The sequence below is a fragment of the Heloderma suspectum genome, chromosome 1 (assembly GCF_057233095.1).
Source record: "Heloderma suspectum isolate Gila_16-S chromosome 1, 16-S_ref, whole genome shotgun sequence".
NCBI classification, from domain to species: Eukaryota; Metazoa; Chordata; class Lepidosauria; order Squamata; family Helodermatidae; genus Heloderma; species Heloderma suspectum.
Genome location: NC_139458.1, coordinates 345,267,204 through 345,555,561, shown reverse-complemented (window position 1 = coordinate 345,555,561; position 288,358 = coordinate 345,267,204). Strand labels below are relative to the sequence as shown.

Here is a 288,358-nt window from a genome sequence, read left to right as displayed (position 1 = left end):
ATAAGCTCAAGTTACAGGAAGCCAGATTCCGGCTGAACATCAGGAAAAACTTCCTGACTGTTAGAGCAATTTGACGATGGAACTAATTCCCTAGGGAGGTAGTGGACTCTCCCACACTGGAGGCATTCCAGATGAGGCTGGACAGCCATCTGTCGGGGATGCTCTGACTCAGATTCCTGCACTGAGCAGGGGGTTGGTCTCGATGGTCTTGTACGCCCCTTCCAACCCTACTATTCTATGATTCTGTGACACCCTGCACTGGATAGGCAGTCGCCCCCGGGCTTGGAGGCAACCACTGATGCAGATAGGATTGCTCTCTCCAATACCTTTTGACGTGCTAAGTAAGAATAAGGAAAAAGTATTGGAAGTGCTAATCTTGCAAGACATTTTAGACCAATAATCAATTGTAAGTACAGACTGAAAAAGAGGCAGAAAAAAACTGTGAAACAATTCGATGAATCTGACACTTGCATGATGCCTTCACATTGCAATATTATTTTAATGTCGCCCAATTGCATGCAATTTTTAAAAGTAAGGGCACAATCCCCTGTGAAGATCTCCTTCACAATCCCCATTGAAATGAACAAGAACAGTGCAAGGGCTCCTATTCATTTCAGCTGGCTTGTGTGGGAAAACCTTCCAGAGAATTGTACTGACTACTATATCGCTAGTGTTTCCACTCAGCAGCCCTATTAGCCCTTACCTGCGACAAGCAGCCTTTTCATCAACTTCTAGATTTGGGCAATTACTGCCCTCATTCTTTTGTTCCGCCCATAACGCGACATTGCTTAGACTTTTTATAGCTTCAGGGATAATCCGCTTGTAATGTTGTACAGTTTCCCCCAATAAAGCCTCATGACAGTTTGAGATGGTGCAAACTGATGCAGATGGGAACACAGCACCCCAAAATGCCATATTCCCCTTGCTTAGAAACTTCCGTGGCCACAGTCATATTTATGCAGACTGCATTGTACTGGATGACATAGTACTCTCTTGGCCTTCCCTTAAGGCGGTACAGGGGCCTGTTAGCACTTTTACCATGTGACGTCAGATGCTGTGTGATCAGCTTCAAGTCACTTCGTTTTGAGTTCAAGTTTTCTGAATTTCACTCTGGGCTATTTTGTTGATTCTGTTAAGCTTGAAAGTCTTTCCCTTTTGAGCCTGAGACTGATGATGAACTCACTAGCTATTTTAAAATATTTTAAATATATATATATATTTTGAAGAGCCACAAATCCTTCCACTATACAATATTTTTGGTGGCAACCATTATAAGATGTGTTTTATCCTTATTCAAGAAGGATATGGTTATGGCTTTCAAAATCCAGCTTTTTGGAAGAAGTCGTATCTTTTTCAAAAATCACAGCAAGCCTCAGGATTCAGTGAAAATCTGGTGTAACTACCCAGTTTTACACTCTCTCCATTTTTAATTGTACACTCCCTTTTATACTCAACTCTCTCACTGTTCTAAATAGGAAGGCAATATTCGCCACCTGTTCACCTTCCATTCCAATATTAAACTTAATGGGATAATCACCAGAATATTTCAGCAGTACAGATGGTAAAATAGTTAAAACGTGCTTCCATGATTGTTAAAACATTTCATGGCATCTTCTAAATCATTGGATAGCATGGGAAAAGCTGTCACAGGCAGACTCAGGAAAGAAAAGGTTGATCCCTGCTTGATACGACATATTTTAGCTTTGGGATGGGAAATTTGTTCAGCACTGAGGGCCATTTCAGAAATGTATTGTAAGCTGAGGGGTAGCAGCTTAGTACGTATTTTAATTGCATCTAATTATTTGCTTGTCATGACTATGGCAGATGTCAAGCTACAGTTGGTGGACATGCTGCAATTACGCAATGCTATTCTCATTCAAAACATGTTAACATAAATATCTGACCTGGCTACTCAACTTGTAACCATTTGAGGCGGCAATCTGAAACATGTTTTCTAGGGAGTTAGCCTTACTGAATACAACAGAACTTATTTCTGTGTTGCCATGCATAGGATTGCACTCTTGGCAAATGTATTTAAAAACCATGAGACCTAAAAACAAAAATCAGAAAGCTTCTGTTTATTTGGGTTTCTTGTTTCCAGGCCCTTAGGATGTCATCACATTTTCAAACTTTTCTTAGCAGCCGTGAGGGTTTGAAACACACACACACAAACACACACACTGTCTAAGAGTTTAAGAAAACACTTAACTCATGCATCACCGAAAAGGAGGAAATGCGTCGAAGGTAAGAGTACAAAAAAGGGCACAGATTTGTATAAAGCCTGCCTAAATTTGCATCTATACATATTAATTTATATGTATAGATGCAAATTTCAAAATACTTGCTATAATTTAAATAGAAATACAATACATCTCATCACAATGGGGAAGACTGTGATTAGGTGGCCTGTCTGTCTGCTCAGTCTGCTGTCCAAGGGCTGATGGGACACTTCAAGGCCCCTGCTGTCCTTTCTAATGGTCCTTTATCTTTAAACTGGACTTAGGCTGGACAGCCCTTCAAATAGAGGACTGTCCTCTGTACAGTAGCCTTGGGTATGGCATGCTACCTGCTGGCTCTACACCGAACACCCTAAGAGCAATGGTCCATCGGACAGTGGGTATGCAAGACTCTGCTAGCACTGTACAATGGTGGCCACTGAGGGACAGCCACTGCACTTGTCAGCAATTACCAATAAGAAGTGACGAATACTTTTGCTTGTTATAGAAGCAGTTTCCTGAGCTTTATCATACTGAACCTCCCTAAGTCAAAGGATTGTCAACAATTGTTTGGCCTTGCAGCTATTAACCTGCAAGCACCCTTTCTAGTTCTTGGCCCACTCAGAGGGACACATGTCTAGGAGCTGCTATTATAATGTTGCTCTAGGATAATTTATTTCATTACACATAGCCGTTACAAAGAATGTGTATAATCCTGTATCAATAGTATCATACGATAACTAAAATTATGACAATTCACAAACTGGATAATCTGCTTTGTTTACATTGTGGATCCAGGGGGAAGGATTTTCTATACACCTAGTATTTTTGTGAAGTAATCAAACCCTATTGGCTTACTGTAGAAGATGTTATCCAAGAAATGTTGAGGAAGACATTAATTTGTATTACTAAAGGTGTTTTAAAAGAACAATTTGAGAAATGTCTGTAATAGAAATAATGGTATATTGACAAATAATCTGATAGCTGCAGTAAGGATATTGATGACTAAATACTGGAAACCTCCTAAATGTCCATCTTTGGGCAGAGTCTTTCCTTGATAAATGATAAGTATTCATTGTTTATTGGAAGGAAAGATTTCTACAAGTCAATGCAAAAATGCAATTGCTGGTCATGTTATAAAAAGTTTGCTAAATACTCCTATCTTTGCCAGGTTTGGACAGGGGTAGTTGGAATTAATGAGTATTTGCTAGGGTGGATTCCCCCCCCCCCTTCTTCCTTGTATTTCATATTACTTTCTTGGGACACAGCGATTAGAAAGAAGATCTCTGGGAACTTTTTGTGCCTGCACGGTTCCGAGAAACTGAATCACTGCTATGTGAAGTCAAGATGAAATACATAAAGGAGGCTGGAAAAAACTCTGTACCCTTCCTGCATGGACATATTTTTCCTATCAAAATGTTGGCAGCCAGATATCGTGCCAAGCTTTTATGTCGAATGAATTGGAAAAGTTAAATATCAAGCAGGCTGAGGTGAAAAACCCATGGCAACTGACAAAAGAGGCACAACACACAACAGAGTGTCTCTGCTTATAGGAAATGCAGTATCTAGCAGATCATTAGACCAGCTGCAGCTTATTTCAGGTCATACATCTCTTCATTAACATCAGGCCCTCACCACACAATCTGCCTGCAGTGGGCTGCTTGCTTTTCAATTTGCTTAATGTCTGGGTGAGAAACAAAAATAATATAGACAGTCAGGCTGGGAAGGAGATGTTTCAAGTGTTAACCATAGTAGAAGATCCCCTTTTACTGTTTTGTATAAGCATTCTTAAAATGTAGGGATGTGGCATGAAGTGGCTGGAAAGGCATGCGCCTGTGTAATTTCTGCATAGTTCAGAAATATATGAGCCTGTTAGATTAGAAGATGGTGGGCAGGTGAACGCGATGCCATTTGCTGGTTTGCAAATTACATAGATTCATCCTTCATGGAGACAGGGCTCCATAGTCTCCTCCTTGCCATGCGTTCAGGAAAGTAACATAGAGAGGGGCTCTTCTGTTAATATGATCTGAAAGAGAGAATATTGTTGTGGCCTTGGCTTCAAACTCCTACTGTGCTTCAGATTTTGCCACTGGGCAAATCTTTCTAACTTTGCCTCCAGACTGGTGGTTTTTTGTATGATCTGGTGCAGAAAATCACATGAAGAGCTGGAATGATCTAACATTGTTTGTACTCCACCTTTTTTATAGCCCCCTAAAAGATGTCCAAACTTTGATGGAATTGCTTGGGCAAGAGGGTTATATATACTGATGGTCTTCCAAGCCATTGTCCTGTCCTTTATCTATTATGATTGGAACCTTTTTAAAAAAAGCAGATTTGTATCATTGCACCAATTCACAATAGACAACTTGTTAATTCCATCTCCAATGTTGTCTAAGAACTTCAGAGGGGCCCTGCTGGATCAAGCCAATAGTAGTCTAGCATTTAGTTTTTGACGTTAGCAAGCTAGATGCTGTTTAAATTACCAAAAGAACTATATATCACAGTGCTGAAAAACTACTGTGAGATCTTATTCAAGAATAAGAACTTATAACCCTTAGATTGTTACAACCCTTAGAGTGTCAAAATGATAATTCTTGTGCTGGCCTATTGCTAAAAGCAAGAACATTTGTATGTAAAATGAGAATTCTCTTTTCAGTAATTCTGGACATAATTAAAGAATATAGTGCACTCCCTCTTCTATACTTTCTTCTAATAAGCCTGTATTTTCTTCTAATAAACTGATGAATACATCACTGTTGGAAGAGGTTTGTCTCTCCAAAATTCAGTCTGAATCAATCAACACTGACATTAAAAAAAAAAAAAAATCATAATGTGATTTAACTCAAGATTTTGGAGTTAAGTTTAGACAGCATTTTTCTTTTCTTACACAGCATGGACAATACTTGGAATTTCTATTAATGGTTTCAGTTAACTTGGAAGCTGATAATGTAATTTTCTGGCCAGCTACCTGGGCTAGCACGCCCTTCCAATTCACGTTAAAGTAACAAAGATAAAGAGCATGAAAAGCAGCAAGAGAAATTTCCTTTCTGGGCCTATTTCATACCCAGGCATGCAAAGGGGAACCTACATATATAAAATGCCAAGGGCTCACTCAGCAATCGAGAAGACATTGGAGATTTTTTTTAGCATCAAAATAATAATTTCCCCAAATTTTGTCTTGATGATTTAAAAATTCCATTTCCCACAACGTGTATAGGTTTGCAGCCTGAATTTCAAACTGTGCTCATTATCACATAATTATCTCAGATATCTCTTAGAACTTTCATCAGTTAACCTTCTATCCCTTTACTTGGCAGTCAACAGCTATGCTTAATTCATAGTTCCTCCTATTATTAATTACAATGCTTTCTTTAAAAAAAATTCTGGAAAAATTATATGCAAAGCCACGCAAAACTAATTATGGAAACTAGACAAAAGTGGGCAATGTGCCAAAGAGATTTGAAAAACATTAGTGTTTCCCAATGAGTCACTGGCACAAGTGGTGGAACAAAGAGACAACTAAGACTGAGCGCCAGTGTTTTCCCTACCCCTCTGTCAGGGGAAAGGGCTGTGGCTCCGCACTGGGGCACATGCTTTGCATGCAGAAGGTTTCAGGTTCAATCCCAGCATCTCCAAGTCAGGCTGTCTGAGTCTGACAATGGCAATGAAGAATGAGGGGTAATTTCCCTTTTCCCTTTCAGTGTGCTTATAAGGGTCTGAAATATTTGGGACTCATAGACACTGTCTATGAGTCCACCACCACTGTGGTGGACAGCTCAATGAAAATGTCAACCCAGTGTGCGGCAGTTGTGAAAAAGGCAAATTCCATGTTAGGCATAATTAGGAAAGGAATTGGAAATAAAACTGCCAAAATCACACTCCTCTTATACAAACGTATGGTGTGACCACACTTAGAATATTGTGTACAATTCCGGTCACTGTACCTTAAGCAGCATATTGTAGAGTTGGGAAAAGTGCAGAAAAGGACAACTAAAGTGATCAAGGGGCTGGACCAACTCCCCTGTGAGGGAAGGTTATAACAGCTGGGATTGTTTAGCTTAGAAAAAAGGAGGGTAAGGGGAGACATGATAGAGATCTACAAAATTATACATGGTGTGGAGAAAGTAGATAGGGAGATGTCTCTCTCTCTCTCTCTCTCTCTCTCTCATAATACTAGAACCTGGGGTCATCCCATGAAGCTGATTGCTGGGACATTCAGGACAGATAAAAAGAAGTTCTTCTTCACATAGTGCATAGTTAAACTGTGGAATTCAATTCCACAAGATGTAGTGATGGCCACCAATTTGGATGACTTTAAAAGGGGATCGGACAAATTCATGGAGGCTATTTATGGCTACTAGTTCTGATGGCTCTATGCTACCTCCAGTATCAGAGGCAATATGCCTATGTACACCAGTTGCTGGGGAATACAGGTGGGAGGGTGCTGTTGCACTCATGTCCTGCTTGTAGGTTACCTGTGGGCAGCTGGCTGGCCACTGTGTGAACAGAATGCTGGGTTAGATGATCCAGCATGGTTCTTCTTATGTTCTTATGACAATGGGGCAAAAGGATCTTGTGTGAGAAATGGAGTTTTTCAGAATAAGAACAGAATTGGTCAAGTGGTTATTAAATCCTGTCATGATACCAGACCACATGATTTAAACTAAGCTCAGTTGACTGTTAATGAGATTGAATATGAACTTTCTTGAAAAGACACTGGAGAACCACTCCCAGTCAGTGGAGATGATACTGACCTAGATGGGGACCAAAGATCTTACTCAATTCAGGCTAGCTTCCTATGTTTCTACCTTCCCTGGTTCTTCCCTTAAATCATTCTATGCAAGCACAATTATGCAACTTCAGAAGATGTTGTGGGTTTTTATCGTCCTTGAGTGGTGTCCTCTGTATACTTCTGGCCCATCAGAACAGCAGGGGCTGACAAAGTATGTCCTGTCAAAAGGAAGGGATAGGGGATTTCTTGGAAGCAGCTAGCTCTGCCCTTCTTTCTTGGTATAGTAACTATGTATAGTATGCTTCAGTTGTTAAAAAAAAGAAACAATCAAAACTCGCATATTGTTAGTGCTTCCATCACTCAGTTTTCTGTATTGTTTTAGTTTATTTTAGGCCCAGGATATGCATGTATTTTGTTAGTTGCAGTCATTCTGCATCATAGATTTTATAATCTTAAATCTATGCAACACTTAAGTTGGTCTTATACATAATATTTCACTTGACTTCACATTGTATTGAGGCTTTTGTCATTTTTAAGCATCTGTTCTTCTGACTCTGAAAAGGAACAGAAATGAGCTGTGAAATTAATGTTCAAATTTTTAAATGTCTCAACTTGCTTTGAAAACATGATATTCCAGGTTTGGATACGATTCTATGAGGTGGTTTGGCTATAATGTTTTGGGTTTTTTTAAGTGAGAATACAGATAACGTAAAAGTACAAAATGTTTATTGCTGGGAGGTTGAAGGCACAAAACACTTCCTGGATCTATGTGTAGTCAGTTTGAGGCAAGTTCGGTAAGGCTGCCAACTCTTTCTGCCTCTTTACTGATCCATAGAATGGGGTCCATGGAGCACCTTCAACCATCTTAACAAAACCAAATTATATGCAGTCAGTTTATAATCTGAAGCTCACAATTAAAATGCAAGTTCTGCACTGGACATTTTGTTAACTGAAATACATTTATGGGACTTATTAGTATTGTAGGTATTAGCATGGAATGGCAGTCTGCTGTTCTAAAAGAGAAGGAGATGTTGAAGGTAGTGATACTATTCCAGTGTGTATCCTAGGCCTATGGGCTTTAATAATTACTAAGAAGCCTGGCATGAGCTTTCACATTTTTAAAGACAACTCTCTACACTGTTTCCAAACTGAATTCCTCAAACATTTGATGTTCAATAATCGATTTTTTTGGTCATCCTTAACCACAAAATTAGATGCAAATTTCTGTAGATTTTCTCTTCCTTCCAGATTTTAATCAGAGCATTAATGCAGCCTTGAGGCCAACTAACTTTCAAGTTCAAAAAGTGCTCACATTTTGAACAGCATTAGCCTCACATTGAGATTATGGTAAAACTGTTCTTTTGTCTCTTTTCCACTGGAAGTTCCTCTTCCAACTCTACAGGAATTTATTATTGGATCAAGCATGAACTAAGGCCAAGAAAAACAAGCCAACACATAGTCCCCAAAGTTTAACTATAAATAATTTACGGTATCATTGCAAGTGCAAGACATAAAAGTAAAAAGGTAGTCAAAGCTGAAACCCAATTCCACTTGCTTGTAATCTTTGTGGCTCTTACAGAGCACATAGACTCATGAAGCTGCTGTGTTTCTAGAAAGATCATTGATCCATCTAGCCCAAAACTAGATTTCAGTTTGGAGGATTCCGTTCTCTATGGTCTCTGGCAGAGCTCTCATCTATCCCAGCTATCATACACAAGATCCTTTTTTAAATTAGACATTCCAGGAATTGAACTTGGAACCGTCTGTCTGCAAAGCAAGAAGCAGAAGAAGGGAAATAAATATGACCTATATCTCAGAAATATAATAAAGATTATTCCTGCCTTGCCTGAAGCTCTGATATCCAGTAACAAATCATGTTTACCTGTGGCATTAAAAAATATACACCCATCATAATACCAGTCAATATTGAAGACAATTTCCTATGACAAGGTCTTGTCAGCAATAATAAATTGACTTTGTTAAATTTTGGTATTAGTAGTGTGCAAAATGTAACCTGTAACTGACTTTTTAAACCCCCCAGAGCCAATAATAAATATATAATAAGTCCATTAAAAAGAGTTGTTGGTGGTTAACTCATTTGAATTGCTGATAGTACTATAAAGGACAATTTATTTATATATCAATACTGACGGGTATACTGCATCATGCTGCAGTAATAAAATACACTTGAGAAAATGAAGTCTTACTGCATTTGTCTGGTTTTGAAGCCTGTCTCATCCCATCCTTCCATTTCTGTGTGGAAATAACTCTGGATGCAATGTTATGATAGGTCTGTTCTTTGCAGATTGTTATTTTAAAATCCTAGGATTTTAACAGTTATTCTGCAATTATATGGGGTGCTTTTAAAAAAAGATTCTACTTTAATCATAATCAGTGGCTTTAATCATTAAGCCACTGTGCTTCAGTTTAAATTCCTGATATTCAGATTTAGGCAGGTCAAATAGATAATGCTGCGGATTGCACTGGAAGCCAGAAGAATCAATGTTTGGCTCTAGTAATATATTAAAATAGTCAATGCCATTGTTTATGTGCACTTGGGAAGTGACACCTTGCTAGCTTCACTGGGGGATCGATTGACAAACCAGAAATTGACCCAAGGAGAAAAGCCTGTCAGAGATAGAAAACAGGGAAAAGTCTTGTTACTGCCCATTTGGGAATATAAGGAACAAGTCAGATAGGCAGTGGGCAGCATCCAGTGGTGTCATTCCACTAGCACAAATGACGTTGCGCTAGTGCAATGCACAAGCACTTTTACAACTGGAAAATTCAGAGGAACTCCGTTAACACTATTTGAGTTAGCAGAACGACACTGTTAGATACTACCCAGTGAAAGAAAAGAGGGAATGGCAGTCAATTTTGGAGACTGAGGAGTGACTGATAATGCGTAACTAACAATGGATTACGCACACAAAATATTGTTTTTCAAAAAAATCAAGGAACTTGGTGAAAAAGCCGTGCACATCCCCATAACATGAGACACAAACACTGAGTATCGGCAACAGTCTAATCTTGTGGTCACAGAAATAGAACTGGGATGGAGCAATACAGTCTGGCTGGGATTTCTGAAAATGTGTTAATGCTAATACTTAATTTCCAGTACATGTTCAGTGATAATAATGTTAAATCATGTCTTCCCATCTCCCATTGGTCAGCCAGTAGAATCAGTCCAAAGCCCCAAACTCAGCATTACAGCTTTTTTCCTCTTCTTTTTTGTCTTGAGCTGTTCAGTGTTCTTTAAAGCGATGGGAAATTCAGAGGCTTGAAAAATGTCAGCATGCTTAATCCAAACGACAGTTGTTAAAAATGAAAAGCTGTAATGTAAGCCCGAGACGTTCATGGTCAAAAATAAACTGGATGGTTATGTTAGACATAGGTTGCAGTTGTTTAAGAACCGAATGAAGTAGCACCTTGGAGACTCGCTAGTGGGATACAGCAGAAGCTTTCATAGGTTAGAGCCTAATGAGTCTCAAATGATTCAACTTGAAAATAAATAGCATTTGTGGTCAAGTCGCATAATACGTGATCAGCAGTGATAATGAGAACTAATGCTCAGTGGATAGTCTTTCATGCACTGGTGTGGGCATCAGACACCACTTTTTTAATCTCTTTTGCTATGCTCATGGACATTAATACATCAGAAATTGGAATTTGTCAGGAAATGTGATTATATTTCTTGGAGTTTGAAATCTGAATAAAACCTGTCAGTGGCTCCCCTACTACAAAAAGCAAATTTTCTGACTTTTAGCTGCATACTACATATATTGTTTACCATTCCAATAAATCAAAGCATGCTATTTTAACTCTGGTTCATAAGCCACAATCTTATTCTCACTAAACTCAGTGATCTCCAAAAACATGCAAAAGATTAGTCGGACACTTTCTTAATTGACTTTTCCACCCATCTGACATTAGTTTTACTTCATTTTCATTTTGTGAAATGATGTAGGCTGTTGTCTGTGAAAGTTCATGCTATAAGAAAGCCCGATTGTATGCATATTACTTAGAAGTAAACACACATTTGCAGCCCCACAGGGATACTTAGGATTAGGGAAACAACTAGCAGAAAGGGGTTAATCACTCCTTCCACAGTCCCATCTCTCCTCTAATTCCAGTTGCCAACTTCTGGTAGCAACTTTTCCAGTTCAGGTCGGCAGGAGACTGTTAACACGTGTTTGCATGTAACATGTAGTTTGGCCAAAAATATTACCTCTTCAAACTTTACCACAAAAAACCTTTACCACAAAGTTAAAATGGCCTCAAAAACACCGACAAATTGCAGCAATATTGATGCCGCTGATAACAACCATTTATTTATTTATTTATTTGATTTGTACCCTGCCTTTCTACCAAGAAAATAGATAGCACTCAAGGCAGTGTATAATCATAGATAAAAATTTGATTAAAACAATAATAAAACAAATACATTAAAAGCACAATTAAAACACAACAATAACAGTCACCGAGAAGGCCCTTGCCAAATGCTGTATTTCTTGAAACAAGTAAAGGAAAAAGAAGAAATAGTATTTCAAAAGAGAAGGCCAAGTTCTGCCCCACATATCTAATAAGAATGGAGCAAAGCATGGACAGGAAATAGGAGAGGGTTCTATCCAATGTTGCATGATCAGATTCTGCTCATGCAATGGGACTTCCCCATTCTCTCCTCCCCAAGCACCCTATATCCCCAAATCCACTCTGGAGGGTCCCCCAATCCTCCAGAGAAAATATGGGGTGCATGCAAGAGCCTGCAGGGGAGAAGGGGAATCCATTCCATGAGTCTCAAGAACTCCACTTTTCAGAAACAAAGTTTCTGGCCCTCAATACAGAAATACGCCTGTACAACAGAAAAACGCTAAGGGTTTTAAAATAGTGGTATTAAAAATGTCAAAAAAAAATTTTCAGCATACCAAGATGTTCAGGGTTCCCCCCTCCCCCAAAAGATTTGAAGGTGACAACTGCCAAACAAAATACTGTTCATTAATTGAAACATGCTAAATAGTATTTTTGGAGCTGTTTTGTTAACAAGCAGTCTTATTAAAAAGGCAGATTACTTTTGTCCTCTGGCTCAGTTTCAGATGGTCATTGGTATCAAATGAATTGCCCACCTGGCATAAACCTTAACAGACCTTTAAAGGGAAGATTACTTCTGTTTTGCATCATCTTGTTGATATTTCTTTGATCTAGTAGTACATTGCGATTTATTCCAATGAATATTTTTCTCCAAATTATAAAAGCAAATAAGTATCATCATATCCCAGTCCACTGCTTTGGCAGTTTATGAAGTCATGTCTTTACCCAGAGACAAGCTATTCACAGTCCTTCTTTTCAACATTCTTTCCAACCTTCTGAAATGGGGGTGGGGGAGGGAGGGAGAGAAAGTGCACTGTCCAGGCTGATCATGCAGGCCGGCAGAGTGTCCTCTCATATCTGCTGACAAAAAGGTCACTTTGCTAGCTTCTATTATTCAGCTTCCACTCCAGATCTTGATTTTTAACTTGACACAAATAAGTCACTTCATGCTCGCCAGATCTCCAAGGTTGCCAAGCTGTTTTTGGATTATTTCAGATAATTTATTTTGAAGGCAGCCTGCTGAGTCTCTTTCCGTGCACTGAGAATATTTTAAGGCTGTTTTGACTGTCACCCAGAAGAAAGAGGCTGCAGACCTTCACTCTCTTATGTCTGATTGGAGAAATGTCGGAAGCGAAGAGATTAGTTTCCCTCACCCCCGCCTATCGTACTTTGCCTTTTTGTTTGACAGCATTACAGAGGCTAGCTCACCACCTACTCCACTCCAAGTCTCCAGCAGTTATCAAAAAGAGATGGTTGCTAACTGATCAGGAGGCAGAGTGAGGTGGCCACCTCAGGTAGCAGGTACTGGGTGTGTGTGGGAGGCAGCAGCAGCCCCGCCAGCTATTCGTCCTAGGCCCCCTGGCCGTTCTCCTTTTCCAAGGACAGGCCTCTGTGTGCAGCGCAGACTGCGCCCCCCAAGGAAGCTTGTGGTCTGGGTGGCCACTCATGAATGGCCAGAAAAGAGGAAACACATCACCCCATAAAGAGGACACCAATTTGCATTTGCTAACTTGTATGTATAGATGCAAACTTAGAAATGATGGCTAGACTTGAAATAGAAATATAGTCCAGATTGTGAAAAGGGGCGTGTACACCTGCCTGTTCAGTCTGCTGTCCGGGTGCTAAGTTGTTGAGGGGCAACTTCAAGGCCCCCTCTCTCTGTCCTTACAGTTCTTTGACTTTAAACCAGACTTGGACCACACAGCCTTTCTGGGCCTCTGACAGCCCTTCATGGTCCTATGTAATGTAGGACACATGGCCACCCAAGTGCTCCCCAAAACCTGGAGCTGGCACTGATGGAGGTATTAATTCCTCCTGGCCTTGAAAATTGATTATAATAACCATCAGTAGAGGCAGAAAATGAATAACACATCATAACACTGTGTCTATTTTAAACATAAGGTAAAGACCTTTTTATTTTCACAGCATAAACTTTACCATAAAGTCAAAATGGCCTCAAAAATACTGGTAAAACGCAGGCTCTCCATGTTAGTTGAAACTCTGAACATAGGCACTGAATATCCATGTTCAAAATTCCATGGGGAGAGCCACCATGGATAGCGGAGCCTCTCCTTTTCAGAAAGTCGCCCTCTGTGTGTTGAGGGTGATGGAAAAATGACGATGGAGGGCTGGGGCTGGTGCGCTTCCTGCCCTCCTTGCATATTTAGTAAGCACAGATGAGGAACCCCTGAATAGGGCTAGAGCCAATCAGGATCCATGTAGTAAACATGTGGCAAATCATAAAGCTACATAGCCAGACAGATTTGCCTACATGACAACATTACTAAGGGCAAGTGAAGCTAAGAGAGGCTTGAGGCGATGCGTCCTGTGTTGGCAAACATTTTCAAGCCCCTTTGAAGCAATCCATTAAAAAGCCGCCAAAGTGGGAAGGGCAGCAATTTTTGACAGTATCAAAAATGTTTGCAAATTGTGCCCCACTTTGGCTCAGTCCTAGTCAAAAGCTTCAGCGATCTATACATGAAACTCTATATACTGATATGTTATGAACCGCCAGTCGTGTTCCCTAATACGGTTTGCTGACAGCTAAATAATAGCCCTGAAGTTGTACATTTCAGAAGCTTTCAAAACTACTTCAAAGCATCAAAAGTGTCAATACTTATCTTGATCAAGGAACAAAGAAGCCAACTTAAGCAAGATCTGCATCTCTTGATTTATTTTTGTTTGTTTGTGTGAGGGATTTTTGTACCACCTCTCCATACCAATGGTCAGGCCGGCTCACAATGTTAAAGGAAGATGGCAAAACAATAATTAACAACTGACAAAAGACACAGAGACAGGAAGCACATTAAAAATAGGCCTGGGAGATTAAAATCATCAGCTCAAAATGCCTGCCCAAAAAAGGTTATCTTCACATGGCTGAAGATAAGTCCCAGTCATTTGTAAGTACTGTTGGTGGGACCCCAACCAAAGCACCATTAGTGCAGCCACATCGGTGCTTCCCTTGTCCCTGACTGTATGGCAGAGATACTACAGTGCCATGCTATCAGTGCAGCCACACTGCCAAAGCGGCTTCCTGCATTTTGTGCAAATGGTGGCTGAGGGTGAGGAGCAGAAGGAGGACCAGAACTACCTCCAGCTCATCCACTTTGCCTGGTATGCATAGCACCGGATACAAGAACAGCACTGGCCCCCTAATTTGTGCTGTGTCATAGTGTGTCTGTCTGGTCAAGATTTGCAAATCATGGGCTGAAAACCACTGCCACAGAATAACTCGGAAATCTGAAGGCTGTTTTGTTTGGCAGTAAAATTTCTTCTTCTCTCTCCTTCTTCTTTATCTTTGGTGTTTTTCATGAGAAAGATCAAACTGCTGACAGATACATCAGTAATTCCCATAACAAAAATATTGTCAAAAGTAGAAAACACAAAGGCATGGTTCTGTATGACAATTGGTCTTTGGATATGATAATAACAAGTATCTGTAAAAGAAATGTGTATGCCCCAACAACAGGGCTGGGGAATGTTCCTGTAGCCCTCCTGATGCTGTTGAACTACAGTTCCTATCAGCCCCAGTCACCATGGCCAAAGGGCAAGGTTGATGGGGTTTGCAATCCAAGAACATCTGGAGGTTCTCCAGCCCTGATTTAAAAGAAGTTGTGAATGGTTAGACTCTGTGAAGGAGAAGAAAAAGAAGTGGATCAAATGAACAAGCATCTTAATAAAATGCACAGCTAAAAATGGAAAAAGACAAGAAGGAGATATAACAGGAGAGTAAGGGTCAGTGATGAAAGTCCCCCTGCTTCCAGCCAACCCCCCCAGGTTATGTTTAACTAAATGTCTCTAGAGTGTCACATTAAATTTCCCTCACTTTGTACAGTCCTTCGCTCCCATGGAAAAATAAAAAGCTTATTGGTTTGGCAGTGAGGCCCTCTGTTGAAGCAAATTTAAATGTTAGGAAAAAAGTTTTCCTTCATAGAAACAGTTTAAACTCCTTAGCTAGAAGAAAAGGTTTATGACATTTTTTTTTCTGCACTGGAATGTGGCCAAGTATAGCTTAAAATAGATATTTTTAGGCTAGTGACCATGTGTTTCAGATGTCCATAGTCCAAGCACATCCACGTCCCACCACCAAAAGGAATGAGGTAACAGAAATTACATTCTCATGGATATTTCCCCTCAGAGACTGGAATGTTTGAGCCCTTCTAAATCAGAGTTCTCTCAAGTCTTCTTAAGGGCTGTAGGTATTTGTTGGTTCAGCTTCTCCATCAGAAGAAAACTTAAGTTCTAGTGCTGGGCCAAGAGGGGGCAGCCATATTCCCCCCCTCCCCAGAATGCCCCTGGGAACAACGCAACATCATCATGATGCGGTGTCACTCCCGTTGATGTTTTCTGTCCCAGGATCAGTGCTTACTGCTGAGGGCAGCAAAATCACTCCTTGAAGTGGTGGCAATGCTTTTGTGTTTTTGTTGTTAAGAACGGAAAATCCTTAGCCTCCTCATTTTTCAAAGTAAGATCTCCCTACCCCCAAATCCCTAGAATGCCCTCTCAAAAGTAATTGAATATCCCCCCTGCTTTCACAGAGAACAAATAGTCCCAGAGAACAAATGGTCCCTTAAAATGTAAGCTGCCTTGGGTTGAAAGAGGAAAAAAGGCGGGATATAAATGCAATCAATCAATCAACAAACAAACAAACAAACTGGGGATATTCAGCCAACCCTTACTTCAAGGTAGGTTGGAGCAGCATCACTCCCCAAACAGCCTGTGTTGAAACCCAAGTTCTCTGTCCCTGGTCTCAGGACTGGAAAAGTAGGTCTGCTTCACAACTAAACCTTCCTGGCATCTTAATGCTCCCTCCCCATTCTGCAAAATGACAGGTCCTATAAAGACCCAAAAGCAAAACACCCATTATGTGGAGCAAGGGTATAGCCTCACTTCCCCTGGAGTTATTTTCTGTTGAAATTGGCCTGTGCAGAGGTATGTATGCCTTGCAGAACTTCTGGATCCTCAGTGTATTGGATCAACATAAGAAGAGCCATGCTATGTGCAGAACCTACAGAACCAGAGGCAGTGAGCTTATGTACACCAGTTGCTGGGGAACATGGGTGGGAAGGTGCTGTTGCACTCATGCCCTGCTTGTGGGTTCCTGGTTGACAGCTGGTCTGTGTGAACAGGATGCTGAACTAGATGGACCCTTGGTCTGATCCAGTGTGGCTCCTCTTATGTTCTTATGGATCAAGCCAATGGTCCATTTAATCCAGCATTCTGTTCACACAGTGGTCAAACAATTGCTTGTGGACTCATGTCCACAAGTAGGACATGAGTGCAACAGAACCCCCTCCCCCCAATTATGTTCCTCAGCAACTGGTATTCAGAGGCATACCACCTCTGATACTGGAAGTAGCATATAGCCATCAGGACTAGTAGACATTGATAGCCTTATCCTCCATGAATATGTCTTATCCCCTTTTAAAGCCATCCAGGTTGGTGGGCATCACTACATCTTGTGGTAGTGAATTCCATAGTTTAACTATGCATTCTTGTTTGCACTGTTGCTTGTGTTACCTAGGGTGGCCATGTGTCCTCTTTTACAGATGACAGTCCTTTATTTGAAGGTGTCCTCTACTTGAAAGGGTGTCCTGTTCCTTTAAATTCCAGTTTAAAGATAAAGAACCATAAGAATATTTGCCCATCAACAGTTAGCATCTGGACTGCAAACTGACAGGCAGACACACAGGTCACCTGGTCGCATTCTTCCACACTTTGGTGAGATGTATTGTATTTCTATTTAAATTATAATAATTCTTTCTAAATTTGCATCTAGGCACACAAATTAGCAGATGTCAATGTTATGTAAACTGGTGTCTTTTTTGGTGATGCGTTTTGGGCAGGGACAGTGATTCATCAGTGGCTACCATAGATACCACAAAGCGACAAGTGTTGCAAGATGGGCTTTTGCGTGGCCTTGGCTCCACTCCCTGCAGGAGCCAAGAAACAGAGAGCTGGTGTCACTCACACAAACACTAAGGGCACAATCCTTTGCACGTTTAGAGAGAAAAAAAGCCCAACAACTCTAAGCATTGCCCAGCTGGCCTAGAGTGCTGGGAGTTGTAGGACTTTTTTCTCTCTAAACTTGCATAGGATTGCACCCTAAGTGACCATTTAAATCAGAGGTCGCCAGCGCAGCACCCCTGGGACCATGCCATCTGTGGGCACTTCCAATGGCACCCACGAAGGGGTCCTCAATGTGGAGTCCATGGGAATCTGCCAATGTTTGTTTCCAATTTTTAAATAGACATAAATGGATTTGCATGAAATGCAAACAACTTTCTAGCAATTATACCTAGGCTTCAATAAAAGTGGACCAAATATCCAAATAAGTATCCACGTGAAGGTGGTATCTATATGCCATCCATTCAGATATTGAAAGCATTGTATAGTCCTCAATCCATTGCATTACAGGTGGTGTTTATCCTTCCAATGTTGTAATATCAGTCTTTTAGCCGTCAAAAGTGCACAGAGAATCCATTTGTTAATTTCCATGAAGCAGGTAAATAATTTAAAAGAGCGTGTACATCAGTGAATATTAAAGACTGTTCCAGTACAAAATGTATCTGTGTAATAACTTCCCTCCGCAAAGAAGCAACTACTGGACATTGCCAAGACATATGTTTAAAAGAAGCATTAGCTGTATTGCACCACCAGTGATTACTGAATTATACAATCCCTTATTAAAGAGATGTTGTGGTGTCCAATAGACATGAAACAGAAGTTTTTGCTGAATAAGATGCAGCCTAAGATCCATAGACACAACAGGTAGATGCCAAAGTAGCAATCTACTGATTTTGTAGTGGTGCCCACAGCAGTTCCTCAAATCCCCTAATGTGCCCACAGGGCCAAAAAGGTTGGGGACCCCTGATATAAATACACATCTGGTGCTGCTATATTGTGCTATACCTAAGATACAGCAAGCATGGTGAAGTTATAAAATAGTCCTTGTGTGGAAGAATTTGTTCGGAATCACAGAATCATAGAATAGTAGGGTTGGAAGGGGCCTACAGGACCATCAAGACCAACCCCCTGCCTAATGCAGGAATCCAAGTCAGAGCATCCCTGACAGATGGCTGTCCAGCCTCGTCTTGAATGTCTCCAGTGTGGGAGAGCCCACCACCTCCCTAGGGAATTGGTTCCATTGTTGTATTGCTCTGTCAGGAAGTTTTTCCTGATGTTCAGATGAAATTTGGCTTCCTGTAACTTGAGCCCATTATTCCGTGTCCTGCACTCTGGGATGATCAAGAAGGGATCCTGGCCTTCTTCTCTGTGACAACCTTTCAAGTACTTGAAGAGCACTATCATATCTCCCTTCAGTCTTCTCTTCTCAAGGCTAAACCTACCCAGTTCTTTCAGTCTCTCCTCATAGGGCTTTGTTTCCAGTCCCCTGATCATCTTCGTTGCCCTCCTCTGAACCATTTCCAGTTTGTCTGCATCCTTCTTAAAGTGTGATGCCCAGAACTGGACACAGTACTCCAGATGAGTACTATGCTGAGTGGAAGGGAACTAGTACTTCACGTGATTTGGAAGCTATACTTCTATTAATGTAGCCCAAAATAGCATTTGCCTTTTTTGCAGCCACATCACATCATTGGCTCATAGTCAGCTTGTGATCTACAACAATTCCAAGATCCTTCTCGTTTTGTAGTATTGTTGAGCCAAGTATCCCCCATTTTGTAACTGTGCATTTGGTTTCTTTTTCCTAGGTGCAGAACTTGGCATTTATCCCAATTAAATTTCATTCTTTTGTTTTCTGCCCAGCGCTCTAGCCTACCAAGATTACTTTGAATTTAGTTTCTGTCTTCCAGGATATTAGCTATTCTGCCCAATTTTGTGTCATCTGCAATTTTGATAAGCATGTTGGAGGAATGTTGGAGGACGTGCACATATATACATCCAAAAAGGCCACAACAAGATTATTTCATTCTAACAAGTTTTTTTTAACAGTAGAAAGCATAATTTCAGTTTCTCCAAGTATAACATTAGACCTTACAGCAATATGACTTTCTGAGGTTATAAACTTCTATTGATTATAGAAAAGGGGTAGCAAAATTGTATCACACAGTTGAGAGATTCCAAAGTAACACATGCTATTTACAGCTCATTTTAAAGAGAAAAGAGGCAGCAAAAGGAAAATAATTATTCCGAAAAGATGCTGCTGAATAGGAAACCCTAGGAGATATATTCATTTTTGAAGGCACTGTCATACAGGGTCACCTCTACACTACAGAGAGATTGCTTTCTCTCTGTAAGCAATGCACATCACCATCAAAGAAAGGCTGGAGTTCCTTAAGTGACTACTAGCTCCATCTTGAATTGCTTAGGGCATTAAAAAGGGAATTGAGTTAGGTTTCCCCCCCAGAGTGCACTGGGCCAAAACCATAGCTGCTCTTGGAAGTCGCCAAAGGGTCATGTTCTCCTTCCCTACTTTTAAAACGTACATTTGAAAAAGAGGTAGAAGGCCTGGTATTTACCTCTTTTTGAAACCCTTCCAGAGGTGAAAAATACAATAAAATTACACTATAACTTTAATTCTCTGCATGAGAAAAGCAACCCCCAAGAAAGCTGGTTCCTGTTGCTGCTCCTTGCCTGAAGAGCAGAGGGAGCAGGCAATTGCGAGAACAGCTTTTCTCCCGACAGTCCTTCCCTTAGCACATCCAGGAGGAAAGAAAAGGAGGTTCACCTCCTGTAAGGCCGCATAGGGGCGGGGAAAAGGCCAGTTCTTCTGCCTCCCCACTCAAGCTTCCTAGACAGTTTGTATCCAGGGATAACTGTATCTCACTGATTTTCTCTATTCCACCTAGTTATCTATGCTTTCTTTTAAAAAACCAAGCACTCCAGCCCCACGGGATTCAATGAGCTTAATTCCCTAGTAAGTGTACATTAGGACTGAAACCTACTCACATCACGTAAGCCTCAATGCATGTAGGCTTCTATGGGAGTGGGAACCTTAAGTGATCAAGGGTCCAGCTCCAGATCTCTGCATATATGGCTTCCCCAGCTGAGACTTCACATTCAGTATGTGGACACTGGAGATGGAGCTGTGAAAGGGGCTTGTAAACAGCTGACAGCAGTATGAAGGCATCTCTACACCAGCCTAAACGGGGCTTTCTGCTTCCATTTTAAAATGCAGAATCACGACAACGCCCCTTTTCACATGCTTCCTCCCAACCTCCTCCTTCTCCCCATATCTGAGTCTTCCAGTGCGTTTCATTGATTTTGCATTTGCTCCTCTTCTTGCCGCTTTTCCCCTTTTCACGGAGGAAACTGAAGCGGAACACAACGGGGTAATTTGATAGCTCATGATCTGCCATCTATTTAAAAACAGAACGAAGGGCATTTAGTGCAGGAGATGCCTTGAATGATCATGGCGTCATGTAAAGAGCCTGCAAACTTCCGTGAAGGAGCAATCTCAATCGCAGGATAAAAGCTCAGTTCGAAGGAGCCCTGAGACAAAGGTTTGTCAGATGCTTCCAGATGAAGGGGTCAGAAGCTCTTCCACTGTTTCTTACTTAATGGGTTTTTCTCAGAAAAAAGGTGGAAGAAGCCAGTGCCTGCTCCAGGTTTTTGAGGGCCCTTGGGAAGACACCCGGTATGGGCAAGACACCCCTCCTTCACTGAGTCTGCCTTCTCACCACCATTGTCACCAGCAGCTATTGCTCCTTCTCCTTCCCATCGTTGCCTCCACTTGCTTGCTTGATAGGCACGATAGCCAGGGAGCACGAAAGTGGCGGCATCTACTGCTCTTGCTTCACACGGCCACTATTACCTGGGATAGAGCGAGAGGAGGGTGCGCAAGCAGGTTTCAGTGGTGCAGAGGAGCAGCAACTCCAGGGGGGCTCTTATGAGTGGCCCTTGCTGGGGTATGGCTCCAGCCATACCTACCCTTGATGCAGGGCCTGGAAAAAGTAGTGGGGGCGCTACAAGTGCAAGACGATGTCATCTGAACCCCTCCCCCCTAAAATCCTGGGAATGAGGCAGGGTGATGGCATGATAAAAGCCTCATCTGGAAGCACCACATGTGCCAGCTGGGGGCGGGGGGAGAAAGGAAAACTGAGGGCCAAGAAGGAAGGGAAGTGTTCTGCTCTTGCCCCTGATAGACTATAGTATGTCAACTGGTGGTGGTGGCAGTGGTGGTGGTTAGGATTAGGGAATGCCTTTCCCATCTCCAGAACTACACACATAACACACACACACACACACACACACCACTATAAAAAAATCAGGTATGGAGCTGGCAGCCTTCCAGCACTGTATAGCACAGCAGAATAAGGCCTTGTGGGAGGAGGGAAGGCCAAAGGGGCCCTCCTCCTCTCCTGAAACTGGTAATCTCTCAGCAGAGTAGAAACATAGAAACATGAACCCAGTAGCTAAGCTTAGCTGGTATCAGAGGATTTAAAACTATCAGTACAGTGAACTAGTAAAATGGGGAGAAAAAAACAAGTTTACCTTAGGAAATCATATACAGATGGCAAGCCAAGAAGACCAACTAAAATAATATGCACTAGAATATAGCTAAAAAGCAAAATGCCCAGGATGGTCAAAAGGATAAGGCCTCTGTGTCCTTGTGTAATTCCATAGGCCTTAAGGCCCATTTTTCATTGCCACTTTCCAAGGCCTGGGACAAAAGGAAAGGAACCCCAGGAAGGTGGAGCACATGTTTGTAGGGGGGGGGGGGAGAGAGAGAGAGAGAGGCACGGAACAAGGAAGTTGCTCCTCTGCAGGGAGGTCCTAACTGAAACTGAATCTGAATCTCCCAGAGGTAGAAGCCTGACAGGAAAAAAGCTGCCTGGATGTGGAGAAATGTTGGTCACTTGCTTGGGCAAGAAGCAAGGTACATGAAAAGTCAACCAGGGCTGTCGTGCATCAGAGCACAGAACATCTGCCTGGCAAGATGTTAGCATTTCAAATGGGGGAGTATCCCATCAAAGCAGGAGTGGGCAACGTGTGGCCTTCCAGAGGTTGTGGCCTACAACTCCCATCAGCTATAGCCGGCATAGCCAATGGTGAGTTGTAGACCAAAACATCTGGAGGGCCATCAGTTGCCCACTCCTGCATTAAAGGAGGCAGATTCTACAGATCTGGCATCCTTCAGATGTATTGGACTACAAATCCCACAATCTCCAGCCAACTATGATTAATGGGGATTATGGGACTTGTAGTCCAACACATGTGGAGGATGCTGGGTTGGGAAAGCATACTATTAAACAAGAGCTGTTCAGGGAGAAGGTGTGTGGTAAGCAAGATTTTAGGCAAGGGAATGGGACACATATTCATTTACTAGTTGGAATTAGCTTTGCTGGCTTACTGATTCCAGAACAGAATTTGGGACTTGTTGTAAAATGGAAAGGAAAAAAAATAGACCACACCAGAGAAGACATGGTGATTATAGGCCTGGTTTATGACACCTAGCAATAAAGTATTGTTGTTCTTGTTCTAGAAAGAACAGATCAAGTGCTACCTTGAGGGGAGCTATGTGGGTCTCGCGTCAAAAGAGAAAAGAAAAACGTAACAACAGTGTCTTTTCTGCCTGAAATAAAAGAGCTGTGTGGGATTGTCCCTGGTCTCCCCACCTAGGGGTCAGTTCCTCTGCCCCCTTCACTTGTCAGCACAGGGCTTCTGATCTTGGCCTTTCAGACTAGTTTGCCTTTCCTGTGTTCTGAACAACCAGAGTGTCAAAGAAATATGCCTCCTGGACACTTCCTGAACACACTCTGAGTCCATGTAACTCTTGAATTGCTACTGCTGTGCTCCCCGCCCCCCTCGAACTGCAGGAAAAATTCAAAGAATGACTGATGATATCAAAAGAGTTGTCAGCACAGTTTAGGTCCAAGGGCAGTAATCCTTCTTTTCCCCCTCAGGCACTCCTCTGGTTGCTTGTCCACTTCTGGTGATGGCCCATTAGTTAGACCAAATGATCTCAGATGGATTAAGACAATACAGCTCAAACATGCAACATATCAGATCATAAAACAGATGTATCAGTGCCCCTAACAGTGCTGTCGAATAAGACGGCAAATTCTTATTAGTCGTTGCAGCTGTAACTCAGCTTCCCATCCCACGTTGCATATCTCAATTCTCAATGTCGGGTTTCAAGCACAGCATGACATTTGCAGAAGGAGAAATGAGACACAGTCGTACATCATAAAACTGGGGGATGATGTCCACTTAAAGAGAACAGACTTGCTGGGCTGGGTGTCCATTTCTAGACAGCACTTTTCTGTGTCTGTTGCTGATAAGGCCAACATAATATGCATCAACTAATGAGGAGCCCTTATTTGTATCAATCAGAAGGAAGTCAGCGGGTAACATTGATCCTAGCATCTGCCAAAAAGGAGATGCAATTTATTAATCCAAATTCAGGCAGAAAATCAAGCTTCTTCTGCTGATGAAAAGAAATCTTCCTTATCTATTAAATAACAAACCTACTCGGTATTTAGAAAAGAAAGCCAGTTCCTAGGTCTGCAGCCGGTAGGCATGGCAGGGCAGGGAGCAGCAACGACACTGCCCTGTGTCAGGTTCATACTTCCTACCTGAGCCAGTGTGGTGTAGTGGCGAGAGTGTTGGACTGGGAGTCAGGAGATCTGGGTTCTAGGCCCCACGCAACCATGGAAGCTCACTGGATGACTTTGGGCCAGTCACAGACCCTCAGCCAAACCCACCTCACAGGATTGTTGTGAGGATAAAATGGAGGAGGAGGATTACGTACGCCGCCTTGGGTTCCTTAAGAAGGAAAAAAGGCGGGATATAAATGTAAATGAAATATGATTTTTTCCCCTGCAGTTTCCTCAACAGATTTTTTTTCTTAGTAATAATTTTATATTTCTAAAACATCACATATTCACAAATATACCTTAGGGCCAAAGCAGACATTACATTACTACATCTTTTTTTCTTTATTTTTATGCTAGTGTAGCACAGGGGTGCAATCCAAATAATAAAAGCCCCATAGCCCTCACGCTTGCACCTATTCTAAAGTAAAAATGAAAAAACAAAACACAGCTGCTAGATATAGATCTAAAGTAATGTCTATTTTGGCTCTTAGTAAAACATACATACTTCCTTAAGATGTTATATTGTGAAGGGCTTTCCATTATCTTACAGAAATTGTAGGGTCCATTAGAAAAAAAAATCCAAAAACCACAGTATAGTAATACTGTTTTGAGGGCCAACCAAAATGTCACAAATTTGTGAGCAAGCTTTTGAGTTCTCCAAAACTTTTCATCAGGATGGATGTTAAACAAACTGGTGGAGGGGGCAGGGCAGGGGAGAGGGGAAAAGCTGGATATGATGTTGTTGTCCTAAGGTTTGTCATTTGTAACAGTCCTAAAATAGAGTGTAGGAAGATCTCTACAGCCATAACTGAATTAGCCTTACTAGGTGTTAAACAGATTGCAGGATCCATCTAGAGCAACTGAGACAAAGAAGCAGTAATGGATGTTCTCCCGTGTTTTAAAATATAAAGTCTGGTAGCTGCTGAGTTCTGCCCCCAACATTACCTCAGTAATCAGGGGTGTTAAACCTCAGGCCCAAGGCCCAAATCTGTCCCTATAGGTTTCCCCAGATGGCTACACCCCTTTTGCCCCAACTGCCTATCGTTTGGTGGTTTCCCAGCTTTTCCGTGATTTTTGGCCCCACCCCCTTTTTCCTTCAGCCCACCCACCCCTGGAATCAGCCCACTGAGAGTTTCTCCAAAACTGAATTTGAGCTGAAAGAGTTTCAACACCCCCGCCTTATAGCAATCCTGTATATTATGATATATTAAGTATTTCTCCCATATTGCAGATCACGGCTGGTAGCAAAGTAGCTTGCCTAAGGACATATTCAACTTGATGCTATCTATGTTTACCCATCCATAAGTCCCACTGAGGTCAGTGGGGCCTTACTCCCACAACTGTGCATACATTTCAGCCCTAGCGAATTCAAAGCTGAGATAAGGTTTGAATTAAGAACTTCCTTGCTCACTGTTTACACTCATACCAGCTCCGTTACAATACCTCAGCAATTTGCCTTAAGAACTGTATCTACTTTGTTCCTGGTCAACAGGCTTCTGTGCCCTTCCCATCCTGGACCCAGGTCTTAGCTACAGGACTATTATATGTTCATATGATATGTAACACTTCCAAGCCTTTTACTGGGGAATGCTGGGAACTGTAGGACTTTTTTCTGTCTGAAGATGCATAGGAATGTGCCCTAAGTCACTTCCATTGCTTTTATGCTGTCTGTGAAAAAAGCAAGTGCGTAAATACGTTGGATAAAAGACTGTCCTGCAAACTCCATCCTCCCTGGCAGCCATCCGCAACCTGGTGCCCTCCAGATGTCTAGGACTACGACTCCCATCAGCATCATCCAGCACGGCCAATAGTGATGATTGGAACTGCATAAAATTGGATTATTTCTAGTGTATTGTGACTAGGAGTGCATGCTGGCAGGGAAATGCTGTCTGTCTGAACTATGCAGTACTACTGAAAATACAATTCTAGGGATATTCTTTTTACTAGTTAATTGGTTTAGCTGAAATAAGAGCTGTCTTGCCGGCAGGGAGACAATGAACTCACTAGGGGCTTTAGGAAAGCCACTCTCTCTCAGCCTTTGCCCTCCCATCTGAAATACGGAGTATAATAGTACCTTGCATGGTTGTTGTAAGCAGGGGTGGGCAACTTTGGGAGGCCTGGGGGCCATTCTGAACCCTCCACATGGGTCACACTCCTGCCACTGCTCCCGCCGTACTGCTAGATGCAGCGGCAGCAAGCCCCAACCCCCTTCCGTTACATTGCCAAATTTGTGGCTGCAAACTACTATGGAGGGCTACATTTGTCCCTGTTTAACCCTCTGTAGCAGTTTGCCACCAAAATTTGGTGACAGGCCACCAATTCTTTTGCTACCACTTCCACTTTTGGTAGTGCTGCGGCGGCAGTGGGCGCCACATCAGGGAGCACTTGGGGTCACAGTGGTCTACAAGTAGCATGTTGCCCACGGCACAACTAAATAATGCACATGAAGTGCTTTGGACACTTGAAAACTCAATGCAAAAGATGGTGATAGTGATGACGGAGCCGGAGGTCTGTTATTTATTTGATTTGCACCCTGCCTTTCTACCAAGAAAAATGGCACTCAATTCCTGTGGCACTTGGAGTTGTTTTCTCTGCTTATATGTAAAAGAAAGACTTGCCTGGTATTTTGTTCTGCTAAAGCATTCCTTTCTTAGAAACTTCTTTTGATTTTTCTTTGTCTAGAAGAGAACACACCATATTAATGTGCTCTAGGAATCCAATGCAGCATTTAGAGCTTTGAGATCTAGCAGATGGAGACACTGTGCTGCTTTTACAAAGACCCTGCTGTCAAACAATTTGGTAGCCCTATTATTTACTTGTATTAAAGCATCTGGCATCCTGCAACATATATTAAAGTATCGAACAGCAGCTAAGGAACAGCAATATGCAGCAGCAAAGATTTTAAATTTAAAATAGTATGGGGAGGCAAAGGGCGAAACCTTATCTATCTTGACACTCGCATCCAAAAAAGAAACATGTTGAAAGGGGAAATGCAAGTGGTTGGAAACTCTCCACCAGTTCCTAAGGAGAGGGATCAGTGTATTGCAGTAAAATGAAATAGAGAATTCTACATGATCATAAATTAATTTACATGTTGTTACATTAAATTTTCTGTGATTTCAAAATTCTGGATGTGACTTATAAACATAAGCAATCTCAAATCCATATTCATTCCTCCCTAAGAACCAATATATAGGGCTAGAAACAAATGAAAATCTGCTGTTGAAACAAATTAGAAAAGACACTCAGGACAGCTACCCTAGATGGCTTTAAAAGGGAATTAAGCAGCTAAGAAACTAGTGCCGGAATTGGCTTGTCCCCTCCTCCCTCCCAATCCCCCTTCCTTTTGTGTTGTGTCTTTTAGACTGTAAGCCTGTGGGCAGGGACTATCTTATTTCTTATCTTCAAAAGCCACCTTGGGAGGCTTTTTGGCTAAAGGGTGAGATAAAATGCTATAAAAGTGTAATCCCCATGCACCTCTACAAGGGGGGGGTACTTGGAGGAGGGACCACTCGCCTATACCTTACATTGAAAAGGAGCATAGACCAGGGGTCATTTACATAAAGTGGGATTTGTTTGGGACAGTGGTACTTAAAGTCTGTGGAATCAAGAAGTAAAACAATAACAACTCTGACCAGTAGAGGGTGCTGTGGTGTTAGGGGTTGCACAAAATGGTGGATGGTCACAAAATGGCCACCATTTGAATCCAAATCCAAAGTTTGCACACCCCTAGTTATTTGCCTTATTTATTAATGGAGAAATGAAGAACCCACTCTACCACCTTTTATGGCTTTGAATAAAGCGCCTGTTAGTTGCATCCTACTAACTAGGCTCCTAGACCCATTAGTGAGTTGAGAATCATTTGTATACAGCATTATATATACTACTAGTGAATGAACTTTGGTGCTACATTATTTATTTATTTATTTACAATATTTGTATACCGCTCCATATTTAAAACAGATTTCGGAGTGGTGCACATAAAAGGTAAAATAGAAAAAGGATAAAGAGATCAAAACACCATTTTAAAATTATGCTTTAAAAAAACAGAATGCCAATAAAAAATGTGGCTGGTCAGTCAAGGAATGGTTCGTTCCTGGAACAGTGTTCTTTTCAGGAGGCGTCAGAAGTGTTGGTGCCTGCCTGACCTTCAGGAGTAGGGAGTTCCAAAGAAAGGGGGCCACCACACTGAAGGCTCTTCTCCTGGTGAACTCCAATTGGACCATAGCTCCATGTGGAACCACATGGAATAGTCTCTGATCACCTCAGTGACTGGGCAGGTTGGTAAGGGAGAAGGCGCTCTCTCAGGTTATGATGGCTGTGTAGCCAAACCAGAGCTACTGAGAAACAAGAGGCAGTTATCAGCAAGCTTGTGGGAACCCCAAGGTTTGCAAAAATTGAAAGAATCTTTAGAGGAGAAAACTTAAGGGGGCATCTTCCATCTGAAACAGCCCAATGAGAACTGAGCATGCTCAGCGGCAATGGAATGCTGAGTGTCTTTGTTGGGTGGGGTGGGGGGAGGAGGCAGGGAAACGGAATGGAGTATCCTGAAAGAAGGCATAGCTGGCTGACAGGCAGGCATATTGAACAGGACCACTACACATGACCCCATTGAGTGTGTGTGTGCACACATGTGTAATGTGTAATATACAAATTGATGGATGGCTGTAGCTCAGTAGCAGGGCACATTTGTATCCAGAAGGTCCCATATTCAATCCTCGGCATCTCCAGTAGGGCTAGAAAAATTCTTGCCTGAAACCCTGGATATCCGCTGCCAGTCAGTGTGGACAATACTGGTTAGATGGACCAGCGGTCTGATGCAGTGGGCAGGTTTAAACATCACACTAAGCCACTCTATGAATAAGCCATGGTGGGTTGTTTGTTCACTGAACAACCCACAGTGTGCCTGACAGATGATAGGGCTTGCCGTGACTTGTTCTCCCCCTCCTTCCCCTGGCTCCGGCATATATCCCAGGTACCTTTGCAGCAGAACCCATCTTGTCTCCTCACCCTGGCCCCCTCTCCAATCTGATTTCTACCCCTTCTCATCCACCATCTTTTTCCTCCCCAGTGCTTCAGGAATACACAAATGTGTTCATAATGTTTAAAATTAATTTGTTTTCACCGTTCTTTCGCAAGTGCACAAGAGCACACTTTTGCCTGTCCAATATGTGCAGTCTTGACTGGTCAATGTCCTTGTATGTTGCAGCTGTCAACAGGAGCACCGAAGTGAGTAGGTAACATATAAGGAAACTAACAAGATGAGGCTGCGTTCAGGCTTATTTGCGCACATTTGGGAAGGAGGGACCCAGTAGCATAATTCACAAATGCCAAAAATGGGAAACTGTTTTGAACTGATGTTTATCAGTGTTATCTACATTTCAACATTTCTTGCTGGAGTCTCCCACCACTCCAGAAAGGAGAGATATTGACTCTGTCCTTTCTGCTGCTCCTTTTGCAGTTACTGCAGTTGCACAATTCCTCCTCTCTGTACTTCCCAGCCCTAGAATTTGAGCAAATTTCCCCTCCATTTACTTCCCAGACTTTAAAATTGCTCAAATATTAAAGGGTTGTTTTTTTTAAAAAAACCCTTTAGTAGGAACGTTGCAAGTGCCCGAGAGTGGGGTGGAGTCTGATGGACTCCTGCTCACCAAGCAAACATGCTCGCTGAGCACCACATGGTCTGGGAGCACCCTGCAGCCACCCGGTCCTCACTGCAAGCTGCCATTTTTATGCAAGATCAGGGCTTTGTAATTTCTGTATATTTAATCTTGTGCAAAATGGCAGCTGTACAGGGCCATCTCCGCAGCCTTAGCAGGTGGCTGAATGGGATGGAACAAAAGGGGGCATCTGCACCAGCAGTACTTACACCCCCCCTCCAATGGTGCCCAATTCATTTCACTCTGTCCCATGCAGCCACCTTCTCAGGGTTTTTTTTTTTAAACTGTCATGGAGATTTACTCACATCCACTGAAGTGCAGTAACCACAGCAGTAGCTGCTCCAAAAAGGAACAGCAAAAGAGGAGGGAGTTAATATCTCCCCTTTCTGGAATACTTGGGCACTCAGGGAAGTGTTGACAAGTGTCAGTTCAACACTTGAAAGCAAGAGGATCATATTGCCAAGGGGGGGATATTGTTTCCCCCCCTTTGGGTGCACTTACTCTGTTCGCCTTCCCCCACCCCTCTCTTTTTTTGGTGCTTCTGAATTGTGCTACAGGGTCCTTCCTTTCTCTTACTCTTATTTCTCCCACGGACCTTCACAACTGTGCGCAAATTAGCCTATATGCAACCTCATCTTGTCAATTCCCTGTATGTTACTTACTCCACTTCACCACTCCCCTTAACAGCTGAAACATACAAGGAAATTGACCAGCCAAGACTACACATTATCAGATAGCCCTAAGTGTGCACTTGCAAAAGAGTGACCAATAATGGTGGTAATAATAATAATATATATATTTTAAATTACAACCCCATTTGCACAATTTTGAGGCACCAGAAAAAAAAGTGATGGATGAGCAGCGGTCCTTCCAAAGTGCCATTACAGGCAGCATCGGTAGAAGGGCAGTCACTGGTGAGGGAGGCTGGAGGCAGCACTGGAGAGATTGCAAAGAGAGGCACAGGGTATGAACCCTACAACAAGCTGGTTTTAGGAATATTTGTTTCTGAACTGGCTGGCTGTCACATTTCAACAGAGTCCTTTGGGATGGCATTTGGGTGGGATGAAGGGAGAAGCCTCTATTTGTATTCAACTTTCAGGTAGGTTATAGTTACATAAAGAGCAGTAGGACCTAGAAGGGGGGAATTATTAGCAGAAGGATTTATAGTAAACTCTTTCCAAGAATCCTGCTGCAAGCTAAATCATCTTTGTGTGTGTGTGGGTTAATAGATTGGTTGCCATTCTGGAAATATGGACCAGGGAGTCTCTAAGAAATGATCAGGCTGCCTTTTTGTCTACGTACATTCACAGAACCTTTTAACATGCTGCAAACACTGGTTAGATGCAGACTTAGCCATACTTAGAGTAGACCCACTGAGATCAATGGGACTTAAGTTAGCTATGATTAAATTAAGTCCCATTGATGTCAGTGGGTCTACTCTAAGTATGACCAAGTCTGGATCCAACCAACTATGTGGCTTGGTTTTGAATTTACAAATTATACTAATACAGAATGATTAAAGCATATTTATAATACTATATGTAAGTCACCCAGCAAACACTGAGTGTAACCAAATAGTCGTTCCATCAAACTTTTAATAAGCACTGTTTGGACAAATTAAATTGTTTTTATACTAACCATCCAACCTTCGAACATTTACTTGGCAATATTTTCCACTGAAATCTCTAGGATCAGGGTTTAAGAATGTTTGATATGTTCATTAAGGAAACCATTTGGAAAAGCTAATTGTGTATATCCTAGTCATCTAGAAGAGGAAAGCTTTCTTTGGTTCCTTTTTTGAAAATGTTCACTTTTTAAATTATTATTAGCCATTATTGCCCATTGTGAATGCTTTGATGACTGCTTAGTCCTCATCCCCAGTCCAAAGTTATAAGGTCTAAGTAGGAGGGTTTGCATTTGCTTGCTTAGATCCCTTGTCAGTCTTACCTCTACCTTTCCTCCCTTTCCAATGTTGTCAAATGTTAGATTCATGGACTTTCCCTCATTTGTTTATGATACTTCATGGGTAACTAACTTGTAATATGTATTAGAGGTATACTGAATTGACAAGCACCAATTGACAAGAAAGGCAACATTCTTTCTTTCTTTCTTTCTTTCTTTCTTTCTTTCTTTCTTTCTTTCTTTTTTTAACAGGGTGGGGGTGGGAAGCAAATTAGAGCACACACACCCTGAAAGCCCTGTTCTGAATTCTTAGGTGTATTTTGGGAAACTCAAATGGTGAACACCATTAAAAATGGCTGCCTCTTTTGTCGCTCATGGGGGCCTGCCATTATAGTGGGCAAACATTGAATATCTACAGAAAACACACACATAGTTTTGCCCAGGAGATGGATTGTTCCTCCAGCAGCTTATTTTCTTCAAGAGGTGCAGGGTTAAATACCCGAGCAGTGATTTAAGCAGACTCGTTAAAAATATAAAGTCTCCATGGGCAACCGTATTCTTAGACATGAAACACCACAAAAAACTTCTTTAATGTTTGGATTTCTTTCTTTTAAAAAAAAATACGAATGTCTTGAAAAAACTCAAAGATCCTGAATAAAGGAAAGCAGACCCAAAAGTTTAAAAGGCATCCGTTGTCATCCTTTGGGGAGGGGGGGTGAGTGGGGAATCTGAGATTAACAATGCAATTGTTAATCTTCTTATTAGACATCCGATGTATGTTTAATAAGAAGTAAGCCCTATCAAGTTCAATGGGACTTACTCTTCAGTGAATGTACTGATGAATAGGTAAGGTTATTCAGTTAAAAAAAGAAAATGAAATAAAGTGTGTGGGGGTGGGAATCTAGCAAAACCATCTCTCCTTGAATTACTTAGGGCGCAATCCTATCAAGATAGGCGGCCGCCTCCGAACTCTAGTGATGTACGAAAGTCACTTACCTGGTCCTGCAGCTTGCTTCGCAGTGGGGGGGAGGCGCTTCGGTTCTCCCCCCGAAGTTCAGGCTGGGGGGGGAGGCACTCCGTCTTGCCCAGCCGAAATTCAGGCCAGGGGGGGAGGTGCCCCGTCTCCCCGGCCTCAAAATACAAAAGTGAATTAAAAAAACAACCAAACACCCGTGATAGGCTACGTAACGATTAACGTAGCCTATCACGGCTAGATTTCCAAAGTCAGCCGTGATAGGCTACGTTAATCGTTACGTAGCCTATCACGGGTGTTTGGGTTTTTTTTACTTTATTTTGTAATGGTGGCGGCAGCAGCCGGTCGGAAGACCGGCCGCTGCCCCCGCTGAAATGCCGCCGGGACCTGCCGCCGAGAGGGACATTCGAGGGAGGTAAGTCCCATCCCGGGGGGGTGGCGGGGTGGTGGTGGAGAATTTCACCGCCAATTTCGGGGGGCCGAATGCATTGGCATTCAGCCTCCCTGAGATTCGTGGAGAAATTCACAGCCATCCCTACCGAACTCGGAGGGGAACGCCTATCCAAAGCAAGGCAGGAGAGGCATGGGGGGGATTGTTCCCTCCACACCTCTCCTGCCCTGTTATTTCCCGCTAGACAGCCGTTTTCTCCTCCAGGAAAGGAGGCTGCTGTATGGCACATTGGATGTGTTGTACATGCAGCTCCACTCTCCCCGTCCCGGAACGCCCCCCCAAAGTGCCCCTTTTCAGTTGCTCTGTGCTCCTCTTGCGAACGTGGAGGATGGGACTTCTCCGCGCTGCCTCCGAGGCAGCGTGGATCATGTGAGGGGAGATCAGTTTTCCAGGAACCGACCTCAGAGCCCGCACTCCGAGGTTGGTTCCTGGAAAACAGCATATCCTATGGCCCTCAAGGCAGTGTCTAGTGGCCATAGGATTGCCCCCTAAGTCAATTTCATTACTTTGGGGTGAAATCGCTGTTTCTCTATTGCTTCCCTAGTATCTGTGCAGTATACCACAACTGACACAGACAGTAGTGGTTTGAAGAATTCTGCTCTTCCTTCCTTCCAATTTAATATGGAGAATTTCTAAAACTAATTATGGAATTGGTGCATGTGCAGTCTGTGGCAGATTTCAGTTGCTTCTGTACATTTCATATCTCTTTTCCCATTCAGGTAACTGAGCTGCACATGATCCTGTGTGCTCCGATAGAACAACTGTGCAAAAAAGAATCTTTCTGAGACTGTATGTTCCTTTGTGTTAAGAGCCCTTTCAGGATTGTTTTTCATCAATGGGCACCCAACGCACTCATAATCTGGGCTGTGTTTCCACCAGCAACTTACTCTGAGCCGGCTGTGTGTTGGGGTCATTAGGAACAGATGAAGTCGTGGCCATCCAGCACCCACCCTGGAGCTTATCAGGGAAAAAAAAGGATTTCCTGAGGCTGCTTAAAGTCTGATTCTTTTCCTTAAATTGGGTTCTCCCCGGTATAGTTGCTGTGTGCCCCAACCCCTGCACTGTCCTCGGGTATGCTAGCCCTGCCCAGGAGTGTGCCTTTCACCGTGACCCTCATCAAGGGGTGTTTCCTTTCTCCCATCTCTGTGATCCCCAGCACAAATCAGAAGTGATGTTGTGCTCAATTAGGCTTCTTTCCCAAATTCCCACATTGGAAGTAATTCATTTCTCCCACCCCATTAGAGCAATCAAGCACAGCAACAGGAGAGAAAGATTAGAGCTTGTCAGGCGGCTTCTTCTTCACTTGTGCACATAGGAAGAAAGCGGGGGAGAGCCTGGAGAGGGGGAAGCCTCTCTTACTGGTTGAGCAGCCCCTGCCACTCAGATGACATTCACTCCAACCCCCCCACCCCACCTGGAAGTATGTCAGGAGAAGCAACTTAAAATGGGGCAATGCGCACCCCCGTGGAGGCTTGCCCGGACAAAAAGCAGCTCCTAGAAAAATGTGAGTAAGCCACTCTTTCCTTCTCCTTCCGTTGTCGTGGAAACTGGGCCCTGGATCGGATGTGGGTTGGAGGGGAAGCTATGAAAGAAAAGAAAGTGACTGAAACCTGTAGCAAACTCCAGAAATCAAAAGTAGAAGAATAGCAGATTGCTGGCACATAGTGCCATGCCCCCAAGAAGACCAAATCAGTCAGAAACCCAAAATCCAGAGAGTAGTTTTGACGAGGAACCTTTTGTAAGCATCCGAACAACTGCAAGCTGTTTCAGAGCACCCAGAAGTGGAGCCAATGTATGACCTATGAGGAACATTCTAGGACACATATTTTTCCCGTGTTATTATAGTGGATTAAGATTAGATCCCATCATTTCCATAAATGCAACTTGTTCATGTGGCAAAAAATATATATATCTGAAGTCACAAGGAGGTTCATATCTGGGGCCATTATTCTCAAAGCTTGAAAAGAAATCTTTCCTTTGCAGATGATGTAGAATGACACTGGAAAAATAAAGAATTATTATAGTGAAAGCTGGTCTTCTTGGATGCATTTGACTTGCCTTTTCTGCAAGTATCCATAACAACCATGTTTGAAAAGTCATACAAGATTTCATCTACAAGAGGAATTATTGTATTCACAAGCCCTTGTTTAGTTCAAGTGATGAGACTTTGCAAGTGTATATGACATGGCCAAGTGAACTGAAAACAAATAGCAGAGAAAGCAATTGCGGACATGTAAAAGATTTATAGACAAAGCTACAGAGCCAGGTATGGATTTACACAGTAGATTATATAATGGAATTGCAACAATGTACTATTTATTTCTTTGGTGTCAACAATCTTATGGACAAGGATACACAGGTCTTATATTTTCCTTAATGTGAGGCTCAGAGTCCTTTTGAATGTTCTGCTATTGGAACACATTTGTGATGATGAGGAAACCCCCCAAAACAACCTACATTGACATTCTGTGGTTGCTGCCTAAGTCCTCATTCATTCTTGATTCTCCTTTGTGGAGATAAACTGCTGACCCAGTTCCATTGCACTCTGGTAGCTGGGTAAGTACAGGCGGGAGGACAACAATGTCGCTATGGTAGCATAACAAGGAGATCTCAGGCAAAGAGATTTTTCCTTGTCATGGTGTTTTCAATATTCAGGAATTGCAGGTGTATATAAGAATATAAATGATGGGAAATTATGCAAAATGTCTTAAGGACATATATGATGCAATTAGGGACATGTTACTCATGGAAATGTAACAAAACAAGACTTACACTGTGTTTGAAATAGCCTTCACAAATGTGCAACTGCACATTTCATAGGGTGCCATAGCAAATGCACAGGTTGAGCAAATAACTAAAGCCATCAGACCTACCCTCCCCCTGCCTGACTTAAGAAAGTCACAGCAAAATGTGGTTTTGTTAGGGTTTTTTAAATTACTTGCTGCTTGTGTGAAGTCAAGTGGGCCTTAGGAAGCATTAGTAACAACAAAGCTAGTGGAGATGACAGTATTCCAGCTGAGCTATTTAAAATCCTAAAATATGATGCTGTTAAAGTGCTGCATTCAATATGCCAACAAATTTGGAACACTCAACAGTGGCCGCAAGACTGGAAAAGGTCAGTTTACATTCCAATTCCAAAGAAGGGCAACGCCAAAGAGTGTTCAAACTACCGCACAATTGCGCTCATTTCACATGCCAGCAAGGTTATGCTCAAAATCCTACAAGCTAGGCTTCAGCAGTATGCGAACCGAGAACTACCGGAAGTACAAGCTGGGTTTCGAAGAGGCCGAGGAACTAGAACTCAAATCGCCAACATTCGCTGCATCATGGAGAAAGCAAGAGAATTCCAGAAAAAGGTCTATTTCTGCTTCATTGACTACGCTAAAGCCTTTGATTGTGTGGATCACAAAAAAACTGTGGTGAATTCTTAAAGTGATGGGAGTACCAGACCACCTTACCTGTCTCCTGAGAAACCTGTACGAGGGTCAAGAAGCAACAGTCAGAACCAGACATGGAACAACTGAGTGGTTCAAAATTGGGAAAGGAGTACGGCAAGGCTGCATATTGTCACCCTGCTTATTTAACTTATATGCAGAGTACATCATGAGAAATGCTGGGTTGGATGAATCAGAGGTCGGAATTAAGATTGCTGGGAGAATTATCAACAACCTCTGATATGCAGATGATACCACCCTAATGGCAGAAAGCGAAGAGGCTCTAAAGAGCCTCTTGTTGAGGGTGAAAGTGGAGAGTGCAAAAGCTGGTTTGAAACTCAACATTAAAAAAATCATGGCATCTGGCCCTATCACTTCCTGGTATATAGAAGGGGAAGAAATGGAAGCAGTGACAGATTTTACTTTCTTGGGCTCCAAGATCACCACAGACGGTGACTGTAGCCATGAAATTAAAAGACGCTTGCTCCTTGGGAGGAAAGCTATGGCAAACCTAGACAGCATAGTAAGAAGCAGAGACATCACCTTGCCGACAAAGGTCCGTCTAATCAAAGCTATGGTTTTCCCAGTAGTAATGTATGGCTGTGAGAGCTGGACTATAAGGAAGGCTGAGCGCCGAAGAATTGATACTTTCGAACTGTGGTGCTGGAGAAGACTCTTACGAGTCCCCTGGACTGCAAGGAGGTCAAATCAGTCAATCCTGAAGGAAATCAACTCTGAGTGCTCATTGGAAGGACAGATACTGAAGCTGAAGCTCAAATATTTTGGCCACCTAATGCGAAGAGAAAATTCTCTGGAAAAGACCCTGATGCTGGGAAAGACTGAAGGCAAAAGGAGAAGGGGACGGCAGAGGATGAGATGGCTAGATAGCATCACCAATGCAATGAATATGAACTTGAGCACGCTCCAGGAGAGAGCGCAGGACAGGAAGGCCTGGCGTGCTATGGTCCATGGGGTCACGAAGAGTTGGACACGACTGAACGATTGAACAACAAAAGCTGTTTGTTCAAAAGTTCACATCATGAACTTGAAGAGATGTGTGGCCTCCTTTTATATTGGGTCTTGTGGTTTCCAACTAAAGTTTTCTTCTCTGGGATATAACATCATGGTAATTAGCTGCCATCAAACCCCTAAATGGCTATTTCTCCCCCAAGGTAGGGGCTCCCCCTTAAAAGGATAAATCAGGGGCAAACCAAACAGATAGTGGAGCTATGTGTGCTAGTTTACTTTACCTCTGTGTGAGTGCGTGCGGCCCTGATTCAGTTCAGGACAGTGACACTCCAGAAAGGGGGTTAAACTTTCCCCATCCATTTTTTCATGACATTCCACGCCACCCACCATGGGTAGGAGTAGGGGTAAAAAAGGGAGGGAAGTCTCCGTTGAGTCCAATGGACTCTTTACTCCCTTTTTAAAAACACCTTCCCCACAAGACAGGGTGGAGGGAAGTGAAAAAAGCAGGTGGAGGGGGAGTCTAACTCCCCCCTGCCCCAGACTGCCATGGCCCCGATGCCCTCTGTGTGCAAGGTCTGTTGGACGCGCTCATGATGGCTCTGGCTTTTCCAGCTTTTCCTCCTCAGGCCAGTAATTTTACTTTACCATCCAGGAACACAGGTTGGATCCAGAGTGTTATGCTGCTGGAGGGTGTGTCCCTGAGCTAGGGGTGTATGAGAAAGTAGTTTCAGTTCACTTTTGACCAGAATTTACCCAGTGGCCACTTCCTGGAATCGAATACAGACCGGAATGTGATCTGCGGTCAAAATCTGTACATTTCCAAAGTTGGAATGGGGTCTGCAGAACAACCCCAAAAAAGGCTTTCAAAAAAGGTGTACAGTTGGAAAATGTGCATGAAAATGGGTACTTTTGAAAAATGCACACAGAAACAAACCTTGAAAATCTGATATGGACATGAGTCAGAATGAACTCTGAGCTGGAATTCAGGGAAATTCAACAAGCTGGGGCTCTGCTGACTTGCACGTCTCTCCTCTGAGCACAGTTCTGCTCAGAATACTTCCAGTGTGGAAATGAAGGCAATTTTTGACAATTTCCCCTCCCTCTGCAGCCTCCAGTGGCACCCCTCACTGTTTCAGATGGTCCCCCCAACCCTCTGGAGCAGGTTTTGGTGGGATATAGGGGACTAGAGGGGGAGTGGGAAATCAACAAAGATTGCCTCCTCCGCTATTCAGCCAACAGAGAAGCTCAGCTAGATCAAAAGCCTTATGCTGGAACCAACCCAGCATATCTCAGCTTGCAGAGTTACATCAATCTCAAGCCTTTAAACAAGAAATTGTATTTTTACTGGTAATACACAGAGGAAAAGGCACCAACAATACAGACAATTTAGGAAAGATCCCCCCCACCCCTGGCATTGATTGTACTTTACAGAGAAACACCTAAGGAATTTAGAAAGTTACAAGAATAAGAATTGGCATCCATATAACCAACTGAATCAGGGCCATGAAGGACACCACTTTTCCCTGATGGACGATTTTCGACCTGGGCCCATGGGAAATTCTTCTATTCTTTAGGGCAAAATTTTCTTCAGGGACTGGGGATTGGACTTAGTTAGTGTTGCTTGCTTATTTAAGACCAAAAATAAGAAAGTTATCTTTATACCTAGCATTGCCAGGTGTGGGTGTAAATTACTAAATATACTTTATCCATCTGGAAGGATGTATGTATTTATACTTACTGGGACAATGGGTGTGAGAATATAAAACCAGTATATTTGCTGGTTCCTGGGATGTGATTAATCCAGCATGAATGGTCCTCTTGCAGGCAGTTTTTGAATGTGCAGATAGCTTGGGTATAAAAATGTATCCAAAAGGGGGTTTCTTCATCAAACTGCTCTTTTGTATTATAATTATTTTTAAAAAAATTGAAGAATAGGAAGAATAAGTTAATAGAACATGAAAATCATTACAGGGATACATTATAGCAATAATTTGTCTGAAGGCACTTGAGACAGCCACCTTGCTGAATCTAGGCTGGTCTGGGCCTGTTCAGTGCTTGGAGGGGAGACCACTTGGGAACCACATGTAGCCACCTTGAGTTCCATGATGGAAGAAAGGTGGGATATAAATGTAATAGTAGTAGTAGTAGTAGTAATAATAATAATTTGAAATCATCAAACTATGAAACACCTGTCATTTGTAAACAGTCCTAAGGAATAGGGCACTAAAATCCATAAATAGGGCTTAGGTATGATGGCCAGATGGCAACATTCTACCCACTACGTAGACAAAATAGAATCTCCATTATGTGTTGTAGGTCTGTCTATAACATTCCAGAAGAAGAGACATTCCTTTAAAATTCCTTGAGGGGAAGAGCTGCGCCACGTGATTTGCATGTAGAAGATCCTCAGTTCAGTTGCTGGCATCTCCAGACAGGGCTGTCAGCTAGTATAGACAAGAGACGGACTCATGTTCTGAGTCCAAATAAGGCAGCTTCGAATAAAGGCCAACCCTACATGCCACCATGTAATCTGATTAAGTTGTGAGTTCAAAAAGCCTATCTTGATTTTGCAATCAGTTGAATATTTCATCATCCATGCCTAATATGTAATCCTAATATGTAACCCCATATGTAATCCTGCCATATTGGTTATTAGTCCTGGATATCAGTGACCCACCCCCTCCACCGCAATATTCAGTTTTCCTTAGTTTTACCCACCAGGAATCTTAAAGCGTACTGTGATCTTCTGTAGCCTTGCAGTCTCTCCTTTTCCTCATTCCCCTGATATGAAACAAAACTCAGCAATGTCAGACTTCGAGTTTCTACATGAGGCTGTTAATCCGCTGTATCTACTTTTGGTTTCTTTTTGGATTTTAGGACTGCACCTTAGTATTATACTAGAATATAATTTTAAGACAAGGTTTAAATATAATTGATAGCTAAAGTTATAAAGGACAAGAAGGAAAGGGAGGCTTGGGTTTTTAATGAGCACAAATATCATTTAGACATAACTTCCAGTTCTCATAGGCAGGCACCTATTTGAGGGTTGATGGTACCCCACCCTTTACATAAATTGTTAATTACAATTTAATCTCCCTATGAAAACCCAAAGAACAAAGCATTTTTATATTTAACATAATATAAACACAGAGTGGGTGGGGGAGATACCATTTTGGGCATGTGAAAGATGTAAAACAGGAATTCTGTCAGGCAGTTTTACAGTTTCCCTTCTTTGTTGCTGTCCACCCAGGCAATCAGTGGCATATAAGCCTCCTCTGTTCCTTCATATCTTTGCCCTAAAAATCAATTACATTATTGTCTTGATTAGCCAGATGATAATAATGGAAGATGGCATTGCCTTTCAGAGGACACCTCCTTCCTCCTCAATATTAGCTATGAAGTACTCAGAAAAGGTAGTGACTGATTTGATAACACAATAACCTAAAAATATATAGAGCCTATTTAAAGAATTCCTTCTGTTTGTCCAGATTGGCTGCAAGGTAATGCCAGTTTTCAGCACTTTGCTGAAATCCAGATGAAAGTGGATATCCTTCAGATTTCCACGGGGCACAGAGTCTCTGTTATGTTCCAAGTGGGATGTTGGCTATCTTTCAGAAAATAAAGAGATAGAAGACAGCAATTTTTAAAAACAAGGGTCAAATAGCTTAACTAATTTCATGAGTATGTTAAATTATTGACTGACATGATATGTATGAAGACTTAGTCATTTCTATCCTTAACGATCTGTAAGTCTATAGAGGATAGTGTTGGAAGCAAATGGATCATCTAGTCCAAATAGTTGCCCTGTTTGGATAACCATCCCTGACAAAAGCTCCCTTAGGGCACAATTCTATGCATGTTTAGACTAGGGATGTACGAAAGTCACTTACCTTTTCGCTGATTCTGTTCATGGGGGGGGGGAGGCGTTCCGTCCTTCCCCCCAAAATCCTCGACGGGGGGGGAGGTGATCCAGTCCTCCCCCCCAGAATCCTCGACGGCCAGCTGTGCTCCACGGCGGCTCTGCAGAGCAGCCGGCCAGGCCCAGGCCAGGGCCATCCGCAGCCGGATTTCTGGCCGCGGAGGGCTCTGGGTAAACAAAAAACAAAAAAAATGCATACGCAAATGGCGGCGGCTATGGCCGCCGCCATTTGCTTTCCTTATTTTTGGCCGTCTTAGTCTACGTCAATATTTACGTAGACTAAGACGAAGAAAAGAAAGGGGAACGCAAATAGCATAGTGGGTGCTATTTGCGTTCCCCTTTATTTTCACCATCTTAGTCCACGTAAATATTTACGTAGACTAAGATGGCCAAAAATAAGGAACGCAAATGGTGGCGGCCGTAGCCGCTGCCATTTGCGTATGCATTTTTTTTTTAACCCAGCTGTGATAGGCTACGTACGTCTTTACGTAGCCTATCACATCTATGTAAAAAAAAAAAAGACGAGACTGCAAATGGTGGCGGCGGCAGCCGGTCGGAAGACCAGCCGCCGCCGCCGCAGCCACCGCTGGAGCCGCCGCCATCCGGAACATCCGCCCCAGGTAAGTCTCGTTCCGGGGGGGATCCGCGGGGGGTGGGAGGGTGGCAGGCCGTTCCGCCATGGATTTCGGGGGGCCAAATGCACTGGCATTCGGCCTCACTGAGATCCGTGGCGGAATTCTGTGACATCCCTAGTTTTGACAGAGAACAGGCCTACAACTCCCAGCATTCCCCTGTCAGCATGGCTGGCTGGAGAATGCTGGAAGTTGTAGGTGTTTTCTCTGTCTAAACATGCATAGGATTGCACCCTTAATGAGGAAACAGATAACCACATACCACATGGCCGCTGCGCAAAACGCCGCAATATCATAGCTCTAATGATGTGACAAACTAGTGTTCTGAAGGCTAAAGCCACACTTCATTGATAAATTGTGAATTCCTTTAGAGAAAGTAGCACGTTCACATGAAATGGAAGCCATAACTTAGGTAGCACTTAACAACAACAAAAAGTATTGAGATGAGGTTCAATACATACATGGGCAGATTGACAAATGTTCATAGCACGTCTGTGAGAATGTTTAAACACCGGGAGCAGGTGGGAGCTGCTGCTCCTTTCCATGCCGCCATTCCTGTTTCCTGTCTGAGGAAAGTATGCCTGGAAGAGTGGCAGCAGAGTGGAGCAAGCTGCCCCCTCTTGCTCACTCACCATCAGCGGGGTAGTGGTGACAGGCCGCGCCGGGGCTTTGCTCCCTGCCAGGTCGCAGTCTGCTAGGGAAGGAGGAGGGAGCAAAGGGAGTGCAGGTGGCTGCCTCTTGTCTGCCTCTCATCTACTACGCAGAGCCAGCCAGACAAAGGGAGTGAGCAAGCCTGAGGGAGCTCTGCAGCCTCCTCTTGCCCCCCCCCAGCTCTTGGCTTCTCTGCCCATCCCTGCTCCGTGCCTGCGCGCCTGGCGCTGCCCTCGTCTCCTGCAACACCGGCCACCAGTTCAGGGCTGCTGCTGGCCAGGGCAGCGGGGGGTGGGGGGGTGTGCACTGCCACCATTATTTACTTATGGTGCAGGGCAGGGCAGGTGGCTGGTTTGTGCCAGTTTTTAGGATTTATCACACAATCCGATGCATGTTTACTCAGAAGTCAGTCCCACTATGTTCAGTTGCCAATTGGGCTTTCTCCCAGGTAAGCGGGCATAGGCCTGCAGCCTTAGCTGCCTTCCCAAGATCTCTGTAAATTTAATTCAAAATAAAGACCCATCGGATTGCACTGTTGATTCTTGAACATTAATTACTACAGTAAGCGGAATTGCCAGATGCAACCTGCTCTGTCTGCTACACTTTTTGGTACAAGATTGGCATGTATCTGGGCAAACAAACCTGGTGGGGGGGGGAAGGGAAACAGAAAAAAATCAGTTGGGGGGAGAGGAGAAAGAAGGTAGGGGTGTGTGTGTGTGGTTCAATCCAGCTGGGTGTGTGGACGTTTCTGTTGTGGGATGGGAGAGATATAAGGAAGGAGCTTAGTGAAGGCTAATGGGTAATGTTGGGGCGCTACAGGAGTGTGCAAGGGGGCTATTTAAATGAGAAGGGACCTGTCCATGACAGCTGAGTTGAGAGGCGCTTCCATAGAGTATCATATTTTGAAAACTTAAAATGTTTGTTTGTGAATGAGTGAGTGAAAAAGATTAACACCCCTGCATTTTTTCTCAGACATCCAATGGAAATACCCCTGCCTTGCTCTCAGCTGCACTGTTTTGGGATCCCAGTTGAAGGCTGTATATCTTACAAGGCTGTACAAACTTAGCAGGGGGCGTGGCTGTGAGGGGGCGTGGCTGCGACTGTCACGGAGGGGCCCTGTGCTTCTGAATTTGCCACCACACTATGCTCACCATCTCTGTTTGACCAGAGGTGCAGAATCTTTTTCAGCCCAAGGGCCGACTTCCATTTTGGAGAAGTATTCAGGGGCTGCATTGCCAAAGGCAAAAGGGGCAGGACCAAATACCCACATACTTTAGCCGAAAGCATTTACTGCTAGTAACTAAGCCTCAGGAGAGGCATTTCAATCTTTCAGAATGGGGAAAAAACTGCACAGAACTAGGGAAACCACCAACCAATGGGTGGTTGGGAGATGGCGGTGGAGCCAGGAGAATGGGGTGTGGCCATCTGGGGAACTCCAGAGGGCCAGATGGGGCCCCAAGAGGGGCAGGCTTGGTCCCCAGGCCTGAGGTTCTGCACCTCTGCTCTTTGACCCTGAGGGAGAAGCTGACTGAGTGACAGCAGCAATGGTGGTAAGGGGGATGAGGAGCAGCAGGGGTTGTTGCCACTGATAACTCACTCATTCACCTTTCTGTTCTGGCGCAAATTGAGATCGCGAAAAAGCAGGCTGCTGCAAGGGCAGAGAGGAGATGGTGGGCATTTTGCAATGCCTGAGCCAGCAGTGCACCTGAAGAGGGATTTTTTAAAAAGTTTTAGATTTTGCTGAGTTAGCTCGGGGATGTTCCACTGCTGCGGGACAAGTACCGCCTGTGTGCTGGCATCAGCAGCCTTGCCCTACATGTATGTGTGCAAATAAATCAAGAAACAGACTGTATTACAGCATTGTACTGCCACTCCTTGGCTAAAGGGAAAAGCCACTACGTTCGATGCTTGGTTGCACACCTAACGTATGAAAATTCTTATAAGGGTTTCAATTTCAAAAGAATTGTTCTGCTTAGGCTACCATGGTTAAATTCTTTACATCTCTAGATCTTGCTCAGATATGACCTCAGGATTTTCTAAACTTATAATTCAGTGATGGCAATCTAAGCAAGAAAATGGATAGAAAGCAAATTCCTAAAGAATCCAGTTGTCATGAAGAAACAAACTGCATTTTGACAGAGAATTCGAGAGACGTAACCAAGATTCTGCAGCTGGGGGATTTAAATGAAATGATTCTATAGCAGCTTGGCTAACAATTACTAATCCAGTTTCAGGGAACAGAGCATTTAGCTGCATGCCTACACTGCTCAATCAGCAATTCATGTTGACGTAACCTTTAGGTTGAGCTCTTGGTCCATTTTGCTGTGCTCATTATGATATTAAGGAACAGGATTAATCCACTGAATGGTTTCCTCCCTGGTTCAAATTAGACAGATGCCAACATTATCAGAATTGTAAAAGCCAGAAGTTTGTTGACGGACATGTCTTCTAAGACTGAGCCAACAAAATGAACCATAATTCAATAGGGCACCTAGAATGGGGTCTGGCATGTTCTGACTAGGTGCACTGTCCCCTGGTTTAAGCCTAATCTTCCCACTTGTACCATCCATGCCCACAAGAAGAGGTCTTTGTGAGTTGGGGCCTCTTCGATGGGCTTCTCCACACTGGGCTTTTTATCCCATAACATTACCGGGGCTTCTGCTTCCAGATACTTCACGGGATTATGACCAGCTCCTTTATATGGGCAGACACATGGTTTGAATCAAGGAAAGATCTTCCTCAACAAATTCTGTATGTTTCTATAGGTTTCATTTTACAGCCACTAGATGGCACTGTGATAATAGCACTTTGCCATCATTACACACAGCTGATAGAATAGTTTAACGCTCCTTGTTGAAAGCGGGATAAAGGGGGGAAAGTGCAGGAGATGTCCTGGAGGTTGTCAACGTAAGAACACGCAAACGTCCGTGAATGGCCAATCACGAGCATGCAATAAATTGCTTGTGTAGAAATGCTCTAAATATCTGCAACCTGTATTAGCTAACCCCAAGCTTCTCCACCAAATATAAAAGTATGCTCTTAACCAGCTCACCTTTGTGATTGTTCTTCCATGGCTTTCTATGCAGCAAATCCCAGGTTCAATCCCTAGCATCTCTAGTTGGGTTGGGAAAGTCCCCTGTCTGTAACGCCAGAGCTGCTGCCAGTCAGCATAGACCCAAGGTGGTCAACTTGTGGGGATCCAGGGGCCAATTTTGCACCCCCAGATCCCACTAAGGGGCCAAACCCCTGTCCCTGCCCCACTGCTGAATTTGCCTCTGAAATTGGGGGTTGTGGCAGCAGGAGCAGGGAAAAAATTGATGGCATGCTGTACTGGAGTTTCAAACTTTTAAAAGTTGTATATTATGTATTGTGTTGCTGTATCTTATGGTTTTAACTGTTGTGAACCATCCAGAGAGCTTTGCCTATCGGGTGGTATAGAAATGTAGTAAATAAATAAATCATTAGGCCATGTGGTGGCAAAAAAAGGGCGTATTTCACTTTGATTTAAAGATAAATAGGCCCCTTTGGCCACTGCCATGCCATATTTTTTTTTTTTTGCCACCACTGCAGCAAATTCAGTGGCAGCAGGGAGCAGTGGGGGCTGTACAGAAGGGTGGGAGAGGGCATGCGGTCTGCGGGTCATGTCTTTCCCATCCCTGGTGTTGACAATACTGAGCTAGATGAATGGATGCTCTCACTCAGTACAGGGCAGCATCCTGTGTTCCCATCTCACAAAGAGGGTCCGACCTCCTCCCCCTCGGTGTTCCTCCATGTCTGTACCAGTCCTTCATTGTAATGTTACAATTACACATAAACCAGATATTTAGCCAAATTGAACAACCCAGATTGAACCAAATACCCAAACCTAACAGCAACAACTGTAAGGGAACAAAACTAAGCTGAATGGGTCATGTCTTGCTCATCTGTAGAGGCCCAATTTGAAAATCTCACTTGAGATTTCAGGCAAAGTTCAATCTTGGTCCAGCAAATCATGTCTTCAGACCTCGTGAACTTTTGAAAGGCTTCAGAACCTTGTCATCTTTAGCCCCTCCCATACAGCTTGTTGGTGTGTGTGTGTGGGGTGTGGGAGTGTGGGGCGGGGTAGGGGTATTCCTCCAGAAATGAGGATTTGTTTCTATCTATAACTGAGATAAGAACTTTGGGCCAGTTTTTGCATGGGCCTTAAACAAAGAGATTGTACGTAGGGATGTACGAAAGTGACTTATCTTTCGCGGATTATGTTGATGGGGGGGAGGCGTTCCGTCCCTTCCCCCGGAATCCTGGCCGAGGGGGGGAGGTGCTCTGTTCCTCCCCCTGGAATCCTCGAACGGCCGGCTGTGCTCCGTGGCAGCTCCGCGGAGCAGCCGGCCCGGCCCGGCCAGGCCAGAGCTGTCCACAGCCGGATTTCCGGCCGCGGAGGGCTCTGGGTAAAAACAACAACAACAACAACCACGTATGCAAATGGCGGCGGCTACAGCCGCTGCCATTTGCGTTCCTTCTTTTTGGCCGTCTTAATCTACATAAATATTTACATAGTCTATGACGTCGAAAATCAAGGGGAACGCAAATAGCGTAGCGGGTGCTATTTGCGTCCCTTTTTGATTCCCCGTTTTAGCCTACGTAAATCTTTACGTAGGCTAAAACAGCGAATCAAAAGGGGACGCAAATAGCGCCCGCTACGCTATTTGAGTTCCCCTTGATTTTCGCCGTCATAGTCTATGTAAATATTTACGTAGATTAAGACGGTAAAAAGAAGGAACGCAAATGGCGGTGGCCGTAGCCGCCACCATTTGCGTACGCGTTTTTTTTTTTTAAACCCACCCCCAACCATGATAGGCTATGTAAAGATTTATGTAGCCTGTCATGTCTTTTTTTTTCTTCTCACAAGCCTGGAAATGGCGGCGGCGGCGGCAGCCGGTTGGAAGACTGGCTGCCGCTGCTGCCGCCGCCGGAGCCACCGCCGGAGCTGCTGCCGCCACCACCTGGAAGATCCGCCCCAGGTGACTCTCGTCCCGGGGGGGATCCGCGGGGGGCGGGGGGGGTGGCAGGCCTTTCTGCCACTGTTTTCGGGGGGCTGAATGCGCTGGCATTCGGCCTCACCGAGATCCATGGCGGAATTCTCTGACATCCCTAATTGTACGGTGGCAGCTGCCTTGAAGAGTGCGCCTCTGTGAAATCTGCTTTAGCCTACTCTTGTTCTATGTTGTTGTTCAGTTGTTAAGTCGTGTCCGACTCTTCGTGACCCCATGGACCATAGCACGCCAGGTCTTCCTGTCCTCCGCTCTCTCCTGGCGTGTGCTCAAGTTCATATTCATTGCATTGGTGATGCTATCTAGCCATCTCATCCTCTGCTGTCCCCTTCTCCTTTTGCCTTCAATCCTTCCCAGCATCAGGGTCTTTTCCAATTACTTTTTTCTTCGCATTACGTGGCCAAAATATTTGAGCTTCAGCTTCAGTATATGTCCTTCCAGTGAGCAGTCAGGGTTGATTTCCTTTAGGATTGACTGATTTGACCTCCTTGCAGTCCAGGGGACTCATAAGAGTCTTCTCCCGTACCGCAGTTCGAAAGCATCAATTCTTTGGCGCTCAGCCTTCCTTATAGTCCCCTTCATGGATCACTGCCTTGTTGTGGTGAGGGGGCTTGCGTAACTCAGTGAAGCCATAAGCTATGCCGTGCAGGGCCACCCAAGATGGACAGGTCATGGCAGAGAGTTCTGACAAAATGTGGTCCACTGGAGAAGGAAATGGCAACCCACTCCAGTATTCTTGCCAAGAAAACCCCATGGAACATATCACAAGGCTAAAAGAGATGACGCCAGAAGATGAGCCCCTCAGGTCAGAAGGTGTCCAATATACTACTGGGGAAGAGCAGAGGGTATTTCCAAGTAGCACCAGAAAGAGTGAAGCGGCTGGGCCAAAGCCGAAAGGACACTCAGCTGTGGATGTGTCTGGTGGTGAAAAGAAAATCCGATGCTGTAAAGAACAATATTGTTTAGGAACCTGGAATGTCAGATCAATGAATCAAGGTAAGCTGGAGGTGGTCAAACCTGAGATGGCAAGACTGAACATTGACATCTTGGGAATCAGCGAACTAAAATGGACAGGCATGGGCGAATTTAATTCAGGTGACCATCATATCTACTACTGTGGGCAAGAATTCCTTAGAAGAAATGGAGTAGCACTCATAGTCAACAAAAGGGTGGGAAAAGCAGTACTGGGGTACAATCTCAAAAACGATAGAATGATCTCAGTATGAATCCAAGGCAAACCATTCAATATCACAGTAATTCAAGTCTATGCCCCAACCACTGATGCTGAAGAAGCTGAGGTTGATCAGCTCTATGAAGACCTACAACACCTTCTAGAACTAACACCAAAATAAGATGTCCTCTTCATCATAGGGGATTGGAATGCTAAAGTAGGAAGTCACGAAATCACTGGGATAACAGGCAGGCATGGCCTTGGTGTACAAAATGAAGCAGGACAAAGGCTAATAGAGTTTTGCCAAGAGAACACGCTGATCATAGCAAACACTCTTTTGCAACAGCACAAGAGGTGACTCTACACATGGACATCACCAGATGGTCAGTATCGAAATCAGATTGATTATGTACTTTGCAGCCAAAGATGGAGAAGCTCCATCTTTAAAAACAAGACCTGGAGCTGACTGTGGCTCAGATCATGAGCTGCTTCTTGCAAAATTTCGGCTTAAATTGAAGAACGTAGGGAAAACCACTAAACCATTCAGGTATGACCTAAATCATATCCCTTATTAATATACAGTGGAGGGGATGAATAGATTTAAGGGATTAGACCTGATAGACAGAGTGCCTGAGGAACTATGGACGGAGGTCCGTAACATTGTTCAGGGGGCAGCAACTCAATCCATCCCAAAGAAAAAGAAATGCAAGAAAGCCAAGTGGCTGTCTGATGAGGCTTTACAAGTAGCTGAGGAAAGAAGGGAAGCAAAAAGCAAGGGAGAAAGGGGAAGATATATCCAACTGAATGCAGAGTTCCAGAGAATAGCAAGGAGAGACAAGAAGGCCTTCTTAAATGAACAATGCAAAGAAATTGAGGAAAACAACAGGATGGGAAAGACTAGAGATCTCTTCAAGAAAATCAGAGATCTCAAGGGAACGTTTTGTGCAAAGACAGGCATGACAAAGGACAAAGAAGGCAGGGACTTAACAGAAGCAGATGAGATTAAGAAGAAGTGGCAAGAATACACAGAAGAACTATACAGGAAAGATCTGAATGTCCCTGATAGCCATGATAGTGCGCTCACTGAACTTGAGCCGGACATCCTCGAGAGTGAAGTCAAGTGGGCCTTAGGAAGCATTACTAACAACAAAGCTGGTGAAGATGACAGTCTTCCAGCTGAGCTATTTAAAATCCTAAAAGATGATGCTGTTAAAGTGCTGCACTCAATATGGCAACAAATTTGTATACTCAACAGTGGCCGCAAGACTGGAAAAGATCAGTTTACATTCCAATCCCAAAGAAGGGCAATGCCAAAGAGTGTTCAAACTACCGCACAATTGCGCTCATTTCACATGCCAGCAAGGTGATGCTCAAAATCCTACAAGCTAGGCTTCAGCAGTATGTGAACCGAGAACTACTGGAAGTACAAGCTGGTTTTCGAAGAGGCAGAGGAACTACAGATCAAATCGCCAACATTTGCTGGATCATGGAGAAAGCAAGAAAATTCCAGAAAAAGGTCTATTTCTGCTTCATTGACTACGCTAAAGCCTTTGATTGTGTGGATCAAAACAAACTGTGGCAAATTCTTAAAGTGACGGGAGTACCAGACCACCTTACCTGTCTCCTGAGAAACCTGTACGAGGGTCAAGAAGCAACAGTAAGAACCAGACATGGAACAACCGATTGGTTCAAAATTGGGAAAGGAGTACGACAAGGCTAAAATTGGGAAAGGAGTACGACAAGGCTATCAAAATCTTGATAGATTTTATTTTCTTGGGCTCCAAGGTCACCGCAGACGGTGACTGTAGCCATGAAATTAAAAGACGCTTGCTCCTTGGGAGGAAAGCTATGGCAAACAACCTAGACAGCATAATAAGAAGCAGAGACATCACCTTGCCAACAAAGGTCCGTCTAATCAAAGCTATGGTTTTCCCAGTAGTAATGTATGGCTGTGAGAGCTGGACTATAAGGAAGGCTGAGTGCCAAAGAATGGATGCTTTCGAACTGTGGTGTTGGAGAAGACTCTTACGAGTCCCCTAGACTGCAAGGAGGTCAAATCAGTCCATCCTAAAGGAAATCAACCCGGAGTGCTCATTGGAAGGACAGATACTGAAGCTGAAGCTGAAATATTTTGGCCACCTAATGCGAAGAGAAAACTCTCTGGAAAAGACTGTGATGCTGGGAACGACTGAAGGCAAAAGGAGAAGGGGACGGCAGAGGATGAGATGGCTAGATAGCATCACCGATGCAATGAATATGAACTTGAGCACTAGGGTTGGTGGAGAATTTCTCCCCGAAACTTCGGGGGGCCGAGCGCCAACATGTTCGGCCCCACGAACAAGTTTCAGGGAGAAATTCTCCGCACCCCCCCGCACCCCCCCCAGGACGGGACTTACCTTTCCCGAATGTCCCTCCCGGCGGCGGGTCCCGGCGGCGGTTCGTCGGGTCTTCGTCAGGGGCGGGGGCGGCAGCCGATCTTTCGACCAGCTGCCGCCACCGCCATTCCAATAAAACTAAAAAAAAAACACGCCCCCGTGATAGGCTACATGATGATTAACGTAGCCTGTCACGGCTAGATTTGCAAAGTCAGCCGTGATAGGCTACATAAATCGTCACGTATCCTATCACGGGTGACTTTAAAAAAAGAAAGAAAAAAGTGTGTACGCTAATGGTGGCCCCCATAGGGAGCCACCATTCCCGTTCCTTATTTGGTCGCTGTAGTCTACGTAAAGATTACGTAGACTACGGCGAAAATAAGGGCAACGCTATTTGCATTGCCCTTATTTTCGCCGTAGTCTACGTAAAGATTTACGTGGACTACAGCGACCAAATAAGGAACGCGAATGGCAGCTCCCTATGGGGGCCGCCATTTGCGTATGCGCTTTTTTTTTTTAAGTCACCCGTGATAGGCTATGTGACGATTTACGTAGCCTATCACGGCTGACTTTGCAGATCTAGCCGTGATAGGCTACGTTAATTGTCACATAGCCTATCACGGGGGCGTTTTTTTTTTTTTAAAAAACTTTTTAGTTCGCGGCCGGGCGAGGCGCCTCCTCCCCGGCCTGAATTTCGGCCGGGCGAGGCGGGAAGCCTCCCCCCCGGCCTGAATTTCGGCCGGGCGAGGCGGGAAGCCTCCCCCCCCGGCCTGAACTTCGGGGGGAGAGCAGCGAAGCGCCTCCCCCCCACCGCGAAAAGCTGCGAGACCAGGTAAGTGGGTTTCGTGCACCCCTATTGAGCACGCTGCGGGAGAGAGCGGAGGACAGGAAGGCCTGGCGTGCTATGGTCCATGGGGTCACAAAGAGTTGGACATGACTGAACGACTGAACAACAACAACAACAACTTCCTTATAGTCCAGCTCTCACAGCCATACATTACTACTGGGAAAACCATAGCTTTGATTATGCGGACCTTTGTCGGCAAGGTGATGTCTCTGCTTCTTACTATGCTGTCTAGGTTTGCCATAGCTTTCCTCCCAAGGAGCAAGCGCCTTTTAATTTCATGGCTACAGTCACCGTCTGCGGTGAACTTGGAGCCCAAGAAAATAAAATCTGTCACTGCTTCCATTTCTTCCCCTTCTCTATGCCAGGAAGTGATGGGACCAGATGCCATGATCTTCGTTTTTTTAATGTTGAGTTTCAAACCAGCTTTTGCACTCTCCTCTTTTACCCTCAACAAGAGGTTCTTGAGATCCTCTTCGCTTTCTGCCATTAGGGTGGTATCGTCTGCGTATCTGAGGTTGTTGATAATTCTCCCGGCAATCTTAATTCCGACCTGTGATTCATCCAACCCGACGTTTCTCATGATGTACTCTGCATATAAGTTAAATAAGCAGGGCGACAATATACAGCCTTGTCGTACTCCTTTCCCAATTTTGAACTAATTGGTTGTTCCATGTCTGGTTCTTACTGTTGCTTCTTGACCCTTGTACAGGTTTACTCAGGAGACAGGTAAGGTGGTCTGGTACTTCCATCTCTTTAGGAATTTCCCACAGTTTGTTGTGATCCACACAATCAAAGGCTTTAGCGTAGTCAATGAAGCAGAAATAGACCTTTTTCTGGAATTCTCTTGCTTTCTCCATGATCCAGCAAATGTTGGCGATTTGAGTTCTAGTTCCTCGGCCTCTTCGAAACCCAGCTTGTACTTCCGGTAGTTCTCGGTTCGCATACTGCTGAAGCCTAGCTTGTAGGATTTTGAGCATCACCTTGCTGGCATGTGAAATGAGCGCAATTGTGCGGTAGTTTGAACACTCTTTGGCATTGCCCTTCTTTGGAATTGGAATGTAAACTGACCTTTTCCAGTCTTGCGGCCACTGTTGAGTGTTCCAAATTTGTTGGCATATTGAGTGCAGCACTTTAGCAGCAGCATCTTTTAGGATTTTAAATAGCTCAGCTGGAATACTGTCATCTCCACCAGCTTTGTTGTTAGTAATGCTTCCTAAGGCCCACTTGACTTCACTCTCGAGGATGTCCGGCTCAAGTTCAGTGAGCACACTATCATGGCTATCAGGGACATTAAGATCTTTCCTGTATAGTTCTTCTGTGTATTCTTTCCACCTCTTCTTAATCTCATCTGCTTCTGTTAAATCCCTGCCTTCTTTGTCCTTTATCATGCCCGTCTTTGCAAAAATGTTCCCTTGAGATCTCTGATTTTCTTGAAAAGATCTCTAGTCTTTCCCATTCTATTGTTTTCCTCAATTTCTTTGCATTGTTCATTTAAGAAGGCCTTCTTGTCTCTCCTTGCTATTCTCTGGAACTCTGCATTCAGTTGGATATATCTTCCCCTTTCTCCCTTGCTTTTTGCTTCCCTTCTTTCCTCAGCTACTTGTAAAGCCTCATCAGACAGCCACTTGGCTTTCTTGCATTTCTTTTTCTTTGGGATGGATTGAGTTGCTGCCTCCTGAACAGACTTCCGTCCATAGTTCCTCAGGCACTCTATCAGATCTAATCCCTTAAATCTATTCGTCCCCTCCACTGTATATTCATAAGGGATATGATTTAGGTCATACCTGAATGGTTTAGTGGTTTTCCCTACGTTCTTCAATTTAAGCCAAAATTTTGCGATAAGAAGCTCATGATCTGAGCCACAGTCAGCTCCAGGTCTTGTTTTTCCTGACTGTATAGAGCTTCTCCATCTTTGGCTGCAAAGTACATAATCAATCCGATTTCGATATTGACCATCTGGTGATGTCCATGTGTAGAGTCGCCTCTTGTGCTGTTGGAAAAGAGTGTTTGCTATGATCAGCGTGTTCTCTTGGCAAAACTCTATTAGCCTTTGTCCTGCTTCATTTTGTACACCAACGCCATGCCTGCCTGTTATCCCGGTGATTTCTTGACTTCCTGCTTTAGCATTCCAATCCCCTATGATGAAAAGGACATCTTTTTTTAATGTTAGTTCTAGAAGGTGTTGTAGGTCTTCACAGACCCGATCAACCTCAGCTTCTTCGGCCTCAGTGGCTGGGACATAGACTTGAATTACTGTGACATTGAATGGTTTGCCTTGGATTCATACTGAGATCATTCTGTCGTTTTTGAGATTGTACCCCAGTACTGCTTTTCCCACCCTTTTATTGACTATGAGTGCTACTCCATTTCTTCTAAGGGATTCTTGCCCACAGTAGTAGGTATAATGGTCACCGGAATTAAATTCGCCCATGCCTGTCCATTTTAGTTTGCTGATCCCCAAGATGTCGATGTTCAATCTTGCCATCTCATGTTTGACCACCTCCAGCTTACCTTGATTCATTGATCTGACATTCCAGGTTCCTAAACAATATTGTCCTTTACAGCATAGGACTTTCTTTTCACCACCAGACACATCCACAGCTGAGTGTCCTTTTGGCTTTGGCCCAGCCACTTCACTCTTTCTGGTGCTACTTGGAAATTCCCTCTGCTCTTCCCCAGTAGTATATTGGACACCTTCCGACCTGAGGGGCTCATCTTGCGGCGTCATCTCTTTTAGCCTTGTGATACGTTCCATGGGGTTTTCTTGGCAAGAATACTGGAGTGGGTTGCCATTTCCTTCTTCAGTGGATTTTGTCAGAACTCTCCTCCATGACCTGTCCGTCTTGGGTGGCCCTGCATGGCATAGCTTAAGGCTTCACTGAGTTACGCAAGCCCCCTCGCCACAACAAGGCAGTGATCCATGAAGGGGCTCTTGTTCTATCCTGTGTGTTAAAAAGTCAGAATGATTTGGTAAGTGTCAAGCATGTACGTGACCCTTCATTTGCTTATACAAGCTTCTACTCACATTGCAGTATCCTGTTTTTATCCACTTGGGGTCAGTTTCCTCTTAGAACATACGTGTACACACTGGATATAAGCTATGCTGAGTGTTCATTGTGGGCCTAACTATATATTATACACAAACACATGTCATTGTTATTTGTCCATTTCTTTTTAAGGATTGGTTTATTGTGATTCTGCTTTTTTGCATTTTATGTTTTATTAGCATCTTCATTGGAGGAGAAAGGTAGATTAGAAATTGTACTACAAGTAAGTAGATAAAACAGAATGAATACCTGAGATTTGGAACAGAGTAGCAGCGGGAAGAAAGGCTGATTAACTCTTTCCCCACTTGCTGCTTTTCCTCTTCAAATCTCTGCTCCAATCCCATTCCACCCCCAGTACATTCAAAATGCCTTCAAAAAACCTGTCACCAAGCATTCATTCCCTGAGTTCGTATTGACCTAGCTAGTCCCTGAGATTTCCTGTAATTTGCCCTCAGCATGCATGTCACTCACTCTCATTGCAAATTCTTCCCACTTTGGGAAAACACAGCTTATTCAGTTTTGACACTTTCAATCTGTCCTGGACTTGAACCAGCAACCTTAGGAATGAAAAGTTCATATCTGCACATGGTGAAGGAAGCAAAGAAAAAGACAAATAGCATCTGCCAATATGCTGTAAGAGTACAGCATTTTTTCAAGCACTCCAACGATGTTTTCTGGCAACCACTCTGCACTGATTATGCAATGTAGAAGGATTAAGCAAACTGGCATACGGTTGCTTTAATTCTTGTGAGTGCCTGTGTCTTTAATCCTAGACTGTCTATTTATAAGACTTGAACATAGTTTAATCATAAATGGGGGGCAGGGTGGATTTCTCTTATTTGGATGGAAAATAAGAACTTTATAAAGGCACTACATCAGCAGCTGGAACTATTTTAAACTATAGTTTTTAACATACCTCATGCTCTGAATGTACTCAAAAGAATACATCTGGACTTCTGATTCAAGCTTTGGATTCGTGTCACCAGTTACAAGCAGATTGTCCGTTATTCTGTTTTTTTGGAGGGAAATGAAAATCAATATTACTTGTGTATTAATTGATTCAAACATTGGTATCCTGCCTTTTGGTCTAAAAAGATCTACATTGTGGCTAACAAAACTTAAACATTCATAATAACATGCAGCACAATCTTACCCCCTGGGTTCTAAATCGTGGGGCAGGGGTGGGGGGTCCACAGATAGAGGAGACTCTGCCCCCTCTGCAGACAGCCATCCTCTACATGAGGAAGCCAACAAGTACAGCGATGGAGGGGGTTGGAGCTTGTCCCTCCTCTCCCTCCTCACATGTAGAGATGCTTTTTGGACTCCTGAAGAGGACTCCAGATATGGCAGAATGGCATGTACGGCTATTATACACAACTGGACTACTAAAGACATTCTACTACAAATGTCCAAACAACCTCTCCCAGTGGTTCCATGTAGCTGTTAAGCATCATAGGGCACAGGATGGAACCTTGCAGTATCCTGCAAGCCAGGGGCCACAGAGTGGAGCAGCCGTCTCCTGGCACCATATTCCAAGATCTACTTTACATGAGGCACCAGAACCACTGCAAAACAGTACTTTAAGTCCCAGGCCTGTAAATTTTCTCTGCCCCCCCCCCTTTTAAACAAATAATTAAAAAACAGTTTACAATTTTGTCTTTAAAAGGCCTGCAAAGCATATGAACTCCCCTCCCTTTTTGGCACCACCCCCAAAACTTTTCAGCTGGCTATGGGCCTGCCAAGTCCTGTCCCAGCAAGGCAACCCAGAAGCATAAATATAGGAGAATCAGCAGGGATACACTCCCCTATCCGTATCTTGGTGCAGGTTGTTTACTAGAACAACCAAGGCAGTCTCTGTCCACAAACTAGATCGAAATCCAGACTGAAAAGGATCACTATCATCCAAGAATTCCTGGAGCTTTGTCACCAGAACCTACTAATGGCTGATGCTTGCAAATTTATGGTCTCCCAAATAGAACCAAAATATGTTTGTTGTGATTATGAGTGGAGGCTCAATAGATTTTGGCAGGTTCTGATATCTGTAGGTTTTGTGGCATAATATAGATTCCCAGAGGATAACGTAAATATTGAAAACAGGATTTTTGCAGTGATTTTGAAGTGTATGCATATAATATGATCATCCACACAGTTTGTTCATAGATGATTCCACTAGCTGAGTCTAACATCCTAGTTATTTCCATGTTGAAGGAATACTATATTTCATATTACATGACAGATATCAAAATGGTAACTGGATGCTGGGTAGGTAGTGCAGGTCAGTGTTTGATACTGATCATCCACATCCATTCACTTTCTGTTTGCTGTTTTGACACGTGTTTGCCATTGATTAACAAACAGAATATTCAATCCAACACACAATAAAAGCTTTTAGATGTGGCACAGGATTGTGAGCTTTTCTACACAAGGCTGTTAATCAGCTGTTAATCCGCTGTATCTATTTTCGGTTTCGTCATAGAATTGAGATCTAAGCACTACACGAGGAGTGTTTCCTTTCCTACTTTTCTACTACATAACCAATAGATGGCACTGTGGTATAGCGGAATAACATAAATACACAAGAGGAAATTGTGCTTTCTTTTGCTTTCACAATTAAGTTCCGCATTTTCTCTGTTCTAAAAAACTCACCAAAAGTGCTGGTTAGATGCAGAAGTGAAACTGGAGGGTCACGACATCATCTAAAGAACCTGTAAATAACCATGAATGATGACTGAACAAGAAATGCCTCATGCAGAAAAGCTCTGAAAGTCATGTTGTTGTTTGGACTTTAAATTTGGTTGTTACAAATAGAGTTCTAGAGCAAAGTTTAATCAGGTTTATTCATCCTGGAAATTACTTTATGACCTACTCAAAAACCATCAAAAGCAACCTGATTCTAGTAACAAATTAGGTTTTTACTTTTTAAAAAAGTCACATTTGAGGACCCTACCCTAAATTGCTATCTTATTTTTTTAACCACAACCTTACAATTAGGGATGTATGATAAATTCACTTCAGTTTGTGTTTGATCAGGATTCCTGGGTTGAATATGGGCTCAGGTGGAACCTGCCATTGAAGTCCATACATTTCCTGAGCTTACAATGTCCTTCATGGACCTCCCCACCCCCACCAAATTTGGCAGCATCTGTACATTTGAAGAATGTGCATGAAATTGCGTACTTCTGAAAAATGCACACACACATCATTTAAGAACATAAGAAGAGCCATGCTGGATCATACCAAGGGTCCATCTAGTCCAGCATTCTGTTCACACAGTGGCCAACCAGCTATCGACCAGGAATCCACAAGCAGGACATGACTGCAACAGCACCCTCCCACCCATGTTCCCCAGCAACTGGTGTACATAAGCATACTGCCTCTGGTACTGGAGGTAGCACATAGCTTTCATCAGTGGGAGAAGAATGTGTACATTTCAAAGATGTGTGTAACAGATGTGTACATTTGGAGAAATATGCATGAAAATATGCACAAATTTTCATGTGCAAAGAAAGAAACTAAGCTCACAATCTGATACAGACATAAAATGGAACAAGCTTTGAGGTGGAATCTGGATAACTTTGGCAAGCTCAAATGTTGATGATTTGCACAGCCCTACTTACCATGAGCTCAGTTTAAAGTGTAATTGTGCAGCACAAACCTATGCTTGTCTTCTCAGAAATAAGTCTTGCTGTGTTCACCTGGACTTACTCCCACATAAGTGTATATAGGTCTGCAGTCTTAGAAACATTCAAGCACAGAGCTTACTCAACAACAATGGCCTTATAAACTGCCTCACACTCCAGTCTCTGAAAAGAATGAGGACCACATTGTTTGCATAGCTCGGGCCTGAAAGGAGATGGAACTGTGTAGCTGTCTTATTTGTTTACAGAGCCAGATAAGGGTCCAAAAAGTGGAAAGGTTAGACCACTCCGAGCCATAGTAGACACTACTCATAGCTAAGTATTCTCTCAGCATATATAATTCTTTTAGTCGGAACAAGGGCGCATAGCTCTTCCTTTCTGAAATAAATGAGTGCGCATCATAGGCTTTTAAGTCCTTCAAGCAGGCAAACTGAACCCTGCCACCATAAACGATAATGAGAAAATAAAGAGAAAAATATGCAATTTCTTCCCCTGGAAAGCAGACATAACAGATATTGAGGAGTGCTAGTAATAATAGCAATTGGTGGCAACATTTCTTTTATTATCCATATTAAATTAAGCTGTATTCAAAGATACCCTCAAAGTCCTCTCTGCTCTTCTGAAAGCAGATAAGAAGCATGTTGCCTTTTTTAATATTTAATTTTACTTCTTCAGCAGAACCCAAAAATAAATCCAACCCACAGGCTTGGCAGTGTTTGTGAAACCCAGACTCCAGTCTGCTTCAGGCAGTTCACTGTGACGCACCAAGTCTATCGATGCTCACGGCCACACATTGTTCAATATGACCATGTGTCACAGCACAGAGTGAGCATGACAGGGGCCATTTTAATCATTTGGGTCTCCCCTGCCCTCTGGCATGCCTGTTCCCCCCGCTCCAAGTCCAAACATGAAAATACTTCACAAGAAAGAAAATGAAAGCCAGTGCCCAGCCCACATGTGCAATAACACCAAAGACCCCAGGCAAACACACACACACACACACACACACACACACACACAAAACGGAGAAAGTCCTAACACATCTTATTCCAACTATGACTAAACAGTGCCTGCATTTCCATGAGGTGTTTCGCCTTAGGACAGGCAGTGTGCAAGGAGTGTGTGATTCATCTCACTCAGCAAGAGACAGATAGAGGGTGACAGTGAGAAGCTCTCACTCCTCTGCGCAGCCACAACACAAGAGGGGAAGAAGCACCAAACAGCTTTGGTCCTGTCACAATGCCCATTCCTGCCCCCACCCCCCCACAGCAATATGGGCTACTCGTAGCTTGGAAAAGGTTCCTTTGCCTTTTCTTGCCTCACTCTGAGCTATAGCTATGAGAAGTGGTGGAGCGTAGTGGCTAAAAGCTCAATCCTAAGCACATTTGGACAGAAAAAAGGCCTACAACTCCCAGACGTTGGGAGTTGTAGGCCTTTTTCTGTCTAAACGTGCATAGCATTGTGCCCTAAGAGACCAAGCTATCTATCTATCTATCTATCTATCTATCTATCTATCTATCTATCATCTGTTTCTATACCACCCAATAGCCGAAGCTCTCTGGGTGGTTCACAAAAATTAAAACCAAAGAACACAAATAAAACAGTACAAAATATATAAAACATTAAAACCACAGTAAACAATAAAACCAGAATAAAACCTAGCAGCAGTGCAGGGATTTAAAATACAGGTTTAAAACAGCAAAGCTAAAACTCTAAAGAGCTAAAATGCTAAAATGCTTGGGAAAATAAAAAGGTCTTCACCTGGCACCGGAAAGAATACAATGTAGGTACCAGGCGAACCTCACTAGGGAGCTCATTCCACAGCCGGGGTGCCACAGCAGAAAAAGCCCTCCTTCTAGTAGCCACCTGCCTCACTTCCTTTGGCATGGGCTCATGGAGAAGGGCCTCTGAAGATGGCTATGGAACAGGATGTTTCTGGTTTGAATCTTGCGTCTGCCATGAACAATTCTCTCTCAGCTTCCTTCAATCTTTCCCCTCCCATCTGCAATATGGAGGATAATAATGCCAACTTACCTCCTAAGTCGGGGAACATGTGGCCTTCCAGATGTTGCTGGACTGCAACTCCCATTTGTCTTAGCCAGGATAGCCAATGGGAGTGATGGGAGTTGTAGTCCAACAACATCTGGAGGGCCACACACTCCCCATTCCTTTTACAGGGCTACAACTAGATAATGTGTGTGAAGAGCTTTGAAGACTCAAAAGTGCTATTCAAATGCAAAGTATTATTATGACCAGATTAAAATGTCATTAAAAGGGGTGATGCGAAAACTACAATACATGTGAAGGTGCTTTATACTGTGGCATCTCATTGGTTCATCTGTCTGAATATTGTCATTCTGCCTGCTATCAGCTCTCTGTTGTTGGCCCCGCTACCCGACAATGATTTCAGCCGAGCTCTGTCAGCTTCCATTGCCTGTGGTTTTTATTGCTAGAGGGTAAAAGTGGTTTTACCTTGAGGTCCAATATCTCTGTTAGTTTTGGTTACAAACAGGAAGGCAAAGTATCCTGGAGAGAGCAGGGATTGGGCCTGTCTGGGGACAGAGGAGTGTCCCTTGGGTAAGACACTCTCAGTGGGCACCATCCCCTCAGTGAGTCTACCTTTTCACCACCATTCTGACCAGCTGCAATTGCTTCTCATCCTCTTGCTTGCTTAACATGCAGAGGGCCAGTGAGGAAGGAGGCAGCGGCATATACTGCTCCTCCTTCTCACTGTTGTCTGGGCCAGAGTGAGAGGCAGGTGAACAAGCAGGTTGCATTGGTGAAGAGGAGGAGCAAGTCCAGGGTGCTCTTGTCAGTGGGCCCCTGCTGAGGGCCGGACCCTTGGCAGATGCCCAATCATGCCTACCTTTGATGCCAGCCTTGCTTATGTATTTGCAAAATATTTACTCAGTTACTCTACCACTGAGCTCTGGGCTGATAGCTGAATAGTAGAGTTCAGAAACAAGAATGTAGAGACCAAAGAAAATGTCTGGGGAGGGAGAGTCTACCTGGAACAGGAGCAGTTGTCTGGTATCAACATCAGCTACGTCCCTCTCTCCTGGAATTCTACCCACAGGGCAGGTGATGGGAGATGGCCCTGGGATGGGGGGAAAAGGAAAAGTCCAGCTAGAGCAGGCCCTGAGGTCTGGAAGCAAGGTTGGCATCATGGGTAGTTATGGCTGGGCACTTGCCAATGCCCACACCCCAGGAAGGGCCCAATGCAGGAGGAGCAGGAGATCTGTCAGGGTGGAAACTCAGCTGATAGAGCCCCAGAGCAGTTCTGATTCTGAGGAGGATCAGCAATCCGTGGGAGAGGAGCCAGCTCATCCCTCACAGGCACAGCAGCTGGCAGAGATTCTTCCTGCTGGCATTCCTGAGATAGATAGTGATCCTAGCAGTGAGAAAGTGCAGGAGGGGGGCTTGCTGGACACTCGACCCAGACGCAAAGAGCGATGAGCGATGGAGGGCGCGGAAAGGAGGCGTAGCACCCGTTTGGCGTGCAAGCAACGGCCGCCTCCCGTGGACCCAAGGGAAAGAGGGAGGATCTCTCCCTAGCCCATAAGTTCAGGGTCTTCAAGTGACTCTCCTTCAAATGGGGATCAACTGCCTACTCGGTGCATAGGCCACTCTGCTGTTCCTTGCTTAGTCACTGGTGATTAGCATCTGAAAGAGTCATTAAGTTGTAAAAGGATTAAAGCCTTGAAAAGAATCCTTTCAGCTGTGTCTTGAGTTGGCTATTGGAGTCTACTGAAAGAGGCCGCTAGGGCGCCTCCTGACAAGATCCCACTGCCTAGTTGTTCACTGGTTTGCTGCCTGTAAAGCAAGCAGGTGGTACCAGTGATGGGAAAGAGGAGGAGAAATAGCAGCTAGTGACAATGGTGGTGAGAAAGTAGCCTCACTGAGGAACATAGGCCCATGGTGGATGTCTTGTCCAAGGGCACTCAAAAACTTGGACTCGTCACTGTTTGAAAGAAGGCACGGGGGGCGGGGGAGTAGACTGGCTGAATCTGTTTATTAGGAGAGAAGTTCTGCCCTGTTGCAGAGCATGATGGTACAAAAGGCTTTCTTTTACTTGGATATGGCAGGCCCTACCTCGGAGCAGCTACAAGAAGCAATGTTTTCCTCCACAAGTAGTTTTTATTAGTTGCCTCCATTTTTAAAGAAATGAAGCATCCTGGCTGATATTATAAAATGTACAGAGTGCCCTGAGTCATCACATCACAGGGAATTAATCTGACCTTTGTAATTTTGTGGGCACAGAACTATTATTTTCCACATGCCACTTAGCGAGCTGGGGGATGGGGGTGGCTGCCTTTCCCATAGCATTTACACTGGCATGGATTAGACAGCACTACAAAATACACAAGAAAGTTTCTCTGTGGAGCAAATATTTGACATCCTTCCATTTCTGTTACTAAACATCCTGTTGGAGCAAGGGTGCAACAAGAGCCTGAGTGAAGAGGCAGGAGAGTGGGGTTTAGATACTCTGGAGGTCAACCCATCATGCCCCCATGTAACATGTCCATGCGTAGAAATAAATAATATGAATTTTGAAGAGGAAAGGGTGACATTTCTAATGAACTGGTTATAGGAAGGCTCTTAGTGTTAACAATTAGAAGGTATTGTGCAGCTATTTTGTCTTTGCTTCCTTAACGGATTTTTCGGGTAAGAAAAAAGATGGTGGGAAAACATAAGAGGGTTGCGACTGGACGATGACACTGTCTGGACCCCTCAAACATTCTGGGCTTCATCACATGGAGCTTTTATCCTGCGATTGAGATTGCTCCTTCACAGAAGTTTGCAGGCTCTTTACATGAGACCATGACCCTTCCGTGACCCTCCTGTGCTAAATGCCCTTTGTTCCGTTTTTAAATAGATCGCAGATAATGAGCTATCAAATTACCCTGTTGTGTTCCCTCCATGAAAAGAGGAAAAGCGACAAGAAAACCAGCAAGATCAATGAAAGATAATGGAAGACTCAGATACGGGGAGAAGGGCTGGGAGGGGGAGGAAGCACGTGTAAAGGGAGTCAGTTGTGATCCTGTATTTAAAATGGAAGCAGAAAGCCCTGTTTTAAATGCAGGATTTTAGGCTGGTGTAGAGATGCCCTGCCCTCTGTGAATGAAGCAGGGTGATGGTACAATAAAAGCTTTGTCTGGAAGCATCCTTAGTCATAAGGCTGCAAACTGAGTGCTAGGATATGGTGAGGCAAAATTCAGAAGGCTCTAGAATACAGTGATCTCTACATGAGTGTGATGGTGGTGGTGGTGGTAGGCGACAGGGTTCTTTGAGGGAAAGCATTTGAGTGTATTTTGGTTTGTTTGTTGTTTAATTAAGAGATGCATTAGCTGCCTGTCAAAATGAGATATTTTCCCAAGTCAGCATACAATATGTAGTAAAAGCGATTAGAAACATATAGCAACATTAAAATTAACAACAGCACAACTGCGATGGGCAGAAAACAATAAAATCAGCCCATTTCATTCAATTTTAGCCAGCCAAGATCTAAAAATAGGGCCTCTAAAGGTCAAATACAAATGTAATCCACCCTTTCAGTTAAAAGACTTCTCTAACAGCTCAATGCACAATCTGGTTAAAATGAAGATGATGATGACGATGTGGTGCTGCTGGTGGTGGTGGTGATTTAACCCAGTTTTAATTTAACTGCACTGAACTGAAATCCTTGACTTGAATGAGGTGCGGATAACCAGTACAAGAGATACAATTTCTGGAGGTCAGTGGAGCAGTCATTCTTTCCATCTCCCAGAGTTCAGAACACATGTGATTATTTTTCAGGAACACCTACATTTCTGGGAAACTCATTGGCTGTACATACTGCCTACTGTTCCAAACAATATATATCACTATTGTTATAAACCATTAAATACCACTATATGACATGTATGCATGACAAAGGCTCAAAGGGCGATCGGTATTGATTGTTTAATTATTTTATACCTCAAGGTAACAGTGCTAGAGTTATACTGAGGTATACAAATGTTACTACAAGAAATGTTCATATATTTTTGTGAATATATCCAAGACCAAGCCTTTGAACCTCACTGAGAATATTGCCCCCACCTATTAACTCTTCCCCCTAACACACAGAGTCCCACATACACAATCTCAAAGGGTGCCCTTGACTGATACAAATTCAAGAGGCATATTCAGAAATCCTGTATACTGAGTTCCAATGTCTTGCAATGTTATTTTGCCTGCTCTACTCCCCCCTGCAGGCATCCACGTATGTCCCAGATCTGTTCTGGAGGGTTGCCCAACCCTCCAGAGCAAATGTGGGAGGCTGCAGGGGAAAGGGGGAAACTGTTCAGCCAGTAGTTTCTGTCCCACTGGCAGGTAGACAGGATGTAACCCATCGGCTGCTATTGTTGTGATTGCAGTACAAATAATAATCGTGCTTATGGTATGTTTTGGCTGTTCCAGTCTGGGCAGGGGAAACAAGTGAATTTGAGGATGATTTTCTATTGGAGTCCCATAAAATTAAACTGTGATTTGCAGTGCTGTGTTTCAGCCTTTTGTGTGTTTAATTTGCGTATACTGCAACCAGCAGAGCACCTCTGAGTGATAATGCTTTTTTATTGTTAGGGCCTTAAAAAAAGAAAAGAAAAAAGGACTGTGCTATTGCAGTATTCTGCACTCCTTCTGCTCTTATCAGTCCTGATCCCTTTGCCTTCATTAACTGTTAACCTTTCCTAGGATAACAAGAGGAGACTCTTTAATTTTCTTCTGCCCGATGAGAGAGATTTGAGAGGCATACCAAGGCCATGCATTTCACTTCCCCTGGAATCTTCCCCTTTCAGCTGCTAGTTATTGGCACAGTTTATGCCTGTGACATTTTCAAGGAAAGATAAGGCCACTCAAAATGGTGACACGTTTGTGCTCGGTTCACTCATAAGTTGCTCTGCTCTGAGCTAGAAGTGAATCAACAGAATCTGAATAAATGCCATCTCCCTTATTTCTCTCCTGAGTAGATTCTCAAAGCTGCTGCAAGACTGAGCAGACTTACTTGGAAGTCAGGCTTGTTTACACAGATTGGGCTGCTAGAATTCTAAAGTGGAGCTGAGTATAGCTAGAAACAGCTGGACAGGCAGATGTCTAAAATGGTGGGTAATTTTGAATGGCCAAGCCTTCCTGGGCCTCATGCTTGGCTACACACATTTTCACTGAACTTGTTATCTTTTGTAGAAATCCATCAGAAATGCCTGCCGTTGCAGAAGGTCATCTATAAAGGCTCAGTGACACTATTAATAAGGCGCATGAGGTGAATACTGGGGCTGTCTGTAGGCTTTTTTAAACCAGCAATTAATTAATTAATTAATTGATGATTGAGAGAGAGAGAGCGAGATTGAGAGATGCGAGGGCTCACGTTTGTCTTAACACATCACCCTCTGATCTTGTTCCTGATATTTAATGAAGGCTCTCTTTAGGGTGTAATCCTATGCACAGGATTGTGCCCTTAGTTACTTAGTGGTAAGAGAAATGTACCCTGCCACTGCTCGGGGATACCTTCTTCTATTTTAACCTCATGTTTCAGGTTTGAGTTCAGGCATACCAAGATTGAGTCCTTGCACAAATTAAGCTCCGTTTCTGGTCCAATCCTATGAAGATGGAAGATTGGCTCTCGTGAGTTGAATGCAAAAAGTCACCTTGCAATGGAAAACAGATCATGCGCATCTACAATGACCATATGGTGAGTCACAGCATGATTACTTATTTTATTTATTTATTAAATTTCTATACTGCCTATTTGCTGAAGCTCTCTTATTGAAGCAGGGGAGGGGAACCTTTGCCCATGCGCCTAATCTGGCCCCATGAACATTTGCCATTTGGCCTGCGGAGGCTTTGGCTCCCTCCACAGGCCCCTCCTCCTCTTCAAGCCCTCCAAGGGTCTTGTAGGGACTTTGGATAGTGGCAGGAATCCCCGTTATCTCTGCTTATTGACTGGAGATAACAGGGGATTCCCCTCCCTGCCCCCTCCCCAAGTGCCCTGGAGGCTACCAGAAGTTTCTCCCATCAGGGATGACGCAGTGTGGCAAAGCAGCCCTGACAGTGGTGAGTGGCCATGCTGCATTAGGCCATCTGGCTCATGGAGGGCTGAGTCAGGGGATCACCTAGCCACCCACCCAAAATAATTTTCCCACTCCTGTGTTAAACCGAGGTGTGTTGATTCAGTGTTCACCATAAGCCCAGTGACCCACATTCTGACATGCTATGTGGGTGGTGAACATCCCCAGACCTATCCCAGACTGGATAGGGTTCTTGTACAGTTAAGGATCTTTAGGAGGAAACTAGAGGGGAGGATGAATAGGCTGTTCCTGGCGCAGGGTAGTCTGGCCATGAGAGCCCCACTGAAATGCAGCAACGTCGTTATAGAGAGCCAGTTTGGTAGGAACACTAAAGCTGCAATCCTCCACCCATTTACTTGGAAGTAAACCCCACTGAATTCAATGGAACTTACTTCTGAGTAGACATGTACAGGACTGTGCTGTAGGTTGAGATCCAACCCAGTACTGGGATAATAGGGCCTAGTATGGACCAAAGGTTTGAGGAAATGCTGGTCCAGAAAAAGTTAGAAATACGTGCACAATAATACATATCGATTGTGTGGAGGCAGGCTTGGAGTAGGCAGAGATTCAGTGGCTGAGTTTCATGATGGATCCTTTTTCTCTGCCAGCTTCTGTGTTCCTGGGTTTTGGTGCCACCCTTGCGAGTGCACACAGACAAGTGGCAGGAAAATGACTGTAATTTTTTTGCATTGTTCAAGGGCAGGCTCAAATTAAATTGTGCTGGATGCCCCTCTATTGTCACCCACACATCTGTTCATTTCATCCTATAACTGCCTTCAGAGACAGCTGGTACCTCCGATTCTTACTTGTATTCCTCCCAATGAATCAGCCGGCCCTGAGAGACTGAGATCTCCCCAGATTTCCATCATTAAGAGAAATGTCACAGTAGCCACAATATGTGGCATTACCTGTCTACAGTGTTCCTGCCCAATTACTTCTCCAATGATTAAGGTTAATGCCAAGCACTGATGTTGCTTTGCCTTCATTATCTATCTCATTTTCTTTTTCTTCTATGGCTAATATTAGAGCAAAAGCTTATGTAGATCCAATATACCCACTCGGGGTTTAATATAACTACACTAGATTGCGACGGATTCAGCTTGGGAACAATCCTAATTATTCTGGCAGGAAGACTGACGTAATTAGAAACATGCTTTGGCATTGTTTGTGTATCATTATCTGCAATATATCTATTATCTGTCCATTTAATGAATCCAGATTTGTGATAAAAATACATTATTTTAATCAGATCAGGTAGAATGAGATTAAGGGGGAAATATGTCTAATTGTTTCTCATAACAAAGATTTGCCGTCCATTGTAACACAATGATGTAGCACGTTTGTCAGCCGCCTTCCATCCAGCCCTGGCAGTTAGTGGTGCTGCTGGAATTCAAGCAGGCTGTTCTGCTAATTCAGCCTTCCACAACCTGGTGCTCCCTAGATGTGTTGGACTACAAGTCCCATCATTCCCACTCAGCATAGCACCAGCTTGGGGCACCAGCTTGGGGAAGGCTGCTCTACTTCTGACGGGCTGACTGGAGGTTGGCGTAGTCTGCTCTGAGCAGGCTGTGCTTGCCTTGTTTCTGCTCACATCCCCTAATCCAAAGGTGGGCAGAAGGCGGATCTCCAAAAATGTTTTGGATTTCAACTCCCAGCATTCATGACCACTGGCCATACTGGCAGGGGCTTGTGGGAGTTGAAGTCCAAAACATCTGGAGATCTCCCTTCTGCCCACCCCTGGCGTTTCAAAACAAGCATGAGGCTGCTCACCTATCTCAATTGGAACGAGCATGGTGATGCTTGAGGTTGTCATAGAGAGGAAGTCCAGGATCTCTTCTCAATCATCCCAGAGTGCAGGACATGGAATAATGGGCTCAAGTTACAGGAAGCCAGATTCCGGCTGAACATCAGGAAAAACTTCCTGACTGTTAGAGCAATACAACAATGGAACCCATTTCCTAGGGAGGTGGTGGGCTCTCCCACGCTAGAGGCATTCAAGAGGAGGCTGGACAGCCATCTGTCAGGGATGCTCTGACTTGGCTTCCTGCATTGAGCAGGGGGTTGGACTTGATGTCCTTGTAGGCCCCTCCCAACCCTACTATTCTATGATTCTATGATTCTATGCTGGCTTCAGCGTGCACATCCCTGTTGGACTGGGAGTCATGTAAACAAACAGATGGTGCATATGTGGTTCCCCATCCCAGCCACATCTAACTCCCAGGATAGCATGCTCACCTTGGTGGGCAGGGATGGGGTAGCGAGCAGCAGAAAGCTTCCTTGAAGATGGGAGGAGCCCACCAAGCACAGAGCACCTGCTTTGCAGGCAGAAGACCCAGATTCAGTCCCTGGCATCTCCAGGTAGCACTGGAAAAAAGTCATGCCTGAAACCCCAGAGAGCTGCTGCCAGCCAGTGTGGACAATACTGGGCTAGATGGACCAGTGGTCTGGCTCGGTATAAGGCAGCCTCCTGTGTTCCTTCACCAATTCCTCCAGTGGTTCTTTCTGGAGGTAATGTCAGGAAAATGAAAACCTCTGACAGGTTTCTGATTGTTTGAATGGAGTCCTCAAAGGGCCAGATGCATTTCAGAGCAAGCATGAAGCTACTCACTGATCTTGAACAGCAATGAGTGTGCTGATGCTAGGGATGTTGGAGGGATCCAGTTGGGGGTGGAGTTGGCCCTCCAGGCTCCATTCCTTCTACCAGCAGCTGGCCCGACTTGGCGTGCAATGAGTTGGGCCAGCTGGTAGGATTTCCCGGGCGGGCGGGGGGGGGGGTGTTGCGTAAAAAAACAGTTGCGCAAATTACAGCTGTAAATTGTGCAAATTTGAATACTTTGCACATATTGCAGCCATATTTTGTGCAAACTATGAAAGTTTGCACAATTTATGGCCATAATTTGCACAACTTATGCAAATTTGCACAATTTGCTACCTTAGTTTGTGCAAATCTCTATTTGTGCCAATTATGGCCAAGACAAAAAAAATGTGTTAAAAGTCCCTGGAACTCAGCGAAACCATGTGGTTCTGCTCACCAAAGCAAGCCAACTCGGGGGTGCTGCGGAACTCTGGTGGGCCCCAAAACAGTGGATTTCCCAATGACAGAGTGATCCATAGTTGATGCAGGCTTCGGCATACACATCCCTGTTGGATTGGGAGTCATGTATGCAAACTGATGCTGCATATGTGCTTCCCAGCCACATCTAACTCCCAGGATTGCATACTCTTTGTATTTTTTCCCCTTGGGTTGAAGGTACTGCTGTTGAATGCCAGGCTGGTGAATGGGAAAACAACAGCCCTTCAGGGCTTGATCCTGGATGAGTGTGCCCCCCTGGCCTGTATCACAGAGACCTGGTTGGATGAGACTGGGGGAGCAAATCTTTCCCAGCTTTGCCCATCTGGGCTTTCTGTGCTGCAGCTAGGGATGGCAGAGGAATCCGTCTGGGGAGTCAAGTCTGCCGAGCTCATGGTGGCTTGGCCCCCCGGACTCCAGGTCGCTTGTCCTTAAGCTGGCCCAACTTGACTTGTGTCAAGTCGGGCCAGCTTGTGGACTTCTGCCACCAATACCATCGCTGGCTTCTCTAGGCAAGCCTCTTCTTCTCACTCCCGAGGCCTGGGAGGAAGAAGGAGAGACTTGCACACAGAGACCCACTGTGGCTGGGAGCTGTGAGTTTTAGGAGGGAGCCACGGCTTGGCTCACAAATGCAAGATGAGCCAGGGGCTCCGGGGAAATCCATCGAGCACCAAGAGGGCCAGATTTCCTTGTGCTGGACATCCCTAGTTCCAGCAGGAAGACCTGGGGGGCAGGAAGGCAGAGTCACAGTGGTCTATCATGCCCCTGTCCAGGTGCCCCATCCTGCAGTCTTCCAGTTTCGTGTGTATTTATCTGAAGATGGTTGTTTGGGAGAGAATAGGGATTCTGTTTGTGTATTGCCTGCTCCTCTGCTCAACAGTCTCCCTTCCTGAGCTAGCCAGGTAGGGATGGCGGAGAATTCCGCCATGGACTCCAATGAGGCCGGATTCTAAGAATCCGCCCCCCCCAGAGTCCACGGCGGAACGAAAGACTCACCTCCGCCACCCGGGGGAATCCACGCAGGGCCTGATCCTACCTTCTGCCGGCCGGCCACTGCCACCTGTCCCATCTACTCCTGGCTGTCTTTGGACACAAATGGCGTCCGGCATAGCGGATACCATTTGCTTCCCTGCCATTTGCCGTGATAGGCTACATAAATCTTTACGTAGCCTACCATGGCAAAGAGCAGGGACGCAAATGGTGCCTGCTACGCCATTTGAGTCCCTGCTGTTTGCCATGATAGGCTACGTAAATCTTTATGTAGCATGTAGCCTATCACGGCAAAGAGCATGGACACAAATGGTGCCCGCTACGCCATTTGAGTCCCTGCTGTTTGCCGTGATAGGCTACGTAAATCTTTACGTAGCCTATCACGGCAAAGAGCAGGGACGCAAATGGCACCTGCTATGCTGGACACCATTTGCGTCTGAAGACAGGCAGGGTGGCAGTGGACGGACTCGGCCGGCAGCTCCACAGACTTGCTGCAGAGTGGAGCCAGCTGGGGAGGAATCCGGGGGGAGGAATGGATTGCCTCCCCGCCCACGGACCCCACCCCGGCGGACTTGGAGGTGAGTTTCGTACACCCCTATAGCCAGTGTGGTCTTGGGGTTAGTGCCGGAGTCTCTTTGGCTTGTTGCACTGGGGGACTTCAACATACATGCTGAGGCCACCTTGTCAGCAGTGGCTCAGGACTTCATGCCCTCCATGGCAACCATGGGTCTGTGACCATCTGTCCCAAGTAATATCTGGCCCCACTCATTTAGCAGGGCACACTTTGGATCTGGTTTTCTGTGTAGGGTGGGATGATGGTGATCTCGGGGTGGAGGAACTTTCTATAGTTCTGCTGTCATGGACCTGATAGAGTTTAGACTTGCTGGGACTCGGAGCCTCTGTAGGGATAGGAGACTGATTAAGATGATCCACCCCAAGAGACTGATGGATCCAGATGGCTTCCTGATGGCTCTTGGGGATTTTTTTGCCACTTCAGCAGGCAGTTCTGCCAAAGCCGTGGCTGATCTCTGGAATGGAGAAATGGCCCGGGCAGTTGACACGATCGCTCCGGGCATCCTCTCCCACGGGGAGGAGCCAAATGAGCCACCTTTGTCTTCCAGGGCACTGCAGGAACCAAGTGGGACGTCAGCTAGAGCGACATTGGCAGAAAACTCAGAATGGTTATGATTGAACACAGGCTAGAGCTCATTTGAAAGCCTACTCCGTGGCAATGAGGGTGGCAAAGAAATTGTACTTCTCCTCCACCATTGCATCTGCTCAGAGTTGCCCAGTGAGGTTTTTGGATGGTCAGAGGCCTGTGACGCTCTGGCCCAAGTGAAGAAGAGGTGGACCACTCGATACCCACTGTGACCAATTTGCACAAAACTTCACAGAGAAAATTGATCGTATCCATGCCCACTCGGATGCCACAATTGATACAGGTCTGATAGATGTAACTTTGGCTCCTGCTTGTCCAGTTACAACAGATTATTTTCCATTTGTACATCCTGAGAATGTGGACAGGATCCTTGGAAAGCACTTGTGTGCTGGACCCTTGCCTTTCCTGGCTTCTAAAAGCACCCAGGGCATGGGAGGACGGGGCTGGCTGAGTATGCTGATGACACCCACCTCTCTCTCTCTCTCTCCTTTCCATCTAAATCCAAGGAAGCTGTTCCGGTTCTAAATTGGTGCCTGATGTCAGCAATGAACTGGATGAGGGCAAACAAATGGAAGCTTAATCCAGACAAGACAAAGGTGCTCCTGGTTACTCAAAAGGCAGATCAGGGAATAGGGATTCAACCTGTGCTGGATGGGTATTGACTTGTCCTGAAAACTCAGGCTCACAGTTTGGGTATACTCATGGACTCAGGCCTGAAGCTGGATGTCCAGGTTCAGGCAGTGGCCAGGAACTGAGGCTTTGTGCCAACTGCGCCCATTCCTAGAGACGTCTGATCTGGCCACAGTCACACATGCCTTAGTTACATCCTGTTTGGACTACTCTAACATGCTCTACATGGGGCTGCCTTCGAAAACTGTTCAGAAACTTCAGCGGGCACAGAATGCTGTGGCCAAGCTGTTGACAGGGGCTGATTCCAAGGAGCACGTGACTCCCTTGTTACGGCAGCTTCTCTGGCTACCATTCTGTTTCTGGGCAGAATTCAAAGTGCTGGTTATGACCTTTAAAGCCCTATTTTGCTTGGGACCAGGCTACTGGAAAGACTGCCTTCCCCCAGTTCTTCAGATCTTCTGGAGAGGCCCTTCTTTTGAGACTGCTGCCTTCAGAGGTGTGTTTGGTGGCGACTCAAGAGAGGGCTTTTTTGGTGGCTGCTCCCAGGCTAGGGAGGCTAGGTTCGTGCCCTCTCTGCTATCTTTCTGGCAGCAGGCAAAGATGGCGTTATTCAAGAAGGACTTTGGCCTGTAAGTGGGTCTCTTGGGTCGGAGGCTGCTTTTTATTTTTATTTTTTCTTCTGTAATTGTTACTTTTGTATTGTATTTTAATGTATTGTTTTAATCCTTTTTAATTGTGCCTGTAAGCCGCCTTGCCACTTTTGGGTAGAAAGGCAGCGTACAAATCAAATCAATCGATCGATCGATATCACCAGACCAGGAGCTGTGAGCATAATCCTAGTTAGGAAGGTTGGTGCCATCAGCTCTGATGCCACTGAATCACTTGTTTGGGACTAAAAGGGACTGAGGCCCCCTCTCCTCTCCTCAGCAGGAAATTGGTGCTTTATTTATTCATTTCAAACATTTCTGTACCACCCTTCTTCATACTAGATTTGGGGGCGATGTACAAGAAAATGAACAATACAATAAAACACAAAAACAGAGATCATAGAGCTAAAAGCAGCACTGAGTGACTTGATCAGCAGGAATGTACATGGAAGCACACACAGCTACCTATGCACAGAGCTGGATCAGGGTAACTGCTTTTAGGGCGCAATCCTATGCACGTTTAGGCAGAAAAAAAGTCCTACAACTCCCAGCATTCTCCAAGCAGTGTGTGTGGCTGCGACATGCTGGGAGTTATAGGGTTTTTTTTTCTGTCTAAACTTTAATAGGATTGTGGCCTTAATCTGGCTAGCAACCCTTCTTTAAAAAAAAGGTGCAAAAAACCCCATACTAATATCTATCCAGAAAAAAAGTTAGTTGTGACCAATTATGTCCCATTGATTCCATGGCACTTAAGCATGACTAATGCTTTCTGAATTATGGCCATGAGGTTTTGTTTATTGGTTAATTTTCATTCATCAGTTGTTTACAATACTTCATTCCAGAAATAAACAGCAGAAGTTTGGGCATCCAAATAATTTTTCAGTTTCCCCTTTCAAAGGGAAAAATATACATCAAAGGTCAAAGAGGATGAAGAGAAAGAAAATTTAAGAATTCATTTATAGTGCATGTATACGGCAGTTCTAAAAGAAGAGGTGTTGTTGCTCCATTTTCTTTTTGAAAATACAGCTCAGTAGCCCACATGCTGCCTGCAATCAATATGCAATTGTATAAAATAAATTGGTATTTACAAGGAACGTCTAATAGCCTCATCTTGCACCTTAACAAATGAGCTCATAATGTTACACATCCTGTACATCTATAGATAATGATGCTTCACCAAGTTGGGGCAGACAAAAGGTTAGTATTCCCGAATGACATACAACTGTGTAGCCTCATTGACGTCAGTAACATTACACTTGGGAAAGCGGTTGGAGCATTGCACTCACTTGACTGTGGCTGAGGAGCATTGATGGTGCTCTCGTCCTGGAGATAAGCTTCCTTGTGAACAGACAGAACACTGAGTCATTTGAAAATGCCTCCCATCAGCTGCAATGAAGAACAGTGCTGGGGGTTCCCATAAATATGTTTTCCTTATGTACACTATTCTTATAGAAACTATTGAACAAAGGCTTGGATCCCAAGCACTCATGTGCATGGGCCTTTTCAGCTCAGCCTTCTGGCAGCAGTCCTTTGCTTGCTCCTGAAAGCCTTCTGAAGGTGCAAGGAGCTGCCACCAGAAGGAATAATGAGGACCCACACAGGTGAGCACATGCTGACACACTTTGTTCATATACACATGCACGTTGGATGCCAGCCAAAGTTATATCCAACATTAGTCCTACTTAGAATAGATCCATTGAGCTTTCTTACATGAAGATTGGAACAATTCCATGTGTAAAGTGGTCCTAAGAAGCTGACACTAGAGGGGAAAGGTGAACTGTTAACCAGGGCTCCGGAAAGCCTGATCCTTTGGACCCCACCCCCATTCTCTCCTCATTGAAAAAGTCCCATATATAGCCCGTCTCAATGTGCAGTCTCTATGCCTGCAGTGGGGAACATGCCTTCCAGATGTTGATGAACTGCAGTTCCTATCAGCCCTAGCCAGCATAGCCAATGGTGAAGGATGAGGGGAGTTGCTGTTGAACAACATCTGGAGGGCCACATGTTCCCCATCCTTGCTCTAGGCAACCTGTTCTCCATCTATACCATCTCAGCTTCAACAGTGCTATTTGGCTATTGCAGGAGTCCTCACAATTTTGGGATCAGTGGGCACATATGGAATGTTGAGAGAATGTCTTGGGCACTCTAAAAAAAATAGCTGCCGTAGGGGGCTTGCCCATTCATAAAACTGGCTGCCATGGTGGGGGTGTGGCTGCTCATAAACATACATTTCCTAGAAGGCAAACTGGTGAGAAAGGTAACTTGCCCAAAGAAAAGTAAGTTGCCCAAAAACCTAAGTAGAAGGCAAAAGTGGGGTCTGAATCCCAAAACACAAATCCATTCTTTTGAACCCACACATTCTGCTCCAACATTCTTTCCACAAAAGGCAAACTGTTGGGATTCAGAGATGTGGGACTCAGAGACATTGTTGGAAATACAGATGGCCACACTTTGACTTGCAGCATGCCAGCCTCCCAGTTAAAATAATAATAATAATAATAATTTTCAGGGGAGGCTTTGTTGTCCATGCTGTGACCTGTGGATTTCCATTTGGCAGTGTCATGGAGATGAGTCTTCTCTGCCCTGTGCCACCTACCCTGTGGACAGATCTTCCCTCTGAAGTACATCAGGTCTCAACACTGGTGTGTTTTACATGTTTCCTGAAAATGTATCTGTTTACTTTGGCTTTCCCCCAACCATGTTCTTTGAACCAGCCTCTAATATGATACCACTGTGTATTTTTGTATTCTTTTTCTAAAAGAGGGATTTATTCAAATGGGAAGTGGAATATAAATCTTGCTAATAAATAAGTAATAAATAATCTTTTTTTAAAAAAATCTTTAAATATAAAATAAGAATCCGGAGGGTTAGGGAGCCTGGCAGGCGCCAAGAGAGGTGTCCACAGACACACTGGTGCCAAAGGCACCACAGTGGAAACCCCAGGCTTATGGCGATAAGTGTGTTGATGCAGGTTTCTTCAGCTAGAATATTTTCCTTGCTATCTTAAGGGGATTTATGATAATAGGACGAAGATTTGGCATAGAACAGGTTGCTTGGAGAAGATATAAGGTCACCTCTGGAAGCTTTTTCCTGTAAGAAAGGGCCATAACCAGCCACCACTTTAGAACTGGTAGAGATGGATTTTAGGAACCTTGTCAGTGTCAGTTGTTTGGACTCTTAGAACCTCGAGGCACTAAAACTTTAGGACGATGGTTTCATGCCATGCACTACCACGAAATGCACGTGCACGCGCGCACACACACACACACACAGCCAATGCTGACTCAAGATTTTTTTGCCCACCCTAGTTGGAGTAACACAGTGCATCAGCTGTTCAGCGGCATCCCCTCCTAACTGGGAAGCACTCCAAGGGCACAATCCTATGGGGATAGGCGCCTGCCTCCGAACTCGGAGGTGACCGGCTATCCAATGCAGGGCAGGAGAAGCACAGAGGGGATTGCTCCTTCTGAGCTTCTCCTGCCCTGCGTTTGCAGCTAGACAGCCAATTTTGGCTGTTTAGCTGCGGGAAGGTGGAGTGCGGGAGGAGGCTGCCGGACAACACACAGGATGTGTCGTACCAGCATTTCCGCCTTCCTCGACCTGGAATGCCCCCTGGAATGCCCTGTTTTGGCCTCTCCATGCTGCTCTTCAGAGTGCAGGGCTGTTCCACACTGCCTGAGAGGCAGCGTGGAAGGGGGGAAGGTCTGGCTGTCTAGCTGCTGACTAGCAGCCATAGGATTGCTCCCTAAGAAGCTTGGTTATATCACAGAGGAGTTTGTGGTACCCTCTCAGTTTGTGTGGTGGTGAGCTAGCTGTTCTAGAAGCAGCGAAAGAGCATTGACCCATGAACTGAACTGGGCATCGTGGGTGCCATTTCAGTTGTGCCACACCTGGCAGTCACTTTCTCTTCTTGGATGATGGAGCCAGCCTGGGCCACACAGTCTCATCACCTAAAAAGAGAAGAGGGCAGAAGCCGCTGAAGTGAGGAAAAAATTAAGTGCTAGAAACATGCGGAGCACTGGGTTCTATTTCTCTGAAGAGTAAGATGGTTTCTCATAATGCCTCTTCCCAACCACAAGACTGAGGTAAGCATTTAAAGCCTGCCCATAAGGTACATTTTATGTATTTATTATTTATTTACAACATTTCTATACCGCCCATCAACAAAAAGTTCTCTGGGCAGCTGACAAACACGTCAGCCCCGCATATCAAACAGTTGTGTGGTGTGCTCCATGGTACAGGCACCTGTCATTATAAATATCCCTATAAATAGGAGAATAATCAGAACAGTAGCAGCTGGATAATTTATGAGCTAGCAGGCAGGTTTACGCTTATGATTCTCCCAGAGGATCTGCAAAGCTTTTTGCCAAAATGAGCAGTCCTTAAGACAATCCTTAGCTTGTCTCAGCCAAGCTTTCCTCTAGGCTTGTTAGCAAGAAAGAAAGCAGGGGGGGGGCACACACCCCAGCCCACTCTATGTATATTTCATAAACAGAAACAATGAAGGCTGATTTTCCTGCAGGAACACAGCATTTGTTTCTGACAAGGCAAATGCAATGGATCATCAGGCAGAAACGATCTGCAGCACATCCGTCTGTACGCTGTGCAAACAGCCTGGAGGCAATATTTGTCCAAGAATCCAGTCCTGGTGGCTCTACCCACACTTTGGCATCTCACACTTTGCCCTGAGGAGGAAGACCGCATTGCTGTGGGTAGCAGAAGAGGGTGTTTTCATGAGGCGTGCCAACAGCCACAGGTAACCTAGAGTAAGTCACTTTTGAATGTTGCTTACTGGTTTATTTAACAAATTCTGTATCTTGCCTGATCTTTTACTTTTACTTAGAAGAGTCACCACTCTTCTAAGTAAATCCTGTTAATGTCACTAGGGCTTACTCCCAGGTAAATCGGTATAGGATCACAGTTGTAATCCTAAACACACTTACCTGGGAGAAGTCCCATTGAACTCAATAGGGCATTCGTCTGAGTAATTTAGTCCACATATGGAGGAGTCACTGTAATGGTTTCCTCTCTTGCCTCACAATGAACTTCAGAAGAGACAGGCAGGATCTGAGGTGTTCTCAGACAAGAGAGCTGCCTGGAGGCAGTGTCTCCTGCCTCAGCAATGTCTACTCGATGTCAGAAGAATGTCAGAAGAGCCATTCTGGATCAGACCAAAGGCCTCTCTAGCCCAGCATCTGTTCCCACAGTGGCTAAGCACATGCCTATGGAAAGTTCACAGGCTTGACGTGAGTGCAACAGCAGCCTACCACTCATGTTCCCCAGCAACCGGTAGTGGGAAGCATACTGCCTCTGATACTGAAGGTAATGGATAGCCCGCAGGACAACTCGTTGCCAGTGATAACCTTATCTTCCATGAATTTGTCTATTTCCTGTTTAAAGCCATCCAAGTTGGTGGTCAAAGCTTACCTGTGCACTGTATGAAGATGTTCCTCCTTTTGTCTGTCCTGAATCTCTGACCATTCGGCTTCCTGGGATGTCCCTGGGTTCCAATCTTATGAGAGAGGGAGAAGATGTCTCTTTATTTTATTCACACCATGCCCTTACTCACCCTTTTGAGCTAAAGAGGTTGCAATCTTTCCTCACAGAGGAGTTGATCCAGCCCCTTGATAATTTTGGTTGTCCTTTTCTGCACCTTTTCCAGCCCTACGATATCCTTTTGGAAGTGCAGTGATGAGAACTGCACAAAGTATTCGAAGTGTGGTTCCACTCTAGTTTGTGAATTGTTTTAATATCGGCAGTTTTATTTTTTATTCCTTTCCTGATGATCCCGGACATGGAATTTTCCTTTTTCACAGCAGCAGTGGTGTTGTGCTTTCTAATATTTGTGTGCACCCAGTATTTTGATAGTATAAAGCCCAGAAACAGAAAGAGCTGCTGATATGAGAAAGGAGGACAAATAAGAGCATTTGAAAAAAAATAAATAAGAGAATCTGGTTTTGACATTCTGACCTGCTGGGCCTTGCAGACTAGAAACAAGGGCCTGTAAAGCCAGGCTTCACGCTTTTGGCAAAATCCCGAAAGCTGTAATTCACCAGTGATTTCTCTTCTATCACTTTCAGCTGAAAGCAACAAAAGAAACGATCATCAAGAGCAGTTAACTTTTCTATCTGTCAGCTTGTCTTTCGTTCTCTCTTTTTAGAAGGGGAAAAAATTGACCCAGGGGCTTCTGCAGGGAGCCTTAGTCTGCCTGTCTGCCTGCATCAGCATTAATGAAAGGAACTCAGCTGCTGATCATCACTGCTGATATCATCTTGGTAGAAATTAGAAAGGCAGGGTCCTGTTTGTAAGCAGAGAGAAGGGGCTGAAGGAAAGCAATCACAGGAGCAGTGAAGAGGGAAAATTGAGAATGTAAGAGAGAGAATAGGAAACTGACAGATTCAAGAAGCATATTGTTGGGATTGATTGCAAGCTCAGTGCAGTACCTGTAGCCGGTCCAAATCTGTGTGGACTCAATGGGAAAGATTACTTAGTGGTTTTGAATTCAGCATGTCAGGGGGAAAGGTTTATAGGGTTGCCAGTTTTGGCTCCAGACTTCCCAATCATTGCTCTTAAAACAACAACAGCACAACACTATGGGTAGAATCCTGACTGTCTGTCTACACAGAGAGAAGCATAGAGGATGGGAAGCCAACAGGGTGTAGCAGCGGTGGAGGGAGAAGGTGAGGAAACCGTAGGGATTCCATCCTCCTCTCTGCCTGATGGCAGGGATATGGATCAATAGCAGAGAGGAGTGGTGTGTGGCAGCCAAGAAGGGTTGGGAGGAACGGGGAAGCATGTTGCCAGAGTCTGAGCATCTTACACAGGGCAAGAGAAAAGGTGAAACACAAGTCGCTCGTACTGGCCGTCCCTTGGAGCAACATCTGAAAGCCATCGTGGACTAGTGTGTTTTTCCCAACATGAGAATAACTAATTTTGCCTGGGAAGGTAAATACCACGCCAATCCTGGATTTGGAAGAAAAACAGGAGGGCAGGAGACACCAATTTTCTCGGTCTTATCAGTCTCCCTCTTTGCCCTTTATCTTTCTGCTGTCCTTCATCTTTCTTCTCCTGCTCTCTTTTATCCCTTAATCACTTTGTTCTTTGCCTGCTTGTCTGTCTTTGATTTGTTTCAGTCCATGCTGTATCTCCCATGAACCAATTTTATGTGCCACACTATTTACATGTTTGCTTCTACCCCATCCCAATCAAAGTTTCCTCGAGAAATGTATAGCTGCATTTATGCCTGAGTGTCATGGGGCTTCTTCAAATGGAGCTTTTATCCTGCTATTGAGATTGCTCACTCATGGAAGTTTGCGGGTCCTTTTCATGACGTTGTCAACCTCCAGGGCACATCCAGAGACATTTCCTGGTTATTCCATGTTTAAAAGATATGGAGAAAATGAGGTATCAAAATTATCTAGGATTGGTGCGCTATTAAAAGAGCCACTAGATGGCGGTGTTTCATTGAGTTCTATGGAACCTTGAAAACTAAAAACTTCCCCTCTCTGCAGTCATATGGTTGCCATCTGGGAGCCTGTGGTAAACGTGGAAAGGCTCCACAACAGGAGGACTGCAGGTTTTTCCTTTAACGTAAAGGCAGCTATGAGCTCCACAGACTCCAGCTGAGGGCATATGGTTGACTGTGAGATAGGCTTCATACAACACAGGACTCCAAACTGTTAAAGTATTTCTAAAGAATTATGTTTGCAAAGCACCATGCTTAACCTTCTACCCCAGGCAGAGCAATGTCAGAGGTTGGCATGCTCAGGCCCCTGCCAAGGGCCCACACGTTGTCAGGGGGCCCACCGACAAAAGCCCCCTCAACCTGCTCTTCCTCTTCAGCATTGCAACCTGCTTGTTTACTCAGCTCTTGATCTGGCCCAGAAGGACTGAGCAAGCAAGCAAGCAAACAAACAATGAGGAGGAGGAGGAGTGGTGGCTATGACCGTCTGCTTGCTCACTGGATCTCAGCTGGCTAAGGTAGCAGAAACGAGGAGGAAGCAGAGGAACTGCAGCTTGCAACAGTAGCAGTGCAGGAGTAATGGCACTGACTGCATGAGGGGGAGCACTGACCCAAGGGCTTCCCAACACCTGGAACTGGCATCGACCCCAGGCAGGGCCTCTAGGACTGCTGCTTTTTACTAGCATGCTGACATACTGATATCAATCAGGGAAAGCTTTTCTTACCACTTAGCTCCATGCCAGGAAAAGAAAAAGTGTTATTTGCTTAATTTCTGTTTATCACGTTGAAGCAGGGCCAGTAAAACAGACAAGTAGGCAAGCATAAGGGCCTAGCCTCCATGAGTCCCTCCCTGTTTGTCTGTTTTCTGTTGTATTCAAAGAAATACACGTGTCATGGAAAAACAAAGTGTCAAATTAAAAGTATCAGATTGCACACTGCACGACATTCCTGTGTCAAATGGGAACTAAAGGTCTGCTAAGAGCATTAATTGTAAAGGTGCTACCAAGCTTCATGGCTGTCTTCACACCCTGGTTTTTTAGCATGGTCAGTCTTCTTTAATCACTAGTTTTTGTGGGAGCTTTAAATGACGCCACTGCTCTCCTGCTGCTATCTCACAACTTCCTCTCCCTCTTCCTGTGTTATCTGAGAACAGGGAAAACCTGGCATTTTCTGTGCTTGTGATGGAGATGGCTATTTCCCCCCTGTGTATTTCCCCTTTAGTGCTTTGTCCCACTTTGTGTGGGCATGTGCTAGGGGGTGTTGCTGGGCGGTGTTGAATAACACTGTCATGACAGCAAATCGGTGTGTGTGTGGGGGGGAGGTCACTGACCACACTTCCAGTGACAGTTTCTGTCTCTCTCCCATTCCACTATGGGCACTTGAACTGTAAAGTGGTTAACCATCCCAAATGCTTCTCAAAGATCCCCCATAACACAGCAATGCTTACTTCTGAGGAAACTCATTGGCTGTAAGGCTTTCCTTTCCTGGGAGTAAATGCCACTGAAATATGTGTGGCTTGCTTCTGAGTAGACATGCATAGGCATGCATTGTAAGTCTACTTATAGTAGCAGTCTTAAGGTCTCCCATCCCCTTCAGTGCATTTACTTGGAACCTCCCCCTCCCATTGACTTCACTGACTGCTTCTTCTCCCTTTTGCTCACCAGATTGATGGGCTTTTTTCCCCACAGAGTGGATGGGAGAGTCTCCCTTTTCAGCCATGCTGGAGAAAGGCTTGACAGTTAGGATTTCAATGGGTATTAAAAGTGCCTTTTCTCCTCATGCAAAACTTGGAATGGTAATTTTTAATGGTTTTGTTTTTGCGTGTGGAGTTGTTTTAGATAAGGCAGTAATGCTGAGGGGGTTTTCCATAGTACTCCCTCCCAGCTAGCCAGCCACTATTTCTTCTCCTAGCCCATCTTGCAGGGTCATTTGGAAGCCAGAATAAGGGGGAAGAGCAACAACAGCACGCCGGGGGGGGGGGAGTGAACTGGGTCTAATAAATGTCCTCCATGGTCGCCGGAAAGCAGGGGGGGGGGCTGCTAGGGATGTCTTGGTGCATTGATTGTATACAAGTCTGTTCATGGATTTCTTAGTTCTCTAGTTGGGAACCCGGAAATCGGTATACACTTCAAACTCAGTAGTGTAAGCAATGTACTGCATTTGGTTCCATCACACACTGACATATTTAGCAGAGAAGGTCTAGCAGTGCCAGCAACCTTGGGGTAAGCCACCAAGAAGACTCTCCCTCGCCACAAAGTCAGACAAAGGAGGGGGGCAGGGGACCAGCTCCCACAGCCCACTATCCAGGTCACTAGAAGGGCTTCCAGCTTCCCTACTGCTGTGGAGGAGTGGAAGGGCAGGCAGAGCCATCAGTCATGTTACAGGAAGCACTGGTCAGGGAGGGGAGGGGGCATTGGGCCAGCAGCCCCCTTCTGTCCTGATTGTTCCATGCAGCTCCACTCAGCCATGAAAAGGTATCGAGTGGAGGCACGCGCTAGGAGAGATGCCTGTATACAGGGCCAGTCTAAATCCCTGAAAGGTTCTGGAATCAAAAGGACCAGTTTGTAGTGGGATACAATGCCAGATGTGAAGAGAGCCCATGTCTCTCTGCTGAATTTCAAAGCAAGCTTTATGAGCTAAGGAACCCATATTTTTTCAGCAACCACTAGATGTCAGACTAGTCTTTAGAAATCATGCTCATACTGAAATACACTGAGCTCTTGCTAGGACTTCTAAAATCGTTTAATCATGTAATGAGGCCTTTACATCTCAGATGTGAGGGGCATAAGCCATTCACCGTCAAGTCAACTTGAGATGAAAAGGTAACGTTTTTATGACAGGTGCACAGCCCCAGAATCTGTCTTCAGTCGTGTATCTGATTCTAAAGCAGTAATAAATTAAGAAAAATAAGTATCTGACCATGAATAACATTGGCTTATCACTGAGTATGTAGCCACAATTAGCCCCTTCCATATGGGAATAGAGACAAGTCTTCTGAACGTCAAAGGGCAGCATCAAGAGAGTGGGCTATCTATCTATCTATCTATCTATCTATCTATCTATCTATCTATCTATCGATTTCATTTTGATCATACTCTTCCTTCTATCCTGCCCGTTTTATCTTCACAACAACCCTGCCAGATTAGGCTGCCAGATGAATCTCACCAACTGAAATGCATGAATGAGCAGGGATTTGAACATAGGTCTATCCAGTCCTAACCCTAACCACTACACCACACTCTTCCTGTGGCTGCTTCCACCCTTTGTCTCCTCAGTTTTTTTATTTGTCCTGTTTTAGGTCCTTATTCTGTCCTTATTTGCAGTAAGAAGTAGGACCCTTATGTTTTGCTAGTTGAAGGCAGGGAGGAGGAGAGGACTAAGGAACTGACGGACGTAGCCACAGCTATTTCATTTCCTACCTTATCGGCATATGTGTTTATTTTCTGGATTGCAACTTGATAACCCTAACTGAGTTCATGAGGTTTTGCCAATTTTGCTTATATTAGGGTTGTTGTATCTTTTTCTTACAGAGGCTTCTGTGTCTTGAAAAGCTACACAGTTGTGAAGAATTCAGCAGGTAGTTTTTCTTGTCATAGAGACATCATAAGAACAAAATAAAGAAATAAATACCTATTCATTTGTATTTATGAAGGTATTTATACCTTGCTTTTTGGCCCTTACAAAGTACCCCCAAAGTGGCTTACAGTAAAATACAAACTAACAGTTAATTAAAATCCAAAACATGGATAAAAATACAGTTAAAACTAAGAACAAATAGAATAATACAATCAACCAACCAAAGGAGAAAATAAACTTAGCCCAGTATAAGGAGCCAGACACATTTTTAAATGTCTTCACACTTGTTGAAGGCTGTTTCTTTAAAATCTCAGGGAAGCAATGTCCAGGTGCACTGAAGCCTGAGAGAATCACATAAATTGCAGCCAAAGTAGAGTATCCAGAGGAATGAAATACTGCAATTGAATAGATTTTCAGAAAACTGAATAGTTATGTGGTTTGACTTTTAGATAAAGAGATTATGTGGCTGGTCAAGCTGAACAGAATCTGGCCAAAGTAAATGCTAAACATCTTCACCTAGGTTAAAAAACCAACATCTAGGTAATCATCCTTCCTTACACAAGAATAATCTACTTGAAATGGAAACCCAGAGCTTATTTACATAATGCCCGAGGCTGCTGAATCAGGGTTTAATTCTGAATCAGTCATCTCTATAAATACAAGCAGGGAACCTGAGGGTTGCTTTAGCCACACACGCATGCACATTCTTGCATGATGCGGTGCGGCTGCATTTCTTGTAGGGTTGCTTTGGCTTTGTACTTCAGTAGCCGTGTGACAGATAGACATACAATAAGTGAGCCTTTTTCCCCCCCAGCACAAAGAAACTGTGAGAAGAACACTGCACCTGTTACAGTTCTGCTTGTCGTACAGTTGTTAAAGGCATGGACACATTGTCAGAAAGCATTAATCCAGAGGAACTGCAACAGCTACTCATTCTCTGTGTGCCAAAGACAACGCTGAAAATGGTGGTGAGGATGATATGCACTCATTTATGCCAAGAAAGAGGTGCATCCAGAATCCTTAATTCTCCAGGTATGTTTTTACAGTTTGCAGCTTCTGAGTTACCAGAGAGTTTTGTTGTTCTGGACAGAATGGAAATAGACCAAAGCAGGGGAGGCTGGTGGCTCTGATTTCAGTGGGGCTGTGATTCCATTCTGGGTTTTAGTCAGAACCAGCCCAAACTCTAAATGAGCTTTCCAAGGTGCTGAACCCCATCCCTAAAGGGGATTTAGCACCTTGGACAGCTCCTGTAGAGTTCTGGCTGGTTCTGACTGAAACCAAGAATGAAATCATAGCCCCGCCGAAATTGGAGCCACCAGCCACCACTAGACCAATGAAGAAATACTGAGGACAGGTTCGCATTTAGCTGTTGGATGCTTTATTCATTCAGTGTAATGTATAGGAAGCTGCCTTATACCAGGCTATTTGTCCATATAGCTCAGCATTTGTCTTCTTTGATTGGCAGGAGTGCTCCATGGAGGCCTTTCCATTACTTGCTACCTGATCCTTCTAACTGGAGGTGCCAGTGGTTGAACCTAGGACCTTCTCTATACAGGCATATGATCTGCTACAGAGCTGTGATCCCTCCCCAGCCACTGAGTTATGGTCTTTCACATGCACACAGCACTGTGTGAGCCCATTTCAGATCTCAGTTGTGGCCACATCTGTGATCTTTAAAATGGCAAAACATGCCTTTGAAATTCTCAAAGGGACCATGGTTGAGAGCTGTGAAGTCCTAGCTCACATGTTAGAAGATATATGGAAGGAGATTGCTCCCAGGAATGAAGAAAGTCACCAACAGTAATGGGACTGGCCCTATGTGTTTCTTCTTATCAGGGGTTGGATCCAGATTTAGTCATACTTGGAGTAGACTGACTGAAATCAATGGGACTTAAGTTTGTCATATGACTGTAGGTCTGCAAGCCCACCAAACTGAATGCATGCCACCAGCCATGTATTCTGTGTTCGGCCAGATACTTAGCAACCTCCTATTCTTGTACATAACAAAGTTTATTGAGCCTCTGGTGGATTGTCACGTAAGGCTCAATGAAGATGTCATCCCAGTGTGCAGCCACTGTAAAAAAGGTAAACTCCATGTTAGGCATAATTAGAAAAGGAATTGAGAATAAAACTCAATCGTGCTGCCCCTGTATTGTGCTGCCCCTATACAAATCAATGGTGCGACCACACTTGGAATACTGTGTACGGTTCTGGTCAACACACCTAAAAAAAGATATTGTAGAGCTGGAAAAAGTGCAGAAAAGGGCAACTAAAATGATCATGGGGCTGGAGCATCTCCCCTGTGAGAGAAGGTTACAACAACAGGGATTGTTTAGTTTGGAGAAAAGGAGGGTAAAGAGAGCCATGATAGAGGTCTACAAAATTATGCATGGTGTGGAGAATGTGGCTAGGGAGACATTTTTCTCTCTTTCTCAAAATACTAGAACCCAGAGTCATCCCATGAAGCTGATTGGTGGTAGATTCAGGACAGATAAAAGAAGTACTTCTTCACATAGCACATAGTTAAACTATGGAATTCACTACCACAAGATGTAGTGATGGCCACCAATTTGGATGGCTTTAAAAGGGGGTTGGACAAATTTCTGGAGGACAAGGCTATCAATGGCTACTAGTCTTGATGGCTATGTGCTACCTCCAGTACCAGAGGCAGTGAGGCTATGTACACCAGTTGCTGGGGAACATGGATGGATGGGTGCTGTTGCACTCATGCCCTGCTTGTGGGTTCCTGGTTGACCACTGTATGAACAGAATGCTGGACTAGATGGACCCTTGGTCTGATTCAGCATGTCTCTTACGTTCTTAAGGCTGGTGTGCTAAATTCAGCTTTTGCTCACATGTTGACTAGGCCTGCTGTACTGTAAAATGTTGGCAAGAGTCAAACTTCCTTTGGTAAATATGGAAACTCCACAAGTGAAAGTGGCTGAAGAGGACCATAAAGAAATGTGGTCAGAATAGCCACACTATCTTATCATAACCTCCTGATATACCTCTTAGCAGAACCCGAGTCTTTGGGCATCCATACTAATTCATGGTGACAATTCTGGAACATTTTTGTCCCATTATAAGTAATTTTAAAACCCTTCAGTTTTCTTGTTTAAAATAGGAACAGCAGATCTTGCCTTCACAAGAGGCACAGATCTTGCAGCAACTCTTGCTGCATGGTGTCTTGATAACATATCAATAATCACATCACAATCTCAGTATGCCAGTGCTAAAATGGACACAGAGTAAAACTAACAATTAATCAGCTCTCTCAACAAGAACTTGTACTTTCCAACATTTTTACTGTACTGGTACAGGATAATTGGCTATCAATATTCCAGCATGAATCTGTACTGCAGTGAGATCAATACCATGTATTATTGTCTAGTGTGTTAGAAGAAGGGAGGTCATCTAAGACGTTACTCTGCCTGGGGACAAAACAAAAAAAAGCTACTAATTATGTTCAGTTCTCAGAGGTTCATGGCAATTAAATTCGAGGACCATAATTTTTCAAACCAAGAAAGTTAATCATATTCTCTGTTTGATATAACAGATCTCCTTGGTATTCCATATCGAGTAATAATTACATACATGTTAGAGCAGCTCCATGTGTCATATTTCTTTTGCTGAAGGTAACCTGGTGTTTCCATTCTGCAAATATGTAAAACGTGTCCAATTGATGAATGTCCATAAACACCAGTGTACACACATTTGGGAGCCCAGCTTAGGATGGATGGCTGATTCTGTGCTGCACAGCTGAGTGGTGTTCAACCTGTTCTGGAGGAGGTTGAACTTCCCCTAAATCAGCCCCCCCCCCTGTTTTTTCAGTTGGTGGGCACATTTGGAATTTTGAGCATCATGCTCTCAGAAAATAGTTGTCATTTTGGGTGTGGCCAATCACAAAACACCCATTTCCCAGGAGAAAAATGGTAAGACTAAAAGAAAAATAACTTGCCCAAGAAGCTAAGTACAAGGCAGATGTAGGATCTGAGCTCTAAAACACAAAACCACACTTTTAACTCACAGTTTTCTGCTTCAACCCCTATTTCACAGAAGGCAAAAGAATGAGGCTCGATGGGCAGGATCCAATGCTGCCCATCCACTAGCAGAGCTGGCCGCCGATTCCGGTCTGCATGTGGCCAGCGCCACCACTTCCAGTCCGCAAGCAACCCCTACCCCTTGCAGAACAGCAATTTAGTAGTTCTGGAGGCAAGCCCTGAAACAAGTGGAAACACTTGTTTCTGGAAGGGGGCAAGTGTGTCAAAGCTCCATTTCAGGCCCAATCTGTACATCTTCACTGCAGTGCAGGAGTGACATCTGAATAGTCAAGCCAGGACCATCGCCAAGGGTAGGCATGATGGGGCACCTGCTGAGAGTCCGCCTCCCAGCAGGGGCCCGTTGACAAGACCACCTGGATTGCTCCTCCTCTTCATCATTGCAACTTGCTTGTATACCTGCCTCTCTACCTGTAACCACTAATTGGGGGCCCTCAGGCCTCCCAGGCACATGACCAGATTTTAAGAGGAAAACCAACCCCCACCCCCAGAATTGTAAAAGCCAATCAACCCGATGTTAGAGGGGTGGCCCTTGCACTTGCATCCCCCCAAAAGGCATGATCCCCAAAGGGGTGACCCTCTTTCAAATCTCCCCTTCAGTGTTGCCGCTGAGAAGAGCTGCCCCAGGAGACAGATGCAGCTGGCTTAGGTTGGCGATCAGCCCAGGAGAGTTTCTTCTTCTTTTATTGGCTCTGCTAATGATGGTGGTCTCCCTCACAACATAAAGTAGCAAAGCAGCCTAGGGCGGGGCCTGTGAGATGGTGAGTGGGGCTTGGTGAGTGGGGCTCACCTGCCTGTATGATGTACTGGCTGACTTTCTCTGTTGCTCTTGGGCTAAATAGCCCCACATCGGGTCCTGGCAGATAAGAGCCGTCTCAGGAGACAGACATCATTTCCTGTTGTTGCTTTTATTTTTGGTTTTATGCAGTTGCTGGCTTTTTTTTTCTGTTTTAGGCTTCATGTTTATATTTTACTTCTTTTTAATGCTTTTAAACTTTTACTCTAAACCACTCAGAGAACCTTAGTTATTGGGCAGGATTTGCTGTTTATTCATTCAGTCGCTTTGTGACTTCATGGACCAGCCCACGCCAGAACTTCCTGTTGGCCATCGCCACCCACAGCTTCCCCAAGCTGGAGTCTGTCACCTCCAGAATATCATCCATCCATCTTGCCCTTGGTTGGCCCCTCTTCCTTTTGCCTTCCACTTTCCCTAGCATCAGCACCTTCTCCAGGGTATCCTGCCTTCTCATGATGTGGCCAAAGTACTTCAGTTTTGCCTTTAATATCCTTCCCTCAAGTGAGCAGTCTGGCTTGATTTCCTGGAGTATGGATTGGTTTGATCTTCTTGCAGTCCAAGGCACTCTCAGAATTTTCCTCCAACACCACAATTCAAAAGCATCTATCTTCCTTCGCTCAGCCTTCCTTATGGTCCAGCTCTCGCAGCCATAGGTTACTATGGGGAATACCATTGCTTTAACTAAGCGGACCTTTGTTGTCAGTGTGATGTCATTGCTGTCCTCCCAAGAAGTAAACGTCTTCTGATTTCCTGGCTGCAGTCAGCGTCTGCAGTAATCTTTGCGCCTAGAAAGCCAAAGTCTGTCACTGCCTCCACGTTTTCTCCCTCTATTTGCCAGTGATCAATCAAGCTGGTTACCATAATCTTGGTTTTTTTGAGGTTGAACTGCAACCCAGCTTTTGCACTTTCTTCTTTTACCTTCGTCATAAGGTTCCTCAGCTCCTCCTCGCTTTCAGCCATCAAAGTGGTATCATCTGTATATCTGAGATTGTTAATGTTTCTTCCAGCGATTTTAACTCCAGCCTTGGCTTCATCAAGCCCAGCACATCGCATGATGTGTTCTGCATACAGGTTGAATAGGTAGGGTGAGAGTATACAACCCTGCCGTACTCCTTTCCCAATCTTAAACCAGTCCGTTGTTCCATGGTCTGTTCTTACCGTTGCTACTTGGTCGTTATACAGATTCCTCAGGAGGCAGACAAGATGACTTGGTATCCCCATACCACCAAGAACTTGCCACCATTTGTTATGATCCACACAGTCAAAGGCTTTAGAATAGTCAATAAAACAGAAATAGATGTTTTTCTGAAATTCCCTGGCTTTCTCCATTATCCAGCAGATATTGGCAATTTGGTCTCTAGTTCCTCTGCCTTTTCTAAACCCAACTTGTACATCTGGCAATTCTTGTTCCATGAATTGCTGGAGTCTACCTTGCAAGATCTTGAGCATTACCTTACTGGCATGTGAAATAAGTGCCACTGTTCGATAGTTTGAACATTCTTTAGTGTCTCCCTTTTTTGGTATGGGGATATAAGTTGATTTTTTCCAATCTGATGGCCATTCTTGTGTTTTCCAAATTTGCTGGCATATGGCATGCATCACTTTGACAGAATCATCTTGCAAGATTTTAAACAGTTCAGCTGGGATACTGTCATCTCCTGCTGCCTTGTTATTAGCAATGCTTCTTAAGGCCCATTCAACCTCACTCTTCAGGGTGTCTGGCTGTAACTCACTGACCACACCATCAAATCTATCCCCGATATTATTATCCTTCCTATACAGATCTTCTGTATATTCTTGCCACCTTTTCTTGCTCTTTTCTGCTTCTGTTAGGTCCTTGCCATCTTTGTTTTTGATCATACCCATTTTTGCCTGGAATTTACCTCCAATGTTCCTAATTTTCTGGAAGAGGTCTCTTGTCCTTCCTATTCCGCTTCCGCACATGGCTTGTTTAAAAATAATTCCTTATCTCTTCTAGCTAACCTCTGGAATTTTGCATTTAATTGGGCATATCTCCCCCTATCACTATTGCCTTTTGCTTTCCTTATTTCTTGGGCTGCTTCCAGTATCTCAGCAGACAGCCATCTTGCCTTCTTGGTTTTCTTTTTCTTTGGGACGTTTTTTGTTGCCGCCTCCTGAACAACGTTGCGAACTTCTGTCCATAGTTCTTCCGGGACCCTATCTACTAAATCTAGTCCCTTAAATCTATTCTTCACCTCCACTGCATATTCATTAGGAATATTAGTGAACTCATATCTAACTGATCTGTGGGTCTTCCCTATTCTCTTTAGTCTGATTCTAAATTGTGCAATAAGAAGTTTGGGATCTGAACTACAATCAACTCCAGGTCTTGTTTTTACCACCTGTATAGATGTCCGCCACCTTTGGCTACGAAGGATGTAGTCAATCTGATTTCGGTGTCAACCATCTGGTGAAGTCCATGTATAAAGTCGTTTTTTAGGTTGTTGGAAGAGAGTGTTTGTTATGCACAGTGAGTTGTCTTGGCAAAATTCTATCAGCCTATGTCCTGCTTCATTTTGTTCTCCCAGACCATGCTTGCCTGTAATTCCATGTGTCGTTTGACTACCCACCTTAGCATTCCAGTCTCCTGTAATGAAAATAACATATCTTTTTAGTATATTATCCACTAGGTGCTGCAGATCCTCATAGAACTGATCTGCTTCTTCAGCATCTGTGGCTGGGGCGTATATTTGGATCACTGTGATGTTAAATGGCTTACCCTGAATTCAAATTGAGATCATTCTATTGTTTTTTGGATTGTATCCAACCACTGCTTTAGCCACGTTATTATTAATTATGAAGGCTACTCCATTTCTTCTGTGGTCCTCTTGTCCACAGGAGTAGATCTGGTGGTCATCTAATGTGAAGTGGCCCATTCCAGTCCATTTCAGTTCACTGACACCCAAAATGTCTATATTTAGTCTTGACATCTCCCCAGTAACCATATCCAATTTGCCCTGGCTCATAGATCTTACATTCCAGGTTCCTATGGTGTGTTGATCTTTAGAACATCGGATTCGTCATTCACCACCAGCAAAGGAGATTGTTACCTTGTCGTGGTGCTGGAGCTTGAGCACTTCAATGACACCATGAGCTAAACCTTGAAGGGACACCCAAGATGGGAAGGTCATGGCAGAGAGGTCAGACTAAATACGATCCCTGGGGAAGGTAACGGCAACCCACCCCAGTATTCTTGCCATGAAAATTAAATGGATCAGTACAACCAGAGATATGTTGGTATACCATCGGAAGATGGAACTCCCAGGTCGGAAGGTGGTCAAAATGCTACTGGGGAGGAACGGAGGATTGGGCAGGATATAAATATATTAAACAAAGAAAGCATCAATCTGCCCATCAAAACCTGCTGTCCATACCATGTCAACAACTGAACCCAGGAAGACATCTGCATAGAAGGGAAATAAAATCTATGTTGTGGGTAGAATCATCACTGTGGCTGGTGGGCAGGAAGCAAATTGGCTGAACTGTGGATTACTGAAATGTCGTGTTTCCTCTTAAGGTGACACTTTAAGGTGTAGATCTTGAACCCCAGGTGCCCAACTAAAATGGTGTGAATGCTTGCTTGGTGGTGGTAAGAATCAGGAAGAGGAGCAGTGTGAAGAGGAAAGGGCTTCAACAGATGAATGGCAGATCCCCGAGGCTGAGGTCTACGTGAGAGATCGAATAGCGGCATGGGGAACGGCTGTGCCAGAGACCAACGTAGGCTCAGTTGCTACTGCTGTTTGTATGTAAACAGAGTGGGGGAGCAGAAAGCAAGGACTATGGGATGGTTTGGGGTTAGGAATTGTTGAATGTAGCCCCAGCTGGACCACAGAACTCCAGATAGGAGGGAAGAATCAGTTCTGGTTTTATTGCGGGTGTTGCAGTAGGAATAGATATAATCTGCCAGTTTGTTTGGGGTACCGGTTGCCAGACGGAGGATGGCTGTGTGTGTGTGTGTGTGTGTGTGTGTGTGAAAAGTGAGCGGTGTTTACCATTTTAATTTACTGTTTTTGAATGTTCAAGTCAATTTACATATATTGTTTTAGCAATCTCTACAGCAACTGTATATGGTAGGTAAGGCGATATTATTATGCCCAAACTGCAAGAGGAGAGGCAAGTAGCTGAGGAAGAGAAATAGTGGCTTGCCTCAGGCCTCCTCCTGACCTGAGTTCATAGCTGAGGCTGATGAAAGGGAGTCTGAGATTTCTGTTGATTCTTTAGTGTTTCCTTAAATCCCTCTAAATTGCCATGTTTTGTCCCAAGATAAAAGACCCTGGGGTTTTTGCTGACAGGCCTGCTGTTGATGACCGCAAGATGCCAATGTCGGGTTGGAAGGAAAGGAAGACATCCATTCTCTTTTCCATCCTCTTCCTATCAAGAAGAGCTGCCCAAGGAGACGAGGAAGGAGCACAGTCATAGTACATAGACACCTGAGTGCGGAGGCTTTATGCCTATGAAAATAAGGTCTCCCACTGGTCAAGATAGAGTGCAGCTTTCAATGGGCTGGAATAGCATCAGACTTTTGCTGTTTTGCCAGCCAATGCCTGTCCACGTTTTTTAAATTATTATTTAGTGATTTTTTAAAAATTCATCTTTTTATTTATAGCAACTACTAAGCACTGACTACAAATGTAGGGAAACAATGAAACTCAAAAACTATAGCTAGCTGTTCTGCCCAGAGTGCATCAGAACCAAACCTACATTTGATTAGGGAAGGCGGAGAATTCTGCCACGGATTTCAGTGAGGCCAAATGCACTGGCATTTGGCCCCCCGAAATCCGTGGCGGAATGGCCTGCCACCCCCCCGCCACCCCGCGGATCCCCCCCAGGACAAGACTTACCTGGGGCAGATGTTCCGGATGGCAGCGGCTCCAGCAGCGGCTTCGGCAGCGGCTGGTCTTCCGACCGGCTGTCGCCACCATTTGCAGTCTGATCTTTTTCTTTTTCTTTTTTACATACACGTGATAGGCTACGTAAAGACTTACGTAGCCTATCACCTCTGGGTTAAAAAAAAAATGTGTACGCAAATGGCAGCGGCTATGGCGGCCGCCATTTGCGTTCCTTATTTTTCGCCGTCTTAGTCTACGTAAAATAAAGGGGAACGCAAATAGTGTAGTGGGCGCTATTTGCGTTCCTTTTTGATTTGCTGTTTTAGCTTACGTAAATATTTACGTAGGCTAAAATGGCAAAATCAAAAGCTAAGTAAAAGACTTAGTAAAAGCTAAGTCTTTACATAGCCTATCACGGTTGAATACAGGAACGCAAACGGCGGCGGCTACGGCAGCCGCCATTTGCATCCCTGCTACCCAGCGGCCAGATGTCCAGCTGCTGGCGGAGCCAGCCGGCGGCTCCGCGGAATACCCGTGGAGTGGAGCTGGCCGGGCAGGACTCTGGGGGGAGGGACAGAGCACCTCCCACCTGTCGAGGATTCCGGGGGGAGGGACGGAGCGCCTCCCCCCCACCGCAAAGCAGATCCGCAAAACGGTAAGTAACTTTCGTACATCCCTACATTTGATACGGAATCAGCTTCTCCCCTCCCCGCCCCCATTTTTTTTTGGGGGGGGGGCTAAGCAGCCTTAGCTCACTTGGAGAAAAGTTCACTTGCCTTTGTACACAGGGAGGCAGTAAAGAATGGAAGAAGTCATTTTGTGCATTAATCAACCTTCAGGGCTTAACGTAGTCAAAGCTTTTATTGTCACCAATAGCTCAATGTATGCAGGAAAAGTGTTAACTGTACAGCTGAAAACAGACAGGGCTTTTCACTGTAAAAAACAAAAATGCTTTTGGAACAAAAGGTGTTTCTCTGCATGGCCTATACAGAAATACCTCCCTCTAGTGACTAAATATGGTTATTGGTGTCATTCTTCAACAAGCCACCTAGAAAATTAAATGCAAGCACTTAAATTTAAGACTGTGTGTTAGGCCTCCAATGAGAATAAGGGTGTAATCCTATGCATGTTTAGACAGAAAAAGGTCCTACAACTCCCAGCCTCCCCCAACCAGAGTTGTAGGGCTCATTTCTGTCTAAATATTCATAAGACTGCACCCTAAACTATTTTAGATCCAAATACTTCAGCTTAACTTGGGTACCAAGCTGCAATCCTATACATTTGTTTGGGGGTAAACCTCATTTAACTCAGTGGAATGTACTTCTGAGTAGACACATGTAGGATTGCACTTTAAACTTGGTTGCATAAAACTTCCTGGGAAAAGGTCCATCTTGAAATCCATTTTTCTAACCCACAGCAATGAAGTTCACCAGGAAATTCATTTGCCCTTTCAGATTTCAGCCAATCCTGCTGGTGCTATCATATGTCTGACATTGTTATTTATTTACTTTTGATATGTCTGTGTCCTGCCACCTTTCAGTTTTAAGAATGCCCAGGGCAGCTCACATAATTAAAATAATAAAATAGCAAATAAACCTCAAGAATTAAAACCGCAACAAGAGCACAGCAGTGATAAACGAGCAGAACCAATTAAAAAATCCATCACAACCAGTTGCAATAACATGCTGGGATGCCTGGGCATTTTTAAAGAAGTATTTGCATGGCACTGGACAGACATCAAATCTGGTGCCAGATCATAGAATAGTAGGGTTGGAAGACCATTGAGTCCAACCCCCTGCTCAATGCAGGAATCCAAGTCAGAGCATCCCTGACAGATGGCTGTCCAGCCTCCTCTTGAATGCCTCCAGCCGTGGGAGAGCCCACCACCTCCCCAGGGAATTGGTTCCACTGTCGTATTGCTCTAACAGTCAGGAAGTGTTCCTGATGTTCAGCCGGAATCTGGCTTCCTGTAATTTGAGCCCATTATTCCGTGTCCTGCACTCTGGGATGATCGAGAAGAGATCCTGGCTTTCCTCTCTGTGACAATCAGTTTCCCTGGTGTGCCATCATTACAAAAAAGTCCTCTCTGCGGCCACCAGCTGATGGTACCTAATGTCTGGGCAGACTTGTGTGGTAGAAGGTGATCTTCGAGGCACCTGAGTCCCAAACTGATTAGGGTTTTAATGGTAATCACCAACACCTTGAATTGAGCTCGGCAATTGTTGAAGAACTGGTGAAATACATTCCCCGTGGCCAGACCTGGTTAGTAGCCCAGCAGCCACATTTTGTACTAACGGGGGTTTCTGAGAAGTCTTCAAAAGCAGTCCCAAGTATAACTCAATCGCTCATTGCAACTACAGGCCCTGCATGGATTTCACTCAGTTATATAGTCATATGTAACAGTTGTGGCATGGGAGTCCTGCTTTCACATGGTCTAGCAGTCTCAAGTCATGCCAGAAGTACCTGTAAAGGGGTTCTTGCAAATAATGATCTTTCCCATGCCACTCTTGTTCCTCCTTGGGGGTCGGTGATAATCGCAGGGAAATAATAGCCATGTCATTTCTCAGCCCACATGAACTCCTAAGAACAACAACAACAGTTTATTCCCTGTCCTTTTTTCCTCTTGTGTCATGTCTTTTAGATTGTAAGCCCAGGGACAGAGACTATTTTATTTTTATTCTGTGGGAAGCACCTGTACATTTTAGGAATCATCATCACCATCAGCAGCAGCAGCAGCAGCATTTTTAGAATGTTCCTTGCTCGTGTTATATGGCATTTTTAGTTTTCAAAGTGCTTTGGATCCATTCGTAGTCCTGATAAGGCTGAACCAAAAACAACCTTTGGCTTAAAACAGGGTTGGGCGGGGAGGGATTCTGACTGCTCTGAACTGGGGGAGGCCCAAAATTCTTCCCCCAAATCAGGGAAGGGGATTACAGTTGTCAGTATTGTGGGTGTGGCAGTCGTGGTGGCAGTGTATTTTTGTGCCACTGCTTATGCTGGAGGAATTCCTTTTGAAGGATAACCATCTAGCCGCCACTATTGTTCCCCAGACTGCCCTGGCTGTAATGTTATTCCAGGGCATTCTAGGGGAATAATGGTGGCTGCCAGTTGGTGGCTGCTGAGAGTGGCTTCTTGGGTGCTGTAGGCAGTGGCAGTAACATACAGCAAAAGCAACAAACAGGACCATTGCACCACTGCCGGCAATATTTGTGAACACCCCTGTGAACGTTTTGAAGAGTTTCCCCAGAAAATGGCCCAAAATCCCTCCTCCCAAATTTTCTGCCTGCGAATGGGAGGAGAATTTGGGGGAGGGGCATTTTTGCTCAGCCCTATGACTGAGCAGATACTGTGCCAGGGCGGTATTTGTTTCTTCCATATTAAAGACTGGGGAGTGAGACTGCAAGGGTGGTGGTACGCCTAGTACTTTCTAGTGAGCACATGGCTGAGGTGAGATTTGAAGTGAGGAGTTTCCTCTCTTAGCATTGTGCTACATGAACTCTCAGGTTTTCTCAGTGCAGCATGAGGCTGGACTCAGTTCTGGCTCCAGGTTTTTGTGGGCCCTTGAGCAAGGCACCCTCCATGGGCCCCTCCCTCAGGGAGTGCACCTTCTCCCCGCCATTGTCACCAGCTGCTATTGCTCCTCCCCTCCCCCTCTTTCTCATCATCGCTACCATTTGCTTGCTCAGCAGGCAAAGGGCCAGTGAGCAAGCAGGCAGAGGCATCCGCTCCTCTTCCTTCTCACCACCATTGTTGTCTGGGTCAGAGCAAGAGGCAAATAAACAAGCAGGTTGCAGTGGTGAAGAGGAGGAGCAAGTCCAGGGGGTCTTGTCAACAGACCCCTGCTGGGATGTGGACCCTCAGCAGGTGCCCAACCATGCCCACCCTTGACAATGGCCCTGACTGGAGTATTCAGATGCCACTCCTACACTGCCAGGAGGATGTACAGATTGGGCCTGAAATGGAGTTCAGGGCCAGGTGAAGGGTCGCCATTTTATTTATTTGTTTGTTTGTTTGTTTATTACATTTATATCCCACCTTTTTTCCTCTTTAAGGAACCCAAAGCGGCGTACATAATCCTTCTCCTCTCCGTTTTAGCTTCACAACAAGAACCCTGTGAGGTAGGCTGGGCTGAGAGTGTGTGACTGGCCCAAAGTCACCCAGTGAGCTTCCATGGCCAAGTGGGGACTAGAACCCAGATCTCCTGGCTCCCAGTCCAACACTTTAGCCACTACACCACATTGGCTATAGACGTAACACTCCACTGTTAGCAATTGTGAGAGACTTGTAAATACACTTATGAGGATGACTATATTATTGAATTTCTGCTGGAAGAGAGGCAAGAGAGACCTGAAAGAAACAAGTCTAACTAGCATATTATCTTCCACTAGAGCATCTTTCAGATGTAATAGGGATAAATTATACCTTTAGAGAGCATCAATTATAACCAATTACTCACATCTAGAACGTAACGAGGATTACGATGTTTTAATCAAGATGTAATTTTTTTTATTAAAAACCGTGCAAATTTCTCATAATTTAGGAAGCTGCACAGCTGTGTAACATACACCAGAGAGGTATACTGATAACGTACTCATTTCAGCCTACTGATGTTGATACTTTATTATCATAGGCACATACGTCCCTTTTCTTTAGGAAAAAGCAGCTGCTGTAGCTTTGTTTGGTGCATGAAAAATGTCTGCTGACATTTTTCGTGGTAAATGAAGGTTGCAAGCAAGTAAGAGCTGTTAGTGCGCCAAATATTCTTTCACTGTAAGCCTGAGGGCAATGATGGTCTTTTAATTGATCTTTGTAAACCACTCTAGGAGGCTTTTTTTTTTGGCTGAAGAGGGGGATAATAATGCTTCAAATAAATAATAAATAATAACTTCAGAAATCACATCCTGTGGACATGACAAGGAGCTACAGGAGTTGTGTAAGGAGTTATTAAAAACGCTGGACTAGGGCACAAAGCCAGCAAGCTGCTTTTGTGGTAGTTTAATTAAGGGTTAGCGTAAATGTGAAGCAGCAGATTCAGGTTTCCAGAGAGGAGCTCATTTCCATGCCTTCATCTATACCATCACTAAAAGTGAGCAAAGAATGGGTCTGATTTTAACTACTTGCATCAGGCTTGGTTCTAGTTATGGAAAGTGAAACCTGTTAATGTTTACACTCTTCCTGCCATGCTCTCTCTCCTGCTTATGGAGGATGTGGGTGTGTTTCACCCAAGGCCATTAACAGTCTGATCTTGTGGCAGAGGAACACTCATGAAAACTCTGTGATATATAGAAAAACAAACTGAGTTAAATAATGGTTTGGGTTACCCGAACATTCCACTAAGCCAATAATATGAAAATAAGCAATCAACTCTAGAGATTAATGACTGTTGTATTTAATAATGTATTTATGGATGGATGGGTGGATGTATTTATGTATGTATGTATGTATGTATTTCTATACCACACAATAGCTGAAGCTCTCTGGGAAGTTCACAAAAATTAAAACCACAAAGCACAGCATAAAACAATATATACACTATCTATGAACAGGGCATAGGTAGCCTTGTCTTTTGAACTGTAATTCATTTCGTTTTTCTGAAAACATGTTCACCAGCACCTGCAGATACATAATTTTCTTGTGGACTGTTTGGCTATATCCATACCATCACGTATGACATCTCTATGTTTTGTTTTACGGAAGACTGTTGCTATGCTGTGTTAATAGATATTTATTACTCACTGGAGTCAACTGGATATTTTATTTGGGTCCAGAGTCAGCTCTTCCTTGTGCCAGTGTCGGCAATTGGGGCAGCTCATTTTTGCATTCCCTTTGGTGGGTTTCTGCTAAACGTTCTACAGGAGGTATAGGGTTGGGCCCGAGGACTTCGTAATGGAACTGGTAGTAGAAACACCCTTGAATTCCATGCTGAATGTAATTCAGCAGTGAATTTGCACTAGTGATATGGCAACCCCAACTCGGCTTGAATCACATTTGGCCTACTAATTACAAGCTTTATGAATGGGAGGGGGAAGCTTTTATCCTGAGGACTCTAAATTGCTTTCCAGTGTTTTGCCCCTTGGGAACAGTAGTGTAGAGGTGATTAGATAGTAGAACATTGCCTCAGCATTGGTTCCTCAGGCACCATAGGCCTTAATGCTCTGGTCCATGACTGGAAGCTGGAATGTGGAGGAAAAGGAGGAGGACGCACCAGCAGCTATGGAGGTGTTAGCGGCAGTAGGGATGTAGGAGAATTCATACCTGTTCACAAATCATGTGATCATGTCCTGTTCTCCTAAAGGAAATCAACCCTGAGTGCTCATTGGAAGGACAGATACTGAAGCTCAAATATTTTGGCCACCTAATGCGAAGAGAAAACTCTCTGGAAAAGACCCTGATGCTGGGAAAGACTGAAGGCAAAAGGAGAAGGGGACAGCAGAGGATGAGATGGTTAGATAGCATCACTAATGCAATGAATATGGACTTGAGCACGCTCCGGGAGAGAGCGCAGGACAGGAAGGCCTAGCGTGCTATGGTCCATGGGGTCACGAAGAGTCGGACACAACTGAACAACAGCAATGTCCTGTTCACAATCCTGAACGTGAGCAGGAATGCTGTTCTCGGGAAACAGGAGCAGGAACACAATTCTAGGCAACTTGTGTTCAAAACTGTAGATTTGCACAAATTCCATTTTGGGGGGTTGGGAAAATGTGCATTCCAATTGTGAAAAATTGCACGTTTTTAAAAATGTGCCTTTTTCCTGACTGAAAAAAGAGAACCTTGTGATCAGGAATGCAAATGAGGCAAAATGAGCTTCAAGGAAGAGGTCGGAGTATGTCAATAAACTCACACGTTGCATGTTTGCCATCCCTAAGTGGCAGCAGTTTTGCTAGTTACATGGCAGGTGGATCAGGTAACTGGTCACCATACCTCACCCCCCTCAATCTTCCTTCCATGTGGAAGTAGAGCCTATGGTGAAATGGAGGAGTGTTTTATTTAGGGCTGTCCCCTGCTTTGGCCCAAAGCCTGAGCTCCGAGTCGAAGCGAGCACTTCGGGCTGCCTCCAAGGTGAGGCAGAGGGGTCACAAAGCAGCACAAAGCAGCTTGGGGTCGCTCTGAAGCACTCTGGTGCACTTTGGTGCCATCTGGAAGCTCAGCCCAGCCCCACCGTTGCTGCCCAGCCTCGATCTTCTTACCTGGGTTCTCTGGACGCACACCGGCAGCTGTATTGTTGTTCCGGGTGTGAGGAGTGAGATACCATTGTGTATTCTGGTCACTATTTTCTTGCTTTTGGGAGAATGTGCAACGTTGTTACTGCTATTTCACAAGAAAACTAAAGATATTGTTACTTATCCAGGGGGATAATAAGACTGGACTGAACAACAACAACAACATGCAGCTAGAAGGACAAAAGGATGTTTTATCACTGAGGCCAAGGCAGGGGTTAAAGTAATCAAGTTCTCAGCATGTACCAACAGTGGTACCAGCCTCGTCAGCCTGGTGTGATGAATGCTAACCATATAGGCACAAAAGCAGGACATCCACTTAAAATAATCTCCTTTTTAATTGCAAATTGTCAGCACACCATGTTAGCACAAGAGGCTTCTGCACATGTTTGGTCTACAGCTTCAGTGAAGCCTCCCCCAACTTCATAGCTCACACAGATATAGAAACATCCTGGAGCAGTGTGGCATAATCTATGTCAGTGGAGCTGCCAAAGCCAGTTAGTTCATGGTGGAACTGGATACCTCAAATTGACAATAGATTCTGGAATGGATGGCAGAACATCAGCAGAATGTCAGCTGATGAAAAGGCTGTGTCTGCCCAACCTTTGTCTGGCAGCACCAGATGGGTCCTCCCTTCTGGAATGACATTGCTGGGAAAGTGTGTCATTTTATTTAGGAACAAAAGAAGTGCAATAGGTTGGCAGAACTACCAAGACATTGCCCTTTCGGTTACCAGTCATTAAATATTTGTAACAATACCATTGGAAAGGCTCTAGTTGTATACAGAGACAAACCTTGACAAATGTCAACATAAGTACACTATGATCAGGTCAACGGTAGATCAGATTTTTACCCAGAAACAGCATCTGACATGAAGAATGAATATGGTTTATTATTTAATGTTTATTGAACTGAAAAAAAATCATGGTGAATGAACAAATGCTGTTCTTTGGAACAACCTCTCAATTTGAAATGAAAAAAATTTACTACAAGCAATTCATTATAGCAATCTGGTTTAGCTTTGCATCATAGTAATAATAATTATTTTAATTATTATTATTATTATTATTGGCATTAAACTGAAAGATAAATGCCAGATATTTTCATAGGCTAAGAATACAAATTTAGTAGCCCCAAATGTTGCTTTCCCTATTGCCCCAAACCAGGAAGGGAGATGAGAATGTAGCGGTCCATCTTGAAGTGCAGGTGCTTATTATAACAGTCCCCATAGCTATGCCCCTGACAATCCCAAATGCAGGCAGCTGTGTCTGATCTATATCTGCACGCGTGCATACACACACACACACACACACACACACACACGGCATATGCCCTGGTCCTATTTCTTAAGAAACACTCTCTCAGACAAGGTTTGTCTTTTTACTACAAGAGTAGTAAAACAGTGCTAAATACAAAAGCTTATGCATGCAGAAATTCAAACACATGAAGCACTCAACATCATTCTAAATAAGGCTTCTAAGCAGAGTCAAACACAACTGCTAGTTCTCAATAATAATACCATGCTTACCAGACTGATTCTACAGGCAACATGCTGGGGAAACTGATCCAAGAGGATAGCTCCACTGTTGTGCATTCTGAGACTCTTTTTTATACTTTTTGGACGCTATAAAATACGTTCAAACTATTTTTGCTATTTATTTATTTATTTTACTTATCTAGCAATTCCAAATATACACTTCTGCCTTAAATCTTCGCATGTCCAAATAAGATTAACTTTCTAAGCTTCTTATCGAGATAAATGACCATAATAACATACTTATACAAACGTGTTAGTTTTCCTTGATATGTTACAGGTGTTTATGCCCCCAAAATATTTCCTTGGTAGCTTCCTGTCTTGTGAGCTTGTTTTCTTATTACTAGGGCTGTGCACCACTTTGGCTCTGGATCCGAATTCCAAGCCAAAGTGGGCTGATTCAGACTGTTTCAGTCCTGATCCGAAGTGAGTCAGGATTATTCCAAAATTGGTCAGATTGATCCAAAGCGCTTTGGACAGCTGCCTGCCCAACCAGACGAGCCCCCTGCCCCTTACCTGGACCGTGGGGAGCGCCTGCAGCTGTCACCCTCTCTGATCTCTGGGATTATCTGAGGGAGCACCTCTGAGGGTGCCATGTGCTCCTGAGGTTCACCTCAGGAACACTTGCAGCTGAATGTTTGGTATTGCAGCCACCACAGTTCTGATGTTTAGACGTCTTCTTAAGACCCATCTCTTCACACAGGCTTTCCTTGAAATGTGACCCAGCCAGCTGTTGTCTGCAGCACACAGCTGAGTGTGCAATTTAAGTGCTGATTAGGATTTTTATCGTGTTGTTTCATTGTTCTACCTTATTGCTGTTTTGATGATATATTTTATGTCAATCACTTTGACACTTCTGCAGAAAGCAGTATATAATTTTGAGTAATAAATAAATACAATAAATAATAAAGTAGCACACACAACCACCCTAAATCTCATTAAAAGCAACCTATTTTTTTAAAAAAATCAACCTAAATATCTCTAAAAAAGAAAAACATCTGAAACATGACCATTACAAGCAAACATTAATTGATAAATGGGCTGTGTTAGCTACTAAACCCCCAAACTAATAATTCTTCCAGATATATGCCAAAGTTTTGTAACAGTCTTGTGCTATTTTGTGGCACAAATCCCCAGTTTTGTGCCATCACCCACAAATGTGTACTGATACACCTGACGTTTTTGCTGCCATCCACAAGTATGTACTGCTACATCACGCACAAGTATGTACTGTTTTTGCCGCCACCCACAAGTATGTATTGATACGTCAAATATGGGAGTTAACACAGAGAAAAAATCCACATTCTCATATCACTTCTGAATGCATGTCAAAGTTTTGTGCTGCTACTATTTACTTAAGTCTTGCTGAGTTCAGTGGGGCTTTCTGCCTCATGAATAAGGGAACAGTTTCACCTTTGCAAATGAACGTTTTAGTAATTCAGATATTTTAATAATAATACAACTCACTTTGTGGATTTTTTTCATTCGCCAGGCCTCACCGAAAGGTATGTCCTATTCATGCTTTTGGAGGTGGCACAAAACTCGGAATTTGTGGCACAAAATAGACAGAACTGGCACAAAACGTGGCATATGTTTGGAGGAGAAACTAGTTTGCGGGGTTCTTAGTTAACAGAGCCTGCCAAATGTCTGATGAAATAGGGAATTTTCTTCAATTTTCTACAAGCTAAGGCAGAACTCAATAAGCTTCTTTGGGAAAGGAATTCCTCACTACTGAAAGGGCCCTGTTTATTGTTGTCATCAGTCTTACCTCTAATAAAGAAGGAACGCAGGCGTCATCTGAAGATCTTGGTGTACCACAGTAACGAGGGGGTCTGATAATAAAGGAAACTTTTGGGAAGGGAAACTTTTGGGAAGGAAGATACTACAGGACATTTGTCCAGACTAATCTTGGAATAGACTATACTTCTGTAATGAGGTACTGACATTTGCAGGGGAAAAAACTCTCAGGCCATGGAGCACTAAACAGGAGCAGTAAGAGACAGATCACTGCAAGAGATCTGGATGGATGGCATCAGATCCTTGTGCGCTTTTGAGTTACAGATTGTGCAAAAGTGAGCTGATGGAAATATACCATTGAAGGCATTCTTAGAATCACTCATGAACATTTCTTTAGTTAGCACACTCGAGATTAGGAGAGACCTCTGGACTTTAATATCAAAATCTTTTCCACCATTTAAGTAGCAGAGACCTGGTAGACCTGGTAAAGTCTGTATGACTTTACCCACACACATACCCTTCTATTATCCCTTCACTATCATGGAAATCCCACATTTCTTTTTCTTTTTCTTTTTCTTTTTCTTTTTGTTAAGTTAAGGCTGGCCCATATCCTTTTACTGATCCTTTCTACAAGAGTGAAGGACAAAAGTGACCCACAATTCCAATACTGAGGGTTCCTTAAGAACCCATTAACATTCCTCTGCCCTGTCGTGTGTCATATTTCCTGTTTCCAAGAAAGCTCCAACTGCATGTCTATATCCATATATATTTTTCTTCTGTAGTTACGCTTACAACGCAGGAGCTTCTAGACTTGATATTGCAGTTTGTAAAATCCATAAACGTATGGCAAAATGGCAATCGGGAACTGGCAGATGGTCACATTTGCCCTGAAAAAACGATACAAAATGAAAGATTTAACTGGTATTACCAGGTCTTCATAGCACACCCAGTTTCTTGGCCCAATAGAATAACTGAAGATGGTAGCTAAGGAACTATTCTCTCCAACCTTGCTACATGTTCTTCTCGTTGTCGTCTTGTTTGATTTTATTCATTCTAAAAGCTGGCTGACAGCATTGAAAGGCATATGAATAATTTTGTGGCAAACATTTATTGCCATTAAGACATAAGATATAGCGCAAAACCAATGGTAAGGTTAACAATATAATTTTAAAATCAGTGACGTGTTAAAAATGCAATATTAAATGGATTCCAAAATAACACTTTGAAAAAAGACAGAATTGAATTGTCCTGTGCTGCAGATATGCACTCTGAAAAATACTGCAAAATGGATGCATTTTTCTGATCAGTAATAAGTTCCTACAGTTGCTATTTTAGGCAAACTTATTTTTTCTTCTTTCCACCTTTTCCTCCCTTTTTCTTCTGCACGTCTGGGGTTTTCTTCTCTTGTTCTGCTCGAAGGGCAGCTTCTTCAGCTGCTAGTGCCTCTTGTCTTAAACGCTCAGCCTCTAGTAGCTTAGCTCTGTATGCCTCCCGGACGCCAAGAACCCTGCCTCGTGCCTCGTCTAAGGATGCCTGTCCAAAGACAAATACAAGCATCCCATGCAAAATCAATCTCTACTTACATAATTATATAATAAAGCAAGGTGTCTCTCTAGTAAGTGGCCCACTTATCATTCATATATATATATATGTATGTATGTATGTATGTATGTCTTATCCTTTATCCAATTGCACACTTAAAACATCGTGGGTGTTCACCTTAAAACACACACACACAATAACATGGGTCCTTATGTAAGTGGTACTTACTATATTTGTTTGAAAGTTAGAATTATAAATATTTTAAGAAGATCTCAGTGTTTAAAAAAATACATCCCTCACTTCACAACCAAGAGCAGAGCACAGTGACTTCCCCTCTGTTATCTATTACCAGGGCTGTGTTTCCATGACAATGGATGGGTGACGCAAATGAAGGAATACCGGATTTTTCATGGAATCAGCATGGCTCCGTGCAGGGTTCCATGAAGGACTGCACTGCACCATTATAAGTCGCGGACATAAACATACTTCCGAGTGGGGTGGGGGGATGGGAAGTGAATGTCATTAGACTGGCAGGGGTTGCTCAACCAATAAGAGAGGCATCTCCCTCCAGGCTCTACTCCCCTTTCCCCTACCCCCCCCCCCCGGTTAGGTAATGATGCAAAGGATTGACGCTGGCATTAATTGCTCCTGAAAAGCCTTGAGCCAAACAGCAGAGACATGCAGCTTTGGAAATAGTGCTTCACAGCCATTAGGGAAGTTACTATGCCTTTCATCCGATGAATACATGATGTACCCTGGGTGTACTTAGTGTTTTTGGCTTAATGGCAATCCCAGTAAATTCGGCAACAAGCCTTATTGACCACAACGGGAGTTACTTCTAAGTAGACTTCCTGGACCTATGCCCGATTCTGCCCATTTCCCCCCCATTTCCCTCTAAATACTGGGCTTCCTCATTAACAGGCACCCCTGAATAAATGTGCTGTTGCACGATAGCGCAAACACGTGATAGTGCTCTTTCAGGAACAAACCTCATTGACTACAACAGAAATTAGCAGGAGCCCCTGAACTAATGTGCTATCACATGATAGCACAAATGTGTATTAGTGCTATTTCACTATTCAATGACAGAGTGATTGCAAGATAACTGACATAGGGGGTATGCGCACTGATGGAAGAAATGTGCGGTAGTGTTAAAATAGCGAGGGGGTGCTGCTGGAGAGGTAGGGGTGCTGCTGGAGAGGAGGAGGTGCTGCTGGAGAACTGGGGCTTTTTTTTTTGCTGTGGAGTGATAGTGATGCCTTCTAAATGCGCAACTGAGTATTCTGCAGTAACTACTTCTAGAACTGTGACCTGACAGGGAACTTATATATGCACACCTCACCCCACAGCTCTTTTAGTAGTGTAAGCCTTAGCCCCTAATATAGTAATGACTTTAAATGTCCAACATCGATACAGTTGGTGGCTGGTGAATGGGGAGTACTTCTGGTTTGCGATCTAGCGCTAAAGTGCTATTTCAGTTTAATCCTTTACTTAAAAAAAAAAAAAAGTCTGGTGGCCAGCAGGGAAATGGCGGAAACTTCAGGGAAATGCAGGTGGGGAAAACATGGGGGAAACACCCCTTGACCAGGGTCACGGTGAAAGGCACACCTCTGGGCAGGGCTAACACACTGGAGTAAATGTGGAGGGTTGGTGTACACCGCAACAGAAGCGCAGACAAGCTGAATTAAGGGGAAAAAATCAGACTATAAGCAGTCTCAGGAAATCTGGTTTTTCTGTGATAAGTTCCGGGGAGGCTGCTGGATTGCCATGACGTCATGTATCCCTACCAACCTCCACACACAGCCAGTTTGGAGTAAATCACTTGTGGAAACAGGCCCCATGTCCTCTTTGCCTCTGGAAAAAAACTCTGTTTTGTGATGCAGGAATGTTAAACTGCAATGAATGTTTGCTAATTTAAATTTACTATTTGATTTTTCCCCCATCTTACAACAATAAGCTGCCATTTCCCAAGAGTCAGCAATGCAGGTGGGAGTTAACATAATAACCGAATTAACAGTATTATCTAATCAATATATTGGTATATGTAGTTTTTAGAAGCTTTACCTATAGCCCAAGTAGATTTTCTTACAAAATTATTGTGTGCCTTATAAACAGAACAATTATATTGAATGTTTTTAGATGTGTGCCTAAGGACTGTTTGTTTATACTTTACTCTTCTCTCTCTCTCTCTCTCTCTCTCTGTCACTATAATGACATATTATAATTCCTCTCCCTCCTCAGCATGTCAAATTTGGATAGATAGGAGTAAAAGGAAATCTAGGAATTCATAGAGAAAGATACCAACTGGTTAAGAGCTGCCTAGTAGAAACGTAATTGGTAAGCATGTCTAATAGGAGGAAGTCACTTCAATTAATTAGCAGAATTAAGTAGACTTACTTGCAGATTTTCATACATTTCAAGTACATTTTGCTTCAATTGATTCCTAACCATGTGTTCTTGCTGTCTGTGTTCCAGCACCTGCTCCCGAAATTGTCTAAAGATATTGATTTCTTCTGCCTTACGCATCTCTTGCTCTTGAATAATAGACTCATTCTTCAGCACAGGCTCAGGTAGCATTTTTCTGAGTGTAGAAGAGATTACACAGCTTTCTTTAAAGGGCTGCTTAGTGAGAGCTGATTTGAGGACCTCAATATCTGGGTATACTCCATTCCTACAGGAGATGCTTAGATATTAGACTGTGCACAAAGGTAAAGACACAGTGTGTTGCTAATTTTACAAATGCAAATATGGAGCTTTTAAAAATATTTTTTAACTTCTATAGTTTGCATTTTTTAACTAAAAATTGAATTGACCTAACTTTATAAAGTGACACATGCTAAAATTTACCTAATGTAGGGGGTGAGGTCTAGACGCTCCCATTCCTTTCGCTGAGTTGCTGAGCCTGTCTCTGCGGCTACTGGAGGTGATACTATTAGTTCAGAAGCAGGAGAGGCTGTTCCTGGCAAAACAACAGCAACAACAACATCAAGATTCTTCGGTATAGTGAGGGAGTAGCATTCTCCTTTTTAACAGAGAGTATTTTTTAGGCACCTGTGCTTTTACGATGGGACCTTTGATCATCTACAAAAGAAAGACTAGGAGCGGGGAAGGAGGAAGAAGAAAAGAAGAATCATGACTGGAAATGGCGGGGGGAGAAAGCGAATTCCCGTAGCCAAATGGCTCTTTTCAGAGGAATTTGAAGATGAGGGGCATGAGAGGGTTCTACCTTAATTCACTTTATGAGGGGAAGTGACTGAGGGATTTTTCTTGTTTTGTTTTTTTAAATCTGTAATGTGTATTTAAAAGTCCCATGCTTACTGGTAGAGCCATGAGGCACCCTACATACAGTCTCCCCAGCACTTCCTGGAACATGACATCACATAGGGCATCTCTACACCAGCCTAAAATCTTGCATTTAAAACAGGGCTTTCTGCTTCCGTTTTAAATGCAGGATCATGACGACTCCCTTTTTCACGTGCTTCCTTCCCCCCTCCCCACTCATCTGAGTCTTCCATTATCTTTCATTGATCTCACTCCTCTTTTTGCCACTTTTACTCTTTTCACAGAGGAAAATGAAGCAGAACACAACGGGGTAATTTGATAGCTCATTATCTACAATATATTTTAAAATGGAACAAAGGGCATTTAGTGCAGGAGATGCCTTGAATGATCACGGCGTCATGTAAAGAGCCTGCAAACTTCTGTGAAGGAGCAATCTCAATCTCAGGATAAAAGCTCCATGTGAAGGAGCCCATAGTTTAACCCACCTTTTGGTATAATCTGCTGTCTGCAGCAATATTGAGGTGGAAGATGGGATAGGGGAAAAATAAGTTTGTGGAGGCTAATTAAACCTCTGCTGTGATGAAGCCAGGGGGCTTCTGCAAAAGCCAAACATTCTAGTTTGCAGAAGTGAAATCAGATGTGGTGTGAAATACTAGTATTTCACAGGGAGCTCTTTCCCCTCCCTCCTCAAAACTGCATTGCAAGTAAGCCCCCAGCAATGGGCATGCAAGAATAAAAAGATAGGGAGAAAAAAAATGATGAGCAGACTGAGAAGGAAAGATGGCAGTGTCTCCTGTAGTTTAAAAGGCTGCTGCCTTCATGGTATACTTTCTACTTATCTGCTAAGAGAGTGAATCCTAAGATCTCCCAGTCAATGCAAGGTTATTGAACTCAGAGGGAAGAGACAAGCTTGTGCAACAAGCTCGAAAGATTTGGGGCACGTGTCCTGCTGTGCCTTCTTTCACTCTATCTATGGCTTGAACACTTAAAAAGAGCCACTGAGCTCCTGCCTGTGCTTCCACCTCCTCCTCCCCATTTACCCAAGAAGGAGGAGGTGACAGCAGGTGCTCACAGGTGTTCTTTCCTGCCATGGACTGGGATTTGACTGTGGCCCAGTACTCCTGATGGGAAAAGACACTCTGTGTCTGTGTGTAATTTGGTGTCAAGGCCACAGGGGAATCGTCCTCCCTTATTCTCTCCTGGGCCAAATAGTATCTTGGGTAGAGTGGGAGAGCATCCACTGGGAAAATAACATGGAGTGGGAGAAGAATCCCTCCCCGCTATGCTGTAGTCCTGACCTGGATCAGGGCTCCCCATGGCTATTTTTAACCATTTAAAAATACACAAATGTTGTTAAGCATGTTACTGTATCATCTACTTTGGCCCTCTGTATATTTGCTAAGCTGGATTTCAAAAACAAGACAGATTCATATGACAGAACAGCACATGATAGAAAATTTGGCTAAGGCTGGATGAAATTCGCACCCTAGATTCCCCAAAACATTCTCCCCCTGTGAAAGGAGGGCCAATTTCTATTGATTCCTTCAAAGTAGCGGGGGGGGGGGGATTTCACCAAAATGTTCAAAGAACATTGTGGCTTACTTTACTTAGCCTTATGAGGGGCTCAAGATTTTCCATTCTTCCCTTGCTTTTTATCCTTTTTCAAAAGCCCCATGCTGCCCACAGAGGCTCCGGGCTGTCTCTGCAGCTTCCCGCTGGCTCCACTTCTTCAAATGCCTTGAAGGTGACATGACATCACATGACACTGCGGCCAAGGCATTCCAGGAAGCGCAGCTGGCGGGAAGCTGCAGAGACAGTCTTGCTCTGCTGTGAGCAGTGCAGGGCTTTTCTTCTCCTTTTAAGTTTAGAAAGTCAGAAAATCCTCCTAAGGTTAAGGTAAACAGCACCCGCCCCTGACATTTCAGATAAATGTCTTTCATCTCCATGAGAATAAAAGGAGAATTGTTTTATCATCTCCCAACAAATGGTCAAAAATAAATGTTCAAGATTTTTGGCCCAGCCTTAATTTTGCCTATATTTTAATCACAAACACAAACGATGTGGAGACCAAGAGACATGCAACATTATCCTTCCTATGCATTTCTAACCTCAGTGAAAATTCCACACCTTGACAGTCTTTCTTCAAGGTTTTCATAGGGAAGAAAGATTGTAATGAGGAGGCACATGCATACCTGTCTCTCCAGAGCCCACTGCAGTGCTGACACTTTCAACCTCAGACTCAATCAATCCTTTCCGCATACATTTGTTAATACACTGCATGCGTTCCTGAGCAGCCTGGGGGACAGAAATTAATTGCAAATAACTGAAAAGCAAAACACTGCAAGCTATATTAATTATCAAGCCATTTTTATGGGGAAACATTTTAACACTGACAAAAGTTTTGTTGAATAATACACGAATTGTACAGATGCAACAACCTGATTTTTAGCCTAAAAGACATAATATGATCATAAAACCTCTATGCATCTCTGCATTCTCATGCTTTTTAGAAGGTGCTTTCAAAGCCAGTAGCATGATTTCAATGCCCAGTCTGCTGACACATGAAGAGGATTGGCTTGACCTGTAGCTGAGCTGGCATTTCAAACAGACTTGGGAGGTCAGGTGCAATAGGGTGCTCTACAGTGCCAACTGGTGACTTTCTTTGAATTGCTGGGAATGTAATTTTTAACCCAAACTTCTTTTCCAGCACCGAAATGTATATAGCTCTTCTGAAGTAGAGAGTAGCTTTGAACATGTGCAGACTACCATTGTCACCCCATTGAGAAATATCAAGAATTCCGTCTTTACCATGGATAGGAGAAGGCATGACCATGTTTAAGATGAGGCTGAACCTTATCACCTCTCATTTCAAGAGGGGCAGGTACCTATCATGGCTGAGGGATCAGTATTTATGACACCTGCTGTTAATCTGGTGGTGAGAGCATCTACAAGATCTGCTATAATTTCCACCTTTGTACTTTCTTCTTTGGATGCCTGATGGCTCAGGCATCTTTTATCACTATATCCCTGATCCATTGTAGAATGACTGGATTCAGGGGCGGGGGAGAGAAGACAGTATGGAACAAGGTGGTGAGCTCTCCCGTGGCCCCTGACAAGTACTCACAGCTGCAGCCTGCTCCTTATGACCACTAGATGGGGAAGTGCCTGAAGAACTTGCTTGACGTGATGCCTTTGAAGCCACTGAAATGGAAAGCGCTGTTGCAGAGTCTACTGCTGGTTGTGGCATGTCCATTGCTTAGTTTCCCACTGCAAGAGCGGGGAAAGGGGAGTTGGGCACACAAATGGAAACTCCTCTCCCAAAGAGGACCTCTTCCTTGCCTCAAAGTGTCAGGGGAGTTTAGCTAGAAAAAATGCTACTTTGTGTGAAGCATCATAAGCTCCTCCAAAGGTAGAGAAGCAGAAGGAGAACACTTGTTTTCCCACTATAAATGAGGCCCTCTGAGGCAAGTGGAAGGCCAGGGAGAAAACCGCCAAATGAAACCAAAGAAGCTCATGATTAGAGCCTAAAGACAAAATTCCTCCAAGTCCACTGTCAAAGGTTGTTCGGAAGGAAAACAGAGAAGAGATTGCTAATTGGGGGGGTGGGGGTGGGGGGCTTTCCCAGGACCTTGCTAGAACACTACTGTCTCGCTTTGAGACAAGGCTGATCTGGACAAGTAGAATTCTCCACCCTCTGGATGACATCATCAAATTAAACTATGTCAGGAGGAGGTGCCATCCCAGCTGAAAGATTGCTCTACTCCCAGAATAGGTTGTCAGGCAATGTGTCATCCAGTCAGGCTTGAGACCCTACATTTTTCATTTTAGAAATCTACTGACAAAGCAGGCTGTCAAAGATACCTACAAAAACCCAGACAATAGAAAACAAGCTGTAACCTCAACCACCAAGCTTGTTGCCTGCAACAGGGAAGGAGTAAGTTATCACTTCCTTTCTCTTACTTATACAATTTTTCTTTAAAAAAAAAATTAAGTAAGCTGGGAAGCCACTACTCTCTTCTCACCACAAAGAAGTGAAACTCAGCGCAAGCTGACTATCCCATCTGGAGACATCCATTTAAATTACAAAGAATATTAGGAAAATGATCTCAATATCTGCCATCCAGATGGGACAGGGGGAGGTCTGGCTGCTCAGGTAGGCAACACAGGATAGGGTTCGAAACTGAGGCAGGCTGGAAGCAGGTCTGGTACATAGTTCAAACTCAGGCAGGGTGTCCGGGCTCCTTCAACAGTCATCTCGTAGCTGCCATTCCATCAGGCTACAGCAGAGGGTGCAATGGGCATGTGGAGCTACTCCCACAGCTTGGCTGAGAGACCAGCTCCATTCGAATCCTCCTCTCCCTCTGTTTCCATTCAAGCCGGTCATAGTAAGAACTTTGCAATGTTAAGAACTGCCGCCTGCGTTCGCTTTCCCCCTTCATCACCCGCTTTTATTTTTACTTCATGTCTTTTAGCCATGTCATGCCTATCCACAGCAGGTTCTGAAGGGAATCCTTCTTCTAGGCACACATAGCCCTCCTCTGCAGCGCAACACCCAACGAGCATTTTAACCACCAGAGATCTTTCTACACCATTGCAAACCAGCACCCCTAATATCTGGTAGTAGGCTGTTAGAATGGGCTGCCAAGTGATATGCAGGCTACAGGCAGGACAGTAGCTCAGGGATGGAACATAGCCTTTGCTTGCAGAAAGTCCCAGTTTCAGTCGACAGTGTCTCCAATGAAAAGGATCCGGTAGCAGCAGGGGATGGGAAAGATCCCCCGTCTGCCTGGGACTCTGGAGAGTTGCTGCCAGGCAGAGTTGACAATAATGAGCTAGATGAACCAATAGTCTGACCTGGCATAAGGCAGCTTCCTATATTCCCTATGCTGTCACCATAGATACATTGGTGCATACATGTGGTTGTGGTGGCATACTAATGAACAATATATTTAGAATTGGGTGAACATTGGTAGTATGTAGTTGTTGTACACCAACAGCAACACAGAACATATGGTATGTCTTAGATTTTGGGCTGAGTACTTCAATTATTCTAATATGTGATGAGGTTTTGCCTTACAACTGAAAGATGAGTCACTGAATTAAAGTACACACGTGGGTGAATGATTCATGTCATAACATTTAGCTGCAGTGCTTGGAATGACAGCAGCAGAAACAAAAAAAATCAATATTTCCCCCTTAGATTATGTAACTAAGACTTGTTTAAATGCCAGCAGTTAAATAACAAAAACAACTTTTGGTACATTAAAAAGAAACATGCACACAATAAAGCAAAATATTTTTTAAGCAATTGCAAATGAGTGGATTAGCAATGCTTATCAAAAGAAAAAACTAGTAACGTCACAGTGTTTGCAACCTTAGCATTGTTTCATTTTTGCAGTAAACTTGAGGCTCAATTAAGAATGTAAAAAGAGCCCTGCTGGAATGGACCAAAGCCCCATCTATCAAGCATTCCAGGTGCAACAGTGACCAGCCAGATACCAGAGCACTGGGACTATTAACTTTAATGAGTGATTGTTTTGCAGTTTTTATACAAACGGCTGCAGACAACAGCTAAACTAATGGTTCAAATCAGAAAACAGGATGAAGGTCAAGCAAGGAAGACAACACCTTAATGGTTAAGGAGGAAGTTGGTCATATAATTAGTAAAGGTAAAGGTGTCCCCAACCAGTCGTGTCCGACTCTAGGGTGCGGTGCTCATCCCCGTTTTTAAGCCGAAGAGCCAGCGCTGTCCGAAGACGCTTCCGTGGTCATGTGGCCGGTATGACTGAACACCGAGGTGCACGGAACGCTGTTACCTTTCCCGCCGAGGCGGTACCTATTTATCTACTTGCAATTTCTTGCTTTCGAACTGCTAGGTTGGCAGAAGCTGGGACTGAAGATGGGAGCTCACTCCGTCACGCAGCACTCGGGTCTCGAACTGCTGACCTGCCGACCTTCCAGTCTGCAGTTCAGCGTCTTAACCACTAAGCCACCGTGGCCCCCATATAATTAGTAGGCTAAGCTAAAGTAGTTAGCTTAGTAGTTAAGAACTGTGGAGCTAACTTAATTAACCACCACATCAGATGTTATCTATATAAAGGTTTAAGTAACAATTTTATACAAAATTTTAGTACAGCACAGTTTTACACATGTTTGTTCAGAAGTGAGTCTCACTGAGTTCAGTGGCCCTTACTCTCTAACAAGTGTGTTTAGAAATGTGCAGCTGCATTATATAAAGCCCTTTAACTTAATATAGAGCTTAAACATCTTTTGCATTCAGTGTACAAAATAATATTTTACATCAGATAACTTTTATAAATAAATGATGCTCAGGCTGCAGTGCTGAATAAAATAAAATAACAATAAAACAAAAAGTATCAAGGAATTGAGATTGCAATCCTATGCACTATTACATGGGAATAAGTCCAATTAAAATTAGGCTTTACCTCTGAGTAAACATGTTCACGTTTGAGCTGTTAAATTGTTCTTTACGTGTTTATTAGTGTAAAATGTAATGAACCCCCACCCAGCTCTCTCAAAATTGTAAATGAATTCTTATTTTCTGCCATCAGTAAAATCACAATTGCCATCACCATCAGCCTAGGTTATCTCCACAAATAAAAGAAACAGCTACAGTCAGCTTCACTGTTTTGCCTATTTGAAATTTAGATCTTGCTCCAGCAGTCAGTGCCACTCAAGCACAAAGATGGAAAATCAGGGCATACACGACATATTTTCCTACTGTTATTTATCTAAAGTAGTCTCACAGTCCAGTCTCAGCAATCCTGAGTCTTCAAGAACTGTATTTACACCGACAAATCACTCCAGGGATTTGACTTTTGGGATGGCACTTCGACAAGGCAACCCCTGCTAGCTCTCAGAACTTTTCATTTTAAATGTAAGTGTAACAGGATAAGCCCTGGTTACCTTGACAGCTCGCCCTGGCTCTGCAGCCTCCCATGCTTGCTTCATAGCTTTGATCTCATCTGCTCTCTCAGTGTCCTTCCTGAAATCCAAGGCTTCCACCTCATTTTGCTCAGTGACTAGTCGCAAGATCCAGGAGGGCTTGTTTGGATCAGATTGCTGGAAATGAAATGTACAGCAGAAAGAGTGTATGTTGCTTTGGATCTATAGGGTAAAGCAAAACTGGAGAACATCCAAAATGATCCAATGGAATAAACAGAAGAAGTCTTAGGATGCTGAAAAAAATGTATGTGGTTTTATTCCAAGTAGCCCTGCACATTTTGCCCCTGAGTATGGGCTTTCTTCAGGGGCTGGATTAGAGAAACAAGAATGGACAAAAGCACATAAACTTTTTTTAAAAAATAAAAATTTTAAAAAATAAAACATCAGTTTTAAAAACATGGTGATAATGCTAATTATCACACTGCAAAATTGCCTGTGATTACTTACTCAGTTTTAATATATATAAATGCCTGCAGAGATCTCTGAGAAAGATCTCCAAGATGATAAGTCTCCAAGATGAATCCTGTGACTGGTGACAAATTGTGATATGCCATAGTTTTTAATACATTTTAAACTAAATTTTACAGCTGTATCCATGTAGGTTGAAGTTAGGCTCAAGGCCTCCCATATCACATGCAAAATATTCCATGGGAGTATCTCAACATTCAAGTTCTTTTTTAAAAAGGATCCTATTGTCAGTTGTAAGGACATTTTGCAAAGCCCAGAACCTTACATGTTTTGCAGAGTGGGGCTTTGTTCTGCAAAATGCCCTACCAAAGGAGTACCTTGTTTCTAATATCGTACAGATGTTCACCTATCCGTATTTTTAAGGGCCTGAATGTTTTACCCACATAGAGTTTGTTACAGGGACAGAAGACGGCATAAATCACCACACCCAACTTATAGTACAAGGGGTGAATTGTTTCAGGGTTGTTTTTTTCCAGTTGATCATACCTTTAAATCTGGTCATCTTGCAAGTATATATGCAATATACACAATGTCCAAAGGGGTGGTGTCCTGTGGGGGATGTAGCACCATGGGGACATTGTCATATGTATTAAATTTGGTGTTATTGGAACTTGTTTCTTTTAAAATGTTTTAATTGTTTTAACATGGTGTTTTATTCTTTTATTTTTACTATTCACTGCTCTGAAATCTTTTGATGTGGAGCAGTATATAAATATTGTAAATAAAATAATAATAATAATAATAATAAATAGTATGTCTGCTTGTGCTCCCTAAACTCACTCCTTATTAGCATGTCCTTAATATTCTTTTGAAGGAAATCATAGGCATTTCTTGGCACCCACTAATGTTTGTTATAATGTGCAAATTCTTTCTAATGCTTCCCTGAAAATTATTTGTCATATGATTAAAAGTTAAACTGCAGTTTATCTGACTAGAAGATGTTTCTTTTTGTTTTTCCAGAAGATCAGTGTGTCTTGTGTGCCATGCTCTGCAAAAGTTGATCTACCATTGCCCTTGGATATCCTCTATCCAGCAATTGTTCGCTCAGTAAACGAGATTCTTGTACAAAATCACCTTCCTTGAAACAATTTCATCTTAATTCAAGAAACTGCCCACATGGTAAATTCTGTCTGAGCGGCCTAGGGTGCAAACTATCATATTTCAAATAGGCATTTTTATCAGAAGGTGATAGATAGACAGACAGACAGACAGACAGATGATAGATGGTTTCCAGATTTTTTTATAGGCAGATCCAGAAAATGGATCTCTCTGGAATTAGAGTGTGTATCAAATTTTGACACCTACCCATCTGAAGAAGTTCTGCAAATCACCTTCACTCCCCCCATATAAAAAACACATCATCAATATATCTATACCAACAGATCAGATTTTCTGCAGAAGAATTTTCAGGGAAAACCATATCCCTCTCAGAGATCTCCATATACACACTGGCAACCTTTGGAGCCATGGGGCATCCTATGATCACACCTTTAGTTTGCTAATAAAAGCAGTTAGCTAATTTAATTTTATTTTTTTTGCTTAAAGCTATTTCTTCCAATGAAACCAAATAAAAAGTAGGAGGAAGTTTTTCTATTCTTTTGTCAAGTGTTTGATATATCAGTGTTAAAGCTTGATCCTGAGGTATATTGGTATAGATATCAGAGAGATGTTACATCCGTAGTGACCAAGAAATCTTTTTCAGTTCTTGTAATGGAGTTACAAGTTACAACTTATCAATAAAATCTATGGAGTCACATATCTATGATGGAATTCTAGGAATGAAGGGTATGAGAAAATGGTCAACAAATAAAGACGGTGGCTCTAGGACAGACTTACAACCCAAAACTATAGTGCGACCTGGTGGTGGAAACACCCCCTTGTGAATTTTTGGTAGAATGTGAAAGAATGGTGTCCTGGGATTAGTATTCATAAGAAACCTGTACTCATTAGTTGTTATATAGCCCAGGATTACCCCTTCTTCCAGAATAAACTTGATTTCCTTAGCAATATAATTAGTCGGGTTGTTAGGACATGGCATGTATGCAGGGTGATAATTAGCATTATTATGTTTTTAAATGGATGTTTTATTATTTAATGTATTTTTAAAAAATACATTTATGTGAAATAAAACCACATATATTTTTCAACATTCTGAGACTTTGTCTCTTTATTCCATTGAATCACTTTGGATCTATAGCCTGTCAAATGGCTGATAGTGCTGATACATCACTGAGAAGCATTGAAGTAGACTGTTATTGCCAAATAATGTCAAATGCAACCCTCTGATGTCCTTTGATGCACCCCAGCTTTGCAAATGAGTCCACAAAAGTTATTACCTCAAAAACTAGCCTGGTCTGCCCATACATTATTTGTTTGTTTGTTACATTTATATTCTGCATTTCCTCCAAGGAGCTCGAGGAGGTATACATAATCCTCCCCCTCTCCATTTTATCCTCACAACAACCCTGTGAGGTAGGTTAGGCTGAGAGTCATTGATTGGTCCAAAGTCACCCAGTGAGCTTCATGGCCAAGGGGGACTAGAACCCAGGTCTCCCAAGTCCCAGTCCAACACTCTAACCACTACACCACTACATGCTTTAACCACTGCTGTCAGTTGAAACTCTTATATGGCAACAGTAATGAATGATGGACGGCTGGATATGCAATTAACCTAAATTTGAGTTCTAGTTTTAAAACCTGGTTTTCAAATTGGGGTTTAGGGGTACCCTTAACCATGGTTAGCAAAGGACCAACATAATGCCATAACATGGCTAAGATTGCTAGCAGGAATTTATACATGGTAGGTGGTTAGTGGGGAGGAAAGAGAGTGCATCCAGTTCTAGTGTTTGAACAGCATTATGGGTGGTTCTACATTAAGCAAACCCCCCGCAAAACCCCACATCCTTTCCGGAGATTCCTTTCGGTTTCTTTGCAGGATTAGGAAGGGCTTCTTTACACAGCAGCCATGTGGTTTGAACTGAGGAGCGCCTCCCTCCCTCCCTGGCATCTGTGCAAAGGAGGGGGGCGCGAGTCTTGTTTTCATAGCTTAACTTCTGCTGTACTATTTTCTCGCAGCCCCCAGGAAACCTCTGACTTACTTCTGAGTAGACATAAAATGTACGATTGTGCTGTAAGTCTGCAGCCCTTGGCATACTTATGTGAGAGTAAGCCCCACTGAACTTAATAGGATGCTCTGAATCAACAGAGGACTTTGCTTTAGAGCTTGGTGGGGTGGGAGATCAGATGTGTCTCTCTTTGTTGCAGGGAGGTATTTTACCCTCTTCTCCCTCCAATCGAGAAATGCAGAGGCTGGAGACACAATTGGAAGATGATTCTTGCCCTTTCTCCTGTCAATTCTCATCCTGACCATGCCCCCAACAACTGAAAACAAACATCCACAGCAGGCAGACACGGCGGTTTCTTTCAGCTTTTGGAGAATTTTGCAGGGAGGTCATGGCGCTCCTGTTCCATGGGCTGGAAAAAATACCACATTTTTTGCATTTCGGGAAAACATAAGATAGACTGGAGGAAATGACAGGAGACACCCTGGAGGGTAACGGCATCATCTAAAGAGCCCGCAAACTTCTGAGAGAGAGCCATCTCAATAGCAGGATAAAAGCTCCATGTGATGAACCCCTATGTCTACACTGGCCCCTAATCATTTGTGGGATATTAGTGGCCTGATAGAGAAAAAGAATCACCACTTTTCCAGTTTACAAATGCCTGTTTCCCTGCCTAATCATTTGAGAATAATTGTTACTTGCCACAGGCAACCAGGCAAGTGGTTACTTACAAGCTTGGCATAGTCACCAATTACTGTTTGAAAATATAGTAATTTAAAAAAAACCCTAGAATATAATCTGAATTTTAAAATATATGTCTCACTTATACCATGTTCCCAAAGGTACAGAAATGTTGGAAGCCACTCAGAAGCTATTGACGTCATATGGTTAGGGCAATTCAGATTCTTTTCATTGTTATCCTCCATTAATATTGCCAATATATTATATTATGGTCTCCCCAAAGAGGGCCACCTGAGGCCCTAGATAGGAACAGAAAACCCAGAGGGAAGCCGAAAGGGCTATTATGTAAAATTAGAATTGCTTGTCCTACCTGGGTTATCATCAATCCACCTGAAAAAATATGTAAGGAAGCTGGTAATGAAAATAAACCCAAAAATAGGACACTTGAATTGATCCTAAGTAGATGGACAGAAGGGAACACCCTGCAAAGTAGGGCAATGTATTTTCACCCAACTAGTGCTGGGGTAAAGAAGGGGGAATCTAAACCTATTAAGGGCTATATAGTCAGTGGGGGGTAGATGGTTATGGAAGAGCTGAATAAAATATGTACTTGGCTTATGTATGTGAGTAGGTGGGGGTACTGATTTTCATACTGTGACATTAGTGATGCAAACTGTGGCGTGTATTAATATTTCATTGCTCCAGCAAAATTAAGAATTAAATCATGTGCTTTCAAACAGGAGAACATTTGCATTCCATTCCATTATTCAGTATTTCAAGGTAGCTACTTAGCTAGCTAGAGCTGAACTATGGAACAAGATAGTATGAGTTTTAGCTGTCATACCAATATGAAAAAAATAAGTGAAAATATCACGTTTTCTCTGTATCCATCCCTGGGGGCAGGGGTCGACGACGACAGAAGCCTACCATGTAGAATCCCAAGAAATCTACCATATAGAACACCATACAGAACACTGTTACTGCATTTGAACATGCACTTCACAAACATATTCATTTATTTTTACCTGTGATTCTGGTCTAACAGCAGATGGAGGTTTTTCTTTAGCAATCTTTTCTGCCTTGTCAGCTGTTTTTTCCTTTGTTTTTCGAGTTGTTTTGGAAGAGCCTGCAGATTTTTGTCCATCCAAGTTGCTGTGAATCTCTGGACTTAGGACTGATATACTCTCTTCATGTTTCTCAACAGGATGAGCTGTGCACAGACAATTGTGTTTAAATGGCAACAATGACAATCTAATTAACAACATTACTTCACACATTACTTTACTGGGACTAATTCACTTTCATTTAGACAGACGGTATTTTAATTAAGATTGCCACTCTCATCTGAAACATTTGTTCTGGCCTATCTACTATCAGACCAACAGAACACTGGTACACTGAAAGTTGGATGGGGCTCCATCCAACATCATGCCAGTGATCTTCTACCTGCTCAACAGGACATTCCCTTCCTTTCTTCCAACCTGCACCCCTCTGTGCTCCCTAAATCTGATCCTGAGGGCCCACTAACAATCTGGAATAGATTTGAGGGGCATTCAGGGGGCTTCAGGGTAGAGGCAGAATCCATTTTGTCAGTGGTACCTATTCTGCTGGTGAATAGATACCACTGGATACAACCCATGGTTTCTGATATTGTGTTGCTGACATACTGTACATATTGGTATATGCAACCCCAAACACTTATGCTACTATTGCAAGATCAAACTAATTAACACTGTATCAAGAATGGCCCATGAAACTGACAGAAAACCAGCAATTCATGATTCAAGATTGGTTACTCTTGAGCCAATAGAAATACTCTCTGTATGGAACACAAGAACACTCCAGCACAGAATTATAGGCAGTTGAGTATGTGTATCTCTTTGAGTACTTACAGGTACTTGTTTTCAAAGAATGACTTGGCTTGGTCGCCTTGGTAGATGATATGAGGAGGGCTCTGGATAGGGGTGAATGCTCCTTCCTTGTTCTCCTTGACCTCTCAGCGGCTTTCGATACCGTTGACCACGGTATCCTCCTGGACCGCCTGGAGGGGTTGGGCACTGGGGACACCGTATTGCGGTGGTTCTGGTCCTTCCTCTCCGGCAGGTACCAGAGGGTAGCACTGGGAGAGGAGGTTTTGGACCCGTGGCCACTTACTTGTGGGGTGCCACAGGGTTCCATCCTCTCCCCGATGCTATTTAACATCTATGTGAAACCGCTGGGCTTCACATGGCTATCATCAGGAGGTTTGGGGTGCAGTGTCATCAATATGCGGATGACACGCAGCTCTACCTCTCGTTTAAATCTTCACCAAGGTTGGCCGTAGAATCCCTGTCCAAATGTCTGGAGATGGTGAGTGGCTGGATGGGGAGGAATAGGCTGAAGCTGAACCCTGACAAGACCGAGGTACTTTTGGTGGGAGACAAGAGGAGGCTGGGGGATGTTGACCTGGTGTTGAATGGGGTACGGCTACCCTTGAAAGACCAGGTCCGCAGCCTGGGGGGTCATTTTGGACTCCCAGCTGTCCATGGAGGCTCAGGTGTCAGCTGTGAGCTGGACAGCGCTGTATCAACTCCATCTGATACGGCGGCTGCGCCCCTTCCTTCCCGACCATCTGCTCCCATCGGTAGTACATGCCCTGGTCTCCTCTCATTTAGACTACTGTAATGCGCTCTATGTGGGGTTACCCTTGAAGACGGTTCGGAAACTGCAGCTGGTACAGAACGCGGCGGCTCGCCTGATTAAAGGCAGCCGCCGGCGAGATCACATCACTCCAGTGCTGAAGGAGTTGCACTGGTTACCAGTTGTTTTCCAGGCCAAATTCAAGGTGTTGGTTTTGACCTTTAAAACCCTATATGGTTCCGGCCCAGCCTATCTTCAGGAGCGCCTCCAGCAGCACCAGACAGGCCGCTTAACAAGATCAGCCTCGGATGGCCTTCTCTCTGTCCCATCAGCCAGGACAGCTAGACTGGTGGGGACGAGGGAGAGGGCCTTTTCTGTGGTGGCCCCCACTCTGTGGAACTCCCTCCCTAGGGAACTCCGTCATGCCCCCTCTTTAATGAGCTTCCGTCATGCATTAAAAACGTTGTTGTTCAGGCAGGCATTTGGGGTGGGTTAGGGTATTTTAGAAAATGTTTTTATTGTAGAATTTTATTGTTTTAAACTGTTTTTATTGTATGTTGTACATCACCCAGAGTGGCTGGGTGACCAGCCAGATGGGCGATTAATAAATTTAATAATAAATAAATAATAAATAAAATAAAGGAAATTAAGGGCAGTCTCCAATGGAGACTGCCTGAGACCAGCCAGCTCCATTGATTCCTTTCTGCAAGTGGTGCCCTCTGCTTGCAGAATGGAGATATAGCGCTTCTGGGGGCATCCGAAACAAGTGGAAATGCTCTTTTCTGGAATGGGATAGGTTGACAGAGCTCTTTTATGTGAACTCTGCTGGCCTGCCCTGTCTGCTCATTTCGGGTTGCCCCCAGAAGCGTTAAGTCTCCATTCTGCAAGCTGTGGGTGCCACTTGCAGAAGGGAATCAGTGGACCTGGCCATTTCTGGAACAGAAGCAGTGTTGAGCCCCACTCATGGATGGACAGAATTGAATACTGCCCACCATGTGCATAAAAGGGCACTGTTTTGCGGCTAATAGGTTCTGTGCTACTTTTCTTCTTCCAACAATGTTTTCTACAGCCACTGGCAGGTACAAAGGAACCAATCAACCCAAAGTTAGACATGTTTAAGTCTCATTTATTTCAGTGAGTGAAACTTAAGTGCATCTCTTTGAAATCAGCAGGGGATAAGCATGCATAGATGTGGCTGGGTTGGATCAATGCGTTGTTCACTGCTACCTGACTTCAAGATATTGCTTTATGTGTATTGGAATAGGCTGAGTGATAGTGGAGATAACACAACCACATTTATTTATTTTTTAATAAGCATTGGAGTGTGTGATAATTCTATTTGCTAGTGAATCTTAACCCTATACTCACTTATCTGGGAGTAAACCCCATTGAACTCAGTGGGACTTACCTCTGAGTAGACATGCACAGGATTGCACTGTTAGTATTGACTTTGATTAGAAAATCACTGATTACTTCTGGTCTATTATAGCAATTTCAAGCACTGAAGTCAAGAGGAAAACATCCTAATTTTGTTAATCAGTTTAGGAGTTTTGTTATAAGCAAATGTCAACTAGGAAATATAGCGCGGTATGGTTTTTATGGTTTTTCCAAAAGCATTATCTATGGTTAAATAATATACATGAGGTTAGCATCAGTAAAGAAAAAGTGATTTACTGCTAAGAATTGTTTTTAAAATTGAAGCAGTCATTCTTATTGAAAATAAGAAAAAAAATAACTATAGGGAAAATGTTTATGTGAAAAAATATTGATGGTATAATTCAATTGAACAATGTGATTACATATATAACTCTTTATTTCATTTTATATAATCATGGTATGTTGTCACGATAAATCAAGCTGGCACTGTCAACTATGTAGTGAATTATTAAATTCTGAAGATTAATGCATGCATTAACCAGTGGGTAATGCATGCATTACTCTAGGGGTAACCAGTGCTAAAACTTAATGAAGATATATGGACCTATTCAGATCTTGGAATATTCATATTTCTGTGACTTCTTTTAAACACATTTCAGGTGCCAGCAAAGACAATTCTACACAGGATAAGGCGAGAGTCCCATCTTTTTATTATGCATCAGCTGCTAGACATGCATAGGATCCAAGCACTGGGGTGGATGGGGATGGTAGACTTTACTAGGGCCTGGGGGTGCAAGGCACCTTAGCCTAGGCTAAATAAAGATGCTAAATAGTATGTCATGCTTGAGAACGTTTGTGCAGACTTATTTCTCTGTAGCTATGTGGTATATCGAGATGTTGTAAGATTTTGTGAGATTTGCTGGAGGGAGGAGAGAGGGGAGGCACACGCAACACCATAATAATATGACATGTTGCGATCCCTGGGTTTGTGGGAGACAGCATTCCTGCTCTAATTTACAGGTCCCAAAACACATGCAAGTAAATGTATTAGGTTTCTGGTCTCCAGAGAGCATAGAAGAACATTAGATCCCAGGCAGAGGGAAACATTTATTCTAAGGGCCAAGACTGATATATCAAGAAGAGGTTCAGAGTGCTGTGGAGGCACTTTGTTTTTGTTTTGTTTTTTAATGTATGTGTGTCTGTAGCATAACAGTAAATTCAGAGAGGCTATGCTACAGCCACTTGGTTGGCTGTTCTGTGGATGCTGCTGTCTCTTCCTCCTCTCTCTTTGGAAACAAAATGCCCTGCAGTTGCTTACTTGAAATGGAAGGAACTTGTGGCTTTGGGATACTGTGACAAATATTTGCCCCAGAAGGCCTTGCATCTAGCAAGACTCCTGCACCAACTGGCATAATAGGCTACTGTGCAAATATTTATCCAGAATAGAGTTATTGGTTTTCCACATTTTCCTCATAAAGTGCAACTCTCCCAAACTACAATTTTCACAGAGAAGCAAATGATATATTGAGAGGTATTCCTAAAGTTTGATTCTAGTAAGGTGTTCTAACAGAAGCATTCATGCTAACTTGCTGTAACTTTTCCCTCATCTCTAACCTTGCTAACATTGTAAGGTAAAATATTTTCCAAGCTAAACTCAGGACAAGCAAGGTTTCTCACCTAAAGTCAGGAAAAATGTGCATCAGATAAAAAAGTTGGGAAAAGGATAACTGCTTACTGGACTGTTGTCCACATGCCTGCTTATGTGTAGTTATGACACAAATAAGTGAACATAAAATATTGTGGGAAGTAAACAGAACTAAGAAACACTTAAGATTTAAAGTACTGAAACAATAAACCTGTGAAAAGAAGCAGATGTTACCCTGTTTTGTAAAAAAGTATGGCTCAGAAAAGCTGACAAGATATGAAGTAAATATATTACTCTTCAAAATCACAGCTGGAAACTTTGAAAAAAATAACTAATGGTTAAAGAAATTCCATTCTATAGACATGTAAGCAGTGTTAATAAAGAATTATATAAATATGAGGGGGAACTTCATGCCAGGACTTCAGAACCAAACATTGGTTCTCATCAGGACATACCATCTGTCCTCAACCACAACCAAAACACCTGTTTCACTGACTTCTCTGCTCCATTTTGCTACGAGCTCACAAATGTTATTGGGTGAGGTTTTTTTTTTACTGTTTTAAAGGAAACACTTCTAAATTATTCTTTAAAAGCTTAAAAGATGTGTTTTGCCTGCAACTACTGTGTATTCTTGTATGTTTAATGCTCTTATATCAAATGTGAATCATGAAATGTAAACACTACCTATGATTTTAAAGTAAAAGATGAAAAGACACACCTGATCTCAGAGTCCTCTGTCTAAAAACACAGTGTATTAATACCAGGTATTTTATAAACTTACAAATTCCATGATGACACTTTGTGCCTGGAATATGGAATGGCTATGTTAATTGCTGATCCATGATCAAACTAAATACAGAAAACCCGTATCATAATATCCCTAGACAAGGACAAATCTATCACAGTAGGTTTTTGCCCAGCGGTTGTAGCAGCAGGAAGCGCCAAAGTTGGATGCAGTGAGTTCCTGCTAGGGTGGCCATCTGTCCCATATTACAAATTTCCTTCTTCCATCTCATGTGATTTCCTGAATGGCATTCATTCCACAAGGGAAGGGAGGAGAAGGAGGAGGCGGAGGCAATGGAACAGTCAGCCAAATAAGCTGTAGCATAACAGGTTTCAATTTGCTGCTATACTACAGTCACATATACCTTAAAAAGTGATCTCAGTGCACTTTCATGGTGTTTTGATCCACTTTTTTATATACAGCCAGCTCAGCCCTAAAGGGCATTTGTCAGTACACTCATGTAAAATTTATATATCTCTATATATCTCATGGCATGACATGTCTTAGTCGAGGGCTGAATCAAATGCCCCCTCTGTTTTGCTGAAAGGTCTTTGGGAACTTAATACATATAAACCATTCAGCCAAAGCCATAAGGAACTTAAAACAAAGGGAGCGAAAAGAAACTAAGAGACACCACTCTGTCATCCTATTTTTCAAAACAGGCAAGAGTCTGAAGGAAGCAAGGAAGAAGTGGCCTGTATCACAACTTTGCCCCAGGCCTAGAAAAATGATGGTTGTGCACTGCACGTGTGTCACTTCCTCTGCCCAGACTGCCCACTCCCACACCTTTCTCTGTCCCGCCCCCCGCCATCTTCCAGCCTCTTGAAATACCTGGTAAAGGGGCTAGATTTTGTCTGTAGCACAACAAATGCCATCTGCTAGGCAATTTATTCCAACATATTGCTTTTCCAGATATATTTTGGAATGAACAAGACATAGCCAGGTATAGTTTGGAGTGAGAAAGCCACCCATTTACTATTCTGTCTGCTGTTTCATCATTCTTGTCAATGAGTTCTGTTAGTGTTCAAACAAGTATAATTTTCTGGATGACCAGGATTATGGTTTTGTTAAGGTACTTGCTAGAAATGATAATTGGAATGAGAGCAGAATGTATTTGGGATTATTGTTTCACATCATGAGACAGGTCCTGATCTTTCTTAACTATTGCCATTGCATTTTCACCCAATGTTGATAGAGCAACCAGCACAACATGAGGCCTCTCCTAGGTGGTATATTATTTTATTCCATATCAGGGTTATTATTGTTGTTGCTGACAATAATATGCCCATCCCTTCAACTACAACTCAACGTTCTCCTGTAAATTGCAAAAGTAGGGCTTTAACGGGCCAAGCCCTCTATGTCAACTATCAAGGATTTGCAATAGCCCTCAAATTGTCTAAGAATTACTGCACCAATCCACTATTTACAAATCCTTTTATACAAGGCTTTAGCCAGAGATATATATTTTAACATATTTGGAAATGTGATACATGGCAATCATAATGGCTCAGATGGTACTACAAGTACTAGAGCCTTTCTGAAATAAATTTAGAGTTTTAAAGAACCCCTGTGTTCCAATATGGACCACTAGCGGCATGTAGAGTGTGTGGAATCAGGGACCCCAGCTGGGAATGAAGTTAATATCTTTGGATTTAAACCCAACCCACTTTCCACGTATAATCCCCCTTTCACAATAATCACCTGGTCAGAAATTCAACCAGTTCAGCTGATTAAGAAAGTGGAAACAACAAAGTAATTTCTAATTGCCAACCCAAACCACTACAACAGAGATGGAGCGGATTTTGTGATTGGTTCGCTCAAATCTCTGAAAAAGGATCGGCTTTACTGGTCTCAAATTTCATAAATGTGTAGAATATAACCACAGTGCTTGGTCTGCTTTGGGAACTACCTGTTCTGAAACCCAAAGTTCTACTGTGAGAAGGAAGGGAGGGAGGTGTAGAGCCATTCTAGCAGCTGGTATCATGTTTTAACAATTCTGACTGGCTGGATCAGGTACTGCAATGGTTCATATTTAATTAGGGATGGCGGAGAATTTCTCCCCGAATCTTCGGGGGGCCGAGCGCCAACGCATTCAGCCCCCCGAAATCGGCGGTGAAATTCTCTGCCCCCCCCGGGATGGGACTTACCTTTGGCGAATGTCCCTCCCGGTGGTGGGTCCCGGCGGCGGTTTGGCGGTGGTTCGGTGCGGGCGGGGGCGGCGGCCGGTCTCCTGACCGGCTGCCGCCGCCGCCATTGCAAAAAAAAAAAAAACTAAAGTAAAAAAAACCCCACACTCCCGTGATAGGCTACGTAACGATTTACGTAGCCTATCACGGCTAGATTTCCAAAGTCAGCCATGATAGGCTACGTAAATCGTCACGTAGCCTATCATGGGTGACTTTGAAAAAAAAAAAGCGCATACGCAAATGGCGGCTCCCATGGGGACCACCATTTGCGTTCCTTATTTTGGCACGTCTAGTCTACGTAAAAATTTATGTAGACTACGGCGAAAATAAGGGTACGCTATTTGCGTTGCCCTTATTTTCGCCATAGTCTATGTAAATCTTTACATAGACTAGACGTGCCAAAATAAGGAACGCAAATGGCGGCATTTGCATATGCGCTTTTTTTTTTCTAAAGTCACCCGTGATAGGCTACGTGACGATTTACGTAGCCTATCATGGCTGACTTTGGAAATCTAGCCGTGATAGGCTACGTAAATCGTCACGTAGCCTATCACGGGGTCTTTTTTTTTAACTTTTTGTTTCGCGGCCGGGGAGACGGGGCGCTTCTCCCCGGCCTGAATTTCGGCCGGGCGAGGCGGGAAGCCTCCCCCCCGGCCTGAATTTCGGCTGGGCGAGGCGGGAAGCCTCCCCCCCCCTCGCCTGAACTTCGGGGGGGGGAAAGCGAAGCGCCTCCCCCCCACCGCGAAGCCAAGCTGCGAAAAGGTAAGTGACTTTCGTACATCCCTATATTTTTGGAGGAATTATTGGAGACTATGCTGCCAACTGCTGGACCAGTATATATTACAACACTCGCAATTTTAATGTCCTCAGTTTTTCCATATTTCAGTATTCCCTTGTTTTGCATCTTGGCATAGGACGCAAGGGAACGCATGCTGAGAGAGGCATACAGCTCAGTGCTTCTCTTAGTACAAAGAAAAGGACACAGCTAGCTCCTTGAAGAGCAGCTCCTCCAAGTGCTGGCCAAGTCAGGTGATTCTTTCACGCACTGCTCACCATTTGCATGGGGTGGCAAGTGGCATGTGAAAAATCACTTGGCTGGTGCACAGAGGAGCCAAGTTGGGCACCTCCTTTGTGGCCCACATGCCGTCCTCATGGGGCCAGTGAGTGTTGTGTGAAGGATCACTCGGCTGGTGCACAGTGGGCAGCTCCTTTGCATGCTATGCACCAGTGCCATGGGGCAGTACACAAAAGCAACCCTCAGTGTTATTTCCAATTGGAGATAAATTTGGGGATTATTTTCCTGCAAAGGGGCAGGCCTGGGGAGGGACATGGGAGGAAATCCTTCATGGCTGGATTGGGACTCCCAGTGGGCTGGAGTAGGCCCACAGACCAGAGGTTCAACACCCCTGCCTTAGGTATTGTACCCAGCCTTGGGTTCTGACCCAAAATTTACAGAAAGCTTGGCCAAACGCCTCCCCACTTTCTCCAGAGCATAGCGAGGGGCTTTTTCTGACCATTTTGGGTGGTTGGTAATGAATTCTAAAAATTTCCAAGGCTTACCATTTTGTGAAGAGGTGGCAGAGAGTTCCATTTTATTTATTTATTTACTCAAAAAATCCTTTGCTGCTATTTCAAGTGACAGCAGTGGTGCAAACTGCAACCCAGCATCATGGCAACCTCCTTCTACAAAATGGCTCAATGGGACTGACGCTATATCATGGCACAGCATTGTTCCCATTGGACCATTTTTAAGAAGAAGACTGCCATGCTGCTAGGCTATTTGCAGCCCTGACAAGCAGCCTGAAGCAACGGCACACTATTTTGAGTCCAAAAGAAGTGGAACCCTCTATTGCCTCTTTCCACCTGCACCTTGGAACCACCAAAATAATGCAGGTATTTGGCATGCCTTTGCAGCTCAGCCCACCCCCTGAAATTGGAGAAAAACTCTGGGCTGGATACTTTGCTCCAGTACCAGTTTGAAGGCTGTCAATTGCAAATAAAAAATAGTGGAGAAGTTGAGACGATGTGAGCATTTCTGAGCAAGTGTAATGTCACAGAGTCTAAAGATTTTCTTCAAGGGACATGTCTACGATAATTCTTGGGAATTTACAGTTCAACACTATGCATGTTTACTTGGAACTAAGTTCCACTGTTTTCAATGGAGCATACTCCCAGGAATACTTCTAGGACAAGACAAGAATTCATAACATTATTTTGGCATAGTTGCTATTCCCTATCTTGAACAAACATTTACTGGCATAACTGCATAAATTTGCTGCTGGGAGGAAATCAAGGACACATTTTAAAATGTATGCCTTTATTTCTTTGTCTAAAGTAAGTCCTGCAAATGTCACTTAAAATGTGTTCTGCTCTAGCTACTTAATCTGGACACTAAAATCTACTGCAGATGGCACTGTTGTCTTATATTATGAAGTATGAAGAGCTAGAGGGTTGACACAGAAATTTTCTATCAAATTTTCTGGAAATTACAAGTGAGAAGTACTTTTTGGCCACCCAGGAGTATATCAGTATTTCTGAATGAAAAATCATTCTGACTGTTTATCTGGCATGTTTGCAACGCTTCTTGGCAATCTCTTTCTGAAATAAAGGAAAGCTTTCATGGTCTAACAGTACTGTGTTTTTCAAATTATTTTAATGGTAGATTCCGATGCAGATTTTAAAGAGCAAACAAATACAAACACAGTGGCTTGGGTCCTAGGAATGGCAAGTGGAGTTCCACTTACAGAACAGGGCTTTATCACCAAAAAGCTACTCCTGACTGTCAGGACCTTCCAGAATGGCATTCAGTACAGCACAGAAGGCTGTAGTAGTATACCAACAGGGACAGCTTAATTTCGGAAGTGTTATTATCTTTTTAATCATCATCATCGGCAAATAATGTATTCCTCTGTAGGACCAGGAATCTTTCTAAACAAGATGATGCACTGATTTACTTCAAATCTCATCACCTCTACTAAATCTTCATCTCTTTGAGATGCCTTTGACTATGTTATCATGTGCAAGTATCATTTGCATTGAGACTGAAAAACATTTTAGAATACTGACTTTAAAATCCCCAAATGATTTATTCAGTTTGGAAGCACTGCTGTTGAGTGGGAATAATCCCTAAAATTATTCCAGCACAGATGTTAGGTTAAAAAGGACCTGGTTAAAGTTAATGCATTCTTTAACTATGGTTAAGGCAAAAGAAGCAGATTCACTTCTTTTGCACTGGAGGCTGCCTTGGAGGCAGCGCGGAACAGCCCCATCCTCCACGCTCGCAAGAGGCGTGCAGAGAGGCTGAAAAGGGGCATGGCTGGGGGCGTTCTGGGGCAGGGAGGGCAGAAATGCCTGTACGACACATCCAATGTGTCGTACAGCAGCCTCCTCCCCTGCTCAGCCCTCCCGTGGCTAGACAGCTGCAATCGGCTATCTAGCCAAAAATGCAGGGTAGAAGAACCACAGAGGGAACAATCCCCTCCGTGCTTCCCCTGTCCTGCATTGGATAGGCAGTCGCCTCTGAGTTCAGAGGCAGCCACCTATCTGAATAGGATTGCGCCCACATTTGCTTATTTAATACATGTATGCCACCCTTCTCAATATTCTCAGGGTGGCACTCATGGCATTTATTTGACATAATTAAATCAGAAATTTTAATGTCGTCAGCACAATTCTGATAATGTTATGCAATTAGTTTAGCTTACTGAATTTAGAGAAATGTGTATTTTGGTTAAGACACTTCACAACAAACATGACATGCAACGCAGTAACTTACCTTTAATTTCATTTTTTTCTAATTCTTTCAGTGCCTGAACAAATATCAGTTGGCTTTCAGTAAGCGGCCAACTATTATGTAACACTGAGGCTTGTATAATATACTTGTGTGGCTGTAAAATCCAAATGCAATACGTTACGGATTCATAAGTCATTAGAAGTTGTTATTCTAAATCAATCACATGCTCTTAACCATCACCCCCTTGCTAGCTGTCTTGGATCCCTGTGGCTTTGAGGAAAAAGAAGGAAAGAAAGGCCAAAGTCGTGGCTCTTATCCACCTTTTTGAGATACATAAGCTGAAAAGAATCCAAATCAATTGGACAGGCCACTGCACTGCCAAGATTACATCCCACTGATCTCGCCCAATGCTGGAGTCCAAATCAAGGCAAATCTGAGCAGCCTTCAATACCATCGACCATGGCAACCTTTTGGACCAACTGGTCTCCACTCTCTCTGCATTCAGGAGGGAGGTCAGTACACATATTAAGTCAACTTTTTAAATCATTATGGTTTTTAAGGGTTTTTTTAACGTTGTACTGTGTTTTTATTTGATTGTTTTTGGAACCTTTTGTAAACCATCTTGGTTTCAGAAAGGTAGTACAGAAATACAAGAAAGGTGGTATAGAAATACAATAGCAATACAATGAATGAATAAATAAAGGTGATGATTATTTCCATAATTCCATTTCCAAGACAAAAAAAACCCTTTGGTTTAAGAGAAAACTTAAGAAAAGAAGAACAGAAGAAGAGCCATGCTGGATCAGACCAAGGATCCATCTAGTCCAGCATTCTGTTCACACAATGGCCAACCAGCTGTCTGCAAGCAGAACATGAGTACAACAGCACCCTCCCGCCCATGTTCCCCAGCATGTTCTCCCATGCGATCTAAGTCCTAAGTTAGGGTTCCTGCCTTAACTCCTATGCCACGTAAGCAGTCTAATATATTGTGCTTGCTTACTACTTAGGCTTCTTTGAGTGCTTTCTGACTCAGCACTGCTTTTCAACAAACAGCAGGTTGATATGTGTGCTTTTTATCAACTACATTCATTGTTCAACAAGCTCAACTGTTCTTGGACAGGGGGAAACTTGCCATGCTGATCCACGCATTTGTAAACTTCAGGCATTACAACTTTAACATGATTCATGAGGGGCTGACCTGAAAGACAACTTGGAAGCTTCAGCTACTGCAAAATGTGTCTCTCCAGCTCCTCATGAATATTGGGAGAGTCACCTGTTCAACCTATGTTACGTCACTTGCACTGGTTGTCATGATGCTTCAGAGAATAATTTTAGGGGCTGGTTTAACCTTTACAGCCCTTTATGGCCTGGGACCCACACTGTTGTCCTGGAGCCTGATAAAGCTTGCTGTCCTAAAGATCATCCTGGAAGAGACTAAGTAATAGGCTGGCCTGAGCCATTTTACCACCTGAGACAAATCCCACTGTCACTGTTCCACCACGCCACTGGCAGCCACTACTTATCACATGTACCACAGCACTGGCCGTCAAACCTGTGCCAGAATTTCATGAGAATTTGCCAAGCCTGTGGTGAAATCTCACAAGACTAGGTCTAAGGCTAAGCCTCACAAGACTAGACTTTGTAACATCTCATGAGGCTTGACTGGCCTGGCAAGACTTGGGGCAGGCAAATATAAGATGGGGGAGGCCTTCAGTCTGTGAGCAGCTGCTGCTTGGTCTGGTGCTCCAGTTGCCAGCCACCTGCATAGCCGGATGCGCGTGGCCATGGAGCACCCCACCGGACAGCCGCCATCACTTGCTTCCTCTTTTGTTTGAAGTGTGGCAGCTTCTGCACTTCAAACAAAACAGAAAGCAGCCCACCAGTAGTGCTCCACAGTTGGCGGGGTGCTGGCCTGTCTGTGGAGCGCCTGGCCAGACACAGCTGCCAGGGGGGGAGCGGCTCAACAGGTGCCACAGTAGCACCACTGGCCTAGCAGAGTGCTGGCCTCACTGGGTGCTGGCCTGACTGTGGGGCTCCCAGCCAGATGCAGCTGCCAGTGTTGGGGGTTCAAGCAGAAGAGCAGTGGCCAGTGGGGCTGTGCGTGCTTGTTTCAGTGGAGAGGTGGAGGCTTGGGCAGTGGAGCAGCAGGGGCTCAGGCAGGCTGCAGATGTGCCCATTCCTCTGCCTGGGAAAAGAGTCTCATTTGGTCTTATGGTAATGCTTGTCTTGCTGAGTAAGGACCAGCCCATGTGTTTGTGCTGAGACCCACGCACTTGACGATGCAGGCCTGCTGTGTGAGTATAGCAACTTCAGGATGGACAGCTTATTCCCCCCAGAAACAACTTAGCAGGAACTTTTCATCAACTTGTCTCAAAATCTTTCCACAAATTTATTGAAAACCTCTGACCTGCTGAACTAAATTTTCATCGATGACGGGCATAGCAATAGGTTCTTCTTCTGTTGAAACTGGACCTTCCTGTGAAGCCTTGGCCGAAGACTTGACATTTTTCTGAGCTGCTAGAGCACCTTTTTTCTTAGGGACAACTTCAGGTTCCTTTTTGGGAGCACTTTGGACAACCCCACCTTTACTCGCTGTAGCTGGGAGAGGGATATATGCTTTAACGAGGATTTTTAGTGCCTACTAATTTCAAAACAGGTTCTTAAGAACTTTCATTTTATATGTTTTATATCAATCTCTCCCTCTCTTATCGGTCTACCTGCTTAGTCTTTCTAAGGATTTAAACCCTGCCCTTCATAAACATCCCCAGGGTGGCTTACAGAACATAGTAAAAATGATAATTATAATAATAAAAAATAGATAAACAACTCTCATAAACCTAAATGACAATGAAGTAGGTGCCAGGTGAGTCCCTCTGTGGAGAGCATTCCCTAATCAGATGCCACCATAGCAAAGACCCACTCCCTGGTTGCCATGGCATACCTGCAGTACCAGGGACTCCCAAAGATCAAGACTCTGATGAAGATCACAGGAAACAGGCAAGCCTGTATGGACATAGGCAGTCCCATGCCATGAAAGACATTTCATCATTCACATTTTAAAAGGGTATTTGATCACTGTGGTCTTTATTCTTGTTGTCCATGTCACATCTTGCAGAGTTGCACCTGGCAGCAACATGTCAGTGGGCCTTCTTTTTGGTGACACCTTCCCTCTGGAATAACCTCCCCTTGGCAATATGTCAGGCACTGGCAATCATATGCTTTCAATGATTATTAACTTACTTGTTTACCCTGGGTTTTCCCAACTATTAACTTGCCTAAGACAGCAACCCTATGGCTGTTAGACAGCGTCTAGATGGCCGTAGGATTTTTCAGCTTCTGGGAACTGAGCTCGGAGCCAGGATTTTCAGCTCAGTTCCCAGAAACGGTGCTCCCCACCCCCTCCGTTGCTGCCTCATAGGCAGCATGGTTCTTCCCCGTCTCCACGCTTGTAAATGCAGCACGGAGCGGGTGAAAAGAGGGCGTTCCTGGGGTGGGGCAGGGAGGAGACTGTGGAAGTGTTGTTACGATGCTTTCTATGTGCTGTGTGGCCTCCCCCCTCCCCCTCTGAAATCCCCAGGTAGACAGCCAAATTGGCTTTGTGGCTGTCTAGCCACAAATGCAGGGTGGACAAAGCGTAGAAGGGAGGATCCCCTCCGTGCTCCACCTGCCCTGCGTTGGATAGTCGTCTACCTCCGCATTCAGAGGCGGCCGACTATCCTGATAGGGTTGCGCCCTAAATGCTGTCGGGCATTCGTAATGATGTATTATTTCATACTTTTTGTATACCACATCAGGATTTTTAAAATGGGAAAAGGGTATATAAATACTGCAAAATAAATAAATGAATAAATATTTTATTTCCTGTAGGAATATTTGAATCATAATTAACCCAAGTGAAGAGCTTAGCCTCATACTCAAAACTCTTTATTCTATTTGAATAAAGAGGAAAGAAATAAGAATTAGTCTTGGCAAAAATTTTGCTTGATTGGAATCTTGTGAGCTCTGTGTAAAACACAACAATAAGAATCTGGAAGTGTGTATTTTGCCTTTTTTAGTGTATTCTAAGAAACACCCATTTTCCAACAGTGAAACCATCTGTTCACTAGAGATTAGACAAATAATACTGGATTAAATATCAGGGTTTTTTGTTCTTTTTATTGGCCAGGTGGGTGGAATCTGAAAACTGACACAAAGAGGTGGTAAAATATATGAAAGATTATAGTCTGCAAAAGATGAGACAAATAAAATGTAAGGTAGGTAAAGTTATTTTGCAAAGAATTTAGTGTTTGAGAAAAATTCTACTGGAGCAGATCACTGGATTATTTCTGTCACGGAGGTGTCATTTCTCTAGCATTATTCAGTGTATAAGTGCTCAATGACACAAAATTATGGGTTGGCTCCAAAGTTTGCTCCAATGAGTGTTCCACTTGGGACACTCTGGCCAGCAGGAAGGGGAAGAGGCAATCTTTGCCAATTCTTCCTTCCCGCTGTGGCTCCCATGCCACTTCCTGTGCTGTTCCAGGGGATCCCTCAACCTTCCAGAGCAGATTTTCAGGGGAGAATAGGAGTCTGTACAGGAAGTGGTCAAGTCTCCATATTGCTGCAATAGCATCTGGCATCAGCTTCCCACATGGGTCAGCCAGACTGCATGGTGAATACCTGGGCCACTGCATCCCTCTTCCTGTACACTTGAGGTTCTGGCAGGGATACTTAACCTATCATCTGGTTCCATATGTGTGAAACAAACATCAGTGGTGCCATGTGGATGTGTGATTACCCACAGTGATTTTCAGCAACAAGCATAACAAAGCAATAACGCTTAAGCAGGTCTTTGGCACTTTATACAAATTCTCAGTGAAGAAATTATTGTCTCTTTGTATGAAATAATCATAATCCAGGATACAACATATTGTACTTACACTGACTACTTAAAGGCCTCTCAGCAGATATGAAATGAAATGCAGGAATGACAACATGGCCCTTCCCAACAGAGTATACCATTTCTTCCTCAGAATCCAGAACTTGTAGTTTGACGATTGCATCTAATTTAGAGGTCTGTACCTGCACAGTAGCAATCAGTGGCATTGTGACCTTTACTGAATATCTGATGGGGACAAAAATTCAAGACAGATAATTAATTGAGCCAGATGGTATTATATTCAGCAAGTCAAATATCTCAGTTCTTAAAAGCATCACTATTCAGGAAAGTACACAGTTATCAAGCCCTGTATCAGTAAGTTCGGACATGGAAGTTACCATGGGCGTTTAGAACACGTTATCTGTTGATATGCAAACTAACATGAGGAAACCAAGGTTATAAAAATGAAACTGGAGTTGTAATTCTAATATTAAGCTAAGCAAAACAAAAGGTGACCATTCTCATTATAAATGTGTTCTTATGGACTCATCTGAATATGGAAATGTGGCCTGATTCTCCCTTTTACTTAGATCAGTTGTACACTGGCATAGTTATTCATTTATACACCTTGCCTTCTAATGCTGCAAGATTGAAACAAACAGCTAGCAATACTCCGTAATATTTTATGATTTATTATTAGAGGTAATACTGGTAATATTATCTTTGATTTGTATACTTGAAGTAAAAAATGGATTGCTTTTTTTAATCACACAGGTCAGGCAAGTTATGAAAACTGAGCCTCATTCAGAGTCCCTTATGGCACAACATTACACACATTTGCTCAGAAGAAAGTCCAGTTGCGTTCAGTGAGGCTTACTTACTAGAAATAGTGTTTAAGATTTCAACCTTAACAAGTATTTGTTTTATTTTCTAGACGTAGTCAGCATCTTGAGATGTCTTTGCAAATGTAAAAGAAAAAATGGTTTCCATGCAGAAAGACCAGGACTTGACCTGGTATTTCTAGGATTGCCCATTTAAGCCCGTTTTGCCCTGGACCAATATAGAAACACATTTCTCAACAAAGCATCAATATATAATATCCCCAAAGAAACATGTATACACATGTGTACACTCAAAAACGGATACCAATGCAAACATGTTGGCCATTTTTCCAGTTTTACCTGAATATAATATGCTTATCATTTGGTACATAATAGTCTTTAACTTCTTTAATGGAATATAAATTGTTTACAGCTTCACGAGAGAGAACTGGAAGGGGATTGTAGGAACTTATGAGCCGAAGCCTCCATTTCCCAGCCATCACAGGTGATTCGCCAGTTTGAACTTCAGCCATGAAAGTATATCCTTTCTGAAATTAAACAGTTAATTCTTTCAGAAATTAAAACAAGTAAAAATGATGCTTTATATATAATAAGCATGGATAAATAGAAAACAAATATTATAACTGGCGCTGATAAGACACTGTGTGCCATTATGGTCCTACAATAGTTAAGATTTAAGTATTTTATAATATCCAATTTGGGAAACATTTTCAACAAAGCAAATCCTATTTGTTAGAGACATTGGGTGCAATCTTTAAAACTGTTGTCAGTAGTTGCTGTCACTTCAGAATAATAATGAGTTTTTAATCTTTGTAAACTGCCCAGACAGCTTTGACTATTGGGTAGTATAGAAATGTAATAAATGAAAGGAAATAATGTAGTTATGCAATATCAAGATTCTTAAAAATAACTGGACTATTTTGCATGTTAAGAACATAAGAGAAACCATGCTGGATCAGACCAAGGGTCCATCTAGTCCAGAATTCTGTGCACACGGTGGCCAACCAGCTTGCCACAGGAATCCCACAAGTAGCACATGAGTGCAACAGCACCCTCCTGCCCATGTTCCCCAGCAACTGGTATACTTAGGCATATTGCCTCTGATAATGGAGGAAGCATATAGTTATCAGGACTAGTAGCCATTGATAGCTTTATCCTCCATGAATTTGTCTAACCCCCTTTTAAAGCCATCCAAAGTGGTGGCCTTCACTACATCTTGTGGAAGTGAATTCCATAGTTTAACTATACACTGTGTGAAGTACTTCCTTTTATCTGTCCTCAGTTTCCCACCAATCAGCTTCATGGAATGATGACCCCAGGTTCTAGTATTATGAGAGAGGTATGGGAGAAATATTATATAGTGTATTTGCTTTCAAGTAAGGCCAATGGCAAATCGATGTTATCTTGTATCCCTCTGTTGTCACCCTGTACCTGCTGCCCACTTCAGCCAACATGTTATGTTTGTAATGTGTATTCTCAAAAATTATACTTTATATAAAATTAATAAAATTAATTCAACAATGTTCACATACTGAATATATAGTTATACACACACACACACACACACACACACAACGTGAGCTCAGTACATACAACCCTGAGCCCCAGGGCCTCAGAGGACCCAAGCCCAAGTTCAAATACAAGTAGTGACATTTTGACTTTTATTTCACTTCCATAAAAAGAAACACTTTGACCTGAACACTTTGACCTTGGGACAATCTTACATGATCCTTCTAATTATATAACCATTATTGGAAACTCTACTGATTGCATTTATTCTTATTTACTAATAAATACAATTTGCATTATATATCATAGATATGTCCTTGGCTGTCACTCCAACAATTAAAGCCATACTTTAAATTCCTTGTTCTTTAATTGATCTTCAATTTTTTGATAGCTTATTTTCCATAAAGTAACAGGCACACCTTCTACAGCAGCTTTCTCCAACTTGGTGCCCTCTGGATGTTCTGGACTTTAACTCCCATGAGTTCCAGCCAGCATCACCAATGGTTTGGAATGCTGAGAGATGTGGTCCAAAATATCTGGGGGGCAACAGGTTGGGGAAGCCTGTTCTATAGTGTCTATAGACAGCATTATAGACCCCATATCTGTATTAGATCTTTCTAATAATCAGAGTGTCTTGGACTATGTAAGTTCCACATTTTGGTTTTGTATCTGTCGTGATGGTACCCTAACAGTTTTGGTACTCTGTCAATCATTAAAGCCCAGCTGTCTTTATCTGCAGGAATGCCCATTACTAATACTACAATTACTACCAAGTCATTTATGTTTCTCACCTTATTCTTTGTGTAAAGATGTGGTGCAACCCTGAGAAAAACCCGAGGTATTTCCTCCAATGTGTCATTGTCTACGACATGAAGTACACAGGTAGGTATGGCTGAATAAATCTTTGGCACTATGAACATATCTTCTGGAACAAAAAATACTTCCCTGCAATAAAAGGGAGAGGGAAGGGGTAAACATCTTGTAAAGGAGGAATTAGTGAATTGTCTAATTCTAATCCACGTCAGTTTTGCATGTTTTACCTATAATTCTGTTCCATCTCCAAATTAATCTGCAATTTAAAAAAAACCCCTCTCAAAATACTCATTTAAATGAATATTTTAAAGATTTAAACTCCCAAGGACTGCATCACAAAATTCAAAGAAGTGGAAAATCCAGTAGGTAGCAAAGTTCTGATCTCCACATTAGCCCAAGGACTATTGTGGAGATCAGAGCTAGTTATTTAATATAAGAATTCACAAAGATCAGATTCGTCAAGCATCCCATTTTAAAAATGGTTTCATGAATGTCCTTGTCCCAGATCAGTAGCTATCAGTTAGAGATAGCTGTACTTTTTAGGATCTGAGTGGCTGAGAAATCCATTAATAATACGCTTCTGTTTTCAACACCCCATTCTTAATTAGCTTATGATCTGCCAGAAAGGTTCACCATTTCATATTTGTGGGGTGGGTGGTGAGGTGAAATAAAAGTAATCTGGGAAAGGAGACTGTAGACACCCAGATCAGAAGGTACATATGCTTATTGTTATAAGAGAACGCATACAACTTCAACATGTGAATTCTTGGATTTGAGTCATGAAACAAATTAACAGTAAAAAATTAAGTAATGGGTTATGATGATAAATAGTTCAAGAAACTCACCTGAAGACCACAAACCAAAAATTTGATGGCTGGTCCCCATACATTACAGTATAATCAGCAAAAGATGTCTTAGTCCATTCATCTTCATAGCAATGATATTTTTCAACTGACTTACAGTTACTTTTAAATATATCTCTGCATAAGACAAGAACAAATATAAAAATACTAATTGAGGTAATTATAAATACTACTGGGTTTTAAGCTGTCACCATCATAGCATTCCAAATATTAAGCAGTGGTAACTGTATTATGAGAAAATGCTTTCCCCAAACTATTTGTGGCACAGGCAGACCAGTGGGTTTGCCCTAATCACATAAACAGATTATGTGATTAGGGGTCAAATTTTAAGAGCAAACAGGACATATGAGTAAGGGATGCTGAACTGTTCCCCAATCTGTGGCTTTCTGCAGTTGTCCCCCAATGCTATTTTTCTGTCAGTTAGGCTCTGATAATAAAAGTGAGCCCAGCCACGAGAAAGCAACTGAGGCAAAAAGTGGATGAAGGTATTGTTTAATCTAGGGACAGTGCGAACAAGCGCTGTTCATCTTCACCCAGATTCTCTGAACATTGGTTTGATGCTCATCTCTCCTCAGTTTGCACTCATAGTTACAATCTCTGTTCATTCTGTGTGAATGGGGCAACTATACAAAATGAATGTGACAGAACGTGAAAATTGCACAAGCCCCCTCAAATTTGCGCAAATTTCTTCCATAGACTAAATTTCCTCCATAGACTAAAGTGTGAAATAGTGCATTTTTAAAGTTGCACAGTTGTGAACTTTTTTCTCATCAAAATTTGCTTATTTTTTAATGTGAGCAGATGTTCAAGCATTTGCTAACATTTAGGGAGAACATATTCTTTTGCTCATGCTTGCATTCACGGTTGTGGACAGGACATGCTCGCATGTTTTGCGAGCAGAAATGAAATTCTTGTACATCGCTAATTCAATCGGGGATCCCTAGATTTCCAACTAGACCCACTGAAAGATCAGAAGCACTGGCAATGTCTTTGCAAGCTCCCTAGTTAGACAGTCGCTTCCCCTCACCAGTCTCCGAGCAACCAAGCTGAGACAACGTGGGGGGAGGGGAGTAGATTTTTAGAATGAAGAAGTGTTATGAGAGCAAAAATAATGTCAAGGCCCAGCTTCAGTAATGCAGTGAGGCCTTGTAAGTTATAGCCAAGATTTGATTAGAAGTAGCCTAGAAGGCCTATTCAGTTTTTAGAATGTTAGAGTCTGTGTGAGCTTATCTCTGTGAGTGTTCTCAGAGCAGAGCCAGGGGGAGTCACCCAACTCCCTGTCTGCTGCTGGTCTAGCCTTGGTGGGCAGGGAGGCTGGAAGATGTCTGTGAAAACCTAACAGAGGCAGAGTGGGATTTGCAGAAAGGTTGCCCAGGTTGAAGTGTCACTGCTAGAAAGCTGAGCAGTGCTGCTCTGTTGAGACAGAAGCCTTGCTGAAAAGACTAAAGGCCCTGGTCTGCCAAGGGATCTGGAAGGGGTGTACAGTCACACCTTCCCTTTTGAGCTGATGCAGAGGCAGAGACCCTTTGCTGGAAAGATCTCGTCTTCATTGCCCAAAGCCTTCTCTCTTTGGATCCATCATTGTCTGGGCTTTTAGAGACACTCTGCACATGGACTGGAACTTTGGATTGTTAAAGACTTGCCATGGAAAGTACTGTGAGGCGTTTCATAGACTTGAACTCTCATTGCTGTGGATTGTGTGTCTGTGTTTGTAGTCAACTCAGTGTACGCTGAGTTTGATCTACGACTTTTGGACTTCCCTCTGCCAGAACTCATGCAGCATGGAGTTCCGATGCGAAAGCGGTGGCCTCCCCTTGATCTTGATGGGCCCTGATCATGTAGCCTGGAGGAGCAGTATGATTGCTAGATGTGCTCCATCATGCTTCACCATGCAAGAGGTGTTTTCTGCTCATGGTGTTAAAATTTCAATGAAAGTTTGTTGTGTGCATTTTATGATTTCTTAAATACTACGTGATACCTGCAAACGTCTTTAATGTCAGATAAAACTCTGAATGATACTGAGTGTGATGCCCAATAGTTTGATGTCCGTAGCACCCAGGACAGAGCCTTCAGAGGCAGAAGGCAAACCAATCCATGAGAATCAAAAAGAAATTTGAGCAATTGCACGATGGGATAGGATGGCTTACCCCCTTAAAGGTGTATGCCCCACCACGGCCATTAGTGTGTTGGGAACAAGTGAGACACAACAGAGTAGTACCACGCTTTCAATGACAAGTGGGGTTCAGTAGGGAGTGCCAGACCATACATGCATGCCCCGGTGATAATGCCCAAGGATGGGTGTGCACAAATTGGAAAGAGCACCCTGGCATTAACTGGGCCACCCCTAATGGTACTTATTGGATCTGTAGAGAAAAAGCATGGCCGTGGTTGCCCCCAGGGTGGATTGGAAGATGCTCCCTGGACTGTTGTGGGGACCCTATAGGTTTGTGGATACCTTGAAGAGCCCTGCAGTAGGTAATTACAGGGCTTGGAAGGTGAGATGGCAATGAAACATCTTCAGTTTGGCTGTTTATGCTTGGAGCTTATTACCTGGGGGTGGAGTAGCCACAATAATGTACAAAGTGAATATTTTTGGAAGGGCAATGGAAACGGTATTGAACAACACTGCTGAGGCACTAGAAGCCATTGGGAGAGAGATGACAAGCATAAGAACTGCTGTTCTGCAGAACCGCCTGGCCTTAGATGATTACAGCGGCCCAAGACAGTATTTGTGCTATGTTGCAGCAAGAATGCTGCGTATACATTCCTGACAAGCAGAGTGTGATAAATCACAGCATTAGGGCTTTATATGTGCAAAGTGAGAAGATATATCACCTAGAAGGGGAGTCCCTCTTTGAACTGATTTCAGACTGGTTTCAGGGAATGGGGGGTGGGGGTGGAAGCAAGTGGTTGCAATAATTCTGACTGTTATTGGCAGCTTTATAGCTTTGTGTGCTTGCTCATATGGCTGTCATATTTTAAATACATTTACATTCAAGTAGCTATCAACCCCCTGGTGATGAAATGGCAGGGCAAAGAAGATCCAGCCCTCTGGGCAAGAAGGGATTGTGATACAAAGATTTAATCACCCTTTGATCATCTGGGGGGAGGGGTGGAATTTAAGGCCCCAGGCTTGAACCAAGTTATTAGTAGTTTTAGAGGGGTTTAGATGATCCATAATGGTTTCTGACTTTGGTCAAGTTGGCTGCTGTTTTCCCTAACAGGCCTCTTGATTTACCAGGATGAGTCAAAGGTTGATAGTGCAGCGCACATTCCATACTAATGAGCTAGAGGGTGTCTTATCAAAATGTGCCTGGGAAGTGAGGCTTGTTTGCCTTAAAGCTGCAGGTGTCTGTGCTGGGAAAGTTTCCTTCTGACCAAGCACTGTTAGCCTATGCTAGGAATGAACGCTAATGAACGCTCGAAGTTGTCGTGCTACCTCACTGCTAACATGTATGGTATAAAACCCATTTTATCCCATGGCTTTGGGTTAAGAGAAGCTGTCTGATCCAACCATTGGGTACGCCTGTGTGCTGATTGTACTCAATAAAGTACTCCTTGTAAGTAAACCTGGATCTCATTTATCACTATCTTGGCACCTCTAAATTAAGAGTTCGAAGCCTACTGCAGGGGCAATACCCAGGCCACATGTTGCCCACCCCAATTTAAATGGAGGGAATTGAAATAAATGATTTAAATGAGCAAAAATCAAGTTACGCATTGATATTTCTTCATATATTTCTGAAACATTGGTCCAATAAACAATGTTAATTTCACAACTAAATAGAGTATTATTTACACTTTTGTTTCATCCTTACAATCAAGCTTTGTTCATGTGTGTCATTGTATATGTTTTGAGTGCTTTCCTTTTTTACCTATGGCGGGACTGTCTGTAAAATAATTTCATATAGGCTCTTTCTTACCACCAGCACCCATAACAGTTTGTGAGGTTAAGAGAACAATCCTACAGACAAGGAGCTATTGTGGGCTGCTTTTGTTCTAGGCTGGAAGTTGGGGGAGGGGGTGATTTTGTGTATTGTGGATGAACACTTCGTACTGTATTGTTTTTATATTATGTTTTTATGGTGCTCATTTTTATTTTCATTATTATGCTGATTATGGTTTATATTGATTTTTTACTTTTTTCCTGTAATATTAATTATACATTTCTATACTTCTGTGTGTAAATTGCTTGGAGACTGCTGTCTGTGCTGGGAAGTGACACATACATTTTAATAACAAGAGTAAGAACAACAACAACAACAACCAATCTGACCCATATGAAGCAATACTGTAAATACACTATTGCCTCCAGAAAATAAAGCTACTGTTTTGGCTCAATTAGTGGAGATGTGCTTTAGATAAACATTTGACAACACAATGCCCCTGAGCCACAGACCACATCTGGCCCAACAAGGCTTTCCCTATAGTGCATTCAGAGATGCAGATCAGTTGTTCCAGGAGAAAACAGAAGAAGAAAGCATGCTTTTCTGAGGCAAAACATGGATTGATATATTTGGGTATTGCAGAAACCATGGGGCATATTACCTCAATAACATCAAGGAACATTGTTCAAAATTTGGCTCTATTAGAGCCCACAACTTTTGAAGTGTTTCTTTGACTTTAGCATTCTCCTTTGTACCTGAAATTTAACAACAAAAAAGTTAGGTTATTAGTAAATATGAGGTGACCAAGAACTATGAGTGTTCTTGCTTTCACTTAAAAAAAAAAAAATCTTAGTGTTACTCACCAGCACTCTGTAGCTTCCCCCTTCTTCCTGGAATGCCTGTGAGGGGACATCATGATGTCTTCCCATAAACATTTCAGGAAGTGAGACAGCTGGGAGAAGCTGTCTGTGGCGGGCCTGAGAGCTAGGGGTGTGCTAATCAGCAAAACTTGAGCTTGTCAACGTTCTTTGAATTCCATCTTAAAGCTCATTCCAACTCAGGTCCGTATCAGATTGCGAGCTTTGTTCTTTTCTTTTCACATGAAAATCTGTACATATTTCCATGCATATTTTCCCCAAATGTACACATCAGTTGTGTGCATGTTTGAAATGTAGTCATTTTGAAATATATGCATTCTGAAATGTATTCCTTTTGAAATGTATGCATTTTTAATATGCTCATTTTAAGTGTATGCATTCTTCTCCTATGATGAAAGTGTATTCATGCACATTTTTGAAATGTAGTCATTTTGAAATATATGCATTTTTGAAAAGTACACATGCTGTTGAACACATTTTGGGGGTGGTAGTCTGCAAATCACATTGGAAGCTCATAAACGTAAGGACTTCAACCACAGATTGCATCTAAGTCCGTATTTGGTCTGGAAGGTGTGAACTAGGTAAAATCCTGATCAAAAACAAACTGAAATGAATTTCTCATACATCCCTGCTGAGGTCTGCACTTTTTTTAAGTGAAGAGGAAATCTGCAAACTTTCCCACTGTAATGCCAGTGGGAGGATGTCATGATGTAATGTTCTCACATGGGCACTACAGAAAGCATGGGAAATGGCGAAGTGCCAGACAGCAGCACAATTTTTTAAAGATTCAAAGGAAAGTACCCTCAACTCTCAGCTACCTATAACTTTAATGATTAAGGTAAGTGCACAAGCCCCCCTCAAACAAAAATTTCTCTGAAAATTCTTCCCTCCCTTATTTTCAGACTGATTTCCCACCCCGATTCCCCCACATGCACAACTGGCTGAAAATAAAAATCAGCCAAATTATCGGAGTGGCCTTACATTAAACATCTACTTTAAAAACAGGTGATTAGCAGGCAAGGGTGGAGGATCCTGACCTGGTTTTCTGCCATTCATTAATAGCCTGACGTAAGTCCCCCTCCAGGCAGCCTGAAGTTTAACTGCAGCTTCTTCTTCTTCAGGTGTGGGATCTTTGTTCTGCCAAAGAACAGCATTCATGTCTGCCAGCTCTGAAAAAATAAATCAGTACAAATTTAACTGCTAGCGAAATCACAATACTGATGTCTCGTTTGCCAAAAGCAACAGTGTGGTTTGGAGCAGTATGTTTTTTATTCTGTTATATCTTTTAAATTGTTCTGTATTCTTATTCATGAACCAACCTGAGATGACCTTTTGCTCAGAAAGATACTGACCTGGTTTGCATGGCACAACAGCCCACCATGGCTTAATTTACCCACAGGGGCTGTCGCGCCGTGCTGGGCACCCGCAGGTGCCATTTTTGCATGGTGCAAGAAGGCGCCAGGTTTGCTGAGGCTTGTCATGTCATGCAAACCCATGCAGGAGGGGTTGTTCAAGACTTCGACCACCCTCAAATAACCCTAAAACAAGTCATGGTTAAATTAAGCCATGGTGGGCTGTTGTGTCATGTGAACCAGGTCAATTAAAACATATCTAAACAAATAAGTGCTATTCCATGGTTTTACAATGTAATGCAGACTTAATTTTCTAAGCCTGGATCCTTATTTAGCCAAAAAAGTACCATCCATGCACAAGAGGGAAGTATCAGCAGGCTTGGGGGAACCCCAAGGTTTGAAGTGCAATGTTTTTAAAGGAACACTAATGGGAGCGTAACTATCAAAACAGTCCAATGGGGACATAATATGCCATAGAATGCAGGCTGGAAACCCAGGGCTGGGGAAAAGAATAGATGATCCTGGAAGAGGACATAGCTGGCTGGCTGTATTCCTGAACAGGAGCGCTCAACCCTGCAACATTTTGTTGTAGGTCCCACTTGTGCTTTGGGGGCAGTGTGCCCACCCCTGTTCTAGCCCTTTCAGTTCTCCATTTTTGTCAGGCTCATACCCAGGTATAGTAGAAGTGTTAGAGTTCAACAGAAATGGACTACTAGCTTTTTCCTATCTATCTATCTATCTATCTATCTATCTATCTATCTATCTATCTATCTATCTGGAACAGTGTGCAAAGAATTAACAAAGACATATTAATCGCATTTAAAAGGATTCAGGATCATCCACGTCCAGATTAGATGGCCTGTAGCTCAGATGGTTCTTTGACAAATTCACAGAAAATATATTAGTTGCTTTTAGCCATGATTGCTAAAAACAGAAATGGCTTATTCAGAGGCAATATACCGGTGATTTTCAGATGCATGTAGCAAACAACAGTGGGTGCATGTAACTTTATGGAGCTCTGGCTGGTAACTTCTAGACACAAAAGGCTGGACCTTTTGCTTGATCCAAATGACCTCAAAAGAGTCAACTTGGACAGTTTCATTCTCACATCAGGTGTAATGTATTCACACTTAGTAGTTTGTGAACATAAAATGCAAATTGAATTTTCACTAAGTTTACTTTTGTATTGAGTGCGAGACTCATGTCTTGCAAGTTTAGGTAAGTGATGTGCTGTTCTCTTTGTGTCAGGAACTAATTGAAGTTCAAGAACATATATATATATATATATATATATATATATATATATATATACGCGCGCGCTTCCTTTGGTCTTGCTGAGTATTTGAATGATTGCACTGATGATGGAATAATTGAAGTTCAAAGAAAATAGGAAAAATTGGTGAGATATTCTACGATGTGGGAAGGTCACAATTCAAAATCAAACTTCAAGACCTGAATTAACATCCATGGATGTTTATTCTATGTATTCAGCATTAAAAAAGGTCATGGCTTACCCTAATTATTCTTAGCTTTACTAATAATACTTTATCATGTTTAGTATGCTCTGTGCATCCTGACAATAATACTATATGGGGGACCACTAATACCCTCAACAGTTTGGGTGACAAGGTAAGTATGAAGGTTTTCATTTTTGTAAGAAGGGTTTTTGCTCCATCATCACACCTAAGAGAATCAACAATGCTCAGATGTTGCAGGGCTAATGTTGCCTAGTATTCCTTCATTTCCATCTCCGCGATGATGCTAGGGTAATTGCTTGAGACTCACTACTGGCTTTTGTAATTAAATGAGAAACTTCAAGCATCACACACACACACACACACACACTCACACAAATTTAATGGCATAAAGGTGTTTTAATAATACAAAATAAAATAACCCACATTATGTTACCTCTGTTGTATGAGGTACAAAAACATGGGAGCCATCAACTTCATGAGGGAATTGCTGCCTAGCTATTGGGTGCAGTATTTAGGAATGGCTGGACTTTGCAACATTCAGCTGAATTTTTCTTTAATCCTATATTATCAATAGACTATGTAAAAACAAATATCGCTCATAAATTATTTTACAATTTCATATACTACCTGAGGATTCAGTATCTTCAACCAACATGTCACTGTGTTTAAAATCCAAAGTGAAACTTCTGTAAGCAAATTCATAGTGGGGAGGAATATTCCCTAATATTTGCTTCATCAAATGCCAAAAAGCATTATTGAAAGCCTAAAATATAAAAGAGAAATTGTCAGCAAATTGTTCTAAATGGATATTTTTATATTTTCTACTCATCATTTTCAGAGAAAATATAGCCAAAGACTAGGGATGTCCGAAACACTTACCTGGTTTCATCCAGGGACATCCGCGGTGGGGGGGAGGCACTCTGTCCCTCCCCCCGAAATCCTCGACAGGGGGGGAGGTGACCCGTTCCTCCCCCCGGAATCCTGCCTGGTCAGCTCTGCGGAGCCCTGGCCAGGGCCGTCCGCGGACGGAGTTCCGGCCGTGGACGGACTGCTGCGGACGCGAATGGCAGCCGCCGTACTGGCCGCCATTTGTGTCCAGCGGAGCTGCCATGAAAGGCTAAGTATTTACGTAGCCTATCACGGCAAGACGAAAAACAAAACAAAACAGAACAGTGCACGCAAATGGCGGCGGCTACGGTGGCCGCCATTTGCGTTCCCTATTTTTAGCCGTTATTACGGCGAAAAAAAGGGGACCGCAAATAGCGTAGTGGGCGCTATTTGCATTCCTTTTCCCCCCCGCCGTAATAGCTTACTTAAATATTTACGTAGGCTAAAACGGCGAAAAGAAAAGGAACGCGAACGGTGCCCACTACGCTATTTGCATTCCCCCTTTTTTCGCCGTAATAGCCTACATAAATATTTATGTAGGCTAAAACGGCTAAAAATAGGGAATGCAAAAGGCGGCCGCTGTAGCCGCAGCCATTTGCGTACGCTTTTTTTTTTAGCTTGCCGTGGTAGGCTACGTAAATATTTACATAGCCTATCATGGCTATGATGAAGAAGCGAATGGCGGCCACAGGGCAGCCACCATTCGCAAGTCAGCACAGACGGCAGCAGGTAAGTGCACCATTTCGCGCGCCTTTCGAGGGTTGGGGGGGCGGGGGCTTCGTTCCGCCATGGATTTCGGGGGGCCGAATGCACTGGCATTCGGCCTCACCAAGATCCGTGGAGGAATTCTCTGACATCCCTAACAAAGACACACACCAACCTATATGTTCACATACCAGCCTATATGTTTGAGTATTAGATACATCGGGTGAGTAGGAACTATAAAACCTACTAAACGAGATTTCTTTTGGTATCACCTTATCAGTAATCACCACCTTATGTGATTACTGTCTTAAGATCTAGTGAAAACATAAATGACATTTATATATCTGATCACAGTATAAGATATATACTACTACTACCAAAACTTTTAATTAACATAACTTCTAAACAGCAACCAGCACAAAAAAATGTACCATTTTAATATTAGTCACAGGGGCCCCATCTACACGAGCCTTTTACTCTGGGGCGGCTGTGAGTAAAGGTCCTTTGAGACAGATGACACAGTCACCACTAGGGATGTACGAAAGTCACTTACCTTTTCGAAGGGTGACATTCATGGTGGGGGGGAGGCGCTCCGTCCCTCCCCCGGAAATTCTGTCTGGCCGGCTTCTCTCTGCAGAGATTCTGCAGAGCCGCCGGCCAGGGCTGCCTGCAGCCAGACATCCAGCTCCTGGGCAGCCTGCAGGGATGCAAATGGCAGTCGCTGTAGCCGCCGCCATTTGTGTCCCTGTATTTTGCCATGATAGGCTAAGTAAATATTTACGTAGCCTATCACGGCAAAAAACAAACAAACCAGCGGACGCAAATGGCGGTGGCTACGGCGGCCGCCATTTGCGTTCCCTTTTTTTTGCCGTTTTAGCCTATGTGAATATTTACGTAGGCTATTACGGCAAAAAAAAAAAAAAGGATCGCAAACGGTGGCCGCCGTAGCCGCCGCCATTTGCATTCCCTTAGTTAAGCCATGATAGGCTACGTAAAGACTTACGTAGCCTATCATGGCTTCCGCAGGGGCGCAAATGGTTTCCCTGCGTTAGCTGTGATAGGCTACGTAAGTATTTATGTAGCCTATCATGGCTATATGGAAGAAGCAAATGGCGGCCACAGACGCGGCCGCCATTCGCAAGTCAGCCCGGATGGCAGCAGGTAGGTGCTCCATTTCGCGCGCCTTTCGTGGAATGGGGGGGCGGGGGCTTCGTTCTGCCATGGATTTCGGGGCGCCGAATGCACTGGCATTCGGCCTCACCAAGATCCGTGGAGGAATTCTCTGACATCCCTAACAAAGACACGCACCAACCTATATGTTCACATACCAGCCTATATGTTTGAGTATTAGATACAGCGGGTGAGTAGGAACTATAAAACCTACTAAATGAGATTTCCTTTGGTATCACCTTATCAGTAATCACCACCTTATGTGGTTACTATCTTAAGATCTAATGAAAACATAAATGACATTTATATATCTGATCACAGTATAAGATATATACTACTACTACCAAAATTTTTAATTAACATAACTTCTAAACAGCAACCAGCACAAAAAAATGTACCATTTTAATATTAGTCACAGGGGCCCCATCTACACGAGCCTTTTACTCCAGGGTGGCTGCGAGTCAAGGTCCTTCGAGACAGATGACACAGTCACCACTAGGGATGTATGAAAGTCACTTACCTTTTCGAAGGATGACATTCACGGTGGGGGGGAGGCGCTCCGTCCCTCCCCCGGAAATTCTGTCCGGCCGGCTCCTCTCTGCGGAGATTCCGCAGAGCCGCCGGCCAGGGCCGCCTGCAGCCGGACATCTGGCTGTAGCCGCCGCCATTTGTGTCCCTGTATTTTGCCATGATAGGCTACGTAAATATTTACGTAGCCTATCACGGCAAAAAACCCACAAACCAGCGGACGCAAATGGCGGCAGCTACGGCGGCCGCCATTTGCGTTCCCTTTTTTTTGCTGTTTTAGCCTACGTAAATATTTACGTAGGCTATCACTGCAAAAAAAAAAAAAAGGGAATGCAAATGGTGGCCGCCGTAGCTACTGCCATTTGCATTCCCTTAGTTAAGCCGTGATAGGCTACGTAAAGACTTACGTAGCCTATCATGGCTTCCGCAGGGACGCAAATGGTGTCCCTGCGTTAGCCGTGATAGGCTACGTAAGTATTTATGTAGCCTATCATGGCTATATGGAAGAAGCGAATAGTGGCCACAGACGCGGCCGCCATTCGCAAGTCAGCGCGGACGGCAGCAGGTAGGTGCTCCGTTCCGGGCCCATTTCGTGGGGGGGGGGCTGGGGGGCTTCGTTCCACCACGGATTCCGGGGGGCCGAATGCACTGGCATTCGGCCTCACCGAGATCCGTGGCAGACTTCTCTGACATCCCTAGTCACCACTTCGCAGCCATCCATGGTTTTCTCTCGGAAAATGCGGATTTCCAAGGAGGCATTTTGCTGCAATGTTTTTTGTTTGCTGCGGGTTTCCCGTGGTTGTGAGCTGTCTGTCCCTTTCCCAAACTGATTTTGCATTTTGCAGTGGGTGTGTTGTAGGTATGTACAGTGCTTGCATCACTCTGTGACGCTCCTTTACTCCCACCGTCCCTTCGCAGCTGCGCAGTTACAGAGGCACAGAGAGGCGTTTTCATTTATTTAATTACACTTCCACACATTTTTGCAGCTTTGTATCTTCACAATGGTTGCTTTTGGACTCAGTACCCAAGGGCCAGGGGGGTCTTGGGGGAGGACCAACTTCACTCCAGCCACCATTTTGGACTGATGGATAGGCACATACCTCTCATGCCTTGTGAGTGAAAACCATTGCGAGAGTCTCAGGCTGGGGAATTGACAAATGGATGGCATGGAAAAGAAGGAGCACAGAACACCCACATTTTACCTAACAAGGGACGGACAGACACAACAGAACCCCTAAAATACAAAACAGCCACTGAAGTGCTGCACCCACATGCTCACGGGACTGCACAGCTGCACATTAAAAAAACAGTGGCAAAAAAAGGGTACGGTGACGTCTGCTAGGAATCCTGCAGTAAATTGCGAGTGTACCGCAGCAGAAGCTAATTCGAAGCTGAAATGCTGCGCAGTTCCAATGGAGTGAAGGGTGAAAGTGGTGCCATGTTGACAGGGCCCTGGTGGGGCAGTTCAAATTTTAGGCAATAATGTAAACATTTGGGGCAGTATACAACAGTGCCATTCCACAAACTCAATTAACACTAGTGGAGCTCCCCTGAATCTTTTTGTTGTGCATAATGCACAACCGCTTGCCCAGAAGGCTGGGCAAGCGTAACTTTAGTTGTATTCTCCTCTTGCGCATCGTTCTGAACTAGTTTCCATTAGTGCAATGCCATTTGCACTAGCAAAATAACACAGTTGGATACTGCCCATAAGAAGACCCATGCTGGATCAGACTAAAGACCTATCTAGTCCAGCATTGTGTTCCCACAGTGGCCAACAAGATGCCCATGGGAAGCCCACATGTAGGACATAAGTGAAACAGAACCTCCCACTCATGTCCCCCAGAAACTGATACTCAGAGGCATATTGCCGTTTTTAAAAACTTACAACTTAGCAGTAATTATAACAATAATGTTAATAAATGAAAGCCCAATCTAAAGCCCAGTTCACTTGAAGTATTTTGCTTTAAGAAATTGAGAGTTCAGTCCCATTAGCTTCTGCAGAATAAGAACATAAGAAGATGCTGCTAGTTCACACCAAAGTCCTGTCTAGTCCAGCATCCGGTTTCCCACAAAAGCCAAGCAGATGCCCCAATGGGAAGCCCACATGCAGGGCATGAATGCAACAGCATCCTCCTGCTCATGTTTCCCAGCAACTGGTATACAGAGGCATATGTGCTCTGATAGTAATATATACCCATCATGACTAGTAGCCATTGATATCCCTGCCCTCCATGAATTTGTATAATCCTTTTAAAGGAGCATTCCCTCACATGCCCGGTATGGCGTACCCTACCTTACTTCACTTCTCTATTGTTGAAAAAATGTCTTGAGCAGTTAGAGGAGAAGGACCTGTCCTGAAGACTCTGCAATTAGTCCTCCCTCTGTCTGCATTATTCAAAAATCCCCTGTGTGGCACACTGGAGCAAGATTATTATTTATCATTTATTAAGAGAGCAAGCCACTGTCTAGCAGGCCATAGGATATGCTCTATTCTGGGAACCGACCTCCCCCCTCGTCCATGCTGCCTCGGAGGCAACGCGGAGAAGCTCCATCCTTGACACTCGGAAAATGAGCACCGAGCGACTGAAAAGGGGCGGGGCTGGGGGTGCAGAGCTGCGCATACGACACATCCTATGTGTTGTATGGCAGCTTCCTCTTCTGGCCAGCCCCCCACTGCTAGACAGCCGAAAATGGCTGTCTAGTGAAAAAGAGCAAGGCAGGAGAGGTGCGGAGGGAACAATCCCCCCATGTCTCTCCTGACTTGCTTTGGATAGGCAGTTGCCTCCGAGGTCGGAGGTGGCCGCCTTTCTACTTAGGATTGCATCCTAAGTGTCTAAGAACTAGCTGAGCTGATGAAGTATCACCTTGCCTGGAGAGCATAGTATTCTACATTCTGATTCTCCATTCATCTGTCACTGAGCAGCCAGAGCACAGAAATCAGTGTAGTCAAGTTGACTTACACCCCTATTAGTTCATTTTAACAGGGTACAGTGTTAGGCTTTTTGTCAACACTGAGGAATACTTAGACATTTCAAATTACCTGTAATGTAATTAATAAGAACATGTTTACCTGAGTGCATGTTTACATGTCATTACATGGGAGACAAACTGAATTTTGGTAATTATGCGATTCAGCTAATGGGCTTCATTACAAAAACATCATTTGATGAACACATACAAGCTATTCTACAGTTTAAGAGAAGGTTTAGGTACTTGTTTTTCACCTTGAAGTGTTCTCTAGCTATTCCTGTGCCACAGAGGCCAGGAGGGCAGTGAGTTAATTCCAGGGCTCTCATGGCTTTGGGTAGGTTTTCTGCCTGTCCAAAATTAATTAGCACAGTTCCAATAGCTTTCATGATAGCTGCAGCTTGCTCCATAAACCGGTAGCTCTCCTGGGGAGAAAATGCAGACAGAACTATTGAAAGTTTATTAATACTCCAAAAGCATATATATCTTAAATTCAATCCACTAGGAATTAGTGCTTAGCACCTATGTTACTCATGATTATGCTCTTAAATCATACAGAATTGCTAGCATGTAAAGGAGCTGAAGGTACTTGTACAGGCTGAAGTGAATGAATAGCAGCATGAGCTATCTTCTATATATACATTTATTTGCTCACGCTGTCAGTGTTACTGAACAAATCCACTGGAAAGAAAATCCTGCAGAAAGTCAGCTCCAACTGCTCATTTGTTGAGCTTGTCAAGATCCTCATGGAGTTCATACTGCAATTATTTTGCAGGATTTTCTTCCCACAGGATTTGGAGAAAAAAAGCTGGGCACTTGCCCTTGGCCAGTAGTATTAAGAAAGGCAGCAACCAAATTTTAAATTCCTCATTGCAGTTTGCACAAAGAACTTCCTGTCATTGTGGTATTTGGGGTGGAGGAGGCAAGATGGCGACGGTAAGGGTGTTTCATTAGAGCTCTGTGTTTGTTTCAGTTTGTTTTAGCTTTATTTATTGTTTTTCGTTTTATTGTTATAAGATTTGGACTGAATGGTCTCACAGGGACACCCACTTTAGATACTGATGTGTATTACTTCACTGACTTCAAATGGCAGCCAGTTCTCTCCTCCTCACTCCCTACTTCATGCTTTACAACTGCTACATTCCTGATACGTTGGTGGAGATGCGGGCTTGTGAGATCTACTTTGGTTTCTACTAGAACCCTGAGATCCACCAAATGGAGCCAGATCCAAAATGGTAGCTCGGGGGTGGAGCCAATTACTGAAGGAGTTGCACTGGTTACCAGTTGTTTTCTGGGCCAAATTCAAGGTGTTGGTTTTGACCTTTAAAAATCTATGCGGTTCCGGCCCAGCCTATCTCAAGGAGTGCCTCCAGCAGCATCAGACAGGCCGCTTAACAAAATCAGCCTCGGATGCCTTCTCTCTGTCCCATCAGCCAGGACAGCGAGGCTGGTGAGGACAAGGGAGGGGGCCTTCTCTGTGGTGGCCCCCACTCTGTGGAACTCCCTCCCTAGGGAACTCCGCCATGCCCCCTCTTTAATGAGCTTCTGCCATGCACTGAAAACGTGGTTATTCAGGCAGGCATTTGGGGTGGGTTAGGGTATTTTTAAATAATGTTTTAATGTATAATTTTACTGTTTTAAATTGTACCATTGCACATCGCCCAGAGTGGCTGGGTGACCGGCCAGATAGGTGATTAAGAAATTTAATAAAATAAATAAAAAATAAAGAAATTACCTACTCCTGCACCTCATGAGCCATATATTGCAAATACAAACCTACAGTTGAGTTGCTACAGATTAGAGATTATAATAGCCTACTTTAGAAGGATGGGGGAGATGCCTTTTTGTTGATTTGTTATTGTTAAAAAATAGGGTGTCAGAAATCATGTTGATCTAATGCAAATCATCCAGTGATCAACCAATAGATCCTGAACTACCTTTTCCCCACTCCTGTGTTACAGCAAAAAGCAAACAGAACATTGGGCAACCCTCATAAATGAGACTCTGCTCATGTGCAGAGCTTCATATTTTAAACTAACTTATTGTCAGGACAGAGTGCTTCTGAGTGCAGAGAGTGGGAGAGTAGTTCAGATTCTGAAGAAGAACTGCCAGACATGGGGGAGGTATGTTCCCAGGCAGTTCCAGACAAGGCTAGACAGGCTCCTCAGGTTTCAAAGGTCCAGCTGGAAGAGGAAGGTCCCTCTTCACACACCCCTGTGAAAGAAAGCGAACAGGGAGAGGCGGGGTTTGGGGAATCTGAATTAATAGATGCAAGGCGCAGATGCAGAGCCAAGAGGGAGATGGCTGGGGTGGAACTTAGAAGGTCTATCCGACTGGCCCTGCGTGAAGAGCAGCTCTTAGAAGCCTCTCTCTCTCTCTCTCTCTCTCTCTCTCTCTCTCTCAATCTCTCTCTCGACCTCCCTCCACACTTCAAGTTAGGCTACTGAGACCGACTTTCTTTCAAATGGTGGGCAACTTTCATAGCTATCTTTTGAACCCCCTGAAGGCATTTCCTTGTAGACTGAGAGTCACTGAGAATTTGCAACTGTATGACCCTTTGAGGTAATGGATTAAAAGCCATAGATTGAAGCCTATTGTCTGTGTTTGTTTTGGCATTTGAAGTTCAGTGGGGGCAAAAGGAATCCTGACACTTATCTCCTGTGGCTTTAGTTCCTTCCAGATGCTGCTGGCATAGGGGCATTTCTCTGTGGATGTACTTCCACTGACACCATAACAATTATGATGATGGATTTTTATTTTCTTATTCTGCCACTGCTATAGCACAGATTGCATTCCTTTGGTTTTCCAGAGTCATATTACCCTCTTCCAGGTGAAACTGGTGTTTTGGCTGTTCTCAAATAATCAAAATAAGATGTATTTATTCATTCCTTACATGGAAAACAAATTCAATTCATAGGGCAGTATCCAACGGGGTGCTGAGCCCCAACTGTTTCCGTTGCACCCCTGCCAATTCTGATTTCATTGCACCACCACTTGTGCAACTGATATTTCACGTCCAGGAGCAACCAGAAACAAACAGAAATGCTTGTTTCTGGAATGGAGCAGGGCAGTGGAACTCACATCAGGGAGCTCCACCAATCTGTCCCAATGCAGAAATGAGCGTTTCTGCTCATTTCAGGGCTTCCCATAGGAAGCGTTAAATCTCTGTTGCATAAGTAGTGGGTCCTGCTTGTGCAACAGAATTACCAGGAGAGGCCCCTTGCATACTGCCCATGACTTGAGGGTATCTGCTTTGGGGAGTTAGTTTCTCAAGCATTTTAACCCTTTCTGCAGTGATAACTGTGCCTGCCATCCACACCTGAGAATTCTCTAACTCGAGGTGACTTGTGTTTCTCAGGCAGGAACCCACTAACCCACCTGGCAAACTCCTTTTGAAACTGTGAAGTCTTTCAAAAACAGTTTGCTATATTTTATTGGGATGTGTAGCTCTGGTAAAGCCAAAGATCTGTCTGGGCACGCCTAAAGCCATTGTTCTAATTATATATTTGTTTATTGGTCACCTTTCATAACATAGTCCTTCCAAGGCAGCTCATAACAATATATAAAACATAAAGCACAGTAAAACCAAAAATAAATCTAGGCAGCCACACAAAACTGAATTATAAAGCATAGGTCCGTTAAAATAATAATAAGAGCATGCCTAAACAAATGGAAATGCCCAATCCTTTAAGCAGCACATTAATTTTAAAACTGCAAAGAGAGTTCCAGTTTACAAGAAAGTGACCTGGATGTAACCATATTTTCTAGGGTCACCTCTGCTATGCTGTTGGACATTTTGCAGATAATCAATTGTTGTGAACTTTATTACTGCAACATCTAACCATTAAGAAAAACCTTCTACTAGTGCCAATGATATTACATTTCTTCTGTTTTAATATAAATTAATTATACATGGATAAACGTTTATATTCTGTGACTGTGTAAGCATGTATATGTATTAACAGTGATTATTATAGTATGTAATCCTTCCTTATGTTTAATATAAAATGGCGTCTAGGACAATACTGCTGCATGAAAACTTTGCCGCATTGTTTTTGAAAGCCAAGCACTGAGATAAGAAAAAAATGTTAGAGCTCTTTAAAGTCAATGGTGATCAATGGGAAAATAGCTGCAATTGCTATGGTAACAAATACCTTGTCAAGGTTTGGCAGAACAATATCCTCTTCACCAAACACGCATGGCACCATACTACACAGATGGATATGGTGCCCTATGGGAGAACTCGCAGTGAAGAGTAACACGTGGCGCCTACATTTAAAAAGTAAGCACGCTAATGAGCCAAATAGCTGAAACATAACAGTAATTCTAAACACTCAGTGCAAGCAAAACTCTTTCATCTATTTTTTGGTTGCTTGGACCTCAGAACATTTAACACTTAGAAGACTTCCTTTTGTTCTATGACTATTTGATGGATCACAGATGTTTGTAACCCTTGAAAGAAGCTATACGTGAAATTGTGCTAAGGCATACTGGTATTTCATCTACCTCCTGGCAAATATAAGTGTAGCTCATTTTGCAAAATAAGTATTCATTGCTATATAAATGTGATGCCTAACAGTTTAGTGCAGTACCTAAGAGTGTGAACTGGGAAGCTCCTGATTCAAATGTTAACCCAGCCAGCTACTCATTAAGTGATCTTGAGCAAGCCACTATTTTCTTAGCCTTATCTTCCCTATCTACAATATGGGGGTAATAAGATGATCCTACCTTACAGGGTGTTGTAACTATTGCTAAGGTAGAGAGCTAATTCAGAATAGTGACTGAGGCTGCAATCCCAAATACACTTACAAGGGAGTTCATTCTATTAAACACAAAAATTAATAGAAATTACTTGTAAGGAAATGCACATAAGATTGAGCTGTAAAAGTAAAAGACTGAACTGGGAATCAGTTACTTTCTGGTGCAAATCTCAGCTCTGTCATGAATTCATAAGGGAGTCTTAGACAAAACACTTATTTCTTGGCCTTGGCACCCCTCTCCCCTGCAATATGGGAATAATGGCACCAACAGGGTTGTTGTAAGGATTATGAAATGATGCGTGTAAAGGCCTTTGAACATTTCAAAACGCTAATGCTAAGGATTATTACTTCTTTAACTGCTGAGTTGGAAAGGTGTAGGAGACTGGCACATACCCAGCAGGAAGACTTATCACAGCAGCTTTAGTGGCATATGTATGGATCTTTAGGATTAATTTTCCTGGAGCTAGATTCTTCCATGAGAAACTTTCAACCATGAGTATTCCCTTGGGCAGAACGTGATCTTCTTTTTGTGCAACAGCTATAAAAAACAGTGCACAGATAAATTATTTCATGATTGAACTGTAACCGTATCTATCTTTATATATGCCAAGATGCAACCCAGAATTTGTTGCTCTTAAATATTAAGGAATTTAATTATTAGCTTATAAATACCAGTAGTCTTCTAATACAATAGACTATTAAGCGAAAGAAAGAAAGAAAGAAGTTCATCAACTTCTTTTTCATTCTGCCAGAAGCAGCTGTGAATTATAGTTTGCAAGCACTCTCCCAGCTTCAGCGGCATGGACTACTCAGGAATAAGAAAGCCTTACAGTGCAATCCTATACATGTCTTCTCAGAAGTAAATCCACTGAGTTCGATGGGGCTTACTCCCTGGAAATGGGTACAGAATTGCAGCCTAGCACATTTTTCTTTAGGGGCTTCTTGCTTTGAACAGTTTAAGACCTTTACTATTCAAGGGAATGAGAAAGGCAGTAACATGTCCTTTGTATCCCTAGGTCAGTAAGGTCTCCATTTATAGTTGGATGTCTTTTTTCTTTTTTTCTTTTTCATTTCTATACCACCCAATAGCCGAAGCTCTCTGGGCAGTTCACAAAAATGTCATAGAGAGACAATTCTCTAGTGAGAGGAAAAAGGATTCGAACTAATGTTGCTTAACAAATTTTGTATACCACCCTGGAATGCACTAATGAAACGCAGTACAGAAATATTTTAAATAAAATCAAACAATAAATAATAACCTTCAGGGATGTAGTCATTTGTATTACCACTTTGGCTATCATGTAAATATGTTCTTACATATTAAAAGATTTAAAAGAGCATTAAAATAGCATACATTCATAAGTGAAGTTCTTTAATAGAGGCATACACGCAAACACAGAGGCAACTTGACTTCTTGAAAATTCCCTTTCAGTTCTGTCTGTGCACACCACTAGAATGGTTAGTTCTTTTTTATATGCCCAAATCAACAAAAACAACCAGCTCCTTCTGCCATGAAATAGGAGTGTGGCAGAATAGGAGATCTATGTAGAATATAAACACTGGGAAGGGTTTCACTAAATTTTTAGTCTAATGCAAAATTCACAGTGCAATCCCATGTAGGGATGGGAGAATGAGCTATGGTAGAGCTCACAAAGGTTCTCCGTTTTCCACTACAATGCTCATCTCGCTTTGTTCTCACTCCTGAATGAGAGTGTCTTTAAAAAAAAAAAAAACCAGAAAAAGTGCACATTTTTGAAATCAAACAATGTGCACTTTTCCAAGCACTCACCTCAAATGCACATTTCCCCCATAGGCTAAAGCATGAAAATGCATTGGGGGGGGGGGAATGCACATATTCAGAAGTGCTCATTTGCACAAGTGCACACTTTTGAATGCAAATGCAAGCTCAAAAATTGTTAAAATTTCCCAAGAATTATGCTCCTGCTCACGTTCGTGTATGGGGATGCAAATGGGACACATTCACGATTCACCAATAGTAACAAAATTCTCATACATCCCTAACCTATGCATGTCTGTTCAGAAATAAACCCACTGATATCCTACTAGTCAAACCAAGGGAAATTTTCTGGTAATACAATACCGATTTACTCCTGGAACCTGTCTGCTTTTCTGACGCTCAACTCTACCAAAGTGTCCATGCAGGGAGCAAAATCTGGAAGCTGGAAGTAGGTGCATGGAAGGGCGTATTCTTTGATATCCAAAATTGTGTTTTGCTCAAGGTCAATTAAACTGATTTGAAAACAGGCATTAGAAAAGCAGTGTTCAGTATAGTTTGCAGGAAAAAAACATCAAAAAAGCCAAAAAGGATAATAATAAGGAAGTCATCTTAGTAGACCTAAAGTACATAGATCTGCTAATATATTGGTTCTCAAGTAACACAGAGTTAGTGATAAAACTGAAGTAGACAATGGCTTCATACAAGATGACACCTTTTAGAATAGAAGGGTTTATTCCCATAACAGTTGAGCCATATAAAGGTGTTATTCTCCCATATCCCTTGAGGGTAGGGGTGGGCACTTTGTGGGCCTCCAGATGCTTTGGCCTACAACTCCCATCATCCCTCATCATTGGCTATGCTAGCTAGGGCTAATGGGAGTTGTAGCACAAAACATTGGGAGGGCCACCCCTGCTTGCAGGTTTTCAGCAGTGAGTTTTGGCAAACCATAGAATTCCTTCAGAGTTATTACAGATAGAATGATGGTTGAATTATCTGACTTTTTTTCTTAGATGAGTGGGAGATAAAAGCTGCAATACTAAGCCCATTAACATGTATAGTTCCATTAAAGGCTCTGAGCTTAAACATTTAATTGCAAACAAGATTTCCACCAAATACTCTTGGTAAAAGGACAACCTATGCATCAATATATAGGAAAGTAGAAATATTGCAGCACAAATGCAATGGTGGGCAGGCTTCAGATTTGCAGTGACTACTTTTGCTTCTTACGAAAATCCTGAGATCCACCAGCTGGAGCCTGGTAGAAAAAGCATACACTTAAGATTAAAGAATTCTGAGACCAGGAAGAATTCAGAATTTTATGTGGAGGGATTGTGACTGGTGTTATCCCCAGCTTTCTTCATTTCAGCAGTATAATTTAGGGCAGGGAGGGAAGACATTTGTTGGTGCTATTGTTAAATAACTGGAGTCAGAAATCCTTGCTGGTCTACTGTAAATCACACTGTGATCTACCAACAGATCCAGATCTACATTCTGCCCACCCCTACTCTAATTGAGTTTTCTTTATCTTTGAGCACCTCTGGGAAAAAATCCAATTTTAACATTCTTTTTCTGCTTTGTACTGATCTTACCTCCTGACTCTCCCCAGTGCACTAATGCAGAAAAGCTAACCAGGATATCAGTAGGCTTCAAACTGTCCACACATAAATAATATGAGACATGATCATCTAGCATCTGTAAGGAGAAAAGATTCATATTTAATTTTTATCTAGCCTTGCAACAAACTTGTATTTGGCAGCATTTGAGTTGTATTTCAAACAGTATAGTTCACAGTATGGTATACAGTGAAGAATGAAAGGTCTCCAAAGCTTTATCAAAGCTTTCGGTTTTACATGAATATTAGTGTAGTAGCCAGTGCTGGAAACTACCCATTAGGGCAGTATCAAACTGGAAACCAACTGTAATTGCCACTTCCAGAATGGGACCAGCCAGCGGAGCTTCCAGAAGGAAGGTCCACTTGTCCCATTCTGGAAGTGGTAGCTTTTGGTAGTTTCCAGTGGAGACTGGTGGCTCTGATTTTGGTGGGGCTGTACATCCATTCAGGTTTTCAGTTAGAACTAGCCAGAACTCTAAAGGAGCTATTCAAGGTGCTTAACCCTATTCCCCATATAGGTTCATCACCTTTGATAGCTCCTTTAGAGTTCTGGCTGGTTCTGACTGAAACCCAGAGTGGAATCAGAGCCCCACTGAAATCAGAGCCACCAGCCTCCACTGGTAGTTTCTTGGGTTGTGAGCTAGGAAGCGCTACTTTCCCACTGTGCTTGCTACTGCAATGTATTTAGAGCTGGTGAATTGCCAGCAGTGGATACTGCCCTATGTATTTTAAAAGAGAAAACACAGAGAAGAATAGTTATCATAATGAAGTTTATGAATTCTGCAACTGTATTTTAATTAATTAGAACATATTGCTTAAATTCCACACAAGTTTTGAAGCTAAAAGGGGTCTGGAGCACAATTATGTTCACTCTTGGCAAATTTGTTATTTTCATTCACTTAAAATAAAGGTAAAGGTAAAGGTGTCCCCAACCAGTCGTGTCCGACTCTAGGGTGCGGTGCTCATCCCCGTTTCTAAGCCGAAGAGCCAGCGCTGTGCGAAGACGCTTCCGTGGTCATGTGGCCGGCATGACTGAACACCGAGGTGCACGGAACGCTGTTACCTTTCCCGCCGAGGCGGTACCTATTTATCTACTTGCAATTTCTTGCTTTCGAACTGCTAGGTTGGCAGAAGCTGGGACTGAAGACGGGAGCTCACTCCGTCACGCAGCACTCGGGTCTTGAACTGCTGACCTGCCGACCTTCCAGTCTGCAGTTCAGCGTCTTAACCACTAAGCCACCGCGGCCCCCTTAAAATACCCTGACAGATTTTCTTATAAAGTAAAATTAGGGTGCATAGTTTAATTCCACATAACTGAAAATCCCAACTGAATGCTGAATGTGAGTAAACTTGTTAACTTGAGATATTAATGATATTTTACCCAGTCCAGAGCTCCATACAGTGCTATGCATGTAGTGGGGATGTGTGAGTGTATGGTGCAATTCCAGTTCATGGAAAACTCTATATGGGCATTGGAGGGTCTGACTGCACTGCACACTGCAGGTAGGGGCATGGAAGAATACCCCCTTCCAAACTGAATCACTTCTATCATAGCTGACACAAGCCACAGAACAGGGCATAGACATAATGAGTTAGATGCAGACTCTGCCATACTTAAAAATAGACTCAATGAAATCAGTGGGACTTAAGGTAGTCATGACTAAAGTCTCATTGATTTCAAAAATCTACATAAGACTACATCTGAATTCAACCCAATATTCTGATCAGGGTTTGTGATATTATGTGTCGAAATAACTGACTTCAGGTTGATTAAATAGTAATCTATTGTGTGCAAATAAAGGTGCATCATATAAAACATGTAAAACCACTGCAAATGTAGCATAAAGCCAACAGTGGTAGATTATCAATAATCAATCAATAGGATGGTAGTATACGGATCAGTGATAAGTTGTATAATTAACAGAGTAATCATATGGGGTGGGAGAGGGAAAAACTGTGGCAGAGGAACCACCAATTCCTAAGCCTTGTTGAGCTCACTTTAAAACCCTTTTTTTCTTCTTGGTTTGTCTTAAATCCCCCATTGCTTCTATTAGAGGGACAAATAACTATTCCAGCTTCAGAGTTGGCAAAGTTCCACCCCCCACCCCTGTTCTGGGGGCACATCTAGGGAACAAGAAAGCTTTGGATCTGTTAGATCCAAATCCTACCCCAATTCACCCGTGACACCCCCATAAATGCCCCCTTTTTGCCCTTCCCACTGTTGGAGCAGCCACTGTGAAGTAGCCACAGTGGTGGAGCTTTCCAGTACTGGTCAAGGGAGAACCTCTGCAGTGGGCTTTCCTCCCCTGAGTGAGCCTCCATCTTCGCCCGTGGAGGGGAAGGTCCACAGTATCCTACGGTCCTTCAGACACCCAAATTTGGCAGTAAGGACCTAAATGAACTCTTGGGCTACAAAGAATAATTGAATTGGCTGAGTGCCGAGTCATTAACTTTAGTCGACTGTATTACAAATGTAATTTGCAATTATACTGTTGACAACATTTGCTTTTAGAAGTATACTTTTGATGCATTACATATCAAATTATTATTAGATCTCAATTAAAATCAAAATCATGTAGTATCTCTTATCTCAAAGTATTATGATAATGCTTTTAATGGAAATTATTTGTGTTTTTAGTATTTGTATCAATTTTTTCGGTAGTAGCATTGTCTTGACTAATATTTTATTGGTGAATGCAAATGTTTACAGAACGTATGCAAAACTGAGATGTATCCGGATGCATAATACCCTTACAATTTACAAAAAGAAGAATAAATCATGCAGTCATTTCACTTACCCTAAAATCTGACTTCTGATAGGTGTAGATATAGGTATTTGTTTTGTGGAAAACATACAAGTTTCTAAGAAAAGTGAACAAGATTATTTTAGCAACAATTATAAAGAATTCTCTCCCTCACACCGTTGAATAATAAGAACACTGAAACTAAACAGTTCCTTCATATTTCTTGGATAATTACTCAGTATTAGATTATTATTGTTATTAGTAGTAGTAATAGTAGTACTAATTCATTTCCAAATATATGCCTCCTAGAGAAATGGAAACATGTAAATAATCTGTGTCCATTAATAGCTACTGACAGACAAATTACTTTGTTTTGGTTCTAAATGCCTATTGTTCATTTAAAGTCTTAGCAACATTATTTCTTATCCTATTTGGGTTGGTAGCATTATTTTATTTATTTATTAATTTCATTTATATCCTGCCCTCTTTCCTCTTGCAAGGAACCCAAGATGTCTTACATGGTTCTCCTCCTCTCCAGTTTATCCTCACAATAACCCTGTGAGATATGTTAGGCTGAGGGTCAGTGATTGGCCCAAAGGCATCCAATGAACTTCATGGCCAAGTGGGGACTACAGCCTAGATCTCCTGAGTCCCAGTCCAACACTCCAACTACTACATCACACTGGCTCTCCGTTTTCTCTTCAGTAAAAGCAGATATATAAAAACAAAGGCAACATCATGGGAATTGTTCTGTATTCAGAACTTGTTAATGTTTCTGTGTATCCCTGACTGTATTTGGAAGAATGTTATCTAGGTCCTAAAAACCCTGCATTGCAGGTTATTCAAAGGATAACTTTGCCACCATGAGCTCAGGTAGCCAAGATGAATGCAGCTTCACAGTCTCCTTTGCTATTGTAAGCACTTATTGAGGCCGATAAGTTATATCAACTCACGATCCATGTTTATAAATACTTAATATTGGTGAAATAAATATGATATATAGGTCTTAAGCAGAAATGGAGCAGGGAACTGCACTGTTTTATTCTGCTAGGTTTTATTCTGGTTGTATTGTTATATTGTGGTTTTACGCTTTCATATTTACGTTGTTTTATGCTGCACTCTGTGGTTTTAATTTTTGTGAACCGCCCAGACAGCTTCGGCTATTGGGTGGTATAGAAATCAAATAAATAATTTTTTTTAATGGTCCCATTTTGCCTAATCAATGGATCGCCACTTTAGTGTCAGTATCTGAAGTGTCTATGGACCTCAGGTTACACTTATTCAGCAAAAACTCTTGTTCTACTTCTATTGGATGCCACAATGTCTCTTTAATAAGGGTTTGTCGAAGTCAGCTAATTGTTGGAAGTGTAACGTAGCTAATACTACTTTTAACCATATGTCCTGGCAATGCCAAATAGTTGCCTCTTTTTGGGAAAAGGTTACTGTACGGATAGTCTTTGTATTGGAACACTCTTTAATATTTACCGATGTACATGTCCTTTTAAATTATCTAGTTGCTTCCTGGAAGTTAATGCACGATCAGCACAAACGGATTCTCTGTGCCCTTTTGACAGCTAAGAGACTGACATTACAACATTGGAAGGATAAACACTCACCTCCCATAATTCAATAGATTGAAGACCTTACAACACTAACATTTGGACAAGTGGTGTATAGACGCCACCTGTGAATGGATACTTATTTGGATATTTGGTCTGCTTTTGTTGAAGTTTACATATAATTCTCCCAAAGCTATATTTTCAATCATATTGAAATTGATATATTCAAATTTATGTAGCTACATTTTCCCTCTTTTTTTTTTGAGGTGGTTGTTTTGTGCTGTATTGTAGAAAAGTTAAGAATAAATAAATAAGATGAATGTGCTGATCTGAAATGTCTAGGCAAGGAAATGTGGTTGGCTGCTTAGTTTCTATCTGGGTTGACATAGAATAACGGTGGTGTACTCGTGCTGAAAGTGGTTGCCTGAACTCTGTTGTCATGGACACAAATTAAAGTTTCATATATCACAGTGATTGCATCCATAACAAAACTCTTCCATGTTTCCTTTATCATGTTCAGGCTAAACTCGGGATCATAACAAACATTAACTCTGATTTACAAAAATACAGTTCTGTGCTCAACATGTGCCCATTATGGATAAAACTGCAATATCGATTAAGTTCACCAACATGCTAAAAATGTTATGCAAAATGACCATATCACTGTGCATTCATTTCACTTCACTCTAACTGTGTTTTCATAGTTTGCTCTTATTTATTTGATCTGAAATGTTGAATATCTCATTGTCTGGTGTCTGGTAAAAGCACATCCCTGTGTGAGTAGTTACACATATTTTGCCAATGACTTAGGATTCCCAGTCAGAAGTGTGGGACAAGGACTTATTTTATTTAGAGAAGAAAGCAAAGGTAGTTGTGTTGACCAAAAGAAAAATTCCAAAATCCATGTTGCTGTAATACCTTTATTGTGCCAACCAGAAGATCAGCCCCAAATTGTGATCTTTTGATTGGCACAGTAAAGGCATTACAGCACAGTAAAGGCATTTGGAATGTTATGAGGTTCAGGCTTATTGTTCAGTGCATCCTGCTAAATCCTGACTCATGCTGCACCCTGAATGTCTCACCCTCCATTGGTCTTTAGGGAGAAAGCTCCACTGACCCAATAATTGGGCTTGTAAGGGTGCAGATGTTGTCTCCACCTTAGCATAAAGGTCTGCCTGGTCAGGTACAAATTCACCCTTGCCTTTGCAATCTCCACTCCTCTCCTTCTATGCAGAGCTCTTGTGCTCTGCATTTCTAGTCCCTCTGACCCATCCTTGCAGCAAGGTTCTTCCATGTTAGCTTGTGGCCTTGGGCCACCCACCTATGAAATCAGACCCAGATGTCAGAGACCTCAGCTGAAGACTCAGTGACTCAGTGTCGGCTCCAGGTTTTTGAAGGCCCCTGGGCAAGGAAACCTCAATGGGCCCCCTCCCTCAGTGAGCCTATCTTCTTGCTGCCATTACCACCAGCTGATATTGCTCCTCATCCTCTTTCTCTTAATTGCTACCATTTGCTTCCTTAACATGCCGCGCCAGCGAGGCAGGTGAAAATGCAGGTTGCAGTGATGATGAAGAAGAAGAGCATGTCCAGGGGGCACTTGTCAGTGGGCCCCTGCTGGAGTGTGGACCCTCAGCTGGTGCCCAACCCTTGACACTGGCCCTGGGTCCACTGAATGATTAGTGGCCCATTGGGCCCATTCTACACTTGTACATAAAGAACTTGACTTGATATGTGTCCAGCTACAGCTTTCTGTAACTAAGTAGCTTTTTGGCAAAAATTATTAGCTTCTCCCAAGGTTAGACCAAGGAGAAAAGCTACTTTATTTTGCTAATATCGAACAAACCAAGCTTAACTAGATGTCAAATTTAACAGAGGAGCTCACCTGATATCATAGACATGCCCTTTATTGTCCTTAAGCAAAAGATAAAAAACCAAAAGCCAGCAGATAGCAGTATTGTGGGTTTATAAGAAAATCTACTAGTATGTACTACAGCAAGACTGGTATACACTGCAGTGACTGAGAATGCTTTTTATGTAGCAACCATGAGCTGCCTTCACAAATATGCCTGTTTAGAAGATTCTGTAGGCCAGAATATTCTGTGGATCCAGAGCAAGTGAGTGAGTTGCACAGCTCCCATCAAAATCAATGGGACAAATTAGTCATGACTAATTTTTACATTGCTTTCAATGGGGCTTGTGTAACTAACTTGCTCTGTGTTTTTAGCACAACAGTCCAATGTATTATATTTTCAGAGATACAGGCCCCACAACAAAAAAGCACTTCTTACTGGAAACAAATACAGAAATCTTCATAGTCCATCCAGATTTCCTTGGAAATTGGGTTCTTTTCAGACTCAATTTCTTCCTGAGATTTATTTACTATTTGGCTGCTGAAAGCAGGTTCCGTCGATTCTGGTATCTGAGCTACTTCACTACTTATTTTTTCAGCTGATTCGCCTGCACAGAAGAAAATGCAGAGAGATTTCCTCAATTTAAGGATATGCTCAGAAAAAAATATATGCTGCTTTACTGGTGAACGTGTATAACACAAACAGGGCAAAATCTGTTTCTCTTAATATTTTAACAAAATAAGACAAAGTAAATGAGATGTCAAATCTATATCTGCAAATGCCTAAACTCTCATTGTTTGCTCTGAAACTACATGAACTACAAAGCCAGCTATTTTTTGTTGGTACTTGGGCATAAGTTTTCTTCCTTCCTTCCTTCCTTCCTTCCTTCCTTCCTTCCTTCCTGATATTATATTTTGCCTTTCTAGGCAAAATGTCTACTCAAGGTGGATTACAATATCATATATAGAAAAACAAGATGAGATATAAACAAAGAACAAAGCAACAACAAAAACCCATGAGATCACAGGCTGCATTAACAGCAGCAAAGTATCATCACAGGAAGTAATACTGCTGTTCTATTCTTTGCTGGTCAGGCCACATTTGGAATACTGTGTCCAGTTCTGGGTACCTTATTTTAAGAAGGACATAGACAAACTGGAATTCATCCAGACAAGGGTGACCAGGATGATGAGGAGTCTGGAAGCCAAGTCCTATAAGAAATGGTTGAAAGAACTTGGTATGTTTAGCTGGAGAAGAGAAGATTAAGGGGAAACGTGATAGCGGTCTTCAAATACCTGAAAGACTGTCATGCAGAACAGGGAGAAGAGTTGTTTTCCCTTGCCCCGGAAGGCCAGATTAGAATAAATGACAGGAAATTGGAGGGAAGAAGACTATGGCTAAACATTAGGAGAAACTTCCTAACCATGAGGGCTGTTAAGCAGTGCAATAGGCTGCCTCAGGTGATGTGGGTTCTCCTTCACCATAGGTATTTAAACGAAAGCTGGACAGCAATCTGTCAGGGATGCTGTAGCTGCATCCACACTGGAGATCCTGCATTGAGCAGGGGGTTGGAACAGATAACTCCTAAGGTCCTTTCCAACTCTGGAATTCTAGGATGCTAACAAGAATAAAAATAGCAGAAACTGAAGAGCAAATAAACCAATCAAAAGAGAATAAAGAATGCCTGCTGAAACGAAAATGTCTGTATTTTTCAAAGCTGAATTAAAAATGGGCAATGAGGGGCCAGGTGAGCCTCTCCGGGAAGAGCATTCCATAATCTGGGTGCCATGATGGTACAGGCCCTCATCCTCACTAAATGAACTTCAGTTGGACAGGTGTGGGGAACAACAAGAAGAGTTACAGAAGCTGACCAGACTTCTCAAGCAGTCTCATAGTGGAGGAAGTGATTTAATGATAACCCCTTGCTCTGGATAAAACTCTTGTTTTTAAACTACATGACCAGACCACCTGATCAAACAGTCTTTTATTTGATTAATATCTTCTCTCTGTTGGGTTGATTGCCTTAAATATTCCAACATTTTATGTGGTTGTTCCTCCACACCCCTATTCAGATCTAAAACCCAGTCTTGTTCCTTGGTGTGTGCTTGTTTTTACTGGGAGGGCTGGGGTGGGAAAGAAGCTGTTGCATTTACATTTCTCAGGAGGAAATTCATTAAGGCAGGGGAAGGCAATGGGGTGTCTGTGGGCATCTTTCCTGATGTCCACTGACATGACCTACCCCTCTCACTTCTTAAATTATCAAATTTTCTTACCGGCAGCTGGGATCACTTCGAAGGAAAGTGAGGGTCTGCCACCATCTTCATTTCCCATGAATGTCTCTGGGCTGCAGGTGGGGCTCAAAGACATCCTTAGGAAATGAAGATGGTGGCCAGCTGCAGGCTATCACTTTCCCCTGCAGCATGCTCAGCTACCAAGAAAAAGAAGAGGGGAAAGAAAAAGCGACCTCTGCAAAAGAGATAAAAAGAAATAGGAGGAATGAGCTGGCTGGCAGAGGGGTGGGGGAGAAAAGGAGTTTGCCTTCAGGTTTCTCTTGGCACTGCAAGTATGTGTCCAAAGGAGTTATTTAGAGTGTTGGGGCTCACATACCCCCTCCACCTTATTCTCAGTCTTTTGGCCAGTTTACTTGTCCTTTGTGATTAGCCACACCTCCCATGGCAGCCATTTTGTGATGGTGCCCACAATAGTTTCTCTAATTGCCAAATGCGCCCATGGGTCCAAAAAGGTTGCCTACCCATGCAATGAGGCATTTATGTTCATCACCATAAACACACATGCACAAACATTACAAGTCAGTAGAGAACTCTTGGAAACACCTTTTTTTTCTCCTGAATGCTCATCAAGAAAGGTTCTGTACGAATCTGAAAAGAGCCAAGGAGAACTTCCCCATCACTACTTGAAACAGGACCCTAGAACTACCATATTGTTCTTATGCTGAAGATTATATTCATAATCTTTAAAACAGAAGAAACGTTCTGTATGTCCTTATTTTGAAAGCCATGAATAAACTGAAATAAAGTTTATGAACATTAGGTCGAATGCACAAAAATGCTAAATCAATGAATGAAAACCTTCAGATAATTTTTTCACCTCTAGAGGTCTCTCTAGGTCAGCACTGAAGCATACTGGATCAGTCTGGATGCTTCTTTATATTACCTATTTTCTAGTAAGGAAGTTACAGAATATAGGGATGTCAACATGCATCCTTGAAACTGCCTTATATCCCATATTTCAAAATGATTTGAAAGTATTCAAAGTATTTTGAATTTAAGTATTTAAGTATTAAGTTAACCTCCTTTAAGTATTCCCAACAGATGTTCTGAATGAATTATATTTAGAGATATTTGAGGTGGTCAATCTGTACAAATTCCAATAAGAACTGATCTGATCCACATCTCCCGACCAAAGTGTCGATCAGAACTTAGTTATCCATTGGCTTTTGCACTTCCCCAGTGTTCTGATGCAGTTCTTGGTTCAAAAAATGTATCAAACTAAGGTTTGAAATGAGTATTTTGAGAGAAAATAAATATTTCATTTTTTAAAGCTTTTGTAGATTACTGTGGGGATGGGATGGAACAAAATTATAAGTGAACATATGTGAATGAACTGATTCCTCCATCCCTAATTATGTTACTGCTGTGTGATGCTTCTATTACCATAGAATAGGGGTGTACAATCTTTTCAGTCCCAAGGGCCTCATGTGATGAAATTTAATGGAAGTACTGTTTCTAGTATTACTGTGGTTACCAGAAGGTATGGTGAACTTCTGGATAATGTGGCTCCTCCAGCTTATGCATTTCTGTCAGCTAGGGATGAAAACCCATTTCAGGATGATAGCACACCATGGTCCCTTCTAATTATTTTCTATAGCAAAAATTTGAGCAAGGGTACTTGCATATATGAGTACACCTCTCTGAAAGCTTACACGCAGGATCAGGGTGAGCTTAGCCCTGCTCACAGCCCATGATGGTGCAAGTCACTGCTGCTGCCTTCCCCTTCCCCTGCCAAGGACTAGAAACATATCTTGGGGCAGGGGAAAATGGCAGCAGAGGCAGAACCTAGCAGTGCTTTTAGGGCTCTAACAGAGTATATTCACCACCAGGGATTGGGACTGTAAATGCCAATATCCCCAATGGCAATTGATGCGACGTGTGTCATTTTCATCAAGAAGAAGCACCTGCTACCAGCTTCGCTGAGTCTGCCACCTCTACCTTCTCCTGCCGCAAATTAAGTTTCTGGACTTAGGGCAGGGGAATGGGGAGGCAGAGGAATACCTGGCACTTTGTGAGCACCCCTGATCTTTTTGTAAACATTTGACTGGAACACACACATAGACCTGGATTGCACTTAACGGCAAGCCACCATGAGTGAATTTCCCCATGCAGCTTGCCATTTTGCATTTTGAACATTCAACCTGCAGCGGGGACACACCGTGGCTTGTTGTTACATGTAAACCCGGTGAGGGTATGTTGTTGGGGTGGTTAACAAGCCACTCAGAACCCATGGCTTGTTTTAGGTTTGTGGGTGGCTTGTTAACCACCCCAACAACCCACCCTTGCCGGGTTCGCACATAACAACAAGCTGGGTGCACCCTCCACCACAGCTTGAATTTTCAAAACGGTGGCTGGCGCTGCAGTGAGAAGCCTGATGGGGAAATTCACCCATGGTGGATTCTTGTTACATCCAGGTCAGGGAGAGTAGTGGGAAGCTTGTGCATCCCTAACATGCTGTGGAAATAATTTCATTGTGTTCTGGTATATTAGTAGGTCAGTTGTATAAAACAGGTAGGCAGAATAGACCATGGCCCCACCATTGGATTACTGGCCAGCTTTTAGTGGACCATATAGTCCTGATTGCTGACATTCTTGTGAAGGAGGTTGGACTTGGTATATCTTGATCTGAGCCAGCCAGGCATATCATAGATATATTAATAATCACCCAACACAGATTAGTTATGCTTTATTGTTTATTTATTTATTTATTTGATTTGTACTCCACCTTTCCAACAAACAAAATGGTGCTCAAGTTGGTTAACAGTAATAAAAACCAACTTGGTTAAATATACTTGGTTAAAACAAATCATAAAACCAAATATTTTAAAAACAAAAATAAAAAACACTACAATAAAGGAAATAAAAACAGTGCCCAGCCCAATAAAACCCTCTTCAGCAACAGCTTACATGCCAAAGGCCTACTTGAACAGAAACATCTTTGCAGAAGGAGGGGGCCGACCTAGCCTCCTTCGGCAGAGAGTCCAAGAGCCCCAGAGGAGCCACTCAAATGGCCCCCTCTCTCATCCCCACCAAATTTGCCTTTGATGGCGAGGGGACTGAGGGAAGGGCCTCCCCAGAAGATCTGGGTAGGCAAATATGGGAGAATCTAGTCTTTTAGGTAGCCTGGCCTCAAGTCATATAGGGCTTTATAGGTCATAATAGCCAGTTGTTTGAATTGTGCCTGGAAACACTGGAAGTGAGAAAAGCTGTTGTAATGTGGGAGTCACATGTTCCCCAAAACCAGCAGGATCAGGTTTTGATCCTGATCAACAGTCTGGCCACAGCATTCTGGAACAGCTGAAGTTCCCAGACAGTTTTCAAAGGCAGCTCCATGTAGCGCCCATTACAATACTCCAAACATATGTAACCAAAGCAGGTGTCACCATGGCCAGATCAGACATCTCTAGGAATGGGCATAGTCAGCGCACTAGCCTCAGCTGTGCAAACACAATCCTGGCCACCACTGAAACCTCCTGGTTCAGGGCACAGTCCAGCAATACACCCAAACTGTGAACTTTATGGATAAGAGATCCTAAGTATGTACTCTAGCTTTGTAAATTTAAAGATAATCTATAGTAGTAGTGGTCCAGAAAGCTGTGGCCAGACTGTTGACAGGAATGGCTTTAGAGCGCACGTGATTCCATTGTTACAACAACTTCACTGCTTACCAGTCTGTTTCCAGGCACAATTTAAAGTGCTGGTTATGACCTATGAAGCCCTATATGACTTGAAATCAGGCTATTTGAAAGACCACATTCCCCCCTTATAAGCCTGCTCAATTTTTAACATCCCCAAGAGAGGATCTTTTCCTTTGCCCCATTACCTTCAGAGGCACCTTTTGATGGAGTCTTCATGGTAGGCTCTATAACCCCCTGCCCAAGGGGGGCAAGGCTAGCTCCTTGCCTCCCTTGGGCAAGGTGTTACAGAGCCTACCATTATTACAGAGTCTGCCATTATTGTTCTACTGCAAGTAACATTTTTATTCAGGCAGGCTTTGAATTCTTAAGCTGACTTGTTTGCTGAATTAGATTTTCTGTTTATCTCTTTCTAAAAGAAGTTAGACAGGTTGGTGCTCTTTATTTCTTATTTCTTTCAACTGATGTGTTTTAATGTATGTTCTAATTCTCTATCATTTTATCTGTATTTTATTATTGCGAGCTGCCTTGAGCACTATTTTAGTGGAAAGATGGGATATTAACTAACTAACTAAGGGTGCAATCCTTGCTCAGAACCAGTCCTATCAATTGCGGTCTCAATGATTGTAAGCCCCTGAACTCGGAGGCTTATGATCATCCAATGCAGGGTGGGAGGAGCAGCCGAGGCAATCTTCGCATCTTGCCCTCCATTTTTTGCCAGATGGGCTTTTTTTGCCCATCTAGTGGGGGACTTTGGAGGGGGACGGAAGGAGGCTGGAGAGGCATCAGGATAGCTCATATCTTGGCCTCTCCAGTCCCCTCCCCACCCACCAAAATGACCCCTTTTCTCCCTCTCTACAGTCGCTTTTCCAACCTCACAGAGCAGCCAGCATAGTTCTTTCTCCACCAGCTGCAAAGGGATGGGGGGAGGGGGGCAGATCTCCGACTCCCCTTTTCTGTCTCCAGCCTTGGTTGGAGGAGGGACTCCAAACAGTCCTATGGCCCCTCAGGTGCTGACTAGGGGCCATGGGATTGCTCCCTAATAGTAGTAAAAAAAAGAAAGTACATCTCACAAGACCGGACAGCTTAGCCCTGGTATCAAAAATTTAACCACTTCTCCATATTATCACTATCTCTCACTTTAAGGAACAATGTTCTTTAAAAAAGCATTGTCATCACCCTTCTCTGCAACTAGAACTAATGTAAGAGCCAAAAGAGAATACCTGTTCAACCTCTGTTACTGAGTGCAGTCTTGAGAATCAGAGACTCCTGGAAAGGAGAGGAAGTCACTTCCATCTCCTGCTGTGTGACTGCCTTTTGTCCTTGTTCTCAGTAGGTTATTGTAGATAGAGCTGCATTAAGGCATGTGTGCTTAGCAGACTTCAGTTATCAGTATAGCACTGTAGCACAGAAAGAACTCCTTTAGGAAGAGGCTTTTCCCCACATTTTGGGGACAAAAACTTGGTTGTACAACTAGCCTGGCCATTGTTGATCTCTTCTTGTATTGTAGACTGTCAGGGGCATGGGGGAAATAAGCAGAGAACCAGTATCTCTGTGCATGGACACTCTATTGTTCAGAAGAACATCAGAAGCACTTTTAGACAAAATCTTTGTGGGGATACATCCTTACAAAGCTTACAAACCATCACTTCTAAAAGAAATTAGACAGGTCAAAATATAGAGTTCCAGAGCAAATGCATCTAAACCATACTATTTCCTTAATAGTCTGTACTTGCTAGGAGATGTGTCTTCTTCTGGGTTTTGACTTTTCTCACCCCACTTGAGGATCTTTAATCCCATAAGATGGTCTTTCATCCAGCCAAGTGGATGCAGAATACAATTGACAATGAATAGAACCAAAATGACTCAAATAACTTGGTCTCCTCAAGCCAGATAATCATACTTGGTTGTCATGGAAATGAGTGGCCTTTGCTCAGAACTAAGCAAGTGTATAAGTTAGTGTTATTTTCCCTATCTTGTATGGTTTTCATAGCACATATGTGTCAGAGCCCAGCTTCAGCACTGCAGCGGGCTTTGTAGGATGCAGCCAGGTTTTGATTAGAAGTAGTCTGGAAGGGTTTGGGCCTATTCAGCCTCGGGAATGTCCGAATCTGTGTGAGCTTATCTCTGTCAGTGTTCTCAGAGCAGAGCCAGGGGGAGTCACCTTTCTCCCTGTCCACTTGCTGGTCTGGTCTTTGCAGGCAAGGAGGCTGGAAGCTGTCAGTGAGAACCTGTCAGAAGTGAGGTGGGGTCTGCGGAAGGGTCACTCAGGTTGAAACATCATTGCTTGGAGGGCTGAGCAGTGACATCCCATTTGGAGAGGCCTTGCTGAAAAGTCAAAAGCCCTTGTCTGTCAAGTGGTCAGGGGGAGGTGACTTACAGTCACGCTTTCCCCTTTTAAGCTGATGCAAAGGTGAAGAGCCTTTGCTAGGAACGCCTCCTCTTCATTGCCTGTAGCCTTCTCTGTCCATCATTGTCTGGGCCTCTGGAGGCACTCTGCACCTGGACTTCCCTGGAAGTTTGTATCGCTAAGGACTTGCCATGAAGAGTACTGTGATGCTTTCATTAGACTTTGAACTCCTGTTTTTGCTGTGGATTATGTGTCTCCTTTGTTGTCAGCCCGGCAGGCTGGATTTGGTCCTGACTCTTGGACTTTTCTCTGTCTGAACTCATGCAGTGTGGAGTTACCAAGGCAAAAGCTGTGGCATGGAACTCTCTGCTTGTGTGGACTTACTCTTGGACTTAATAGGCCTTGCCTGTGTAGCACAGAGATCCCAACAAAGGTTCAAGGTTGGATGAAGTCTCTCTCTCTGTGAATTTGTCTGGGCCTTTTCTCTTGCCTTTGATTGCCTGGGAAGGATGATCTCAGGAATCATTCCAATTCCTTGTGATGTTTGTGGAGATTTGTATCTTTGCCTGGGAAGGTTGACCCCGGGATTCATTCAGGTTACTACTGGTTATTGTCCTCAATTGCCTGGGAAGGATGACCCGGGGAATCATTCCAGTGCCTTGTGATGTTTGTGGGGATTCGTATCTTTGATTGTCTGGGAAGGTTTGACACAGTGTGATTTTATTTTTCCTATTTTTCTCCAAGTTATCTTTCTAATGTCTCCTCATATCCACTTATATTTCCCTTAAATATTTACTTCTAATACATTATAACTTTTATTAATTTCTCTTATTTCTTAAATACACCTTTACTTGATTTTTGTCAATAAAGATTGCTTCTATCTATAACTTCTCTCCCTGCTCATAGTAGATGATCTTGTAGACTTCTGGCACCTAATGTACTCTTATTTTCTTCTGCAATGTAACAAATGTGGTGTGAAAAGAAATAGAATGCAGAGTTTGACCCTGAATACAAGCCTGAATTGTAAATATCCTGAGATGTAATCTGTATCTGAGTGTTAATTCAGAACACTATGAAATGTTAAAAGGTCAACATTCTAAACCAGTCCATGTCATGTGAATAGCTCAGATCAGGAAGGGGAGGTGTGAATGGAGAATGGTTTTATTGCAGGAGGGCCAGATGAGGGTGCTCTGGTATGTGCTGAAGATTGCCAAAGTATCAGTTACAGAAGATGGACATGGGCCAATAAAAGAGGGATATCTGCAGATGTTCTGATAACAAGGACGGCACTTTACGACCATGGAGATGTTGGGGAGTCGGAAGGAGGTGCCAGGCTGTCTACAACAAATGTCAATCTTGGAAATTGGGAACATGAGAGCCAGTGTGGTGTAGTGGCAAGAGTGTTGGACTGGGAGCTGGGAGATCTGGGTTCTAGTCCCCACTCAGCCATGGAAGCTCACTGGGTGACTTTGGGCCAGTCACACACTCTCAGCCCAACCTACCTCACAGGGTTGTTGTTGTGAGGATAAAATGGAGAGGAGGAGGATAATGTAAGCTGCCTTGGGTTCCTTGCAAGAGGAAAAAAGGCAGGATATAAATGTAATAAATAAAATAAATAAAACATGATGTATTATCAAAAAAACCACACTGAACCCCTCTTTGATCTCATGAGCCCCAATGAGGGAAAAAGAATATAAAACCCCTGAACCTGCCATTGTTCAGGAGTGGCGTGGTTGCATCTGGATCGTTTGTATGTGCACATACCAACGGTACCCTCGATCCACAGGACTCGTATTAAATGCTCCGACAAAGTACTTGATAGTGTTGTGGTGAGTGTGTGTTGGGTAAAATTCAGGGAAACGATTTTACTGTCCAGGGCTTAGATATGGGCGCAGCTATCTTTGTTCTGTCATAATTAACCGTTTGGTTTAGGATATAAGACAGCAGGCTTAGGCTTGGGCCTGGCTGACACTGTATCATTGTTGCCTCAGTGGGCCATTTGCGGTGTGGACCGATCTGGAGCTGAGCAACAAACAAGGGCTAACTGTATATTTAGTAATTTAATGCACCACATTTGGGTAACTCAGTTTCTACCTTAAGAGGAGTGTAACCTCTTCAGCCTCAGAGAAGGGTGCAACTTCTTGAGGTGCATTGGTTTTGGGCTCTTATCTAAGAGGCGTGCAACCTCTTGAGATTCAGAGGGCTTGAAACTCTTTGAGATTTCTTTGTAATTAAGTTTGTACCTAAATGGTGTGTAACCTCTTCAGTCTTGAGTTTCAGAGAGCCTGAAACTCTCTGAGATTTGTTTGTAATCATGTTTGTGCCTGGAGGTGTGTAACCTCTTCAGCCTCAGAGAGTGTGCAACTCTCTGGGGAGGTTCTACTTTTGCTTATTTCCTTTATTTTCAATAAATCTCCTTTTCTTTCATCTACATTGGTTGTGTGTGTCTTCTTCTCCACCTCATAAGATCCCAAACCTCTCAGCCTGATCAACTGAGCGGTCCTGGGAAAATTAAAATCCATATTTCACAGGTTGACCTCAGGATTCATTCAGGTTACTGGCTATTGTCCTCGATTGCCTGGGAAAGATGACCCCAGGAATCCTGAGCCCCTTCTGCTGTGTTTTGAGCCTCAGAGATTTCAGTGGGAAACTTGTTGTGTGGATCTCTGTCATGGTTGCAGTTTTTATCTTTTAGCTACTGACCATCAGCTATATCATTTCTGAAGAGTAGGCTTTCCTGCAAGTCTCACTGATTTGGGTGTCTGGTGTCAGATTGCCTGAGCGTGTGTGCTTGAAAGACTGAGAAACCTGACAATATGAACACTAGCTATGCATGATGGCCATTCTCTTGCATAACTTCATTCATTTCAATGAGGCTTATGATTACTGCTGTTCCCTTTTTTGATTGTGAATATATGAGCTTCTGATTTTTTTTCTTATTTAACTGATTTCTAGGCTTGTTATATTAGCTGCTGTTTTCCATGATAACTGTTTTATGTACTGTTGATCTATATATATATATATATATATATATATATATATATATATATAATTTGGCCATTTTATTGCTGAAAACTGCTCTCAGTTCTTTTTTGAAATATGTGGGTATAAGTTTTAAAATAATAAATAAATAAATAAATAAATAAGCAGGAAAACTTCCTGGAGAATGTGCCATAGAACATTAATACCAGAAGCATAATTAAACATCACTACTCCAGTTACCGCTGGGTTGGATGAATCACAGGTTGGAATTAAGATTGCCAGGAGAATTATCAACAACCTCAGATATGCAGATGATACCACCCTAATGGCAGAAAGCGAAGAGGATCTAAAGAGCCTCTTGTTGAGGGTGAAAGAGGAGAGTGCAAAAGCTGGTTTGAAACTCAACATTAAAAAAACGAAGATCATGGCATCTGGCCCCATCACTTCCTGGCATATACAAGGGGAAGACATGGAAACAGTGACAGATTTTATTTTCTTGGGCTCCAAGATCACCGCAGACGGTGACTGTAGCCATGAAATTAAAAGACGCTTGCTCCTTGGGAGGAAAGCTATGGCAAACCTAGACAGCATAGTAAGAAGCAGAGACATCACCTTGCCGACAAAGGTCCGTCTAATCAAAGCTATGGTTTTCCCAGTAGTAACGTATGGCTGTGAGAGCTGGACTCTAAGGAAGGCTGAGCGCCGAAGAATTGATGCTTTCGAACTGTGGTGCTGGAGAAGACTCTTACGAGTGCCCTGGACTGCAAGGAGGTCAAATCAGTCCATCCTAAAGGAAATCAACCCTGAGTGCTCATTGGAAGGACAGATACTGAAGCTGAAGCTCAAATATTTTGGCCACCTAATGCAAAGAGAAAACTCTCTGGAAAAGACCCTGATGCTGGGAAAGACTGAAGGCAAAAGGAAAAGGGGACGGCAGAGGATGAGATGGCTAGATAGCATCACTGAGGCAATGAATATGGACTTGAGCATGCTCCGGGAGAGAGTACAGGACAGGAAGGCCTGGCGTGCTATGGTCCATGGGGTCACGAAGAGTCGGATATGACTGAATAACAACAACAACTCCAGTTACAATGGTGGCAAGGTCTGGCACCGTCTGGTCCAGTTTTATTGGATGAGTTTCAGTTATTGAGGCCTGAGGATGCAGACAAGGTGCTTGGCCAAGTCTGATTGACCACTTGTGTGCTTGACCCTTGCCCTTCACGGCTTATTACAGCAAACAAGGAGGGGATGTCTGGCTGGGTTCAGGAGGTTGTAAATTCTTCCTTGAGAGAGAGAATGATGCTGGCCTCTTTAAAAGAGGGAGTAATCAGCCCACTCCTGAAAAAAACTAACCTGGACCCAGAGGTTATTAACCATTATAGGCCAGTTGCCAACACCCCCTTCCTGGGGCAAGGTGCTTGAGCGGGTAGTTGCAGGACAGCTCCAGGAACTCTTGAATGAAACAGATTAGATCCATTTCAATCTAGATCCATTTCAATCAGGCCTCAGGCCTGGTTTGGGCACAGAAACTGCCTTGGTCGCCCTGTGGGATGACCTCTGCCAGGAGAGGGACAGGGGGAGTGTGACCTGTTGATTCTCCTGGACCTCTCAGCGGCTTTCGATACCATCGATCATGGTATCCTTCTGGATAGGTTGTCTGGGTTGGGAGTTGGAGGCACTGCACTGCAGTGGTTCCACTCCTACTTGCACGGCTGATTCCAGAAGGTGGTGCTGGGGGATTATTGCTCTGAGCCATGGCAATTATGCCATGGGGTTCCACAGGGCTGTATTTTATCCCCTATGCTGTTCAATATCTACATGAAACCACTGGGGGAGGATATCTGGAGGTGTGGGCTGAGGTGCCATCAATATGCAGATGACACCCAGCTCTACCTCTCCTTCTCATCAAACCCAGGTGAGGCAGTGGCTGTTCTGAATCAGTGCCTGGGCATGGTAATGGACTGGATGAGGGCCAATAAACTGAAACTCAATCCAGACAAGACAGAGGTACTGTTAGTGGGTGGTTCGTCTGCCCGGCTAGGTGATATTCAACCTGTTCTGGAGGGGTCGCACTCCCTCTAAAGGATCAGGTTTGTAGTTTGGGGGTGTTCTTGGACCAAGAACTGTCACTTGAGGCACAGGTGAACTCAGTGGCATGGAGCACTTTTTATCAGCTTAGGCCAACTACACCCTTATCTAGACAGAGATAGCCTAGCTACAGTTATCCATGCTCTGATAGCTTCTCATCTGGATTACTGCAATGTGTTATACGTGGGGCTGCCTTTGAAAACAGTCCAGAACTTCAGCTGGTCCAAAATAGGGCAGCAAGATTGATAACAGGGACTGGCCAGTGAGCTCATATTATGCCAGTACTCTTCCAGCTGCACTGGCTGCCAGTCCATTTCTGGGCCCGATTCAAAGTGCTGGTATTAACATTCAAAGCCCTAAACAGCTTGGGGCCAGGTTATCTGAAGGATCGCATCCTCCCATATGTGCCTGCCCGGACCTTAAGATCATCCTCAGCAGCCCTCCTCTGTGAGCCCCTGCCAAAAAGTGAGGTGGGTGGCTACTAGGAGGAGGGCTTTTCTGCTGTGGCACCCCGGCTGTGGAATGAGCTCCCTATTGAGGTTCCTCTGGCACATACATTGTATTCCTTCTGGGACCAGGTGAAGACCTTTTTATTTTCCCAGGTATTTTAGCATTTTAGCTTTCTAGTCTTTTAGCTTTGCTGTATTTCAAATCTCTGCATTGCCGCTAGGTTTTACTCTGGTTTTATTCCCATTGTATTGTTATATTGTGGTTTTAATGTTTTTATATTTTATATTGTTTTACTGTGTGCTTTTTGGTTTTAATTTCTGTGAACTGCCCAGAGAGCTTCGGCTATTGTGCGGTATAGAAATTAAATGAAGAAAGAAAGAAAGAAAGAAAGAAAGAAAGAAAGAAAGAGGGTTTTTGTTTCGCTTTTTATGGGGGAAAAATTTTAGGGACACCCCCCCAATTCTCAGAATTCACGTACTTGGGGGCATTTTCACCTCTCCAAACCTACAAAAATTGCTGGGCCCAATACTTTATCTCAGCAGTAGTTAATGAACTTGAACTGTGACTGCAAACAAGTTATGAGTGGTTTTACTTTCTGCTCATATAGGAAAAACTAAAGGACAACATTCAAAGCCAACATCAGTTAGATAATATAAAAAAAAAGCCAGCTCAGACTTTCAGTTTCTTAATAATCTTAAAAGCATTTCCAAATGTGGCAGGGAGCATGGCGGCTGCCAAGGGAGGTATCTGTGAGTCCCCCTGGCCACCGTGTTGGGGATGCCAGGATTAGTATATTACTCCTACATCCCCAGTTTTTGGGTTTGTAGAACTCACTTACTTCTGCAGCACAAAGTTTAATAAGGGGTTTAAAAATTGTTTTCTCTAATACTGAAGCAAAAGGGCTTACACTCAGCCTTCAACCAGCACACATTCTCTGCAAATGCTGGTTCAAGAATGTATTTTGGGAGTATAGGTGATCTCCATAATGGATTGTAATCTATACAATGAAACAATGAGTAACTGTGAGGTAGTTGAGAATTAGACTCTTAATCAGCTGCAAATTAAGCCTGAGCCCATTATTTGTTGACTGAACACTTCTTTAAGTTTTAAACTGTTGCTTTCAGAACACTGCTCTTAAATAAATTACTTTAAAATATAACGTTATTCAATTTTAAATTCTGAATATTTTTATTTTGGTTTCTGATTTGTACTCTGACATTTTCTATGAAGCTGGAAAAGTTACAGCAAAGTATTTTGAAACAGTACCAGTTGCCCGATTCAGGCTGATGTTATGTAATACAACAATGCACACCATTAAGTCAAAATACATTAAGAAAGAAGCCTTAAGATTATGTTCTTTAGAAATGCCACATTTAAAAAACAATATTGTGTAAGGAAAGGAACTCATATAACAGTGGGTAACTATTCAAATATTAAGAGTAAATAATCCATTGCATTACTTCAGGAAAGCACACTAAAAACTATTACCATAAAGCCATCAGTAAGCTATTCCACTGGTTTTAGAAGCAGCAATATGTGAATACATGTAAGTGTGAAAGCTTAAATATATGTAAGATTGTTAGTGTTATTATCTTAGGGAGCTATAGGCTGCTTACTAGTTCTGCTTCTAATAATAATACTTAATAATTTTTAACATGTGTATAGTGCTTTCAAGTATTCAAAGAACTTCACATGCATTATCTAGTTGTAAGTCAGTATTATTATGGTCCATATTGCAGATGGGGGAGCTGAAACTGAGAGACTGTGGCTTGCCTAAGGCCACCTAGTGAGTTTATGGCAGATGTGAGATTCGACCTCCTGATTCGCAGCTCAGTCTCTTAGACACTACGTTTCATCAGCTAACAGAGACATTTCAGTGGTGGCATCCAAACTGTGAAACTCTCTCCCCAGACATGTAAGCTTGGCACCTTTTAGATGTCAGGTGAAGTCTGTCCTGTTCTTTTATGCCTTTAAGGGCTTTTAATATCAGAGAGCAATATCCAACACCACATAAGCAGACTTGTGTTAGGGATGGCGGAGAATTTCTCCACGAATCTTGGGGAGGCCAAATGCGTTGGCGGTGAAATTCTCCGCCACCCCCCCCCCCGGGATGGGACTTACCTCCCTCGAATGTCCCTCTCGGTGGCGGGTCCCGGCGGCGTTTCAGCGGGGGCAGCGGCCGGTCTTCTGACCGGCTGCCGCCGCCGCCGCCATTACAAAGTAAATGTAAAAAAAACACACACACACATGTGATAGGCTATGTAACGATTTACATAGCCTATCACGGCTAGATTTCCAAAGTCAGCCGTGATAGGCTACGTAAATCATTACGTAGCCTATCACGGGTGACTTTTGGGGGGGGGGAAAGCGTGTACACAAATGGCGGCACCCATGGGCCTGAATTTCGGCCGGGAGAGGCAGGGCGCCTCCCCCCCCAGCCTGAACTTCGGGGGGAGAACCGAAGCGCCTCCCCCCCACCACGAAGCAAGCTGCGGGACCAGGTAAGGGACTTTCGTCCATCCCTAGTGTTCATACAATGCCCAGCCCCCACCCCCAGTCATTTTTAGTTTTGTATTGGAAGCCACCTTGACATTAGAAATGAGGAGGAAACATTTCTATAAATAAATAAACTGAATCAATAAATGAATACTCTATCATTTTCTATTAAGGCAAGCATAAATCACAATCATGTTTACCTCTAGTGGATCCTTCTATGGTATGTTGTGGAACTAAAGTCGATTCCTAGAAAGTGGAAAAAAGTTTGTTTAGAAATATGTTGACATAACAATAGGAAGCAAGATAAATTTGTTTACTATGACATTTAAATGTTTATTGCATTTCATCAATTCTTGTCCTTTTTGTGTATCTAGAACCACTTTCCCCTCATGAAACTGGCCTCAAAAATTCAGGGTACTCTTGGCTTACTACAAAAAAATCCCAAAATATTTGTTTTATCATCAGGCCTGCACAACTGAAGCTAAATGCAGTCCAGCATGATAAACCTCCTGATTTTGTTGCCTATCTGGGTCTGCAATGAAGAAACAAACAAGCAAAAACAGAGGCACTGACAAACCTCCACAGAGCACAGTGCATGTCTGGGCTTTGTGAATCATAAGCTGTACAGAACTGATATAAAATTTTTGTGAATGTCATCAGGACTAGACATTTGAGTCTTCAGATTTATTCAGATGCAAGAGAAAGAGCTTTTTTTAAAGAGACTTATTGGACTTAAGGACTGTTTATCTTTCACAACCTTCCCTGTGTACAATTGGGTGATCTGAAGTGAGTTGGATAGGTCAGGATGACAACAATTACAAAATAAAATCTTAACCTGAGAATTCTCTTCTGTGCTTGTGGGATTCGAATCTCCATAAATGTCAATCATGCTTTCATCATTTTCAGTGACAGAAGAAAGTGTGGAGGCTGGAAGAGATCCCTTTTTGAAGGTAGATGGTGGCAAATGGCTAAATAAAACACAAACAAACTCTCATCTCTAAAAATAAAAATTAAAGCATGCTCAGCCCTCACTGGCCTGTTCTGAGGCTTTAACAGCCTCCCCACCCACTCCAGTATTCTTGCCAAGAAAACCCCATGGAACGTATCACAAGGCTAAAAGATATGACGCCGGAAGATGAGCCCCTCAAATCGGAAGGTGTCCAATATACTACTGGGGAAGAGCAGAGGGAATTTCCAAGTAGCGCCAGAAAGAGCGAGGCGGCTGGGCCAAAGCTGAAAGGACACTCAGCTGTGGATGTCTCTGGTGGTGAAAAGAAAATCCGATGCTGTAAAGACCAATATTGTTTAGGAACCTGGAATGTAAGATCAATGAATCAAGGTAAGCTGGAGGTGGTCAAACATGAGATGGCAAGATTGAACATCGACATCTTGGGAATCAGCGAACTAAAATGGACAAGCATGGGCGAATTTAATTCAGGTGACCATCATATCTACTATTGTGGGCAAGAATCCCTTAGAAGAAATGGAGTAGCACTCATAGTCAACAAAAGGGTGGGAAAAGCAGTACTGGGGTACAATCTCAAAAACGACAGAATGATCTCAGTACGAATCCAAGGCAAACCATTCAGCATCACAGTAATTCAAGTCTATGCCCCAACCACTGAGGCCGAAGAAGCTGAGGTTGATCGGTTCTGTGAAGACCTACAACCCTTCTAGAACTAACACCAAAAAAAGATGTCCTCTTCATCATAGGGGATTGGAATGCTAAAGCAGGAAGTCAAGAAATCACTGGGATAACAGGCAAGCATGGCCTTGGTGTACAAAATGAAGCAGGACGAAGGCTAATAGAGATTTGCCAAGAGAATACGCTGATCATAGCAAACACTCTTTTCCAACAGCACAACAGGCGATTCTACACATGGACATCACCAGATGGTCAATATCAAAATCAGATTGATGATGTCCTTTGCAGCCAAAGATGGAGAAGCTCTATACAGTCAGTAAAAACAAGACCTGGAGCTGACTGTGGCTCAGATCATGAGCTTCTTATCGCAAAATTTCGGCTTAAATTGAAGAACGTAGGGAAAACCACTAAACCATTCAGGTATGACCTAAATCATATCCCTTATGAATATACAGTGGAGGTGAGGAATAGATTTAAGGGATTAGACCTGATAGACAGAGTGCCTGAGGAACTATGGACGGAGGTCTGTAACACTGTTCAGGAGGCAGCAACTCAATCCATCCCAAAGAAAAAGAAATGCAAGAAAGCAAAGTGGCTGTCTGAGGAGGCTTTACAAGTAGCTGAGGAAAGAAGGGAAGCGAAAAGCAAGGGAGAAAGGGGAAGATATATCCAACTCAATGCAGAGTTCCAGAGAAAAGCAAGGAGAGACAAGAAGGCCTTCTTGAATGAACAATGCAAGGAAATCGAAGAAAACAACAGAATGGGAAAGACTAGAGATCTCTTCAAGAAAATTGGAGATCTCAAGGGAACATTTTGTGCAAAGACGGGCATGATAAAGGACAAAGAAGGCAGGGACCTAACAGAAGCAGATGAGATTAAGAAGAGGTGGAAAGGATACACAGAAGAACTATACAGGAAAGATCTGAATGTCCCTGATAGCCATGATAGTGCGGTCACTGAACTTGAGCCGGTCATCCTAGAGAGTGAAGTCAAGTGGGCCTTAGGAAGCATTACTAACAGCAAAGCTAGCGGAGATGACAGTCTTCCAGCTGAGCTATTTAAGATCCTAAAAGATGATGCTGTTAAAGTGCTGCACTCAATATGCCAACCAATTTGGAACATGCAACAGTGGCCACAAGACTGGAAAAGGTCAGTTTACATTCCAATTCCAAAGAAGGGCAACGCCAAAGAGTGTTCAAACTACCGTACAATTGCGCTCATTTCACATGCCAGCAAGGTCATGCTCAAAATCCTACAAGCTAGGCTTCAGCAGTATGCGAACCGAGAAATACCGGAAGTACAAGCTGGGTTTCGAAGAGGCAGAGGAACTAGAGATCAAATTGCCAACATTCGTTGGATCATGGAGAAAGCAAGAGAATTCCAGAAAAACGTCTATTTCTGCTTCATTGACTATGCTAAAGCCTTTGATTGTGTGGATCACAACAAACTGTGGCAAATTCTTAAAGTGATGGGAGTACCAGATCACCTTACCTGTCTCCTGAGAAACCTGTACGAGGGTCAAGAAGCAACAGTAAGAACCGGACATGGAGCAACTGATTGGTTCAGAATTGGGAAAGGAGTACAACAAGGCTGCAGATTGTCACCCTGCTTATGTAATTTATATGCAGAGTATATCATGAGAAACGCCAGGTGGGATGAATCAGAGGTCGGAATTAAGATTGCTGAGAGAATTATCAACAACCTCAGATATGCAGATGATACCACCCTAATGGCAGAAAACGAAGAGGATCTAAAGAGCCTCTTGTTGAGGGTGAAAGTAGAGAGTGCAAAAGCTGGTTTGAAACTCAACATTAAAAAAACTAAAATCCTGGCATCTGGCCCCATCACTTCCTGGCATATAGAAGGGGAAGAAATGGAAGCAGTGACAGATTTTATTGTCTTGGGCTCCAAGATCACCGCAGATGGTGACTGTAGCCATGAAATTAAAAGACGCTTGCTCCTTGGGAGGAAAGCTATGGCAAACCTAGACAGCATAGTAAGAAGCAGAGACATCACCTTGCCGACAAAGGTCCTCATAATCAAAGCTGTGGTTTTCCCAGTAGCCACGTATGGCTGTGAGAGCTGGACTCTAAGGAAGGCTGAGCGCCAAAGAATCGATGCTTTTGAACTGTGGTGCTAGAGAAGACTCTTACGAGTTCCCTGGACTGCAAGGAGGTCAAATCAGTCAGTCCTAAAGGAAATCAACCCTGAGTGCTCATTGGAAGGACAGATACTGAAGCTGAAGCTCAAATATTTTGGCCACCTAATGCAAAGAGAAAACTGTCTGGAAAAGACTGTGATGCTGGGAAAGACTGAGGGCAAAAGGAGAAGGGGACGGCAGAGGATGAGATGGCTAGATAGCATCACCGATGCAATGAATATGGACTTGAGCACACTCCAGGAGAGAGCGCAGGACAGGAAGGCCTGGCATGCTATGGTCCATGAGGTCACAAAGAGTCAGACACGACTGAACGACTGAACAACAACAACAACCCCATTTTGGGTTTTTGTGGTGGCTGGTATCCAATCCTAGCTCCATTAACATCCTTGATTTCTCTACTGATGTCTATTATTATTATTATTATTATATTTATATCCTGCCTTTTTCCCAATACTGGGGCTCAAGGCAGCTTTACAATGTTCAAACTTATACATTTAAAACCTATAAATAGAAATACAAGTGTACAAAAGTTAAAAATATAATTAAATCATCAATATTAAAATTGTAATAATATCAACACATTAAAAGATGTCTACATGCTGTCTATATGGGCAGCAGCTTACATGATCCTCCTCCTCTTCATTTTATCCTTAATGAAATTAACTTCAGAAATGGTGTTCCATTATACTTCAAAAGTACTCCTTTGCATGCTGATGGGATGTCAGTCAATACCATTTTTTGGCATGTGCCTTACTCATGGAGTGTTTAATATTTTTATATGTTTCTAGAAATGGAGAACTCTTGAAGTATATTAAAAATATTTTTGAAAAAGACTTTCTATTCTGAAAACAAGCGGCTCTTTAAAAAAACCAAAACCCTGAAATGTCATATTGGTATAAAAGTATCTGGAGTTGAAGAAATCCAACTCTGGAGGCCAAGTAATACAGAATTTCAATTATTAAAAAATATAACCACACAGTGCTGATGGCATCCTGTTGGAGTGCACGAATAATAATGAAGTTTAATGATGAGCCATAATTTCTGTGAGTTTCATTCTCTTTTGGACACTTAGGAAGTTTATATTTCTCAGTAGAATTTTTTATCATTTTATTGTATTTTTACACTGTTGGAATACAATTAACCTGTGAAGCAGACTAATTCTCTCTCACCATCTTTGGCTGCAAACCCATATTTTCAGTGCTGTTCTGTTATTAGAATCACTTTTGAAAAAGCAATCATATGGTTGCAGGGGCCATAGCATATGGCAGATTTCCCCCTCCAAGGGTGATCCACCCTCAGAGAGGGAGATCTGACCATGGATCCCCCCACTCAGGCCCTTTCAACTACTGTGGAAACCTCCATGCTGGTTTCCTCCTTCTTGAGGTCAGAACTCTGGGATCAAAGCACTCCATCAGAGAGCTTAGGGTTGTTCTCTTATTGTATAACTTGCCACAATTCAATACAGAGTTAAATTCATTAAATTCACTGATCTACTTACTGATCTACTTACGTATCTCTTGGAATAGGTATTGGAGAAAGTCTGAAGTTTAGAAAAGGACTAGCAAGCTCAATAAATTGTTCTGGCTTTTTGATCACAGGTTCTGAAAGGTAAAGGAACAAAACAAGGTGATAACTGGAATTCAAGAAATAAAGCTCATATAAAAGGTAATGGCCTCAATCAATCCAGGGAATATATTCTCTAGAAGTTCTTCAGACATATGGTGCTTCTGATTGTAGGGTGGCCACTTCCTCAAAAAAAAAGAAAAAAAATCATCACCAAGGGAAAATACAGATCTGCATTAAATATGCATATGTTGATTTATATGTATAGCTGCAAATGTATTAATAACTACTACAATTTAAATAGAAACACCACATCTCACCATAGTGGGGAAGACTGTGACCAGGTTGCTAACTGTTGATGGGCAATTTCAAGGGCTTTGCTCTGCCTTCTTATGGTCCTTTATCTTTAAATTGGACTTGGTCTGGTAAGCCCTTCAAATAGAGGATGCCTTCTAAACAGAGGACTGTCCTCTGTAAAATAGGATATGCGACAATCCTGCTCTGATTCAGGAGATCGAAATGCAAACAGTTGTGAAATGTATCTTCCATGGTTAACAGGTTAGTGTTAACATGTTAACTTGGAGACTGAAGAACACATAACAAAAATCCTTAATGTCACAGAGTAGATTATAGCTGTCACAGTAGTGACAGATATTGTTAAGGCCATCAGTAAAAAAAAAGTTTCACCATGTAAAATGGTCAGTCATTCTAACCTTCATAAAATCAAAATAGTTTCACCAATCTGAGTCAGAAAGAAGTGTCAGTTCTACATAATCTGACAAGTGGTGAAATATTGAGGAAGAGCAGTTTCAAGAGAAAATGCAAATAAACCCTTCCTTCTGTCAAAACTCAAAAGTGACTTTGACCATTTATAGTGGTGACCTTTTTTGCCCAGAATTTCTGAAAATATCAAATGCTTTTTTATTGAAAACATTGATGATTTTCTATTCTCTTGCATTGGGGTTCATGGAATACCATCTTTTTTTTCTTTTAAAATAAACTTTTTAACAAGCAGTGAGAATCAATGAGACTCATCACAAGCCCACACAGACACAGAAGCCTCCCTTGCGCCTTATCACCTGTTGATTTAGAATGTTAGGGGGAAGGGGAAAAAACCTGCTGCCTTTTTAGGCCTTGTTTTCATTGCAGTGGCCATTAGTTTTTCTCATCATCACACATTTTCTGGTGTTTTGAGGGGAATCAATATGGCCACTGCCATAAAAAAAGGCTGCTTTATCTTTTCTTCAGGCAAGATGTTACAAAAGGTAGAGGGGTGTAAGATAGGGAGAGGGGAAAGTGACTAGATTGTGAAGTCACATTATCTGCAAGTCCAGACTAGTTAGTCCCAGGTGTAGTGTGGGAAGGCTCTGCAGATCAGCTAATCATGTGATGGTTACAATAAGATTCTTCTGCCTTTCGGTTATGCTAGGAAGAAGCGGGGTGGAAAATATTGCAACTGCCAAGCTGGGGAATACAAAGGCCAGCTATTCTCAGGGATGTTTTCTATCCTGGTTGAAGCATACAGGCTTCTTTTGATGGTGGATAACACAGGGAAATTAATTAGGCAGTCTTTATATTAACAAAGCATACTCGCAGTTGCAGCATCTGTTAGTATCTAGGTTTGGTCCAGCCGCTTTTACAGCATCATTATTGCAAGCAGTTATGGAGGCTGGTCAGGCAAAGTGGCACACGATTCATGTCTTTAAATACCTGTTATTAATGAATAAATACGATATACAGGAATGAATTTTAAGCAGGAATGAATAGGGAATTGGATTGTCCCATTCTGCCTAATTAAAGGATTAACGCTTGGCGTCTATACTTATCACGTCTACTGATCTTGTTGTTGTTCAGTCATGTCCGACTCTTCGTGACCCCATGGACCATAGCACGCTAGGCCGTCCTGCCCTGCGCTCTCTCCCGGAGCGTGCTCAAGTCCATATTCATTGCATCAGTGATGCTATCTAGCCATCTCATCCTCTGCTGTCCCCTTCTCCTTTTGCCTTCAGTCTTTCCCAGCATCAAGGTCTTTTCCAGAGAGTTTTCTCTTTGCATTAGGTGGCCAAAATATTTCAGCTTCAGCTTCACCTTCAGTATCCTGTCCTTCCAATGAACACTCCGGGTTGATTTCCTTTAGGATTGACTGATTTGACCTCCTTGCAGTCCAGAGGACTCGTAAGAGTCTTTTCCAGCACCACAGTTTGAAAGCATCAATTCTTTGGCGCTCAGCCTTCCTTAGAGTCCAGCTCTCACAGCCATACGTTACTACTGGGCAAACCATACCTTTGATTAGACGGACCTTTGTCGGCAAGGTGATGTCTCTGCTTCTTACTATGCTGTCTAGGTTTGCCATAGCTTTCCTCCCAAGGAGCAAGCGTCTTTTAATTTCATGGCTACAGTCACCGTCTGAGGTGATCTTGGAGCCCAAGACAATAAAATCTGTCACTGCTTCCATTTCTTCCCCTTCTAGATGCCAGGAAGTGATGGGGCCAGATGCCATGATCTTTTTTTAATGTTGAGTTTCAAACCAGCTTTTGCACTCTCCTCTTTCACCCTCAACAAGAGGCTCTTTAGATCCTCTTCGCTTTCTGCCATTAGGATGGTATCATCTGCGTATCTGAGGTTGTTGATAATTCTCTCAGCAATCTTAATTCCAACCTCTGATTCATCCAACCTGGCGTTTCTCATGATGTACTCTGCATATAAGTTAAATAAACACGGTGACAATATTCAGCCTTGTCGTACTCCTTTCCCAATTTTGAACCAATCGGTTGTTCCATGTCTGGTTCTTACTGTTGCTTCTTGACCCTCGTACAGGTTTCTCAGGAGACAGGTAAGGTGGTCTGGTACTCCCATCTCTTTAAGAATTTGCCACACTTTGTTGTGATCCACACAATCAAAGGCTTTAGCGTAGTCAATGAAGCAGAAATAGACGTTCTTCTGGAATTCTCTTGCTTTCTCCATGATCCAACGAATGTTGGCGATTTGATCTCTAGTTCCTCTGCCTCTTTGAAACCCAGTTTGTACTTCCGGTATTTCTTGGTTCGCATACTGCTGAAGCCTAGCTTGTAGGATTTGAGCATGACCTTGCTGGCATGTGAAATGAGCGCAATTGTACGGTAGTTTGAACACTCTTTGGCGTTGCCCTTCTTTGGAATTGGAATGTAAACTGACCTTTTCCAGTCTTGTGGCCACTGTTGCATGTTCCAAATTGGTTGGCATATTGAGTGCAGCACTTTAACAGCATCATCTTTTAGGATTTTAAATAGCTCAGCTGGAAGACTGTCATCTCTGCTAGCTTTGCTGTTAGTAATGCTTCCTAAGGCCCACTTGACTTCACTCTCTAGGATGACCGGCTCAAGTTCAGTGACCGCACTATCATGGCTATCAGGGACATTCAGATCTTTCCTGTATAGTTCTTCTGTGTATTCTTTCCACCTCTTCTTAATCTCATCTGCTTCTGTTAGGTCCCTGCCTTCTTTGTCCTTTATCATGCCCGTCTTTGCACAAAACGTTCCCTTGAGATCTCCGATTTTCTTGAAGAGATCTCTAGTCTTTCCCATTCTGTTGTTTTCCTCGATTTCTTTGCATTGTTCATTTAAGAAGGCCTTCTTGTCTCTCCTTGCTATTCTCTGGAACTCTGCATTGAGTTGGGTATATCTTCCCCTTTCTCCCTTGCTTTTCGCTTCCCTTCTTTCCTCAGCTACTTGTAGAGCCTCATCAGACAGCCACTTTGCTTTCTTGCATTTCTTTTTCTTTGGGATGGATTGAGTTGCTGCCTCCTGAACAATGTTACGGACCTCCGTCCATAGTTCCTCAGGCACTCTGTCTATCAGGTCTAATCCCTTAAATCTATTCCTCACCTCCACTGTATATTCATAAGGGATATGATTTAGGTCATACCTGAATGGTTTAGTGGTTTTCCCTACGTTCTTCAATTTAAGCCGAAATTTTGCGATAAGAAGCTCATGATCTGAGCCACAGTCAGCTCCAGGTCTTGTTTTTACTGACTGTATAGAGCTTCTCCATCTTTGGCTGCAAAGGACATCATCAATCTGATTTTGATATTGACCATCTGGTGATGTCCATGTGTAGAGTCGCCTCTTGTGCTGTTAGAAAAGAGTGTTTGCTATGATCAGCGTGTTCTCTTGGCAAAACTCTATTAGCCTTCGTCCTGCTTCATTTTGTACACCAAGGCCATGCTTGCCTGTTATCCCAGTGATTTCTTGACTTCCTGCTTTAGCATTCCAATCCCCTATGATGAAGAGGACATCTTTTTTTGGTGTTAGTTCTAGAAGGGTTGTAAGTCTTCACAGAACCGATCAACCTCAGCTTCTTCGGCCTCAGTGGTTGGGGCATAGACTTGAATTACTGTGATGCTGAATGGTTTGCCTTGGATTCATACTGAGATCATTCTGTCGTTTTTGAGATTGTACCCCAGTACTGCTTTTCCCGCCCTTTTGTTGACTATGAGTGCTACTCCATTTCTTCTAAGGGACTCTTGCCCACAGTAGTAGATATGATGGTCACCTGAATTAAATTCGCCCATGCTTGTCCATTTTAGTTCGCTGATTCTCAAGATGTCGATGTTCAATCTTGCCATCTCATGTTTGACCACCTCCAGCTTACCTTGATTCATTGATCTTACATTCCAGGTTGATCTTACATTCCTACTGATCTTAGGCTGCATCTTATTGAGCAAAAAGTTCTGTTTCGTGTCTGTTGGACACTGCAATGTCTCTTTAATAAGGGCTTGTCTAATTTGGGTCATTGCTGGCAGTGCAATGCAGCTAAGGCTCTTTTTAAACATATGTTTTGGTAATGCCTAGTAGTTTGTTTTTTGAGGAGGAGATTATACAGATAAATTTTGTACTGGAAAAGTCTTTAATATTCACTGATGTACACACCCTTTTAAATTATTTACCTACTTCATGGTAATCAACAAATGGTCAGTGCAAATGGATTCTCTGCACACTCCTGACTGCTAAAAGACTGATATTATGGCACTGGAAGGATAAACGCTCACCTCCTATAATGCAATGGATTGAAGACTTTACAATGCTTTCAACATTTGAACAGATGGCATACAGATGCCACTTTGAAACTGATACTTATTTGAATATGATCTGCTTTTGTTGAAACTTATGTATAATTGCTAGTAAGTTGTATTTTCATATATATGCATTTCATATGTATTCATTGCTATGGATATATACCAACTGATATATGTGTAATAAAACTATTTTTTTTAGAAAACTATTAAGAAAGCAGGAGGTTATTTTAGATGCTGTTACGGGCAATTAACATCCATTGAACCCAATTAACATCCATTACCTGGTGCGGGGGGAATGAGCACAACACCACAAACAGAAATGTGGTGTTAGTTTTTAACATGAAAAGGACCCAAGTTAGAAATAGCATGCACCTCTGTCAGAGATCGCTTTCTCCCTTTACCAGCAGCTGCTTCTGTGGTGGGTGCTGAGAAGTCTTTTTCTCAGCATCCAGTACAGAAATTGGGCTGAGGGCCAAAATACACATTACATTAAATCTGTGTCTAGCAGCTATGTCTTTAGTTCATTTTTACTCTATAGTAGGTGCAGTGGACCTGATTCATATCTTAAAAGCCTCCCTGTTTCTCATGTTAGGGTTGTGATCCGAATCAGGGTCCTGCACCTATTCTGCTACACTGAGATTTAAAGTAACGTCCAATTGTAGTTTAATTGTGACTGAAACATGCCAATCTCCTACTTGAAGGTGCAAAAAGGGAGGAGAGGGCAGGGAGAAGCATATAGGCCCAAGGCTGCCTTGAGTGCCTTTTGGGAATAAGTAGGGATATTTGAAGAACTGCATGGTAGTGTGGGTACAAAGATCAGGAAGCTGCCATATGATTTGGCTTAAACCCACACACTTATTATTTAATATTTTGTCGTCATCCCCCTCCCCTTTTCAGCTGACAGAGTGCCCAGAATGGCAAATCTAAAAGGAATACCAATTGAAGAAATTTCCTTTCCAAAAACCAGGGAAATTCAATGATAAAAAACCTACCAGTTTAAGTCCACAGTTAAGGCTATCTCATATTGACTCAAACTCCAAAAAGCCAGGAAATTGCAGGTTAAGGCTAATGCCTTAACAGACACTGAATGTAGCTGAAGTGTTAAACACTATTTTTTAAATCACTGATTGTAGTTGAAGTGCCTGCTGTTAATATTACAGTCTAGCTTCCAATTGTTTGTATTCTTGAGTAGCAGACTGTAGCTATTCAGATGTAGCAGTATAAGTGAGGGAAGTAGCCCCTGTTACCTTTTTTGGACCTGAAAAACAGATTTGTCTTTACCCTGTGACTACTGCCAGAAAATAAAATGAAATATTACCAAAAATTTAATTTTCAGCTGACTATCTACCAAATTTTATATTTCGCAACTGAGCACATCTATTTCTATTGGTTTTGAAAATATAGAAATAGTTTATTACATACAAATAATTTTGAAGTGAATATACTCAGCCATGTAAATACATTTTTCACATTTTTCCCAATTAATGATATGGGGAATTCCAATTTATTTAAATTGGCAAGGGTGAGTCATCTACTTATTTTTTTCTTTTGTAAATTAAGCCTACCTTTCTATAAAATCATATTTCAGTATTAAAACTTGCTAAAAGTATTTATAGACAGAACAATCCTAACCCCCTGACCTAGCTTGCTACAGGGGGTTAAGAATTGTCAGAGGTGCCTATCTGCCAGTGGAGAGGAGCTCTGACAGTGGGAAGGGAGACTCTGCTGCCACAGAGGTCCCTGCTATACCTGTAGAGAGGTCCCTGGGCATAGTTGTACCTCCAGTGGCATTCCTATGGCTGTAGCTGAGAGAAGGCCCTTAAATGGAGGATTCTAGGGACAGGAAGGAAGCGACCTTGGATGCACCAGATCCAGAGTCCTGTGGCTTTTCATTTATTTATGTTTTTACATTTTCCTTTTCATTGCATAATTCATTTTGTAAACCACTCTGGGAATATGATTGAAGGGCAGTATAATACATACATACATATATACATATATACATATATATATATATATATATATATATATGTAATAAATAAATAATAAAAAGTTAGACACATAACAATGAAGACATACAAAAATATCCTAAAGGAAGTAAAATCACAAGGAACGGCATAAAAAGAATAAAAAGAACCAAGAAATGACAGAGAGTAAGTGCAAGATGAGACTCACTGAGAAGCATTTCACAAACTGGGTGCCACAACTGAGAAGCCACCCACCATACCTTAGATGGCAGCCAGAGGGTCGACAGACCCAGAGAAGGGAATCTGATAAAGGTCTTAAGGCACAATCCTATGCATGTTTAGACAGAAAAAAAAGTCTTACAATTTCCAGCATTCCCCAGCCAGGCATGCATGGTTGGGGAATTCTGGGAGTTGTAAGACCTTTTCTGTCTAAATATGCATAGCATTGTGCCCTAAGTGTATGCAGAGAAAGAGGATCATTTAGTTACTCTTCTCCTAAGCCATGAAGGGCGTGAACAGTCAAAAACAGCACTTAGAATTGAGCCCAGAAACAGACTGGGAAGACAGTGCAATTCACACAGCACCATTGTAATATAATCATAATGCCTAGTCCCAGTTAGCAACCTAGCAGATGTATTCTGAACTAACCACAATTTCCAAACTGTCTTCAAAGACAGCCTCTGTATAATACATTACAGTTGTTTAACCTGGAGGTTATTACAGCATACATATTTTTTAAATAAATTTAAAAAGAGAGGTTTGAGGATAGTTTTGCACACTTGCAAATTGCAATCTTCATAAAGACACAATAAAATAGGCTGTATCCCACAACAGCTTTTATCATAATACATGTGTTTGTCTTCAAGGTTCCATGAGACTGTTTTCTTAGAAAAACTGCAGTGTTTCCTAGTGACGTAAGTGCTACTGCTTGATAAGCACACATGCAAATACATCAAATAAAATTAGCATGCAAATTAGATAGCAAAAGTGTACACTTGATATTCTCCAGTCAGATCAACTAAACGGTGCCAGCATATGTTAGTCAAAGATCCAATTAAAGATCCATCAAATACCAACAACCTTTCCCCCTTCTTTGTGCTGGTTATCCCATCTACCCAACAAAATATACTCAGCTATATTATATCTCTATATTATAATAACAACACTTATCATTTATACAACATTATATTCAAAGAGATTCATATACTTTATCTAGGGCATTCTTGCAAACAACCCAGTATTATACTAACCCGCATTGCAGAGCTGGGTGTAGCAGAGGCTGAAAAAATAGTGGCTTGCCTAAAGCCAGTTCCTGAGTTCAAGGCAGAGGTAAGAACTGAATGAGGAACTTCCTTGCTCACAATTCAGTCCCCATACTATATTGGGTTGGTAGTGGTGGACACATAGGCACTGAACCCACATCTTTCTTTCCTCCTCCCTGGTAACATGTAAAAAGGGACATGATGACATCAGGTGAATGTTTTCCTATCCTTCCTTGCTCTGTTTCATGGCCTGACATTTGCACAGAGTTAGAAAATGCTAACACAATGATGTCCTCATCGCTCACAGCTACATGTTACTGGACAGACACAGGGGGAGATGTGAGTCAGTAGCACCCATCAATTCCTTGTTCTACATAATCTACATAATTAACTCCTAGCACATCGTATCTGTATTAGAGAAATGACTCTCTTCAAGTGATGAACTGAGGTTAAATCTTGCTAAAACTACAAAATATGAGAATTACCTATATAGTTTTAATCCATGATGCAGCAAGCACCTGGGAAAATTTAAAAACAATTCACTGTGTGTCAAAGGGTGAACAGGTTCTGCTGTCAGAAAAAGAAACATCAGGTAAGCTGTGTATGCAGTTCTCCCCTCATACTGTTCTGGACCAAACAGTATAATTTTCGTACATGTAATTGTTGTAATAGCAGTGATCATTTAAGAACATTAATGTACTTGTTATGTCAAAGGTTTTTTTCATGTTGCAAGTATTTGTGCCATACCAGAGATGTTATTTATTCATTTTATTTATTTTAAAGCATTTATGCCCTGCCTTATCTCCAAGGAATTTTAGGTGGCTTCCAACAAACTCAATAACGTAACAATTAAAAACATCCTTCCAATTGACAACGTAACATAAAACACAAAAACAGCAGCAGAAAACAACACAACAGCAATCAAAATATTTAAAGTATTTAAAAAGTATATTGAATGCTTTCCTTAAAAGGAAGGTCTTTATCAGCTTCTGGCAGATCATTAATGAGGAGGTAAGATGGGCCTCCCTTAGAAGCTTCCAGAACCTACACACAGCCATCACAAAAGGCCCTCTCCCTATCCAGGGGTGGGAAACTGAAATTGGGTGGAAGACCAGATTACTCCCCAGTCAGCCTTGGGCAGGCCGGATGATGTCAGGGATGGGGCCAACCCCCCTCCTGCCCCTGGTATCACCTGGTCCCTGGCCAAAGCGATGGCTGCAGTACCTCCAACTGGCACTTTAGGCAGGGACCCATCTTCACCTGCCCCACAGCTTTCCACATTGGGAAGAAGTGGGGTGGGTGAAGTTGCCCTGACCAAAGCACAAAGTGGAAGAGTGCTCCTCCAACCAGCATCTCGGCCAGGGCAGCTTCTCCTGCCCCGCATCTTCTCTACTGGGGAGAACACAGGATGTGCTAAGGGAATCCCCATGGTTATTTCTGATTATTGTTTCCTTTAGCATGCAGCTTCCAGTGGGAGTGGGGCACAGGTGAATTCCCACTGTTATTTCTGATCACAACTGGAGATAATGGTGGGAATTCCTCTCCCCACAATCCCTGCCCTACTCCCAACTGAAAGTATTTCAGGGGATGTTTGGACATGCAAGAGAACCTCTAAAGATGATCTCAATAGGTGGGCAGGTCAAATGGGAGAAGGCAGTCCTTCAAATACCCTAGTCCTAAACAATTCAGGGCTTTAATGTGTTTTATGCTACTTCTTTAAATATTTAAATTACTGTACCTCTAATTTATTTTGAAGATATAATCCATCCTGTGGCTAAAACATGAACATGGAAAAGACTAGAAGCACTCACCAAGAAGCACAGAATAGTATCCATTTCATCACTAGATTAGGCCACTAATATAATATAGTACAAGGCATTCTTCATTTTCCTATATGATTATTTTGATCCCCAAAATGGAAGTCTGGGTGATATCAATGGAGACAAATGCAAATATTAAACATTGGCTTATTGTTAGTTAAAAACATAGTAAAAGCCTGAAAAGACAAACCTTGGGGTTCATCTGTCACAATAGTTTCCTTTTTCTGGCGGATAAGTTTCCAACGAGGTATCGGTGGCAGTTTTGGAGGGGCTACCAGGGGACCTGACCTTATTCTGGTTAGCAGTGCAGGATGGCTATATATGTGGGAAAGACCATATTCCCGTAACCTCTCAGAAGAATCTGCCTGCAGAGTACACAAAGGAGGCTCTGTTAGAAGCAAAAATATAAAAAGACAAAACATTCTAATTTTGGCACAATTATAAGATTTCTTAGGATATTAAGAGCTCAGTCCAATGCTCTGCTCTGCAGCAGGCGAGAAACAGATCAGGTGCTGCGTATTTGAGCTGGGTCAGGAAGATACCTCATCAGTGCTGGTGTGCCCATGCTCAAAACAAGCCTCAATGTGGGGCTACCCAGAGCCATAAGATGCATTGGAGTGGTCCTATCCTTCTAGCATTGACAAGATAGTAGGAAGTAAAAGGGAGTTACAGAGGCATGTGGGGAGAATTGGGCAGTGTTGCAACCTATACTAAGGCCCAGGATGGGGTATAAATAATATAGTAACTTCAAGTTGACAACTTCTCTTAAATATGGTCAGCAAACAGGGCTGGTCAGCAGGATAATTACACTGTGGTCTCCCTTGGGATTATCCTTCATAGTAATGAATATCCTGTACTTGGCATGTTCCCACATGGGAAGTCTCCAGTAATAGTGGGCAGATCTCCTTGTCAAAAATAAGGATACTATACATGATGGACTTCCAGGTATTCATACAGTGCTGTAGCAGGCTTGCAAAAGAAATGTTTATGAAATATGTATTTCATCTTTACAGGTCAAAGTGCTATCAGGTTTCTGAGAATTTGAACTATACACAGGCAGAAAACCTGCCTATAAAGCAGTCCTTTTCAAAGTTATGTTTCTTGTTCTGAATTGTTATATCCCTTGTCTTTATCCAGCTGTTAGTTCATATTTAAAAGGCAAAGTATATACATCCTTACCATTTTCTCTAATACAAAGATCTTTTTTTCAGACACATAAAGAGGCATATAGCAAGCATACGCTACCATCTGTGGCTGCAGTGGTGCTGCAGAACCTATTAAAAAGAACCCATTAAACCTATTAAACAGTTAAAAATGAAATAATGCTGTACATAATAACATAATATTAACAGATAATACTCCTTCTTAGGTACTATGTTGCTACAAAGGCAAAAACAGAGTCATGAAAATAACTTTCTTTTATGTGGTTCCAATTAAGTAACCTATTCTGAAACAGATGTATTGAGCTACTTCAGAATAAGTGGTTTCAGTGTACCAGGCATGCTCAGTTAAGGCTTTTCACTTAAACTGCACACATTTCATTCATGCTGAGAAAACCAATGCATTGAGGAGTGGAGGGAATGGATGCATTTAACTGTTACACTAGTTAAAACCATTATATATGCTTTCACTTCTGGGACTTGGGAAAAAAGAAAAGAAAAAAGCATTTTCCATAACTTAGTGAACAAATATTTCTTTTTGCATGTTTCAATGTTAAAATTACGTTTTAATTTTCTTTGAGCTTCTGTTAAGGTATTTTCCATGAATAAACCATAACTGAGAATGATTTACTATTCAAAACATTAGGCTCCGCTGATTTCATTTGCTATCTCTAATTGCTAATCCTCCATAGCAAGTAGAAGGCGAAAGGGCAGAAAAGGTCACCATGTTAAAGATAGCAAAAGAAGAGCTTGGCCAGTGACCTCTATATCAAGAAGTTGCTGCTGCTGAGGATACATAACTGACAGCTGAGTGGGGGAAAGACTGAAAAGCAAAGGAACCCTTAAAGCATCTCCAGTTTTTCCTATCTAAGGAGAGAGGACAGGAAGTCTACAGAATTCCAAGCAGGCAGAAGAGGGCTGGCCTTCCCATCGTCACTGATTTGGAGGGTAGCACGTGACCCAGTCATTAACGTCGGCAAATCCAAAACGTTAGCAATGTGTTCAAGATTGCAGTGCACATATTGTATGTCTGAAACAGGGGTAAATGTCTTCCCATATAGAAATATGGGTCGATATTCACATTCCATGAGGTTGAATATATTGGTAAAATACTTCCTGATTGCTTTTGACATTCATTTGTATTTCTTGAAGTCTGCTATCTCCTTCAGAGGACTCATTTAGCTGAACAAAATGCTGCAGTTCTTTTAACAGCCATGTATATTATTATGAGTTAAAATCAAATATATGTACAATATTAAAATTAGCTGCTACAACATATGCCTAGGAACATTTCTAATTTACCATCAAGAAACATCTGAAGAGAACTTTGAAAGTCAGAAGACAATCGTCCAGAATGAGGCCCTGACTTAATTTTATCCTTTTCGCCATCTTTACTTCTCTTCTTTCCAAGAAGGTCTGGCTTTTCTGCCAAAAGAAAATGAATACATGTGTCAATACTATTATACTTAAGAAAATAAGAATAGCCCTGCTGGATCAGACCAAAGGCCAATGTAGCCCAGCATTCTGTTCCACAGTGGCCAACCAGATGCCTAGCTGAAGCCTGCATGCAGAACATGAGGGCAATAGCACCCTCCTGCCAAGGCCTCCCAGCAACTAGTATTGAAAGTTATACTGCCTCTAATACTGGAGATTATAGTCATCCTGACTCATAGCCATTACTTGCCTTATCCTCCATGAATTTGTCTAATCTCTTTTTAAAGCCATCCAAGTTAGTGACCATCTTTACACTTTGTGGTAGCAAATTCCATAGTTCAACTATGTGTTGTATTATCTGTCCTGAATCTCCCACCATTTTGCTAATTTGTACGACCCTGGGATTTAGTATGATTCATTTTCTCCACTCCATGCATAATTTTATACACTTCTACACACTCTCACCTTTTTTCTAAGCTAAAAAGTCCGAAATGTTGTAACCTTTCCTTATAGGAATTTGGCCCTAAAGTAAGACTTTCAAAGAGAAAAATATACTGGAGAGGTGGTTAATACAATTAATGCAGAATAGGGCATAGTTTTAGAAAGAATTAAAATTTATCCCTGTTCCTACAACGAGACGTATGCATCTTAATCCAGTGCACTCAAGTTCCATTGAAATCAATGAGGTTTAAGGCCACCTACTCTCAGTCCTGAATTACAGAAATGCTCTGCATGTTTACTTAGAATTAAGTTCTAGTATGTTCAGTGGGGCTTAATACTACAGGACTGTAGTGTTACTCCTTAATCTAGTACACTGGATATTTAAAGTCCATTGATTTCAATGGGAATTAAATGCACGTAATGATACCCTGGAATATTGAGCCCAAATTCCGCCTCCCTGTAACACCTTTCAGGACTGGTATCCCCCTCTGCATACTTAAAGTATTTAATATGCTTACTTGAAGGTATATAGAGAAAAAGGCAAAGAAATAAAATTTAGCTCTGAACACAGAGCATTTTGTTAATATTCAGGTGGCTGTCTAAGAGTTGTTAGGATATGGCAGAGGTCTGTTCTGCTGGTGGAAAGGAGCTCCATCAGCAATGTGTGTGTGCGTGTTGCACGTGTGTTGCAGCCCGCACTCACCCCGGAGGCCTTGTCAAGCTTCATGGTCACCACTTTGAGAAATAAAATGGTGATAGCAAAAATGTGCATATTTGTGTATGCACAAAAATGTGCATTTTGTGAATGTGCATATTCCCATATGCAAAAATGCACATTTTTGCGAGTGCACATATTTTCAAACATACACAAATACGTGTATTCACAAAAATGTGCACTTTTGCACATACACAAATATAAGCACTTTGCGATAGCCATTTTATTTTCCAAAAAATGGCAACTGCAGAGCTCGACGAGGCTGCCTGGGTTAGCATGGGCTGCTCGCTGAGTGTGGGAGGGGCTCGAGTGCGGTCCACAGTCTGGAGAGTGGGGGCTGGGCAGGGTGCCCAGAGAACATGGACAGGATTGGGTTCACACATCTCTACTTAGGACCATCCATCTTTTAAGGCTGCATACCATTTACAGTCCGTATGATTTCATACCTTTGCCTGTTTTCTCAGCTTTTTCTGCCTTTTCTGGTTGCTTAATTACAGGAATGTTGTCATTTTTAATCTCAGAAGCTTTTAGATCTTTTTTTGTATCTTGAAGTGATCCTTCGGGTTCAGGAGGTAATTCTTCTGGTAACTTAAACTCTGGCACCACATCTTTTAAGAATTCCCAAACTTTATCCAAATATCCGGACCTTTAAAAATATAGACAATCATTTTAAAACATAATTACTACCTCCTGTTCATTTACTGCAAATGCACTGTACTACTCACAGTTTCATTTGCGGGGGGTGGGGCGGGCTATGGGAGTCAACTAAAGAAATATCCAAAGTATATTTTGCTACTATTTAAGTGGTGCAATTATGACTGGAATAATTGTTATAACTTGTTATCACCCTCCTGACAGCAGTTTCTTCTAGCGTAAACCAGGAAGGTACCTACTCTTTGAAAAGAAAGGAAAGCATGGAAACAACCTAATTTTTTCTAGAATACTGAGGGGGGAAAGCAAATAAACTCAAGAACTACCATTTGCTAAAATGCAACCAAAATGTAGAAATACATGAACATCAAATGAGTTGAACTGAGAAGGTTCAAAGTAATATATTTTAAAACTATCATTTGATACAATAAAATATAGTCGTCCCCCCATATGCTTTACATGAATTTCACATGGATACCAATTACCATGACAGACTCAACAAATCAAACTGATGTGTACAATAATTATTTTAAAAGGTAGTATCTGGCTAAAGCAAGCATAAAGAGCGTCAACAGTGATAGCTTCACAAATGAGTGTAGAGCAGGGCAGACAGTAACACTACGGTTGGGTTGGATCCAAACTTAGTCATAGCCATTGATTGCAATGGGTGTCCTCTAACTATGACTCAGTCAGTATCCAACCAATTAAAATGACTTCAGCAACAACACACATCAGAAGTCCTGATTTTCAAAGACACAAAGCACTTGAGCTAAAAATATGGCTTTCACAGAACTGATTTTGATTGCTTTAAAGGTCTGAGTCAAAGTGTAAATCTATTTTCCCCCCAAAGGCCTGATGAACCAAGTACATGGGAATCAAAAAGAAAGGAACTCCTTATAAAAGTTGAACTCACTGGAGAGGCAAAATTTCTGGTATCCATCCAGTAAGTGCATGTAGAACTGTGAATTCACCCAATTCTCTTTTTCCAATTTCATTTATACTACAAAAAATACAGTTATACATATAAGCACACCAATATAATATTCAGATTTTAATTCTATCTCTCCATTTACCATATAGTGTCCTTCCCAATTTTCCATATGCAATTTTTACCACTGGGCCATTTTATTCGCAAGTAAAAATGAATGCTCAGAAATCTAATAATTGTATAGTCATAAATAGTTAAAGGACTACAGTTCTCTTTTCCTATCTTCCTAGAAACAACAGATTGCAACAATCACAAGTCTAACGAGATTAGTATGGAAAACAGGGCCAGGGTCCTTTCTCTTAGAATACAAACTGCTGCAGGTTAGTGCACAGACTAAATTATGACAAATTCTGAAGGGGCAGTCTTGTTAGTAAGTTGCTGCAAAAACAGTGTTTTAAGGTACCTGAGAAATGAACAGATTTATATTAGGCATACGTTTTGTGTATATGGGCTCTGGTGCACAAAAGACATGCCATAATAAATCTGTTTGTATTTTTGTTTCAATTTAACTATATATGATGGCATATTGCCAGTCTGCATCCTCTCAGTATAATTCTGCAGCTATAGCAAATACTTTTCTTTAGAAATGTAAAAAATAAAAAAAATTGTTGTCAGAACATTTGCTCCAAATCTGTGTAATTCAATACTATGCACCTGAAATATTAAGTAACTGAGAAGCATAAAATAATGGAATTAATGGTCAACAGGGATAGATATGCAAGATGGGAAAGCCGTAGGGATGTACGAATCTCCCACCTGCTGGTCCGAGAGGGGTCCATGGGGGGGGGAATCCGTTCCTCACCCCGGAATCCTCGCTAGCCAGCTCCGAACCGCCAGTGATATGGGCGCCATGCTGTATCGCTGGCTGAAGGGGACTTGACTGACTGCGGACACAAATGGCGTCCAGGACGCCATTTGCGGCCGTGCTTTTCATTCATGTGATAGGCTACGCAAATATTTGTGTAGCCTATCACGTAAAAGCAGGGACGCACATGGCGTCCTGGACGCCATTTGCAGCTGCAGTCAGCCCCCTTCAGCCAGCAATACAGCATGGCGGCCGTATCACTGGCAATCCGGAGCCAGAGGATCCGGCCAAAGACGATTCTGTGGGGAGGCAGAGGTAAGTCTTCCATTCCACCACGGACTCTGAGGTTTCTCACTGGAGTCCGTGGTGGAATTCTCCGCCATCCCTAAAAAGCCACAATACTTGATGCTATGGTTATTATGTTAGCTTTCCAATCACTAAGACCATGCCAAGATACACAGTGACACCTATAACATGTTCTAATTCTAACACCAGGAATATTTTCCAACATTACGATAATTTCGTTGCTTTGGTGGCCTTGAGTTTTGAAAAAAAGGCTATGACAGTTACACCTCTGAACAAAACGGAGACTTCGAACCTAAAACTGCAAGGGGAATTTCATATATGGAATGGGGCTTTCGCAACTTCTTGTTCCTATTGCAGCTTTCTATGCACCCCAAAAAGCCACTCCTGATGGTTGAGGGGCCTCAAGAATGATATGCAATGTTTTATGGGAGGCTGCAGTAGCATGTGTGCGTGAAAGGAGGAAATCAGAGACCTTCCCCTGCCCAACCCCTGCCAGGGCTCTGATGGATCAAAGCCAATATTTTTTTGTTAATTAGTATAAACAAACACTGCCTTCTACTGCATCCAAGGTTCTTTCTTTGTTAATTACAAGTTTCAAAAAGACCCACTACCGGTATAACAAACAAGCATTCACCCTATATATTAGATTCAGGTTTTCTTGCTTATTGCTCTATTTTGATCTCAAAACAGACAGACAGGAAGCTCAGAAAACATACTCATTGTTTGCTAGTTTAATTATGGCTTTAGATAATATCAGTGGCCAAAGTTCTATTTCACATGTTGTAGTTGGAAGCAGCATGTCATTGTCTTCATTGAAAGGTATACTATCATCCACAATGATCTTTCGCCAGCTGCCCTATAAAAGAAAAAGGGGTGTGGCAATAAAAAATAGAGTTGGTATGAAAATCTGTGAGACCTTCCAATAACATGACCTGCATTATAGATAATGTTAATAAATAGGGAGTACAAATCTGAAAGACTAGTAGATTCCATCAGACAACAGTACAGCTACAGCTAGTACTTTGGAAATCCTTTGCAAAGTATTAATGAGCTATTCCTCAATTGCCAGCAGTCATATGGCTTTTGCTAAGGGAAGAATATGCTTGTAAGATCTAAAATGGCTAGCTGGAACATTCTTATGTTATAAAAGCATAATGAGGAAAATAGTTTGTCATTATTTATCATTATTACATTACACGGTGGAAATGCTTGGTGGAGACCGCCAGTCCCTGCAGGACCAGGCCCCCACGTACTGAGCCAGCTGTGCTGACAACCTCCACCTGTCCCTTTCTGGAAGGGCTATATCAGCTGGTTGGTGGAGATGGCCTGGGAGAGCCAGGATTTGTAAGAGTACTTGCCTGGGGGTTTACCTGCTTGCTGCCACTCCCCCTGTGGACTCCTGCCTGGCAGTATTGGTGAGGGGGGTGTATTGTTTTGATTTTTGTTTAATTGTTGGTGGGGGTGGGATTTTGGGGGATTCTGTTGTGTTTTTAGGAGTGGGTAGCCTGCCTGATAGGCGGGAGTGAGGGGGCATGTGTCCACCTGATGGAGGCAGTGGAGGGAGTGTTGGGGGCCAGAATATACAGAGGCTGGGTGGCAGGCACTGGTGGAGTGCTAGGGGTAGGCCATGCCAAATAAGGGGAACAAGGGAGATATGTGTAATATCTGTTCCCTGTTCCACGCCTGTCCAGAGACAAAAGATGGCTGGGGGAGGTGTGACTCCATCTTCTGGCCTTCATTTGCTGCTCTGCAGTGCCAGGTCTGTTACCCAGAAAACATCTGTCATCCATGACATGAGCTGGCATGAGGGTGCAGACCTGGCATGTATTACAGAGACCTGGCTGGCTGAGGCTACTGCTCCAACTCTGGCGGCCATGTGTCTAACCGGATTTTCATATGCACAGCAGCTGAGGGCTGGGGATTGGGGAGGGGGAGTGGCTGTTATCTACTGGGAGTCCTTGGTCTTCACCAGACCCCCTCTCCGGGAGACCAAGGTTGCTGTGGGCATGTACTGGAGGTTGGGCCCGAAGGGCAGTCTGGGGATTGTGCTTGTGTACTGCCCACTCTGCTGCATGACTGACTCCCTGGCTGAGGTGCTTGAGGTGGTCTCTGATGTGCATGTACAGTCACCTAACTTATTGGTGTTGGGGGACTTCAACGTACATTCAGAGGCTGTCCTCATGGGAGCACCTCAGGACATCATGGAGACATGGCTTCCTGGGAGCTGCACCCTATTCCAACTGGGCCCACCCATGTAGCCAGTCATGTGCTATACCTTGTGTTTGTTTCTGGAGAAGCGGGGAGTGATCTGGAAGTCGGGGGTATATCCACTGCCCCCTTGTCATGGTCAGATCACTATCTGGTGACATTGGACTTCTCAGTTCCACAACCCCTCCACAGGGGTGGAGGACCCATTAAAATGGTCCGCCCCAGGCGTCTTATGGATCCAAATAGATTCCTGAACGCGCTTGAGGATTGTCTGGAGTATGCAAACAGCCACTTAGTCGAGACTCGGGTGGGTGGGTGGAATGCTGCAATCACTGGGGCATTAGATCGGGTGGCTCCGAAACGCCCTCTCCCCCTGAACAGGGCTCGGACTGCACCATGGTTCAATCTGCGGTTACAAGCTCTGAAACAGGAGGTGAGATGGCTAGAGTGCCAGTGGCAGAAGTCTCACTCCAAAGACCATCAGACATGGGCTAGAGCTCTATCTTCAGCCTATCACGTGGCGGTGAAGGCAGCAAAAAAGAAACATTTTACTGCCTCTATTGCGTCTGTAGAGTGCTGTCCCAGGAGGCCGTTCCAAGTGGTCCAGAGCCTGGTCTGTCCAGTTGCTCCGGAACTGCTGGAGCATTCTAAGACCTCCTGTGAGGCCTTGGCAAGGCACTTTGCAGATAAAATTGATCAGATTAGGTGTGTTACTCTGCATGCTGTGGATACAGTTAGTGAGCAAGAGGCAGCCTGTGGCAAACCGGTTTTGTGGGATCGGTTACCTTCCCAACCATCTGCTCCCATCGGTAGTACATGCCCTGGACTCCTCTCATCTAGACTATTGTAATGCGCTCTACATGGGGTTACCCTTGAAGACAGTTCGGAAGCTGGTACAGAACACGGCGGCTAGCCTGATTAAAGGCAGCTACTGGCATGATCACATCACTCCAGTGCTGAAGGAGTTGCACTGGTTACCAGTTGTTTTCCGGGCCAAATTCAAGGTGTTGGTTCTGACATTTAAAACCAAATACAGTTCCAGCCCAACCTATCTTAAGGAGCGCCTCCAGCAACACAAGACAGGCGGCTCTACAAGATCAGCCTTGGATGGCCTTCTCTCTGTCCCATTAGCCAGGACAGCTAGGCTGGTGAGGACGAGGGAGAGAGCCTTCTCTGTGGTGGCCTCCACTCTGTGGAACTCCCTCCCTAGGGAGCTCTGCCATGCCCCCTCTTTAATGAGCTTCCACCACACATTAAAAACGTGGTTGTTCAGGCAGGCATTTGGGGTGGGTTAGGGTATTTTTAGAAATATGATGTTTTAATGTAGAATTTTATGGTTTTAAAACTGTTTGTATTGCTTTCCATCACCCAGAGTGGCCAGATGGGCGATTAAGAAATTTAATAAATAGATAAATACAAATATGTCTTCTCTAGTGAGGGGTCAGAGTCATGTTTTTCTGCTCACAGTGGAATCTGTCCAGGGACTGATGGCCAGTCATGGTTTCCTAAAATATGTATATAGGATGTACATTCAGTCAAAGATGGATAAAGCTCCGATGCCTACAGCAAACTCCTTCAGTATACAGGACTTATACTGATTACTTCTGTAAACTGGCCCAGGTCAAGTATACATAAAATGTATTTATTTAAATAAAAATGATATTCTAACAATAATATAGTAAAATAATTTCTTAACAGCAGTCACTGTCCTCTAATTTGGGGGTGGGTGGGTGGTTTTATAGGGGAAAATGTCATGTACACTTTACTAAATAAAAAGTATGCAAATAAAAAGATAGAGTACTTACCATCCAGTACAGTTTTACCACATATTTTCCATAGCTGTTGTACAAGGGCATATGTCCCTTGACAGCTTTGCATAATGAATATATATGTTCCCATGGCTTCCACAAAAGCGGAGATATTTCATTGGCTGCTTTAGCATCAGCACTTAAAACACTTGCATTATATAGTTTCCAAACGGCATAGATTTCACTTATTATCCATCTCATCAGCTAAAGCAGGGTTTAGGGTGGTGGTGGTGGTGGAGGAAATAACAAAGGTCAGCTGAGCTTCTTTCACAATCTATAATTTCCAGCTCTTCTTTATAATGAAATACATAATAACAATGCCAAAAATTATTTTATGTATATAAAAGGTAGTAAACTAAGCCTCTGCCGTTCCTCCCATCCTGCTTGCAAGGGACTGGCAGGCTGTTGAATTCTCAGAGCACTCTGACATCTGAACACTTTAGACATGTATAGGATTGTGCTCTAAAAGGGCAAAAATTAGCAAAGAGAAGAAGCAGGGAATGCTTTTTCAGTTAGTGTGGGCTCACTTCCTGCATCATTAGACAGTAGGAAATATCATTTCTGAGAAAATGAATACAGAATATAGTCACCCTAAAATAGCAAGAATGATCCATTTGCAGAAGAGTACCATGAGGGAGAAGAAGCAGAACCCCACATTAACCACCTGGGAGAGCAGAGTACTCCTGTACCATGAGCGCATCTCCAAATAGTTGTTCACTACGGTCACCTCTGGCAGCATTATTTTTAATTTTGTTTATTTTAGTCATTTTGATCCTGCTTTCCCCTCCAAAAGAGTAGCTCAAAACAGCTTCCAAAACATGAAAACAATAATAAAACACATTAACAAGTTAAAAGCAGCAGCAAACATAAAAAACAAAATTATCGGCTAATAATAAAATTAAGCAACAGCACAGTCAAATATAGAATACTGAAAATTCTGCTAGAATCTAGTGACTGACTAGACAGTGCAAAAATTCAGATAATTTTAAAAAGCAATTTGAGGGGTTTAAAGGATCATACCCTTAAAAGGCAAGTTCTTAGATAAGAAAACCTGGGAAAAATCCAGTGTGAATTGCAACCACTCTGAATTGAAGCCAATAAGACAGGTTTTTAATCCCTGTGGAGACAGTCACAAAACGTGTACAACTTTACATATGGCGGAAATGGAATTCCATTCTCTGGTCTAACCCTTTATGAATTATTTAATTTAACATATTTATATCTATGACAATGCTCAGTCTGTGTAGAAGCTCCCATAGGGTCTTAACACACATACACCAGGGTATGTGTAGGCTCTGTATGCATGTTCCATACACTTGAAAAATGGAGGCTATAGATCCTACATTTGGAGCTTACACATGTTGGGATATTAAAATGTAGACGTAGAGGTGTAAAGGCCATGGAAAAAGTAAGGGGAAACCCAGAAAAAAAAAACATTTTTTCTTGGCCCTTGACATCTGTAGGCTTCTGTACAGATGGATCCTCAAGCACATCAGGCACAGTGGCTGGGAGGCAGCAGATGCACTCCTCTGACCAAGCAGTTCTTATCTTTCCTTTGACAGGCTTATCTGAAGTATGCTCTAACACAAAAACAAATTCTCATTTACCGTGCTTTCAGTGATGGCCCAAGGCATTTTGTTGCCTGAAGTGATGTCCATTCCTGCCTCCATCAGTTCTTCTTTCCATAGTACTTCCTGAAGAAGGTGCCTCATCCTGCTGCATGTTAGCACCAGCCCTACCTGCTTTTCAGATCTCCTCTTTTGTAACAACAAATGCCTTTTCTATTTATCTACACAATTAATATGCTTTATTGCTAATTAAAGGAGTGATTGTTCACATACCTCACTGCCCATTAAATGTTCATTGGGTGAAAAGAGGTCAAACCAAGTTTCATTTTTTACTATCACTGGCACCTAAAAAAAATAAGACTTAATTATTTTCATTAAAATATTTATGAAAAATGATTAATGACATCAGAATAAAAGTTTTATACATGTTTCAAATCTTGAAATAACTCGTTAACATCCTACAAAGTCTATTTCAAAAGAAATGTAAGTGATTTTTTGAAAATCATGGTTAAAAGGTTGAAAAAGATTGTGAAACTGAACTGAGTTACCAATAAGACATTAATGGAATTGTCAGTGGGCAACAGACAAGTCTTAGGCTGGAGACAGACAAGAGTTTGTAAAAGAGTTGAAAATAAACACTTGAGGCATTGTTTCCTGTGGCATATGTGCTCCTTTCTTTTGTTCCACTGTTATACTTTGGCAAGACAGCTTTGGGAAATACTTCAAAAAGCTGAAAAAGCTTTGAACAGATATGATAGTGGGATGAATATACAAACCACACGCAACAATACCTATGTCATCACACCTTGAAATCTCTGAAAAGAAATATAGTCTGTCCCTAGCCTTAGATGAGACAGGAATGGTTCTCTCTCAGCTAAAAAGAGTATCAAATTAATAAAATATTTTATTTATTTATTAAATTTCTTAATTGCCCATCTGGCCAGTCACTTGGCCGCTCTGGGTGATGTACAATAATACAAACAGTTTTTAAAAAATAAAATTACACATTAAAACATCATTTTCAAAAATTTCCCTGGCCTACCCCAAATGCCTGCCTGAACAACCATGTTTTCAATGTGTGACAGAAGCTCATTAAAGAGGGGGCATGGCGGAGCTCCCTAGGGAAGGAGTTCCACAGAGTGGGGGCCACCACAGAGAAGGCCCTCTCCCTCGTCCTCACCAGCCTAGCTGTCCTGGCTGATGGGACAGAGAGAAGGCCATCCGAGGCTGATCTTGTTGAGCGGACTGTCTTGTGTTGCTGGAGGCGTTCCTTAAGATAGGCTGGGCCGGAACTGTATAGGGTTTTAAAGGTGAAAACCAACACCTTGAATTTGGCCCGGAAAATAACTGGTAACCAGTGCAACTCCTTCAGCACTGGAATGATGTGATCACACCAGTGGCTGCCTTTAATCAGGCGAGACATTGCATTCTGTACCAGTTGCAGCTTCCGAAATATCTTCAAGGGTAACCCCACGTAGAGCGCATTACAGTAGTCTAGACGAGAGGAGACCAGGGCATGTACTACCGATGGGAGCAGATGGTCGGGAAGGTAGGGGCGCAGCCACTGTATCAGATGGAGTTGGTACAGCGCTGTCTGCCTCACAGCTGACACCTGAGCCTCCATGGACAGCTGGGAGTCTAAAATGACCCCCAGGCTGCGGACCTGGTCTCTCAAGGGTAGCCGTACCCCATTCAACACCAGGTCAACATCCCCCAACCTCCTCTTGTCTCCCACAAAAAGTACCTTGGTCTTGTCAGGGTTCAGCTTATTCCTCCCCATCCAGCCACTCACCATCTCCAGACATTTGGACAGGGATTCTACAGCCAACCTTGGTGAAGATTTAAACAAGAGGTAGAGCTGCGTGTCATCTGCATATTGATGACACTGCACCCCAAACCTCCTGATGATAACCCCCAGCGGCTTCACATAGATGTTAAATAGCATCTAACATCTAGGGGAGAGGATGGAACCCTGTGGTAACTCACAAGTGAGTGGAGTCCAAAACCTCCTCTCCCAGTGCTACCCTCTGGTACCTGCTGGAGAGGAAGGACCGGAACCACCACAATACGGTGTCTCCAATGCCTAACCCCTCCAGGCAGTCCAGGAGGATACCGTGGTAATTTTTTCAGTAAATATATCTTCATTTAAAATGTCTTCTCTCATATAAAAACCCTGCAAATGGTTTTCCAATAACAAAACAAAAATAAATATGCAATTTTGCAGCAGACCAATCAATGAGCAAAGCCATAAGGATGGTGATGAAAAGAATGGTACTTGAGTTATAGATGGGAAAACTGTCTTCTAACTTAAATTGTGCCCTATTCCTGTAAAATCTCATTTGGGTGATCTGCAAATCCACTGAGGATACGTATATTTGTTCTGGACTAAATTGCAAATTTGAGTCATACTATATTGTGCTACACCAAGCCCTTTGAGCACAATGAACCACAATCTAGTTTAGAAATACACTGTACCAAATGCTGATGATCTACCAAGCAAACAGCCTATTTTGCTATTTTTTGCTCATTTTATATTCTTTCAGTTGTCAAAATATCCTTTTGGAATAATTATTTATTTGCTTTGTTTAGGGGAGGAATTTTCCTTAAGATCGAAAGAGAAGTTGGAGGGGATATAGGTGATGTAGGTAGGGTTTAATTTTTATCATGAGTGTCTAATACAAAAAGGTGCAGAATGCAAGAGGGAGTTATGTGCATAGGTCCCTAATATTGATGGATGGGTGTTAGTGGGTGAATACATCCTGTACTAAGAATGTGCACTGACCACGAGATTTGGTTTGGACCTAATTTGGCAATTTTGAAAACAGCCCAATTTGCCTCAAACTGATTTTGAGGCTGCCTGATTTGACTCAGGGGCTGAATCTGAATCTTGGTCTAAAGCTGGATGCTTCGGCTAAACTGGCATGATACTCACCATGAACACTCCTTTCTCTGTAAAATACAGATAGATACATGAGGTTATGATTTTGGCATTTGGAGAAAATGAATGGTGTTGGGCCAGATAAACAGTTTGTATTAAAGATTATTAAGCAGCTTTGGAACATTCCCTTTTTTGTGAAAGTAAGTGCATCCGTCTTCATTTTTGTTGGCCTTCCCTGTAAGCCATCCAACCAGTGCTACTGTGTGGTACAGTTGAGCTGCAGATCAGTTATGGAATGATTCTGAAACCTTTTTCAGCCCAAGGGCCAAATTCCCTCATGACTCATATTCCAGGAGCTGAATGACAGCAGTGAGAGAGGCTAAAGCAAGAAGTGGCTGGGATCACCGCACACGCACTCTGTCGTACACCCACCCACATTCACAGGTATTCACACACAGAAGACATGTCCATAGTATTATGTGTTCTTAAAAACAATAAGGTGGGTAGCTCTGTGATGAATAGTATGGCAGCAAAAAAAAGCGCTACTCAAAAAAAAAGAGCAATGCAGGAAATTAAAAGGGAAATAAAAACAGCTTTGCCTGGCACTGAAAGGACAAATTAATACCATGCAAATAATTAAATATATTGAAGTATCAAGCCATCAAAAATAAAACAGACAAGGCTGCAAAACACTTGCAAACAATGAAAAATGTGGTGGGGGTGGAGGAGAGAAAAATTAAAGAAAAGCAGCTTTTAGTAGGCTGCTGCCATCAACACCAGGCATAGGGGCCTTGCTACACAGCTGTCCTCAAACAGGATCTGATGCCTCTCACCCATCTCTGCAGTCATTCCTGCAGCAATGGACATTACATTAACCAGGGCAGGACTCTCGTTGTTATGCACACTTCCTTCCCACTCTGCTCCACCTTTCCCCTCATTCGAAACATGCAAGGTGTTCCTTTCATCTCTTCCTCACGGATTGCCATAGCTAAACAGAAATGAACTCCCATGGATGCTGCTCTGTTACTCTGTGTTACATAATTGTCCTGATGCTGGTGACATATGCCTGGTTGTGTTACATAATTGTCCTGATGCTGGTGACATATGCCTGGTTATAGCAGGCTTGGGACCAACAGGTACTATTCCCTGCTCGTTCCTGATTTACTTTTGTGAAAAACAGGAGATCAATATTTTAAACTGATGATTACAGGCTGTTGTTTGTTTTATTGTTTCTTACTTGAATGGTTTTTGTTTTCTACAGATTAAAACAAGTATTCTTACCTTATTGATTAAAATTTCTTGTGGCCTTTTCCAGAAACTCACTTTTAAAGAAGGAGGAAGTTCAATTTTTCCTTCTGGATCTTCAAAGACATGCTGTATAAAGCATTATTTTACAAAAATTAATATCGAAAACTATTACAGTTTGAATCTAGACTTATTCATGGCTTAGGGCAGGCCCACTGAAATCCCTGCTTTTAGTTAAGACTAACTTGTCCCATTGATTTCAATAGTTCTACTCTAAGCATGACTAAGTCTGAATCCAGCCCTATATGCTTATCCTTAATAGATTCAACACAATTTAAAGATAAGCTGGTGACTTCCCAACCATGTTATTTCTTAGAAGCATGTCTAATATAGTTACCCGTGGTGAGGCTGTGGCATGTGCAGGGCCATCATTTTGCATATCCAATGTCTGCTCGGGGGTTGTTGTGTCATGTGAACCTGGCGAGCATGGGTTATGCGAGGGTTAAACAACCCAGACAACAACATGTAGGTCTGACTCAGTATAAAACAGCTTCCTGCATTCCTACAATGTTTTGCCTGGCCACAAGGATCAGCCAAAATTTGAGGAGCCTGGTTTGAAATCCTACTGATTCTAATGTAAGATAAAAATGCGGATATAAGCACCTTTATATATATAAGTGAAATCAGTGAGACTTAAAAATGCTTAACTTTGGCTGGATCCTACCCTATGTCTTCACAAGGTATTCAGAATAATGAAAAATCTATTTCAATAGTTCTACACCCTAAATATATTGCAATAGTTCGCTCTTTCTTGAACATCCCCCATATAACTCAAATTTAGTAAACACATGTCTCCTACTGCTTGCTTTCACATAACCTAGGTCCCATTGTCATAAAACCAGAGATTAATCCTGTAAAGATCAGGGGTGGGTGATGCACCAGCAGAATCCCTAATCTGTCCTGAATGCTCAGGAAACCTGGAGAATGCCAAAGCTTAATACCTGGAGGATGCCGAGCTTTAAATGTGTGCTTAAAAAAGTACAGTGTTAATAAATGCACTGATCAATCTCCTACCGCAAACTTACTAAAATAGGACTTCTTCCAGCTTTATCTTTTTCCTTTCCACCTTTTCCTGCATCCCACTTTTCTACATTGATGTCTGCTTCATTCCATTCTGGCCAGATAGGAAATCTTCCCTTTCTTGCCTCTATTGAAGCACCTTGAGGGTTTACAGAAGAGGCTGATCCAGAAAGAAACCAAAGGCTGAAATAAAATGTGCACGTGAAAATAAGCTGCATTTTATTTTAAGTATTACGGAACAATAAGCTTTCACATTTGCATATTCTAAAGTCAACTAGTTTAATGTTGCTAAAAACAACTTTTTCCATTGTTAATTCCATGTAACTACTATCTTTATAAGAAAAACAGGAATGTAGTTGGGGCATGCTTTGCTTAAGCAGTCTGCCGAGGTCCCTCATATGTAGGGCACCCTAAGGTCATACACAGTTATCAGTTCCACTGTCAGAACAAGAAAGAATCATGTGGTAACTTAAAAATTAACAAATGTATTGTGGTAGTAATTGATGATGATAATACAAAGATCCAAGCTAATACCTGTAGTTTTAATCTCCATTCAATTATCTCAATTCAATCCAGAGGTTATCATGAACAAAAAGTATACTGTGTGAACCAGCAGAAAAAACAACAGTTTTGTGGCACCTTAAAGACTAATACATTTATTCTGGCATAAGCTTTCATGGACATGGAAAACTTTCACATTACTATGGGCGAGTTCACATGTCTCGCATGTCACGAGTTCGCGTGTCATGAAAATAAGCTATGGTGGGTTGGTTGGTTGCTCACTGACCCATGTTACTCCTAGGGATGGGAGAGAAATCCTCCATGGACCCCAGTGAGGCTGGATTCAAAAGAATCCGCCCCCCTGGAGTCTGTGGAGGATCGGAAGACTTACCTCTGCCTCTAGGAGGAATCCTCGCCGGCTGGATCCTCCGCACCAGCTGACTCTGGAGCGCCAGCGATACGGCCGCCATTGCTGTATCGCTAGCTGGGCGGATTGACTGCGGAAGCAAATGGCGTCCACTACACCATTTGCGTCTGTAAAGGTCTTAGTTTAAGCTAAATGCAGCCATTTACGGATCCAGCAGAGGAATCCCACTAGTGGAAAGAGCAAGAAAGTTATTTTCATCCATTCTTCCATCCCTCTGCAGTACCCTATGCTCCCAAAAACTGCTCTGAAGGGTTGAGGAACTCTCTGGAACAGATGGGGAGATGGGGGCTGCGGGGAAAGTTGGGGATCACAGTAGTTGCAGTGCAACACATTTGGAGGGTACCAGGTGAAGTCTGATAGACAATAGTGACCTAGATGGACCGTAGACAGATCATATAAGAAAGCTTCTTGTGTATTTAAATGCTTAGGCGACATTCACAATTAATAGTATAGCATGTGTTTTTTGCTCTCTACATCTGGGTACTGCTTTGTTTCAAAAGCTAAAGTGAATCAGCTCTCACTTGTGCAACGTGACAGAAAAATAGCAAAAACTTTCTCCACCAGCAGGAGCATTCTGAGCAAAACTCAGTTCAGGGAATGATACTGCCAATACAACTATACTCTGAACCCAACCCAATGTACACATAATACAAAAATACAAAATCAGTGTGAAATCTAAAGATATAACATTGGAAAGCTATCTGTCCTCTGTGTTTGGTTTGTAATCTTAGGGTCTGGTTTGGTCTGATAGTTATAGTTTTACTATAGCGCAGCATAGTCAAACTATGGAATTCACTACTACAAGATGTAGTGATGGCCACCAATTTGGATGGCTTTAAAAGGGGGTTAGACAAATTTGTGGAGGATAAAACTATCAATGGCTACTAGTCATGATGGCTATAAGCTACTTTCAGTAAGAGAGGCAGTATGCCTATGTACACCAGTTGCTGGGGAACATGGGTGGGAGGCTGCTGTTGTGCTCATGTCCTGCTTGTGGGTTCCTGGTCGACAGCTGGTTGGCTACTGTGTGAACAGAATGCTGGATTAGATGGATCCTTGGTCTGATCCAGCATGGCTCTTCTTATATTCTTGTGATAAAGAATATAAGAAAAATAAAGATCTATTCTCAGAGGAATTCTTTACTAAGTCCTCCTAGGTCTGCAAAGCATAAATATCCACAGGCTTTTCCTCCCAGGCTTTGATTTTTTAAAGAACAACCATGTATTCTCTGCTTCACCATCTTACAGAATGATAAAACATATATTAGTCTAAACTCAAGAGCTCTTAACAGTCAGTTATGTTACCCCCCCCCCCCACACACACACACGAATTGCAATGGACTAATGGAGATGCAAGTACACTTAACTAACATTGGTATTCCCACATGTTTGAATAGCAATGAAACATGTCACAATAGCACAGACTTCAGCTTTGAGGTCTCCAATTTAACAGGTCAGAAAGTTCTTTCTCAGTCTGACAAGATGTCTTCAAACTTTAGTATTTTTTTTAAGTTTCCAAAAAAATGATCCCAATGATGCTTATAGCATCATTCTACAATATGTTACATTGTAATACATTGACTGTGTTTTCTGTGTACATTGCACTGGTGCTATGTAGTTGCATGTTCCTGTTTACTTTAGACTAAAAAAACCCTGCATTATTTCCATAACTTCTCTTCCTAATACCCCTACATAGATTTGTTGTTGTTGTTTTTAATATCAGGACAAAATGATCTGATAGATGATGGTAGAGATCATGATGGAGTGATTTACTCTCCTCCCCAATGTCATGTGGGTAAGGTAAATCATAAGAAAGAATGGGGAGAGAAGATGGCATGGAGAGGAAATGGAAGTAGTCACACAGCCAGGGGCAGAATAGCCATCTTGAACAAGTACCCAGACTCAAACAATTAGGCTGCCCTGGTGTTTAGCAACCTGTTTTTAATGAAATGATATGGTAACAACTATATAAATCAGAGGTCAAACAATATATATAAAACAAGGAAAGGAAAAAGGAAAGGCTCCTCCCGTGCAAGCACCGGGTCATTACTGACCCCTAGAGGGATGCTGCTTTTGCTGGCGTTTTCATGGCAGACTACAGTGGGGTGGTTTGCCATTGCCTTCCCCAGTCGTGACTACCTTTCCCCCAGCAAGCTGGGTACTCATATAAAACAAAACTTAGTATAAATACTAAGCACATACCATCAGTGATAAAAGTCTTCCAGGGCAAGACAATAGCTCAAGCTATATATAGATCACAACCGTGCATATACAAAAATTTTCGCCGCCTGGAAGCAATCCAGTCCAAGTTTTTGCAGACTTTCCTTGGTGTTCCACGTTGTCTTCCTAATGCTTTGCTTAGAGTGCAATCTGGAATGGTCCCACTTGAAGCACATGCCTGGCTCTATGGAATCAGCTACTGGCTCAAACTAAATCTTACCCCTTCTGGATGAGCCCCCCTAATCCTACTAGATAATTTCCCCTCTAGATGAGTGAGAGCTGTTGAGGAGAAATTACAGTGATATGGACTCTCTCCCCAGCTCTATTACACCTGGAGTTCTTGAGAGCCAAAGAAATAATTAAGCAATGGATTTGGGATGTAGCCTTACAGGAAGAAAGAGCGAGGGCTCAGTACTATCCGGCAGCTGGAAATTATAATAAGAACTTTGCCCCACAGACTATCTTTATGCTCTTGAGCTTTTACCTTGGCCTGTGTTAACACTTTACCATCAGCTCTTTTGGAAGGGAGATATTTACGAATCCCTCATTCTCAATGTGTTTGCCTCTGCCAATCGGGCATGGTTGAAACAGTTGAACATGTTTTATTATACTGTTTAATTATAAGGACATTTGCTCCCATTTTATTGCTGTAATTTTAGTAAAGTTTCCAGGCAGACCTGATAAGTTTTACTCCTCCCTTCTTCCTTCAGATTCCACCAATGAATTTACTCTTAAGGTAGCAAAATTTTGTGCCTGGGCATATTCCATTAGGATTCAGATGGTTAAATGTCATTATAATTCACTTTAGTACTAGCTGATACTAATGGATACTGTCATCAAAGTTAGTTCTGATTGATGAATCTGCCCTTTTATGTATATTCTGCACTTGCAGTTTGTATTTGTATTTGTCAGCTTGATTTCATATTTTGTATTTTCAGTGGCTGCTCTGTGACCATAATTCAATAAAATTCAATTCAGTGGTATAAAAACTAATAGCAAATTCAATTCTCCAAGTGCCAGCCTTTATTTACATGTTTCAATTATATGCAGACCAGCTTTCACCACAATTGGATCCAGAGCAGTTTACATAATTACAATGTCACAGGAATAAACGTACATAAGTTTAAACGTACCCCAAAGTTTGCAGAAGGGCAAAAACAACAACACTCTTAAAAAAAAAAAAAAACCTATGGGTGGGGCGGGCCCTAAAGCAGCCCAATGGGGCCTGAGTGAGCATGAAATGCTGCTTGTCTGTTGAGGGGTGTGTGTGTGTGAGACAGAAAACCAGGCTCCTGATTGGCCATCTAGAGATCTAAGAAGGGAAAGCTCCAAGCCAAAGCACTGCCACTACTGCCAAACACCTCACTAGCGTTGGTTAAGGTTAGGAATCTGCACCCAGAATTTGCATATGGACTTTTGCACGTGGGCTCTTTACACTCTGCACTTTCGTACTCACCACCTATGGGAAGTTCACTAGCAGAGGCATTGCTAGACCAGGGCCACTAGTACCCTGGATACCCCTTGCCCCTCTTTTGATCTTGGGGGTAACCTGTCCCCTAAACCAAGGTCTTAAAAAGAATTATTTCCATTAAGGGTACAGTTCATGCTACCCCTTTCAGAGAGTTCATGTCCCATAGTCAGCTTTCCACCACTATTGTCCCTCCTACCTCCCTTAGCCTTCCTTCCTCCTCAAGCTCTATGTTTATTATTTTGTACTTGGAAAGTTAGGACTCAAGGGGACCTAAGAAGGCATCACCAGCCTTCAGTCCCCCATCATTGCCTGTCTGTGCCCTTAACAGTGTACTTTGAGTGCCAGGATACTCAATGAACCATAATCTTTAAGGATCAGTCCAGTGGTGTAGTTAGGGATGGTTTGAGGGGCCAGGGCCCACAGCCCTGGGAGCCTCCAGTGCTCACTGAGAGAGCAGCAGGTGATGAGGGCATCAGGGCAGAAGAAGCAAACTTCATTTTATTCTTGTAATCATGATAATACTATGATTTAAGTGAGTTTAAAATGCAAAACTGCACATGCTCAGAGCATTATTTTTTCTAAAAAACAATCAGGGTTAGCAAACAGTTTTGTTGTTATTGTTCTAACTTATCTGGAATGTGAAGCAACTGAAAAGCACGGAATGGCGGGGGGGGGGGAGAGAAATGTACTGAATACACAGACCATCTAGCGCCCCTGCCCTGAGACCTCCCCTGAGACCATTAGGTCCAGGGTTTATAATTACCTAGTTGTGCCACTGACAGTCCCTATAACTCTGGTGTTCCGGTCTGTAAAAACAAACTCCTAGATCACAGCATACACTGAAGAAAAAGTCCCTTTATTCTCTTTGCCTTGAAATCCATAAATACTTGTTCTCTCTTCAGTCTTTCTTCCCTGGGTTTACCCATGTCTCCTCAGGTCTAGTTATCTGCATGCAGGTTCCTATCACAACTCCACATAGACCCCTCACGGGCATATGCACCCCTTGTGCCCTCCTGTCTATTTGAGGAAGACTCTCCCCCTGCCCTGCCGTCTAATTCCCTTACATGCCGTTCTGTCTATCTTATTTCTCTCCACCCCCAGACTCCTCCATGGGCCAAATATGTACTGGTTATATTTGAATGTTGCCTGTGCATATACTCTGTTTTTTAAAAATAAACTATACTAAATTATTGTAATTCCTGGTTCTGGCCTCTTGCTAATTCTCCATTTTAGAGAGCCCAGTTTTAGGTCTACTGCTTGTCCCCACTTAGGCATCCCAATTCCTGCCACTGCAAGTCAAAAATCTAGATAAATACCTGAAAAACATGTGTTCCTCCTTTACAGAAAAACATTACACATTTGGACAAGGACACGTGGTAACATGAGTACACCCTTGACAGATAAAGAATTTAGGGCAGTCAATTCAGGTATGAATTTACATTTGCACAACCAAAAGGGTTTGACCTGGACAGTAGGTTCATCATTACTGAAATAATGTATGTGAAACACAATATAATATTTGAACATTATGGTTATAATTAAAATAATACAAAACTGAATTCCTGATCCTACTACTTTCATTACCTAGAAAAATTCCTAAGCTCCATTTCTACATAAGGTAGCCAGTTCCAGTGTACTCATCTCTAGTTTCAGGTTTAGAAAAGATTCCAAGCACCTTCCATAAAAACACATTTCTATATAAAATGCTCATAAAGGCCATAAGAATCTTTAGCATTTCTCCATCCTGTGCCTGTAATTAAAATTCTCAAGTGAAATTAACAAAACAGGTGAAGTGCAACATAGTAGACAAATAGATTTTTCATTATTGCCCACTGTGTAATATTTTGTAGGGTTGTAGTAATCCATTTCCCTCTTATATCAAATAGTGGCAACTCCATAGATAATAATTTATATCTTTATTCATTTCACGCGGAGATGTTGAAGAGCTGGAAAAGGTGCAGAAAAGGGTAAAGATGACTTTTAATGTCTATACCAACTAGAAGAGACTACAGCCATACTAAGGCATTTGGCTACTGTCAGATCCAGAGTGCTGTGATCCATGGATCTTTGGCCTGAGCCTGGTCCAGCACTTCCAGAAAACTGCAAGGTTGGTCAGTTTCCAGGGAGACCATCCTGAGATGCCTCCTGGTCATATGGTCAATCTATAAGGCAAGCCTTTCTTCTGCATGGGAAGACATTAGTATTCAAGGCCCAAGAAATATACAAGAGAGCTTTCTGATTTAGTAACTTATTAAAGTCCTAATTAGCGGGAAGGTGATCTAGCAGGAAAGTAATGAAATGGGCTGGCTATCTCCACTAACATTAAAGTACTGGAACGTCATGTGACTTTAAATCAACAACAAAGATGGTACTATCCACAGCTTTTGAAAGTAAAGTTATTTCTGTGTGGCGTAATTAATTCCCAGAGGGATCCAATTATTTTTTTTAAACCCAGCTTGGTATACTCATCCAGAGTTCCCTAGAGACTGATGTGTCATCTCCTCTTCTATCTTATTGAATAGGTTTTTATATACCTCAGTAACGAAAGTGTTTTAAAGCTATCTAAGAGAGCAACCATCACTGCATTTTGTGGTAATGAATTCCATATGTTAATTATACTTTTATCTATCGTGAACCTACCACCAGTCAGTTAAGAGCCTCCTCTTCCCACTTTGTGTGCTCCCCTCAAGGAAAATGCCTACAAACATGGCAAACACAACTACTCCTGGGAAGTATGAATCGGCCCTCAGTGAGTCTAATAAAAAAGAAGTAAAGATGGTGATTGTTTAATAAGGAGCCCCTTATTAACCCCCTCTGCTCTAAAGCATAGAAATCATTCTGACGCGGTTTGCTTGGAGCAGAGTACAACTCCTTGTAGCGAGGCTAAATATTCAAGACACGAAAAAGTCAACAGCATCTACCTTTCAGGAAAAGTAGTGTACTGGAAGGAGGGCTGGTCATACAGTGGAGAGATCCAGGTTCTCTAATCCCCACTCATCCATGACACCCACTGAGGCCAGTTGGTGTGTCTCAGGCCTCAGCCTAACCTACCTCACAGTTTTGTTGTAAGGTTAAAATGAAAGGGAAGCCATGTATATCACTGTGAGCTCCTTCCAAGCTGCTTGAAGGAAGGGAAGATGGAAGGGCTGATAAATAAAAAAAAATATTGCACAGAGCTTTTAAACCCAGTAGCCAAAATCATTCAAGGATCATGTGAGCTTTAAGTCCCAGGTGATCAGGTACCAGAGATTCTCAAAAAACAAAGGTATCCACTAAAGAGCTGCAAAGTATATATGGTGGATAGCAAAGCGCTTAGCAACAAGAATCAAAGAAATGTTCAGAAGCAACTGTTAGTTATTATATATCTAAAGACAAGAGAAGAAAGCAAGCAAGCAGGCACGCACGCACTGTCGGCCTTGGGAGCGCTCCCCATAATCCCAGATATTGTGTGGTGTGGAAAGGGGGTATTGGCAAAGACAACACACTCTGCTAGTGGAGGCTGGTGACTCCAATTTCAGAGGAGCAGTAATTCCATTCTGAGTTTGGGTTAGAACCAGCCTGAACTTTAAAGCTGCTATCTAAGGTGCTGCACCCTATCCCCAAAACGGGTTCAGCACCTTGGATAGCACCTTTAGAGCTCTGGCTGATTCTAACTAAAACCCAGAATGGAGTCACAGCCCTTCCAAAACTGGAGCCACCAGCCTCCACTGCACTCTGCACAAACTCAGAAATACTCTTTTCAATAGTATTATTTCACATGTTCCTGGAGTGAGTCCTCACCTTAAAAAGAGAGGTGTACTTTTAAAAGTTTTTCTTTTGGGGGGGCCGACTCTGAAATTTGGGGGGGCAAGAAAAGGGGGGGATTTTTTCCCTGCGAAGTAGGAAAGGGAGGCGGGGGAGGGACGCTCCTCAGAGATGATAAGAGTCTTACTCTTTAGTGGGGGGGCCTGTCTGGAGAACGTTGTTGCTTTTCACCACCTCCTTCTTTTTGGGCAACTTCGACATGGCCGGATCTTTAGCAGAGCTTCAGCCCCGCGATAGTCCGCCTCTCTCAGGTGGCGACATCAGCGTCCACTCCGTTGCTAAGAGACATTCCTGGGATGAGTTGGCCACAGAGATAGAAAAGAAGTTAGACTGACACATAGCATGTACTTCCGTTGAACGAGAGCTAGAAAACGGATGCGCTCACCCCTCCCACCGCAGTCCATATCGGCACTTCCGGTCTGCACTATTATTAATTCCAAAGCGGAGATTTTACCATAGAGATGCCAAGGGATAGAGGGGCACCACTCTGAGCCCATAGAGATAGTAACAAGCTCCCCCTAGCCTCGTGTTTACTTTGGTGTGTGTTTTTCTTTTAACACCGTTACACAGTTGGCTGCGTACGAGTGAATGGAGCACAGCAAGCAGCCGGGGTTTATATTCGACTGAGCAATGAGGGGGTGGGCGGAGGTGACAACGTAATGACAATTAAATGAGATTTACCTTTTCTGTCACCTGAGGTTATTTGCGGGATGGGTTTTGTTCTGTTTCTAACATGACTGTGATTTCAGGCAATTTAGGTACACGAACACTGTTAACACAATGAAATGTATCTGTATGTCCTGTGTAAATGTTCCGCTGTCTGTCTGTATCGAGATAACATATGTAGAGACTCTATATTTGTGCCTCTACATCTCTGTAGATATAGTGTCGCAGGTGTGTGAGTGAGTGAGAGAGAGAGAGAGAGAGAGAGATTTTGCCATAAATATAAAGAGTAAGGAAATGACAGCTCTTAAAGCCTGTACTAGAAAGCTGTTGTAAGCGACCGTCTATTAGGAACTGTCAGACCACTGGTCGATCTAGGCCAGTATTGTCAACGCTAACTGGCAGTTGCTGTCCAGGGTTTCAGTCAGGACTCTTTCCGAGCTCTACCTGAAGATGCTGGGATTGAACCTAGGACCTTCTGCACATAAAGCATATGCTCTGCCACTGAGCTATGGCCTCTCCCATGGCTACAACTTCTTCGTCATCTGATATATGGAGATCATAATACACAGAATAGTTGTGACACCCTCCCACCCCCTGCAATGTGAAAATAACAATAGTAAACTATGTTACAAGGTTGTCGGAAGCCACTCTTAACTTCAGCCCTCCACCACACATGTATGATGTACAATGGGAAAGTGGCATTGGACTATATCTTAGGGTTGTAGTAAGCCATACTCTAGTACTTTATTTCTATGCTCAATATGGGCAGTGAGTGATGGTAAGACTGGAAGGGATGGAGAGAGGTGCAGCCTTAAGCAGACACAAATGAAAGCAAAATTAAATAGGCACTGGCAGCTAGATCAGGGAATTGAAACAAACTTCAGCAAAAGGACTTAGAGCTCTGGCAGTTCAATTTCAATTGAAAGGCAGGATATTTTTTTAATAAGTAAACAAAAGAAAACATGAGACTCTGGTGTGTAACAAGGTTACCCTTTTTATTCCAGATTAATCGATGCATCCTTTCACAACTCTTTGTGACTAGGAAATGTTTGTTCAATTACATTTAGAGTAGACACTAATCCATGGTTAGAGATCCAGAGCACATCTCTGAAGTGTGTGTCTGTGCTTCATGCACATATGTAATATGGTATTATGATAGGTGGCATGAGTTATCCTGTCAGTACCCCAATAAGGGAGGGCCTCTGCCTTGAAAGGCAGCCAAAAAATATTTATAACAACACTAATGATAATCATAATCATAAATGTAAAAACTGTGACCGTATCTTGCGCTATGTTGAAGAACTGCTTGGTGAGTGAGGTACATAAGGACCCAAACATTACACAAGTAATTCAGGTTTGCCACTGAATCTCATTCTACACATAGAACAGAACAGAACAGAATAGAATAGAATGCACCAACACAGACTACACAGGTGTGATACACTTTTGAAAACTTTCTCATTGGGGAAAAAAAGCCTTCAAACAGAAAACTGGCATATCACAGAGAAAGGTTCTAGCTCAATCCTTTGCCAGCCATGCTGGTCTCCTGTTTGTATAGAGATGTTAACACAGGGCAGCATTCAAAAATGTGATTTTTCCCACCTTCACTCTGAAGTTGTGCAGTCCATTTTAGAGCCTCAGCATGCTGCCACCTCATTCTGCTGCATGTGTGGATCAGTCCTGAATGTACACAACAGGGAGTTGCAGCCAATCCCAGCTCTCTAACTGATTAAGTCTCCAGTGAGATACTGCTTTTTGTGTAAGATTTAATGTCCCTGTATTATGAATTAGTTGTTTGCCTTGTTTGATGTATTTTGTTTGATGTATTTTGTACAGTCACAGCTTCAGTTGTAGTTAACTGAGAGAAAAGTACATATTCGCTCACCGTTTGCGGCTTGTCCAGTGATAGCTCATGATGCTCAATGGAAGCCTTCATGGAACTTTAAGGAAATAGTGCAACTTCTAAGAAATAATAAGGCTACTCCAGAGTATCCCCACTCATTTTAATAACAATATTCCAAACAAATCAGCAATGGATTCAAGGAAATGAAGGGTCCAATCAAATCCATACTCCAGGGCTCCACACTTTTCTCTCCCATAGGCAACACACTTTCATTCCCTTTCAGTTACAAAGAAGACCGTTTCATACATTATGCAGTAACAAACCTGGTTATACCAACAGGTGCACGCCCAACAAGGAGTTGGAGTCAGTCATTGTATGATAAGCTGGTGTTTGAAACAGGACTGGCCCTATGATTAGGCAGAATGAGGCAGCCACCTAAAGCGACAGATGCTGCAGGTTGAGGAGTAATGGAGGACAGAGTTCTGTGTGCCACAGAGCCTGCCCTGTGCCCCTTAAACTAGCCTTTAGAAACCTTCTGCCCTCAGGTGTGTTGGAGGATGTCTTTCCATTGTTACTGTTGAAATAAGATTCAGCTGCTAGTTTAGACAGCTTCTGTACATGGAGTGGGGTGGCATCTTGTCCTTTGCTTCGGGTAGCAAAATGTCTTGGGCCAGCCCTGGTTTTGAAAATACATGCATCACGTTCACATTATAATTTTAGGTGCCCACCTAAAACATAGTATGCCAACTGGCTCTTTACTTTTCTTTACTTTACTGTACTTTCCTGAAAGCCCCAGACCACTGAAATCATGCTGGGCAAGATTTCACCAGTCATCCCAGTGGGAAATGATATTTAAGAAACCTAGCAGAGAGCATAGCATATAAACATAATCCTAGACAGTTAAGACTTTACAGAAAAAAAAAATCCAGTCCATGTTCTGTTCTGGCCTTTCATGACCTGACCTGCAAAATGTACTGTATTTGAATTCCCAAACCTATACTTTCACACACCTACCCACCCAGCCCCCGAAACAGTAGTGCTCCAGGCAGAATTGCTGTGATGCTTAAGCCAACGTGGGCAGATGTTACAAAGAAAATGAAATTTAACTTGTGTTAGATGCAACTAACTTGTCCTGCCCACACTACTTTTGTTAAGGCATAATGTGGTAACGTTTATGATTAAAAATAATGACTACTTCTTTCATATATTCAGGAGTGTGTTTCATTTTACTTTTCATGAATCTAGCCTTGAAAAGGGAAGCAGAGCTGGAGGTGGGGGGGATACAAAATGTGAAACATGCATTCTGGAAGAATCCAAAAGGTCTGCACAGATCTGAATACATGCATTCTGCCAGACGGCATGGTTTAACTGTTTTAACCATTTATCTGTTAAATAACTGTTACATAAAACCTATGCAGTTTTCAGAAAATCAGTGAAATATAATAATCCATCAAAAATCCCAAAATCCAAAAGATGACACCAGTATAGGTATCCCCCTTCTACACCAATGACAGGCCTGTGGCCATGGCTAATTGTGCAGTACCTTCCATGTCTTATCTGCAGCCTCTGGAGGAAATTCCAAATACCCACTGTTAATGGCCTTTTCCAGACCTTTGTGATGTGTTTCGTAAGGCCCACCCAAACACATCAAAAGTGGAAGTGGGAATGTCTGATCACTATATCTGCAGTGTTCCTCCTCCCCCTAGATTCAGAGTCACATGGTGATGTTCATGCTAGTTTTTCCAGCTGTTTGTAGCCAGCTTATTATACATATCTTCAAAAGCTAAGCAAACAAAGTAGGTTTTAACAATGCCTTTTAAACTGTGACAATATTGGGCATTTCAGGCCTCTTCTGGGAAAGTGCTCTGTGATGCAGGGACCACTGTAGAGGAGGCCCAGCTTTGCATCCTAGGAAATAAAGTACCTCAGTAGGTAGCACTTAAAGAAGCACCTCTTTAGATGATTGTAACAGCTGGGAGCAGGCTTCCAGATGTTGGACTACAACTCCCATCATCCCTGGCAATTGACCAGACAGGATCGGGCTGGTGGGAGTTGAAGTCCAGCAACATCACAAGTTGTCCCTCCCTGACAGTCAGACAGATGGTATGCAGGATACATGTGTTCTAGATCCACCAAAACCCTTCAGACGTCTCAAGATGCATTGGGTTAGATCCAGTTTAATTCCACTAGTGGGAGTGTCTGCCAGAGTTCAGTTCAGAATGACCCTGCCGTTGGAAATACAGGGAAGGGTTTTTCACTAATTCCCCCTTCTTCTGCAGCTTCCAGCATCACCTCCCCACTGTCCCAGGCCTCCAATACAGATTTTCAGAGAACATAAGGGAATGGAGAGGCAGGGAGAAACAGTGAAGATCACCTCCTCCCCCATTCAGTCAAAAGCTCCACTGGATCAAAAGCCTCTTGCTGATGGAAAGAACTCTTCTGTCCGTAGTAAGCTTTTGCGGAATCCGACCGATTAGTCTGGTGTTACTCTTTTCCCTCATTCTCAACTTGTGTCTCTGAGCTGCCCCTCTCCTTGTTCTTGCAAGAGGTCCAGAGGGACCTTTACGTAGTAACAGCAATAAAATATGAACCCTGTGGAGGTCATGGTATGATTTTACTGCCTTCCTGAAATACTAAAAGTCAGAAACTGCACCTGCTGCAGCATACAATGGCCACTTATTAGTCACTGTCAGGGGTAATGAGGTCTCCGTCACTATGGAGAACAATGGGCCCAATTTACAGAGCAATAATGTGGGCATATGGCTCAAATCTGAGGCCACTTATACTGAAATATTGGCTCCCAGCTACCTACAGAGTCAGGTTTATCCTACCACTGAAGACAAGTGAGACAAATGCATAGACTAAAACCTTTATTTATACAAAAAATAAAGAACACACAGGAAAACATATTTTACTAAACAAAATAGTGCTGGAAGTAGTAAGAATTAGTACACAGAAGAATTGATCCCATTATATAAGCATAAGACCCAGACATCATTTGTTTGTGTAAGAACAGTGTTTTGAGTGCAAGTCTGCTTCTTCTGCTGCTTCTTGTTTGAGTGCAATTGCTTTTGAGAGAAAAGGAAAGAAAATTGTACCCAATAATTGTACACCAAACGTTTAATACTAAATTCAAAGTAGAAAATGTAACGAAAGACATCTTTCTCCCCCTTTAAAGCATTTTCCTAAAAATAAAGAGTGTATACTAGTCCCTAAATAGGCACAAAACCTACACATCATGGTTCCCATGGTGTTCAATACAGCCATATTTCCCTGCTCAAGAGTAGATGCAAAGGGCGGCATGGGATGGATGTGGATATGCAAGGTGTTTCCAGAAATGGCCTGGCTCACTGCTTGTTCCTGCCCCCCATGTGCTTACTCTGAGCAAGAAGACATGGCCCTATTGAACCATATGTGGACACTGCACCCGTTTAGGGACTGGATTATGTCTGTCGTGTGTGAAACATATATTTTGTCCTGTTTTAAACAGCCATGATCAGAAGCCACAACAAAATTCAGCAGAGCCCTAATTAGGGATAACGCACAAGAAGACATACGGAACGTAACAGTTGCTGGTACAGCAACAAACATATCCTGTGAAAAACAGTTGGTATGGACACAGCCTAAATATGCCTTCCGCCCTCTGGGTGTGTTGGACCAAAACTTCCATAAATGCCAGCGAGTACATTGGCTGGGAATGATGGGAGTTGTAATCCAACACATCTGGAGTGTAGCAGGTTGGAGAAAGCTGACCTAAATATTCTCCTTGTTTCAACTGTAGCTTCAATTCACTCATCTCATGTATATCATTCAAAACAGGTTTCACACTTTATTATAGCAGACCTCTTTTAAGTATAGCATCCTACACATACACTTACCTGGGAACTTACTTCCCACTGAACTTACTGGGACTTACTTCTGAGTAAACATGCCAAGGTTTGTGCTGTTAAAACCTAAGGAAGATAGATCATTTTGACTTGCTTACCTCCAGATGAACAGAGGAAAATATAGAGAGGTACATTTGCCCATTTTAATATCTGGGAAGACTAGTCATCAGGAAATAAAATTCTTCACAGGAAGAGACTCTTGTTTTACTGACTCTCCAGTACTAGGAATCAGCACAGGTGATGTGACATAACACTGATTTAGTGTACATACAGGTGTGTGTGTGTGTGTGTGTGTGTGTGTGTAGTGTTATAGCATTCTGCATCTTGCCTCAAGGAAGAGACCAAAAATGAGAAAACGAAACAGGGCTATGACTGCACCTGACCATTTTGAAAACCCTTGAGTTAGGGGCGCCTCTCAATTAGATTGTTTTAAATGTTAAAATCAGTCATGTATATCTTGTTATGAAGTGCCTGTATTTTAGACTAGTTTCTGCAGGATGGTGCTAAATATATTTACTCAGGAGTAAGGCCATCCAATTTCAATGAGATTTGCTCCCAAGGAAGTGGTATAAGATCACTTATATGCCCCTGAAGCAGGTCTTGACTTGCTAAATCTCATTTCCTCCCCACTCTTTTCTAAAGTCCTTTATAGATGTGGGGTACTAATAACCTCTTTTGTTGACTATTTAACTTACAGCTTCCAATTGGGAATCCTGCATGTTATATTTAATACTTGCCCAGGCTTGCCCCCTGCCCTTCCTGTTAAACATTGGTTTGGAGACAAAGTGCCATTCTTAAAAGACAAACTGATTTAATGCAGAATAAGAACTGTTAGTAAGCTCTTGCTTACAAAGCTTGTGCTGCACTAGGGCAACCTTCCCCAAGCTAGTGTCCTCCAGAAGTGTTGAAGTACAACTCCCATCATGCACAGCTAGCATCCCCAATGGCAATCAGATTGGAGAAGGCTAGCCTAAAGTGCCACACAACCCTCTGAATCAATATTAATTTGGAAGTGTAGAAAATACCCAAACCTGAATGGCTTTCTTTACCACATATTGTCTGTTCCCAGAGATAAATGAAGGCAAGTTTCATCAACATTTTGGACTCAAGTCCTCTTTTTAAGCCTCTGCATTTTGCTCCTTTCTCTACCAAAAACTTTACTTTGTTATTAACAGATTTGTTTGTTTTTAATTGCTGAACCTAAAAAATAAAATGCTGCAACTGAACACAACTACAACTATTCCTTTTAAGCAATTATATAAAGTTGCCACAATTCTATCCAGCCTGAAGACAAACGAATAGGCTAGAAAAGAGATATGAACATAGGAAGCTGCCTTATATCGAGTCAGACTATTTGTCCATCTAGCCCAGTATTGTCAACACTGACTGGCAGCAGATCCCTGGGGTTTCAGGGAGGAGTTTTTCCAGCCTTATTTGGAGATGCCGGGGATTGAAACTGGGACCTTCTGAATGCAAACCAGGTCCTCAACCACTAAGCTACAAACCCTGTTTTTAACATGGATTAAAAAAAAAACTTTTCTAATTTAGAAATAATGGGCTAAAAGTACTAGAAATGCAGGCTATAAGGCTGCTGCTTGCAGTCACATTTAATAACAAAATAAGAGCGACCCTGCCCACCTACCCCCTCCCCACCTTCCTAACAGGATCATAGATGCACAGTCCAAGAAATGTACTGCAGCTTCATGTTTCTCATCTACAGCAAGGAAGACACAGGGGGAAAGAAACTCTACTGATTCTACTGGGTCTCTCCATAGCTTTCAGTACTGTCAATTTTTCTAGACTGCTGCACAGATTGAGAGTAGGAACACTGCTTTTCTCTCAGTGGTCCATTCCAGAAGGTGGTGCTAGAAAGCTACTACTCTGTCCTGTTGGACCTGCAGGGTGCCCCTAAGGTTCTGCCTCACCTCCCATTCTTTTTAATATCTACCTGCAATAGATATTGGCCAATGGCATTTGGAGCCTGGCATCATCCATATGCAGATGACATCCAGTTATGCTCAACCTTTCCCCTGGTGTCATGTGTAGCGGGATAACTTCATGAATAACTAGTCTGGGAATGGACTAGATAAGGGTGAATAAACTGAAGCTTAATCTAGCTAAGTTGTGAGTAGGCAATGGTTGGCTGACTTACAGATAAAGACACAGGGAATATTCTGTTCTAAATAGGATCACGCTCCCAGCTAGGGAATGGCCCCGTTCCTATGTTACTTTTGGATATTTTGGTGACATCTGTGGCCTACAGTGTGCTTTCTCTGCTTCAGCCAGTATGACCGCTGCTCTCTATCTGGAGAATAAGGATCTAACCACTGCCTTGCACACCCTTCTCAACTTGATGACTATCCTTGCAGGCAGTTTGTAAATGTAAACGTGTCCAAAATGTGGCAGTTAGAACACATCTCTTGCTCACTATGTGAACTTTTTTGCTTGCTAGTGTATTCCAAGGCTAAATTTAAGTGGCATTTTGACCCTTGGAGCCCTTAACCTACTGAAATTGGATACCTTCGGGAGTACCTTTTCCCATGGGTATCCTCTCCAGGAATTACAATCATGAAGGAGACATGGGTGCCTCCACTTAGGACCACTCTTCTTAAGGAGATACTTCAGAGCATACTACTGTTAGCCTTAGAAAACCATTTCAAAATTTCATGGCATCCTTCCTTTAATGCTTCTTGAGGTTTATTCTGATTGGTGTTTTAATTATACAGGGCTCATTCATCAGCTTGGACCCATTTTAACTGTGGCTGCAAAGTGCTTTTGTTTAACATGCACTGTGCTGAGAGTTCTTAAGGCAGAAAAGTTGCTAATTCAAAAATAAATTTAAGTTGATGTAGAGGGGCCTCATACTACATGAGACCACTGATCCATTTTTCCTGTTAGTGCTTACACAGAGCAGCAGGAACAGCAGCTACCGCCACTGCCCAAGCTTTCAGAGAGAGAGAGAGACAGACAGACACAGAGAGAGAGAGAGAGATTGGGCCTCCTCAGCCCCTTGTATTGAGATACTTAGGGCCAAAGCAGAAATAACTTTAAATTCATAGCTAGCAGCCATGTCTTTTTTTCAATTTTACTCTTGAGTAGGCACAGGGCCCCAATCTGGATCAGACCCCTAGTGTGTGGGGTAGAAAGGCTTTAAAGATTGAAGTTCCCCACCCCCACCCCCATGCCCACTCTAGACTAAAAATGAAAAAAGAGGCACTGTTTGATGTGGATTTAAAGTAATGTCTGTTTCAGCCCTTAACTGGAGATTCTGGGACCTCCTGCATACAACTACTGATGGCCAAACTGGCAACACTTCAACTCCTCACCAAGGGAATGAAGGACTCATTGTGCAGCTTGAAAAACATTAGATTAAGTGGAAGAGAGTTACTCTGTTAGATCTGAAGGGTAAATAAGACCATGATTGGGGCAGGGGCTTGCCTGGACTTTGACACAGAGGGGCTCACTGGGGGAACTGTTGCAATGCTTGCCACTTGCCTTCATTGGACAAGACGATGATGTTGAGTCCCACACAGCAATTCAAGTTTACGATTCTGAAATTATGGTTAAACGCTATAGAAAGAGATCAATCTGTCAATACCTGTACATCACGTAGGACACAATCCTATGCATGCTTAGACAGAAAAAAAAGTCCTATAACTCCCAGCATTCCCCTGACAGCCATGCTGGCTGGGGCATGCTGGGAGTTGTAGGACATTTTTTCTGTCTAAACATGCATAGGATTGCACTCTTATTCTGCTAGTTATTGGGAAGGTAAGAAGCTGTGCAGGGCACTAAAGTCCTCCTACCTGCCAACTATAAATGTTATGCTATAACACTTCTGGCTCTTGAGCTTCACCAAACATTACCCACAACTTTAAGCATAGTTACAGAATGTGTGTGTGTTTGTTTTTGAAACTGAGATTAAGCAGAATGCTGCAGCTAATACCATAGTCTACACTATATGGACAGACCCAGGTGTAACACTGATCAGGAGGGCAGTCTGTATAAGCTCCAGTTCTGAAACTGACCATCATTCCTTCATGATTAAAATCTCTACACCTAACTAGAAAGGTTCTTTATCCATAGACTCCCCCATAAAAAGAAATGGTTTTTGAACAATTAAACTTGCACACTAATCAATATTTATTTGTAAGCATGTGTTGATGGCGTGCGCCTGCCCCTATCGCAGAGACAGCAACTGCTTCTCTCTCCATTTGGTACATTTCTAATGAGTAAGTGATCCTTTAAATTGCATAGTACAGAAGTCTTTTCAGCTGGCAAGTGTTCACCGTTTTCTAACTTGATTTCATATGCCATGGTTCTACTTTCACCATCTGTTTTGTGCAGTTTTTAGAACTTGCCAGGACAAAGGCACACAATTTTGATGTAAGGCCTCCCAAGATGACACAGCATGGTGAAAGGTAGTTATACTATTCCACTCTTTCCTAAAGTTGGGGACAAACACTGTTCCTTTCCATTCTAAGATTCTTAATGCTATATTCATCTCTCCAGAAACGAAGTATTAAACTTCTGAATGCTAAGGTTATTTTAGAATTTTTAAACTGATCAGACAGATTTTGGAAAAAACTTAACACTGTAATTGGACATAACAAAATTCATTTAAATAGTTAATCATGTGAATAAAGTTTAAAAAGTGATAGATTTCCTTATTAAGAAAGAGCAGTATCATAATTTCGCACTGAAGACAATACACACTGGAGATAAGCACAGAAAACCTTATTTTTTCTTATAAATTGAAATAGTAACAGCTAGACAAGTATCAACAAGTAGTATAAGGTATCCATCTCATTCACAGTACATGAGGTTCTTATGGCTATACAACTGTAGATCTTTTCTGCCCTGAGGACTGCTAATGTTAAGTAGCACATTGGATGCCTGGTGAAGGGCTCTTTAGATACTCTGTAAAAACCACATTTTAGTTTCAAGGACTTAAGCTGAGGTAAAGTGAACATGCATGTTTATGAGATATATAGAAAGGTTTCAAAGGTTTTCTGTTTCTCACAGCCTCTGCATTGATTCATTTTCCTTTATAAAGCATATTTTGACTTAAAAAAAAAACAACTACCATAAGTTACTTATGCTCAGTTTAGAGTATGCACTTAATGTGTTGCAGATATGTTCAACATTTCCTTTATTCTGAGTAGAAAAGTAAAAAGGAATCATAGAACAGTTAGGCAAATCAAGATTAAAAGGAGTTTGACCTTTTTGGAATGTCAATGAAGTTAGTGTAGGCCTAGAAGATTGGTAACATGAGATGTGCTCTTTGGATTCTTTTTTTTAAGTGACAAAGTGCCTGAATGTATCTATAAAAACCCTAGATATTTGCATTAAAAACACTTATATGGCATTAAATCTAGCTTCAGGTACATAAAAATGTGACCAGGTTTAAGCCTGAAGAAGGTTAGACCAAAGTATTTCAGGATCTGTAGCAGCTGGCCGGCTATACCACACGAGTGTAATGTGCCGAGGACAAAACAGGATCCACAGATTTAACATTAACATGCAATGAGAATGAAAGTGTTTCTCAGGAGCCATTCCTCCAAACTTCCTTCCTTTACAGGTGCCATCAGAAACAGCAGTCAAGGTATCATTTTCTTCTTTTTGTACAGCCTTAGGGCTGTCAGCAATAGTTATAAATCAATAATACATTAGCAAGTCGTTCAGGTGCATGGAGGTGACACACCCTTATCAAGTCTGACTCCTTGGGGAGTATCCAATGCTGCCGCTGCACCTCCAGGTTTTGTGTTGCGCTAGCAGGACCCACAACTAACACAACAAGAAGCTAGAGCAACGCTGGAAATGAGCCAAAATGGGTCAGGTCAGTAGAGCTCCCTTCTGCTAGTTCCACTGTCCTGTTCCATTCTGGAAACTAGTGTTCTGGCTCATCTGCAGTTGCTTTAGGAAGCGTTTGCTTACCATTGCATTAGTGGTGGGTCTCGATGGGCAGCATTGGATACTGCCACTTGGCTTGAGAAGTTATGAGGAAAAAGGTACAGGTAATCTAGAAGTAGCATGACTAAGAAAAGGACTTTACTAGTACCACCACCTATACACTAAAGGTCAAGAGGAAGACAGTTTTCTGTCTTGTAATCTGGTTTCATAAAACAATGCGACATTTTAATCAAGGGCATTTTTCTCTTTTGGCCTAGACATAAGAAATTTTGAAAAGGATTGTGCTTGTGCAAGAGGAGATAATTTGTCTTTAAAGTTTAATTGTGCACATTATTACTTATCATATGCAAGTGTACCAGGTTTGTTGTTTCCATTACCTGAAGTAAAGAGAAATTAATTGTTGCTCATTTGTTAGATGGATAGCCCTGACTTGGCCGCAATACTTTTACACCACTTAATCTTCCCATCCCTACTTTCCAAGCCCTGAACTCTTTTATAGTTTAAGGGACAGTATACTTAAGAAATGCCTGCCACTGCTTAATATCAGTCCTGTGTTATTCAGAAATAAAGGGTTTATTGGCTGCCAGGTATGCCATAAGGATTTGGTTTGGGGGTCCTAGTGCTGAACAGGGATGAAGGAGAGAGAAGAGAAGCAAACAAAAGTATGTATATTAAAAGAAATACAAGAAAAAATAGTGCTTATGAAAATGAACACTTCCATTCAGACTGACATTCCTGTTCTAGTTCTGAAATTGCACCGTGAAAGATAGTGTCAGGATCAAGTCTCTCATACTGACCCTTGCCTTGATACCTTGCAGGATGAGTATTACCTTCTTCTTGTTGGATGCCAGCTTTGGACTGTGCTAAATGGTTCACAAACAAAGACATCATGTATAAGGCAATTTTGAAGTCCTACTTGACAAGAAAAAAATGTGTAAACGCCTGGGAGTGTGACCAACTCAAAGAAAACAATACCCCACCAGGATTGTCATGATGAAGCACCATAGCAGCTGTCCAATATGAGGAACAAGCACCTTGTTGCTCTCACAGAGTATGTCAATGAAAGATAAAATGTAATTAACAGCACTGAGATTTACTTTCGGCTTTCAGGGGATCCGGGTCCAGTTTTATTTTTCTGACATCATTCTCCTCATTAGGGAAGGTTTTGAGGTTTGCAAGGATGTTTTCCACCAAGAACCGAGCAGCTTCATCAATGTTGATATTATCCTGAGGAGACCATGACACAAGTTAATGCTTTCCTGTATAGAAGAATCCAGATGGTCCAAAATGCCACCCCTTCAACGCACAGGTCTTGTATACATCTGCACTTTGTAAAAGGTGCATTGATACTAGTTTATGAACAAAGCACTTTACCATCCTAATTTTTGGCTTTTGTGCAATTGGCTTAGGATTAAGGCCTGAAACCTGACATATAACCAGTGCTCTGCTGAATGTGCAATTTTGAAAGAGGGGTGCAAAAAGACACATGAAAAAACTTCATCAGTTGTCAGTCACCTTTTTTTTCTGCATCCCTGGTATGTTGCTTTTAGGGCTTCTGCACTGCATGAGCCCAGCCAAGGAGGGGTCACACACTGAACATGATCAGATTTCATGACATCAGCATCATCGCAGCCTTTCCCCCACACCTGCCTTTTGTAACATCTTCTGAAATGAAGAGATCTAGAGAACTTGAAAGCCTGAACATTTCTTGTGACCTTGCACTAGACTACTAAAGGTAGGCCCCAGTGTTCCCATTCTGAACTGGGAAGAAGGGAACACAACTCTATCTTGCTGTGCTGGCAGTTTCATTGCCTGCCAGTGTTGCGGGACAAGACACTATAATACACTGAAAGTAATGCACTGTAGATGGATGACATCTGCAACTGCATGCATATCTTTTGATAGGATGGACAGATATGAATCCCCAACCATATTCTGCCCCAATTAGTCGGCTAGGTGTGGCTGGATCAGGTGGGAGCACCAGCCATCAAGACTAAAACTGGCCCCTGTGGTATGCCAAGGGTGTGCTTAGCCACTGAGTTATACACCCTCTTCAGGAACAGGCCCTGAGTGAACACCCAGACATGAAATGGAAATCTCTTGAACTGTAAGTGAAATGCTCTACCACTGATCTAAGTCTCCTTACATGTTTGTTTATTGTGATTAGTTAAATGTTGTCCAAAGCAAGCAGAAGTGTGGTTACCATTTCTTCTAAGATTCACGTGTATTTGAGCTTTCAAACAGCATAATTGTTTCAGGCTCTTTAACCAAAGGGATAGCCTAGACTATGAAGCTGGGTCTGGATTTTCTGTTGTCAGAATTTGATGGTCTATTCTCATCCTTCTCCATGTGACTGAACACATGAGCATCAGAAGCCACAGAGTTAAATGGCAAGAAGGTAATGTGTGTGTAGTAACTAAGCCAACATATAAGCATTAAGTTAGTGTAAAGGAAAGTTAAGATATCATTAACTGACAATATGAGATGAAAACTTGCGAAGGAATAGCTTGCTATCTCTCTGGCTGGCATGAATTCATCTATATGCTTGTCAAGCAGCATTAAGCACATTTGGCAATGCTCATTTAATCATTAGTACATTTTTGAGCCAAGCAGTCAAGATTTTACCCAACAACTGTTCTGACAAATTTGAGGGCAAGATGTAGACACCATAATGCTGTCTATCAGGTACCTATTTTCCTTGCTGTTCTTATACAGCAGGGGTGGCCAACTTGTAGCCCTATAGAAGTTTTGGCCTACAACACTCATCATCCCTCACCATTGGCTATGCTGGCTAGGACTGATGAATGTTGTAGCCCAAAACATCTGGAAGGCCAAGTTACCCACTCCTGCTATATATTTTAAAACTTAATCCTGTACTCATTCACATCTCACCCAATGTTTAGCCATCTAACTAGAAAAGGCAAGGGTGGGGGAGCATAAAATTCCACAAGAGCCTTGTCAGAGCAATATCATTTAAGGTTTGCATGCTGAATCAAGGTGCTGACAACATAAAAAACTGTTTGGTGAACTAGAAAATGATTGTTACCCAGCAAAGACAGGCAAGGACATCTTGGACATTTGGCTTTTCACATTACCAAAACTGACTTCAGTGCTAAATGACATTGAGGGTAAGGAATTAGCAATTCTTTAAAAAAAAATGATCTAGGCAAACATTAAGAACTCGATTAGGAGTTCACACTTTTATTAAGGGAAGTAGGAAAGAGCCTGGTTCTATTGAATTAAAGTCATTTCTAACTGGAGTCCAAGGCAGTGTTCATAACGTTTACCACCATACCATGAAATGTAAAACAGAGTCTATCCACAATATCCATTTGTTACAGCTATTGATATACGGCAGTTTTAAACTCCCCTCCTAAAAGAGGGCAGTGAGGTAGCTTGGAAGTTCTCCAAACCCCATTTTAGACCAATGTAACAAATAGCCATGGACATGCAGTTTTATAGGCTAAAGGGTTCTGTGGAATAATTAGCATGTCTGTGCTGCTACAGTACGCCAGGTTTATTTATCACAGATACACACTTAAAATGCTTGACATCCTCATCCTATTTTAGGAATATTCTTACCTTAGCAGAGGTTTCAAAACACCCAGCAAAACCTTCATCTTTGCAAAACTGGTCCATCTGAGAAGGATTTTGGCCACTGTCTTTCTTCTGGTCACATTTGTTGGCAAGTAGAACTGCAGGGATCGGACTGCCATCTGGGAGAAGCACTTTACTGTCCAAGTCATGCTTCCATTTGGAAACTGCCTCAAATGTTGACCCTCTTGTGACATCAAAGACCACAAAAGCACCTACAGCCTCTTTATAGTACACTCTGGTCATATTGCCAAAACGTTCTTGACCTGAAAGACAAAATGGACAAGTATTATGGAGGACAGTACTAACTAAAGATTGTCTCCTTGAGGGCAGCATATTTATGAAAAAGCTGTCCTAATTTTTTATTTCATATCGATACATGAGGTACGCGGACACCTTGAAGAGGGCCAATTGCTCCTCCCCAGAATATGTATGGCAACATAGAGAGTGATAAGTGCATGCCTTACTATCCTGCTAGCACACAAGAGTCAGAGGTAGGCAAAAGAATTCTGTGCAAGTCCAGCAACACAAGATTCTGGGGAGATAATTTGTGGAACTGGAAGACCCAGCAATCCAGCAGGTATCCACCCTGGACCTGTTCTACATTTGACGGTAAATCACTGCTCTTTTCCATTGCCCTAGCAAGTGCTAGTTACATTGCACCAACATTGCTTTACACTAGTGCACTGCCATTCGTGCTAGCGCTGGAGTATAGTTGGATCCTACCCTATGCCTCTGTTGTCATCTCAGATGTGCATTGGCCCAGCAAGAGAGTGTTCATCATTTTTACTGTTTTATTCTGATATCTTAAATGAATTTAAGACAGGTTTATTCAACATATCTGATCAAGGTCTGACTTTGAAAGAATTTAGTCTGTAGATGTTTATGGTATTTTATTTTTATCTTGCTTTTCAGACAAGTATTATCTCCCTAAGTGGCTCACATCAATAAGAGACAGTCCTTGCCCTCAGGCTTATAAACTAAGATTACAAGGGAAGGAGGAGTGGAAAGAAAAAGGTAGGGGAGCTCATTGATTGCAATTGTGTAAGTGCTATCAACCTGTATGTAGCTTGCACAGCAATTAAAGTAGAAAGAAAGAAAGAAAGAAAGAAAGAAAGAAAGAAAGAAGCGATTGACAGCTTGCAGCATTACCTGTCCTGATAACTATAATATATGGAAGGTTCCAAGTAGCATTTGGATTTAGTATTATACAAAAAGAGTAACCAGCATGAATCTTACCAGGTCTTTGGGATGGGATGTTACGTTTTACTATACTATTTCATACAGGCTTCAGTATTTGAGCTTGACCACTGGGCCAATGTCAAGAAAAGAAAATGTCAATTTTCTTTTCAATTCTTGAAAAGAATGTCAAGACATTCCCAATGGAAACTTATGCAAAGCCAAGGAGACAAAAATAAATTGAAATTAAGGGACTGTTTTGGCTAAGGGCAAATTCATACTTGCCAATAGCCTCCACACAAGCATCTCGGGAGCCTAACTGATTTAGGGGGTTTAGATGTAAACATCAAGTGGAGGGAGAGTAAGTTGACGCTGCCAACTTATTGCTGCCTGGATAAACACTAGCATGGCCCTTTTGCTTGGCCAGCTGCATATTAGATTGGGGCCTGGCATGGAAAACATTAGGTCTTTCGTTTAACTTGCCTGTTTGGTACTCTCTGCAAGACTATAGCTTTCTTTAAAACACTGAGAAATCAGAAAAGTGTGTGTGTTTGAAAGTCCGTATTTCAAGTTCACTCATTTTTCAAGGTAGGCTGAAAGACATAACACAGTAACGTGATAATCACCTCCAAGAACTAAAATTGGAATGAAATTTGGTATATGCATCCACCAAAAAAAGGAGAAGACGCATCTCTTGAAGTTTGAATGCTTGATTGATTCTAACTCCCCATTTTTAAGGGGGCGTTGTAACATAGTATCTAAAAAGACTGTTCTCAAATGTTGGTCTTTAAAGAAAACTGTAACATTATAGCAATTTGTATTATGTGCAAAGTCTAATACATCTCCAACCTTCACTTTTGGCATAGACTAGAGGCCACAGGCCATCTTAAATGAATAACTAAACCTGCCTTTTGAACGTCCCCCCAAATTCACACCCCATATGTTCCTGCTGATAGGGGATGTGGGGGGAGCCCCAGTGAAGAGCATGTGAGTATATTCTTAAAACCCAACATGCATGATCAGTGATTCACAAATCCACAATACAAAGACTACAATATTTCCACCTGCAAATATAAAACATTTAATTTAAAAGCAGCTATTGAACTTACTAAAAAGAAATTTACAGAAACAGGCAGATGTATAATATGTACACTCACTCATCCATTCAGGGCTCATACTCATAGACCTTGCCAAACCAAAAATTAATAAAAGTGCATGTGATTATGCAAACACTGTCAGACTGCTAAGAGCCTTAAGCTCCACTGCAAATTTATACCTCTGGAAAAGGTTGAGTGAATTATTGCAAACCAGCATGACTTAAGATTAGAAGGCATTGATTTTTAAAATTTTACTTTTGGCCTACTGAGAGCAAGGTGTTTAGCTAAGCCATCAGCTAAAGCCCAGTATGTGTGTTTCTTCCACTGCCAGGGAATTGCTTTGAGTCAGTGGATTTAGGTAGCCAGTAGCCCCAGTGATCTTTGGGATTTAGAAGTTCCACAAGATTCCCTACAGTTTGTTAAAAAATATATACAAGGCTTTTATTTTATTCCCAATTTAAATTTTATTGGATTTTTGCAGCTTACAAGAACCATTATATGAACCAATCCCTCCCCCACCCGATTATATATTCCATGTTGTAGCTACGTAGTGTCAACCCTGTACAATTATAAGCAATTCCAGTCATCTCATCTTATTCTCACATGCATATGCACACAACTCTTCTCTTTTGTAAAGACAAAGCATCACAATGCCTAGTAGAGACTATGGACTGGACTCATGGAGCTCTGAGGAGCAGGACAGGAAGTAGTTTGTGGCAGGGGTGGGAGGGAAGGGACAAGAGAAATGGGCTTCCTTCCTTTCCTGCACCCGCCGAGAGAGAGAGAGAGAGAGAGAGAGAGAGAGAGAGAGAGAGATTGATTTCAATGTAAGAATTTTGTCAAAGTCTTTGGCAGGGATAGTGACAGAAAGTGGCTTCAAATTTACAATCCATAAATGGTCTGCAAATGCAAACTTCAGGGAAAAAAGACTTCTACACACAGTTTTGTTTTTAGCAGTAACTTCTTACGAGGGCTGCTGCACCTTGGCAGTGTTTCAGCTAGCGCCCTGATCAGGTGGCTTGTACTGGTTTAATAATATCCACAAGCCCCCATGCCCCGATTCCTCCCCACCCCTGCCCACTTTTAGTCAAATCGTGACATATCCCGATGTGGCTTGCATCTGAGTAAACACATGTATCTTTTTGGTCCTTTGGAGTTCTTGTTAGCTGATTACAGACTGCTGTCCTATGCACAATGACCTGGGAGTGAACCCCACTAAACATGGTGGCAGTTGCTTTTGAATAAATATGTGCTGGATTGCACCATAAAGGAATTTGAAAGAGATGTTCTTGAGTTTGTTTACACTGGTGTACGTATCACATTTTTATTTGGGCACAGACAAGTCTGCTGGGTGTTTTGTGTAAAGGGTGTTCACAGAGAAGAATTTTAAACCACTCTCATTGTTAGAGATTACCTTCATGTTCGAGTACCTTTACATGTTACTGTATAAGCTTACATGCTTGTTTATTAGCATTCTTCAAATGAAGATTTCCCCTTTAATATGCACGCCTCTAAGCATGTATAGAACGTCCTTCCTATAGTCACATAGAATTGCAATTCAATACCAGAGAACTAATGCCATGATGCTTCATGGCATATTTCAAGTATTCAGAGTGCTTCATGTGCACTATCTTAAAAATCCTTACAACAGCGCTACGTGGTAGGCAGTATTATTTCCATAAGCAGGTGGGACAGAGGCATCAATTTACATACGATGTGCTGGGCCCAGACAATCCTATTCACACCCAGGCCATTACTTTTTTTAGCACCAGCAGCAAGTGTTTCCTGGCCAGAGAGCCTGGTCAGTCTTGGGGTGCTGGGAGTGAAGCAAGAGGCTTTGCAAAAAGTTGATCTTTTTTCTTGGATGTGTGGGGCAAGCACAAGGCATAGAGGGGCTTGGGAGCAAAGTGACCTGATGGAAGTTGTTTGTTTTGTACTTTGGAGAGGGTAGCATGCACAGTTCCTGTGAGCCCTGGGCAACTGCAAAGAAGAGGGGAACAGAGAGGGGTGTTTATGTAGATCAGGGGTGGGCAACGTGTCTCTCTTCAAATGTTCTGGCCTACAACTCCCATCATCCCTAACCAGCATAGCCAATGGTGAAGGATAATGGGAGTTGTGGCCCTCCAGATGTTTTGGCCTTTAAGATGTCCACCCTGATGTAGATGATTGATGGATGGAAGGCAGAGAGAGTGTATGTCCGCGCGCGCACACAAGAAAGAAGGTATGGGAATGGATGGGGGCTGTGGGGAGTGTGTGGGGAGAGAGAGGGAAGGGTGGCGCAGTGAATGTATGCAAGAGAAAAAGTTAGAGGGGCATCATTTGTTGTTCCACCTTAGGCAGCAAAACGTCTTGGGCTGGCCCTGGTGACACACAAATGGATTTCAAGCAGTTTGCAGCTTCCCGTGAAATTACACACATTTGTTGTTGTTCAGTCGTTAAGTCGTGTCCGACTCTTCATGACCACATGGACCACGGTACGCCAGGCCTTCCTGTCCTCCGCTCATACATGGCCACAATTCAGCATTTTGCTGTCAACTGAAACAAGGTCCATCGCCTAAGCTGAAAGAGACACTGGACAATATCAAACGCTGCCCACACATCTCTGCTGATACGTTGCACCAGAAGGACCCACCACTGGCGCAACAGGAAGCTAGAGCTTCTCAGAGCAACCCTGGAAATGAGCCAAAACACTCATTTCTGGAATGGGACTGGTCAGCAAAGCTCCCTCCCATGAGCTCCGCTGACCTGTTCCATTCCAGAAATGAGTGCTTTAGGAAGCACTAGCCTCCAAGTGGATCCAGCTAGCACATGGGCAATGTTGGATACTGCCCATTGCTTCCAGCATGTACCCAAATCCATCCCCAGATGAAGCCAAGGGCCAGCACACACAGAATGCCTTGCCATATGGATCCTGTGATATTCTCTGCAACATCAGGTGCCTCACAGAAAAAGCAAGCCCATGTTACATGCAGCTAGCCATTGTGCATACACGGCTGTTAAAAGGGAAGTCACTATGTATGCACCAACTCTGACAGCACATTCTCACATGCACATATACTACCCAATACCTTCAAGTTCATGATGATGTGTGTATATAGAATAGACCCAAAAAGAATTCATGTTTCATCTTCAAGTTGCAGATTACTTTCAGAGGAGGCAGTTCAGCTGCAAATCATCAAGCAATATGTCCAGCTCTGAGTGGAGATGCAGAGTAACTCAAAGAAACACAATTTCTTTTCTACATCATTCAGCCTATATAAAGCACAGACAGAAATTGATTTGCTGTACTTGTTCTGAACACATTTCTGCACTGTTGGCCAATCCACTTTGAAGCAGATAAAGTTAGTAACAGACATTATCAATATTTAAAGGATGCCTGCATTAAACCAGAATGTTACTTCAGGCATGCATGGAATCTGCTACAGCTGTCACTATGGAAGTGTTCAAAGCCTTCTTTGATTGATTTTTTCCCCATTTTCAGTCATATCTAGCAGGCCCACATACTAATGTGGACGTAACGTAAATGCCCAATCGCATGTCAGCACACAAAACCAAACAGCTATCTTTGAAACCAGACATTGTAATTATGACTCTTCACAAGCCATATTTATTCACTTGTCTGCTTTTACCACCATTCCTGAAAATACGGCTAACACTCTACTTCCCTGGCCACTAGCCTCTGGATATCCACAGATCAGCACAAATATCCAGAGGACAAGGCCAGTGCCACACGTGATACTGTGGGCAGGCCCAGTGGTGTGGATCTACTGCCCCCTTCTCCATGCGTAACTCCTTTGTGTAGAGAACTACTGAACAGAGCTTGTTTGCAGTCAGCAGTAGCAACAACATATATCCCCCCTGAAAAACTCTGCAGCACACATCTGAAATGCTGGCTGATCATCACTGGCTACAAACAAACTAACATCCCCCCATACACACACACACCTTCATTTTGCAAGCCATTGTGTCCTGCCTTCTTGTTTTAGCTAAACCCCAAACTGAAAGGAATATCTAGGTCCAACGAGGAGTAGTGACAACTGCAGTGGAACAAGCAGAGTTCCAAACGCCTCCTCTTCTCATTACATTCCCTTTCCCCATCTGCTCTCTGCAAGTTGGCCTGGGAACCAGCCAAGACTGCAAAGTAAATCCAACATCTCTGCACATTACTATGTGGCATTTCACAGCCCAGACTGAAGCAGCCCTCGTTATTCTGCTCCAGCAACAATTCCATATCACAGGTTTTAAGAAACGTTAACCTCTAAACTGGCAGGTATGCCACAACCCCAATTTATTTTTCTTCTGCCTGATGAAATATAAAAGGCCATTAAAGTTCTGAAGCAATAGAGGAATATTGGCTGAACCGTTAGAGGAATGACCCAATTTACACTGGAGAGTGTTGTAACCTCCAGTATGCACTTCCTCTCCGTTTCCGTTCTATAAGTTATCTGGCATTTCTGTGTCTAGCAGAAGAACTGCAGGGCAAGAATTATATGCTATTTTTTCTGCCATCAGGGTTCTCATTGCCTTGCCAAAGCAGTTTACACTAATATGAGGCTTTGTATTCAATCCAATTAGAATTTGCCCCAAACCACACAAGCCCTTCCTTTGGGAATACAGAACCTAACAGAAACTCTTTGCAAGAGTTAGAAAGCAGTGAGCTCTCAGAATAAGTCTTACAGGTTAGGTTGCCACAGCTTTTAGACCAAGATGGTAAGATGGACTGAGGGTTCTGCACTCCTCTGACTAAATCACATTTTACCTAATAAGTAGTCAGAATCCTGGAGAATCCTGCATTTCTTTCACAAGCATCATGCTCAAACACATGGCCCAATTGCTCCCATTTAGATTCTCCTGCCAGTGGGAGCTGCTAAAGAACTAACCAGAGCTAAGCAGGAGACCAAAAACTTAGTGTTACTCCAAACTGGGATTCCTGGCTTGTCACTCCCAAACAACACAAGAGTTGGAAACCAACTACAAATCCTAAGTTCAGATTCTGCCTTGTTAGGGAGAAACAAACCAGGAGCCCTGCTTGGGACATAATGCTTTTGGTTACTCTGGCCAGTAGCCACTCCTGCTGGTGGGATTAACCAAGTAAGAGCTATTTGGTAGCATGCAGTACAATGCTGCTTGTAAACAGAAAGCCAGGATTCTCGTGAGTTCTGGCGCAGCATTATGCAGAGGTAGCATTATGTTGCTAATACGTGAAAAGCATGTCCCTCCCCTCCAGGCCTCCCACCAATGCCCTCTACCACCTTTTTTAAGGATGATGGCTGCTGCCCAAGATGCCTTCACAGCTTACATTCCAGCTAATTTCCTCCTAGTTTCCCATGGAGGACTGGGTAACTAAATGTTTTTGTGTATTTATTACACTCCTAAATCACCCAGTAGCCAAAGTCCTCTGGGCGGTTCACAAAGGTTTGGGTGTTTCTATACAAGTGCTTCTTCCCAACTTGGGTGGTGCTGCAGCCATTTTAGACAGATGCAATAGTCATATGAGAAGCAGGCTGTAGCTGGGGAAAAAGTAAATGCATAATTTCTAAGACAAGTGGGAAAGCGTTGGGGTGGATGGACACAGGTACTGCACTTTTGAGTGCTGCTCTCTACAGCCTAATTTTTTGTAGCTTTTGTTTGCCTGTAGTGGATAGGCCTCTAACACTGGGAAAACAGGAAGACTGTATTGAACAGCCAATACCAGCAGACTGGCATACTGCAAACTTGAATATTGGGAACACAAGAAGCTGCCTTATACTGAGCAGGACCATTGGTCCATCTGGCCCAGTACTGTCAGCACTCCAGGGGTTCAGGCAAGATTCTTTCCTAGCCCTACCTGGAAATGCTGGGGATTGAACCTGGAACCTTCTGCATGCAAAGCAGGTGCTCTACCACTGAGCTATGGCCCCTGCCTGCTATACAGCTGGTGAAGAAGAATGAGAGCATCCTGCAGAACTCAAGCAGGGGGTCCAGTCCACCTACCTGCTCCATCAGATCTTCAGAACTACTTCAGGCCATCTAACTGCCCTCCCTAATATATTTCAAGAAGGATGTATATTTCTGTTTTAGAGGAATTCAGTTTCTACTTCGAAATTGAGTGTGAAAGATATTACACATTTACACAGAACATTTCCATTATATTTTGCTTTGTGAGAGGAAATTTGAAATGGACTGAACTTAATACAAGAGGATTGCCATTCACAACTATTTTCTCATGTGATAACAGAATGAGTAGTCACTTCTGCATTTTACCATGTCCTTCCACAAGTGTGAAACAAACAGTCCAGTGTTACTTTAGATATGTAGTATACAGCTGACCCTTTGTTGTTTTACTCACAAGTAAGAATGTAGAGCCTGGATCAAGATTGTGCCTGGGCAGGGGATGTTAAAACCTTCCCCAACCTCTCCCTGAAATTCATCCCGCTCCCACCGGGATGGGTGGTGGTGGTGGTGGTGGAGAAAAAAGCCTCTACCCCTACACATGCATGGTGATCCTGATGCATGGAAGCTGTTTTTCTTTTTTAACCACATGTGGTTAGGGGTAGATGCACGGGGGGAGGGATTTCAGAAGACAAGCAGATTTAAGCCTCCTGTACCCATGCATCATGGTCCTGATCAAGACCAGGGTTTCATGCACTTACTTGTGTGTAAAAGAGAGAGCAGGTCAATTCACACTACATATTTAATGTATTATGTAGTTTGACCGCAAAGCTACAAGCCACAGGAATTCCTTGGTACTGCACGCAATCATTGTTCAAGTATGTCATCTTGCGTTAGTACAGCCTCCTCACTTGGAGGTGTCCCATTGTGATAGCAACTATCTGTGCTCAGGTACAGATTTGGTCTTGCAGAGTCCACCATCACATGTTAAGCAGGCAGATAATCTGTGCCAGGACCAAAAGACATACTTGGGAGCTTGCATGCACCCAGAAATAGTTTCCTCAATCAATCAATTCCCATGCCATGCCAAGACACGTGTGGTGTAGTGGTGACAGTGTTGGTCTGGGAGCCAGGAGATCCGGGTTCTAGTCCCCACTTGGCCATAAAGCTCACTGGGTGACTTTGGGCCAGTCACAGACTTTCAGCCCAACCTACCTCACAGGGTTGTTGTTGTGAGGATAAAATGGAGAGGAGGAGGATAATGTAAGCCACCTTGGGTTCCTTGCAAGAGGAAAAAAGGTGGGATATAAATGCAATAAATAAATAATAATAAATAAGACATTCAGGATACATAGAGACATATGTAATTTGAACCAGAAATCCACTATAGATGGGGCAGTCACCATGATTTATTGAAATGTACAATCTTCATTTCAGGATAAAGTACAAAAGGAAAATCAGTAGTGTTTTAAAGCAGGAAAAGGTGGAAAGTGATGTCATTAGCCGACATCTCTCCCAGAGCAGAACTTTCAAATGGGGAGCAAGGCAAACAAGCACACAGCAATTTACAACCTACCTGAACAATATGGGTGGTGGTGACAATATGCAACTATTTAGTCACTGTTCAATTAATTGGCCAGTATATCTGTCAAATATATTGACAAGACAGAGAGGAAGCCAGGCTTTGTTATTATTTGCAAATATAATAATAAAACAAAAAACAAAAAGGGGGAGGAGTCACAAAAAAAGAGGGGGGAAGGGGGGTGAACATATAAAACATATCCACACACAATAATCATTTACATCATCCGTAATATAAAAAGAAAAAGGCAAAAAGAAGAATGTAACACAACCATTTCAAATATATACATTAATATAAGCAGTCCATATATCTAAATAAGCATCCATATGAAATTGATGGTTGTAGGATATAAGTCAAGATGTAGCAAAAACGGCAAGATCTTCAGTCTATGGAGTGATAGGTAGTCGGTGTTTACCCTTCCAAGTTTAAGTCTCTTTGCAACTGTAAGGGCTTTCAGTATCCACTTCTGCTGTCCATCTGTTAATCCCCAGATCACAGGGATGTGATTTAAAAGCACATGGGCATTCACTATTATCACAGATTTTTCAAGAACAAAACGTATATAAGCAATGACTTCCAGCCAAAAGGAAGACACTACAGGACATGCCAACATCACATGCCTCAATGAGGCATTGTCCTCATTACATCACCAGCATCCGGCAGAGCCAGGCTTGAACTGCACTTCACAGGACAAGACTGCAAGGAGTCCCCATTGGCATAATGCGTGTTCATTCATACCCTCAGTTTCAGAAATGTGGTTTCCTATTTGGCACATGAGCGATTTGTGTCCCTTGAACAGCAGTCTAAAGTCCAGGGTAAGTGGACTTTAACTGCATGGTCCTGTGGATCCTGGCTAGGTCTTTACTTCAGCAGGGCACTGGGATTAAACCCCTCTCCAGATCTGAAACTTCACTCCTCGCTCTTTACATTTAAATAGCACACCAATACATTTCTCCAGAAGTTTAGAAGGGAGACAACTGGGAGCATCCGCCCTGGAAGCGCAATCGCTGTGGCTCCACACCACATGGAACAGTTTCCACATCCTGTGGTGTCCATTGCCACGGTGGAAGCAGCTTTACAGTAACAGCCTAAGAACGTTTATGCAGGAGTAAGTCCCATTTGGTGGAATGGGACTTAATCCTTTGACAGTGTGCTAGGATCACTGCCTTACAAAAAGAGCCCTGTGGTTGTGCTGCTGAACAGCAACAAACATGAAGACTAGAGGAAAACAAATATGATGCGTTTTCTCCATCTGGTTCCCCTACCCTCAGCTTCTTGCTGCTTCTATCACCCCCCAGACAGAAGACGCACAGTGAACTACTCAAGGGGGCTCCGCCATCAATCAACCCCTCCTCCTTGTCTTTCTGCATGGTTTGCAGCCAAAACAGTCACTCATTCAGGGATCCTCTCATCACAAGGAAAAAGGAAGCCATTAGGCAGAAGCTGCAAAAGGTATTCCTGATGAGTTGCATTAACCTATTGCCTGAACTCACTGCAACAGTCTAGCAACACAACTGTGTTTACGACCCCCGCCCCCCTGCCCCCCCCCCCCCGACCACAGATGAGGCCTGAGATAGGAAGGAAGTAGCCGCTCAGGAAACAGGGATTTACAACATACCAAGACCAACCTTGTCTGGATACACTGTCAAAAGCGAGTGACCTAAAGAAGGCAATTCCGAAAAAGAGGACTAGTGTGGATTGGTTCCGTCTCAGTTGCTTGAACAATCAGTTCAATCCCTACACTTCTCAGAGGATTGTTATCCCCGCCACATTTTTATATAGGAAGTTTATCACTCTCAGGAACAAATGCTGCCACTAACATGCACCTCCCTTTGCAACAATGTCTTGTAGTACACAATGTCTTGTAGAAGGAAGCTTCCCCTTCCTTGGCCAGAACTGTAAGGGACTTCTGAAACGTGCTACAGCTCCCAGCACTCCACAGACAGCATGGCTGGCTGGGGAATGCTGGGTGTTGTGGGACTTTTTTTCTGTCTAAACACGCAGAGGATTGCTCCTTTAATTTGGTGAACACTTCGGAGGCCGCTCTTATGTGGAGGAGGCCAATTACTTTGATAGCACCCTGAAGAACAGCAACACAATTCTGTACCAAGATGACCCACCTCATGTGCCAGCAGTGACTGTTATGGGGATATTGAAATAAATAGTCTTGTCTCAGTCTTGACTCCCAACTAAGAGCTTAGTCATTCATTTCCTTTGGAAAATAAATTGTTGGTTGTTGTTTTAAAAAGTCTTTAAAAAAATAATTAAAAGAAAATGGTCACATTTAAGCAAGCTATAAATATGAACTTGGACATTTTCTCAATATGCAACCTTTATTTTATATAAAAAGAGCTATTCTTCTATTTGCTTCAGAGACCTACATTTCCTTTCAAAAACAAAATCTAAAGTTACCTTTTGCCTGTCCCCACATATCTCAATTTTTGTTTGAGCTGTAAAGATAGAAGATTTGAAAAGTTAAAAAGAATGACCATCACATGCTCAAGTCACACCCATTTACCAAATTAGAAGCTTTATTAAGAAGTCACACATTTAGTTCATGAAGGCATTTGCTACTAAAACCCAGCCATAAGAATATTTTGAACCTTCAATGGATAATTTCTTTATGTGCCACAATATAAAATCACATAATAGATTTACTGCTGTGAGACATCTAGCCTGCAAGTAGCTTAACACAATTGACAATTCTCTTAATGCAGAAAATATTTCAACTAAACATTGATCCGAGTAGGCATGGTTAGGACTGCAGCCTATAATTCTTCTAACTGTAGGCTGCAAGAGCACTTAAAAGGATAGTCTCAAAGTGTGGCATTTTAACACTCTTTTGGGTCTCTAAAATCTCAAGTGTTAAGGAGCATTTTTAGAATGAGACTACTGGGAAAGCTATGGCAAACCTAGGCAGCATAGTAAGAAGCAGAGACATCACCTTGCCGACAAAGGTCCGTCTAATCAAAGCTATGGTTTTCCCAGTAGCAACGTATGGCTGTGAGAGCTGGACTCTAAGGAAGGCTGAGCGCCGAAGAATTGATGCCTTCGAACTGTGGTGCTGGAGAAGACTCTTACGAGTCCCCTGGACTGCAAGGAGGTCAAATCAGTCCATCCTAAAGGAAATCAACCCTGAGTGCTCACTGGAAGGACAGATACTGAAGCTGAAGCTCAAATATTTTGGCCACCTAATGTGAAGAGAAAACTCCCTGGAAAAGACCCTGATGCTGGGAAAGACTGAAAGCAAAAGGAGAAGGGGACGGCAGAGGATGAGATGGCTAGATAGCATCACCGATGCAATGAATATGAACTTGAGCACACTCCGGGAGAGAGCGCAGGACAGGAAGGCCTGGCGTGCTATGGTCCATGGGGTCACGAAGAGTCGGACACGACTGAACGACTGAACAACAACAACAACAACTGGACAACACTGTAGCCTCATTTACCTTCATTAGGAAAATACTTTTGAGAATGGAATAAATCAACTCTACTGCTCTCTACTTATATTTCATGCTCTGCACTTTCTCTATGAAACCTTTTCTCAAAAACTTCCTGTTAGCATGAGGAATACTGTTCTTTGATGCTGTCAGGCCTCTTTTTTTTTTTTTAGGTGAAACCATACACAAAATCAACTGAGGATTTTGGACTAACCAAAATTCCACAAGATTGGAGTAGATAGAAGATAGGTCTGGATATAGATCTTTGAGCAATTTGCAGTAGATCTAAAGTTCTAAATTTCTGACAACCAACTGTTTAGCAACAGCAACAACAAAATAAAACCTTCCCTGCCCCAAATTACACTGCTGAAATGAAGAATTATTGGGATAACCAGGTGTGGATTTTTGTGCGGCAGCACTATGAGTTCTATCTAGTCCTAGTAGTCACAACATGTTACTGCTTTCAGAATTCTTTAAATCAAAGAGTATGTATTCTGCATAAGTCTCCAATTGGTGGAGTAGATCCTGCAAGAAATCCTTCCTGGGGAAAGAAATAAAAGTCCAAAAATCTGGCCAGATGTGGCGGGCATGAGGTCTGCAGATAGACCCAGTCTCAAAATGGAGATCTGCAGTCTGAATGAATTTGTCAGTAGCTGTTGCATGTATCCTGTTCCTCTGGTTTCACCCTTACCATTAATTCATTCACACTGCAAATTTCCATGTTGAGACTGGCTCTATCTAAACTGCAGACCTCATGGCCATTAACAACTGGCCAAATATTTGGGCATTGTTTCTTCTCACATCCCCTGCTTTTTCTACCAGCGTGATGAAGAGTTCTGGAGAACTTGCAAGCTTGCACAATTTTGTGGAATTGTGGTTGGTCCCAATAAAGGTATTGCCTAACTGTGAATTTTGGATTTTTTCCTCACAGACCAGCATGGCTATTTTTGTTTTGTTCTATAGCATATACAAAATGTGCAGTTCCAGGAAAAAATATGCAGTTCCAAATGAACATTCCTGCAGTTCAAAACTCAAGCCATGCAAAAGCTATATTATGTGGATGTAAAAAGTGGCTGATAACAACGTGAAAAGTAAAGTGAATAGTTCAGGCTCCTATGGAAACCTAAACCCTGATCAAACATACCCACTTCTCCTCCCCCTACCAAAGATACTCTCAATAGACTCCACTGTTCAAGCATTCACCAATACTTTCAAGATGAAGGAAGCCCCTTCCCCTCCATGTCCTGCTTGCCTGGCCATGGGGAGGGTTTTGTGGGGGAACACGTTTGGTGTTCCCTGGGTGGCACCACTGTGGAGGGGAGGGGCCTACTGGCCATTTTACTCCTTTCCACCTCTTTGAAGTGGATGCATCCTCCCTGGATGCAGCATGGGTTTTCCTGGTCACCCTTTTGGGGGCCGAGTAGGAATTTTGGCTCATAGTCTGATTGGCCTGGGCTGTGTGTCTTTTGCTTACTTCACACTGTAAGTGGGGTACGGGAGTTTATTAGGTTGTTGTGGTTTTATTTAATTACCTGGGTTAATTGGTCACATTTAAATAGGCGGGTATGTGGGGGCATCTTGGTGGGTTTTAGAGTTGGTGAGCATTCGGAGGCACCATTTCAGGTGACTGGTAAAGCCTGAGGCTTCCAGCTAAGGGTTTTGCGGCATCAGTTGGGAGACAGGGATTACCTTTGAGGCCAACTCCTCTCATCCACTATGAGTTTTGTGGCTCGAGGGGAGGTGACAGGGGAAGGCCTCCCAACCCAAAATTGGGGGTGAATGTCTCGCCCAATACTATGCCAGGCTATGCTGGCTTTGAGAAGGTGCCCGCTTAGTTCCCCCTTCACAGATCAAAGAATTTCAATGAATGTGGCCCAGACTTGTGACTCATCTCTTTATGTCCCCCTCCTTACACCTGCAAATCACTCTAGAATACTCATGTGAAGTTGTCAATGTTATGATAAGGACAGTGATGCCATAAAGCATCAAATATGACATTCTTTAAACTGCTGTTCTGTATTTGTGCATCTGGTTCCCCTGCCCCCCATTCTTACTTTCCTTTATATCTCTTTCTTGCTCCAAATAAAGTTTAGTTGGAGTTCATGATGCTTGACTAGAATACTCTTCTGCATTCGTGCTGTGAAATTTTCCAGGATTTTCTGCCACTCTGTGTAGGCTTCTAAATGTCATGGAATATGACTCTAAGCAACAAAGCATGTCCAGACACACAAGGGAAACGCACAGCTGTCTTGTAGCAGCATATACTATGCATGTGAATTACAATCACACACAACAGTGAAGCTTTGCCCCCCCCAAATTCCTGCAGACACCTACGAACAGAGCAGATGGAAAAGTTCACCCTTCATGATAACAACAGTCTATGCCCTGCAGCAAGGCTATCCTAGCTGCATGTTATTTCAATGGCAGTTAGCCTTGTGTGACTTTTGCTAGCTGGAAGGATTGTGGGAGGGCAGGAGAGAGGATGAACAGGTAGGTCCAGGTACAGTTTACTACTCCTCTGCTCCCTGCCTGTAAAGCAGAGTGTGTGTGTGTGTGTGTGTGTGTGTGGGAGGGGGGGGGGAGATCCTTAGAGCAACAAAGGAAAGCATTCTTCTGCATCAACAGCAACATTGCACAGAAACACAAACTGTGACAAACTAACTTTAAGATCATGAGCTCAAAACATGGGGGGGTGGGGCAGGTTATCATCTCATAAGCACTCCCTAGGAGCCAACATGTTTTTCCTGGTACAACCCCCCATTGCACAGAAAAGAGAAGCTGAGGCGAGTGACTTGAAGATCATGAGTGCAAGTGACTTGAAGATCATGAATGCAAAGAATAGGAGGTGAGATCCAGACAGCCATACGAAAGCACTCCTTTGGAGCCAAATAGTTCTGTTCCGGCAACAATCGCCATTCTACAGAAAAGGGAAACTGAGGGGTGGGGGAAAACAGTCTCTCTCTCTCTCTCTCTCTCTCACCCCCCAACTTTCTCTCTCTGCTGTTTCTGCTCACTGCTGTCAAGAAAGATTGAAGAAAGCTGACCAAAGGTTTGCTCCACCCCACGTTGCTGTAGCTGCTTAGTGTGTGCTCACTGCCCTCACCACATAGGAGTTAAAAAAAAACCAAAACACATTACTAGTACTTTTGGTATGGGCATTCAACTCTAAGCACTATTCTAAAACTAATTGCTAGGTACCTGGCACAGGCAACCCAATCATGCCCATATTTGGGAGACAGGCAATGTAGTCCTCATAGACGCCCTGCCTGCCCCCTCTACTAACTGCACTGCTGGCTGGCAGAATGTTCTGAGCATGGGCACCCAATGTGAATGCTCATTAACCCAGCCAGCTGTCCAGATCCAGAGACTGGTTGAACAGAGAACCGAGTAAGGTAGGGAAAAAGCAAACAAGAGCACCAGAACTGCATATCACACCACAGTGGTAGGTAATTACATTAGAACTCACTGGGAGGGGACCAACAGGATGAGTCGCTAGTTTTTTGTGGACTGCCAGAGGCAGGGGAGTGGTGCCCTCCTTCCCCACACACACAGTATAGGACCACCACTGGAACTGACAGGATGAGAGGCTTGCCCTAGGCCATTCCTCTAATCGAAATATGACCAAACACATCAGTCTAATTAATGCTGCTGGTAGATTTAGTTCATTTTCTGTGGCAAATGCCACAGAAAGGTTTGCAACCGTGTGCTATCATTTTAGACACGTATGCGACTAAACAAGGATGTTATGATTTTTCTTTCATTAGGCAATAGCTGTAATACAGGAATTACAGGTGTTAAAGGCAGTGCTTTGTTAGCTGTATTACATTTTCCTGGTTATGTAAACATCCAGATAACAAGTACCATTTTGATTCTACTGGTGGAATGGGAACAGCCTTGGCAACAGAAATGCTCCCTATATTAGTGATAGCTTTGGTAACACAAATGTATGAACACAATGGGATGTTAGTAGCTCCCATTTTGAAGTAACTCCCAAAGAATGGTCATATTTTTAGTAATAAGAATGTAGAGGAATCTGCAGATCAACTAATCACCTTGTTAAATCAGTCATCATGGTTCTTTTTATAGGCCAGAATTTGAAGTTGAGCAACTTCTTTAATAGCAACCAGTACACTGGTCTTATGCATACAAAGTTCTGAAGTGATACTATAAGCAATCTGCCCTATTCTAATATGTCATCTGAGAGCCTACATATGGGTTACCTAAAGTTGCTTGTATCAGTTCACCTAACTTAGAGTGAGAAGAGCAATGGTTCTGCAGTAATTACAGCATGAATGATTTTTTTTAAATGCAGTTTTTAGCAGCTAGCTCTAATTCTCCTGCTCTTTCTGTAAGAAATAGCTTTGTTGTTGTTCAGTCGTTCAGTCGTGTCCGACTCTTCGTGACCCCATGGACCATAGCACGCCAGGCCTTCCTGTCCTGCACTCTCTCCCGGAGCGTGCTCAAGTTCATATTCATTGCATCCGTGATGCTATCTAGCCATCTCATCCTCTGCCGTCCCCTTCTCCTTTTGCCTTCAGTCTTTCCCAGCATCAGGGTCTTTTCCAGGGAGTTTTCTCTTCGCATTAGGTGGCCAAAATATTGGAGCTTCAGCTTCAGTATCTGTCCTTCCAGTGAGCACTCAGGGTTGATTTCCTTTAGGATGGACTGATTTGACCTCCTTGCAGTCCAGGGCACTCGTAAGAGTCTTCTCCAGCACCACAGTTCGAAAGCATCAATTCTTCGGCGCTCAGCCTTCCTTAGAGTCCAGCTCTCACAGCCATACATTACTACTGGGAAAACCATAGCTTTGATTAGACGGACCTTTGTCGGCAAAGTGATGTCTCTGCTTCTTACTATGCTGTCTAGGTTGGCCATAGCTTTCCTCCCAAGGAGCAAGCGTCTTTTAATTTCATGGCTACAGTCACCGTCTGCGGTGATCTTGGAGCCCAAGAAAGTAAAATCTGTCACTGCTTCCATTTCTTCCCCTTCTATATGCCAGGAAGTGATAGGGCCAGATGCCATGTTCTTAGTTTTTTTAATGTTGAGTTTCAAACCAGCTTTTGCACTCTCCTCTTTCACCCTCAACAAGAGGCTCTTGAGATCCTCTTCGCTTTCTGCCATTAGGGTGGTATCGTCTGCATATCGGAGGTTGTTGATAATTCTCCCAGCAATCTTAATTCCGACCTCTGATTCATCCAACCCGGCATTTCTCATGATGTACTTTGCATATAAGTTAAATAAGCAGGGTGACAATATGCAGCCTTGTCGTACTCCTTTCCCAATTTTGAACCAATCGGTTGTTCCATCTCTGGTTCTTACTGTTGCTTCTTGACCCTCGTACAGGTTTCTCAGGAGACAGGTAAGGTGGTCTGGTACTCCCATCACTTTAAGAATTTGCCACACTTTGTTGTGATCCACACAATCAAAGGCTTTAGCGTAGTCAATGAAGCAGAAATAGACGTTTTTCTGGAATTCTCTTGCTTTCTCCATGATGCAGCGAATGTTGGCGATTTGATCTCTAGTTCCTCTGCCTCTTCGAAACCCAGCTTGTACTTCCGGTAGTTCTCGGTTCGCATACTGCTGAAGCCTAGCTTGTAGGATTTTGAGCATCACCTTGCTGGCATGTGAAATGAGCGCAATTGTGCGGTAGTTTGAACACTCTTTGGCGTTGCCCTTCTTTGGAATTGGAATGTAAACTGACCTTTTCCAGTCTTGTGGCCACTGTTGAGTGTTCCAGATTTGTTGGCATATTGAATGCAGCACTTTAACAGCATCATCTTTTAGGATTTTAAATAGCTCGGCTGGAATACTGTCATCTCCGCTAGCTTTGTTGTTACTAATGCTTCCTAAGGCCCACTTGACTTCACTCTCGAGGATGTCCGGCTCAAGTTCAGTGACCGCACTATCATGGCTATCAGGGACATTCAGATCTTTCCTGTATAGTTCTTCTGTGTATTCTTTCCACCTCTTCTTAATCTCATCTGCTTCTGTTAGGTCCCTGCCTTCTTTGTCCTTTATCATGCCCGTCTTTGCACAAAATGTTCCCTTGAGATCTCCGATTTTCTTGAAGAGATCTCTAGTCTTTCCCATTCTGTTGTTTTCCTCGATTTCTTTGCATTGTTCATTTAAGAAGGCCTTCTTGTCTCTCCTTGCTATTCTCTGGAACTCTGCATTCAGTTGGGTATATCTTCCCCTTTCTCCCTTGCTTTTCGCTTCCCTTCTTTCGTGAGCTACTTGTAAAGCCTCATCAGACAGCCACTTGGCTTTCTTGCATTTCTTTTTCTTTGGGACGGATTTCGTTGCTGCCTCCTGAACAATGTTACGGACCTCCGTCCATAGTTCCTCAGGCACTCTGTCTATCAGGTCTAATCCCTGAAATCTATTCCTCACCTCCACTGTATATTCATCAGGGATATGATTGAGGTCATACCTGAACGGTTTAGTGGTTTTCCCTACGTTCTTCAATTTAAGCCGAAATTTTGCAACAAGCAGCTCATGATCTGAGCCACAGTCAGCTCCAGGTCTTGTTTTTACTGACTGTATGGAGCTTCTCCATCTTTGGCTGCAAAGGACATAATCAATCTGATTTCGATATTGACCTTCTGGTGACGTCCATGTGTAGAGTCGCCTCTTGTGCTGTTGGAAAAGAGTGTTTGCTATGATCAGCATGTTCTCTTGGCAAAACTCTATTAGCTTTTGTCCTGCTTCATTTTGTACACCAAGGCCATGCCTGCCTGTTATCCTGGTGATTTCTTGACTTCCTACTTTAGCATTCCAATCCCCTATGATGAAGAGGACATCTTTTTTGGGTGTTAGTTCTAGAAGGTGTTGTAGGTCTTCATAGAACCGATCAACCTCAGCTTCTTCGGCATCAGTGGTTGGGGCATAGACTTGAATTACTGTGATGTTGAATGGTTTGCCTTGGATTCGTACTGAGATCATTCTATCATTTTTAAGATTGTACCCCAGTACTGCTTTTCCCACCCTTTTGTTGACTATGAGTGCTACTCCATTTCTTCTAAGGGATTCTTGCCCACAATAGTAGATATGATGGTCACCTGAATTAAATTCGCCCATGCCTGTCCATTTGAGTTCGCTGATTCCCAAGATGTCGATGTTCAATCTTGCCATCTCATGTTTGACCACCTCCAGCTTACCTTGATTCATTGATCTGACATTCCAGCTTCCTAAACAATATTGTTCTTTACAGCATCGGATTTTCTTTTCACCGCCAGACACATCCACAGCTGAGTGTCCTTTCGGGTTTGGCCCAGCCGCTTCACTCTTTCTGGTGCTACTTGGAAATTCCCTCTGCTCTTCCCCAGTAGCGTATTGGACACCTTCCGACCCGAGGGGCTCATCTTCCGGCGTCATATCTTTTAGCCTTGTGATACGTTCCATGGGGTTTTCTTGGCAAGAATACTGGAGTGGGTTGCCATTTCCTTCTCCAGTGGAAATAGAAATAGCTGCTGGACCCCAAAACAGCTGAACCCAATTATGATGGGAGTGGTGTCGGGAAGAGAATGCTGACTCTATACTGGAAGATTGTCAGATTGGTAAAAGAAAGAAAAAATCCTTCTTTCAGCTGCTTTATCAAGTGGCAGAGCAAAATGGAAGCTGACAGTCGTCTAAAGGAAAAGGGAAGCCAAAGGAAGTGTTGAAATGAATTGTAAAAATCAGCTTCTCTTCCAGGAGATCATACTTACACAAAGTAACTATGTAACTAAAGAAACCCCACATCAAAAACTCCCTGGAACTTACAGTTGCCAGAAGTTAGAAACAAAACACAAAAGAAAGCAAGGTGTTTTAAAACTTCAGTACTACCCTTTATTTAACAGCATAGTAGTTACCACAGATCACATTTCAGAAATCCACTATTATCAAACACACCACCAGAATGTTGCTAGCTGTTGCTGTTTTGGGAAGAAGAAGACCACACAAAGAAATCCCTGATGTTAAGCTGTTATTGAGAATGTCTGGAAAACTGCAGGTGCAACACAAAAGATTAGCAACATCTCCCCTTTCCACAACTGCAAGACATGCAGACAAAACATTCAATCGCTGAACTTTTCCCATTACTATCAATGCCAGGAGGAGTTTAACTTCTTGAAATCCTGCCTGCCATATAGCTGTTGGAAAAACAGAAGCTCTGCAAGAAATTAAATCCCCAACCTTAACAGAATGTTACAAAGGCTGTGAAAATCTAATGCTTGTGTCCATGTTTTACATTTGTGCCAAGGCTCATTAGGACTTAAGGCCTCTGCTTTGATGTTATACCTACATGAATGTCACTTCTGTTTTTTTCTACATAAAAGGGTACACACCACCCTTCCTAATTTGGTGCCCTCCATGTTTTGGACTATAACTCCCATCAACCCCAGTCAGGATGGCCAATGGTCAGGGTTGATGGGACTTGTCATCCAAACCTCTGGAGTGCACCAGGTTGGGGAAATCTGGTACGTACCATATGTGAAAACCCCACATGTATTTTGGTCAATGTACACATTATGCAAATCTACACAGAATCAAAGCTGCCAACTGACACAACAAAACAGACATATGGATTCATCCCAAGAGAGAAAGTTGTGCAGATATATTTGAAGCAATAGCACATGGGAAGTGGCTCTTATTCCCAGGACATCATATTGTGTATGTTTTGTTTTTAAAAAAGCCCTCCTCTCCAAGGAGTCCAATCCAGTGTATATAATTTCTACTTACCTCATTTATCCTCATGTTTAACCCTGTTAGGGGAGTTAAAGTTGGGAAAGAAAGCGAGAACGTGGTTGCCCAATGTCACTCAGTGAGCTTCGTGACTGAGCAGGAATTTGAACTCTGGCAAGTCCAAGTCCAGCAGCCTATCCACTCTACCACACTGCCTTTGCACTGTAGAAATCACATTTAAAAAACAACACGTGTCTACCCAACAACATGCAAACTCATAACAAAACTCTTAAGAGGGTGCTTCTGAACATACGCAGAGTACCTTTTCCTCACGACTGAGATAATCACAGCCGGCTCACAGGTCACACCTCTAGCCTGATTTTGGAGCCGCGCTGCTTTTGCAGAGGGTAAACCGCGTCGCCTGCGCCCCAGCCCAGCTTCTTGTGCATCCTCACCTGCGATGTCCCAGAGCTGCAACCTCACCAGGGTCCTGCTATCCCAGTTGAGGACTTTGAGGGCGAAGTCCACGCCGATGGTGGCCCGGTAATGCTGCGAGAAGAGCTGGTGGACGTAGCGCTTGATGATACTCGTTTTGCCCACTCCTAGCTCACCGATGACTAGAACCTTGAACAGGTGCTCCCGACTTTCGGGCGCCCCAGAGCTGCTGCTGCTGCCGCCGCCTTCTCCTTTCTCCCCGCCAGCCATTGTCACTCTGCCGGCTCTCCCCGCAGTCTCCACCGTCCAGCACTGAAAGGAACCCCGCGGGGAGACGCAGGCCAGGCAGGGACGACACAGGAGGGGCAGCGGGGCGCTCGCTAACGTTCCTCTGGCACCTCAAGGAACTTTCTTTGTCCGGCTCCGGCCCTTCGGTGGAAAGGTGCGTCCGTCTGCAGGCGCAGAACAAGGCACGGGAAGGAGGGAACCACCTGACCGGAGTCACAGGACGCGGAAACCCTGCAAGTTATAAAACTCCAGAAAGGGGGTGGAGGCCGCCAAGGCCGAGGAGGAGCATGGCCGCGGCTGGCTGAACTCGGCGCGGCCCCTCCCTCCGCGAAGTTCAGTTTCCCCTCCCGGCCTCTGAGGGCTTCGCCACATATGACGTTAAACGCATGTGGGGGCTCAACACCGCTCCTTCTTTTTTGGAAGGAAGAGCAGCCGGTTGGGTGAAAAGAGGCACTCGGACAGGAAACAAGTCAATATAGGGGGCGGTGTAAAAGCCGGAACGCAACCGGCCGGCCCGAACGGCCCCTGTATTTAAAAGAACCCACACTCGCGCCAGACCCTATGGCATATGTCACGAGACACCCGAGAACAACACTGTAGTTCAGAAACCGTTGAAAAATTATGTCATGATTAGCCCTTGATGCCCAGAACACATCTGGAACGGAGCGGCCCAGAACCGCCACTTCCAAATGAGCCAAATCAACCAAATTCATCAGTTGCACATAACTGCATGGGACTGATACAATAAGCCACAAAACTTCCGCAGAAGCTACGTTCGGGTACCCTTTCTGGGCAATAGTCCATGTTATAAAGAAATGGCTTGGAACCGCCACTTCCAAATGAGGCAAATCAACCAAATTCACCAGTCATACATGACTGTTTGGGAGGGATGTAATAAGCCGCAAAACATCCACAGAAAGAAACCATGTTTGAATACCCTTTCCAGGCAACAGGCTGTATGGCCTGGAATGGCAACATCCAAGTGAGCCAAATCAACCAAATTCATTAGCCAGACATAACTGCATGGGACTGATATAAAAAGCTACAAAACTGCCATAAAACCATGTTCCACTTCCAGTACCTGTTTCAGGCAACACTCTGTATTTTCTAAAATGGCCTGAAATGGAAACTTCCAAGTGAGACAAATAAACCAGATTCATCAGTTGCACATAACTACAGGGGTTGCTGTTGTTGTTCAGTCGTTCAGTCGTGTCCGACTCTTCGTGACCCCATGGACCATAGCACGCCAGGCCTTCCTGTCCTGCGCTCTCTCCCGGAGCGTGCTCAAGTTCATATTCATTGCATCCGTGATGCTATCTAGCCATCTCATCCTCTGCCGTCCCCTTCTCCTTTTGCCTTCAGTCTTTCCCAGCATCAGGGTCTTTTCCAGGGAGTTTTCTCTTCGCATTAGGTGGCCAAAATATTGGAGCTTCAGCTTCAGTATCTGTCCTTCCAATGAGCACTCAGGGTTGATTTCCTTTAGGATGGACTGATTTGACCTCCTTGCAGTCCAGGGGACTCGTAAGAGTCTTCTCCAGCACCACAGTTCGAAAGCATCAATTCTTCGGCGCTCAGCCTTCCTTAGAGTCCAGCTCTCACAGCCATACATTACTACTGGGAAAACCATAGCGTTGATTAGACGGACCTTTGTCGGCAAGGGGATGTCTCTGCTTCTGACTATGCTGTCTAGGTTTGCCATAGCTTTCCTCCCAAGGAGCAAGCGTCTTTTAATTTCATGGCTACAGTCACCGTCTGCGGTGATCTTGGAGCCCAAGAAAGTAAAATCTGTCACTGCTTCCATTTCTTCCCCTTCTATATGCCAGGAAGTGATAGGGCCAGATGCCATGATCTTAGTTTTTTTAATGTTGAGTTTCAAACCAGCTTTTGCACTCTCCTCTTTCACCCTCAACAAGAGGCTCTTGAGATCCTCTTCGCTTTCTGCCATTAGGGTGGTATCGTCTGCATATCGGAGGTTGGTGATAATTCTCCCAGCAATCTTAATTCCGACCTCTGATTCATCCAACCCGGCTTTTCTCATGATGTACTCTGCATATAAGTTAAATAAGCAGGGTGACAATATGCAGCCTTGTCGTACTCCTTTCCCAATTTTGAACCAATCGGTTGTTCCATGTCTGGTTCTTACTGTTGCTTCTTGACCCTCGTACAGGTTTCTCAGGAGACAGGTAAGGTGGTCTGGTACTCCCATCACTTTAAGAATTTGCCACAGTTTGTTGTGATCCACACAATCAAAGGCTTTAGCGTAGTCAATGAAGCAGAAATAGACGTTTTTCTGGAATTCTCTTGCTTTCTCCATGATGCAGCGAATGTTGGCGATTTGATCTCTAGTTCCTCTGCCTCTTCTAAACCCAGCTTGTACTTCCGGTAGTTCTCGGTTCGCATACTGCTGAAGCCTAGCTTGTAGGATTTTGAGCATGACCTTGCTGGCATGTGAAATGAGCGCAATTGTGCGGTAGTTTGAACACTCTTTGGCGTTGCTCTTCTTTGGAATTGGAATGTAAACTGACCTTTTCCAGTCTTGTGGCCACTGTTGAGTGTTCCAGATTTGTTGGCATATTGAATGCAGCACTTTAACAGCATCATCTTTTAGGATCTTAAATAGCTCAGCTGGAATAATGTCATCTCCGCTAGCTTTGTTGTTACTAATGCTTCCTAAGGCCCACTTGACTTCACTCTCTAGGATGTCCGGCTCAAGTTCAGTGACCGCACTATCATGGCTATCAGGGACATTCAGATCTTTCCTGTATAGTTCTTCTGTGTATTCTTTCCACCTCTTCTTAATCTCATCTGCTTCTGTTAGGTCCCTGCCTTCTTTGTCCTTTATCATGCCCGTCTTTGCACAAAACGTTCCCTTGAGATCTCCGATTTTCTTGAAGAGATCTCTAGTCTTTCCCATTCTGTTGTTTTCCTCGATTTCTTTGCATTGTTCATTTAAGAAGGCCTTCTTATCTCTCCTTGCTATTCTCTGGAACTCTGCATTCAGTTGGGTATATCTTCCCCTTTCTCCCTTGCTTTTCACTTCCCTTCTTTCCTCAGCTACTTGTAAAGCCTCCTCAGACAGCCACTTTGCTTTCTTGCATTTCTTTTTCTTTGGGATGGATTTCGTTGCTGCCTCCTGAACAATGTTACGGACCTCCGTCCATAGTTCCTCAGGCACTCTGTCTATCAGGTCTAATCCCTGAAATCTATTCCTCACCTCCACTGTATATTCATAAGGGATATGATTGAGGTCATACCTGAATGGTTTAGTGGTTTTCCCTACGTTCTTCAATTTAAGCCGAAATTTTGCAAGAAGCAGCTCATGATCTGAGCCACAGTCAGCTCCAGGTCTTGTTTTTACTGACTGTATGGAGCTTCTCCATCTTTGGCTGCAAAGGATATCATCAATCTGATTTCGATATTGACCATCTGGTGATGTCCATGTGTAGAGTCGCCTCTTGTGCTGTTGGAAAAGAGTGTTTGCTATGATCAGCATGTTCTCTTGGCAAAACTCTATTAGCTTTTGTCCTGCTTCATTTTGTACACCAAGGCCATGCCTGCCTGTTATCCTGGTGATTTCTTGACTTCCTACTTTAGCATTCCAATCCCCTATGATGAAGAGGACATCTTTTTTTGGTGTTAGTTCTAGAAGGTGTTGTAGGTCTTCATAGAACCGATCAACCTCAGCTTCTTCGGCATCAGTGGTTGGGGCATAGACTTGAATTATTGTGATGTTGAATGGTTTGCCTTGGATTTGTACTGAGATCATTCTATCATTTTTAAGATTGTACCCCAGTACTGCTTTTCCCACCCTTTTGTTGACTATGAGTGCTACTCCATTTCTTCTAAGGGATTCTTGCCCACAATAGTAGATATGATGGTCACCTGAATTAAATTCGCCCATGCCTGTCCATTTTAGTTCGCTGATTCCCAAGATGTCGATGTTCAATCTTGCCATCTCATGTTTGACCACCTCCAGCTTACCTTGATTCATTGATCTGACATTCCAGGTTCCTAAACAATATTGTTCTTTACAGCATCGGATTTTCTTTTCACCGCCAGACACATCCACAGCTGAGTGTCCTTTCGGGTTTGGCCCAGCCGCTTCACTCTTTCTGGCGCTACTTGGAAATACCCTCTGCTCTTCCCCAGTAGCATATTGGACACCTTCCGACCTGAGGGGCTTCAGCCTTCCGAAGCTGAAGATGTGACCTTCCGGCGTCACATCTTTTAGCCTTGTGATACGTTCCATGGGGTTTTCTTGGCAAGAATACTGGAGTGGGTTGCCATTTCCTTCTCCAGTGGACCACATTTTGTCAGAACTCTCTGCCATGACCTGTCCATCTTGGGTGGCCCTGCACGGCATAGCTTATGGCTTCACTGAGTTACACAAGCCCCTTCACCACAACAAGGCAGTGATCCATGAAGGGGAACTACAGGGGACTGATACAATAAGCCACAAAACTTCCACAGAAGCTACGTTCGGGTACCCTTTCTGGGCAATAGTCCATGTTATTAAAAAATGGCTTGGAACCACCACTTCCAAATGAGGCAAATCAACCAAATTCACCAGTCACAGAAAGAAACCATGTTTGAATACCCTTTTCAGGCAACAGTCTGTATGGCCTGGAATGGCAACATCCAAGTGAGCCAAATCAACCAAATTCATTAGCCAGACATAACTGCATGGGACTGATATAAAAAGCTACAAAACTGCCATAAAACCTGTTTCAGGCAACACTCTGTATTTTCTAAAATGGCCTGGAATGGAAACTTCCAAGTGAGACAAATAAACCAAACTCGCCAGACACATGGCTAGATGGGAGTGATACAATAAGCCATAAACAAACACTACCACTAAATATTAGAATTAAAAACCATCTTTAATGTATATTACAATAAGAGAATCAAACCCACCTCAAAAATGCCGATCTGTGTCTTTAACTTTTAGCCCTACCAAGTAACATTTGACGTAATCAAATTAAATTTGTCTATTGTTTAGACAGCGTAATTTATATTCAATAATTTTTTAAAAGCCTGTTGGTTTAAGACCAGAGTTTAAGCTATCTCATGTTTGCCGAAGGTCCACAAATCCAGGAAAATGGAAGCTAAATCTGGTGCCTTAACTGATATGCCCTGTGATCGGTGATGATGTTGTACAATGTCATGAATTATGCTTGCTTACAATTTACCCTCTGTGCATCCACATTTCTCCCAGGTCTTCCAGGCCCAAACCCACACGAGGAAGATGAAGTGTCTAGGACCAGCAAAGATGGCAGATGTTGTCCTGGCCATGTATTGCCTTATGATGCAGCTGAACCGTACTCTATTACTAGAGAAACCCTCCTGTGAGTTGAGCCAGGCCTATTCATTAGTTACATCAGTAGCTGGCAGGATGGTTTAAACAATGAGAGGGAGACCCCTTCTAGCAGTAACGCTAGATGCTTCATAAAGCAATATAGGTCTAGGACAACATGAAGCATCTTTACTGACCAAGAAGAAGTGTGGGTGCATGAAGTGAAATGAAATGGGCATACGCAGAGTGTGAATGCATGTTCAGTGTAACATGTGAATATAGCGTGAGATACAATCCTTGCATGTCCTTTCCCCACCACACAGAAAGTAAGAGCAAGGATTGGGGTCCTTGTACTGCATTTCTGCTTTCAGAAAGGTAGTATGAGGTCCTGAGCCTTCTGCCCCCCCCATCTGTGCATTCCATCCCCACCCCTCCCAAATTATCTGAGGGTCAAACCTCATGTTTCTGTAAATATGGAGCTAGGTTTTCTTTCTTTTTTACTCAAAAGTAAGCTTATAGGACCTCATATGGATCAGGACCCTAGGCTGGTTGGTAGGGGGCTTTAACCCTTTCCCCCGTGCCTGCAATTTACATTGCAACTTCATGCCTTTTTGGCAATGTAAATGGGACGCATCGGTGGGGATATATGAATTTTCTTAAATCTGTTCAGTCTATGTTTCATGGATTGCCAGGCATCCTTTGTTTTGTTATCCACTCATTGAAGGAATTGGACCCTTCTACAAGAATTTCATTCATTTACAAATGCACATTAGTGCCTTGCATGCATGCACACGTGTGCAAATGCACAGTTGCACAAATCTCCCGCAAAAGTAAAAAAACAAATAAACTAGACTGTAAGAGCGCAATTCTGTTAAGATAGTTGGCAGCCTCTGAAGTTGGAGGCTGCTGAGTATCCAGTGCAGGGCAGCTGGAGTCTGTGTGCTTTAACCAGGAGCACTCTCCTGGCTAGCACGCCACCCATCAGATTTCCCTTCCGGAGGGTGGGGAGAGTAATATAGAAAGAGAGGCCCTCAAAGCCCCACCTCTTTCCCCTGGGTTGTATCCAACTGTGTGTATCCACCAGCAAAACAAGACACTGCTAGCAAAGCAGATCCCCCTCTCCTTGCAGACCCCCTGCTCTCCCACATTGGGGGATACTCCAGTACAGATTTCAGGGGCACTGGTGGGTGCAGTGGGGAGGAGAGGAAGGGGAGGTTCTGTTGTATGAGCTGTTCACATGATGTGGATGTCATCCTTTTACTCTATAGAAAAAGTCCTGTGGGCCTCCTTACTCCCTTAGGGTTAAGGAGAATCTATGTCCAGCCTATGCTGAGCCATTTTTGGCCTAATCAGACTGGGTGCAGAACAGAGGCAGGTACTAGTCAAGCCAGTCTCCCACAACATCCTTCCCATTTACTTACTTACTTACTTACTTACTTACTTACTTACTTACATTTATATACTATGCCACATATTAACAGATTCCCATGTGGGCTAGCAGTGTCTTGTTTTACTAGCACTGAGGAACTTCTGGGCAGATATTGCACCAAGCAAGAAAAGTGGCTGGGAAGCACAGAATCATGCATCTCTGGTTTTGATGTGCCAAATCCCAGTTTTCATTAACTGGGGGCTTTAGAGGCCCTAATTTAAAAGAAAACTAAGAAGCCTTAGTTTAAAAGAAAATGAGTTTACGGTCCTTGCATTAGCACAGAAATGAAGCAAATTGAAAACAGAGGGTCACTTTGAGTTTAAAATCAGATGGAAATACAGGGCTTGGTCTTCTATAGTAATTTCATGATTACTCATATTGGAGGATTTGGGTTAAATCTCATTCTCAGGGTTCTGCCAGATTTTGCGTGGCCAAGAATCAAGGCCAAGATGGAAATATGCAGATAGAGCAACATTTGATTCTCATTGGATGGGGTGATTGAGGTAAGCAGGGAGCACGCTTAGCACTCAAACCATGCCAGGGTGTCCCCAAATGCACCCTTTCACTTTCTTTCATATAAGGGAATGGTTGCAATTTATTGGTATTTAGAAAAAGAAAAGACTACACTTGGGGGCTGCTGCTGCAGTGACAGCACAAAACATGTCTTGCGTTCTAGACACTGGGTGGCCCAGGTCTCACTGATAAGGATCTATAGGGTGTTGTGGTGTGCATTCCCCAGAGTGGCCTGCAATGTGCTCATCCTATCGTCCCTCTACAGGCCTCAGCTGCCATAATGACTGGTATTTGCTAGTCCTTGAATAAATACAATTGCCTAGCAATACAAATTGACACAGAGTAGGATATTGCTGTTGCATATGCATCATGATTCCATCCCATTATTGTGCTGGCAGGTTCTGTGCTCAACCGTCAGTGCTATCCTTGCCCAGCTTAGAATGTAATGCATCCTTCTGCATATAGGGATGCTTTGATTTAGATTCCTGCATTGAGCAGGGGGTTGGGCTTGATGGTCTTATAGGCCCCTTCCAACCCTACTATTCTATGATTCCATGATTCTAGTCCCATTTGGGAAGTCCTGAAAGCCTTTCAACTGCATTTGCTGTGCGTGTGCTTTTTCTGAATTCTTCTGCCCACTGTTATTGGATTTCATTTTCTTCAGAGTAGGAGAGAGAAACTGCTCAGCACTCATGGATTAAGTAAATTCACTGTGGCTTCCCTAGTGGTTCATCCATCTTTTTGAACAAGGTCAGTCCATGGACATGGGCTGGGAGGAAGGGGGATACTCAAGTCATCTTGTGTCTTGCTTTAAGGCAGGAGAACTAGAAAATCACAACCCCTAGCAGCAGACTGCTACCTCCTCTATTCTCAAATTGAGTGTGACCCTTACTCTGGTAGGGAGGACAGAAGGTAATGCTTTCAGAAAGTAATGTGTTGCTCATGTGCTAGAGTAAAGGGTTTGAAGTGACTTATTTCCTGCCTTCCAGTCCAGGAGGGATCATCTAACCTCCAGCAATAATTGGGGGGGGGGGGAGGAACTATATTTTAATTTCCTCTGTTTTGATTTCTGATCATTATAATTCCTTTAAGTTGATATTTAGCCTTCTAATTTGGTAGTCATTTGGAGACCCAAATCCAGAGTGAGATCAGGTGCCTTTACATGAAAGCATATGAAAATAGATGTAGAGAAACAGAAGAATTACAAACAAAACAAAACAAAATACATACCACACCTTGATGACAAATGGGCTTGCTTATCGCTTCACTTATTTGGATTATTAAATGATTATTGTGGGTTTTCTTTGGCAGTAAACATCTAAGATGACAAAGGAGCCTAAGAACCTGGCAACAAATGTGGTACATGAAGGAACATGAGCAGGGAACTATCTGGGTATATCTCTTGCACAGCAGATTAATATTATTTGCATTTCATTGCCATCTACAGCACTATGTAGAACATTTCCAAGCTGTGATTGTGAGTAGAGGAGTCTCATGAGCCCCGTCCAGTGATCCTTCCTTCCGGGGCAGGATTGCAGAGGTGGAACATCCAGGGATGGAGTCAGACTTCCAGCAGGAGTGGGGCTAACCACTTGTCACATTAGAATAATGATGTGATGATGTAAAAACATCAGTTTGATGTGATGTGACCTTTTCCACTACTGTGTGTGTTGTGCCCTGTGAGTGTGTGGGGGAATAAGGCCTCTCTCTACCCCATTGCAGGCTGAATCAGCCACACAGATGGTGTTATTATGGGGCAGATCAATGGGGCACAGGGGAGAAGGGGGCACAGCTCCAGAAAAGGGAAGACCAATGACTAGGATGGCTCAGAGTGCCTGGGCATCTCTTTGTGGACTGGAGGGAGGTATATTGCCCAGAAAGGCAGTTTTAGAAGTGAAAGGCAAGCTGAAACGGAAGAGTCCTCAAAGGCTCTGCCAGCCTTCTTAATGCTTCAGTTGACTACAGTCCGTCACTGTAACAATGGCTCCTTGTGGGAGAAACTTCGCATCAGTCGGCAGTTCATGCACTGCGCTCTCCAAGGTCTTGCCTTGCCTCCAGCCTATTCTCCAGTCTTGCCTCCAGCCTTGCCTGATGTGGATACTGCCTTGCTCAGAGTGACCCAGAACAAAAGTGAACACTGTGGGCAGACCACTTCCCTTGGGCCTGACATCTTGCCAGGAAATGCCAGTCTAAAAGCTTCAGGGAAAGCGTTCAAATCAAATGCCCTTTCTTTCATCTAGTTCACGTGAACATCTCCTCCCTTCAATTCTATCCCCAAGTGGCACAAAGAAAGGTGCTTGCACTTGGAATTTGGTGAGCCTGTAATGGGAGACAGAGTGCCGAGGTCAAGTGAGTATTGAAATAGCTACCTCACATCTAACTCTTAGCCCTGCCCCTTATTCAAATGTGACAGGTGGTTTAGCCCCACAACTGCCAGAAGTCCCACCCCATCCCTGGAAGTCCCATTTCTGAAAGTCCTGCCCAGATGGAGGCATCACCTGATGGGGGTCATGCGACTCCTCTATGAATTTGTTGGTTTAGCTCTTGCCATACATGTGGGGGATTGGAAGAAGTTAGGTACAGGGTTCAGGCTAAGGCAGGAATGGTCAACATAGCACTCAGAGGTGAAAACACAGTCAGACTGTCACATACATTACACAGTCCAAAGCAGAGTCACAAATCCATCCAAGGGTCAATAGAACAGAGCATCAATCACAGGGCAAGGTCTGGAAGGCAAGGTAGCAAACACCGGATCATTTTCAACCCCATCCCTGGAAGTCCCAGGTCCAGAAGTCCTGCCCTGGATGGACAGTTTACCTGATGGGATCATGTGACCCCTCTATGAACCCCTCATGCTACTGTAGCTGAATAGGAAGAGGTGGCATGATGAGTTTGTAGATAGGTCACATGACCTCATCAGGGGATCCCTTCTTCCAGAGTAGGACTTCTGAGCATGGGGTTGGAAATGACCCTATATGGTCACTTTCAGTCCCCCACATGTATGGCAGGGGTCTACACCCTCAGACTATTGATCCATGGTGGCATGATCAGTTCCTAGAGCAGTCACATGACCCCCATCCGTTGATTCCTCTTCCAGGGCAGGACTCCGGAGTTGGGACATCCAGGGATGGGGTTGGACTTCCAGCAGGGGCAGAACTAACCATCTGTCACAGTAGAATAAGGTGCAGGGCTTTCAGTTTGATGTGATGTAGCTTTTTTCACTAATTATCTCTATATTTTGCCTAGTGGGTGCATGGGGATCTCCCACCAATAAGACCTCTCTCTGCCCCCATTGTATGCTGAACCAGCAAAATAGATGGTATCCTTATGGGGCATATCAATGGGGCACAGGGGAGAATGGGGTGCAGAAAACACCATAGGAGAGGAACTACTGCCTTATCCTGACTGTATTGTCTACTCTGACTGGCATAGCATCTAGGCAGAGATTTCTCCAGCCCTGCTACCTGATATCCTTCTCAAGGGGGAACTAAACCACAAACGTTCTCCATGCAAAGCATGCCTTTCACCACTGAGCTCTGACCCCATCCCTTCTTGGCTCCTCGCTAGCTCTCCCCAAGCCCTTCCCAAACTGAAAAGCGCCTCACCTCTTAAACCACTTTCCCGGAGCCATCACCCCCTGCCTCACCTCCATGCTAATACGAGAGCAGACAGATCACTGAGCCATCCTTAGCACCAATAGTCTGACAGGGCTACTCACTATGCCTCACTTCTGAGGTCTCCCAGAAATGAGATACCTAGCTGTGACACTTTTCAAAGAAGCCCAAATCCAAAGCTGCCACTGAAACCAGGGGGAGGAGTAAACCCTCTTCACCTCTGGGAATTCAACTGTCAAACGTTTCAAGAAGGGTCCTGCTTGAGGTTATGTGAACACTGTGCTTTGCTTTGCTTTAATTTGATGTGGTGTCGATTCTCATTGTTTACAGTGCCTTTGTATCTGATGGCCTCAGTCTTCTGTGTGCTTCCATATTATAAGCATATTGTGTTTCCAAAATATTTGGGTTGTCCCAGGGCAATCAGGCATAGATATGATTACCTTCCATCCTCCTCCTAGCTTCTCTTCCCCCAAATTTTACACTCTTTTACACACACACAAAAGCTTCATGTATGTTCGTGTGCCAATGTGCTCTCATGTATGTTATGATTTCCACCCTTTTAACAGCAATAATAAAGTTTTAAAAAGTTATTCTGCCCTCTTTATGCCTGCTAAATATATCCACATTTATTATGAGAATCCAGTCTTAGGTCAACTTAGTGCTTGACCAGGACATGACCTGAATGGTTAGCTTCAGGCAAGGATCAAAGCACCATACTCCCAATGGGGAGGTCAGTGAGTGGGGCAAAGCAACACCCATCCTAAGGAAGGATAGCTTTAAGAAGTGTTGATTTTCTTATCCTGTTCTGAATCAGCACACCTTAGGAGACATTTCTCACTACTCTGGATAACAGGAGCAGGACTTCCAATTCATGGCAGTGGAAACAAAACAGAACAAAACAGAACACTGCAGAACAAAACAGTTTTGAACAATTATACCAATTAATGCATATAAAAATGAACAGAAAACCTACCTGTACAAGGTACACAGAACTAACACACTCATAATATTCCCTTGTAATTAATAAGGCTGGTTTGAGAGTTGAATTTGTTCACAACAGACCTAGGCTTTGAGGTGGGAAGGCAAATTGGTGAGGCTAAAAGAAAAGTAACTTGCCAAGAACTTCAGTCTAAGGCAGAGATGCAGTCCTTCTGGGAACAGGGTGTTTTGTGACCGGTCATGCCCACCATGGCAGCCATTTTATGAATAGACAAGGTACCCTTGTGGCAGTCATTTTGTGAGAGAGCTCATGACACTCTCAAATTCCCAAATGTGCCCACTGACCCAAAAGGATTGGGGACCACTCGCTATTGCTGCTGCTTTTTCCTGGTCTTTTCTCAGTCTCCTCAGTACCTCTCTTTTCTGTCACTCTCTTTCCCTTATCTGTTTCCTCAGGACCTTTCTTCACCATCTCAGTCTCCCCTTTTCTCCTCAAAATCTCCCTTCCTCCTGTAGCCCTTCAGGATCAAAAAGGAATCGTACTCTATAGATATTTCCCCCTGAGGACCAAAAAACAAACTAAAAAATGTGATAGTCTATCACGGCTAAATTTTAAAAAACATGATAGGCTACGTAAATGTTTACGTAGCCTATCACGGCTGAGTAAAAAAAAAAAAAGCGCATACGCAAATGGCGGCGCCCATGGGTGCCGCCATTTGCGTACGCGCGTTTTTTTTTCTTTTTTACTCAGCCGTGATAGGCTACGTAAACATTTACGTAGCCTATCACGGCTGACTGCAGGGATGCAAACGGAGGCGGCTACGGCTGCCGCCATTTGTGTCCCTGTTAGCCAGCGGCTGGATGTCTGGCCACTGGCGGAGCCAGCCGGCGGCTCCGCAGAATCCCTGCAGAGCGGAGCCAGCCGGCCAGGATTCGGGGGGGGGGAGGGACGAAGCGCCTCCCCCCCAGCATCAGCATAATCCACGAACAGGTAAGTGACTTTTGTACATCCCTAATCTGGTATTTGGTAACACCTGCCAAAATTTCAATGGCCTGGAAATGGCACAATCCTCCATATAATTGAATGAATGTTTGCAGAAAACATGGTGTAGGTAGCGTTTAAGGACAACATTGACTGGTTTTATGTCTCTACAAGAGGCAAAATTACAGCATTCATTATCCAAAAATACTTCTGGGCATGGGCAGTGTAATGGAGGCCACCTGCACATGGGCCCTGGATCTTCTGAGCTGTGTCCCAGATATTTAGAGCTGCCCCGATTGCCATCATCTGCCTTAATACAAGCCTGCTTCTTCCCTCTGAACTCAGTAGCCTTGCAGTTGCTAGCAGACATCAGGACTCACTCTCTTAGCAGACTAATAGCAAGTGTAGCATGAAGGCACTAGCCTTTTAAACTGGAGGGGAGACTGCCACCTTTCCTTCCACAGCCCGCTCATTATTTCCATTAAGTCCACAGTGCAAAATTGCCTAACAGCACCACTGTCACCAGACCTGCCTGGGCAATTGCTCTTGTGCCCTGGGCCATTGTAGGCAGCAAGGCTCTGAAAAGGGGAAGAGCAGGCTCATTGGCTGATCATACATCAAATGGAGTGCCAGAGGACTTCTTCATCTGTTCTTCCTCCAAGATGGCCCAGACCCATTACCTTGAGGAAAACACAAATGGGTTTGCTGGCAAAAAGGGTTTGAATGAGCAGCAGTGTCTGAATTAGGGATGTACGGACTGTGTAAAATCCACTCCATCTATGTTTTGTGGATTGTCAGGTGCCTTTGGTTCTGTCGTCCGCTCACAGATGGATGTGAATTTTTTCCCCCATCATGCATAAAAATAAGCAAATAATTACGTAAGTAGGATAATTACGTAGGATAGCCTATTGTGGGGAAAAACACAGATGCAAATGGCGTAGTGGATGCTACTTGTGGCTGTAAAGCCCTTAGTTTAACCTAATTGCAGCCATTTACGGCTGCATTTAGGTTAAACTGAGGGGCTTTACAGCTGCAAGTGGCGTCCACTGCACCACTTGTGGCTGTATCCATTTGCCAGGCCAGCAATATGGAGCTGGCTGCTGGCCTGTGGCTCGACAGAATCCCTGCAGAGAGGAGCTGGCTCACAAGGATTCCTGGGGGAGGAATGGATTGCCTCCCCCCATGGGTGGATTCCCCACGGACCGGCAGGTAGGGAATCCTCCCATCCCTATTCTCGAGTCCTGAGGTTTCTGTCTGGTGCTTTTGTGCTTGTTGGTTAAGGGTGGGGGATTTAATCTGAAGTAAATCCCACTATGCTTAATGGGAGTTACTCCCTATTAATTGTGTATGTTTGCAGCTTAAGAGTATGGGTTGCTATGGTCTACAATACATTCCTGTACTCACCCTTGCCAGTGTGCCATGTTCAGTTTGCTATTATTCGGTAAATGTTTAAAGTGCCATACAGCTTGGAGGGGTGGGGGGGTGGGGGCTCTTGTGAACTCACAGCATGGAGAACAGGAAATGGACTTTTTCTTCCTAGATGTCGATTGAAGGATATATCTTACACATTTACTGGTAAGCCACTATCCTTTGAAAAATGGGGATTTTAACTCCCTCCTCTGAAACTGTGTCATAATAAGAATGTATATCTGAGGAGGCATGTTCCAGCAACTCCTCTTTTCAGTGCCATGATGTTCAGTTTGCAATTTATCTGTAAAAGTTTAAGGTCACCTCGCAGTCCAGGTGACACAGATATGAGGACTGCCTCCTCCTCCTCCTCCCAGATTTGAAAAAAGAGAAACTTGAGGTAAGACAGGCCAACACAAGAGGCAAACACAGAAATAATGGCTCATTTGCTGCCCTATGCAGCACTCTCTCTCTCTCAAATGAGGAAGTGTGCAGGCAAGACCAGGGCCGGCCTTAGGGGTGGGCAAGCTGGGTGATTGCCTGGGGCACCAAGTTGAGGGGGGCACCAAGCTGAGCTTAGTGGCTGTGGTTTTTTTTAATGTATTGTCTGCAGTGAGCTAGGGTGGCAAAAAGCAAGTGTCTGTAACCTTTCTTTCAAGGTTCTACAGGTTGTTCAAGTACTAACTACAAAAATGATCTTCCTTCAATTAGCTTTAAAGTATGTTTCTTTTTCAGTTTCCACTTTGATGTCATTTGCGCTAGGTAAAAATCAGTAAAACACAGCTTTACTTGGAGGCAATGTTACCGAGCACTTAGCACTTCAAATACTGTAAACACTATATAAGCACTATATAAATAACAATAGCATTTTAGCTTCCTAGTCTTTTAGCTTTGGTGTTTTAAATTTGTATTTTAAATCTCTGCACTGCTGCTAGGTTTTATTCTGCTTGTACTCTTATATTGTGGTTTTAAGCTTTCATATTTTATATTGTTTTATGCTGCACTTTGTGGTTTTAATTTTTTGGACTGCACAGAGAGCTTCGAATATTGGGCAGTATAGAAATGGAATGAAATGAAAGAAATGAATGAATGAATGAATGAATGAATAAATAAATAAATAAAATAAAGCCGTAAGCTGTAAGAGGTCCACTGGATACCTTTTTTATTTATAACCTTCCTTTATTATCTTTAAGGATTAAAAACAGTGGATATGCTAAAATAATGAATGCTTGCCAAAAGATAGGAACTGCTACAAAACAAAAAATATTCTAAGTAAAACCTGTGCTAGTTCTGCTGTGTTGCATAGTGCACTGCCACTGCTCAGAATGTGGCTTTTCAAACTTTGGCTTGTGCAGACTGCGGCACAGTGACTGAGAGATCAAGGTTTTGAGCAATGTCATTCTTGATGGACATCACACCTGCACCAGGCCCCATAAATCCTCCGGGTGGCCCTGCAAAACTGACTATGAGGGGTGGGCGGAACAAAGACACTCCTCGCCCAGGGTGCTATTTATCTGAGGGCCAGCTCTGGGCAAGAGAAGGCAGTGGCTGCTCTCACCCCTTCTCTCTTGGTCACCTATCTGGGCACCATAGCACCCTTTTTGGGCACTGCAACATACAAGGTTGGTTGGTCATGGGTGGAACTGCCAGCTAATCGCTTGCTCACCTGAATTCTCCCTCTGGCACCACAGTGATGGGGATCCTGCCTAGTGAGCCAAATCCTGCCTGCCGTACCACCCAGAGAGAGAAGGTGAGCGAAGGAGCTGCTGTGGCCTCCACATGACTGCTTGGCTTTTCTTTCTCTCCACACCAAGGATTGGGCAAGCCATCGTTGCCACGGTCTCTGATGGCTCACCTGCCCCCTCGCACTGCCATGCTCTGCCTACTTGCTCATCCTGACTCAGACCCTCAATCAATCAGCTCAGTGTTTCACAGTTCAAACACATGAGAAAGTGCTTAGGAAATGTCCCCAAGCAACTAGGGGTTGTGTTTAAAAGGGCCCAAAGTGTTCCCAATGAAGCTAACTGAGATGTGCTGCCGTTGGCTAGAGTAGAGACCAAATGTTTGATCTCAGCTTCATTTTTCTTTTATTATTGTTCAGTGCTGTCATGTCTAACCTTACGCAGCAGAGTATAATGCTCTCCTTCGTATTTACAAAATTTGCACTTGTCATATTTAATTAACAAATGCTATGAATGCGCTCATGATTTCTGTTTTGTGTATCTTTGCCACAAAAAGCATCATTTGAGATCTAGTTTCACAGTGGCAAAGATATACCAGAGGACAGATGAGAAAACGAACTTGCCAGTTTTAATTATGGCCATTTGCTTGACAACAGAAAGTGATACGAATTTTGGAGGTTAGCGTGTTGCATTCCTAATGCCTAAAGCCTTTGATGTTCTGTCCTGTACACCAAATTCCCATGCTTCTGGAATTAATTGAGAACTTCAAAGGATCTCACCAGTTGTCCATTCACTCTCTTCCCCTGGAGCATTAAAATGTAGTGAAATATAAATATGGCTTTTCTGCATTTGAATGATACAAATGAGATAAGACACTCTACTTGAAATGAGAATAATAGAAAATAAGTACTAAACAAATCACCATCTGCACACCCTATAGAATAATATTAACATAGAAAGGCTGATCAATGTAATATTGATACTATTTAGAGAGATTCCCAAGCAAACCTGCCACTGCAATCACTGCAGCAGCTGATACTTGGATCTTTTCCGAAGAGACTGCTGTCACCTAGTAAGCTGTGTACTGACAAATTCTACTAATTTTATTGAACTCTATTTGCTTTCCCTTAAAGTTCCTAAGATGTTTTGTCTAAGCAGATAACTCTAATTTCACCTTAAATTTCTCTTTAGGTGAATCTGATGGCAACCTGAAGGTGTATGGGTTCCCTCCCCACATATACACATTTCATTACTTTGTTGAAACTCTTTCAGCTTCTCTCAAATTTCCTCAGATGTTTTGCCCAGGCAGAAACTTCAGAACCAGCCTCCCCCAAGCTGCCCCTCCAGATGTGTTGGCACCACAACTCCCATCATCTGCATACATGGGTGGGGATGATCGGCATTATGGTGCCAACACATCTGGAAGGCCCCAGCTTGGCTGTCTAGTGGCGGGGCAGGGGGGCTCTAAATTCCATAGCAACTTCATTGAGATGGATCATGCTCTCAAAATGTCTTTCATAAGACAATGCTGTTTTAAGTATGGGCACCCTTTGTAGCAGCCATATCGGGGGTCAGACTAAGTAGCCTCATGCTTCATGTTCTTGCTGAGCTCTTGCTCTCTGAAATATATATTTGTAAGCTGACACAGGAATTTCTTATCTTGTCAACAAAGGCTAAGGTCATAGAATTGTATATCTTGTTCTCTGCTGTTCTCGTCTGTTCTCTGCTTATCATGGCTACCCTATAACCCATTTCTTGTATTATAAATAATGGTGCTAGGTGAAAAAATGTTGAGGACTGCAACCCCACATGGGAGGGAGAGGAGGAGCCGTTTCCTATGTGTCACAATATCTATAAAAACAATGTGCTGATGTAAATCGGGGCTTTTGGCTCTTTGGAAATGATTCCAGCTTTAAGCCCACGCGTTAAATAAAGGAACTCTTTTTCCTTCACTCCATGGTCTCTCTGACTCTGAGTTCTGCAACATAAATGGTGCTGTGACTCGGATGTGGCAGGCTCTGAGACAAAGAGGTGGCAGTTGCCTGCTCTTTATCGCCGCACCGGGAGGGAGAGCTCGGCACATGCCTCCTTTTCTTGGCGCCACCGACCTTTTTGTCGGGTGAACGGGAGAAAGCCTGCGCCAGGACCGCCCAAACGGCAGCGAGCGGCAAGAGAACCTTGAGAAGCAGAGGAAGGAACTTGAGCCCTGCCCATACTGCAGCTGCAATTGAGTTGAAACCCACATTGGAAGCCTTGAGGAGAAAGGCAAGTATATGGAATAAAAAGAGGGCCCCGCCTTTGGGAGTAAGGCCACTGGGCAGAAATAAAGAGGGCCCCACCTTCGGAAGTAAGGTCAGTGTTAGTATACATATACAAAAGGTGACCCACCCGATTGGGGGTGGAAGGGGGGACTTGATCACTCCCCCAAGCAGGCACTAATACTCAGCAAGGTGCTGAGGAAACTGCTTCGCTCTAGTGGAAAAATGGGAAAGTGGGTGGCAGGGACATATGAATGAAGTGATGAAATTGATGATTGTGTGAGTGGCTACTGCGGTTTCTGTTGCATACCGTCGACCGTCCGGGTGCCCAGGCCAGTAGCAAAGTGCGTGGTGTGAAATTCCTTTTGTGTCAGTCAGTGAGACCCCTTACTCGCTGACCAATCCCCTTCCCTCTTTGTGTCTGTCTTCATCTTAGGAGGGAGGCTATGGGAGGTGGGGGAAGCAAGACTTGCACCCCTTTGAGATGTATGTTAAAAAAAAGGAAAAAGATTTTTTTTTAAAGGATTCAGAATAGAGAGAGGAAACGGCAAAAAGCTCAAGGTCGAGCTGAGAGGAAAAAAAAAAGAACAAGATCTGAGGCTGTTAATTAGAGAAATGTTGCAGGACAGCCTGGCTTTTAACGAAGCGTGGGAGTGTGAGGCTGAAGAAGTAGCTGTTAGCCTAGCGCGCCGAGAGGGGGGGCAGGAAAATTGCCCAGAACGTTCTGAGTTGTGCAACATCATCACCTCGCCTAATTGAAATAAAATCCCTAAGAAATGGAAACTGAAAATGAAGACCCAGAAGATAAAAGCGCAAAATGGAGAATAAAAGTGAAAAATCAGCCCCCAGGGCACAGGCTAGACCCCGCTTCGAGTGAAAAGTGTTCCATAAGACTGTCCCAAGGCAGAATGAAGCGGAAAGACCACGATGAAGATCTCTGTCAAGGTAGCCGTGTTTAGCTTTGAACTGTCCTAGAATTTCATAGAGCCTGTAGACCATCAGCTATATGATTTCTGAAGAGCGTAACCATTAAGCTTTTGCCGTGGGATTCCCTGCAATGAAGAAATCTCACTAATTTGAGTGTCCAGTGTTAGACTGCCTGAGTGTGTGTGCAGAAGAGACCGAGAAACCAGACAGCATGTTCCTGGCCAAGCCAAAATCACGCTACTACCATGCTCCTGAAAGCTGCAATAAACTGTGTAAGCTGGAAGACCCAACCTGATTGAGAAGAAAAGAAGATATTAGAGTAACTGTCTTTAAAAAACAGTGAAAATTGTGTAGCAAGCTAGCTGACGCTGTCAGTGATGTTACAACTTTAAATTAAGACTGTTTTCCTGTTTGAGACCCCAGCAAAGAAAGCCGACCCGAGTTATTTGTTGCCCGTGCCAAAGCAAAAATTTAGCTGCCCTGTACCTCATCGTGTCCTGTTTTGAGCTTGGGATTAGAGGAATGGCGGAAAATTTCTCCCCAAATCTTCGGGACGCCGAGCGCCGAGGCATTCGGCCCCCTGAAAGTGTTGGGGAAATTCTCCGCTGGCCCCCCGCCCCCCCCGGGATGGGACTTACCTTCAGCGAATGTCCCTCTCGGCGGCGGGTCCTGGCGGCGGTTCGGCGGCTGTTCGGAGGGGGCGGGGGCGGTGACCAGTCTCCCGACCGGCTGCTGCCGCCGCCATTACAAAATAAAAAAGTAAGTAAAAACAAACAAACACACACCTGTGATAGGCTATGTGACGATTTATGTAGCCTATCATGGCTAGATTTCCAAAGTCAGCCGTGATAGGCTATGTAAATCGTCACGTAGCCTATCATGGGTGACTTTGGGGGGGGAAAAAAAAAAAGCACGTACGCAAATGGCGGTGGCCCATGGGCGCCGCCATTTGCATTCCTTATTTTGGCACGTCTAGTCTACGTAAAGATTTACGTAGACGACAGCGAAAATAAGGGAACGCTATTTGCGTTGCCCTTATTTTCGCCGTAGTCTACGTAAATCTTTACGTAGACTAGACGTGCCAAAATAAGGAACGCAAATGGCGGCACCCATGGGCCGCCGCCATTTGCGTACGCGCTTTTTTCCCCCCCAAAGTCACCCGTGATAGGCTACATGACGATTAACGTAGCCTATCATGGCTGACTTTGGAAATCTAGCCGTGATAGGCTACGTTAATCGTTACGTAGCCTATCATGGGGGGGGGGGTTGTTGTTTTTTTACTTTTTCTTTCGCGGCTGGGGAGATGGGGCGCTTCTCCCTGGCCTGAATTTCGGCCGGGCGAGGCGAGGCGCCTCCCCCCTGGCCTGAATTTCGGCCGGATGAGGCGGGATGCCTCCCCCCCCTCGCCTGAACTTCGGGGGGAGAAGCAAAGCGCCTCCCCCACACCGCGAATCACCCCTGCGAAAAGGTAAGTGACTTTCGTACATCCCTAGGATTTACAAACAGAGAAGCTTGCCTGTGAAGTCCTGCAAATCACCCCACCGCCTCCCTGAAGAAGATTAATGGCTGACTGAAAAATGCAAGTATAAGGCGATGCCCATCACCTCCCAGCGTCCTGAGTTTCAGCACTTTGCTTTCGTGTACCAAGTTGAAGGGGAAGAGAAGAAAAGAGGGGTGTGTGTGTGTGTGTGATGTTGTAAATCCCTGGCTAGCTTGTCTAGTGATAGATAGCCCCGAGAGCTCCCCCCCCCCAATTGCTGGATCTGCTCCATCATGCCTTACCATGCAAAAAGTGTTTTCCATTCATTGTGTTAAATTGCAGAAAAAGTTTGTTGTGTATATTTTATGATTTCTTAGATATCATAAAATATATATGATATTTGCAGATTAGTGTTAGTTGCAACTCCAAATGATACTGAGTGTGGTTCCCAATGGATGACAAGAGAAAAGACAAAGATAAGTAGAGGAAGACAGAGGCAAATAGAAAAAGACAGAGAAATAGAGAAAGTGGCAGACAGATAGAGAAAGGAAAAAAAAAAGAAGAAAGAAAAGGCAAGAGGCAAAGAGAAAGAACATTTGTAGAGAAGAAGCATGGCCATAGTTGCCCCCAGGGTGAATTAGAAGCAGCTGATTATGCCTGGAGCTTATTACCTGGGGTAAAGTAGCCACAATAATGTAATAGTTCTTTAAGATGAAGAAAATGTAACTAGAAGGAGAAGAAGAGCCTATCCCAAATGTGTGTCACTGGGACTAGTGTAGGGCAGAAAAGGTTTAAGTAAGTGAGTTTAACTTGAAAAAAAAAGACAAATGAAGAGACAAGGCTGGTGCATAGAGAAGAGAGTTTTATGTAAAAAGTTTGAAACATGATCTGCAGTACAGGCCGATCAGGAAGAAAAAGAAAGCAAAAGAAAGAGAGAGAGATTTCTCTTCCCATACTAATGAATGAAAGTGTTATCAAGCACTTTGTTTGGGAAGCGAAGTTTGTTTACAGAAAGCTGTGCCTGAGAACCAAACACTTCTATCCTATGCTAAAAATGCTTGCTAGTGTTGTGCTGTAAGTTACCCAATAAAGTCTCCTTGTAAGTAACCCGCCCCCCTGCTGGAATCCCAAAACACAAGTGGGGCTAGAGCGCCTCACCCAATATCAAACCCTGCTGTTAGAAGCCATGAAGGCAGGTATGAAGAAGTCAGTTAATAATATGACCAAAGTGTCTAAAGTGCTGCAAGGTGCCACCGAGGCCCCAGAGCGTACTTGGAGCGTCTTTTAGATGCCTATCGCCAGTATACCCCCCTCGACCCAGAGGCCCAAGAAGACGTGGACGAAAAAAAAATAGAAGAAGACCCAGCAGAGGCAGAGGATTCTTAAGAAAGAACCAGTGTGCCCAGTGTGGACAAGATGGACATTGGTGGCATGAATGCCCAAATAAAATGAATCAAATACACAAAGGAGAAAACCAAAGGAGCCAGAACGGGCGAGAGAGAAGACAGCTTGAGAGGGGCCGTGACAATGACTGTGAGGGGCCGTGACATTGACTTCATGATTGACACTGGAGCGGCATCAAGAGCAAGCAAATGTTAGCCTTAAACAAGAAGTCCAAACACTGGGTAAAGTTCTTCAAGCCCAGTGTTGCTTTGTCTTAGAAAATAAGCCCCAATTCCCATCACAGAAGTTCATCCTTTCCAACCAAGAGTCGAAGTATGAGTTAAAGAGGGAAAAAATAACCCTTTAACTCTCAAGTGGAGAAGACCGAAAACTGTTATACTTTCCACCCCCGCAGCTATAAAAGCAGCTGGAGTTAAACCCTGGATACATTGCACACGAGTCAAGAGAGCGAGAGGGGGGGAGTAGACTGTAAACAAAAATCCTTTGAAAGGATTTCTTTCCTTTTCAAAAATCCTTTAAAAAATATTCTAAAAAAGCAGTAAGAAGACT

General features: G+C 43.1%; 2 protein-coding genes across 2 annotated transcripts; both read right to left on the bottom strand.

Moving 5' to 3' along the window:
* Positions 1 to 105,703: 105,703 nt before the first annotated feature.
* Positions 105,704 to 227,845, bottom strand: ADGB (androglobin). Its single transcript, XM_084831870.1, has 35 exons — positions 227,553 to 227,845; positions 219,009 to 219,186; positions 217,960 to 218,052; positions 214,074 to 214,145; positions 212,230 to 212,436; positions 208,933 to 209,072; positions 207,031 to 207,117; positions 205,913 to 206,112; positions 204,179 to 204,301; positions 202,896 to 202,990; positions 201,907 to 202,081; positions 191,562 to 191,652; positions 187,081 to 187,213; positions 186,446 to 186,491; positions 170,392 to 170,560; positions 166,599 to 166,662; positions 163,778 to 163,880; positions 160,844 to 160,988; positions 159,845 to 159,959; positions 155,948 to 156,115; positions 150,060 to 150,195; positions 147,640 to 147,771; positions 146,386 to 146,479; positions 141,820 to 141,954; positions 140,953 to 141,106; positions 138,992 to 139,179; positions 137,872 to 138,056; positions 135,360 to 135,550; positions 132,995 to 133,106; positions 121,634 to 121,818; positions 116,359 to 116,514; positions 111,624 to 111,726; positions 108,997 to 109,108; positions 108,547 to 108,730; positions 105,704 to 106,140 (listed from the first exon to the last, which is right to left on the bottom strand). The coding sequence occupies exons 1-35, from the start codon at positions 227,624 to 227,626 to the stop codon at positions 105,949 to 105,951; spliced, it is 4,737 nt and encodes a 1,578-aa protein (XP_084687996.1). The 5' UTR covers positions 227,627 to 227,845; the 3' UTR covers positions 105,704 to 105,948.
* A 4,944-nt stretch (positions 227,846 to 232,789) lies between these two features.
* On the bottom strand, positions 232,790 to 266,236 carry RAB32 (RAB32, member RAS oncogene family). Its single transcript, XM_084827778.1, has 3 exons — positions 265,614 to 266,236; positions 243,317 to 243,594; positions 232,790 to 240,961 (listed from the first exon to the last, which is right to left on the bottom strand). Exons 1-3 carry the CDS (start codon positions 265,861 to 265,863, stop codon positions 240,812 to 240,814), a joined length of 678 nt encoding a protein of 225 aa, XP_084683904.1. The 5' UTR covers positions 265,864 to 266,236; the 3' UTR covers positions 232,790 to 240,811.
* Between the last annotated feature and the right edge of the window lie 22,122 nt (positions 266,237 to 288,358).

Bases quoted from the DNA above. Each gene is read 5' to 3' on its own strand.
- ADGB (XM_084831870.1), bottom strand. From the start codon at position 227,626: ATGTCGAAGTTGCCCAAAAAGAAGGAGGTGGTGAAAAGCAACAACGTT. The intron at 159,960-160,843 runs GTATGTGCCAGT...TTTTAAATGTAG, and splicing joins GTGATAAGTCTTCCTGCTGG to GCGCCACGTGTTACTCTTCA. The intron at 141,955-146,385 runs GTAATATGCCCC...TGTCTTATGCAG, and splicing joins TGTTCCTTGATGTTATTGAG to AGATATATTTAAAAGTAACT.
- RAB32 (XM_084827778.1), bottom strand. From the start codon at position 265,863: ATGGCTGGCGGGGAGAAAGGAGAAGGCGGCGGCAGCAGCAGCAGCTCT. The intron at 243,595-265,613 runs GTGAGGATGCAC...TTTGTCTTTCAG, and splicing joins GCAGCTCTGGGACATCGCAG to GTCAAGAACGTTTTGGCAAT. The intron at 240,962-243,316 runs GTAAGAATATTC...TGGTCTCCTCAG, and splicing joins GTTTTGAAACCTCTGCTAAG to GATAATATCAACATTGATGA.